The sequence below is a fragment of the Nothoprocta perdicaria genome, unplaced genomic scaffold (assembly GCF_003342845.1).
Source record: "Nothoprocta perdicaria isolate Ctin4 unplaced genomic scaffold, notPer1 scaffold_31, whole genome shotgun sequence".
In the NCBI taxonomy this organism is placed as follows: Eukaryota; Metazoa; Chordata; class Aves; order Tinamiformes; family Tinamidae; genus Nothoprocta; species Nothoprocta perdicaria.
The window spans coordinates 66505-328031 of record NW_020455544.1 but is presented as its reverse complement, the minus strand read 5'-3'; the positions used below and the strand labels follow the sequence as shown (position 1 = coordinate 328031).

The 261527-nt window shown below is 37.9% G+C and overlaps 1 protein-coding gene and 2 long non-coding RNA genes across 3 annotated transcripts; all 3 read right to left on the bottom strand.

Annotated features, from left to right (window-relative positions):
- Positions 1 to 14363: 14363 nt before the first annotated feature.
- On the bottom strand, positions 14364 to 28381 carry LOC112950157. The gene is made up of 4 exons (XR_003249964.1): positions 28279 to 28381; positions 20829 to 21011; positions 15483 to 15546; positions 14364 to 14675 (listed from the first exon to the last, which is right to left on the bottom strand). It is a non-coding gene; the product is annotated as an uncharacterized LOC112950157 (long non-coding RNA).
- Positions 28382 to 130246: 101865 nt separating this feature from the next.
- On the bottom strand, positions 130247 to 184841 carry IQCM (IQ motif containing M). The gene is made up of 9 exons (XM_026042583.1): positions 184732 to 184841; positions 179346 to 179436; positions 177113 to 177180; positions 165402 to 165493; positions 158353 to 158423; positions 152552 to 152741; positions 151229 to 151373; positions 148359 to 148493; positions 130247 to 130338 (listed from the first exon to the last, which is right to left on the bottom strand). The coding sequence occupies exons 4-9, from the start codon at positions 165447 to 165449 to the stop codon at positions 130247 to 130249; spliced, it is 681 nt and encodes a 226-aa protein (XP_025898368.1). The 5' UTR covers positions 165450 to 165493; positions 177113 to 177180; positions 179346 to 179436; positions 184732 to 184841.
- Positions 184842 to 184879: 38 nt separating this feature from the next.
- LOC112950165 lies at positions 184880 to 260253 on the bottom strand. The gene is made up of 3 exons (XR_003249969.1): positions 260179 to 260253; positions 257406 to 257477; positions 184880 to 185035 (listed from the first exon to the last, which is right to left on the bottom strand). It is a non-coding gene; the product is annotated as an uncharacterized LOC112950165 (long non-coding RNA).
- Positions 260254 to 261527: the final 1274 nt, after the last annotated feature.

Below are 261527 nucleotides of genomic sequence, written 5' to 3'. Positions count from 1 at the left end.
TGGTTTCATTTCTTACATTATCATCAGCRAGGCTCTGAGCCAGGCAGATCTTTCTGCCGCGCGGTGCTCACGGCGGGGGGAGGGCTGTTTACATTTTGCCAGCTTTCTTCTTCATGTCCCTTCATCCTGAATTTCAATTCATCACTGCTTTCCCAAGGGACACCGAGAACCATTCTGTCTTCTCAGGAATATCTCCTTCACCCATGGTCCCAGCACAGTTCCTCGATCCAGCTCCAAATCAGTTTTGCTGCTGTTTATTTTACAGGTACAAATGGGCAGCTTCTCAGCTACTGGCCTATTTGTTTCATAACTTTGTTTTCAGTTAAAAATTTACCTGCTGCAGTTTAGATTACGATTGGATTTTGCACTCCTATAATTAGGTTTCAAGTGGCCATTGACACATCTGGCCACCATATTTCTGAGAAAGAACTTTTCTCCAGTTCAAAAATCCAATCCTAACTCTTTACATCTGTGCCTTTTGTTAGCTTCATCAGGAATTATATTTTTAGAACTATCATATATCTTTATGGAAGTAGAAAGACAGACTCTGTGCTTTCAAATGGAATCCAAGTACTAAATCATGCCTGTAAATGTAGCTGATTAATACTTGTCACTTAAAGCTTCTTTGCTCTTCTGTTGCTCCGAGACACGTCGTCGTTGTTCCTCTCCAGATTCTTGTTCCTGCACAAATTAAGTAGAGTCTGAGTTTAAGCTAGCTAGCAGCTGGGGAGAATAGGTTTGGTTTTAAGGCGGGAGCTAACTTGGTTGTAAAGGTAGGGGCTTTGCATTTTGGTGATAAAGGATGTGAGGGCCATGTCTGTGGTCTAGTAAGAGGAGTCGCCTCTTGCAGTGGAAATGAACTCTCAGATAATGCCTTTCACATTGCAAAAACAKGGGCTCAGCTTTTAAAGGCATTTAAGCACGCCAAGATTTGGATGGGCAGAAATGAGATTTTAAAAATTTATAGGCACCTCATTTAGGTATTTAGAAGCTTTTGGAAAGTTCATTTGTGGTCTGCTTGCCTAAATACACCTTAAAAGTCAGGTTCTCGGGGCAGTCCAGGCTACTGTTTGCAAACAGTTGGTTTCTCAAACATTATTTTTTTTTTGTTTCCTCTTGTAAGTTATCCAGAAATGTGGCCCTTTTTAGAAAACAGCAGAAAAGTATTATAATTATTTAAAATAGGTCGGCGAGCAGCTTTGCGGACATGTTTGAATTATGAATTGCCATTTGTCAGCTGTTTGTAGTAAATAGCTAGTTGACTCTTTTGATATAGGGTTGGTGTTTGGCTCCTTAAATCACAAGTGGTGCATTATTTTCCTGGAATGGATGATGTAACTTTATAAATGACTTCTCTTTCTTTCCATAATGAATTTTCATCATATAATACATTTTGTTTGTTTTGTTTAAAATGATTTCAGTAAGTGGGGCTTAAATTAGCTTTTTCAAATGAGTTGAACAGATAGCTCTTTAGTCGTCCAAATGTTAGCGAATAGTCATTAGTAAAGGGATAGGGGCAAAGTGATCTAAAATCTTTTCTCCTCCTTTTCTCAAATTCTACATGTTGTGCTTTACAACTACCTTTACCAGGTCTCTGCAAATATTAATTAATTGATCTCCTCAGGCAGCTGCAAAACAGGTAAGCTACGTGTTTGTTGACCAGGTTATGGTGAGAAACCTTGTAGATAAAAATACATAGATACCATACGCTGCAGGAGCTTCAGAGCTGGGCTGAGTCTGCAGAATCCCGTGTCACAGTGGCCCGGGTYGGGCTGCCATCCTGTTGTGTGGAAAATGAAATGCAGGTGGCACATGTCTGATCACGGCTGCTTTCATGGAGAAATGCTCTGCAGAGAGTCTCTTAAGCTTTCTCCTTCAAGTATTAACTTGCCACATTTTTGGAAACTGGTCAGAAGACTCATTCTCATCCTTGAAAACCAAAGGCATTTTATTATTTTAAAAATAGTGGTTTAACAGATCAGAAAGCGTAGCCTCCATTTACATCACACGTAGAGAAGATAAATCACTGGATGCCTCAGTTTATACGTACCCACTATATTCCAGCTCCATTGCCAGTATCTATTTACACATTTCCCACAAAGAAATTAAAATAGAAGAACATATTGTTCCCCAGACTTGTTGATTGACTTACTGATTTATGAGGTTGGTTTCTGACACTCAACCAGAGCCTTTCCCATTGCACCACACTAAGAGTCATGAAAATAATGGAACAGAGAACTACCACATAGCCAAGCCATGCACGCTGTCTGTTCAAGCAATGGCAGCCTGACCTTGAAATACTCAGATCTCCAAATCTTGAAGTCTCTGGCAAGCCACAAAGGAAATAGCTGCTCTTTACCAACTAAGACATAGAAGAGAAATGGTGTTAAAAAGAACTGTCCATTTATTTTTCTTTCAGCACTAACAATTAAATTAAGTCTAGTATAGCACTGACAAAACCTACACTGACATTGAGTATTTTGAATTTAAATTTTATGGTAAGTAATCTTATGGTCTTATTCTGGTTTTAGATAGACTGGGATAAGTGTAGAGTAAATACTCTGCGCAGTGCATCCTGTTTCTTTAGCCTACAGCACAAACACCATTCCAGACTAGAGTTCCTTCTTTTTTTGTCCTTTTTTTTTTTGGTACTTAGCAGTGTGTACTTTTACAATATAGGTTTTCCTGCAGGTAATGCCTGTTTATTTTTAGCACAGCTAATGGTGTGCTTACTTACAACATAACAGCCCTGCCTTCTGAATATGGGGAATGACTCATATTCATTAAAATGAATCTTGATACATTTGGCTACTCACATAAAACAGAGGTGCATAATGTGGGGGAATTAGAGGACACAGAATTCATTAATCCATGAGGTGGCAGTGATGCCAAGCAGAGACAGGCGTAAATTTCTCATATGTGTCTTGGTGACAAAGTGATTGTTTTGGGAAAAGAAGGAAAGAAGTCTGGAATTTGTGAACATGTAATTCTTGGTGGGGGATGCTCCACAGGTTGAAAAGAAAAATGGACTGTGGAAATTGAGCAGATGGAGAATTTTTCAGAAGAACATTCATGTGACATCTCTATATTTTTCATTTTGTTCTGAATTTCGTTAGCTCCTCAGCCTGTGTTGATTCAGCAATTTCTTTCCTTTGGAAGGATGGAGCTAGTACAGAGTGTGGTGGTGCAACAACTGGGAATGAAATCTGTCATGCGAGCAGCGGCGAGAGGTGACATCAGCTSTCTGCCACATGGGCTGCACGCAAGGCAGCCCCTCTGCCTTAAAATAATGGCATGGCCAATACAAGGAGTTGATGAGGTGGATTCTTGGAGAAATGGAGGGAGGGACATGGAAAGGAGGATCTCTGTGTAGCTATTATCCAAGCAAACCACAGCTCCCTAACTGTCAGGAGTCCAGCTCCACACTCACTTCTACAGGAGCCTGCAGCATGCAAGGGACTACGCAAGTAGTCCAGCATTTTGAAAATGGGATACTTTCCATAATACCAGTCCTCCGGGGCCACAGTAGTGTGGGAGAAGGTCATTTTCTTCACATGCTGGGGGTTGTGTGGCATCTATGGAAACAGAATGTTTGGCTCCGTTAACTTTTATGCCAAACACATGGTATTTTATAAAGACGACTYGCCTGTGTAGCCTTCTTGCATCCTCCAGTAGCTATGACAATATGTTCAGTGTTGCTACGTTTTAATATAGACAAAATAATACATAATCACTAATAATTTGCATGTAACTAGCACTTTTTAGTACACTGCTTGGAAGGCATATTACAGATTTGAATTGACTGAGTTTCCTAGGGCTTTTTTTGAGACAAGTGAAGGAAAGGTGGCATTTTCAAAACTGGATGACTAAAGCAAGATAGCTAAATCTGTACTGAACCCACAAAATCAGTGCTCTGCTATTCAGGCATGCTGAGCCCCTGCCATTTCAAATACCTAAGTGAGTGAATCAATAAGCAGCATGGGGAGAAATCCCTCACGTCATGCACATGTATGTCCACCAGGCAATGACCGATTACAACATAAGAGCAAGACAGCCCTCGGATCCTGCTGCTTTCCCTTCAGATCTGCTGCTGTCATCTCAAGCCTGCCACAAGGGTTACAAGCATCAAATCAAATGGCATTCTTTTTTTTTTTTTTTTTTTTTTTGTGGAAAAACTTATCCAATTTAGTATTTTGGGGCATGTTAACAACTTTGGGAATCTTCATTTGCTTTCTGAACCCCCAGGGAATCCATAAATACAGCCTTGGTAGGATTGCTAGAGGGAAAATGACATATGCTGTGGACCACCCTGCACTTCTTTATTTTCCTACACTCCAGAGGAACAAAAAGCTCAGGGAAGCTCAGTCTTGAGTTTGCACTACATAGCAGCAGGATGACGCTAGTATTGAGCTCTGATGCAGAAATCACTTCTTCCTACGGCTAATGCTGAAGTGAAGTCTTGTAGTTGTCCTATTGCTGGCTAAAATTTACCTCTTGAGCTTCCATCTTACTTAGCTTCTAGTGGTCATGCCAAGGGGCTTCTGGCCTAACAAATACAGAGACAATGACATATAACTCAGCATCCTATAACTCAGCACCCTTTACTCTGAAGGAAAATTGTTTTTATTATTTTACATTACGCAGTAGTGCCAAGACACTGCAGCAATGGATCACCTAGAGCACACACAMTGTAATAACGATTCCCCTTCTATTATGTCTCTCTGGGTTGCTTAAGCTAATCATCTCTGGAAAGCTTTCCCTGCACCAGATGCAGTCAGCGAATGGTTTTATTGCTATTCCCCACACTACCAGCATCTAATCCATGGAGCCAGGAAAGGACGTCCAGGGAAGAAGCAAATCAGCATTAATCATTGAGGGACTAATCTCCAGCAGAGTGGATAAATCCCCTCTATGGCTTAATGTTCTTCCTGGCCCAAGGCATCCTGATGAACCACTGGCCTCCCTCCAGGCCACTGCCAAGGAAGTCGGGATCACGCTGAGCTGATGCAACGCAACAGACTCATCAACTGCACCCAGGCTGCCTCATTTCACGGAGAAGACCCACACCAGCTCCCATGGCAAGGTCCGTCTTGCTGAGGTACACATGAGCTGGAGCTGCGTCTGACCATGCGTCAAGGACAGCAGCAAAGCTGCTTCCACCAAAGGCAAGAGACATCAGCCGCTGCAGGGAGCGAGGTGAGCAGACGGCCCACAAAGAAGGCAAAGAAGGAAAGTGCAAAGAAGGCAAAGAAGGAAAGTGCTATGGCTAGATGTTATCCCAAGGTGTCCACTTTGGCCCTTAGCTACTCAACCAGGCAGGTGTTTTATCCACAGGGCTCAGGATGGGCATCACTGTGATATATACGATTTGTAAATTAGGGAATTACAGGAGCTGACACGTTAGCAGCCCTTCACCTTGGCATGTGAAACCAAGAAATGGCTTTTCATAACAAGACAAAATGTTTTTTAAAAAAGTGCTGCAGCAGGAACAGCCCTGCAGCTGTTCCTCTCTTCAGTTCAATAAATTTATGCCACTTTTTTGTGAAACAGTTTTTGACTCTTTCTTTTTTTGCTTGGATTTTGCTCTGGGTCCTAAAGGTTTTTTTTTTTCTTTTTCCCCTTCCTGAGCAGCATGTAAGAAACTGTTTCTAGCTCAAGGATAATTTTGAAAATAAAATATGGATGAATTTTCTGACCTTTATATTGGCTAGCAGAGAGCCCCATGAACAATGTAGTTTGACTAAAAGAGTGATATTTTAGTGAAGTTGAAAGAGAGCTAGACACTTATGAATATAATAGCATCTCTAGCCACGCTAGCAAGAATTTAATTATAAGGCCATCAATCTTCAAGCTAAGAGGCACTGGCAGACAATTCCACCAGGCCCATCCTGCCAGCACCAAACACTACACTACGCTCTGTAGAATAATAATATAATATAATATAATATAATATAATATAATATAATATAATATAATATAATATAATATAATATAATATAATATAATATAATATAATATACATAGAAACTTCTTATGAGGAGAGAAATTTGGATAAAGCTCCATCCGTTGTAAGGCAAGCCACCACTTGAATCTTGCTCTCTGAAAGTCTGAGATTTCTAACCCTAATCATGGAAACACAGGAAAAAGGGGATAAACTGGAAACACAAGAGGGCCAGAAACTTTTAATATTGTTCTGGCATATGTTGAGGAATATGATTATCCATTCAATATTGAAATTGGGGGCTCTCAAGGAAAAAATAAATCTCGTAACGTGCCCTCTGGATGCTAACAGCTGCAACCAAGGCATGCACGGAGGAACCTTCGTTAAAGAAACGCTAGGCTCAGACACACGGTTGCTTCCACCCTGTCTAAAAGCACAGGCACATTTTCTTCCTCCCATAAGCACGCTGACATTGTCCGAAACCTCTATGTTTAGCCCCGGTGGCGACGACAATTTTCCCTGCCTAGCCACCGTGGACCAGGAGGCCTGTTGCATAATTAAGAGCTTTTGCTCTTCCACGCTCAGCAGCAGGAAGGGCTAATTGGGGGAAAATGCATTAAACCGGCCTCATGTGCTGCTGCGCATGTTGTGACGGGTCCACGAGGACTTTGCACTTCTGTTTTCCCCGGGACGCTGCTCCGGAGAGCTCCGCCRCCGGCCTGGCAGCCCATGACAGACCTTTCCCGCCCGGAGCAGYGCGGCCGGCGGCTGCTCCTGGGTGCAGCCGTGGCCCTGGGAAGAGCAGCCCGTGCCTTGTGGCTCGGGGCGGCGACAGGCCGAGGGGACACGCTGCTCCCTGTAAGTGCATCGGGGTGGTAAACACAAGAGTGGGGGAGAAGCTATTTAAGCTACAGAACAATGTTGGCACAAGAACAAATGGGTCTGCATTGGCCATGAATAAATGGGAGCTGGAAATTAGAAGAATATTTCTAACCCTCAGCACAGCAAGGCTTGGGAACAGCCTTCCCATTGGGGGCAAGAAACCTAACTCGCCTTAAGATGGGACTTGATAAATTTATGAAAGGGATTATGTGTTGTGGTTGCCGGAGACAGCAGGGGACTGGGCACAATGACGCAGGATGCCTTTTCGAGGCCCATGTTCCTCACAGCAAAAACAACAATTCCTCTGTCATATGTATTCATATGTATGGCTTTTGGGCCTTCTTTTCCCGTCCGGGGCTGCGTTTCTATTCATAATGGTGCTGAAGGCATTTAGGTCTGAACAGCGACCCAACCTGACAGGCTCCCTGTGCCAGACAGTAGTGCCATTTTGTAAATACGCTCATCTGTGTTCTGGGAACGAAGCTCAGCCCAGATTTCTTTTCTTTTCTTTCTTTCTTTTTTTTTTTTTATTTTGGAAATTATTTGTCACAATTGGAAAATGACAGCGCCTTAATTTTTACAGTACTCTTACTGATGCGGAAACTGCCATGCAATTTGGCACAACTTGCAATCTCTCATCAAGAAAAGCCTAAGACTAGAATAACAAGGAAGTTTCAAATCAGGGTGAAGGTGCATTGGCAAAACTGCTTTGGGAGGCTTACGCAGCTGAGCACACACTGTATCCCTGGAGCAGGCGATAAAGATAGTTCTCCATGCTCATGAATTGCTACATGGCAGCGTTAAAGACATCTGTATTAACCGACTGAAATGCAAGAGCAATATTTAACATTAGGATTTCTGCATAGCAAATACAAGGCGGGTTCATCACAAGCTTTTTGCGGCAGGAAATACTGGTGGTATCATTCCAATTTTGCTACTAGTTTGGTTCAGGCAATGTAGTTTATCACATTGTTCTAGTGCTAAGTCACGGGATAGGAACAGCAAAGCGATTTCCTTAATCCTATCAGACTTCCTCCAAAYGATGGTTGTCAGTGTAGCCAAAGTCCCATTACCTGAATGCCAGGACTTGCATGAAGCGGGGCTGCTGTAAACACTGGCGCTATTAGGGGGAGACTGCAATTCGCAAGCAAGCAAGACAACCATTCCCTAGAATATATCTTTTGAATATATGTTTGCTATTGTCTAAATAAGCTACTTACAATTCAAAAAGAGTCACCTCGGCGTCTTCAGAGTGGAGCTGTTCCTCTGTGCTCTCATAGCGTTCGGCGTCGAGCTCTGTTTTATGGTGGAGCAGGTTTCCCGCTTCAGCATTACTCTGGACAAGAATGGAAAAATATTTTTAATATCAGAGGCCTCTCTCTTATTTTGTGGCTCACAGCGCAGCAAGCCCATGGCACATGTGGCACCTTATTAACTGCGTTAGAAATTTGAGACAGTTGTGTGTTATAGTTGCCAACCATCCCCACATTGAGATATGTTTTTATGTTGCTTGATTAGCTTGTGCTTGTGAACTCCGTTTTGGAAAGTCTGTAAGAGCTTCATGAAAAAGTTGGAAGATGGTGGGTCTGACTTCTCTGTCTGTCAGTTCTGCCATTCATAAATTACAGATAATGATATTTACCTCCCTTGAAAGGTACTTTGAGGTAAAGAAAATGAAAAGCAACAAATAAAAGAGACTGTCATTAGTTGTTGCTCCATGTTATAAATACAACAGGTTGTTTCAGCGCTGCATTAAGTTGAGTCTGTAAAACTTTATTAAATCTAGAGGGAGGCTAATCATTTTACAAACGCTGTCTTCTACAAGTCCACGTTCACTCTTTACACAGATGAATTCCAGATGCTGCTCCCAAAGCGCTACTTTATTCTTTATCTCACAGAGCTCAGAATTCAATGGCAAGGAAAAAATGTCTCCCTGCACGAAGGATGAAGTAGGGCAAAACAGACCTGGGATTGTGGCACTCTGGGGGAGCAATCCCCCAGGAAGCGCCCCAAGCAGCCAGGGACGGCACCAGGATGGCAAGCGTGTCTCTCTGGAAGACTGGCTGCACGTGGCAGAGAGAATGGCCACAGAAGGAACATGACATGCCCCATGTTGGCTTGCTCTTTAGAAATAATTCACCAAAGAATCACCACGTGAGGAGTACAGAGATTTTACAGCAGGAGCAAACATTAGTTGCGATACAGACACTGTTACAATATGAACAGTAATTGTACCTCGCTAATTCCCACATCAAAGTGCAAAGGAATCTCATGATGCTCTCAATTGCTTAAAAGTTCTGGAAACACGTGAGTTTTCTGATTTACTTGTTCTGATTTTGCTCCATAGTTCTGTGTCTCATTCCCATACTACAAGGTTAATACCTACACCTAGGTCTGTGTTTTTCAAAAAAATATTTTTTCAATCAAATTATATCACAGTTGCTATTATGATTTTTATATTTGGTTGGGTTTCTGTCTGCAGGCTGCCTTCAGTTTATTATATTCATCAATAACATACACATAGTCCACAAATGTGTCAGACGTTATAGGAAAACACGGTTTCAGTGAGAGGCTCCGGTGTTACTTGCTGGCACTAACACCTTCATCAGCTTTGGCACAGTGACGTTGTACGGCCCTGATGGGTACACAAACCGCTCTGATGCAGCAGGAACACAGGATTTACCACAGCAGACTGGCTCAACGGTGCATCGAGTGCAGCAGGCACAGGTATAACATTACCCCTGTGATTCGGAAGATGAGAAGGTTTGATCCTGATCTCACTGGAGTCAGTATTAAAATGCTACGTAATAACTAAACCATAATTCACTTGCTGAATTGTGTGATGCCAGAAGGGGATGAAAGGTGTCATAAAATCATCCAGGTAATTTTTAAATCTAGCTGTGGTGTTTAACTCCTTGACCTCCAGCAGCAATAAATTGCCGAGGCAGGAGCAGGAAGACACCACAGTTTGGTAGGTGCATTTTGGATTTGAGGTCACCATCAGGTTTTCACATTGATGGTTGAAGACTTAAAAGCAGAATATGAGGCCATTAAAACCAGCAAAAGAAACTGTGCGAAGAGCTTTTCCTTTACTGTTGGATGTTGACTTTGTAATGAACTCTCTTTGCACATTTAAAGTAAAAGGATTTCCATTCAGTTTGGGATCTCTTTTTCCTGGTGGAAGGAAGAGGTGAAATCAGTGTGACATACAGAGCTATTTAGACAAGCTCTATCAGCACTGGTAGTTTATGACATGAGCAAACAGTCGGCAGCCAGGAGCCTTTGCCTTTAAATCCTGTATGCACCACCAATGACTCACAGAGAATACTGAACTGGTCTAGCAAGGTAAAGCTGGTATTATATAATTTCGTTGACTCTTGAATCAAAGCTCCTTTTAGTATTTTTCTTTATTCATCAACATCCTGTATTTATTAGTAAGAACACTGCCTGGTGACAGATCTCAGCTGCAGATTTCTTGAGGTGATACTTGTTTTGAAAACAGCAAGTGAGCAGACAAGAGAACAAATGCTTTCCCTGTACTTTGAACTCTGTTCCCCCCACAAAATTTCACAGTAGCATGATTTCTATCTGTATATCTGCTAAGCAGAAGCAACATATTATTTAATACAGCTTAACAGTTGTCACTTGGCTGATAATTTGCATTCCTAATGTTTCCACTTGCAGTCATCACCAACGAGCTGGCCCGTCACAAGCTCAGGGCACTGATGTGATTTGAAGTATTTAACCTCTTGCATCAAGGGAACTGAAGCTCTGAATTTAAAACAGGAAAAAAAGGAGCTTTTCTACGATTGAGCAGAATGGGGGTGCACGCTACTAAAGCATTTGTATTAAGCTCTGCTTGCCTTTGATTAAAGAGGCACACTGAGGAGGGCTTTCTCAGCTGGAAGCACGGTAGTGTGTATGTAGCACATGTCCCCAGGGAGAGATGCTACCTATGATTTACTTCTCCTTTTGCAGTTAAATTTGCTTGTCACCAATTTGCAATTTGCCTCCAGTCTCAAAACCATGGGGTAAATTTGGGCTAAGCAGGACCAGAACCAGGTCCTTGGCTAGGTGAGCACCGCATCGGGCTGCACAGGACCCAGCCCACCTCACAGAGCCTCCTCCCACGTATGGGCCCAGTTTCAGGGTACAGTTATATGTAAAAATTATTTTTAGTATTTATGAAGGAAAAAATATTATTTTAAGCTAAGCTGGAAGCACACAGGAGATACATTTATCTACACAGCGAGGTACCTGTGACACGAGGCATTACTTATAGTGGCAGTAGATTAAATACTGAGGCATTTCTTTCTACACACACTGCAAACTAAGAAGCCGTGCGAGCGACTTCCCAGCAGAGCCCCGAGCGGGGCTTCACCCTTGCTGGGGGTGTCAGGCGGCGTCTCGTGCCACGGCACGCAGAAAGCACGTGGCATGACAAGGTGGAAGCCAAGGGACTGCGTGTTGGCTGTGTGGGTCTCTGTGTCTCACCTGTTCGAATGACAAGTTTTTGGCTAGCTGGGCTTGCCCTCTCTTTGACACAGGGAGCTCCATCTCCACGGAGGAGGTCACGCAACGACTGAATAAATCTTTCACCACCGGTTGGATTTCCCCAAGAAATGAGCGGGTTTGAAGGTCACATGGAGAAATGAGGAGAGCTGCAGGATTCGGACCCCTCTGGAGGTGCCTTTCCCTCTGATGAAGCTTTTTGACTCGTGAGCAGTATTTTCCCGGRGAGGTGATTTCTCCAACCTCCCCAGCTGCCGGCGCTCGGCAGGTGTGTAAGTGGATAACTCAATTTTCTGGAAGTTGAATGTTACTAATTATTCCCCCAGCCAAGTATAGCTACAGGTACCATCTATCTTTCCTGTTTCTAAAGGGCTATTCTACAAGACCCAGAAGGGCTGGAGAAAACTTGCAATAACCCACCTCAGGAAAATCACGACTCTAAAAGTATTTATTAGTACTAAACTTAAACTTTGAACCTCAAATTATGCTTTAGGGCTTCAAAGAGTTTGAAAAATGACTAACTTACACAAGAGGCCTCCCAGCTGTGATTCTGAGCGTTATAGAAAGAATGAAGAGGAGCACAGTGAGCAGTGCTGGCTTTCCCAGGGTGCATCTGTGAAAAGCTATAGGTAATGTATATATTTTTTTCTACTTTGCTTCTAATATATGCCAGCTAGCCTAATCTAAAACTTGTCTTGTTATCCCAGTATGCAAAGGAAGAAACAGTTTTAGCTTGTTTGAAACTTAGCTTATTTGAAAACATCCATTACATTTGTGCAAAAACGCATTAGGCCCTGGATGCCCCATTCTGCACTTGTTCTGCTCAGTCTTCTCATCACTAGACTAGGGTGCATTTAAGACTGAGCATGGTCCTCACCCCTTTTTCTGTCCTCAAAGGCCAGAAATAGCTATCAAAGAACACAGGCAGGGTGCTAGCCCTCAATATGCTTTTTCAGAAAAACACCAGTGAGTGTCATCTCTGTCACAGGACTTTCACAAATGATAAGAAACCTTCAGAATGTCTCATTTTTGTCAAAGTGATGTGGAGTCACAGCAGAGAGGAAACAATAGTATTTCAGCATCATTTTCATGTAGCAACTTTTACGAAGGGTAATCCAAAATGCCAGAGTGTTTTCTTATGGCATTAACGCAGAGGACTCACCAGTATGAATTTTCTCATGCTGCCCCCATATATAATGTAATAAAGATGCTGTACAAAAGGTGATTTCACAGCCCCTTTGGAGACACTGCTAGCAGRTATAGAAGAGATGCCATGCACTGCACTGCTGGGATAAAGGTCTGACTTCCCTAAAACTAGCACCAGCAGGTAAGCCAGCGACCAGCCGTAAGGTCACTGCTGTTAGATGGAGCCCATCTCGTCACAGTTTTGAATGATGGAAGACAAACTCTTGGACACACACACAAAAAAGCAGGATCTCATTCTCTGGCTCTCAAGCAGCTTCCTTTTTCACTATGACTTGTTAAAGGCCTGGAAAAAAAAAAACTATTTTCCTCTCTGTGTTCTCATTCTGAAATGCAATGATATGTTTTTTTAGAGAATATGTAAGATGTACGACTTGCCCTGCTGTGCACACCCACAGTCTCCATAATTCTGGTCATGTTTTACTGTAAGGGAGGGAAGTTACCTTTATGATTAGTTACACTCACATAGTGTAATGTCTAATTGCTAGTCCCAGTCCTCCTTTGCATCTCTGAGGGCTTGTTTTGCCTCTTAATGCCTCATAAATTATTTTCTCTGTAAGATCATCAGAGAGAGAGCAAGAGATAGAGGGAAAAGTCCCAGATAAAGTGGCATAATTGCTTTCTCTACAGACTGAGCCTTAATAGAGCTGCATAGTCACAGGCACCTTTTAAAAAGTGATATAAGAGTCCCCACTGTCAACAAAGAGAGAAGAAAAAATTATTATCCACGAACTTCAATACTAAAATAAAGGAAGCTAATAAAATAGCTGACAAGAAGCTGGTTGGCCTTTCTGATGGATCACCGAGAACTTGCTGAAATACCAAGTGGCAGACATTGCATAATGGCTAAAAACATCAAATAGATGGACAGCAAATCCATTGTGCAACACTGTCACAAGGAGGAAAAAAAAGAAAAAGCTCTGCTGRCTTAAGTGGAATGAAAGGAAGGAAGGAAGGAAAACCTGGTGATTAAATAGCAACTTGCCAAAGTTATAAATATATAAATATAATATAAAGTCTAATCAGGAAATCACAAGACTCCTTTCATTTTATTGCTCCTGAATTGCTTTCTTCTCCCTATCTCCTTCGCTGACCCAAGAGTGTAACGATGGAATAATCTCTACTCCTCAAGCAGTCATTGCCGCTAACAGATATGATGCAAGTTATCACASTAGGCCTGATGACACAAGTATGAATTACAGCATTTTTTTCCTTCGTCCCCCACCTAATCTATCTTTCCAGTATTCCAGTAAACCTAATTCCATTTAACAGAGACATAAACTCCTCGGCCTGGGACCTGTTTGTAACCGTCACAGATCAGAAACTGCTCACCGAGTAGCTGGAAGTAGTAACAGGCAGGAAGAGGACTTTGATCTGCATACTTCTTCAGAATAAATTGTACGGAGACTTGCAATAGCAGTCACAGAAATAAGTCAACTGAAATGTTTTACTTCAGACTAAAAGGATTCCTCCTCCTCTTCTCGGTAGCTTTTAGTGACATCTGCAGATTTTTTTTAAGCAGACACTTAGCTACCTGTCTCATTATCATTTTGGAGTCTCAGATTGGAGAGGCGCTGCTTTGTGACAAATAYAAAGCCTAATAAAATAAAATAACCCTTGAAGGCTTGCTCGTACTGCCTGAGCTCAGGACGAGATGAGAATCAAGGCCCAGGACGCAACCAGAACRGGCTGAGGGAACCCTTTTTGGTGGCTGACGAGATGCTGTATAGAGGCTAGGAAGCGTGCAGCAAGGCAAGGTCACCACCCCGCATGCAAGCTGGCAAATCCGCTTGTGGTGGCCAGGCAGGGCCTGCAGCTTTGTGTCTCTTGACAGCTCTAGTTCCTGAATGATTGTCTTGTACTTTTGCCTGCAGAAATTGTGCCTTTTGGGTGGAAGCGATGCAAATTCAAAAATTTCACTGGGTCTAACTGGCTATAAACGTCTTTTTCTCATGAGTGTAATCATGAGTGCAGCAGTCCTAGGCTATGCTCCATGTTTCTGCCATGCTCGGGCAGGAATAAATGTGCTATCGTTTTCCCTTAGAAGGGCATGAAAACCATCACGTGGCACAGAGCAGAGAAGACTCCAGTACTGCAATGCAGGGAGGAGGCAGAYGCCTCATTACAAGGTCTTGATCTGAAAAGGAAGAGGGACGGAGAAGTAGGTACATGTTATATCCTACGTGTCCCCTATTTCCCGGCCCTGGAGTGAAGGAAATTCTGCTGCAGCCAAAGGAATGCAACCTGGTTGCTGCAGGAGTTATTCTATTCATTACAAAACAACAAAACAGATTCAGATGTTCTCTGAGCTATTCTGAGAAGGCCACCTGCAATTCACAGAAACATGTAGGGTTGGAACAAAGTACACACATTTTATGCTTGCCCTGAAAACTTCCCCCCATGCCCCATAGAAAGAGTCCAATTCCTCTGGTGCTTCCTGAAATTCCCCTTTGTCAATGTAGAGGCCCAGACCTCCTCTAAAGAAAGAAAAGAGTGGCCACGTTAGAGTGATTCCCTCCACAGAAAAAAAGTGATGCGCAGTAATTTGTTTTTTTCTCCTGGATCAGCGTCACCGTTTCTGTTCCTCACACCTGTACCAGGCCCACARAGCTGCACGGACAGTGAGGCTGACATTTTTTCTGATTTCCCCATCAATATTTGAATTTTAAATTTTTGACTGTTTAGCATTTCAGATTTCATAATCCCGCAGCATCAGGGGAGCACAGTGTTTTATATCCCTGAGATAAGGATAATGTTCCCATCCCAAAAGACACGATAGTCAATTTATAACAGCACCAGGAGCTTTCCTGCAGGTAACTTCCCCTGCACTTGGTTCTTCTCATTTTGAGAGCATCCCCTTCCCCTTGGGTCAGGCCTCATTTGCTTCCTGCAGATCAGTTCAACAGCAAAGTCACCAGCTAATGCACCAGCCTGCTCCACTCACCCTTGCTGCGGGCATCTGGGCTTCCCCTCCTCCCTTATCCTAAACTTGAGCATCCCAATGGCATCTAAATGCAACCATAAGAGAGAAGAGTAATTCCAGTCCTTCAAATCAAGTCAGCAGCATGAATTATTACCCTGCAACAGTTAATATTTTATAAAATATTAACAATTCCTGATGCTAAATTTAAAATAAATAAAAATGAGTTTAAATTTGGAACAGAAGTATCCAGTTCCCACCAGACTGGGAAACGGTAAAGGATGAAGTCTCTTTGAGAGTCCTACAAAACAGAAAGAGCAAAATATAAGTAAGAMTATCTCAGGCATTTACCAATTATATTTAGATAGACATACACATAAGGTGTTTATTTTATTTTAGCGATGTAACTCCTCAGGTGAGAGGGCAGATCAACCTGAAGGTAGCTGATTCATTAAACTGACCCAGCTGAGTCACTAAATTCACATATGGAGCCTAGCTGTATTTCCATCCAGAGTAAGGGCACGCTGAGAGCTGTGCTCTCCCTGCTCCTTTGATACTACTACATCTATGGAGCAGACAAGTCGAACTGTGCCCTTTGCACTCTCCTCACCTGCCCAGCTGTGGGCAAGGATCTGAGGTGCCACTACTTTGCCTTAGGTCTCTCTTGACAACAGAGAACTAAGAGGCTGACAAAAATGAATCAAAAGGTATTTTATAACCATTTTCAATGCCTTTTCCCAACATAAACATGAGKCTGTTCAAGCAAGCAGAGCAGAATGTGGTCATTTATAATAGCTAAATAATTAGACAGACACTAAATGCAAAGTAATTACTCAATAATCTTGCAAACCTAGTAACTGCCTGACAGCAGGGGAAGCAAACAGTGTCCTGCCTCCCACATGCCACCCCACCTGCAGAAAGTGCTGCTATTGATATCTGCAAGAAATGGTGCAACAATGCTGGGAAGCATCTATGTATGCCCTTTGCATGCATCACGCATCCCTGCTCACCAAATGACTTTACAGAAGTCAGAGAGTYTAACAAAGTCCTAGGGAAAATTCTTTAATAGAGAGAACCCCTTGCAATTACTCATCATGTCACAATTCAAATTCTTTGATTTTGGGAATAAATCAAGTGCAGAGGATGCTAAATTCATGTACCATGCAGCGTATTTCCATACTAATCATAAGCCAATTGTCAATATGGATTTTCCATTGACTATCAGAAACGGGCCATCTGGGACTATTCTTTGTCACTATTTATCCTGCTTTTCAGATGTTCCCTTTTTCCTTCATTTAATCCTGTCATTTCACCTTATCCTATACTTGTAGAGCCACTGAGATAATCATTTATGCACATGATCTTTCCTCCTTGAAGTCACTTTGGATCAGTATGCTCTTTTACTCGTGCTCAGCCATGCCGTATCAGTCACTCGGTCGCCTCACATCACATCCAGGTGGGCAGCCAGGCATATTTACTTCCAGGCTTACTTACTCCCACTCGTATTTCCTGACCCCTTTCCTTGTACTCATTCAGCCCCGCTAACCTTTAAGCAGCAGCATTAGCTCAAGAGAACTTCAATTCACAGCTCGACTTCACTGAGCTCTCTGTTGCAGCTCTTCTTCTCAGACATGCATAAAGTGTAGGCTGGTTTATTTTTATCTCTTCGGAGGAAAACAAAAGAAAGGAACACGTCTTCTGGATGCCTCCTGTTCTTGTAACTTGGGCATGTTAATGCTCCCCCTGAGACCACAGGATTTGTCTTTAGTAGCTATATCTAGATCTGTGTTTGTATCCTACTCAGCACAACGAGGACCTGGTTGATTGCAGTTCTCAGGGTGGAGGTGTAATAAATATATATGCATATAAAATAACTATGTGCATATATGTTAATAATTAAATAAAAAGTCCTGTTCTTTTATTCATCTTAGATAGGCAGACAGCCATGCTTTGTAGAGAGAGGTAATACACATTATTTGGTCAGCTGATATAGTTGGAAAAAAGAAGACATTTTTGATCCATTCAGGCACCTTCTTTGTCCTAATAATGCTTGGACTTTTGACCTTCTGTCAAGGCAACACTTCATCCTGCACTCTTCCTATAAACTTCTCTGTTCTCATATGTGGATTTATACCAGCAAGATTGGGTTGTTTGTGCAGGTAAGGACTGTCTTGGAGAGACCAGTGGATTTCTGTGTGTCTGAAACACACAGCGACTTGGGGCAGGCGAGCTMCCTGTTTCTCTTCCTTGTGCAAACCTGTTTCTCTTCCTGTGCTTTATGAGTGATTCCATGAAGAGTATTTAAAAACAGGAATTAATTCACAAGTTCACTGCTCTAGCAGTAGCAGCTATGCTAAGAGCCCAGCAAGAGTTCTCTGCAAAGCTTTATCCCAGTGCCTCCTCAGCAGTGCTAATGAGCGCACATTTGTCTTTTAAGCAGGAGCTTTATTCTCTAATGCAAATCACCTGTAAATATAAAGCTTTGGTTATGGATCACACAGATAGCATCGTATTAGAAGAAGCAGCTGCTGATACCAGGCAACGGTTGGAGCTACTGCCATTTTTCTCTGCCCTGCACTTTGTTCATCTGTCTTGCTCTGGTAAATGCTGTGAGCACATTCATTTGCCATCTCTTGGCAACCTTAATTTCTCTTCCACATACACGACTGTGTGTCGGTGACTTAATTTTGTCCATTGCATGTCCTGTTTCTGAGCTAGCTGTCCTACTTGGTAGCAATTACTTCTCCATGTATCACTGATGAATAATTTCCTAGATGGATGTTTATTATAAACCCATTCATTGATCTTACTGACTTACCTTGAAATATTTAACACCTTATATATTTYTTTGTGCTAAAAAAAACATTCAGTAGAGACCTTTACTTCTGATCCATATATCACTGCTAGCCAGATGCATTTTTTAAATACTTGAAGAGAGAGATGAGCTGATTCTTCAGAAAGCTGCAGAATTTATGAGACACCACCACCTGGCTTTGCTCTTTGAATTCCCTCCTTCAGGACCTGCACTCTGCYCTCACACTTGCTACTCTGAACACCTCTGTTTCTTCTGGAGTGTCTCCTTCTGCAGAAAACCGCAATTCAGTTCTGATAAGATGCATCTATGTTCTTTGTGGTCACTTCATGCTCAGACTTCACTCTCTAATTTTCTYGCAGGCGTTTCCTTACCAAGAACATAAATCCTCTCGTGTTTTCTCCTCTGATGTAAACACAGTGTGATCTGTAAATCTCAAGTGCTAGACCATTCTCGGGCCTATTCCATTCATGGAAAGCTGCTTTCAGGCAGGTTGYAAGTAACACAGGTGGCTCTAGCATTTTTCACAAGCTCACACTTCTACTCGCACTAACTCAAATGTTCTTGCCTTCCTTTGCTGTCATTACTGGGACAATATTGGTATTGTGCCAGGAACCTTCTAACCCCAAACCAAGCTACCTCAGATGTGAATTTTATGAGCACAAAGTCAGGAAATCCGATCCAATATGCAGACTGAAAAGTTGCAGTYAAATACCACATTATTGACCAATGTGGGCAGAAATGACCCTGTCAGGAGGAGTGGAAAGAGGAAGCATGATTGAAGGACTTTGTACATACCCCTTCTCCCCACTGGTACACACACAAATATATGTGAGGTAAAAATGAGCCACTGGCAGTGCCTGAACATCAAGGCACATCTCAATTAGTCTTGCAATTTCCACGCTCCAAATTCTCTCCTACTGCAGACAAAGACAGATTACAGGCTTGTGACAGACAGCTGATTTCAAGAGAATCACTGAATCCTTTTTCAGTTAATTTCAAAGAGCTGGTTTAAGTCAAGGCATGATTCCTGTAGCTTAGTTCAGTGTTTTTCTCACTCTCTCTCAGTGAAGCTTCTTATATCTTTTCAAAGTTTCCAATGGAGAAATGGTTCAAAAGAAAGATATTCCTGAGGATCAATACAACCAGTAAGAATAAAGTCCAGAAGGCTCAAAGTCTGGAAAGGTGATTAACAATTTATCCAATAGGCAAAAGTTTTTCTTAAATGGCATTTATATATGTTTGGAGGAGATGAAACTCAAGACCCCAATTTCTGTAGGTCTAAGTTTCTCATCTTTCCTTCTCCTACTTATTCTGCAGAAGCCAAACTCTCTCTGCACCCCAGTTCAAAAATGGTGATTCTTCCCACACTGCAACAGCTTCAGATACAACCACACAGATTATTATGACTGTAGATGGCAATAACAGTGATTTTAGTTGTGACTAAWACACCCCATAACCAACATAATGATTATGTTGAGAAAGATGTTCAGATTATCTTGATGTTAAGACCACCTTGATGGTTATGAATGGTTAACAGCAGGGTTGACACAACAGCTAAGGCATGGGTTGAATATCCAGGGTAGAATTTGAATTAAATTGTGGTTGGCTTGGGTGAAGAGCAAAAGCTGGCCTCCTATGCACTATTTTTTATTCATTCTCTGGAGTTGTTAAAGTTTAGATTGTATTCTGTTCAAGGCAGGGACTGGCTATTCTTGTTTGCTCTCTAAAGCACCAAGCACACTCCTGGGTGCTGTAATAAATCATAAAAACCAGTCCTAAAAGCAGAGCAATAGAACTGCTTTCAAACATGAACTTTTATTGTTTGCATAGCACAGACTTCCATATGTTTCTCAAAGTTTTCCTTGTGAATTATATTGCTTTCAATAATTACATCACAGGAAAAGGAAACAACATTCAGTTGGCTACTGTGCAAATGTAATCTAACCTGTAATAAATGCAGTCTTTCTCCTACACACATATTTTTTTACAGCATCTTTCCTACCAGTTTATATGTAGCTACTGCACGAGGCTTCTTCTATCCTGAGGTAAATTGCTATTGAATAATTGCAGTGTGAGGTCAAAAATCAATTAAATGGAAATTATAGTTATTTGTTTTAAAAGTTCAAGTAATATTTTACATTGCAAGTCTCTTAGGTGATGGGTCATATGGGTTAATCAGCAACCAGTATTCTCTCTGGTCCTGACTCAAACCTGCCTTTAAAAGATGATGACAGAATAAGAGAAGTGGATGTTCACTTGCAGTCTGTGACAAAGGTTTGGGGGCTCTTGGGAAATTGCAGGAGTTATTGGTATCCAGCACGGCTTTGCTACTTAATGCATCTTGTTGTAACTGTATAGTGTGAATTTTAAAATAAGTCAGTCTAGGATTGCACTGTGCACTCCCACATGAACATCTCTAACTTTCCCACTCATTCAAGCATTTGAACTGTCTCACGCCAAACCCAGCCACATCACCTTTTGGCATCCAGATTTTTGCAGTTACAATGCAGGTTTTTCAAATAATCTGTACCTGTCTGGAGATATTCAAAACTCACCTGGAGGTTCTTCTGTGCAATGCGCTCCAGATGACCCTGCTTTGTGCAACATGATCTAGATTATCTCCAAAGGTCCCTTCCCACCTTACTCATTCTGTGATTCTGTCAGTGTGCAATGTGTCTCAGGTTCTCTCTCTCCTCTTTCCCAACAAAAACTGTGGTTTTCCAGTCTCTCCTCAGTTTCTGCAACATCATAAATGTGAAGCAATTACTGTAAAGCCAGCAGCAAAGMCTCACACCTCTAATTGCAAAATTATCTATATATCCATAATACCTTTCTTGAAAACATAATGAGTATTTTGCTAAATCAGTGGCTTGGCTTAAGAAGTGATTGAAACTAATACAGAGCTTGTTAAGGAATTGCTAAAAGTAGTGCCTTCTACAAGCAATTAATTTAGAACAAAATACGCCTCTATTCAAAAGAAAACACAGCAAGCCTGTTTTAGAAACTGTTCATAWGGAATTTTGCAGATTGCCAGAGGACAGCGTAGCTGTATTTGCTCCTGATTTATAACACCCCTCTTTAAAAAAATGTACCCTTGCTAGACTGGTCCTCCCTGTCACCAATTCCTGGCCACAGTTTCATCACCATGGAAGACATCAGTGCAATTACCAGGCAGTGCTTGGCTGCARGTCTCAGGGGCAGTGCTACAGGACACCATCACGTCCCAAGGGTGCAGGTTCATGCAGGCTACCCTCCTCCCCGGTCCAGTCCTTCTGACCACCAGGATGACTGCAAAAGTGCCAAGCACTAGGACACAATCCCGCTTCCCTAGGGCCAAAGTTATAACAGGAGTCAAATATCTAAAAGGGATCTCTGAGGTGTKGATCCCAGAGGAAAACCTAAGCGACAGCAGCTGAAGCACAAAGTTCAAAATGAGTGAAGCATTGGATGGAAGGTGACTATTTTCCCCGTGACTCTTGGGGAGATGTTGTGTTGCAGTGTAAAGGAGGTTCACATGCTCAACTGCTTATTGGCCATTATTCACTGATTTGGTGTATGGCATATTTTCATTTGTGGTGAATGCTGGAACTGGATTTGTGGCTCCAAATCAATTTACTGACCTTAAGACAAATTTTTGTATTCATTCCTGTTTGCTAAATAAATAAAGCATGAAGTGGTTTGCTGTACTGTAATTCATATCACAGGGATCATGCTGTATCATGGTACATAGTGAGATGGGTTCAGCTTGATTCAAACCATAAACAAATATTTAAGATATCCATACTATTAGGGCTGGAAGAGATCTCCAGGGTCAGAAATTCCTGCCAGACGAAAGAGTTAGGTTTGTTATTTAAATATTAATAGCTAGGCTGCTATGTGACTACTTGCTTTCAAATTCTCTCTGGCTCCTTCTTTCTTTGAAAAATGTAAGCTCTTCCTTACTCTTCTTTCTCCTGCTTTTACATTCCGTTTGTCTTGCTGCCTTAACCTTCCTGTAAGACTTTAGCTTCTGTTTAGCTCCTTTCCCTTTTTTTACATTTCATTTTGCCACTTTGCTTTTCTTGTCAGATGGAGAGGAAGGCAAAAAGTCCTCAGGGTGGGGAATCCCAGAACAGCTGAGGTTGGATGGGACCTCTRGAGACCATCTCAACCAACCCCACGGTTCAAGCAGCATCACCTAGAGCACACTGGCCAGGACTGTGTCCAGATGAATTTTGACTATCTCCAAGGAAGGAGACTCCAAAACCTCTCTGGGCAACAGAGAAGGCCAATTTCCCATTGGCCTTCTTGGCCACGAGGGCACACTGCTGGCTCATGGTTAACTTGGTGTCAACCATGACTCCCAGGTCCATGGAGCTGCTCTCCAGCAAGTCAGCCCCTAATCTGCACTGATGCCAGGGGTTATTTGTCCCCAGGTGCAGGACCCTGCACTTGTCCTTGTTGAACCTCATGAGGTTCCTCTCTGCCCAACTCAATTTCTGGATAAAATTAACAAACCTCTCTAGTACTATAATTACTTACGATGTCTTATATTGTCATATACTAAATTAGCTGAGGATACATAATTGCTGCCATTAATACCTCCTGTCACCCTAATGAAGCACAAGGTAGAGAAACAACCTCCACTGTGTCTCCAAGAAGTGTCTGGGCTTGCCAGATGGGTTGGAAACATTTTCCCACCTGCAGGAAACCCCATCAGTCCCTCAGGTTTCACTATTTTTGCTTGGCAAAAATGCATGGAGTCTCTCTCGGGTCTTTCAGAGAGGTCACGACATCAGTGGCACATTGAGAAAGACGCTGCCTCTAACAGCTGTGTAGGGCGTTGTTTGTACCTCTCCCAGAGCAGGAGGATTTTCTGCACTGAGCAAAGCAGAGCAGAAATAAAAGTGCACTGTATATACTCAGAAAATACTTTTTTTTTTTTCCTTTTGCCATGGAGAGAAATACAATGAGACCTTTTTACATGAACACTCAATAAAATAATAGTCTTACCAAAGTAAGCTATTTTCAGGACACCAACAGGTGAAATGAGATACAAGAAGGAACCCACTTAAAGAAACACCTGAAAAATATATCCTACATTGCAGAACTATATAAATTTCACATGCCRATAGGGGACATCAGCGAAAATTAGTCTTGTGCAACATGCTTATGTGTGTAAAATGGCTTTCTACTGTACTTTGGCTTTAAAAACATCGTTCCCTGCTCCGGAGTACAAAGSCCCAGCAGGCATGCACCTGGCTAGCTAGTGAGGCACTCTGCCCCAGTTTTCCATAATGCATTCATGAAGGGATTTGTAACAACCAGTGGTTACTGCAGCACTAAAATGTTGTACTGTGGCCCTCTGGAAAGCRACACAAAAGTTCAACCGCCTCAGCTCTCCCGGGCTAATGATGTGCTATAAACACAGCATATTGCTAACAGTGTATAATCCATACGCAAGGCAGCCATTCATTAAGACTTATAATTTCTTCTTTTTATGCACTCCACTCTACAGGTTACAACTAYTGATTTCAGCTGCCTCTGCCAGTGATTCGGGCTCGTCCTGGTAAGTACTCGCACCCTGTAGTGCTCRGTTTGCTGCAAGCTTTATGGAGAGCTGTGCAGCACCTACGCCTGGCAGCTGCCTACATCTCTCTGCTTTCCTCTGCACAGGGAGACTGTTGTCTGAGCCACAGTGAGGAGCCTCTGGAGGTCAGAGGGGTCCTCAGTGCATCCAACTGTGAAGCCTTGGGCTGCAGCAAGTGACCTGGAGGAGCGAGCAGGAGACTGACGGTCATCAATGCTTGTGGCTGCGCTAGACCGCTCTACTTGTCAAGCAAGAAAAACTGGATTGTTAAATACAAGCTGCCCTCAGTTTGAGGTGAACAACTTCTCYTCAGCCCAGACAACTTGGCCTGTCAGTATCTGTGTCCTCCCCAGCCCTTATTTCTTTCTCCCTCACTATAATGCTACAGACAGCTTGCTTTCCTCTCTTTTCTGCCCCATTTTGTCTTTTCCAGCTGTTCTCAAGTCTCTCTTCCTTTGTTTCTTTCTCTCCTCCTCAGCTCTTGGGTGCCTTTCTTCCTGAAGCTCTCCGGATTAAGTAAAGGTGTGACCTCAAACCATATGATGAAGAGGATAGAAAAAAAGTTGGAAGAAAATTTTCTTATGCCAAAATTTTTGTCTAAATCTGAGTGAGAAGGTATATAACTGCACAGAGAAATATACCCCATTTGTGGGCCTCTTCTTCTCTTCAAGAAGCTTAGATGTCCCTTTTAACTTGATTACATCAGAAACCCTCCGAGATGCTACAGCACTGATGTGCAGGAGAGTATCTCCTATGAAGAACAGCATTGACAAGTTTCATTGCAAACTTCAATAGCTGAGAAATCCAAAATCTAACGGGTAGTAACTCTTTGGGGACTTCTGGCCATATCCTCAAGCAAAAATATAAACAGCATCTTGGCCCGAGGGAGGGATCTGGCCACTGCTTGGAAGCTGGATCTGAGCACCACAGCATTGATCAGGACCACCATATGAAAAGATACGTTAAGTGTGGGGCCTCTCATGTCATTTCATTCTCTGCAGCAGAAGACAGGCACTAAAATAAATTGAAAGAGCTTTATTTCTAAAAGGGGAACTAACAATAAACACAGACCAATGCTACTACTGTGGGATAAGTATGTTATAATGAAGAATTTTGTTATGACAGTCCATGCAGCTTTACACTGTTCACAGTGAAAGATACAAATTTGGTCTGGTTTGCATTTATAAGAAAGGATTTAGTCTATAATAAGTGTTTTCATCTTTGATTTAACCCCTTTTAAACACTCCATAAAAGCTTCCATCTGCTCTRTTTGCTGAAGGAGATCCATTCTTGCTATTCTGCATTTCATGAAAACCTCATGGCTAGATGAATAATGAAATATATTAAAATTGGGGAGAACTACGAACTTCCAGGTGTGGCACTGAGTGACACTGGCACTGAAATAGACGGTCTTTCTGGAAACTTGAAATACGTGTGTATCTTTGGAGGAAGAGGGCTTGATTTAGAGGAAAAGACCTTGTGAGGAAAGCAGTTTCCTCTAGAAATTCTAAGAGAAGAATTTTTCCTTCTGGGCTGAAACAAAGCAAGCAGAAATCAAGCTTCTTAACGCTCACGTCTTAAGAGCTCATACTGTTCTCATAAGCCAGTCTCAAATTAACTCTTTAGCATATTGTTGTTCATAAGCAAAAGATGCTTTCACATGTTCTGCATGCACTATTGCTGCTGTTTCTGCAGAAACTACATATAGCCCTTTRGTTTTATGGCAGGATGTGAATTATAGCCTTGTACTGGGATGGTATTATGTATCAAGTACCTGAGTCTGAGTCATGTCATTGATAAAGGGGGAGGATCAGGGACAAGAGTGGGTTGTTTTTGGTGGGATGAAGGGAGGATATGGTTTCAATCCAAAAACCTTAGCTGGGCCTCTTAAATACTAACAACGAACCACTTGGGAAAGTGTTGTTACCCTTTTTCACTACAGACCAAGAAAGTTAATAGTTTGGTTTGCAGTCAAAACTGAAGTAGAGCTGGCTGGTTGCCTGGATCCCAGAGTATTAGCCATGTGCACACAGTCAGGACGTGAGGCCCAGGAAACACGGGGACCAAACTGTGCACATGTTGAGGGACTGAAGGCTACCGCCATGGAGGTGTTTAAAGTCACTTTGCACAAATAATCATCTTGCACAGGTGCCAGACCCAAACCACTTTGTCTTTTCTCTTTTGTTTKTTTTTTCCTYTGTGACAATCAATTCCCTTTCAAGTGRTAATAGGTGAAGTCCATTTCCAAGGCTTACAGAAGAGTGCTAAAACATAGGAAAATGCTTCTCRAAAGAGACAATTTGAAAATAGCTCACTGCATTTTTCCAAACAATTTGCTGCTTGCATAATTACGCATTTCTCTTCTTCCCTTGGTGGAACTGAACTCTGCTGATTGAAGTCCAAAATTTCCCCTCTCAATTGAAGAAATGAGCCCCCACATACTGCAGCTCAACAGAAACAACAAAAACCTACAACTGGATTTTCTTTCCCTGAAATTGCTCCTTACCTTTTATAACTCCTACACAAATAGCTGTGATATTGTAAATAAGATAAATCCCTCTATGTGAGGCGAATAAATTGATTAGGAGCAAAATAGCCATGTAGGCTGGACTAGATTGGCTTATTAAGGATTCAATAGCTAATTGCCTGCACTGTGGGACAAAAAAAAAAAAAAAAAAAAGGAAGAAGAAATAAATACAGAGAGAAATACATGTTTGTTGGTGGAACAGTTGATGGGCAGCTGGCCAGGGCAGGCTGAAAAAGACTGCGGGAGTTTTGGATACAGTGAGAACCTATTACCACTGGCTGGCATGGAACAAAATTCAAAGGAAGAAGTCCACAGACTGCAGTGCCTGGAACAATATAGCTGTGGTTCAAGGGATTCTCTTTATATGGCCTGATTACAAATGCAATATAATTAACTATGCCATATACTTGCATAGCTCCTTTAATTCARTGACTTCAAAGAATTTTACAGAGCATAATTAAGTAAGGAAAGACATTTGACTTGGGAGCAAAATCTGAGATGGCAGTCTCAGTTTCCCACTCTCTTCTATCTACTTTATTAGATGCATCTCTGTTCACCAGAATCTCAATAGTGGAGCTTGGAGGTAAATCTAATTAATAGTACAAACTTGTTTGTGGGAGGTAAAAAGGGCAGGAGCATGTTCATTTGAGCGGCACTCTGAAAGACGGGAGGTGTCAAGCAAGAATAAAGAATCAGGCAAGCAAGAAAAAAAAAGCTAAAGGCAGAAAAGGAGCAGAACAAGCTCGTGTTAGTAAAAGGACTGAGGGGAAATGTGGCAGCCTTGAAAGGATGCTTGAAAGAATGCTGCCTATCTAGGTGGGTTTTGTACTTTGCTTTGTCCACAGCAGCTCAGAATAAGTCCTGTTCCCTTTAATAGGGAACACAGGAGGTCTTTCTTCCTTCTAAATAAGGATTTGGACATAACTCTAAGTAGTCCTCACCAGTCAATGCACAGCAAAAATCTACAGCTTCAAGGAGAAAAAAAAAGAAAATCCTCAAGTCCTCTCCCTGCTATTCATTTTCCTTAACTTTTTCAGAGGCAAGCAAAGGACCAGACACGCAGTGCGCAGAGGGAAAGTGATGGATTAATTAGCTCCCAGCAGAACTGCAGTTTCCCTGCCATGCAAATCCTTCTCCTGAAAAGGAGTGACTGATCATTCTCCTAGCCCGAGTGCACGGAGAAGTGAAGAACTTAACACCCTCCACATTAGGCAAAAACGAATAAATCAGAAGAGAGACGGATTCTTAAAAAATGAGGAGGGGATTTAAAAGTGGCACTGTAGTAGCCGAGAAACCATAGTATAGTTGAAAAATCAGTGGTCAGTTATTACCAGATAAAGAAAAAAGAKTTGTGCAAGATATAGATTTTATGCAGGAGGACAAATCACTATTGCTGGAGAATAGCTAAGGAAGTTTTGAAAAACTGACCATATACTAATCATTTGATCTGATGAGATGTGCTCAGGTCAAAGAAGTTACTGTATCACTTCGGAATACAGCAAAGGGGGAATTGCAGCCTGTTCCTAAACTGAGTCTTCCAAGACTGAATTCTGCATAGCTACTTAAGCATAGTAGCTTCCAATATATATATATTTCCATATAGTTCCAATGAAGCAAAGCAGAGTTTGAGCAGTATAATACCATTAACCTGTAATATCATTAAAAATATGGAATAAATATCAGGATAAAAGAACTGCTGAAAACCTGGAGGAATGTAAACCTATAAACTGTAGATAAATACTATATAGTTCATTTCTTTAAACTATGGTGGAATGATAAAAAAGAGCAATATCCATAGCACTATGACCTTAGGCAATTACTCAATAGAATGGAATTAGAAATTAGAACAAATTAGAACAAAAGAAATTTCTAATTTCTAAGAAATTAGAACAAAAAAGTTATTTCCTACCACATCTTTGTCATACATGTTGGAAGTTGGCAGAGGGATCTGGCAGCACATAAAGGGGCCAGGGTGCCTGCAGAGGAGCCCAGGGTCCCTCGGAGACAACTTTAACCTTGGGTCAGGAGCACCATTAGCAGCTGTAAGTGGGTTACTGGGGGATCTAGATGAGCACGATGTGCAAGTGCCAGCAATTCCTCATTGCACTCATCTGTGTTGCTGCAGACCTGCTCTTCAGGATCCTCTTCCAGGCTATCTCCCAAGAGCTGGGACGGGACAAGGACAACTRTTGCACACAGGTGGGAGGTCACACTCCGTTCGCAGTTGCTCACAAAGTCCTTTGAGATCCTTGATGAAAGAAGCAATACAATACACCTGTGAAATATTGTTATCATTTTTGATTACACTAATTAAATCTAATGAGGACGTTGAGGGATTCCATTAACCCTAGCCGCAATACTAGTTTCCCTCAACATTTTTTTGATTAAGCCATTGAAAATATAACAGTTCCGAGGGCCTTGCACTTTTACACAGCCAGATTGTTAAGTGCCCTCTATGTACAACTGCATCTGCTTATTATTCTGCTATTCTATTCAGGTTCATACTTTACTTGCTCGGCCTCTGCTGTAGTGGAAGAACATGATACTACATAAAGTCCACAAATATATTTTTTCCCATAACACTTTGCAATAAGTGAACATTAATTCATGCTAAATTACAGTAGAGTTTCCATAGTATTACATATTACATCTACATGAGTATCCAGGGAGAGTCTGGATTAATATCATTATCACAATGAATAGCAGAGGAATTAATGTGATTTGCTGCTAACTCTAACAGAGGAGCATTTATATTTTACTTTTGTAAGACGTCTTCCATATTTTTCTACACAAAGGCTTTCCAACTTGCAGCCAGAAAGTGTGGAAATTATAGCTTATTACAACCTTTCAAGAATGGGCCCCTTAGATTTTTCATTTGTTATTAGGCCTTGCTTCTTTAAAGCCCTGTTGTGAAAACATGTATATTTCCCCTTAACAACTTTTTTTTTTCTCTTTTATAATTTGCAATACATTTTACAGTAAAGTTTGCATTTGCTTACAGTGAATTGCAGAAAGCTCCACCAGTACATTTACGAGTAGCAGTGACTTCTTTCCCTCTTATTTAAAATTTTATAAAAAAATAAAACTACAACCATAAAGTCATAAATAACAAATAAGCATAACTAAGCAGTCAGCAGGGGCATGTCCCAGTAAGACATGCTTAATTCTATTATTTGTTACTGATTATTTCTGTTACAGCAGCATCCACAGAGATTGAGTGGACAGACGCTGTTAGATGGATAATAAACAACAACAATCAGGCTTCTACTTTCTACGTTAGGGTTTACTTAGTCCATCTAGTAACTASCTTTGTACTTAATTAAAAGGTATTTGCAGAGATTTAAAGGGAGTGCTCCTGAGAGGTGCTTGGCCCATTGGGGTGCATGAACCTMGTTTTGTTGGTATTTGGGTAGGATGGAAGTAAAAAAAGTGCCATGTTGAGATGAAGAAATACAGAGATAGAGTATTCAAAATGCATTCAAAATTCATGGCCACAAAATCCATACTGTTCAGATAAAACATGCAGAAAGTTTACAAGCTGTGCTCCCAGGACAGTTGTTTTCCTGAGGTGATCTCAGTAGTTATTTGCTGTAACACAAATTAGATAAATGTCTTTTATTACAACAGGTGTTAATTTCCTCCCTGTCCCAGCATCTATCAAATAAAGTAAGTGTCCGCACTTGCTGCCAGCAAGTTGTGGTAGGTTCCACTATTGCTATGTGCCAGAAATATCTTCCCAGAATAAAACTAACAAAGAATTTTTATAGCAGTTCTATGTCTTAAGAACAAACTTGATAAAAACTCCCACCATGATGCTGATCCTTTCCCCATACCCATACCCATACCCATACCCATACCCATACCCTTTCCCCATACCCATAACGACCTGGGGAGGTAAGGGCTGAAGTGAAGCACCAGTGCACTGGATATTACTTAAATTATGGGTGAATAGGAAGGATTAGGTCCCACTAACTAGAATTAGGCGCCATTTTGTCCCACTGACTATGTATGAATTCTTAGCTTAGTGAATGACCCCAACTCTACAGACTTTCTATGAAACTTCTAGCCATCATGTACAGGGATGTCAGGCCCATGTTAGGGCACTTACTGAAATCCAGCAGAGAAACTACAGGGGATGCTTCCTCTCTAGCCCAGCAAAGCCTTTCTATCTCAAATAACAAAACCCTCCTCCGTTTCATCAAAGGAATGACACTTGCTGGACTTTTCCTTTCTACCAAACATGAGTATTTTGGCTGSAGTCTTAACGACCATAATGCAGGAGCAACAAAGCCCCGTCAGGCCTGGGGGCCCTACCAGTCACCTGGCTCTCRCCTGTGACGCTCCAAGGTGGATCGGCAACCCCGGGAGCATCCGGCGCCGCACTCAGCTGCCCAGGCGCCTGGGAAGCAGCATCTCTGCTTCCTGCATCAAGGCTTGAACAGTTCATCCACCTCCAGATGTTACAAACATTTCTATTTAAAGTAGTGAAGAAAAACTGAAATCAGATAGCTCGGTGATCTGCAGTGATTCATACATAACAACAGGCCTTGCAATGTTTGAGTTTCCTTGTGGCTTTTACGTTTGTAAAAATGTTTTCTGCAAAAAGAAATGGCATTTTAACAAGGGGAAAAAACCCTTTAAATAGACATCTATCCTTTGATAAACCCATTGTGTTGTGTTTATGCAGTGAAAGGTGTATTAATAAGTTTTCATGTGCATTTCCCTTACAGAAAGGTGTATTAATAAGTTTTCACGTGCATTTCCCTTACAGATGGGCAAAGGGGTTTACTAAAGAGGTACCTAAAAGCAAAAGGCTAACACTGAGGCTGTTGGTCTTCTTCCCAAAGCAGGATTAGGAACCAAATGTAAAGTGTGATGTGCTGCCTCCTCCCACTTGTGGACTGCTATTAYGGTGACAGTTGGACTGCAGACACCTGTTCAGCACTTTGCTGCAATAGTTTATACTGCAGGGGAGGCAGACAGCTTTCTGAATGCTGATTCCCGTCCATCACCATTCAGACACACATTGGCTCCCACATTCACCAGGAAGCAAGCATGCTAGCATTGCAGCCACAGTAGTAATTACTAATACATAGCAGGCCTAAAAAGTTTGCTAGTTACCATGAGAAATATTGCCCCCAGGAAATGTATGATTCAAAACCAGTTTGTACATGGTGAATGCCTACCCATAACTATGCATAATTCAAGTAATTCATGAACCATAGGAGCCTCACTTGCTACTCCTGAGACAACCAACAAATGTCATGGTATGAATAATAGAAGAACATGTATATTTGTGGAACGTACTGAATTATCTACTGTAACTCCTCAACTCATTGCAGCTACTGGCAATCAGCTCTGCTAGCAGACACTGAGCAAGTAGAATATCTAYTCAACATTTTTTAAAGCTCTGAAACACTTCTCTGAGTTTTATCACTTTACCCTGCACAGACAGCTCATGAAGACCTATCTAATGCTGAGCAGTCACTTTGCAGCTTGCACCACAGAGTGATCCCGGTGTCCATCTTATTTTAGGGTGGCCTATTTTATTTTCCAAACTGTGGGTGTAAATAAAATTCAAATCCCTTATCATGGATGCAGCCCCTGCCATTTAAATGTGGAGCTAACTAAGCTGGAGGAGAGGTCATGCAGTAACTGGTCATGCAGTCAAACCTGACTATGATCGGGCCCTGATCTAGTGCTCTTCTGAAGCACTGCCCTGGCTTGACTCACTTGAATTGCCCTGTCTGGGTTTCATCTTCAAAACTTTAGATGTCTGCATTGCAGGTATGAGGATCCGTGTAGTTGTCTAGACGCCTTTTATATTCAATGCAGGAAACAGACATGATTGATTTCCACAGTTAGCAAAAATAATGATAAAAGCATTCATTTCTAAGGTAGATGGCTAACACAGGTCAGATGATTTTCTTTCCAGATGTGTTTGCTCCTTCCACTGCCTAGAAACAGTCTAGAAAGAGCCCACCTAAGATGCAGACAAATGAAAATGCACAAATTCAGAGGAGATGAATCATGAATTTGGAAATGTGTGTACCTACGATCAAAACTCACTTTACCCTTTTTTTTACTTCCTTTTTCTTATAAGCCAAACATTAATTAGGCTTCTAAATTATATGAATATGAAAATTTTAAAAAAGTCATCTTAAAAGTCTGTTCTTAATATCTCAAATTACAATATGAGATATTAATTGCTGATTGTAAAGGTGTTTTTCCATTTTCATTCTTAAAAAAAAATGAATTTTAAAAAAACGATTAAATTCTTTCATTTGTTCTGGATTTATACCAAGTGCAGAGGAAAGTTGCATTTTCAAATTTTGTTTCTTTGCTGGCAATTTGTTGATTATAAAAAAGGTATTTTTTCATCCAAATTTGCCTGGTGTCAGCCATTTGGAATTTTCAGAAGGGTACAGTCATATATAGAAAACCACATACGGGGTATATTCAATGGAAAATCCATGGCTCAGGAACATGAAAGACAAACTGCCAAACCTGAAGCTGAAGGCACACAAGTGAACATCTTTGGCAGCTGCTGAGGGCCCCAGGAGGTGGTGGGGGCAGCGATCCCCGCCCCAGCTCTGCTCCGCACCAGAGGCAAGGTGCTCGATACYAGCATCTCCCCCGCGCTTGATGGCCTGTTAAATACATTTCTGTTAAAAATATTTGCATATTTCAGCATGAAACTTGTTTTATTCAAATTGTAACTACTGTTTTTTTCCTTTTTTCCATACTGAGTTTGTAATCCATCAGATTCTTTTTTTGCAGAATTAGTCTACCACATCATTATTCTTCCTGTAATTGTGTGCAGTTGATTATGCCTATTTAAGTGTAATACTTATCACTCATCTTTACTGAAATGCTTCTTATTGTATTTCAGACCATTCATCTAATTTGACAAGATCCCTTTGATTTCTAATCCTACACTCCAAAGATTCACAACTGCTCGTGTTCATGTAGTCTGAAAGTTTAATAATATATTTTGTTATCTCAGGAGTAAATGTAAATATTTTTCAGTATCAGATGCAGGACAGATCTTCACAGAACCTGATGTGATACATGTTTCATGAGAAAAATACTGACAAGTATTGTAGACTATGTTTTTCCAGATCCCATCTTTTATTTTACAGCAGTTTCAACCAGACCTCCCCTTTCTAGCTTCTTTGGAGAAAGTCATCATATATTTTCCCCTATTCACAGGAAAGTTTGTAGGAGGAAAATGGATGGGTTTGAGATTATAAAACTGAAACTAAACTTTGCATAATGATACCCTGTTACATAAAAACAGTGAATACAATATTGCCAAAGCTAATATACGGTCATGTATTTTATGCAAACACTGAGAAGTAAAGACTGGCTTAGATATCTGCCTCTGGAGTCTCCAAACATTGCTTTTTCTCTTAGTGGTCGGTTGACTCCTGTGCAATTGCCATTAAACATTTATTACCTTTGAATAGCCCTGAAAGATAGGCCTGAAAATCTGGACATTTGCTCTAAACATGTCTAATTCTTTCTAATGAATTACTTTCTTTGTGTCTTTAATTCCTTAACTGCATATTCTTAGTTGGCAATTAAAAAGCTGAAATTGAAATAACAACTCTTTCGCAATTCAAGATCGTATCGTACGTCATGTACACAGAAGGGTAAAGCTGGCATGCTTAATTGTGCAACCTTTCTGCATTATGGGGTTTTTTTTTTGCATTTGATATCTTTATTTACTTTTGAAGAAGAAGAAAGAATGAAAGGATAGATGGATAAAAAATTAGTCAAAAGAAAAGGTTACCATCTCCACAAGCTTAAAGTTCTCTCGATTACAGATTTTTAGAATAAAGTATATATAGTGTCTTTTTCTAGAAAAGGATGTCCTGATTGTCCAAGACCATTTTTTATGACATTTCTGACCAAATCATTCCTGATTAAAACCTCCTGTATATTAGGGATAAATATTTTTGGCAACATTTAGATAAAACAAACAAGTAAACAAACAAACACAAAAGTATAGAATTTCACATCTTTGCAGCACCTAGTTAGTCATCGTTAAACCATTCTGCACAAGCTAAATTTATTCTGATCATCTCAGTCAGGCTGAAATCATTATTTTTAACTTTCATTAGGTCACGCCATTTTCCTGGGAGGTGGCCCAGCAAAGCAACAGTCTTGATAGATCACATCCCAACAAAGCTCTATAGACTAAAATAAGAATTTAGATTCACACGTCATGCAGAGAATCAAAGCACCCTTTGCATTAGGAAGCATGCTTTCCAAGTGATGGGTTGTTATTCTGATATATAAGGGCAATTTACAGCTATTTAATCTACAGAGAAAGACCATAACTAATTAGAGTACTACGGAATTATAGTAATTCTGGTGTAGGGAAAAGGAGAATTTGGCAGTCAAGAAATTTCCCCCTCTTTCATCGCTTTGTCCAGCCAGATCAGCATTGTCCCTGCAAGGAGAAACACTGAAGGTCTCTGAAGAGCCAAGGCTTATACTGGGCAGCTGGATAATATCTTTATATTGTATGCTTTTTCTTGACAAGAGCTAAACGTTGAGTTCCCTGGAAAGAGCTCAAACAGATGTGGTGCCCTGGGGACTAAAACTGACCGTTCCTATGTGATTGTGCAGTACCTAGCACTGAGGTCACCCATACAGGCTAAGATGTGTAAGTACCATGCAAAAGATATATTGATAATRGACCATGCTGCATAATTCCCACTCTTTTGCCAGGTTCTATTAAGAGGATAGTACAATACAGTTTCCATTGCTTTTCTTAAGATATTTATTAAGTAATTACATCTCCTTGTTTAGGAGATCTCCTTTATACGTAACACACACCACTGTTGTTCCTGAGAAGCAGGCGGTTTACAGCATTGAGGCCAAGTGAAATTCTGTCCACAGATACTAATTTTTTGTCAAGATTGATTCTTCATAAAAATATTTTGCATAACACGTTTCCTCAGTTGCTTCCTTTCCCATTATCTAATGTTTCCTTTCAATATTCACCACTATTACAAGAAGCAAAAATTTGGGTTTGTGTAAATAAAGACTTCAAAATAACTTTCTAATGAACTCTTTTCTTAGAAAAGTGGTTCCTATCGGAGAAAATTAATAGCTAGTATTGTATGCTAGTATTGTATACTTTGTTTCATATTATAGTTCTTTTAAATGTTAGTTTTGATTTGCATCTTCCTCTGCTTTATTTTGGATAAGCTAATTAAGTTTAAAAATAGTCTTCCATGAAATGCAAAGCACAAGGGGAAAGATGGTGGAAGCCAAAAGGTTGACTACAGCAAGAACGCATTAAATTAAATGAAACTCCAGCACAGCAGAAACACTGTAGACTGTGGGAGATCAGCCTGATTTAAACGGGTGTGTCTTGCTGTGCAGTTGCTTTATATGTGATCTGCTTTTGGCCTAATTTTCTGTGACAYTGTATTTAATAATAGTGGTCCCTTACCGAGACTACCTTCTGCCTGGTCTGTCACTGTAGAAATTTCGTCTCTGTAATCAGCATGTCTTTGTTGATTCTACACATAATTTCCTTAAGGGAACTAAGAACTCTTAACAGCTAGTCAAACAACTCTAGATGAAAGAAATCTATCCTGATACTAAAGCACCTTAAACCTAAGCCTTTCTGCACTTGTTACTCCTTTTCTCTTATAGCTACCTATGAAAAAATAAACAACTTTTAAAATAAGAAGCTTCCTTTGTAAGAATCGGTTATTTAAACTCCTAGAAAGGATTCTTAAGGAYAGATCAGGACTTTCACAACACTATGAATTAATGTGATCTTTTGTGTGCTTAAAAATAGGTGGACACTGCTGTTTGATAAACGTTTTATGGGGAATGTGCATTTTTCATTTATGAACATTCATCATTAAGTGGCTTTATATTTAAAACATTACCTAATGGAGCTGCATAGAGTGAAGAGCCAACATGTAGATGTACTTCAAAGCTATTCGGTTTCTGAAGCAATGATCCTATTTAAAAGTGTACATGTCTTCCGTGACCTGACATTAGAGATTCGGAATTCAATTTAGATTGAAAGCGTAAGTTTTTTCTTTTTTTCCCTCCACTGCAATTATGCAGCATATGAAGTATATATACTAAGCCTATGAATGCACTGCATTTGAAGAGCCCAACAGGCTTGCTGAAGGATTGCTTTTTTCTCTATCACCATAATTACAGGCCTGAAAAGCCAAAGAATGTATACTAACATTTAAGAGTCTTGTGTCTTGCTCCACTGGACTTGATACTAACACAACAGGATAAAAATAATGGTTGAAGCAAGTTGGATTCCTTACCTTAAAGAATCAATGTTTTATTCAATATAGCACTTACTGTACCTATAGTATATATCCTGACGAGGGCAGAAGCAGCTGAGCACGGACATCAGGAGTCTTCCCTTGTAGACAACATCAGCAATGGTCCACGAGGCTCCTGGAGAAAAAACTGCTGCTTGTCTGCAGTCATGCACACAGAATAATCTATGGCTGAGGCAGCAGTATTCCTGGGTAATGTATCAAGGGCACAGGCCCACTGATGAAAGATGAGGTTAGTGGCTTTCCTGTAAATGCTGCCCAGGGCAAGAGCAGAGCAGACATGTAACTTGGCTGTGCCACTGAAGATTTCCTGTTGTCCATATTTTTATGATAAAAACTGTTGTCACATTTTTAGCCCAGGACAAGAAGGGAATCTGATTAAGCAAAGCTGAGAAATTAGCTTGATTAAGCTTGATCTGTACATTCATTTCCATTCCCCATGCATGGGAAAGGAGCTTGTAACAAATCGTATCCTGGTTTAGAATGGGCAAGATGGATTTCAGTTTTATTCCCTTTCGTCAAAGGGCATTTCTATTCCCGCATGCAGAAGGTCTTTTCTTTCTTTTTCTTTTTTTTTTTTTTTTTTTTTTTGAACACTCTAAAATAAACCTGTAAAATGGTACTACCATCCTCATACAAGCTTTACCTGTCAGCTACCACAATTTGCTGTCAAAGGAGGATACATGCAAATGGAAAATCAAAGGTGGCAGTGATCCTGCAAGTGAAGCCAACCAAGGTGGGAGCACAGTTATGGGGCTGGGGGTCCAAGAGGAGTTGGAATTTTAAAAGAATTTTTCTGTTACTATCTTTCAAGTAAACAACATTTGGGAGGGTTGAAGTTATGCACAGTGAGTTGTTTTACATTTGTAAGCCACTTGCTAATTTAAGCCAGACACACGAATACTACGTGCGTCTCGTTATGAAGTATGCAGCTTGTCCAAATTATCTCTTTATTACCCTTGCTTAGAAGTATATGTATGCAATTCAGCAAAGAGAATGCCCTTAGCCAAAAGGAAGGGAAAAACAAATGCACTGGGGGATTGCTTACTCAGCCATTTACTTTGTTCTTGATGGATACATCTCAGTCCAAGACACAGTCTCTATCCAAGGCTCCACGCAGTGCTCGTGTCCTAGGGTAAGGAAATTCATGTGAGTTTAAAGGTGCACACATTTGTCTTCAGTACCATTGTCTACTGATGAGTTTTCACTTAATCTCAGTATTTGAAATTTCTTTTCTCAAGCAGAGTGCAATGATTGCTGGAGAAAACAACGGATCACTCTGAGCTATCACTGATCACCCCTGAACTGAGAGGAATATTCCACTCTCCCTACAACAGGGAAGCTTGGTTTTACAATGACAGTCATAGTATGCATTAAATTAACTTAGTGATCCATCTACAGGACTGCAATAATGGCAGTTGCATCCCACATTCACATTGCACTTATAATATCACCAACTCTATGTCTTATGTCCTTCTTTCTCATGTGCTGTCTGTGTGCTCTGCCATGCTCAAATGTTAAAACAAAACTTGCAGGAGAAGATTGATGGTAAAAGGTGCAAAAGCCAAATGGAGCCATACCTAATTAGAGCCAGCTGTCATCCTATAGCACATTCCCAGTGTTGTAGTAAGTAGAACAAAAGGTGGACCACGAACGGGTAAGAGTAATAATTTTTTTTTTTTTTTAAACATTTCATTTCTGACTTAAAATTTCCTGGACACCTCTTCCTCAGCTCTGCAATTCAGTGCAAGGAGATACAGGAACGTATGGCAACATCTTTCCTGAAGCAGAACAATGAAAAAAGAAGCTGCACATAGTGTCACAGCTAATGGAAAGCCCAGCAGGAATTAAGAGAGCCTGCATTTTTTAATGATCTCTTCTTGTTTAGAGGAGCTTTACTGCAGTCAATTGCTCCTCTTCATTTAGCTTATAGTGTAGGCCTGACATCTCTATAAACTGCCCTCAAAGCTCCCATGAGTACTGCTGTAGTGAAGGAACTGGTTGCGTTTCCATTATGAGCCTAGTTTCAGAGATATTTATAACTCAGCCATTTTAATTTGCATCAGGCTTTGGGGAACATGGCTCACAGGTCAATGAGTAAAACAATTCTCAGCTACTGTATTTGAAAAAAAATAAAAGATTTTAGCCAAGAGCAGTCTGTGATAAAGAAAAACTTAACATAATTTAGAAGCTTTAGAAGCTGTAGTAGTTTAAGAGGCTTAAGCATTTACTATATAATGAAGCATATATTATATTTTTTGTAATTCAGACTAAGAGACTATTTTATATATAATACATGTACAGACATGTTAAAGAGTGCTTTATTGTCTGCAAAGCGCTTCCTTCTGCAAACACCTTTACTACTTACTAAGTAATAAATTTAATGTAGTTTCACCATAAACTTTTGAAAATTTGTTAAAAAGATTTTGTAAAACATCTCTAAATGCAAATATGAAACATGAAAACAGTGACAGAACAGCAGAAAAAGCACAGGTACAAGATCATCTAATTGATTAGCTCACCCATTGTAAAGACATCCTGATGCATTTGTACATGAAGAAATCCTGACATAGAATCATAGAATCATAGAATGCCGAAGGTTGGAAGGGACCTCAGAGGTCATCGAGTCCAACCCCCCTGCTCAMGCAGGGTCACCTAGAGSAMGTGGCACAGGGCTGCATCCAAGCGGGTTTTAAAGATCTCCAAAGAAGGAGACTCCACAACCTCTCTGGGCAGCCTGTTCCAGTGCTTTGTCACCCTCACAGTGAAGAAATGCTTCCTTAAGTTCCTGTGGAACTTCCGATGCTTCAGTTTGAAGCCATTTCCTCTAGTCCTATCCCTGCCCACCACTGAAAAGAGGCTGCCCCCCTCCTCCTCACTGCCTCCCTTGAGGTATTTATACACGCTGATCAGGTYCCCCCTCAGCCTCCTCTTCTCCAGGCTGAACAGACCCAGCTCTCTCAGCCTTTGCTCATAGGGCAGATGTTCCAGGCCCCTGATCATCCTCGTAGCCCTGCGCTGGACTCTCTCCAGCAGCTCCACATCCCTCTTGTGCTGGTGAGCCCAGAACTGGACGCAGTACTCCAGATGTGGCCTCACCAGGGCTGAGTAGAGGGGGATGATCACTTCCCTCGACCTGCTGGAGAYGCTTTTCTTAATGCACCCCATATCCTCTCTTTGAGCCCTTGAATCTGCCTTCAATGTACAAAGCACCATCAATTTCTAGCATATTTAACAAGGAAGTAAAAGAAACTTGACTCTCCTTTAACTTTTGGTTTGGTTGACAGTTACCTTCAGAGTCAGAATGCTGCTCTAAGGTGGATATATTGACAAAAATGTATTTGCAACACTCATAKAAACCTTTGTTTAAGCATTCAGAAGTAAAATTTGTCTTCTGGCAATTATTATTTTAACTTGCATTTCTGGTGATTTTCTCAGATGTTTACCTCAGGAGTCTAATAAACACCTCTATGCTAGGTGGCTTGACTGAGATGCTTCTCTTTTCACTGATTTCCATTGCACATCTGCTTGATGCACGTATTCATTTCTGTCATCAGTAGTCTCAGCCCGTCTTTCTAAACCGTATCACTTCTCGTCTCAGTCACTCCAAATGCTCATTTTCACTTGATTGCTGGTCTTCCACTCTAGCTCTTTCTCTGTCAGCAAGTAGCATTACATCTTCTAAGTCACTGACATAAAAACTGAACAGTTTCATCCTTAATGATTATCCTTGTAGAGGTCCATTAGCTGCATTTCTCTTTCTGAAGTTTGCAATTACCCCCTGTCTTCAGTGTTTAAGCCAGTTTTGTATCAATACAGATATCCTTTCACCATACTTGCTGACCTTGCAGATTAACTTTTTTTTTCCCTGACTTTAGATCATCAATAAAGCTGCCTTGGAAGTCCAAGTAAATTGTGATCATAGTTTCTCCCACTCTCATGCCTGCTCTTCCATCTCTTCCTCCCATCCTTACACCTGCTTCACTAAAATCTTTTTAATATATTTCCTAATGTCTCATCAGAGTTGTTTCCCATTTTACATGAAACCACGTTTGCTGCTGTAGGTGCTGTCTAGATACTGCCCACTTTGCCTCTAGGCCTCAACCTAGCTGTGAAATAAGCAGATGTTTTATTTTAGATATACGGGAGTTCTTTCTGAAGTAAAGGAGCTTATCTTGATTTAAGCTGAGGATATATATAAAAAGCATTTGCTGTCTTCCAAGGTAGTTTGGAAATTATCCTCTACAGATATTTTCAGTTGGTTTAATTTTAATGATATTTTAAAATACAGAATTTTATGGTTTGGCATTGGTGGGTAGTAAACGGGTATCCATACCATTAACTATATATTTATGTGTGTATGTATATATATATATATTTCCTATTTTGAATCTTTCTTTCTATATACCCTAAATATTTCTAATGCTGTTAGTGCATGTATATCCACTTTATCCATGCTGCAGGTGTTCACCTTTCTGTGTATCTAGGCTTACATGTAATGGTTGACACACAAAATGTATGGTTTATTTGCAATTGTAACATTATGCCACACATGCCAGAACACATTTTTTTTTTTTTTTTTTTTGAGATGGGCAAGTTTTTAAAATTTCTCTAAAATCCTAGTCTTGCAAACATATATAACTCAGATCATAACTATTTTCTCATTGCAGATGAGGTACTTTTGCATTTAAATTAGAACATATATGATAGTGCCTGCAGAACCAGGACTGAAGCTCAGTTAATTCACCTGAAAATTTGATATCAAAGTTACCTTTGTTAAACTACTACGTTTTTCAGCTCCTAGGAAGATACAACAATTTTCACTTCCTTTTCTGTGTTGAACTGTAATGGAAAGTCAATATTTTTAAGTTTTCAGAAAACTAAATTTCTGAGAATGTTCATTACTAAAATATCAAAATAAACTTWAAATAATGAAATGCCTACTTTCATTAGGGTTAAAACAATTTTCTCTGACCCTCAATTGGACTTCTATCACTCACATATGCGAATATAATATGGTCCGATAGTGGCAAAAGTCAAAATACACACTTCAAACTTATCAAACCTWAAGTACTAAACCTTATCAAAACAAATCTCTCCAAAGTCCTGCAGAGTAATCCAGCTTCTGATTTTAACAAATCAGCATTTTCTGACTAAAAATACTTCTGACAGTTCTAGAAATAAAGGTAATCTGAAGTATTCTGCATAGTCATCGTTCAGTTCATAGCTATCATGCTTTGAGATCCTCCAAGGAAGCTCTCTGCATAAATGGAAGCAGATTAGCATCACTGGAGTGATATCCACAGCCTTTTTAGTTTCTTTTAATTTTGTTTTAAATAACTGATTTTTCCCCAATGAGGATTCTGAGTGATTTTACCAAAAAAAAAAAAAAAAAAAAAAAAAAGTTATTTTTGTGCTTTATCTAAAACATGGATGAAATAACATTTCACTTAAGAATTACATGCAGCATTTTCCCTGTCTATATTAGAGACAAGAAAAGACTTAATATCTTCACTCCACATCTAATTCTTATTTAACTTCAATTTCCAACGAGGATTTGAAATCTCTTTCCTTAGCCTCATCCTTCTGAATTTTAATTGAGCTTCAAAAGGACTTTAGAACTTGCCTGGTCAAAAAGCTCTAAAACAATAAAATGCAGTTTTGCAGGACTTTTCAGATTTTCTGTTCTACAGTACTTTCTTAATCATCTCCACAGCTGTTCTAAGGCAAGATAAAGGGGCCAATGGTTTATTTTTTAAAGCCTGATAGCCCCTTTTTAATGTTTTTTTTTTTTCTTCCTCCGCCCTGCCACTTCCTTTTTCTTCCATGACTGTTCTACAGGAATATGCCCTCTTTCTCACTGCAATAAATAAGACTTCTGTAAGTGAGATCTGTATCTAATGAATGACTGGATTATATTATATTTAGACACTATGGTAAAATTGTCCTCAAGGAGATCAAAAAAGGCAAGAAACATGCCTAATGTATGCGTTTGAAGTTGCTGAAAAAAAAAAAAAAAAGGAATCTAAATAGTCATGGAATAATACTATATTGTATCTGCACTAAATGGTGAAGAGCTTTGAGCTGTAGAAATGAGCCACTGGACCACCCAAGATCAAGTAACCCATCTTCCATGGGTTATGTATTCTATCAAGTCCCTGACATGAGGATACATTTACCACACAAAAAAAAATTAGCCACAGAAAAGATCGTTCCTATATCCAATTATTCTCTTCTGCATSTATACCGAATAATTACTCATGTATCAAGCACTAAAAATCAGAAGAGAATTGTTCAGCTGCAATTATCTACAACCTAATAGCTAGTAAAATAAGAGCAAAGATATGTATCTTTAATTAATAGTTAAATATAGTTAAATATCTCCATCTTTTCAGTATTGAATTAAGCTCAAACAAATGCAGATTCAAATAAGATAACATTGCAAAAGTTACAGGAAGAAATAAAAACAGCAATGTTTTGCCTCAAAACCTTAATTAATCAGCTGTTGAGTTGCAGTATTCATTGATGTTCATTGTTACATTCACAACACACAACTACTGTATGAGAGTGAATCCATTTTAAAAATAAGTCATTCAGACATAAAATGGAGTTGCAAAATAGCTGAAGGGAACAAGAAAAAAAATCTTATAATCTGCTAATCCTGCAGACCCATCTTCCACATTATGGGCTAAAGAAGAGTCAGGCCTGTGTTCCAATAAAGCAAGAATTGAATTAAGTTGTCAACCAAAAAAAATCTCAAATCTATTAAAAATGCCTTTTTTTAAAAAAAAGCTAATAGAAAACATAAATACAAATAAATGAACTTTTTAAATTAATAAGAGGAAGAAAGAACATAATGACCCTTATCCACATGCTCCTTCTTTGACTCAAGCACATATGGTCAAAAGAAAACCCAAACTATCACATGTAAATGATGTAATTTCTTCCCAACTTGACACACCAGATTTTCAACAAGTGACCTTCATCTTCAACCAATATTCCACTCAGAAGCTCTCCTCCTGTCCACGGGGTCATGAAGCCAAACAGCTGATGCTCTTAGGAGCCCTTAATGGTGTTATGATGCCAAACAGCTGATGCTCTTAATTCTCATTTCAGCTCCCTTTTTCCCATGTGCAATGCATTAAATTGCCTACTGGAGGTCTGTACACATTCAGAAAGTATGACAGCTACAAAGACCTATAAAGCATAAGCATTTTTCATATTAGCCAYACCACCCCATCCCATTCCCATTCCTTGAATCACTTGCTCCTATCTGTACTGCATTATGTTTACATGGGATCACTCACCACTTCTTCCTTCTCTTTTGTTCATTGTTCTGGCTGATTTCAAGATTTTTCCTACTGCTCTGCTCAGAGACTGACAGCACCTTCACCACGAGCTTGGGAGTAGAACTGTGTTGCAAGAAAGACTACATGGAGCTTTCCCTGCGTTTTATGGCAGCAGCATTCACTCTCTCTACTTGAGGGGGACACCTGGTCTGTTCCTCCTATGGAAGCAAGGATATTACTACCTGCAGTACCTACAGAAAAGTCCTGTATAAAAATATTAACATTAYATAATCCTGAAAATTCCCTGATTTCTAGCAACTCTTATGGGTAATCTGAATTTTGGCTCACTGAAGTTGTTTTTTGATTGTATCAACTTCTTTTAAAAATGCTGGTGTGTGAACACTGCACAGAGAAGCTGGCTCCATATTTCCTCTTTTGGAATAGTCTTCCTGCTTTACTTACACTTTCCTCTATTTCAAATACATCTCATGACCAAGCGTGATAGCAAAAACTCGAATCCTTTAGTGTCCTTGCTCTGTTCATTTTTCACTATGCTTTCAACAGAACTTCACTTGTCCCAGTCCTCAGCATCCAGCTTATACTTTTTTTTCCTTTTTTTCTTTTCTCTTCTGGCTTTACACACTTCAACTGCACCAACAGAAAAAATAGATCATACTATGGGATATCTAATAAGTGCAAGACATGCCTTCTCTATATTTAGGAATGCAATTTTACTTACTTGGGGCTTCACTCTTCAAGATTAGCATTGCATTAATTGAGATTGTTCCTACACCTGATGGGAAGAGAGTACATTAGTGCTATTTATACTTACTTCCACAACTTACATTGCCCCCAGGTGTAGGAACAGTCTCATTCATGTGTTAATACACATACAGGCTTGTGCAGAAATCAGTTATACATAAATGCAACATTCCATAATAAATCTGATTTTTACCAAGGCCAGAATTTTTATCTGAATTAATGTAGTTGAACCRAAATTTTAGGTGTGTCATCGAAAATATTTCTGGGAAGATCATTTCTGAATACTGTCATAGGCCCATTGCTACTGCTGTGGTTCACTTCATCCCTCATCATTTTTATGCTCTTTTAAGAGTTGTTTGCTGTGTTGTTTCCGGACTCGATGGCTCCCAGTGGTACATCAGAGTCTCAGCTGTAACCGCATGGCATGAGGGCTGCTTTGGTCCTTCCCACTCCGGGATCAGCTGCACATTGGGTAAATCAGGAGCCTGCTCTGCACCAACTGACAAAGTCTTCCATGGACCAAAGAGCAGCTGGAAACAAGGGAGGAAGAAGCAGGTCTCTAAACTAGCAGCTAGAGATACACATTGTCAGAGACATTGCACTGGATCTAATTTCCCGCTGTGTCGATCTTTTCCCATCATTAGCAAAGCAGCCATTTCCCTTCTTCTGTGTGTAAAGTTACAGAAATTTCCATATCAAAAGGATCCTAAAAATAATCTAGACTCCCCAGACTCTAGTTCTCCCTCTGTTAGGCCATCCGTACCAAGAGTCTTCTCAAGCCCTTCCTTAGATTGCTCCCTGGAAGGCAATTAATTGCACCACCGCCAGAGCAACCAGCTTGGTCAAGCATTTTCCTGCACTGCCACACAAAAGTTGCTCCAAATATMCACTATCCTTTCATCCTGATTTTTATCTTTACTGTGAAGTTAAYCTGCTTTCTTCTTGGCCATCCTTTAATCCGTACTTTTAGTGTATTCTTTATTTTATAAACACTTCAGGGCACCTTCACTCTCTTCTGCTACACTTTTTCTTGCTTGAACCCACATTTAAAAATAAAAGAAGAAATAATAATAATTAATTATAATTAATGAGAGATAGTTTCAAAATGGAGAGAATGAATACAGATTTCTCCCAATTTGGGACTGCACTGGGCTTTGGCAAGTATCCATATCTCATAATAACAATGTTCAATGACACAATGACTTTAAAAATGAGGTTTAAAACTCTAGATAAGCCAGTAGTGACATTCATCATCAAAAACCCCCAGTATTATAGAAAAGATGGATTATCGTGAGAAGAAGTAATCCTATCAAACTGTCTGCTAATTCCATTAAAATTATGCAAGTGACAAGTACCATCTTAAACACTAAATTACCCTTTCACAAGTATCCCTATCAGTCAGAGCATGTTGATTTTCTACTAATTTTAACTAGATGGAGAATACATTACTCCTTATGTAGGCGAGTGCACTGATGATTTTCAGAAGGACAATAGAAGTTTTCCTTTTATTGTTAGCATTTTCTATCACTCTCCTTAAGCTAAATGGTTCATTTAGCACGTAACACTGCTTATAGTGTCAACAGCAACATCTGAAAAATAATCTTAACTTGATGGGCTTTTCTTCKGCCCTATGTCAATTTTTTACCTCCCATATTTCATTTAATCACTAGTGCTTTAGTTTAACTTGGCCAAATTTTATAACAACTCTACGGTTATCCAAACACCRACTTTCCCCCTCTGTGTTGCCATTTCTCTGATGTAGTGACTTAAAATGGAAGAAAASTCTTAGCAGAGCCAAAGCAACCAGAGTTCCCTGTCCCACTGCTGCCAATGGAAGGACAGAGCACCCTCAGCCAGGCAGCAGACCAAAAGCCACACAGGCCCAGATGTGAGTGTGCCCTTGAGAAGGAGACATGAAGAATACACAATTCAGTAAGTACTTGTGATCAAAAGTTGCAATAAGCTTAACTTGCATAATTACCAAATAATTGGAAAAGGTGATTTATTCCCTGCCAACTTTTAAGGGCTTTTATAAAAGTACTTAGAATGTCCCCAAGTGTTAAATTGTGTCCTAAGGCTGCTAGGTTTTACACATTTGAATGGCTTTTAAAATCAGTCCTGAAGCAGTAGCTTTTGGTTGTTTATAATGCAGACAACAGAACTGACATTGTTCCATTTTTACTAGTCTCTTCAGCACCCACACAACGATGAGAATTGTATTTTTAACCTTTAATCTAAAGAACATTCAGACAAGACCGAGAAAGTTCACATTTGGAAATGCTTCCTTCAGAGACAGGATACAAAAAAAAGAGTGAAAAGGTATGTGTGTGTGGGGAGAGAGAGCACAAACAGTGAAGCACCTCTTGCAGTCTCAGTCTCCAAGGTCTCTGCATGATATTCTGGGAATACAAATGTGCAAGTGCTCCCAAACAAATACAGACACATAGCAGACAGGCAAATGGATTTATAAAGAGAACTAGAAAATCTTGCTACCTGCCAGCACTGGGAAGTTGAAGCAGACAAACTTTCTATTCTAAACTCTCAGCTTGGAACATTAAATATATATATTGTGACCACTGAGAAGGTTGAGCTAGTTTCCATCACTACAACCCTTTCTCCGTTACCAGTTCTTTTTCTCTATTTTCATAAATTTCAGGCTTGAAGTGGGAGTCAAAGTACAGGCATCAAAAGTCATCTGAAGAGGTCTGGTCTCATGCTTTCATTCTGGTCTGTTCTGGATTGCTTGGCTCAAGTTACACACATCTACTTCTCCAGCTCTTTATCTGTGTCTCCTTTAGCGGAGAACCCCTGGCTGATACTCTCTTCCTGATGCCTCCACCCTTGTTTAAAGTCTCCTCTCAAAATACTTTGGTCTCATAAAACCTCTAAGCTCCGGTCCTCCCATTGAGTCCATCAAAGAAACATAGGAAAAAACAAACAACATCCTGCAGTCCTTCTGAGATATGAAAATGTGCTGAATACAATTGCTCAGTCACTCTTTCCTTTTCGACTTTCTCCCCACAATTTGTCTTGTCCATTTAGACTGATTGTTAACTGTCCTTCATCACTTTTCTACCACGCATTTCCCAGAAGATTTTCCTTTTAATAAATGCAGTCCACAGAAACTTGCTCTGGGAAAGGGTAGGATCCAATATTCAAACATTTTCTAACCAATTTACTCTACCAAAAATTACTTGAACTTTATGAAGGGCTAGCATCTCAAGATTTCCATCATAATTATTTAGTTGAGAAATGCAGATAAGCATCTGTGCTTTCAGATGCTTCCTGAGACACAGCACTAGATTCATCAGATGCTTGGCGACACAAAGCAACCATAAACCTAATTTTTTTTTGGATAAGGTAACAGTTTTACAGCTGTTTTGTACTGTCAGAATGACTCAAACCATATGGGTGAATCTGGTCCCAAATCTTCTGAGATTCACCAGTCACCTAGACACCTGCACATTTAATCATCTGCACTCTGAGTTCTGAAAACTTAAAACTGCTATTTAAATCTAGAGCAGCTCATCTGAATCACTTTTTTTCTTCTCTCTTTCAGAATAAAATTCACATAAATGCACAACCAAGGCACAAGGTTGATGCACAAAGGTTGTCCACTTAATGTGCCAGAAGTTTTTGGTGAGGCTTGGTGAGGAACAGGCCTTCTGTTTTTTTGYAAGGTGCAAAGTTCACTCCTTGTGTGACCAGGATTTGGTTCTCACTATACCCAGAACTTCAGCTGAAGTCCAGCYGAAGTCATTATCCTGTGATTTTATTTGAAGAGGGATTTTACTTTATGATTTTAAAGAGCTTTGTGATGTCTGGACTTGAGGCAGTTTGAGGATTTCTCCGTAGTCACAGTTTAAAGGTAAATGTGTTGATCTATTCGTTATTAAGACCCTAATGGAATAAGTTCATTTTCATGATTTTGGAATGAAGTGTGAAAGGACTGATGCTAAGAAATATTTTCTTATCTTATTTTCACAGAATCACAGAATATTCARGGTTGGAAGGGACCTCTAGAGATCATCTAGTCCGACCTTCCCGCTCAAGGAGGCACACCTAGAGCATGTGGCACAGGGCGGCATCCAGGCGGGTTTTGAAGACCTCCAGAGAAGGAGATTTTCTGAAGATACAGAATTACTAGCTACCTATTTCAAAAATTGAGCTTTAAATCACCAAAAATTATGTTCTAACTCCCCCAGGCCATTTTGGGAGAGTGAAGACTTTTTTTTTGGTTGCACTTAAAAATGTTTTTCTCTGGTGGTGCAACAAAGTCACATAAATCAGAGACCAAAAGTATGAAATCTATAAGAAAAACAAGGAACTGACTTTATGCGATTGCTGTCAGGTTTACAGAGAAAGAATTGCAAGCATTTCTTTAACTATTTCTGTAGTATTTCTCTCCTCATTGTCCTGGAAGTTGTCCTCTGTAGTAGTGCACAATGTACGCACAGAAAAAGGTGTTTTTTTAACTAATGGAGACTTCGGGCAAGGTGGTGAATGGCTTACTACGTTAAGGAGCCAATGTGGCAAATTGTTTATGTGAAGTAGTAGTGAATGCTGAGCAACACCGCACACTATAAATATTTAGCTCCCTTGGCTGGAGTTCATACCTTACTGTGGATCACCTGGGAAGTCCTCTCAGGTCTGGGTGCTCCTCCTGGCACAGATGCAGCCACAGTTAACTCTAATCATATCACTCATACACAGTGGCAGACAGGTAGGAGATGCTTTCACATGGCTTTCCCATTTTCTTTACAAGAAAAGATCCACATGCACAAAAGGAGACTAAAAGTTTTGGTACTTTTCTACTTCCTCTTGGCTCAATCCTCTTTTTTAAAACAGTCTCAGCTGCCTTCTCACAGACTGCCCTGCTTAGCCTACCACATACTAGAGAAAATCATGGGGAGGTCTGAAAACATCACAGTCTCCGTCTGCAGTTGATTCTTGGCCAAACATATTCCAGTGAAATTTTGACATTGCACAGGCCAAGTTTCTTATATAACTGAGTAATTGGCCTGCCCAGCCTRATAATTGTTACTCTGTCACATCTATCTTTAGAAGCTGATGAATTTACACAGCAATTTAAGACACTCATTCTAAGGGAGGGGTTGTTTACCATTATGGATCAACTGCTGCAGTCAGTTGAATAGTCGGTGTCACTGGCAACCTTGCCTGATGTTCTGCTCTCTCTGTAAAGCTGGTTTTCAAATAAATTTATCCAATCCAAAGGTACTAACATCAGAAAAATGAGAGCTGCAAATTTGTGCAACTGACTTGTGGATCCACATTCCACCAAGTAAAAAAAGAAAACAAACTTTTTATTAAAACACTATACACAGAAAACTATATGCTAGCTCCCAAATTCCTTTATTTCTTTTTAAAGAAATTTCTTTTTAAGAAATTACCTTTGCAGAGAGCACTGTGGTTTTCCCTTCTCTTAGGTTTCATTTCCCTATAAAGAGGTTTTTTTAAGCACCTGGAAGATCAGGCACCTTTTATTTATATCTATAGTCTAGACTAAAGGCCACCATTTTGTTTTCATTTTTCTTGAAAGGGCATTATTGATCACTACATTCAGTCAAATGAATGAGTATGAATGTTCATACAGCCATGGATGTTCCAGGAGTTCAGAAGGAGCTCCTAGATGAGTATGTGACATATGCCTGGAGTCATACGAAGGCACAGAAAACTGACTTGTATGCACAGAAAGATGGAGGGAGTCCTGCTAAGGGGTCCCATGAGGCTTACAAAGGCATATTCACATTGCATTCACATATTTCGGCTTTGACTAGCCCACCAGTCGGAAATGAGGTGTTATAGAGAATTCTGAAAATCAGTGAGATACCTGCATTGCAAAAACAGAGCAATAGATACATCATTCTCCCACTCTGCATCCCACAAATGTCCTGCACTTTCAATGCATTTCTTTTGCTTTCAGCAGAAAGAGAGGTTCTGCCAGTTCTGTCCTCTGGCAGTGGGATAACTTGTTTCCTTTTTCATAGCCTCTTTTCCKTGTACAAGAAGCTGCAGATTCTGATCAGCTAAAAAGGTAGAGAATAGTGGCCCTGGATAAAGTGCTGCACCTTTTTAAGGCTTGGAAACTTTACAGTTCCTTCTCTTCAGGGGCAAAATTTCAGCTGCTAAGGCAACAGTATTGCATTCCGCATATCTCTTAGTGTTACCTTTGCTGGTGGCTCCTGCCACTGTAAAAATGAAGTTTATTTGTAACACAAAGGGAATGTTGCATGAAGAGGACTCCGCAATATTACCTTTCTCTGAGAGGAACAGACCTGAGAGACAATGARGTTCCCATGATGGGCTCCTAAACATCCCTTCAACGTTTATCCTAGCATTCTATGACTACGTTCAGTGAYTGGAAATTTAAATACATGGTTATAAATATACAGCAGCTTCTGTTATTTGCCTTACTTTTCCACTATATTTTTCAAGGGTTTCAATATTTATCATTCTTCAAACAGTTCAGAGGACAAATACACTGCTAGGATAAAAGTATTGCATCACTTTGACAAGCCAATGAAATTTATTTACTATCCCATATTCAAACCCTAGTTACAATAAGGCCAATGATTCTGTGAAGTTTTTTTTTTTTTTTTTTTTTTTTTTTCCAAATTTCACTGATGTAAGAGGGATTAGTTGCGTAGCTATTTGTTTTACTTGGCCATCTCCTTGCCCACTGGGTCCAGAATTGGCCTCATTAGCCCTAGCTTACAGCTGGAGAACTGGTAACAAAGCAAGGTTTTTGGTGTGTGAAAAATAGGTATTTTTTTCCAAATGAAACYTTTTTCTTTTTTTCTGGTCAGATTGAAGACTGTAATACTAAGGGATCTTCAGTCATGTATCAGGAACAGTATGAAAGGTTTTTTAAAGCAACTAAAGCAATATATGCTCCCAGCGGCAAGCTGGGGACAAAGCCTGTGGAGTTTGAGAGGCCAACCACTCCCTGGAGCTGAGAAGAGCCAGGGCAAGAAGGAAGTTTGCGCTAATGGACAGGAAGGAATAAACAAGGGAAAAAGGGAAAAGACAGGAGCTACAAGGAACRAAATAAGGCAGAAGAGGCCTGAGAAGATCTGGGAGGGCAAAGGGGCAAAGGAAGAAGATACTATAAATATCAGAGCACACCTACTCACAGATCTATGAAGAGTTCCTAAGTACATTAATAAATTCTAATAACGATCATCGTTAATTACATTAATTACTATGCTAATAGTAATTATCGTGATAATTATGATGGTGAGATTATTATTAACATAATGCTAAGAACTATGCTAATAAATCCATGAAAAATACAGATGCTCAAATGTCCTGAGCTCTGATTTTCCTGTGCTGTCCAGGAGATTGTTATTAAACCTCTGGAGTGTCTTAGCTTGCCTTCAGGGCCAGTAGGCACCAGTATATCAGCAACAATAAGACTGTGTTGCAAATCCAGAGCCAACTCTGCTGATAAGCTGATTTGTACCATAGGTTGAAAATTCAGATCAGTGAATTCTTCATTTTAAGTTTTCTGGATATTTAGGAACTGGCATATAAGGGTAAGATGCTACCTTGGCAAAGTGCTTATACAAGTGCCTGAATGGGTAGGATTGTGGTCCTGGCTGTCAATCTGAAGTATCTGAAAAGAGTTTTTTTTTTTTTTTTTTTTCAAGATGATGTTGAGCATCCTCCTAAAAGAAGGTTGCTCTACAGGCAGCCCCCTTTGACAGCAGTCTAACAGGAACTGCCATCTACAGAGGATGCTAACACTAGTAGGTGAAGGTGGATGCATTTACGAGTATTTCAGGATATATCCTCCTGCAAATTTGACAAAGACAATCTTGAATAGCTGTTAACACTTGAGTAAAAAGACATATTTAAATATCCAATATGCTCTACACTTTAAGGGTAGAGTGCAAGTAAAGTCATTTCAAATTTCCCGTGTTTTGTCTGTRATCTGCTGAAGATCTGCATTAGTACAGGCTAATGGAGACTGGGGCACGAGAGAGGCACATCCAGCAACATCTCGGCAACCCTCACAGCTGGATACATTGATTCCTTCCCATGATTACCATCATGCCAGAAGGAAAAGCAGAAAGCGAGGAGAGATTTGCACTTTGACCTCATCATAGCATGGCAGGGTCCCCTCATTTAAGCTATAGCCAGAGAAACCAAAATCTTTCCTTTTCTAAGATAGGAGCAAAGGAAAAATAAAAGAGAGCAGGATGAGGGTTCATGCAGAGATATTTCAGAATGTCTTAAAAGATGCAGAAAAATGAAGAGTCCACGTTTTTTGCAGATCACGTTAACATCATTTTTAACCTCACTTCTGTTATAATGACCCCTCTGGAAGGGTGAAACATGCATTCTTACCAGTTCTTTTTATTCAACATAAAACATGCATGCTGGGTTGTTGTTGGCTTTTATATTTGAGAAGTAAAAAGGAGGAGAATGCTAGGGGAAAATACATTTCTGAAGCATTATTTGTTAAATGTCTACAAAGAATTTCATGGCCTTCACAAATCAATGAAAGTGAAATAGCTCATGGCTTGACCTTCCAACCTTTCCTGGGGTCTCAGTAGGTGATATTGCAAAACCTGGAGCTGCCTCTTTCTGGCTGCAAACTCCATTACAGGAGATATGCACTACAACTTACATGCTTCCTATTCCCCACACGAAAGACAGGTTGCCCCATAGTCTGCCCCATAGTGAATGGTTCGTGTATGCTGGGACAGCCCTTTTGAAACCCATCACCTCTGAATCTTGCTCTGGCAAAAAGGAATAAACTAAAAGAAAAAAAATTGTCAGCAGTGAAAATAGGTAATAAAACTGATATATATGGTTACAGCAATTAGGGTGGAGATGACATACTGCAAATCTTCCAGATAAGAACTGAAGAAGTAGAATCCTTCCCACCTACTCCTGCCATCCACTCCAAAACAAAGAGAAAACACAGGCACGTTATTGATCAGCGCAGGACAGCTGAGGAAATTGCCAAACATACTCTGCACTCCTTCCTATCTTAATGGAGGCAAAAAATGCCAGGCTGCAATGAAATTACACCTTAACCTGCGTGTGTGAAAAGTAGTAACTTTCACACCTAGCCCCACATATCAAGATCATGTTTGCATGATGCTAGTATCACCCAAACATCTTTAGTGCCTATAGAGCATGGACAGGGAGCAGAGCTGGGTCTAGTTTAATGGCTATTTCTGGAGGTCTGGGTGCCTGTATGTCTTAAACATAAAGCAGTTGTTATAGTTGTTCAAAAATTTTAGAGAACTAATAAAATTTGTCATCTGAAATAAGGCATGCACCTGAACTACTCTACAGATTTATGGAAACAGAGATATCTGTATAGACAGCTTGGGCTTGTATGCTCTCYGTGTTGGTGGGGATAGTGAACAGCAAAGCAAAAATATATATGCTGATCAGATACAACTTCATGAAGACTAGCCACAGCACTGTGTTTAAATATCAGCAAATGGAGCTATTCCTCAAAATGTCAAAAACTGAAAATTTTACCTGTCCATCTCAGACAATATTATTAACCTTTGATTTTCAAGAAGTTCAGATAAGATCCCTGGAGTTATATTATCAATCGGGAGATTACAAAGATTTTCCTTCTATGACCAAGAGTCAACAACATAATTACAATAGCCAGAAATGTAGGCTCAGGAAACCTGTTACACTGAAAAAGGAAATAGTTATAACCAGAGATGAAATGATTGCAAAAATTCTTGTATTTTTTAGCCATTGTTACAGAAGAGGGTACAAGACCATTCCAGATGAAAGCTCATCATCCACTTGTTCTAGGATGAGGATATTTAATACAGATCACAATTATCCAAGGAAAATCTATATTGTAGATCAATAGTCTTACTGCTTCAGAAACACCATATTTGATGAGTGCTAAGTGTAGCTAATAGACAAGTTTCATACTAAAAAAATATTTGCTTCTCCTGTCCATATGTGCATATATGAATTGATAATTAATGTGCCAATTAACCTCTTAAACTTCTGCAAAAATCAGCATTCTTTGATATTGATATAATGTCTATTTCTTCTACAGAAGACTGAAAAAATCTTGGCTGGTTTTAAGTGATAGGGAAGGGCAAAATGGATTCTTTCTGCCTGTAAACTCTATTTTCCAGTTGTGTGATTTGTCAAAATTATTAGTTGCTAACTCGTGTGATAGACGGAGTCCCTCTAAAATCCAAGTGGCTTAGCTAGGTAATTAAAGATTTGAGAGCTAAGCTTCTAACCAGTTTTCTTTGCTGTGAAGTGCACAGTTTCCAAGTTGCCGATTTAGGTTAAAGGCATTTGCTAGAAGTCAGGATTGAAAGTATTTTTCCCTAAAAAGTATGCTTTTGGGGACATCTCTGTTGTTGTTCTATTCACTGATATCCTGTAAGAACCTCAAGAGTCAATCTCTCTCCATCATTGTCTCCAAAGGGAAAGTCCACCGGGAGAAGGGGGAAACACACAATTCCTTTGGTGGCTGTTGTTGCTGGAGATGAAACGAGGGGCTCAAAAGTCTATTTTGGCAAATCCATGTGATCCTCACAACATTACGTCTTGGGGCATGCAACCACATTCAATACAATTGCCTATCTCCATTTGRAACAGTCAGTGGAATATGGATGGAAAGAACAAACACAGGCAAAGTCTGGTCTTTGACCCTAGTAACAGTTGGAGATTTCTGGCTTGGACTCTGCAGACACCTACTGCTAATCAGTCCTGATATGTTCTTTAAAACATCAAAACGTCTTCCGATTTGAATTGGGTGTGTTTATTAGATGCACTGCTTACCCACCTCTCTTTCACAAACACAACAGTCTAGCGCCCTTGGTTACCTTTTCATGGGAGGTACAAAGTACATGTTCAGACTACGTGGTTGCGGTTGCTTATTTTCCAAATATTGCATAATTCTACCCAGAGTTTTTCACAGCAGATTAAAAGAATATCCCTGATTCAGAGACTTTCCAATATAAACAAGAGACAGGAGAGAGAAAGAAAAAAAAAAAGAAAGAAAAAAAAAGGCCAGGCAAGAGTACCTGAAGGACTGATGATCAAACAAAGACTGTTTGCTGGAGGGGGCAAAGGGGCAGGTAATCAGACGCTACATCCTTGGACATATAATGTGCCAGGTGGCCATAAACCCTGGGGTTTTGACTTGGCCACAGCAGAGATAAGGCCAGCTGCAAAGCTTGGATCTCAATCAAATGTTTGCAATCCAAACACTTTGAGAGTTGGGGGTTACTTGGCGCAGGCCCACGTCTAGTTTATATTAATGTCTGCTGCCCCTTGGCCATTTGGAAACTAACTTTCATAATTTGCACCTCAGCAATGCATGTTTGGCTGTCCTGATGGCAGGCTATGAATCTGAGCCTGCAACCTAGCAGTACTCCCTCCAGCTCTATGGAGCTGCCTGACATATGGCTTATGTACCACTGTAGACAAGGGCTGAATGACAACTTCATGGCTCATTGTCACAAGCATAATCAAAGGAGCACAAAAGGTACATCTCCTCTTAGTTTTCTTCTCATACCTCCAGCCAACATATTTTGTAGCAGCTCTTTGGGTCAGAAGATCAGCGTCCTCCTTGCCTGGCTTTCCTTCTGGCAAGTGCCACCCGACATGCCCGTCACCAAGGGTTTGCTTTTACGTGTTCCTTCATAGCATGACTTGGAGGCTTAAGAAGGCTCTAGACTGAACTCTCTGCTCTTAAATATGGCTTAGGTCAATACTGTGATCTTGAATTCTCCACCTTATAGGTACTTAATGATTGGCATAGATTCACCATACACTTCATGCTGATCAGTGAATAAGATCAAAAAAAAAACTGAGAGAACAGTCTGGACTCATGCTGCATGAAGCAGTAAGAGAAGTGAATCACCACAGGGAATAAACTAATTTCTACAACCCCAGAATATGAAGAACTCAGTCCCAAACCCTCCTTTTCCTTTTTTTTTTTTTTTTTTTTCCCCCTCTTTTTTCCCCAAAAAAAAAAAAAAAAAAACAACAATTAAAAAAAACATGTATTTTATTAACTAGTCCTTTACATCCTTAAGTCTGCTCAGTCCTTTCAGCTTCAAAAAAAATCAGCATGGATATATTTCATAGAGTCTGTTTCTCAGAGTATGTTAGAAATTTAGTTAAGTCCATCTTTTGTGAGCGGCCATTTGATGTATCAAGCCACAATGCTTATTTGGATTCAGACTGTAGCATACATTTGCACTCTTTGTTAGATTCCCTCCCTTGATTCAGGAAAGCCAGGCTAAAYATCTTAATAATACTTTCTTCCTCTTTCTGCTCTTGTACTCCTGTTCTGAATATTTCCTTGTGTCCCATATCCCCTTAGTCTTAATATGCCATACTGAGTGCTAATGGGCATCTCCATGGACAATGAAAAGTGAAGGAGGTGGGCAGTACTGAAGGAGACAATRTTTTTTAAAGCCAGCAAAACAGGTCAGCCCTGTAGACTGACTTCAAAATACAAGGGAGTGTACTAACCCTGGGCAGTAAAAGCTAAACTTCCTTCAGTAACCAAAACTATGCTTTACGTGATGCACCCACCATCCCAGCTGTTCTTCCCCCAGCATTATCAATCTTTTCTTTAAGCTAAACATAGAAACAGTTTGGATAAACTGTGATCAAGATTACGATCAAAAGCTGTGAATGTTAACACAAGGCACTTGTATCTCAAGTTCCAGAGGTAAGACCTAAGTAGAATTCCAGTAGCTCTACTCATTTCTCAGGGGGAAACTTTCTCCTACCTGGAGCACTGCAAAATATTTAGTGTCCCTCAAATTTTAGTTTAAGAAAGAGACAGTTTCCTTCTGACAGCAGGGCTTGATTTTCCTCTTTCTTGCTCCCGCTTTCTGCCCATTTGCTCCAAGCACAGCTGGTACAAARTGCTATCAAACCTGAATTCCCCACCCTACGGAAGTGCTTTACACCCTCTACTCAGTGTAAAGTTGATCACAGAAGAGGAAAAACAATTTTATACTCATGGAATTAAAATAGTGCAGAAGAMGAACAACAAAATTTCTATAATAAATCTTGCCTTAGCTGCTTCAAGTTAAATATATGCTACTGTGTTTTTATGAAGTCACCCTCCCAGAGCGGTCCAGCTTCGCTTTCATAGCGGCCACCTTCACAGGACTCCTTCGACGTCTGCGCCAAGTTTCAGCCTGGAGCAGCTGAGGGCAGATGAAAGAAATGTCAGTGTGAGGCATTTTCCCACTGCTGCAGCTCTTGTCTGGCCACAGGCCAGAATAGACTCTGGCATAATTTGGAGGAGTCTTAAAATACTTCAGGCTATGACTTGTGTAGCTAGCTGAAGGAGAAGCCAAGGATCTGTCAGGGCCCTGCTTAGCACCACTGACCTCTCCCCAAGGCAGGCTCCAGCCCCTGGGCTTTTGGGTTCCCTTGGCAGGTGTCCCTTACCTCGGGGTAGGGATGAGAAGCATGGAATTGGCTGACCCGGCTTCATACCACCCCCTGGTGGCACCTCCTCTCCCTGAAGAGATCCTCAGCTGCCCTCAAGACCTGCTTGTCCTCACACTGAGGCAGAGAGGTCCCAAGGGAAGGAAGGAGGTGTCCTTCTAGGCAGCGCCCCTTCAGTTTGCAGTGAAATGACTCTCTGAGCAGAGTTAATGACAGAATGCAATGCTTTGTCCATTTTCTCCGTTACAGTCACTATCTATTTCAAACTTAGCATCTCTCCACCTCTCCTTCACCACCCCATTCTTCTCAGTTCTGGAGGCAGCTCTGTTGCAATGAGTGCCTATAGATCAGACTTCAGGCTAGATCTGAGTTTTAGTTATGGAAAAATATTGCTCTGTGCATCCTGAATATAGGTTACATCATGCTATTGGACTCATAACAGTCAAAAGAATAGTATATCTGAATAGGCAAAATACATGATATTAATTTATTTAAGCAAATCTGTGTCAAGAATTTTGTAAACTACAGTTAAATGAATATAATAAATCTGACATTTTAAAAAAGATGTCTTTGACAATATTTACAGGAGATTTAGATTTTAATATTTACTTCATCAAAACAATTCTATACAATCCTGTGCAATATATAGTCATTAGTGTCTTTTTTGCACAGATGCTAAGCAACTGTGGAGGTATAATTTTCCTGCTTCTGTCACAATGTACACCTACTTGGTTTGCATACAAAAGACTCCATATGTTGCAGTGCACAAGAGGATCAGACCCTGAGGCGGAACAGACTCTCTGAGTAGTTATTAAAGACAATTAATAGCAAATTGTATTTTTCACTTTATCATTAACTCAACCTTGTAACCTCAAATCCTACTAATTTGTAGTGTGACCTCCTGATCTTTCTAACAGAGAAAGACTGTATGAAATAATCATGCACATTGCTTAACCAGCATTTTAGCAGGCTTTTTTTTTTAATTTAGGATTTTTTTTTTTTAGATACCTGCATTGCTTTTCATACAAAAATTAAAAATGTATTTATTGCAATATTTTATGCTATTTTTCTTGTTTTACAGCTACGGATCAATGATATATACATTGAGTCCTAATCCAGTCTTCACTGACATCAGTGGCAAAACTCATCCTGCAAAGGGCCATGATAAGTACAAATAATTATGAAGACAGAGCTTAGTAGAAACCAGAGAGGAATTAACATATTCTCTCCTAAGGGAAAGCAAGGAGAGAAAAAGGAGAAAAAAAAAAAAAGAAATAAAAATCCTACACGGTTGATACTATTTATTTAGCAGGAGACTATACTACCGTCAAATATAAAATCTCACTGCAGTTACTGGGGCAAACATGCCTATGTTCACACACACACACACACACACACACACACACACACACACTCCCCAAGAGAAGAACAGTGAGGCTGTTCTATAAATCACACACTATATATCACGCTATATATATGTTCTATGTTCTATAAATCACACTATATATATCACACTATAAATAATACCTATTTCAGATCAAGCATCTTGCCCCTCTGCCCTTGCTGAAAATCTTTATTGGTGTTGTATATTCATAAGCAAGTGGATTAGGTTCTTTAGTCCTCTAGCACACCAGTTGTTAACCTCAGGTAAGATAATTTTAATTCATGATTTTCTTTACTGATTAGCATTTTCACTGTAAAAAGCTCATCCTCATCTTTTATTCCACAGACARTTTTACAAAATGTATATCTCAAAATTGGACAAATGTGGAAATGTCTTTCTAATAACTGGCCCTTTTATAAGGTATTTACATTTGTTCAAGCACTACTAATTAAATGGTTGTTATACCAAAAGATTWCTTTAACTTAGAATCTCTTGCTCTAATTTATAACAGAACTTCTCATTAAAACACAAATTCTTGACTCATTCTGAGTTTTCTGGGGAATCTATGGTGATCTGATTTCTAATGTAATTAGAATTGCAAGAATTGCCAGAAAGGAAGGCAAGTTCAGCATTCTGACAAATCAGAGCATTTCATATTGCCACCTTTTTAATGAAATGATGCTGCCACTGCAGTATTTCCACACTCATTCAGAAAAGAGAGACACCCTCTCTTCTCCAAAGACTTGGGAGTGCCCCCATGAGAGTAGCTGAAGATGCAGCAGCTTTTAGCACCCTGCTAGGGGCAGGTCAGGGAAATAGGTGTAAAGTGCTCCCAGATGGGCAGCTCTGTGAAGATGTGTGTGTTATCTGCACCTCATGCATCGATGGGTGCTCCTTCTTCGGTGCAGTATGAAGTGTACACTGATTAAGACAACATGTAGCTCTATCCAAAGAGGATGCTTTCCTCTGCATTTACAGGAAGGGCTAGCCATTCATTTTGTATGAACAGATGCAATTTCACTGTGTAGCGACCCAGAGCTCTCATTGATAAGGGTCACAAACCCAGCCTGCCCTAAGGGGGAAAAACTACAGAAACAAACAAACAAACAATAATAAAAAAGCAGGATATTGAGGACTGTACTCTTAAAAAAAAAAAAAACTATTCAGATTCACTTTTATTAAAACCTATTCAAATTTAGCATACTGTCCAGATAACAACTGTGGCAACACAGTCAAAGGTCCAGTCTGGTGAAATCCTGTCAGACCTAAGCTACTATTTTATCTCATGGGCACCCTGCAAAGAGACTAAGAGGTCTTGTTATTAACCTCTGCAAATCAGAGCACTTTCCTCAGCAGCTATAGCTCCGTTTTACATCACTTACCTATTTTTTTGTGCCTTATGGCAGAAGAGCTTCCAGACAGTTCATTAAGTCCCCAGGAAGGTGGGAGCAAGGAAGAATGCACAAGTGTAAAACAGAAAAGCTGAACTAAAGCCCTAAGTTAGCAAAAGACTTGGCATTGATCACATACTGTGTGGGTGGACAGTATCTCTCTTTATGCACCAGGAACATGGAGTAATGATTAGGCTTCTGTTTTCTTCACTCACTTATGCTGGCTTGTTGGTACTGAACATGTGCTAAAATACTATGGTGCTTTACCCATAGTCAGTCTCTATGTCATGTCGCAGATGGCATGTAACCTGAAATCACCCACTGGAGCACAAAACCTGTGCTGTGTTAAAATACAGCCTTAAAGAAAAATACTACTCTCATTCTTTCTCTGTTGATAGTAGCAGAAATTTTGGAAATGGCACAGAATATTAAAGAAGTGATTGATACTATCAAGATAGCTGAGCACCTCTTTAGTAATAAATTCTACATGGGTTAACCAGAGGCTATTTTAAGGCTCGTATTTTGAAGCGTGTCTTTCCGTACCACTAGATTACAAAAGGAATCTTGAATTTAGTCCTTTCCTTTGGGTTGAGCCACAGATCTGACCCATTGCCAAAGCTATATGCTCCAAAGGCAAGAGGTGCCTATTTTATAATCTCCATTCTTTTCAACTGTGACTAAAATTTTACAAACCCCTTTTATGATTTTTATGTGTAGCAGAAAGACAGGATGATGATTATCAGCTGACACTCCCCATCATTGGGTTTATGAATGATCTTCCCAGCATTTTCTAAATTTTCAGATGATTTTTCAGGAGCTGGAATTTATTGTATTCCTAAAACTGATCTGAAATGACTGACACTGGACCCTAGCTGTGTCATGGATGTGGGCAATGCACAACTGGAATGTCTGGCTGTAGTACCAGCTGGTTGAGTCACTGWGGACTTGCTCGCCAATCTTTCCCTATGCACTTCCCATTCAGCGTTATTCCAGTAGGCCACAACATCCATACATTTAACAACATGGTTCACTTGTAATGTGGGAGCTTTTGATCCTGCTAACTTCTGAACTGGGCTCTGCATTTTTCTTAAATCCTGTGCACTGCAAACATACCTAGTTCTGGCCACACTGATRATTCAATTCTGATAGGTATGGCTTTGCTGGTACTCATAGTTGCGCCCTTTTTTCCATGCCTCTGAAGTGCAGAGCTTCCTTATTGCAGGCAAGGTGACTATGAGGAGAATAAGAAAGGTGAAGTTTTCTATATTTAAATCATATTCTTACCTGTTCCCAGGTATTTTTCCTAAAATCCTAAATAGTTAATCGAAAGAACACCTTGAAGGGGCACCAAGCAAGTAACATCTTGCACACAGCAGGTATTAAGCCTGATTTCTGTGGAGCTTTGTCTTGTAAGTGGTTGGCTCTGGCACACATGAAACACAAATCCAGATGAAGCTAACTCAGTGTTTGGGGCATTTACAGGCGCTCTTTTCCCATGTGGCTGTTCTAGCATATAATGATGTGAGATACAAATTTGCAGCTTTTCCCACAGTAAGGGCACTTACAGCATCTGTCTCCTCTATCCACTTGTCTATTTTCATGACATTTGTTACTTAATTACCTTAGAGAACTTCAGCCCTCTGTCACATTTGGCTGAAATCTGCCACTGGGCTCAAAAGTTAGTAACTGGAAAGGAAAAAGAGACAGACATCCAGTCAAATCCTATGCTTCTTTAAGCCATATTTCCTTAAGAAAAAAAAATTAAAAATGACAATGACAACTGCAAAACCAAGGAGTGACAAAGATCATGCTCTTTCTAAAGTAGTCCCCATGAACCTTGAGGAAACAGTGAGAAAGCTATGTCAGAGGAATTATCTCCTACCTGTCTCCACACAAGAAGGAACTGCTCATGCTTTAGCCCAGACACAAGGTCCAGGAAATGAAAAAATGGAATGATGTGGGAGAGTAAACATATGTGATGTGTCAGCCCTTGGCTTTAGGCAACCCCCAGTTTTAGACAAACTGCCTCAGCCCTTCCACAAATGAAAAATTCCTTAGAGGAGAATGATTTTGGCAGCCCCTGACTTTCCTTTGGCAGCCCCCTCCAGGCTCATTCCAGCTGTCGATCTGAGCCCGTGGGCTCTCTGTCTCTCAGCTCTAACCCTGCACCCTCTCTTTAGCCCTACTGAAGGCACCCTGGCTCTCCCTGCATGCCAGGGGCCTCAGGGAGAGCTCTTTCCCTTGGTAGCCCCTTTCTAGTCCCACATCACCTGCCCATAGGAAAAGGCAGCAGCATGGTGGATCCCGAGATCATCCTGCAGCATACGCAACATATGCATAGGCTAGGCCATCTATTGTGAGCTCTCTTATCCAATTATCCCAGCTGCTGCAGGTAAGCTGAGCATCTTCAGCTTCTCAGGTTAGGTTCTGAACTGTTGTGTGTTGTAAAAGACACAAATTCTTTACAAATGCAGCTCTCCACCATTGGCTGATTAGATAAGACTAAGCTAAGAGTTACACATCAACATGAAATACAATATTAGCTTCTTTAATCTAGCTAGCACGATAAAATTAATTTCTTTAATCAAATATTTGTAATTTCTTTCACTTTTTAGAAAAATCATTCTGTATGTTTTTTATCTCTCCTTTGGTGCCTGACACCCATATAGTGCAACTGTCAACTGTGAATTTCCTTTTTGAGATCTTTGGATTAGCACAAAAATAAATAAACCAACTCCCACCCTGTTTAGTTTATGTTTAAATTACCATGYAGATAGTTGGGAATTGAACACTTATGGCACTTAAAATATTAATGAGGAACTCTTATCTGATTTTCCTATATTAAAAAAAAAAAGAAACTCTGAACGGCATGTTTATTGTATAACGCATGATTTTGAAAGTTCTGTTCATTAGTGCACTACTTTTCAGTATTGTGCTGTATTTCAGACTCTGAGTTCTTTAAGATGAAGAAAGGATAAAAAGTAAGGATAAAAAGTAAATGTACAACATAACCCAACTTCACTGAGGTGATTGATTGAGTAGGTGGTAGCCATTTGTCAAGGAAGTTCATCTAGGCAATTCACAAGTGACTTCATGTCAAAGGGAATAACTGCGCTTCCTCTCCATGTTAGCCAGGCAGCTCAGCATTTCAGAGAYAACTGCTCTGCAGCAATATTTCATAGCTTCCACAGTTTCTTATCTGAGAGGATAATTTTAAAGAGCTCACCTGCCTCCTGACTGCGCTAGCTGGGCTGGAAGGGAAACGGGAAGGAAGTAAGGACAAAGGATTGCACAGGTGTGGCTGGGTTTCTTTCTAAGCCTTATCATGTTTGTGCTATGCAAGCAAAATGAAGAGAAGTGATTTCTGTTTCTCTGCATTTACTTATTTCCACTTCTGTTTAATAATGGTATGTATGCAGATGTTTCTTCTGAAGGTGGTCATTTGCTACCTGATCCATGTTAAGTGTTGCTATACTAGCAAAGTGTCGTGAATGGTGCCTACCATAATGCTCTTCATTCCTTGTTGCATGCCAGGGTTTTTCTAGCCATGAGAAGATATTTTTTCCTCCTGCTACCACTGTACTATTAACTGTGAAACTAGACCATGAATCTAACTTGGAAGTACAGCCTCTTCCTTTTGAGTATTATGGAGAAAAGCAGGGAATTGCTAGGCACTGTAGGAGTGGTTCAGATCTCTAGTTGTAAGGACGGCCACAATCATGGAACTCCTTCACTTAAGCAAAAGTTAAAAGCAGATCATCTACACTTCCAAAATCTAAAAGAAATAATCAATTACAAAGATACAAACTACATAGCTGGAGGAAACAAAAATAAAAGCAAGCTGTACATCTAATTGCAGTAAGGGAAAACTTACAAGATTGTTCTTCTTTTCTCCTCTGTATCCAATAACATATATTTAAATAATCCTTCTGGCTAGGAATTAGTCCTCTTGCCTACCTATGCCTTGCACCACAGCCCCGAAACCCATTCTCTCTTGGTGTTACTCGCTGGCTCTTAGTTTGGATTCTTTGGTTTGGTTTTGGATTGTTTCTGAAGACTGAGCATTATATCTGCTATCAACATGGAAATTCCCAGCTATGCCTAAATAGAAACACAGAAACAGAATCAATGCATGCAGTGCATTACTGTCTCTTGACTGACACTCTACTCTATGGTTTTACAGTGACAATGGATTTAGGGGTGACTGAATCCTAATCCTACCTGCAAGTGAAACCAGGATAATGGCTTATTAAAAATCAGCTTTGGTCTCTTAGGAATCCCTTTAGTCGGATGGCACTGATATTTGCAGAGAATCCAATCTCTGTGCAGAAAGCTGCACATGGACATAAAGCAAAGCCTCTGCTGCTATGAAATATGGATTTTTGGCTCTATGATTTACAAGTACTGTTTGAGAAGCTGATTTCCAAGTATCTTCATGATTATCTAATGACAATCTTTGGCATATAATAAGTGAGATCAACCCCAAACCCCTCAAACAAACAAAAACAAACAAACAAACAAACAAACAAAAAAACCAGAAAGAAGGTATAATGGCAATCAAAAAATTGCAGAAATGGAGGAATAACTATGAAAGTAACAGTTACAGTTGCAAAAGTCAATAAAAATGTGAAAGAAAATTGGTGAATTCTATTTATATCGTAACAAACCTCAGTTATATGGCCTTGAAAATGCTGGATCAACAGCTGGTTGTATACAGAGACAAGCTTTACTGACCTCATTGAAAATTCTCTCACATCACCTAAGCATCTGGTGCGGAYGGAAAAGAAAAGAAAGAGGTAACATAGTGAAAGGTGGCATTTTGCATGAGAAAGGTGACTTAGTTTTTGATGCTAGATCATTGGTACAAGGTGAAGAAATGCTAAGAGCAAAACAGCAAGCTAGAGGTGGCCTTACAGAAAAAATAGAAATAACAGAGTTGTCTAAATGTATTGTGTTTCTGGAAATAAAAATAAAAATAAAGCAAATCTATTTTATACTAAAATTAAATGGACCAATTATTTAAAAATGCTGAAGAAACAGAGGATGTCATTTTGTCTGTCTGCTCCTTTTGTCCGTTAATTATGTGGAAAATGAGTGTTTCTTGCAAAATTTTGAAAGCTCAACTCAAACTTTTCAATAGGGAAAGAAGCTATTTAACAAATGAAAACCATATTGAAGACGGATATTTTATACAATTGTTTTCCTTATTTAAAAAATGCACTTTTAGGTTAACGTCACTAGATATAATTATGCTTCCATCTTTCCCCTAACAAATACAAAACTAACCTTAAATGCAACTATGCAGAGATTTTGGCTCCTTCTGTGGGGTGCTGATTTAAGTTCCAGTGCTGAAAACTAGTCTTGCAGGAGTAATATTTACTTGCAAATCCATTTGCATTGACTTTGTTGCAAACTCAGTCACAGGCAATGCTGAATTAGCTCATTTTAGAAATACGTTCCCAAGTGTCAATTCATTGCACTGAAAATATCCTCATTGATTTATTTTATCTTACAACATGAGGTCAATTTGGGTGGTATTATTGGCATATTTTATTTATTTTTAATGTTTCTCATGCACATCCACATTCCTTAGAAATCCACATTATTTTTAAACATGGGACAAATTAAATCAAATGTAACAAAAAGCTCAAATAAACTGTCATAAGAGGCCCACAGGCCTACTCCAAAATCTCTTCCCCAGCTGTTTCCTCTGGGATACAAAGGAAAAAGCAAATACACAAACAAAACCCTCACATAAAGCAAACAAAGCCTCATCAATGAACCAGGCCCACCAATAAGACTCCCTGGCTATTAAATATGTTGGTTAAAAGAGGTGCTGCCACACATATACACACAAGCACTCAATGAAATGCTCTCCAGGGAAAGCACTGTGCAGCTGGAAATACTTTCTGTGTKCCCCGATTATCCGCAAAACTGTGTAGCTGAGAGCTAAGCTGGCAACTGAATTCCAGTCCCAAGGACTCCTTCGCTCGCACATCGGCTGTACCAGGGATTATTCATTTCAGTGCTCTGGGCAACTCCAAGGAAATATRGAGTTTTTCTTAAATAGCAAGGCTCACCATTTCATTGCACAGTATCACTCCAGAGATGGTGCTCTGCCTTTTTTGGTATTTTTGTGATTATGTTCAATATAGACAATATTCCCACAGTAAAGTATAAGCCTCTCTCCTCCCTTCTGCCTCTCCACTCCATCACCTCCTCCGACCGCGACACACGAGTCCCCAGAACCCCTTCCCTTCATGCAGATACAATTTGGCTGCTGTTAAAGGTCAATGAACAATGATTAATAAGGGAGCTGAACCAGCTCTAATTCCTATCACAGTCATTCTGTCAAACTGACCATTTGGTGAGGCTACTGACAGGCAGGCATTTGGCTAAGTGGCCATTTCACCAGGGCCTTTAACCATGAATAAAATTTTTGCGTATTAGRTGAAATTAGATCAAATGAGAGTGACATGAAATGACAATATGATCTCAGTTGCAGACAGATGCATGAGCAGACTTTTGGAAAAGAGACAATTACATGACTACAAAAAAACCCACTCTTATAAGATTAGGCTAATAGCTGAACTGAGCTGTATCTCAAACCCATCCCTATATCAGCTACATTCTTTAAATGCCTTTGTGCATAGTATGGGTCATACAGCTCGATGTTGTGAACCTGAAGTGGGAAAGCACTTACCATATATTCACCCCATCCCATCATTTCAGAGTCTGAATATGAAAAATATCATGAACATTTTTACCTGCATTGCTGTTGTAGGTTCTCTGAAGACTTCTCAGAAAGAGGAGAGCGGGTCTCCTTTTTTGAGACCAGAGCAACAATGCATTTTGCAGCTCCAAGGCTAGGTATATTTTGGGGAAAAAAAAATGTCTTCAGCTCTCAGCCTCAAGGCAGGACTTAGACAAATGCATACGCCTTTTTCCTGCCTTATCTTGTCTTTCATTTTTTTCTGAGCAACCACTAGTAACCAGTAAATTTAAAAACTGACCCCAGCCATGCAACAAGGGTAAGATCCTGACTAAATATGACTCATTTGGAGGGACTGCAGCCAAGAAATGGAGTTACCGGTAATCCAACTTATCACACCTTCAGTACTCAAGACATATTTATCCTTTAATACATTAAGACAATATCTATCTCATACAGAAGATATTCTAATTTTGAAGATAAATTTTGCTGATTGTAAAAGCAGAAGACAAACTGAGTCTTATTAGGAAAATAGCCAACTATAAAATAGCAAGATTTGGGCTTTTTAAAGAGATATTAAATTAAAAAAATATTTTAATAAACAGAAGAGAATCAAGCATTTAATTTCCAGCTTGCATCTTTTCCTATCTTATCTTCTTTCATACATGCATGTACATATCTGTATATATTTCTTTTAACAAAGGATGAAAAAATGTTCCATATACATGTGAAGACATAGTCCTTTTAAATATGAATAATATCATAACTTCACCAGTTCTGTTTGAATTAGATAGATTACTTGTGTGTAAAGCCATTGCCATATATACATTTCTGTAGAATCAATCTATGCTATTCTTGCTGAAAACTTGAACAGAAAAGTTACTTGATCATAAACAATGGAGATTCTATGATTCCAGAATTTGGGGACATTCAGTTCCCAAAAGCACTAAATTATTTATTCATCTCTGAATGACTGAATTTTTTTGAGTCTTATACTGCATTGTGTTCTATGACCTTAGAATGACTTAATTCTACATATTTCAGTGTATGTCCAGTGGAACCTGATAGAGAAGAAAATTAGGCCTTTAAGTTTCTGAATATCAAGTAGGTGGTGATAAAAGTAAGAAACAAAGAGAAAGAACTAGACAAAAGTTAAGTGAACCACGGGCTGGTAAAGGGAAAGGCAACATATAGCTTTTATTTGCTATGAAAATCAGAAATAGTATATATTATGTATACCATTTCCTCTGAATTAATTAAAGGAAGCTGAAAGATTATAAATTAAACTCTCTTTTTTTCATAAAAAGCCTATATATAAAGGAATTATTATTCTACTTTAACAGATGGTGAAACAGAGTAACTAAGATTAAGAACTGAATCCAGCAATGGACTTAAGTACTGCAAGCAGGTACTGAAGTACTGAAAAGTGGGATTTAAAACACTTTTGCTCAGCTACCATCTACTGCTGTAAAACCCCAAGTTGGATTATTGGCTTACGTGTGATATGGGTACCTAGTGCAGTCTCTGAGGATGCCAATCTAGTCACAGCACATCCGCCCGCCTCCAGTCCGAGCCACGGCAGTCATCCAAGGTTACACATTCCTTCCTGCCAAATTTGCCATGGGGTGTCAGCGTTCCCAGGGCAAGCCTAACTCAAAATAGTCATTGTGGCACACTCCCCCAGCCTTCCCCAGGCAGCAATGTTTGGGGAATTCACTGGGGAACTTGACGCTGCCCTTGCCTTGGCCTGAGGAATTCCAAACCTGGGGTCCCGTGTGAGAGCGCCCTGGCCACCCTGCTGTCAGCCGGCCTCAGGGGACCTCACTTGGGTGGGCAGCCTGCCCAGTTTCTGAAGCTGGGCTACCCCCTAATGGGGGCTGTAGGCTCACTGGGTGAAGGAGCAAGAACGGGAGGAGCACAGGCTGCAAATGCCATGCTCAGCCCCCGAGCCGCCAGCACAGGAACCCCCTTTCGAGCACCCGCTCCATGAAATGTTAGGCTCAGAGACTGATGCTTTGGGCATGTGAGCTCCTGCTGGCAGCTGGCTCCTTCACCGTCCTCGTAAATCTTAAACTGCCAGTCATTACACATGAAGAGGTGCTGTCACTCAGCTTGCATACCTCCTACCCCCATATAACCAAAACGAGCATTTCTCTTAGGTATTCAAGTAGTATATGCCTTCTAATTTTGGGGTATGAAACACAAGGGAGCTAATGGCCCATCCATAAATGTTCCAGAAAGAGGTGGTATTTCTGAGTTTCCCTTCATCTATCATATTAGCATGCTGTAGACAGCTCCTCGGGATGTCTGTGCTGAGGACCACGTTCTGCAGTCCTCTGCTGGCCCTGGGAGCCAGAGATGTAACTCTTACAGTTATGCAAGTCAGTGGAGAAGCTGGGTGTAAAAATCTGAATACCTGACTCCTATGTTCATTAGTTGGCCATTGGGCTCACTGGGCAACTAATGGCTTTGGTGGGCATATGTCAAACTGAACTAAGCATTAAGAAATTGTAATTGTTCAAGGAATGTCTTTATCTACTGCGCCAGGATTGACTAAATAGCCCCAAAGGAGCAAATCCAGCAAGACAAAAAAGTAAACACCGCATGTGAGTTGTTCCAAAAAGAAGACAAGTATTGATCACGAATTACTTATCATTAATACTTAAAGGCTAATACATGCTCTGCAATATATGGCAGTTTCCAAAAAACAGAGAGGGAGTGCTTTCATAGTCAATGAAGTACGCAGCTATTGGTACTTGATAAAATACCTAATACCACAATTTAGTCATGTCACTAAATTATTATGACCAAATCTTTTAGAGTTAAATGACCTTTGTTTTTGCAGGCAATATTACTGATAATATGTATTAACTTTTTAATTTACTCTCCTTTTGAAAGATAGTAAAGAAATCACAGAGCATTTCACCAGGCAAAATCAACATCTGGACAGAGTGACAAYTGTATGTGGAGTTATCCATCTCCTGTCCTTCTCCAATGCAAACATCCACAGTAATTGTCTCTTTCTCCTTGAAGGCACAAAAACTAAGTGGAAATCCAGAGATAAAGCTTAAGATATAACTTCTATCAGTCTAGAGAAGAAAAGATTTTTTTTAAAAAAGCAGGTCAAAAATATAAATAAATTGACAGCTACCTCTTCCATCTTACAATGATGGGGCTCATGTTGCAGTTGCATCTGTTTTTGTCATTACTTGCAAGAAGCTTTTTCATACAGGTGCCATCCCAGGCCATTCAACCTCAGATGGTACTTGGCCATTTTATTCATCAAAACCCAAGAGCCTTCACATCAACCTAGAAAAATGATTTGGAAACCAAGCAGTGGCTGACTGGGTGCAGACTCAGGAAGCTCCAGGAGAGCACAGTGCTCAGCAAGCTCAGCAAGCCCAATCCTGCCCATTTGGCAGTCAGGTGAAAATAAGGCCTGAAATTTATTTGTGGTTCTTGTAACTGCAAATTACCCCATGCCCACACATGCTCTTTCCAGACATTTCTTGGAAGTCTTTTATGCCATCCAGAGCATTATATCAGCTGTGCTCTGCTGAACAGCATCTTTCGGAGAACACTCCTTTAAAAGGAAAATGACATTGATTAGTTCTATTACATTAGACAGATAATTTTCATTAAACATCCATTTAGCTATCTACTGTGTTAGAACTAATCATTTACATTTTCTTTAGGAAAAGGAATGATATGCTGAAGGAATTAGCCAAAGAATTGAATGAGTGTTATCTGTTGAACAAAGTTCAAAGTGAACTGGAGCCTGATTCAGCACCAGAGAAAAACCTATAGAAAAACTGCACTGTGTATCAAACCTCACTAAAAGAAGAGCTAAGAGAACTTTGTTGGCCAAATCCAATGTCCATGGGCAATGTCTATCAGAACCAGTAAGAGACACCAAATCCTACAAATTTTGTGGTCTAATRCCATCATCAGAAGGAAGCTGAAGACAGTATAGCTGCTTGAAAAGGTGTTTGAAAAAGGATTATAGCCCTTGGACAAGACAACAGACGTGCCATCTTTTAACTCAAGAAAAGGCATTCATACACTTGCTACTGTGTAACTGAGGCTCTATCTCAAATACTTCTTTAGAAGAAATGAACTTACCATTTGGCTAAATACCATTTTTATCAGCTCATTATCTTTCCTCTAGGCTTTTCTTTAAGTGCTTTGAATGGAGTTTCTGGGAACAGAATGTTTTATGTTTCAGTGCTTTAAAATAACAGCGCTTACATTTATGTTCAGGTTGACAGTCTTCATATTTTGGCAGAAAGACATTTGTTGTTGCTAGTGTGGAGTTAGTGGCATAGTTGTCATCCTTAGGCTGCAGTGTGCACACTGCAGATATCCGCAGTCTATTAGGAAATGGAAGAACCTATTATCTCTTTGGATCTATATTTCTTTTTCTGGAACTCTTCCTCATAAATAGTAGCTATCCAAAGTATGCAGGTTGTTGTGCTGCTCTTGCCTTCTTCTGACTTTGAGCTCTGTGTGCTTTTTTGCCCTAAAAGGGTATTTTTGCACTGGTATGTTTGCATGTAGAAATCAAGCCTGTAGTCTCCAAGAAGTGTGAAGTTCATCCTTTATGCAGCAATGGGTGGCTTCAAGCTACACTAATGTCTACTAATTGACAACTGCTGAGAGTTTGGCCAGCTTCACTCTGAATTTTCCCACCATCCCCCTGAGTTACATTTCCAGTACCCATTAGGATCCGGTCTCAGCCCTCAAAATTGCTCATCTCTGCTTAGCCTGAGAGAATTTCACATATATGTTTCATTTTACATAGAATTCAGAGTTCTTCACATTGCTGTTATTACCACTTCACAGTCAGCCTCTGCTCTACTTAAGAGCAAATTACTAACTGCAACAAGCTTTTCCCTAATGCTCTAACCCTTGTAGAAGGTTTCTGATACCAGCATAAACCTGGGCAGGACAATTTTTGATAACAAAGCTACAGATATTGCAAGAAGATTTTGTGCAAAAGGGTAGAATAGGGAACTGGATACATGCACAATTATTTTTCATCTAGGAAAGTTTCCTTTGTGAACTCTTATCCTCTACTGAATTGGCACATGCAAATATAGTCTATGCTTTGCAATTACTTTAAAGACTTTCTTTTAATCTCCTTTTGCAATATTTCTTCATTTCCATTGTTCAGAAACTAATTTATTATGGCTATTTTATGTTCTCATTTCAGATATTGAGCCCAATGCTCATTTGCTTGAACACAAAAGTCTCCTGTTAAACATGGCCTTCACATTACATATGTTACCCACTGTCAAGAGGACTAGGGAATAGGATGGGCTATAAATAATAAATAATAATAAATATTACAAATAATTTGTTCTTGGAGCAAGCCGGGGGGCAATCAGTGTCAACTCTTTACTCAGCAGCTGTAGAAATCAGGAAAATTGGACTACATTGTAGCCCACCCCTACCCTGAGTTGGGATTTGAATTCCCAGTTCCATCCCAAGTTAACCAAAGAAACACTTTAGCGTGGATATGTATTTATTCACACTGTCTGAAATGGAGAACCTACTGGAAAAAAATATTTTCTGAGTGGACAGATCACAAGTGTAGTCTCTGTCTCAGGAGCATGTTTTATACATCTATTTGTGTCAATAGACGGACATGAGTTTTTGCTTGATTGACCTTTTGCTTGGAGACCCCTTGAACTGGTAACAGACACAACCCTGACGACCTGCACATTTTTTCAAGACTCTTGCAGTAAAATGTATCTTCAGTGGAAGATGCCGTGATTAGTTATAATTGGCCTGTAATTGGAAATTTGCTGCTATAGTGGCCAAGAATACCATCTTTTAAGGGGTTAATACCTTTTCAAAACCACGGAGTTTCCAAACTGTTACTAAGCAGCTTCTTCAGATGGTCACAAGCTTACATAGTTGGAAGCAAAGCATTTTTATTTTAGATGAGAATACAAAGCAGCTGAATGCTCTCTCCTCCCTCAAATTAAAGGCTGACCTTTCTCCCAAGAGAGTCAATAGCAAAAATCCCAATACACTTCTGTGAGAGCAGATGGGAACCTCCTCTTGGCAAGCAGAAACTGAATCATTTTCACTTCTGATTTACATTCTGTCCACTAATAAAGATCCTGGCCTTAGAATAGAAAAAGCATCATTTCTGATGAGTTGGAATAGGGAAATATTCATATTTTAACAACTATATTGACTTGCTAGTGTTAATAAACACACATACACAAAAAATCTGTAGCACACGCAGCTAAAATTCAAAGGACCCCTAGCTAGCAGACAGATTGAGCAGTATGATGCCATTTTTCTGCACATACTTGCTACTTCTAAGGTCTAATAATGATTCCAACTGATGAGAGACAGCACCAAGATTGGATAGAGTGGCAGAAATTATGGCAGGATATTCTTTCAAGGTCTTCTTTCCTACAACTTTTAAAAGTAATTGATTGTGGATGGAAGTTAGTGATTTTATATTCAGTTTATAAGAATTTAAAAAATGATGAGGAAAAGCAACATCCTCCCCCACCATTAAATCACATGGAAACCTTTAGTAATGATTAAAGTTAATGTTCATGTTTTTATATCAGCTAGGCTGAATCATGTTCCTAGAAACTGTGAAGAATATAAATCAAATTGAAATTCTAGGCCAAAGACCTTCATTTTTCATGAAATAAAGATTAAAAATTGCTAGGAAAACAGTGTCTGTCTATCAGCTTAAAAATGTCAGGTAGGGTAGGAAATACAATCATTTGTCCTCCTGCAAGAGGCTTATAAAGAATGATGATTTTATAAGCAAAACAGAAAGGGGTCAGCTGCTCAGCTGCTGCAAACTGGAGAGCTCCAATAGAGACCTCAGAATTTCCCTTGACAAATCTAGATCCAGCTCAAAGAGTTTTGAGCTGAACAGGTTAAGGAGGCTTGGAAAAGTATAGAATAATTACAAGTAATTTTCATGTACTGAGATCCAGGGTCATCTGTGTATCACACAAATGTACCACAGCAAATGGGTTTGGGCTTTTTTAATGACAATGCATTTACTGCCCTTGACCTTCTGAAATACAGCAATGGTGCTTAGGTGGAATAGTAGGCTTCTCAAAAAAAAAAAAAAATCATTTTTTAAGAGTTACTGTAAACCCATTAGTCTTGTATGGACAATCATCTTCAGGTGATGCAAATGGAAAATGAAGGCAGACAGTTATGGGGATGACTTTCATTAAAAGGGCTGAGAATAAACATTGCATCAGACATCTTAAATGTGTTCTGGAATGATCATGCAGAACAATAGATTAATCACTTAAAATGAGCTTAATTAATTATTAGCCAGTAAGCTTCAAGAAGACTCATGTCTCTAAACAGAATATAAATCATAAGTAAACTACATGTAGGGCCTAAAATACACTGAGAAATAAAAGTTAAATCTATTTGAATGCAGACAAATTGAAAATACATTGCTCAGTAGCATCATTTACTTCATCAGGAACAACAGCACTAAGTTGAAGCTGCATAAAAAATGAAGTCCAGCAAGAAAACAGCAATAACTCAGGGCTGAAACATTTGCAGATTCTCCCTCACAGGCTACGGCCTCTATTTCCACAACTTGAGAAAAGAAACGTGAAATTAATTCTTCTCAGCCGATACTCAGACCAGACGCTCAGCTTGCACTGAAACTGCCACTGCCTCCTCAGTCCTGAGCACTGCTCATTTTGCTGCAAATCACTGTTGTGAGGACCTATTTTGCCTGGCTCATTACCTTACACACCTTCGGAATGATTTGTCAGAGTCCATCTCTTCCTGTACCACACAGCTGGGTTGGCACCATCAATTAAATGTATTCAACAAAAAGGGTCAAATAAAAGAAAAGTGACTCCATCCAAGATTTGTGAATCCAACGCAAGCCCTTCTGGGATGAACAGCCATGCACTGCTACGGCCAAAGAGCTACTCAGGGAAGCAGCATTGCTCTCCTTTAAAGAAAAATTCTACCCAACACAGAAGAAACCTATTCAGAATGCACAATTTATAACCTTCCGTTATCATCAAGCTCCTGAACAAGATGATACAGATGATACAGAAATGGATAAATCATCCATTTCCTAACTATGCAAAGACTAGCATGAACATTCTCTAACTGAAGCTAGCATGTGTTACCGTTCAGTTCTTGTAGGCTTTGTTTATAATTAAGGGCTTGGCCAGCATACCTATGGATACGTCTCTGTACTACTTTCCAGGCAGATGTGACCTCCAGCTGTCTTTATTTCTCTCTGGCCAGATGTGAGTCAGCTCTGAGCCAGCAGCCATGGTTAGTGCAGTGTCCAGGTGATGATACTTCCATGCTAACCGCAGCTATGTGCTTTCTACTTCAGAGCAGGGTCACATCATGGTCCTTGCAAGAYGCACAGAATAAACCCAGGGTTTCCTGCTAAGCGACTGTGTTTCCTGGAAACATGAAGAAAAATCTGCCTCTATGAAGAAATCGTACTATTAACAAGCAATAAGCAAAGAAAGTCCTACTGCTGGTGTAGATTATTCTGCCAGAGGTTTAAGCGTGCCTCCTGGTGGCATTACACCCAGCACACCTAGCTTCAAATGAGTTACCCTTGGGAATGGTTCTAGGCAAGCAAGATCACCAACTGCAACAGGCTCCATGGGTTACAGGGCCCTGGGCTATGGGTCCTTTCAAGCTCATCCAAGCTTTAGATAGTCCTGAACTGAGCAAATGCTGCAAGTCCTACCACAACACACTAACACACTTCCAATTTATCATTATGTTAAGCTAAAGCCATGGACAGAYACCCATTTCGTTTGTGTAAACATACTCTAAAGGCAAAGCAAATTTACATGGAACTGGCTTCATGGCCCAGCTTAAGCAGAACAAAGTGAATCAATAAAAAAACAATTGGGCTCAGAACATTGCTGCTCGGCTTTCCCAGGTCTTGTCAACATGCTCTTTCTCTAGTGCAAGCTGACCAAGGTAGTTTTAATAGGTGTACTGTGGACCTGTTTTATAAATGATGTTGTATTTGCTTCCCATGACTAAACCATCAAAGATTACAACTACCTGCCAGATACAAAATCTCTTGACTGTATTGCGAAAGGCTCTAGAAAATAATGTTCAATATGATTCACAATAAAGCTTCCCATATTTGCCTCTTCTTCCATTAGGTACCTCTCTGTTTGTATTTTATTTACCTCCTATCAGTCCACTTTTTCCAGGGACAACTGTTCACCAGGGAGTACTTTCTGACACTGGAAAGAATCAAAAGCAGAGTCTCCAGGCTCCAGAAGCATATTCATGTCATCTGTTCGCACATATTAATGTAATGATTTCAGCTTTGACGCTTGGATTCTGGCCTTCCTCAGTCTAAGAAACAAAGTGCCAAAAGGGTGGCAGCTGAAGAGGCAGGGACAGATTCATATAGCAGGTCAGACTAATTGTTCTTGTCACATAGGATGGCTGAGACCATGTCTGCCTAAAACTGCAAATTAAAACATGGTGTTCAATCATTACTGCACACACCACGAAACTACCAGGCACGGAGGGAACAAAGAGAGGTGCTGCTTCAGAGCAGCACAAACTGCCACAGGGCCCAGTGGGGCACACGGAGTATGAGGCAAACAAGATGATTTCCTATTCAAAGTACTCTGCAAACAAAAGCAGAGAGAAATGTGTGCATGCCTGCATGCAAAATAGTGCTTGTGGCGGGGCGGTACAGGGAGGGTTGCTTGCATGCAAGTACAGCTATTGGGGGAAGGGGTCATGTTTTCTTTTTAGAGAGGAAAAGAGAAAATGCTTTTTCATTGAAACCAAAACGCTTCACAAGAATATTCTTGACTGAACTTGAATTTGGAAACTCTCTCATGTCCAGAGAGGTATTTCTGTCACAGGGTGGAAGAGCACCACCACAGAAGCTCCTCTCACCCAGAGCAGAAAATGAAGGTATGGCACCTCCAACCCAGGCTCCCTAAGGATTGGCAAGATCCTCTATGCTCCTGCCTATCAGCAGTGGTCTTTGCTGTCTTCAAAAATGTCTGAATTCACACATTTCTGAATTCTGTAAATACTGAATTCAATCCCGATGAAATAAGTAAAAAGGAGCTGGTTGGAAAACTCCTACACAGTTCAAATCTAGGCTAGTGAAATTCCAGCTCTTTGGAATTATTTCATCCATTTCAGGGTCTCCTTGATGCTAATGGCAGCTCGAGATATGCAAGTATTACAAAAAGGGGACACCATGGTCCTTTTCCTTCTCTTCCCTTCCCTTCCCTTCCCCTTTTCCTTTCCTCTTTTCTTTCTCCATTCCTTTCCTCTTTTCTTTCCCCTTTCCTTTCCCTTTTCCTTTTCTTTCCTTTCCTCTTCTGTCTCTCCCTGAATATTCAGAGCCTTACCAGTGATTCCTACTAGCTGCAATATGTAGGAATTGGGAGGAGAGATAAGATCTTCACTGATAAACTTAATTGTACCTTTTGGGTGTACCTGGGCATGTTGCTGCAGGATGACTATTTCCCTTCTCTGACTGACTTGACAGCAATATGTAGGTTTCCATTGCTGTCTGGCTATAAACCCTGGTYACAGAAACCTCAGGGAGTTTGCCATGCACGTAAAAATGAATAGCCTAAGCTTCGGCTAGTAATTACTAACTCCAAGCTTTAGTTGTTATTAACACCAGCTGGTTAGCTAGAAGCATAAATATATGTATTTTATATTCATTTCATTTTGCTGCCTCATACATAAGACCAATGTCACTGTTRCAAATATTTTTGCAGCATTTCATTTCTATAGCACAGCAAATAACARGGTTGCAAGGCATACAGCTTAATATTAAAATAAAATGTACTGAACTATTATGTCAAGTTTACTATCAGTGAAGATAGAGTGTAACTTTTTAAGTGTACTAATGAGGGCAGACTCAAAATCCTTGTGTAATCCATTTAGTATCTGGTCTAATTCAGAGTATCAAAATGGTTACAAGCATCTTTGTGATTCCCCGATTCTTGCTCATTACACAGCAGGCTGGACCCACATTTCAACTTAAAAGGTATTCAGGACTGTTACTGCCTGACTTTCCCTGCAAGCAGACCATTCTGGCACCACAGGAGTGATTGTAGCACAACAGCGAGTCAGCTACTCCCTCTTTTCCTTAGGTACACAAAAGGAATCCTGAGAGAAATGGTTTAAGCAGCTTTGAGGTTATTTTGAGTCTTAAAAACCTAGTAATTTAGTTGCCTTGAATGTAATATCTCCTCTGAATATGTACACTGGCTGTTGTCCTTTTTTTGTGTGTGGCACGTTTCGAGACACTAACAGTGCCTCAGAAAGGGTATACATACCCTTTGATTTTATATTCACAGCAGCCTGGAAGCACCTCGACAATGAATGGTCTTATCTCAATATGTCAGGCTATTGCTGACCTTTTATCAGTATGAAGCTGATATGCAGCAGCCACTATATGTCCTGAAAACACCACCAGCTGCCAGACACCGTCTTTACTCCCTTTGCAGCAAGTGCGGTATGCCTGGAACACATAATCCAGGCCACAGGCCGCCCTGTGGATCCATGATAATTCCCAAGGCCTGCTGCAAGCACATGACTCACAGAATGGTTTTTATACTTCAACCTGGTGACCTCCCAGTGCTGCCACCACTTCTAGAGCCTGGGCCTGGGGAACACAGTAAGTTCTTCACTTACTAAGAGACAAGATATTTAGTCACATTGAGTCTGATGATGCACAACTTTCTGGTTCCCTGGATAAGGGACTTAGAAAGAAACCAAGTTAAATATGTATTATTAATTTCTTTCAAAGATGACATGGCTTCTGCACTTCCCAAGACACAGTAACATTTGAAATGAGGYAGCGCAGGATGTATGTGGTAGATTTCACACCAAAACCCCACACTTCACACAGAACGTGACCCCTGCATACAGTGACACAACTGTATGTTGTTCTCAACTTGGAACTTGCTCATCAAATGTCTGTGGGCAAATGTGTGTGTGCGGCGGAGGCACGAGAGCTCCCCAGGCCAAGGCAGCTACAAGCTGGGCACTGGAAGGAGGTCTCTCTATTTGCTTGTTCAGTGAGGGTGGGTGGTTCTGAAAAAAAAAAGTCTCCAGTAAGCAGCTCTTCGTAAATCAATTTGAAACCGTGGGACCGGGTTTCATGTTAAGTTTTGCCAGCAGCCCTGGAAGGCCTGCCAGAGGGGGCGGGAGGACGGGCAGCATAAGCCATCTGTGGCCCCATGGCCCTGGAGCCTGGCGGAATGAGATGGGGGGAAGCAGGGCCAAGCTYAACAGATGCACAGAGGGGGCCCGGTTCTTTCATTCACTTAACTTGGGCTTTCACGTACATATCTCCTTTAATCCACTACTCATCCAAGCACAAAAACCTCTTATCCAAGGTTAATTTGGTCCTTTCAGACTAAGTTAGTTGGCTTGTATTCAGCTACAGGCTAGATTTCCCCTCAGACTGTTAGCGTTCACTCCGCCGAAAGGATTTAGGCTAAATCTCACAAGTGGAGTGCTGACAGCCCTCCAACGTTTTTCCACAGTCTCCTTAAGTGTCCCAAAAGTCATTTAGCTGTCCCACAGTTCACTGAGGAGGCATTACAGCTTGGGCCAATGCAGGTCAAGGAAGCGGGGGCTCTCTGACCACCCCGGCCTGCACCAGGGGTGGGATACGGCCACCACTGAGCACCTTTGCACAGCAGCAGATACTGGCCTTTGTACCGCTCACCGTCTCCAACTCCTGAACGCAAATCCAGTAGGATTTGAAAGCCTTCCTCTGCTGGTTAACACCTGAGACACGGCACTGGTGTGGAGCTGCTCTAGGCAGAATCCCTGCTGTACAGTAAGTGATCCAGCAGCACATGGGACAGCAATTGTGCAGTCAAAGACATGCACTATCCCACAGCGAGGGATCCAAGTGTCTGAGACATCCTCAAGAGCTTTTGGAATACCTTGCTGGAAGAGGGAGCCTACCTGAATGCCAAAATGGCTGATTCGTGGATCTTCTTAATTTTTGATGCTCTCTGATCTCCAAATCTCTTCATTCATTACCAACTTAATTATTGAAACATAATATGGATCTGCACTTACAGGTGATGCTTTGTGGCTGCTCTTTGGATGTTACTTGTCTGCTTTCCATCCTGAGCTCAGTGAACAGACAGCACGGAGTATTTGGCTGTTCCCAACAAGAAACCTAGTGACCCCGATCTGCAAGGACTCCAAAATATTTCCAGTCATTCTTGGCACGTGTGTTCTTCTAAGATTACTTCTAAGTGTGCTAACTTCCCTGCATAACTTAAAGCTAGGTTGATGTTTCCAGCATCCTCTTGGGGAATTTTAGAGAAATATGAGGAACGCTACAAAAAAAACAGAAACTACATTAAGTTTATATGACAGAAAAAAGGTAAAAACTTAAAGGTAACTCTTATGGGTGAAAATGAACTTAAGTTTGCTTTTGAAACCAGTATTTTAATACTACTAAAATTCCCGTCATCTTCCTTAGAAGCACAATTACTTTCCATGCTCCTTGGGGATTAGAGTTTCTACCACAGCCAGGAAATTCTTCAAGCCAGAGCCATAAATATCCCAATATACTTGCTAACCTAACCTAACCTAGTACAAATATAACGTATCAAAAAAAGAAAACCAAAACCTGCTTGGAAGACCTGAATGTAGTTGTGATCTAGTTGTGATCTGCAGATTACCCTGGATCAGCATTGAGAAATATATGGAGGAAGCCTATTGGTTATGTAAGAACAGAAAACCTCATAACAGCAGTGAGATGATTCTTTTTATAACTGAAATAGATCCATTCATTCTACTCCTACTCCCAACATAGTTTCAATCCATTTTCGTTTTATTCAGCAGTGAAGGATTCATCTCCAGTGGCTAGAAATGGCTAGAATTGCCGTGTAGGCAATGGCTAAAAGCTTTGAATCCTTGACTTATGTTCAAGTTGCATGCTCTGTGCTTTTAGTAGTATTTTAATTAAACTGCATTTGTGAAAATCTGGTCAATCCAAACACAAATAAACAATTAAATGCTGGAAGTCAACATACTGTTTCTTATCATACCATATTAAGATTCTGTAAGGATGTTCAGGAAGATCAGATCACACTTGCCAGATTCTCCTTCAGTTGGTGTGCAAAATCTTTGACAGCACAGTAATCTGCCAGGTTTCGCTGTGCATGAAAACCACTGGGTACTAAGCAACAGCTGATCAGACAAACCACATGGAGAATTACAAAAGGAGTAAGATAGTTCTTGGACATACAGTGATTCTTTCAAATGTCTGCAAATGGCCTTGCAAGTACTCAAATGTGCTTTATGGTGAAATTAAAAAATATAGAGGGCTAAAGTCTGTGAAGATTTACACCATCTCCAAGGTATGAACAGAATACACAGACCTTCACTACGCAAAGGGGTTTTGGTGATTTAAAGCAAGTGACAGAAAGCTGCCTCCAAAACGCTGTCAGGTGGGTGAGGAGAAGGCTAGTCTAGGCAGGGCCGGGTAGGGGAGCGGCCCCTTGAGCCTGGCTCTGCACATGCCTGCTAGCAGGAGAACCTGGGCCCACCAGGCTGACTGGTGGCAGCACTGCTGCAGTGAACTGGGCTTTATGGGACGGCAGAAATGGCCTCCCCAGCACCAGCAGCTGCTGCCCATTTGTCTCATCAGAGGGCTCACAAATTAAACCCAAATCGTCAAGGCCTTCATACCAGATCACTAATCCACATCACTTATTCCATTTTTTCCCTGACTATGGCCCAAAGTGGCCCAAGTCTTCATATACCACTGGGTCAATAACAACCATTTTTGCTAACACCAGTAAAAGGTATTGGGCCACCTCAAAAGAGGGGTGTTAGGAAATGTCTTTAATGGATAGGGTCAGTTACGAGTGAGATGCAGCCACGTGAGTGGAGTCATGTGCTATTTCTCCAGAATTCTGTTGACTGTTATCTGGAAAGACTACTTTTTTAGTTTTTTCTGCTATGAAAACATCATAGACTCCCCTTCAGCCAGGAGGTTTAAAAGGCACTGTACTGCCGGGAAGTACCTGAACTGATCAGAACCTCCTGGATCGGGAGCAGGCTACTAATGTGACTTAAATTTAATGACAAATTATTGTGACTCATTATATTAAAGCTGTTGGCCATTTTCAGGTCTGTTGAAATGCCATAGAAAATAAGAGTGCTGGCGAGCTACAAATGGCAAGGACTTGACACTCCCGTGACTTGACACTTTGTCATCACTAGCATTTGCACAGAATAACTGCAGAGGGCCACTCTGCAGATTAGCACTATTTTCTACTCTGAATTAGTTTAGATAGCTGCAGAAGGCAAAGGCAGGTCAGACTCTACAGAAGCTCATCCCTTCCTTTTTGAGACAAGCAATGACTGTACAGTCAGAATTTGTGCATTTAAAATTGTCTTTTAAACTGCCTTCTGCTCATACAGCCAGAACATGCTTACTCTGACATCGTAACACATTGCTGCAGGGCACATTTTGCTGTCACAACAGCAAAGTTAGAGATGAAAGAGGACTATAAAGAGGAAGAATTTGATGCAGTGAGGTTGAATTTGGCCCTGTGAGTCGAGTGATTAGGAGAGATATCTAGAGTAATATGCAGAGGTTAGATTCTTTGTTTGGATCAGGAGTAAATATGATATAAAAGATAAAAAGACAGACAGTGAGAAAGCAACACACACACACATGCATTAATGTAAACAGGCTTCCTCTCTCAACTTTCCAATTTCTTATTCAACTAGCACATGGGGAACCTTGATTGTCACAGGTTTAAACTCTATTTATGCTGCCCACCCCTTCTGCACAAATACTAGGAATACAGCAAAGGAAAAAGGAGACAAAGCACTAACCTTTCAAACACCGTCAAAACTTCATATTCCAGAGAGCTGCGTTTATGGCCTTTTTACTGTGCATTAGGGAATGCCTCTCCCTGTTTGTCATATGAGTAGCCCTGCTGGGCTTATAGTATACTTATTTAAGTAAATCTTATTTGGTAGAAAACATTGCACTTTATTGTTATTCTTAAGACTCTCACATAAACATTGTGTCACTTCTATAATTATACACCTAAGTAGTTAGGATGCCTAATTAAGCAGATTGTTTACTGTTATTCTTTCATAAACCTTTTTATTTCAGTAGTTTTCTTTTTAGTAACATGATAATGTGTGCTCCCACTCTAATACAGTACAAGATGCAAGCTAGCAGGAGCAGATTGTTGACTGTAGTTTTAATAAATATTTTTATTGAGCTAATTTATATTAAAGTGATCTCTTCTACTAGCAAGGAAAAAAAATGGTTGCTAGAATGACTAGCCAACTACAACAGACATAATAATAGCCATCAAGTTTATAGCAGTACCTTCAAGCAATTGCAAATGAAGACATATGTTGTTTCACAAAAAACATGCATTATGAAACATGAAATTGCATCATGTTTAAGGTATTCTGCATACAGTACATGTTAGTGAAGTGAAAGGGCACATCTGTGCTGTACTTATTCAGATGACTATTTTGTTCACTGGATGATGGCAATTTATTCATTAATTTCTGGACCCCAGATTGCCAAGATATCAGATATCTGTCTGATGTTAAAACAGTTGGACTTTGCATTTGAATCTCATCGTTCATGGCTGTTTAAAAATCACAGCTGAATAATAAGTACATGAAAAAGAACAAGTAAATAGAAATAACACATCAAATGTAATTTCCTCTTCTCTGGTGCCTCACAGAGAACAACATGCATAGATTCCTTATATGAAATTTCCCATACATTTCATTAAAATATACTCAAGCTGAGGTCTGGACCATCAACTGACGATATTATAGGACATGTCTTCATTCCAACTACCGCCTTGCAAAACTATAAACAGGTTGCCATCAAACAAAGAAATAATGACATGATGGAGGCTTATACATTCCTTAATTTTCACTTTTTGCTGAAGGGTTGGAAGAGGGAAAGTTGTATGCCAACCTTCCCTGATGAAGAACAAGAGGGCAGACAGGTATATTTTACTTAATTAATACAGGCAAAATACACATATCTCTGTCAACGTGGTAGCTGACAGAGTCACGATGTCTTYTTCTAGTCTCACTTCTCAATGTGCGGAAAGGGGGTGAATAATTGAGGCTGGTGCTTCAGTCACCAGCAGCATCARATGTTAGGTTGACCCGGCAGGCAATGAGGTCTGCTTGGCTTCCATGCACRGCCATCACCATATGGCCCTGGGACCAAACCTGCCCACCTCACCTTGCAACTAAGGAATGGGGGCACCCAGGGCAATTTTCACTTCTTCGGCTTCTCCAAGTGGGGTGACAAACCCATAAGAAACAGAACTCTGACCGTAAACATGGGAGGATCTTGCTTTTGCTCCATTAGCCCCTATTAACAGATTGGGCAACTCAGAGGGACAATAGGGATGGATACATCAAAAGGCTCTTGGCACTCAGTGAAATAAGATTAAGACAGGATCCTCCTTGCTGTCACTATCACAATGTGCATCTCTTCTATGCCCACAGCAGAACATGACYGAAAGTTTCAGAAACAGTAAAGTACACTACCAGCTTGCTTTCTCTAGCTTGGCATCTACAAATATAAAAATGAAGTATATTGAACCGATATATAGAATTGACAATGAAAAGTTGATTTTTACTATCATTCAGATGTTTTTATATATGAAGTACTAATTCGCTGCAATACAAAGCATCAATGTTTTCTCATGTTATTTTACTTTTCTCCCCCTTAGGAAAAAGAACATGCAAAATAGCAGCTTTTCCACACCTAAGTAATTCCTAATGGAAATACTAAGATTAGAGGAATGATGTTTCTTTCAATTCACAGCATTAGATTGACCTTTTTCCGATCAACTCTACAGAAAAATATTATTTCTGCCTAGCTATATCAAGCCAAAATGGAATATTTTCCCTTTTTTGTTTTTTTTTTTTCTGGTTTCTGTGGTTAAGGCGATCTCAAAACCATGGTGGATTGTTTCTATTAAGAGGAAAAAAGAAGGGCATCAATGAGAGAATTCTTTGGGAAAACACAATGCTTTTACCACACTCTTMCTTTCACAACGCCAAAACAAGCCATCCACCACCTATGCCTTTCTACACACATTCTCACAGCTGAACAAACAGAGAGGAAAACAAGGGCATCCCGGGAACTGCAAGGCATCCTGCTTCACGGCTGTGTAGGCTTTCCTGTGCTCCTGGAGTCTTGCAGAGAGGACACCCACTGACTGCAGTCTAGGGGCAGGGGTCGACTGCGATGGGCAGCACCGGGACAGGCAAACCCTGCCCAGCCCAGCCCGGCACGGGAGTAGCTGTGCTCTTTCTCTCTCCCTTCTGTGTACGTGCATGCACATGATTTAGCTTCTAATTGGGTCTGACCACAGCAGGCTTTGCCTTGAGCTGTGGCTTTCTCATGTTTTAACTACCACTACTCAACAGGGCATTTAGTTGCCCTGAATGAAAGGTTGCTCATTCACTTTAACCACATCTTTGACTGTTCAGTAGATTAAAGACATGYTTACTAGAAGCCATTAACATTTTTCAGCCCAAGAGGAGAAGAAACACTCATCTACCTCTCCGTGGACAGATTGGCACATGCCACAGATACACTTATGCAATCAGGGCTCTGCCACTAGCAATGACTATTGCCCATTTCCTCAATGATGCATAGAGCAGCAAGAATTAAAAATATTTGCTGGAGGGTACCTTGGAGTTCATGTAGTCCAAGACCCTGCTTGTAGCAGGACTACTGCCAACACTACATCAGGTCTGTCAGGCTGTGCCAAGGCGAGTCTTGGAAACTGCAAGGACTGAGCTTTCACAGCCCTACTCGATAGCATGTTCCCATGCCGCACTACACTCCTAGCAAGGAAATTTAACTCTTACTCATTTGCCCCTCTGCTGTAGAAAAAAAAAAAAAAAAAAAAAAAAAAAAGACATGAAATCTGCGTTTTGCACAATATAGGCTATATATTTTAGGCACTGTACATTCTTCCTGATCCCTGCATCTACCTATGAAGAAGCACCTACCTATGAGGAAAGCGGCGTCGCATCCCCACCAAGATCCACCGGCATCCTCTCCACATGTGACCAGGGGCATGGGCCAGCCCACACAGGAACAGACGCTTTGCAGCTGCACAGTTGTGATCTTGTGAATGTACTTGAGAGAAAGAGAGAAAAAAAAATGGCATTATAAAAGGAAGAGTGTGGTAAAAGCCATAATTTGGCTGGGATTAAAGAAACCACTGGAAGTTCCTTAGTTTTAAATTTTGCACAGATGTCAACTATGCTTGTTCCTACTGTCTTTAATTTAATGTCTGGAATATTGTGGTAATGTAATTCAGATGACATATGACTGGGAAACAGCCAGACCAACAGATTTGTGAAATTTTCTTTTTATGTTTTGATTTAATAAAAAAAAGATCTCTCATGTGTGGCTTTTCTACACAGCACTGTAAGAAAATGCTCCAGAAAATTATGAGAAATATCTGCTAAGTGCGTTTGAAAATGCCTGCAGATAGAGCAGAAGGCAGGGGTGTCCTGCAGCCACCGTGAGAGCTGCCATTTTCTCTTTTCCCAGCTCAGSCCTAGTGGCTCTGTTCCCCTTCCCATCAGGCTGCAGAGGAGGTAAACGCCTGCACGCTCGGCATGTGCTTCACCTGCCTCCTTCTCTCCACCCTTTCACCAGGAGCTGCGGTCAAGACCCCAGTGCAGCCTCGCAAAACAAGCCCTATGCTGAGCTCAGCCTCAAGGCAGCTCCCTTCCTACCCCACCATTTTGGGGGGCTGGTCTTCTCCAGCCAAGTCATTGCTTCTGGAATACTAATATCCGGATAGAAGATCCTCAAGACAAAGGGAACCAGATGCCCATTCTGGTTCCTACCAGTTACTTAGTACTTGCATAGGAGTGCGCTTGAGATTACGTGACCAGGGCTATGTCTGCTGGATGATCCCACTAGGACTGAAGTAAGGTACAAGCATGTGGTGCTACTCGATTACAATTTAGATTATCCTCTCCACAACACCCCCAAAACAGCTCTCCTTCTTTCCTGATTACCATGATGTTTTTACATGGTGGAGAGAGCACTAAGTTCACTTTTTAAAGTGATCCCTAGCACACTCCTCTGTATGCCAGAGGAAACATCCATTTTCATAACACTGATACTCAGGCATGCCCAAGACAACAGTGCCTACAGAAGCATGTTTAGGTTAAATGAATACACTCGGGCTGATACACTCAAGTTTGTGGATAAGTCTAAAGAATTCTTCAATAAATTACTTCATAATTTCAATCTGATCTCACTGTACATGGATGCGACTCATGCATTTTTTTGAATCTATCTGCATTTGTTGCATTATGCAACTCTAATAACTTGCTTTTCTCCTCAGAAAAGACATCTGAACTCTGTTCAAGTGCAGCAAAAAGGCAGTGACAGGCTCTCAGTATCCTCTCCCTAGCTCTTTACATCAGCTTTCCGAATTAACTGTTTTTATTACAGTTACTTTAAAGTGAGTTTATCAACATATTTCCATAAACATATGTTCATATCCATGAACTCTCTTCTTTCATTAAAAGAAAAAAATAGAGTAAATGACCTAGTTCAAAAAATAGCTGCCAAAAGAAAACTATAACAATCTACCTATGTCTTTCTGATGATCTCTTCCAACAAAATGTATCATATACAATGGAACAGACAGCTTTGAGACTAAAATTGTTATTTCAAGAATTTTACCCTTTCACTCTATTGCTTTAGGTCTACAAATGCTTTTTTTTTTTTTTTTCACTTGAAATTTTGACTCGGCTTTCATCTTAGACATACGGATGCCATTCTCTTTTTGCTCAAAGGCACTGATACAGCTGAACAAAAACATTAAGTGTCTGGAGGCAGGCCAAGCTGGATAGAGGCAACACAGAATATACAGTACTGCCATTGACATCAGATCTGGATACAGATCAGATATGAATGGAAGATCCATACTGAGTCAGGTTTACATGTAAACCTCCATTAAGTCTGGAATAACTCCAAAAGCTAATGTGGTATCAATGAAAGAACGGCACTGTATTCGCTTTCAGATACTTTTGCTGCAAAATCAGATTGGTTTTAATTCACAGCTTAAAATCCAGCCAAACTGTCTGGATTTTTTTTTCCAAGCATTCATAAAGACTTCTTTAAAGGACTGTTAAGACATTATACAAAACAACAGCTGAGAACTCTATGGTTAAATAGGCATCTCTGACTTTCCTCAGTTCAAAAAAAGAAAAAAAAAAGAAAAAAGGAAAAATTGGACTCTGCTTTCTGCAATAGCAATTATACCCTTTCACATTTTACAAGCATTTATTTTCAACACATTTTTTAAATTTTCTTTTATTTCTTTTTGGCAGTTTCAACTGTTTTTATTCCTCCATTGCTGATAGATTGATGGATTTATTAGTTTCTGGAATACAGGAAGATTTTTATCTTTGGGAGTAGACCAACTTACAGTGAACAGAAAAGGAATTCCTTTCTGAACAAGTTTCAATTATAAATATGCAGGCTATTGACTATTCTCCTGCTTTTAAAAATATTTTTTAAAAATATATTTGCTTTTTTTGTTTTCTAAAGTATATATACATATATCAGTGCTGTTGTCCAGCTCTGACAATTCTTGCATCCAGGTTTTGAAAGAGAATAATCAAATGGAGAAGCCAGGAAGAAACAAAAACAGCCCAGTTCTCACTAAGAAAACACAACCTTCTCCTTGTTTTGCAGATTGCAACCTGCCCCTCCTGTTCTGCAAACCCAGATCAGCACATATAAATGATTATTACCAAATCCCCATTTCTACTGGAAAATTAAGGCTCTATATCAAAGCTTTTTAATTACAAATAATTAATGTATAAAGCACCACCTTGTACATACAATGCTTAAGATTATAAGGAGGTTAGAGAGACATGTCTTCCATCAAGTCCAGAACACAAATACACTACTCTGCCCCCACTTTCCAGGTTCCAGGTGTACCATAGGTATAGGTATAGGTGTACCATAGGTCTAACCACAGCTTGCCCCAGCTAGAAGTCTTCCCCATCTCTGTCTGCTTGTTCTGTAAGATATTCTTCACTAGGTTCAGTGTAAATGTCATACTTTTTATTCACTATATTTATGAAATTCAACTTGTTTTTAATGCAGCATACACAATCTGACAGTAAGGCTTTTGCATGTGTGAACTTTTTAAGTCAAAGTAAACTTGACTAATCTCATTATAAATACTTGTCAGAAGAAGCTTTTGAGCAATATTATTGTTGGAGGGATGAGCATAAGCAAGTTACCTTAATTTGGGATTGCAAAGAAATAAGTGAGAAGGACAAGCAACAGATGTACTTTTGTTTTCCTGGTACAGCACAAAAACAAATGAGTAGCTGAATCCTTGAGTTACTATTTTTGTATGCACATTAAAAGAGATATCAGACTTGAGACAAGGTTTTTATCCAAGMAGTACATTTCATGCATTAATCTAGTAGTTTTATGCACTGCAGGCTAAATCATGTCTCCATTCAATAATGTCTTCCTCTTCCCTTCGCTAAGGAGGGAAAAGGTAGTCATTTCCCCCTTCCCTCCTCTGTGTGCAGGAGACATTGTGCAAATCTAAGTATACGACCAACTAACCTCGTTTGATAAGCTTGAATAACAAAGAGGGAAGGTATTAATAGAAACCAAGGATGGCTCTAGAGCTCCAAAAGTTTTCCTACATCCAGATAAATGTCTGAGCATACACAGCATTAAGTGTAGTAAGTACTACTAAGTAGTAGTTTATCCTTTTGCCTAGACACACTTTGGAAATGTTCTGCATTAAAAAAGGAAAAATGCTTTGGCTGTGCATATTCTTTCTGTCTATCCTATGAGGTTTGGGCTTCCAAGTGTTATTTATGACCCCCTAAATGCAAGGTTGACTAGTACAGAGAAAACTTCTGGCTGTAGTAACTTCAGGATGGGCATAATTTCAACAGCTAGTCAAGTGACACACAATTTTCTTCATTGTGGCTACTTACTTACTCAAGATCATAAAACTGTACTTTTGTCTCCTGMCTCATGTGGATTGTAACATGACGGTTGTAACATGACGGTCATGAGGGTTGTAACCCTCTTGGGCATAAGCATCTACATCTCTATACATCTGTACAGTTGGACGAACTCCTATGGCACCTATAAACCACTCTTGAATAGAAGTTACATAAATAAAAAGATTTGACCCTTGAAATCAGACACAATAAAGTGAACTAAACAAGTCAAGTAAAAGGAAATCTTACATAATCTCACTCTTCAATTTGAAGTTTCAGATTTTTCAGCTTCACTCATTATATTGACCATATGATAGCTTGCATTATGGCATCCTCAGTACTTCTATTTCAGAAAATAGCCATAAAGCTATACTTCTTTGAACCCCATGCCATTTTTTTGAATATATCACAAACTTGGGTTCAGTTCAACTTTGTCACATTTTTATAGTATCTTCAGAATCTCTATGTTTCATTTTTTCCTTCAGATCAGCAGCTGCTGGGCTCCTTCTTTGAGGCTCTCAGCAGAGCTCAAAAGCCAAGCAAAATACACAGAAAACTCTGAACTAGATTTCCATTTTTCTACAGGACACTTGACCTATTGGTTTTCTAAATCCTAAGGGTCAGTCACCACAGGAATTAGCTCCTATCCTGTAACTTAATTGTAATCCTTATTGTAGAGAAGTTGCTCCTTGCTACCATAAATACGCAATTTTCCTTAGCTACATCTGCCTATGAAGAAGTGGGGTCTGGCACAGTCAATATGGCAGGTTAAGACCTCAGTACTTGTATAATTAAGTGCTGCCATACCGTATGTATAAGTATTTTCTTAGTAAGGGGGAAAAATAATTCAAAAGACTACGTCATGTCTATAAAAAGTATTGCTTGCTCTCATAAACCAACTTTTTCATGGTATAGAGGTGAACTGATGAATCTCTGCTACAGACAGCAGTTATGCCTTACTTCCCTAAGCCTGGGAATCCTCAAACATTTACACAGGTTATTATTTATGTAAACGTTGTCTAAATGGTCTTTCTGAAATCCAAACACTTAAGCAAATTTATGGGTTTAGTAGTAAAAGTTAGTAGACAATGCTAAATTTTAGACCTTAAAAGGGGAGTATTATATGACAAAGTCTTTTGAATCATTTTCAAGATACAAAGATATGGGTACTTTGAAGATAGGGGTACTTTTAAATAACACAGTATATTAACATGTCCAAATACGAGCAACTACTCTGGTTTAAGAAAGCTTAGAGGAGTCAAAAAAAAAAAAATTAAATACCATTTTGCTTAGGGCATTGCACTCGATCTCTGCGTCATCTGAATATATGTGCTTATCATTAAATGATCAGATTTTCACTGGTGAATCAGTAAATTCATTATTGATACTGGTAATTTCTTTTTATTTTCATACATAAATGTAACACAGGATGACCAGGTGGTTGTTTTCAAGTGGAGGATTGTGAACACTCACTAAAATGGTAAGGCTGCTATACCAGTTGATCTGAGGGATTTCTGGTGACTTTTTCAGAAAAAAAAAAAAGAGAAAAAAAAAAAAAAAAAGATGGATCCAGAGATCAATCCTTAAAAACACAGTTTAAACAATGTGATTTCACAGTTGCTTAAAAGTCACAGAGCAGCTGCGCTGAAATTGTAAAATCTGCAGCTTTATTATGCCAATGACTTTCTATTGGCCTCAGTCATAAAATAACATACTCTTCACTGAAGTTCTCTGCTAAACAAAAAACACATCCAGACTGATTAAAAATCAAATGCAGACAAGCAAAAAACAATTTGGCCTTCATCTAACTGGGCTCAATTGGTCCAATAATAAACAATTCTATTTTTCTTCTTCACTGATATTCCTACTAATTATTACCTTATTTCCAAAGGAGAAAATAAAATACTGAAAAGTAACTAGTGCTAAGAGGAATTCACAAATAGCACTTCACCTCCCCTGCAGGAGTTAATGGAATGCTGAAAGTTCTCTAAACTTTGCCCTGTCACTAGTTTTGTGCAAATTTGACATTTGCCAACTGCAGAAGATGATCTGTTGAGGAGGTTTCTCTCCATCAGAGAAGGCAAGGAAGTCCTAATCATTCATTACGGACTTTGGAGTTCAGGTAATGCCTTCCAAACAAATATTCATTTCAGAGTAAGAAGCATTTTTATCCCACATCCTCTGTATCACTGTCTGTATTGCTTATAGGCATAATGTCAAGGAATCAGAGCAAACAACACTTCTGACAATTTCCGTGACAACAGAAAATATTTGAATTACTTGCTTCTAAACAAGGTGGACAGAGGTAGGAATATTGCCCTTTGCTCATTTAAAGGTTATGTTCTAAGTCTGATTCCTTCATGCTTTTTATGGTCAGTTTTCTAATATTGCATGTGCTTTTTATGTTTTGTACCCCATCCCTGACAACAATGACTTGACAAATATTTGGAAGATTGCATGCATGCATGCATACATAAAAGGGGTACAAAGCCTTATTGAGGAGGCTGTACACAATCTACTACGATTTGCAACAAATTATACTTATATGGGTTTGAGTCTGTTAATTATTTATTTATAACAGTATTTACCAGTTACAGGACAGGATAAAACATAACAAGGTACACACTAATTATGACCAGAGTATCAAATACTGAATCAATAGGAATCCTCCAAAGACCTTCTGATTATCCATTTACATTTCTTAGAATTTAATTTAGTCTGTTGCTATGCGTACCCTTAGATCTAGAAAATAGTGAAAATTAATCTTCTGAAAATATAAATAAAATTAATCTCTGTGGACATTATCTGATGACTCATCTATTGGATTATGTGGAAATTTAGTTACTAGCAAATAAATCTTACTTTTGGTAGAGTACAGCTAATACAGTCATCATGCTGACAAGGTGCACCATTTAACCCGAGGGCTTATATTCATTTTACAGTGGAACTAAAACCACACACCATGATCACTTAATAGACTACGTAGGTACACAAGCATTAAGCTGAATCCTGATCTCCATGCATTCAAAAAAAAGGACACTGAATTGTGACTGTTCACTTTCAGTGTTAGTATCCCACTGAATTAGAGAGGGCCGTCCATATGTCTCAGATGTAAGATTTCAGATTGCTTGCAGACTCAGTCTGATCCTCTTAAACTAWTTCTGGATTTATATTCAGACAGCAAAGGCAAATGGATTACCTCATTCAAGGTCAGCAAGAATTATTCAGCCTTCTATCTGAATCCTGCTTTGACCTTCCACTTCAATACGAACACTCAAAGCGTGAGTGCCATCCAAGTCTCTATTGTAAGATCCATGTCATAGAGGAGTTACACTAACAGTTATACTCTTTTCCCACCCCACCATAAACTTGTGGCATAAAAATAAATAAATAAAAAAAACCCTGGCAGCCAAAAAGRTTTATTTTCTTGTGTTTGATGTAATGCTTCACATACTTTCCTGGGCAGTTCATACCTCCCAGAGCTATTGCTTTAGGCATTTGGAAACTCAGCTATGAAGGCATTAATTCTCTGACAYTTTGCAATTGATGTGTTTCTTAAACAAACAGAGTTTGTGATACTGAAGATAACTGGGCATAAATGCTGGTAGAAAGCACCACCAAGTCTCTCCATTTGATCTCTGTACAGATGGAAAAGGAGGTGACTGCAAAAAAAAGGCTGATGACTTCTGGAATACTGGAATAAATCAAACTGCAAGTGATTCAGAGCGCTCAGGTGCTCAAAGTTGATGCTGCATGGCACTGCCTTCTGGACACTCCATTCACCATATACAGAGGAAACACCAAGGCCCTAATTCAAGTACCTAAACTCTCMCCTACTGTATTTATACTTGGTGTGTAAATTCTCTGTAGCAAGAGTACTGAGCCCTGATACCATAAACTTTGTGATAAAAGGAACAGCTTCAACCTCATTTATTTCTTTGTTTCTAAAAGCTCCTCAAAACTCTGGATGCTTTAAAGAAAAAAAAAAAGAAATAATAATATTAATAATAGTAAAAGTATCAATAATTTTCAGAGAAATTTGACTTTCTGAAACTTCCACATCTTTAACAGAAGCACAGTATGATCTGCCTTCCTTAAAACAAGACAGATGTGCCTCAAAGAAAGCATATTGCTGGCTCTATTTTGATTGCTTTTTTCCCCCTCTCAAATGTAGCAATTCAGAGAGTTAATTTTTTTTTGTACTTATTTTCAATAATTGAGGCAAAAGCTATCACACAGGAACGCACTGTAAAGCAGACTGCTACCTAATATAGTGAAACACGATGAGTGTTTTCTGTTTTATTTAACTGATTTCATTTTCAGCCGAAATGCAAATCCTTCCTTGTCAGAGATAATGTAAAATCTGGGCAACTGTACAGTTCTAACAAATGTGAATGTTGACCTTGCACATCTTTTCTTTCCCTTTTTGAATGCTCATGAACTTAATTTGAGTGTAAATGTTTCAAGGATCAGACTGAAACAGTGTTTTTGAACTCAGCTGGGTCATAGGAACTTTCTCAGCACTATATTCTAATTTGCAGTTTTGCTATAATAAAAGCCCCAAATATATTGCTACTGTCTAGACGTTTTATCTGAAACAAGTGTCCTTTGTAGTCTCAGAGGACTTTTCTATTTTATTTCCAGTAAATCAAAGTCTGTGAAGAGCTTTGGTTCTTATTAAGACATACCCTTCACAGTCCAGCGACTGCCAACGGAGGCAAGCCATTGACAGTTCATTTACATATAAGTGATGACTTCCATCAGGTAGTTGGCTCAAAAATACAATGGACATTTAGAGCATATCCAATATTTCTTGTTCTTTGATGAGCATCAAGTGCCAATTTATATATAGAAACTGACTACTGAAAAGTGAAGGCTTCTCTTCGCTGACCTTACACTGTCTTGCACAGATCAGGAGTGACATATTGTCACTCAACTAAATGCAAGTTCATTCCTCTGAAGAGGCATGTAGAACAAGCCAGTATCAAGAAATATCAAAACAACTCTAAGTTTCATAGAAAAATGCCACAGCCACATTCACTGGCACTGCAAGTCACCTTACCRTGAACTAAACACAAGGGCAATGTCTACTCATAGCTCAAGTGGAACTTGAGTTTCCTATCAGGACTGCCCACTCTGCCAGACAACCAATGTAAACAACCACACACTCTGCCAGGCAGACAGCACTGTGGGTAGGAGGAGTGGAGAAGGTTGGCAGCTACCTGGAGGACAAAACTTGCATGCTGCTCTAATAATGAATGCTCACACATTCACAACTGGAATAAACACAACTTCCCGAAGTACAGGGAGGTCACTGGCCTGCTGTGGGCAGCACTTGGCTCTGGCAAATGCAAAACAAGTTCTGTAGACACGGTTTTGTACTTACGTTACATGGTGAGTGAAAGTAACAGAGGAAGCAACAGTAAATGGCATCCGGTAGTCTAGCAATGATACCAGATTGCTGCCATGCACACACCCTCTGGAGAGGACAAGAGAGAARGAACTACTCAGCTCAGGGCTGTTCACTTTGCTTAGTGGGTTCACTACTGGAAGGTGTTACTTACCTGGCCAAGAGCAGGGCAGGAGAATCTATTTAAAAAAATAAAAAAAAAAAGAAAGAAAAAACATATTTTAAAAGCTAAAAGCAAATAAACTGCAGCATGTGTTCCTTCTTCCTTCTTAGAAGCTGAAAGGATCTGGACTACACGTCCCACAGCGGTATCTACTCAGAAAACCTTTTTTTTTTTTTTTTTTTTTTTTTTAACATTTGTTTTAGAAAGAAGTAAAGCCAAAAGAAAATTCCTGTCAATTACCTTGCTATTTTCACTGAAAGAAGGCAGGCACAATCATGCACAATCATTGCAGCAGCAGCAAATGCTTCAACTCCTCTTCTCCAAGGTTTCATCTGCTCCCAGATTCCCCTAGAAACTGCAGGATCAACTGTGCATATGGAACATGCAGATGATTTCAAACTAATCAGTGGGGTTGCAATAGGGTTTTTAACTGATAACCTGTTAGCTCATTTTTATCTCATAAGTGATAATTGATTTACTTTCTTTCTGCCAGATGCTTAAGCACCTTCTTTTGGCAGAATGGCCATGAACAGACGGGAATGGACAGTTGGAAACCCTTGAAGAGAATCAGCTGGCAATGGATAGATGCTTTCTCCCTAGCAGTCGCATCAATTTTAGAGAGTTCCCACTGCCTCTCACCTCCCATTGGGCTGGATGCTGAACTAGCTGCCGGTGTGCTGTGTGCTGGTGAGGAAGAAWCCTCTGTGAGAATGGTCATCTTCAACTATTTCCTTGCATGAGTTGTGGGCTATACACATGGGGCAAAAGAAGCAACCCCTGTTTGCAGTTCTCAATACCTTTTCTTATGGTGCACAATAGACTTATGCCAGCTTCAGTGGCAGAGGTCCCACAGAGATCTCTGCACCCATAGCATAGAATTAGAGGCACATTTTACTCTTTTAAGCCAAATTTCTGAAATATTTATGCACAGTTTTTACATGCTTAAGCTGCCTCTTCAACTAAAATGAAATTGTCAGAACAAAGATCTGACTCTTATGCAGACTAAAGAGAAAGCATATTTCAAACATTTTAAAAAAACACCTCTGGTTTATATGTTGTCTTCTAAGGTTTTTGGTTGGTACAACATACATTTTTTTTCAGACAACTATGCTGTACTGTTTTGGTCTTTGAAGCCACTATGAAGATTGCACGTTGATTCTGTATCACACACCCTATCATATGCAAAATGACACATATGGTCAAAAATGATCTAAAATAACGTTGTTTGATGTATTTTCACATTTATTTTTATGTCCTAGCTGCAAAGTCCTCAACATGAAAAATCCTGTGCACTGTACATCCTCAGTTGCAGTACTCGTTCCCTACACGAGTCCCACATTAGTCAGACTCTTGGCTTTGTTTACCGGGCAGCTGCCAAACTGGAGCAAACACAGACCGCACCAGTTACTCTTCACCCAGCCGAATGAGCAATCCTGATCAGAGGGGTGTTTTTCTTTTTGACTCTCTCATTGAAGAAGATACCAATGCAGCTGACACTCGAAAATCAGCTTTCTTTAATTTTCGAAGGATATATGCTGTAATAAAAAAATAAACATTTCTCRGTTAATTAGAAGTTTGATAACAAAGGCCACTAAGATTTGAACACCAAGAAACCCAAGTTCTACRTTCTTAGCTTGAGATAGATTATCTGAAAGCAAATATGTTTGTGCATGTGAGACTATTCAGAAAATCTAGGATGAATTTTTGAATTGTTCCAAGGAAACCAAACACATAATCTAAATCAACAATTATCAGTGAGAGTGATTTAACTTGATTCTGTTTACTGCCTCATGATGTACTTGCTAGAACAGCYCAGTTCAAGTGTCCAAGGAAGATGTGATATTGCTGAATTTATTCTTATTTTCATCTTTCAGTTGCTGCACTGTACTGTGATAAAAGAGAAATTATTGCTGTCTAGGGTTACTCTCAACTCTTTATAAAATTTCTCTTTTTAAGTTGATAAACCTCATAACATGTCCCTAATTTGGGAATGCTATGCATGCATTCCTATAAAAACTATGTATTAACATAGCCTTTAAAATAGTTCTGAGGATTTGCTAACACAGCTGCTCAGTAACATTTTAGATTTTTTAAATATGTGTAAGTTAAGCCAAATATGTAAAATGCAATCGCTACAAAAAGAGAGAGCGATTTTTAACAATGTATAAAGCCAGATAATGAAAAAAAAAAAGAGGAAGATAATTACTATGTGGTCTTGTAACTCCAGGAATGTCCTTATTTTACTTACTCTGGATCGAAATGGGGCCTTGCTTTGGAGTGTAGCAGAGGAATGGAAGGGCTTAAGAAATTTTTTGTCTGGACCAGGCCAAAAAGAACATGATCAGTACAAAAAGAGAGCAAAGACTAATTAGCACCCACGAAGAAGAAAGAAAAATGGGCAATCAGCCCGTAAATCAGCTGTAAATCACACCTACAGAAGGATGTAAAAGTTTACARAGAAGCTCCTAACACTTCCCTCAAGCCAAACATTTTGTGGTAATCTTCATATATCGGAGAGATGCTCCTCCAGAAAACAAGTWAAAAAGCCAGTGCTAGGGATCCGGGTAACACCAGCACAGGTACACAAAGTCATGCTGTGCATGCTTCCTCAAGAAGAGTATAATACCTTTTTTTTTTTTTTTTTTTTTTTTTTTTTTTAATTAAAGTTAGTCCTAAGGAAGGATGAAATACTTATTTTGTACCACATCAATACAGCAGCTCCTTACCAACTTAGCTTGTCACACAGAAGTGCCTCAAACATTTTCATTTGAAAATAGGACAAACACCATCCAGAGCTATATTCTTGGTATGTATTTTGGCTTGCTTTAAAATAAAGTAAAATAAAATAGCGTATATTTAGCTTTAAAATGGCACATATTTGGCACAGTTTTGATGAATAGGAGTTTACCATGTGTATATTACTTTCTACAGAAAATAGACTATTCAAAAGAAATAATAAAGAGCAGGATGCTTTATAATGTGTTCCAAAAGTAGGGAAAACAAACACACACACACACGGACAAACAAACAAACAAACAAAGGACTTCGCTCTGCAAATACTTTTGCATGTAAGAAAACACCATTTCACTGCCTCCATGCCTGTTATTTCTGCAGGAACAAAGATCACTTCTGACAAGACTGGGATTAATGTCATCTGACTCTCCAGTAGTCAAATGACTTCCCAAGATGAGAAAAAGCGTTTTATTTATCTTTTTATTTTGAAAACTCTTTGACGTTAATGCAAAAGAAGATTCCAGGRATGCCTCCCCCACTGCCATTTTATGCATTTAACCAGTACCACAACACTACTACAGCAACAAAGCTGTTCAAGAAATTCTCTCTTTACCAACGGTGAACTTGCAGGGTGGGATTGGCAGGAGCTGCCGAGGCAGGAAATGCTTGTGCTTACTTAATGCTTACTTTCAAATCAAGAGGTCCTTGAGGCAAATTCCTCCCTCCTTCACCCTGGTCAACACAGCTGCCACCACTCTGGACACTGCATTGCTCATGCTGTGTCTTGCTATCAAAAATACTCCTTTTGAATCCTGTTAAACATCATAGGTACCTTTAATGTTTTTGAGCGATCAATGCAATTCTCAGTGATGACCTCCAACTAATAAAAAGAATAGGAATTACCTGCAGAATAATTATAAAACATATAGAAACAATTTCTAAGAATATTTATATTATTATTTCAAAATCTAACCAAGATTCTCCTCCATCACTATTGAAAACAAGGAGACAGGAGGAGAATAACAACAGAAGGGATAAGAAAGAGAAGCAGCTGGAAGAAATAAGCAGGAAGCCCCAGAATGGAAACTCTTTTGGCAGGATCTGTGGAAAATCAACCCATATCCATACAGCTCAATTGTATAAAATAATCCATTATGAATTAAAGATCAAAATAACACAGATATTTAAATTTTACTGTTACCTATTAATCTGCTCATGTAAGGAAAAAGAAAAAGATCTTTGGAAATTTAGAGAGCAGAGCAATTCAAAACAAGAAGGGTCAAGTGTATTTGATTTAAAATTCTTCTGTATATGGTGAGCTCAAAATCTCAAAAGAGATTTTGTACACAAAGGAGACCCTGTCCCCAAAACTCTTCTAGTTTGATGGACTACTTGTGGCTTCTGAAGATCTCAACATTGAAACATTTTAGAAGTAAGGTTGGATGGTGGGACATATGGGAAACAAAGTTAAAGAATTAAAAAAAATCAAGAACGAGTGTGTAAAATGTTTCTCCAACAAAATTTTGACCATACAAGGTATTCCCTCACATTTACTCTCGAAAGTAAACTCTCCAAGATAAACCYACACTAGCCAAAAATTAGCTTGTAGTATTCACACACGAACCTGTACAAATATACTGCACAGTAGAGGCAAACACTTCAGAAAGGGTTGAAGATAAGTCACAACGAGATATTGCCTCAGAATATTCTTCTTTTTGAAAAAAAAAATGTAGGAAAACATAAAACAAATCTTGAAGTGAAGCAGTTATGGCACGTCCTTTCCTGCAAATCCTGGTTTAGCTTCTGTGAATGCTGCAGCACACAATAACAAAGCACCTCACCTGCCTGCTTCAGTTCATCCACCTGATAAGTCAGGGTGATAACACTGAAATCTTCTRTAAGCCAACTATTAAGAAAAAGCTATAGAGAAGTTATGTATTACTTACTATTGAAAGTTCAGCACAAATACACATACTATATTAGTCACCATCAGAGACGTAATTGCCTAACTCACCTTGGACAAAGCTACTCTGACCTGACTAGAGGGAATCTTAAAGCTTTGTTGCATGGTTGGCAACAAATCACAATACCTAAAAGCTTTAATCACAGAGGAAAGACAGAAAACTCTGAATTGATCCGAAGGGAAAACACATTTAGGTAGTATCACAAATATGGATATTCAGATTTTGCTTAGTGGGAAACTACAGGCAGAAATCTTTAGAGATACCTCTCTTAAGGTCCCTTAGCTAAGAGTTCTTAGGACGAATGAACCACATTTAGGTTGCTCTTCAATTTTAAGATATTACATGCATGAGTCACCTAGCCTGCTCATATGGATGCTACTGCATATTTTTATTGCTGGTACAGATTAAAACTATACAGTCATTAAAAGGACTATGAAAACAAGGCACATTGTATCTGAATCACTTGTATACCCTGTATGTATTTAAGATCATAAATATTTTGCTGACAAAAAGAATATTTTCTCTCTCTCTTTTTTTTTTTTAACTTCTTTCTATTTTCATTTCAGCTCTCTGCAGAAACAATAGAGCTGTAAAAACAGCCTCCATTCTCTGCTGGCTCAAGTTAGCAGCAATGTTATAATGTAAGTTCTGTTGCAGAAAACTCATTAAAAGCAAAGACAACAGCCTGACTTTCAGATCAGAGTTACTGAGTTAATATGTAAAGGAGAAAAAAAAAAAAAAAAACCTTATCAGATATGGAATTCTGTGAGAGATAATAAATATGGAATCCTGTAATGACATTTTTGGTCAATCCCCTGAACATAAGCACAGAGGGCACAAACAAGCAGGTAGTCTGCAGCTGCACAAACTCAGCTGCAATTTATGCTTATGCATAGGCAGATTGCCCACTTCACAGGGCAAAACAAAAAGAAAAGAAAAATAAAAGAAAAAAAAAACAAAAAGAGGCATGCAGGAGGAGACTGGGAACAATGTAGAAAAGTAGAATGTAAAAAGTGATCTAGAGGGAAATGAGTGATTGGTGAACATTAAAAAGCTGGGACCTTTCACTTGCTCTTGTTCGCCAAGTTTGGCATCTCGCAGAATGAGTGTTGGGAAGTGTTGTTGACCATGACTACGTGGACTACGAAAGGACACGGCCACCTTCCCAGCCAGGGGAGCCTTCCTCTTGCAACCAGGCTCYGACGTCCCCACAGCGGGTCAGGGAGCAGGCGGGCAGCCCACAGCGACGCAGCTCTGCTTCACTTTGGAGCAGTGCTGTTTGCCTCCGATGCTAGAAGGTTAATCTACACAAACATTTCTTTTTAAGTTGACAAATTTAGTGCTACAGCATTTGAAGAAAGGGAACTGGAGTCACATGAGTCTCTGGAAGTTCCCAAGGAACAAATACAATTTTTTTAGGGGCAACTTCTAATTATGTAATAAAACTGTTTTGATTTCTTGAAGTTTGAATTTTTGAATGAGAAATTAAGAAGATGGATTAATTTATACAGGGTATGAACACTGTTATGTACAGTGTTTGTACGTATGTAATGCAAAGTAATGTGACCCTCTTGATATACACGTACATGAATACAAGCTCTCTCACAGTCTGGTTCCCCTGATGGGTCCAGTAGCTAGTACATGTCCAAGACTGCATTGCAGTCTAACAGTCTGCAAATGATGATGTCTCAAATCGTTCATGACTATTTTGAATCTAAAAGCACACAAGCTAAATAATATAATTTCAAAATGAGTAGGCATGACAAATAAACCAATAAACAATATATGACTTAAGTGTGCCTGAAAGGTCCAAGCTTTTGTTTAGATATTATATGAATGTGTTCCAAGACGTCTCTATTAGAATTTCTTAYATCATAGCTATAGTATATGTATGCTGGTGTGTGATTGTACTCTGTGCATTATGGTTGGTTATATATTTCTCAAAAGTTAATGCACTTGGAAATTTATTAAGCAGTAAAACTAAAATTCTATTAACCTTAATGGGATTTACACAAGGGAATTCACACTTAATATTGATGCAACACTGATGCTTATAACTGTTGCCAGGAAAAAAAAAAAAGGATTGGGCTTAGTGTAGCTAAACCAAGGCCATCACATTTTCTATTTATGTAGTCCTTCACAAGGGTATCCTGTGTCTATTAAGGAAAATGGAAAAAGCCAAAGACTGATTCGTATTTAAGCTCTGCACGTGCCAAGCAAGATAACTGCATTTGTCAATAAAGGGTGGTCTTATTGGTGAGGGAATAATAAACATTGGTAGAAAGATGGGAAGTCATTATCTTTGGTTTTCTTATGGGTCCTGAAAGTGCTATTGCTTAAATTTTCTACTGTACAATGCTGTATAGTAGCACCACTGCTAGAAAACACTCCCAGTAATATTATATGGAATGTAATGAATACAAATTCACATTCTCCCTTCACCAGTCATTCCCCATAACCACACTGAAGTAAAACTCCCCAGATCTTCCTCCAGAGATTGTTCACCTCTGTTGTTTTCAGAGTAGAATTAGTTGTGCGGCAGCCTCTAAATCATCTGGTTTCAAGCGGGAAAAAAATGACTTCATTTGGGAAGACTGGGGGAACTCTGTGATCCCAAATTCTGTAGCCTTCTTCTGTGGCCAGAAATCTACCTGGTGCAAAGTACCAAGAAGCAAGACTCCAGAAGAGCTTAAAGGGAGCGAGCAGAAGCCTGGAGTCTTTTGTTCAAGGGGGACCATTTAATTGTTGCTACATCAAGATGAGGGCTATGGAGCAAAACACAGGGTGTCTCACCCTGTGCCAGTGAGCAGGTGCCTTTGGGACAGATCCTAATGCAGCTTCTTGCTGCCCGAAGTGAGAGCAAAAGCTGGTGAGCATTTTGGCTCCAGCAGGTCCAGCCGCAAGACTCCTCGGGCTTTGAGGCTTTGCTGGATGAAACCAGAGTAGCTGGACAAGGACGTAAGTCTGCTAAGGACAACCACAGTTTAGATATGTCCTCTGTGAAGGTTTCATAGGTTCCCAGGTGGCATGTCAGCCACATTTTGCTTATCTTTGTGATGGATTTGAATTATTTGTCYTGGCATTCTGTACTACAGGAAAGGTGCATTCAAAACAAGCAATAGTACCAAGCTGGTGCTTTTCAGGATCAGGCCTTGCCCTAGCAGTCTGCCTTTTATATTAGCCACATTTGTAATATTGAGACCTAGTCTTCAGCAGAACAGATTTTTTTTTTTTAAAAAAGAAGCATTTAAAACAATCATGATAAAATTTGAAAAAGAAAATCCTGTGTAAACTACTAAAACTCATATMACAAGGCTCCTAATTTGGACACCCTAACAAGAAAATAACAACTTGAAACAAAACTACTGAAATCATGCTGTAATATAAATAAGCAGGTACATTTAGAATAAATGATATTATAAGTGCACTTGGATGTATTAATATTAATATGCAATCTGAAATGATGAAAATGAATCACTGTCTAACTCTACTTTTCTGCCATTAAGAATTAAATATTCACAAYGTAACGCCTGTCTTATGCTCTTAGCATCTTTCCTATTCTCTGAAAATGCAATGTTATATACTAAAGCCAATATAAAGCTTTCAAACATGGATTTGCAGCTAGAAGTCTGGTTTATTATTTCATTCGTGTAATTCTGCACCGAATGGCTTTGAAGAGAACCATTCTAAAGCCAGTAAAAATTATTTCCTCTCTGAGAAACATAATCTGCTGTGTCAACATTCTTCATTAGCTAAAACAAATTATGAAAAAAAAAAGCACAAAATGAAATTAGACTGTGCAGATATGAATTTAATGATAACTATCTCCTGAACATAGAGATAATTAGTTTTGGGTTTAGAGTAAGCTTTCTCTTATCTAGCATGSGAGCCAAGCTACCTGGTCTAGGTGGTAAAGGATTCATTTACAGAAGCATTTGAGTTTGAGGATTTGGAGCACCTKCATTTTGGACTGCGTTTGCTCTTCATGCCATAATTGCAATAATAGAAGAATGACAGAAATAACTGGTCTTTCCATGTTTGCAGCAGGAATCCGGAAATGATGATTCTGGTCATTTCAAACTGATCTTCTTAGAAAAAGACCAGGAAGGAGCTCAATTTTCAGAGGGTTCAGAGCCAACCTCTTTACAAAGYTTCCCGGATTGGACAGCCAGCTATGCAAACTTTCATTGGAAAACTTCTAGATACACTGCCAGGTGGAAGAGATCTTTTCAGAGACCCTCCAAACTTAATGTAGCCTTCTCCCCGGCMCCCAGAACCACCAGACCAGGTCAATATCTTCAAGCAGCAGCATATGACACCAGTGGGACCTGAGATTCTTCCAGCACTGTGGCGAGTAAGCATGTAAGCTAAGCACTGCAGCAAGGAAACACAACCAGGCATGGAAGCTTGAAAGGTTTCTGTAGTGCTTATCAATACAGAAGATGCCAGCCCCTCCACAGGGCACAAATACGGTTCTGAATGTCCTACGTCATGTGCACAGGAGAATCTGCCTGTGTGAGGTTTCCAGTTTTCACTGGTTCACTGGTGAGGTTTTCCAGTTTTCCCACCAACATCAGGAGCGAGCAATTCAAGTTTGCCTCACACTGGATATGGGCTACAGGGCCTTTTTGCAYGGCAATCCACACCTATTTGATTAGGAGAAGCAGAACAGCCTTCCCACTGAGCCTTCTCTCGAAACCTCAGCATTCTTGGGTGAGAAAACTGGATATTGCTGAACATTTACTTCATACTGCCTCATAGTGCACTGATCTTTATACTAGGTTCACTTTATACTATCTTTTGTAAAGATATTGAGGGATATTTTACATTCAAATGCTATTTGTCTTGAATTAATGAGGATAAAAAACATGCAGTACATTGCTACATATTTTCAGTAGCCCTTATGTTGTTTTCACCCTGTGAATATTCCTAAGAGGAAATATATCACCAGAAAAGATACATATGAAAGAAAAAAAGTAGTTATACTCATTTCTGTCTCTCTTCCTACTCATACACCCGCCTTTATTCTTTCTGCAAAATTTCCACATGGCTGATGGGCCACATGAGAAAGGATGGAAAGAAATATTGAGAAGGAAAAATTAACTTTAAAGACTCATTTCCCTTAAAAACTCTGCACCAAATGGAGAACAGCAGCCATAATTCTTTCCTAATATTTTAAATTCTTTACCCTCCCCAATCATATTCACTTAGCTATACTTCCTTGCTAAGTTATTATGCTGCACCATATTCAAGAGCTCAACTTCCCCACATGTCCAGAACAGGCATCATTTTGGATCAACACATATCACTACTCCTTGCTGTGAAAACCCACATATCAGGAAATGGAGGAGAGAACAGGTTTGCGCAACGGATGCAGGAATTCAACATCTCAGTAATGTGGAGCAGACATGCACAAACACAGCTTATTTTCTGCTTTATCTCCTGCTTCTCTTCTCTCTMTATATATATGTCTACATGCATGTATTCATATATGCATATGTATATTTATGTATATACAAATGCATATGTGTATATACATATATATCGTAATTTATTTCCAACTTTGTACCTACAGCACCTTCAGACACATGATCATTATATACTTCATTGCATTATTTTAGAAGTTTGATACATTTCAGTGCATCTCTCAAACAAATTTGTAACATTCTTTTTATATAGCATTGTWATTAATTTTAATTGAATATTCAGCCTTAATAGAGTTAATATTTAACAGACTTCTCAGTCTGACCAATCCTGTTTGCAGAAGAACAATGTTCTTTCTACTGCAGGATTTGTGGCAAGAATTCCTTGAACTCTAAGAAACTGAGAAAACCAGGATTTCACAACAGAATATTAGATTATGTCCTCATTCACAGCTCCTGAAACATGGTAGCACACCCATACATATGGGAAACTCTTCCTACAAAATCTCCCTTCTGCAAACAATTCATAATCAGCCTTTAGTTAAATTTCARCTTTTCAGAAAAGCTTGTAATTTCCTGAAAATTCACCATGCTCTTTCACAGAAAGTGGCCAAGGTGGGTGAGCTGATAAAAATGCTGAAACAGAAATAAATGTTAAGTCAAGAATTTAAGAGATAATGCATACCACTCAATTAAATTCCTCTGCACTCTTTCCATTTTGCTAAGACATACTTTTTAATAATTGTTATACATATAAGCAAAGAACGCCTCATCAATTGCAAGTCAGTATATTGTTGGCAGCAAACCCATCTTTTGTCCTATAAATATTTATTATTTTATCAGTGGGWGAATCTTTAGAAAACAACACTTAAGTTTCCTGTCAAAATGAACTGATCCATACAAATAAATATGGATAAAAATATGGAGTGCACAAATTTTACTGTTCTCTGTATTTTTCTCTTTTCAGCTCCGTTCTCTTTTCAGTTCTCACGTTTGCAAAAATTTATTTAGAATAATTCTAGTCTAAGAAGCTCTGCAGATTAAACACTATGTTCCGTTCATTGGTGACATCATGCAATCCACTCTCAGAAAATGGGAAAATTCTGTGCAAAACATAGAGATCCTTCCAACAACTCCTGCCATCTCTCCTGATTTTTCCAGAGCAAATGAAGAAATGTCTATGCAGCGCAAAACCTCCTTTTTTAAGGGCAGTCTTGACCAGTTGAAGGAAAACTCTGTTCACAATTACTGTGATGGTTACAAGCCATGTGTGGATGTAACACAATCAACTAAAAAYTGGTTAGACTTGGTTTCTTAAATCACACAATCCTCTTGGCTTCTTTACTAGACCTGCTTACGTTTTAGGCTTTCCCTTTGCATGTCAAGGGTCGTTAAGGCAATTTCTGTACAAAGACTGTACAGTACTCTTATTGAAATTCAGGATCTTTCCTTTCTAAAGCTGCTGCGAGAACAGAAGGCAGTGTTGTTTAAGGAGGAGAGATTTCTGGAAGTGCAGCTTGGACTGAATTACTCAGAAGCCTATTAGCATGTGTGAGTGCATGTATTTCTTTTCTGTCATACCCTGATCTTTGTCTCATGCTGGCCAGGTTCCCTAACTCTTACATGTTAGTAGGAACTGAGTTTCCACTTGTCTTTTTTGAGGAGGACTCCTCAGACTTTTACCATTTTGTTGTCCCAGGTGCAGTAGGGAACCAACTTCTCTCTTCAAGGCCATCGTGCATTTTCAAAGTCTTTCTTCTGCAATTTTGGCAGCTCCAAATACCTAAGCACCACATTGCAACTACGTCCCTTAGTTGCAGTTAACACTCTTTTTTATGAAGGGCCCTGACCTTGAGTAAAATTTCCACCAAATTCTCCAAAGGACTTCACCAAACAATTTCCAGGCCTCACACGAAGGGCCTGGCCTGCTACCACACTTCAGAGCTCTATCCCTTTTCGCAGTCGTCACTGAATCTCTGCAGTAAAGCCGCCTAATGCCCATATGCGGCAAACATTTGCTGTTTACAGAGCCATTAGCCAATCTTTCCAGAAGATTTCTTTCTCGCATGCCATTTTCTTACTTGGGTTACAAGAGCAAAAAACAGAGGCCTGTGGTAATATGTTTTAACAGGCAAAAACTCAAACATGAAGTCACAGGAACAATTGTTTTCAGATGTGCTTTTCAGTCTAGTCTTAGGACAACATACACCAAAAAAAAAGAATTGTTTTCTCTTCCACGGTTAGCTTTAGTTCAAGAGATTGTTTTTTTCAGGCTGATTTCTACACTGAAGACAAGATCTAATCACGAATTATACTGTTTAATGCTGCTTTACAGAGGTTTGAGTGATTGATTGAGCCTCCCCTAAGTCAAATGACAAATGAATGGATGAGGGATGAATAGTTTCTCTGTCTGGTCTCTCTGTGTTCTGCAGTGTTCGCTCCATCTTAGCAAAACCACTTTTTAAGATCAATCTCAATGAAAAAGGTCAGCGCCTGTCAAAACTTACTGTATTTGAGAAATATGCAAATCGCTCCCTGTTCCATATTCTCCTTAGCCTCCCACTCCAATTATTAAATTATAGGGTATTAATAGAAACTAAATAAAGMACTCTGCAAAGACAAATTCCAAAGATGCAAAATTCAACTGCCAAATAGAGAGCATGCAATTAGGTTCTTAAATAATTCTTATCACATTTCATGCTAATATTAGCACTTTCAAAAAACAATAGAAAACTGCAATATTCCAACAGACCCAGCTGAAACAGCATAGCAAGGCAGAGAGAAAAAATCTAAGCGAATTCTTGTATTTCAATGTCATGCACAAACAACACTCATCCCCACCTAAAACACTAAAAATAGTTTTTCAACTCTAAAAATGAATTCATAATATTTATGTGGTGATATTTTTCATTTGCAATGACAAAATGTGCAATGGCAAAAATGACTTTTTTCTGCCTAGATTTTCTGAAAGCACACATTAGCACAAACTTTTACTTAATTGGCCTCTTCAAGTAAGTACACAGCATTAGTCTCTCCTCATTGCTTTTTAAAATCTTTATGTCTCTCCAGGTCCCATAGCCTTACAGATTTTAATGGCCTTAAATGAAGAAAAAAAGCATTGTTATTCAATTTGACTCAAGCAGACCTCCATTCAGAACAACCATGTCGCCATTCATAATGCTATTGTTAGGGTTGTGTCATCCTTTCTATTTTAAACCCTGTTTTTCAGGAGATTTAAACTTGCCAGCAATTTTTCTTCCTTAAATCTGAAGCTTAGCAAAGTCATTTGGTCGGTCGGTCAGTCAGTCATTCTGTCTGTCTACTCACCCAAGTCCATACTCCYGCAGTACACACTGTCAATTGACAAAATTACCATTCAATGAGTTATTCAGAATGCCACTTTATACCACTCAAAATCACCACTGATTAAGAAAGTAAAGTTTGGCAAATGCTTTACCCACAATACAGCCAAACTCATTTTGATTTCCTGACAATAAAAAGAACTTAATGCAGGACCAAAGTTCAAATATTTCCTTACAGCTTGCGGTTCTCCGCATGTAATAAATCTCAAGATCCTTCTCACATAAGAATGAGTTTCTAACAGGGTCTCACAAACTGAGCAGACATCTTTTCACGTACTGTCTTACAATGCATCAAATTATTTAACTACATATTCTGGGCATATTCTGTATTGTAGATAATTACATACCATATCAAGTTTGTGAAAAATAATTTTATACTTTGTTCAACTATACATATACAAAGGACTGAATTCTTGTGATCAAATTGTCAGGTTATCAAAGAAGGTAAAGAAAAAAAACAAGTCCTTTCTTTACTCTTGCAAAACAAGAGTGAAAGCCATTCATTTTGGCTGTTGTGGTGGTTTTGTTTCATTTCTGTGAAGGATTTGAGTATCCACAAAGTTTGAGTATCCACAAAGTGTGCTGGTGACCACTTCTCGTAGCTCATCTTGGACATTATTCAATTCCTTTCAAGGATGGTCATGCAGGAAGCCCCAGGATATGAAAGATTTTTACAGCAACAATTCTGAGCATCACAACCACATGTATAAATATTCCATCCTTAGAACTGCAGCTCTAGGATACTGACCTCAGAGATAGGAAACCTCTGTAACTATGACTACCTGAGAGGCCCACTTAAGGAATTTAAACAAATCTACAATATAGTCCAGCTGTCACATGTTCTAAATCTCAAATTCTAGGAGGGTCTATGGCCAACCCAAAGAACTCAGCTGGCTTCCTCACAATTGTATTATGAACAGCAATTTCTGTTTCATAAATCTGATCATTCTCCTCTTGCTTCTACACATTAATGGTGCTATAATAGCTACCTTGGATTTAAATTCCTCTGTGGTGTGCTATATTGGTAACCATAAAAGGGTTTTTCCCCTTTCTAAGTGGGCTGTGATCCAAAATGGACAGGGAGTTGAATGGAACCAGGAGTTAAATGTTACCCCACAATGGCAAAACTACCCACTTCGGGGTACAAAGCTTGTGATCACAGGCACCGRGAACTGGCTGCAGCAGGAATGCAAGTTGGGCATTAGCTGAGCGTTCTCAGCAGCGCAGCTCTCAGACAGGATTATTATACCTAGGAGAAAAATTACTGCTTTCTAAATGCTGGACCTCCTGCTGGGGAAAAAAAAAAAAAAAAAAGGAAGCTGGGAGGAACAGAAAAAAAAAAAAAAAAAAGGAAGCTGGGAGGAACAGATAATTCTGTCTCAGATTGGTAAAGACTGAAGGGAGAAAGTAGGATTGAAAGAAAGTGGGGAAAAAAAAAAGACAACTGAAATGTTCTCCCCTGTCTCCTTTCCTCTCCCCATCACCTTCCCTCAAAAGAACTAAATAATGCAAGTTTGGAATAACTACTATGACTGCAAAAGTCACTGAAAGACTATTAGAGRGTGGAGAAGAAACTCTCACCCCTTGAGAAAATGCACTTACAGAGCCACATTTGATCCAACCAAAATGCCTTGTAAGTGAAAATGAGTTTCTGGAAGAAAAGAACTGCATGTTGATTTAGAGTAGTTCCCAAATGTGGGGTTGACATCAAAGGTCAAATCAGTTACAGACTTACATATCCTCCTTCATTTGAGAGATGTCTACAATGGACATTTAAATAATCTCTTCTTTCCTGAAAATGTTTTAAAATATCAGATAACCAATGCAGCAGCTGTTCTATAACATCATAGCTCTATACACATACCTTTATCAATTATGTATATCTATGAGCGTGGCTGACATGATTTGATAATTGGAAAAAAGAGTATTTAAAATGTGTTTCCTTGATCTAAAAGGTGATTATTTTAAGATCATCACTGGAGAGGTAAGTTTCCCATTTGCTAGCTGGCTATATAATCAGAGTATGCTTTGAGTTGGGTAGATGTATTATCACCTGTCAGCTAACCTATTAAGTTAGAAGATAGACCCACACTAAATCAGGAAAAACTGCATCTGCTTCCAGACATCAACCTGACATTTCCTGGAAAGAATATGCCCTACCTGTTAATTATGCTCTTTGGTGCTGCCAATAGGGCAAGCAGAGAATATTTTCAGATAACCAACAGAAAACAGATTAGCAAACAGTATAATTTTGCCACTAGCACTAACTCAAGTGCATTTCCAAGACTGGAAGCATTTGTATTAAATATGGCACCTGCTGGAGACAATTCAAGAAAACAAATCAGATGGAGGGATAATGCCAGTAGCAATGACTCTGAGGGAAAAAAAAACCCTGAAATAACTGAAATGCTGTTTTTTTTCTTTTTTTTTTTTTTTAAATGAGAAACTCTGTGATGTTTAGCACTTTCTTATAATGTCGCCGATTTTTTTTTTATTGATCTATAATGCTAATAAACTGGGAATTGTTTTTTGGGGATGTAGCAATGAAAATAACTGCAGATATGCCATTTCTTGTATTCTTATGGGCAAACTGTCATTCTCACAATCTAGTATTAAGATATAATCAAGAATTCAACCAATCAGACCTTTAAGATCACTGGTTCAAATTTCATAATTTGAGTTATACCTTATAAAATATCTTTCCTCGTGATAAAGTCAGGACTTTGCTTAGCAACAGCTTGAGCATTTTTGTGGTTGAAACCCTGATATCAGTTATAGATGCCAGAAAGTGGAATATCTGGCTACAGAAGATATTCAGCAATCTAATTTCCCTTACATTCAAAAWTTTCAGTAGTCTCAAGTAAAATAGATACAGCAGTGTTTTGTCTGTAGCATCCAAAAGCCATCAACCTGCTTAGATACAAACTTGTGCAGTGTTACTAAAAAAATCCTGTGTCTAGGTGGCACTTGCAATAGTGGCTGAGAGGGGAATCACCACTTTTAAATGACTCTTTGAAACTATTCAGCTGCCTAAAATGCAAGACATTTAGCAGGATTACAAAGCACCTAATTTTCATTGACTCCACAAATGCACAATACAAAATATGTATATTTTAAACAATTTAGCTTCATTTTTACATGTTGAAGAAAACAATCTAAACGTATTTGTGAAAACTAGCACACTAACTAGATAGATGAGGCAAATATATATAAACCAGTGTGTAGTAATAAATAACAAATATGTTTCAAAAGCCAAGAAAATAGGATTTAAATAACTGCTAGTTTCATAAAACATAACTCACTGTTAGATTTTTCAAAATCAATTCTGCTGTATTTCATATTCTAAGGACTGCAAGCATGAATCACAGATGTGACAGTACGACATTTCTTGACTGTATGCATGAAACTATCCTTGTGGTTGATTCATCCAAAATGTGTTGTTTAAAATAAAAGGCTCCCTAGCACAATTCCTTCCCCTCACAAAGCCGCCTCATATTAGCCTTGTTTTTGCTACAATGATTGTGAAGATACTATGTTCAGATACTTATTGGAGAAGGGAGGGTGCTAATTGAGTTTTTAAAGAACTGCTGTTTTTAAACCCTGTCTTGCTTACAGATTTCACCATTTTGGCTCTTCAACTGTAATACTGCTTTTTTAAGTGATCTGATTTCAGGGTTATGTTTGCATCATTCCCAGCAGAACTCTGAAATACAGCTCTACTTCTTGTGGAATTCCAAAGGTTTTAAGTTATTAAAATTGTATGTCTTATATATTTGCTATACAGATAATATGGTGGAGTAATTTCTTTGAGGCAATTACAATCTTTTGAAGTTAAGACTTTGCTTTAACTACTAGACTCAAAGAATTTGCTCATGATTCAGCTCTATTACATAGGAACATGAAAAAATGCTAGCAAATTAGATGATTTACTCAGTGAAACCCCATAGATATTTTTTGTTTTGTACATACTACTTTAATATGGGATAACACTGAATTCTTATTCTGCTAGTTCTTAAGTGTACTCTGTATAGAATTTTACAATTCTATATGAATTATGAAATTATCATTCAAAAGTGAGCTCAAATGGTATGCATTATTCCATAATTATGAAAAAAGGACATATTTTACAAGTATTTCTAATGAATGTACTAGCAGAGATAATCAAAATATCCTATTTATTATCTTTCCTCCTCAGGAGATGAATTCAATTCTATGTACTCATAATGGAAAGAAAGACCTTTTAAACTACTTTTTTTTGGTATTCTAATTAATTTGCAAGCAAAAATGGTTTTTACTCGCCTTGACAGCACAGGTTTCTGTGTTAACGAGTTACACAGATTACATTCAGAGAATTTGTAGAGTTGSCTAAATAATTTTTGGTTTGTCATGAAGCCATCAACAATTTTTCTCAAAACTTTAAATATCTACATCAACAGCAAAATTTCAATTCTTGGAATCCTTTAAGATCTCTCTGTAAAGTCTTTGCAGCGCTTTATGATATTTTTTAATTTTATCACCTCAACTCTAAATAAGGCTACTGTGACTCTAGATTGAAATTAGGATGTAGTGCTTGTTCTTAGACCACTACGTTAGCAGTAGTTAACAGAAACCCCATTTAATCACGTCATTTCAAACTTTAAAAAAAATTATTCATGAAACTATTTGACTGCCATTCCTTAAAAAGGATTAAATCTTTCTTCATGTTTAAGCTGTAAGTGACAATCCAGTAATAACTACTAACCTTTAGAAAAGAACATTAAAATATTTTTGTCTGATAATTTTACTATTTTCAAAATGTATCTTGGTTCACAGTGAAGTAACGAAACTTTAGTGACGTAGAACTTCTAAAAAAATGCAGCTTTAGTGATGTGAAGCTTTTTTAAAAAAGGATCCATACAGAATACTTCCTATCAATCCAGCCTTGTCATTGTGAATACTCCCCCAAGATAACTTGAGTGCTGAATGGTATTTTGGCATCATTCTATCTTGGACATGTCTGTGCCTCTTTTAAGAAAACTTTCACATGACTACGCTTGAGGAATGCAAAGTCTATTTGAAAGTCAATATGAAGTCTTTCTGCTCTGTTACTTGTGTTTCAATGGCCTTAGTTAATCAAATTAGGAAACAGAAATAGAATTATGAGATTTAATTGACTAGTCACAAACATGCACACAGGTGAGATTTCAAATTCTAACTTTCCAATGTGAAGGATGAAATTTTGGAAAACTGCAGGCACTCTGAGAACTTCTTAACCGCAAACTTAGATGAAGGTTTTGGGTTTTTTTCTCAAATTATTAGTTATTTTTCATTACTCACTAATTAGCAACCTTAGTGCCAGATTCACAGAATTATATAAAAATAGGACTGGAAGAGATCTGACATCTCCCTTCTGTCTTCTCCCAAAGAAATTTCAAAACATCTATTTTTCACTTTTCACGATGACATTCTTTTCTGAGCAGTCCAAATGCCACTTCCAAATTTTTAAATGGCTTTTAGACTGGATTCCTTTGGCTTCAGATTCCTTTGATAACCAGCACCAGGCACAAAGCAAAAGTGTGCTTTAATGTGAATGCCACATGGCAAATGGGCAATGATCGTCACCTAAGTGAGAGCACAAGATGCCAGTGCATTCTCCACAGCTCCTACCAACACTTGTAGCAGTGTGCAATCCTTCTGTCCTGCTGCATAACCTGCAAGCATGAATTCAAGTGCTGCATTCCATCATGTTTTTTAAAGAAAGCTTTAACATCCCCCAAATTGTAGCAAGCTGGGGGACAAAGATGGGGACAAAGCAGCTATGGAGAAATGCAAAGGAAAAATATAAACATACATTAGATATTTCTAGCCTTGCCCACTGGGCATATATTGTTGATCACAGCATGGATCTGACACTGTGGGGGTATATTTACAGCATGGGGTATGGAAAACTAGACATATAAACAATTGTGAGAACAGTATATTTATTCTTATATGAAAGGCATTGAAAATTGACCCTGTTGGGATGTAAATGAGGATTCAGAATGTTTTGGAAATTCCACTATTTCATGTGCTTTTTAAATGTTGAATTTTCTTTTTAAATGATCAAAAGTGTCTTTGAGTCACAACAGTCAAAGATGGCAAAGACCACATATTGCTTTAATTCTTCTTTTCACGACATCTTGCAGAGATTAATGCTTGAAAGATATTATTAGAACTTTTTATTACTTAATTCCAAAGTGACACCATATGAAGAGCTTGCCATGATCGCTCTTCAGTATCTCCTCTTCTTATTTTTGAAGCCATGTAAACTAAACTGAGAACATCACATGAAAGCTAAAAGAAAGAGCTAATACACACAAGCACTGCAACACCTTCCCTATCTTCTCTTCCTCAGGTAACAGAGGCAGTCACAGAGCCGTCCCTGTGTGCTAACCTCCGTCTCACATACATGTGACTGGACAGTCTGACTGAAGACTACCCCTAATCACCGTATATGGTGTTTTCAGGGCCTTCTTACTGCAGCTTAGGCCAGCAATGAAAGGAGAAATTGTTAGAATTTGTCTGCTCTGCAGAGTGCTAATAAACCACCTCTCACAGGATTCCTCCCCCTCAAGATTATTTACTATTTATTATTTACTATTTATTATTTAGATAACTGAGAGTACACAGACTGCCTGGGACATACACCAGAGTGTAGTAAGTGACTGATCCAACATCCACTGGTGATTTCCATTGACTTTCAGAGGCTTTGGAAATAAACACTCTTCCTAAATTAGCTGCTCAAGGAAAGGCTTCAAAAACCTCTTTTACTTCTCCATTCAAATTGACCACACCAAGCACGTTGCTGTATTATCAACAGAGGCATTTTCATGGTATATACTTCTAGCAAGCACAATAATGTTAAAATAGCTAACTGTGGAATTGATTCTTTGATGCAATAAGCCATCGAAAAAAAAAGTAAAAATACATTTCATACAGTTTCATAAAGGAACAAAATCTTTGTAATACTTATAGGAAAAATATGTTTCCTTCCTTAATAAAAATCAAAAGAAACATTCTAGCATATGCCTAATAGAGAAAAGCTGACTACATTTCATCATTAATAGCATTATACAGCTTAGTATTTATTTCAAATARTTCACACAGTAAAGTAAAATTATTGATTAATCACCCATGCCATTATTTAAATAAGCTGYTTCTCTCATCTAAAAGTACTTCAGAAAAGGGTGTTTGGAAAAATATCACATTTTCAAATATCTAAACCAGGGCATATGGAAAGTTAAGATGTCTGAAAAATGTACCATGTTGACAAAATGTGAATTAAGCCTTGAAAATCTGATTCKTTAATCAATAAAGCAACATAAATGCAAAAGCTGGCAAATTAACTTCATTTTTATAAAGGAGAAAGAGAATATTTCCAGTTAAAAAAAGAGTGTGGATTATTCATCATTGAAAAAGATTTTAACAACCTACAAACTGGAAAGGTAGGAACAGTAGTGACTGATATAATATAAAAGTGTTACAATAATATGCCTTTTGTATCAAGGCATGTGAACAAAACTATCACACTAAACATATAAAAAATACAAAAAGACCTTAAAAGTTTAATTTCTGCTTGTTTAAGTAGGACTTTTATACTTAGATTAGAAATTCACAATATACTGTGCTGGAACATGGGTTTTATAAATATGCCGTAAATATATGCCTATGCAAACTTGCACATTTGAATTAAATACAATCACTGTGTCGGGGATTATTTTTCTTGGACTAGATCTTTGCCAGATAGCAAAAGTCTGCCTGCAAATGAGCTGGTAAGTGGGTGTTCACGGCTTCTCAGTTTCCCTCTAGAAGTTCGATGAATCTCACCCACAGAAGCCACAGCAACAGCAAAACGCAGAAAGAAGATGTATGAAGCCTGAAGTGTTTATGAGTGTTAATGGTGAACACAATAAATTTCCAAAGCTAACCAGACCTAAAATGTTTACAAGAAGAGCTACAGAAAATCCTCCTTTGATAGACTAATCTCTTTTCAAGGCAACTACTGCGGCTATGTTGTCAACCACTTTAATAACTGCTGTAACTCAGAAAGACACAAGACTCTGGTCACTTAGGAGAAAAGCTATAAGGGACTCCAGAAGCAGATCTTACCAAATATGTCATAATCTCATTTTGAAGATCTATTTTTGCTTCCTCTACTATTCTTGTCAACATTCTAATCAGAATATGAGAAACCAATATGCTATCAAAGATCCAAATTTTTTAAGGTCATTATCTAGCATATCGATCAAAGCAAAGAAAGAGTTTAAATACTTCAGGTCTTGGCAGTCTTATACAATCTCAGAAAATGGCACCTGTCTATTGTAAAMCAAAGACTTTATGACCATTTCCCGGCATTTGTTCCTAAGAATCAATCATTCAGCACATCACAGTACCAGTTCAAGCATGGTTAAAGCAGTGTAAACATGACTATTTGCCATAAAGGCATGTGCAGATCGAAAGATAAAAATCCTTTTAAATTTCATTTTCAAACAGGGGCTTACGACAGCTACAGTCATGGATTATTACTAAACAAAACAGAGTCATGATAACTTACAGTTAGTTTAAAACCCCTCCATTTGGATCCTCAGTGAGATATTTACTGAATATGCCAACTCTAACATTAACACACATTATAAACCTTTGTAGGTAAAGTATAATGCTTAGTCATTGAACACCATGTTTTGTGTTGAAAACTCATACAAAACAKGGCTTTTATCTCATCCTGTCAAAAGATAATTGCTAAAATATTTCAGTTTGGGAAAGCATAAATTGGATCTTTGGGTCAGGGAAGGGGGGAGAAAGGTAAACATGTTTGTATAGAGATGCATGTGCTACATATACAGGTTCTAATAGATAAGGCAACCTCTCTTTCGGAAAAGCTGAAATTTTTACCTGAATTCTTGGATACATCTTTTCCTTGGATTATTGGGTACACCCATGGTGGTGGCACAGTAATTATGTTCTTCACATGTGAACCAAGGGGAGGAAATAATGTGAAGGCCATCTCAACTGCCTGATCCTTCTTGACGCTTTTTATAGGAGCAGTGGAAGCTGAAAAAGAAAAATAACATTTTATAATAATAACCAATATCTTTCCTCTGATAAATATATGCAATTAACACATTCATATTATTAATCTGTACAGACAGATTTCCTCTGTTAAACATACCAAGAAAGGTCTGTGAACTTTTGCAAGTTAGAAGATTGGGAAGCATACAATATCTAAAAGATACCGGGAGGGGAAAAAAAAAAAAAAAAAAAAAAAAAGGACAAAGGTGTAACTGTTTATTATTCAAATAGTTCAGCCATTTCAACAGCAGATATGTTCTGTAATAACATTAAATGATATGATTCCTTTTTCCCCCCCCCCCCCCCGAGTAAAGTGCAGTGGATAAGCTGGACACTTTTTTGAAAGACATTCAAAATTCAATGGGAGATAGATGCGTAATCAATCTCAATCCCCTTTGCTATTTATTGGTCATGAAATGTAGCACACTTTAACTTACAGACCAGTAAATTATACAAGAAAATAAATAATTATTAATAGTTCCTTAATTAAAAAAAAAAGCTAAAACTTCAAGTAAGCCACTATTCTCACCACAACTTCAACAGTAACATTCAGCAGCAGTTGATAACAGATTAAAAAAAAAGAAAAAAAAAAGAAAAAAAAAAAAAGAAAAAAAAGCAGAACACCAACACCAGAAAGGGAGTCCTCCCGAGACAAAGAACTTTTTTGTACACGCATATGAAGGGGTCATTTCCTTGGAAACTTCAGCCTTTTTCGTGACTATCGAGCAGCTTAAGCTGAAGCAATGCAAATCTCTGTGTATGACCTTTGCTGGCAGCAACCTTTAGAGAAACCTCTCTAGCAGCATGTCTAGGTGTAGCAGACGTTCCCCCTTCCAATTAATATCCAATTGTAGCCCATGTCCAAGATATTGATGCTGAAACTCAAGGTAAGAACAGCCGTTGCATCCTTTAGAAGATGGCAATGAGCCAACTGTCGTATAGCCCTGCACTGCTGGCAACTTTGCTCATTTAACTGGACTGTACCAAAACTGAATCGGGATGCAGAGAGATCTATATTCCACCAGGAATAAATTCCAAAACCACGTCAGCACTGAACTTCCAACGTTTTGTTGTTACAGTTCAATAAAGTCACTTTAGGTTGCATTCATTTGTTTCTGCATAAAATAAGTGAATGTCATACTTTTTTGTCATACCATTTTTATTTAACAGATTTTTTTCATACCCATTAGTTAAAAAAAAGTTATAACAAGGCAAAGCATTTATCAAAATGAAAAATGTTGTACTCTGAGCAAAGAAAGGGGAGTCTAAATAGTCTGTCTTGCTCTTAAATTAATGGAACCRTCTTACATTTAATATTTTCTCTTAAGTAGTTATGTAAGCACTCCAAGATCATTAATGAAGAAGTACAGAATCACAATTTACAGCTGAAGGGCAAAACTGCTAAAATAGCATCTCAGAGTCATGTCATCAAGCGATATAATCTAGGAAAATAAATGTAAGGATCATTGATCTCCGATATCATAATTAAATATACACAACACACGACAAGGAGAAAGGACAACAAAGTTCATTAAAACTTGACTTGGAACCCAAGCTGCAGAACTAATCAAGCAGATGCACTAGGGGAGGGCCAGTTTTATAAACAACAAGCACTAACATTTCAACAAACAGAACTTAAAAACTAGATATTTTTGTCACTATTCTAATGTCAAATTATACTAATACTTAGCAGTTATTATTTATAAATACAAGTCATTTGTGTACTCCACATCCTCAAATGTATCATGGGCTAGTACCTCTGCTGGTAGGGTAATTTGTTACATTGCTGCCCACTACCACTACTGYAACAGTTCAGTTACCTCTTTCTAAACCCAGGTTCGCTTCCCACCCAGGCCTTCCTCCTTCTGAAGGAGGATTCTGAAGAATCTCACATAACAGATTTGCCCAGGCCTTCTTAAGTAACACCATAACTGATCTTTCTTTGAACATACAGTATGTTTTTTGCAACAAAAGAAAATTCAGAGGAACTGGAGAGCTAATGGAACTTGCAGATACAGCAATGGAGCCGCTGGCTACTGTTCTTTGGAACTAATGGAGACCTGCCAAAGTCCCAGAGGAGGGAAATGACAAACCATATTACCTAATTCTAAGAGAAACAACAACAACAACAACAACAAAATATTTCAGGGGAGTTATAGAACAGCAAACTCAACTCAAAGCTGCTAAGAAAGCCAGCAAGGCGGTCAGTTTGCAAGCTGCTACACAGACATGCGGAAGGGTGGATGATGAACGGTGGAATTACAGATTGGCAAAGATAGAGCAGGCCTCTGCCCTAACTATTATTGTCCATGGGCCTCCAGCTCAGCAGTATCGTCACCCCTCACCACCTTATCACGTCAGAGTTACCCGAGGCACTTCCATTTGTGCCAGGGAACACAGTAGTCGGCTGTCAGCAAACCTGAGAACAACCCACTAGGGTAATTTCTCCCAACACATCGTCAGGAAACCTATATTTTGGTAATGCCCCTTTGCACCGTTTAGTGTATAGTTTACAAGAGCAGACTATTCTGCATTTGTTAAATACAAGGCTTTAAATTGCACACTAAGCACATCAAAAAGATGACACCCTAACAGAGGCTGGAGCATAGCTAGCATACCCATATGGAATATTTCTATATAGAGATTAGGTTTACAATCTCACCAGTTACAAGAACGCTTTAAGAACTGAAATCCAAGCCAGGCTTGGATTTGAAGGTCACGTCCCTTCCAATTACAAGAAACTTCTCAAGTTGAAAATTGTGTGATAAAAATAGGTTTCTCTTTGGTCACAGTTGGACACAGGAACTAGAAACCAGCAAATATAGAAACACTTAAAATAAGCAGGTTTATTAAGAAACACAAACAAAATGAACCCCTCTCCAATTTCACTCTGCTGGCTAAGCCGCAGTTAATTCTGAATTAATTTCAAAAGTTGATCTGAAAAGCTAAAATAAGAACTTTCAACTCTTTTCTTTCCAGGTGGCATAGCCATGTGCAACTGCTAGGCCTTCCTTGCCAACTGGGCAAACACGAAGAGGCAGGAATAACATTCAAAAGTCCATGAATACCACCTATTGGATACGTTGTGTGAATACTTGGTAACACGCTCATCGGATGAAGAACTGTGTAACAAGAATTACTCAGCAGTATCAGATCAAAAACCCATTACATCCGCAGAACCTACCAAGAGTAGATTTATGCAAAAAGTCTAAGAATATAGTAAAAAAAAAAAAAAAGAAAAAGAAAAAAAGAAAAAAGTTTTAGACTTCACACTCAAATTATGGATTTTTGAAGCAAAAATATATCTTAAAACATGATTCACATTTGTATTCAATGCACATCCTAAATGCCATGCATACCTCTAAGATATATATATTCTCATATTCTATACAATGAGATAGTTGGAACAGATATACAATATGCCTCCAAATGGATTGTGCTTCTGAAGCTCTGTTAGAATAAACTTTACATTTATTTTCATCTACATGGCAGACTTGTCTCATTACCCAGATTCATATTTGTTTTCCACAGAATTTCAATTGTAAGTATTTGGTAGCCAGCTCTGAGAGAAGAAAAGATGCATTCATCACTGCCCTAATAGAGATCTATGATCGCTTCAGATGCCACCAAACTTTTATTGTCTCCAGTTTAGGATGACTATACTAATAACAGGTGGCAGAGCTATAAGTTAGATATATATATATWTTCCCCAAATGACTGTCAACCAAAACTTTACAGAATATTAAGAACTGTGTATAGATATTATTAAGTTTGCAAAGTCAATATTAGAATTCCTTTGCATGTGCRTTATGGTATGGTCTCTGATTTCATGATCCATATGAACCCTGTCTCTTTCAGTGCATCAAGTTGATGGTATTCACCTCATGAGCAGCCTTTTTTTCCTCATTTTTTTAGGGTGTTACTTCAGGGTTTAATTACCTTACAGTACTTGCACTCTGAGCTGATGATGGAATTAGGATTTCCTCATTAGCTGCTTCATGGGACTTACCATGAGACTACTGAATGTTCACAGACATTAAAAAAAATTATGTCTGCAACAACCCAAGAGATGAAAAGATTTTATTACGGCCATTTTACTGCTTTGGAGCCAAGGCACACAGTACCAGATTCTTCAGTTATATACATACCCAAACATGCAGAAAGGAGCCAAATAGTTTTCACAAAAGTACCACGGCACCTTATTTCCAATAGGTGCTTTTGAAAATTCTTCTCAGAGACTATACATTGCTAGCCAAGAAAACACATTTTGAAAACTGACCAACAAAGAATAAGGATTCAAATACCAAAAATTGTGGTTTCCARGTCTCAGAATCCCAGGATCCAATTTGCAGAGTATTTGGCATTCTAGCAACATTATATTACATATGTTTCAAAAACAAACTTCAAGTTGTGACAGAATTCTGAACTTCAGGTGTACCTCTAAACACTCAGCACTTCTCTAATCCAGCCATCAAGTTCACAAGTCACAGAATCACAGAATTGTTGAGGTTGGAAGGGACCTCAGAAAATCATCTAATCTAACCCCCCTGCTCAAGCAGGGTCACCTAGGGCATGCTGCCTAGGGTTGTTTCTAGACAACTTCTGAATATCTCCAAGGAAGGAGACTCCACAAACTATCTGAGAAATCTGTTCCAGTGCTCAGTCATCCTCACAGCAAAAAATTTTTTCCTTATATTCAAATAGAACTTGTGTTTCAGTCTGTGCCCATGGCCTCTCATCCTATTCCGAAAAAAAGAATCTGAGCCCATCCTCACCAGGCATTCAAAAATACCAGGTCAGGCATCCAAATGTACCAAGCATCTCGGCAAACACATTTAGATAAATGAACTATCAGCAAATAGAAGCTCTTCAGATGAGAATGTTCAGACAACATTCAAATACCTTAACTAGGTAGCCAATCTTTCTCTCCCTGCATTCATCATCTTTTGCAATGTACCTTTTAGCTTCTGCAAAAAAAATGCAGAAGCATTCATTAAAATTTCCTTCACCACCAGACTCTGAATTTCTTATACATTGAAAGGGGCAGCAATTCCGTGCAAATATGTTCATGATTGTGCAGCTGAAGATCATTCTCTCTGCAGGTACACAGAAGGTCAGTTTGTATATGCAGAGTACCTGCCACGTGAAATATTAGAGCACTTGACGTTGTAACTCCAGCAGATTCTTTCAATGCTTTCAGGAAGTCTTTTTCAGAAATATTTAAGATATTAGAAAGAACAATCTGAAAAAAAAAATTGCAGGACTGCCCCTGTGAATTGTTCCACTGACAATCCAGAGTCCTCAACAGACCCTGAACATCCCTGCCCATATACATGCAGGTGGCCCTCATCATTGGTCCCTTGATAAGAAGAGGGAATTGAGGACTTTGACTTCATGTTAGATATGTGCCTAAACCAAAATGTACACTCCCACAGTCTTAGGAATGCACCTTCACTTCAAATCATTTTGTTTCAAACAGAAATGCCAACAACATTCAGTCTGTATCTAAATAGATACCCCTCTCCTCAGATAATCAAAAAGATTATCATTTTACTCCCTACTTCTGCTTTCTTTTCTTTGACATGTATTAGTTATCCTGGAATGATGATGCTCATAAGGTGGGTGAAATGAAGTCATATTTGTAGTCCTGATACAAAGCGAATAGAACTATCTCCACAGACGGAACAGCCAATATTTGCAGCAATTCCACCAGTCATTATTGCCTACTCCTATATAAATGACCTGAAATATTCCCTCATATACATTCACAATTACATATTAAACTAGAGATGAGTTGGGCTTTTTTACAGTTATACAGATAGTAATAACAAGGTGTCTCTCTACTACCTGTTGTAATTATTACATTAAATCACCAAACTAAGATCTGTCATATTATAGCACAACAAAACTTGAAAGAAATCAAAGGACATTTTTGTTCCTGTAAACGTTTTGTTTAGCACATCCATTACAGACATATATAGATGTACAGATGAGATAATAACGAGGAGATATAATTGAAATTAGAAAAGACTCTTAAATGCTCTAATAAATTTCCAGTGTAATAGAAGGGTTCTTCAGTTGTTGGCTAACACAGAAACAGAACGATAAGCATATCTTCACCATCATTAAAATATGTGTAAGGACAATAAAACTATATATATATTCTTTTGTTCAACATCTTTGATAGAGAACTATCATTTAGAAATAATACATAATAGCTCTATAATGTATAATATATAATTATGTAAATAATTAGTATAATCTTGAGATGGGATGAGGGCTATTAGTGGCAGTGGATACTTTGAACCTTGCACATTTAGTCAAAAAGACCAATGACATCCAATCAAACTTCTTTAAAATGAATTGCAACAAACAATGGCAGCACAGCTGCTATTAGAATTATAATTGAGTTTAGGAGGGAAACAGCAGCTGAATGCAATGCAGATAATTAAGGAGCAAGCTTTTGTTAACACTATCAGTAGGGTCATGATTCTGCAGATTGTGAACTTATTATGATTGAACAAACTAGTCTATTTTTATAACAGAGATACTTTTCAGCTTCTTCTACCAATGAGTAGTCAGAATATACTACTAGATAACTGATCACTTATTTAAACTATCCATTTAGAGAAATTTTAAGTATTTAAAAAATTTAAAATTACCATGGAAACCTCATTCCTAAATGCTGAGGATTATGGGGAACAATTGGTTATACAATTGTGAGCGGTAAAGAACAAGCTTCTGCATATAATAAAGACTGTAGCTGTGAAATTACATTAAATAGTTTTTCTTTTTCATGCTAATATATATTTTATTTGTTAACCAAGCAATGAAAGGAAAGCAATACACATCCTGTGGGTGAACAGTGAAAGAAAATCAATATTGAAAAACATAGCCTTTAACATATGCATGAACTGCATAAATGCAAGTTCTTGCAGTCCCCAGTTGCATCTCCAAGTTTGGGAAATCCAAAAGCAATCTAAAAATTGTATTCCCTACCCTTTGTTGACTATTCTTGGAACAAAAGACACAGTCACCAATGTAGAAGAAACAAACATATGAAGAAGAATCCAAAATGGACTGAAAATCATTCCAACCTTAGTGCCTGGCCCCACAGTCAGGCAACGCAAGATGTTTGACCATTCGTAACCATGACTCAGGGTTCCAGAAATGGAAAAGAGGTCATTAATATAACAACAACATTACATGCTGTTAGCAATATAGCTGTTATATTATCATAATAACTGATACTGTTTAAGCAAACTGAACGGTGCAGGTCAAGCAAAAATATTCTTAGTACCAGTCACATTAGCAACCCGGTTCATTTATCCAGCAGAGACCCAGGATCTTTGGTTTAAGACAATCCAGCTGACAACATAGGTCATTTTACTGGCAAATCTGAATTGGTTAGGGACAAATGAGTAATCTTACTTTGGAATCTCATTGACCTCAATGTGTAAATAAGGCAAGTAGAATGTGTCTGACTGGCAGCAAGCCATTACTGCACTATGTGGAATAACAACAATAACATGTCAAAGTGATTTAAAAAAATATACTGCAGATTTTATACGTAAAAGAATAGGAGAGAACAAAACTGAACACATCTTTTTTTTTACCAAAATATGTGAAAGCTTTCCTTAAAATGACCAGATTTCTTTAGGATGAGAGTGCTATTATGGCAGGCACAAGAACTCAGTCCATTGTGCCTACCAAACAAACCTGAGGCCCTAACAATCCTCCATAGCTATCACTATACAGGGACTGGGAGAAAAATCAACAATATTTCATTTAAGTATAGATTTTTAACTAATAATTTAATATTAAAAAATGTTCTTATGCTTTCTAAAGCTTTTAATCACAAGCACTTATAGCCAAAGATGATGATGCAGAAGAAAAGTCAAGGGCACTGCCTTCCATTTTCATAAGATATTGTTTTATTATAACACACTTGTAATATATCATACTATATATTGTAAAGTAATTGTAATATTAGAACACTTTAATCCAGTAGGCCCTTTTTGGGGGGAGAAATATGTTACTAAGTATATAAATCAGCTAGCTTTTATTATATCTTCTTTCCTCTCCAAGTGAACATCACAAACAAAAAAAACTACACTTCTTTAATGATTAAAACAATTTCAAATATCATGCACAAGTTCTGCCACCAAATTGTCTATCAGAAGCAACAGACTACTCAGCATGTACCCTCTGCACTCCTGTCACAACCTCATGGCACGTGCCACCAGGAAAACTGAAAAGCATTGAAATTAACTCTCAGTAAATTCTCTCTCAGTAAAATATCTTCTACATTTTTGTGATAGCCTGCTTTGAAATACAACCATTTTATACTTACTCTGGCAAAATTAGCAGAAATCTTATATTTAAATAAGTAACTTTTGAAAGGAGAAACAGCATTAACTGCTGTTTTTTTTTTTTCCCCCCCCTAGGGAAGAGAGAAAAATAATCACTGCTGCTATGTACATAAGCTTGTAAAAAGCAGTCGAGCACAGCAGAAGTATGCACAGCAACTAATAAGACTCCTTGGAGAAGGCAAAAGTGTCTAGAAACAGAACTAATGGGTATGCAGACTGACCAACTCAGATTGCCTGATGTCCCATCATCAAACAACACATAAGTAAACATCTCTCTTCAATTAAGAATGCAGCTTCAGGCCACCATTTCCTGTAGGATACAAGGTCACAGTAGGAGTCAATGAAGGAGAATTTCATTAGGGGAAAATTCTGGAGTTTTAGGGGTTTCTTTTCCATCATCATTTCCATCTTTCCCATTTGGAGAGCTTTGAGGAGCCACAATTGAAAGCATTTTTATGAGTCCGTGGAGGAGACCTACCTCCTTTCTGCACACCTGCACTGGATACGCCGAGGCCCGGCACTGTGTATTGGCATTCCTACACTGGCCAGCCATTGGAGCACAGCACAGGCAGCTAGTCACATGAACAAGTATTCGTGAAGAAAAAAATGGTTTATAGAGTTTTCACTACTCTGAAACCATCGTTTCTGATAACATAGGAGGGATAAAAACCCAGGCTGATTTCCTTTACCACTGTGGAAATCAAAAGAAGTCTTACTCCAAACTTGAAGAGGTTTGCTTGAAGCAAGGGACTAGAAGCAAAGCATGGAACTCAAATCTCCCTGACCACTGGGCCCCACTGCCACAGCACTGATCCAATGAACCATTTCTTTATGGTCTCAGAGGGCCCTCAATGTATGTCCTGGCCTGTAGAACACATTCAGTTGAAAGTGACTTCTGTGTGGAAGCTTTACAGTATCCAATTCAAACAATTGGATTACAATAACAACATACAGTACAGTATGTACAGCACAATAATACTTGGTACATACATCACTTTATTAGTTCCAAAAACTTTATGAATGCTAAGCAACCTCCTTAGCATCCCAAGAGGTGGGATAGCAACTACTGTAAATAGCATCATGTTATGTAATGCTATTTATAACTTCACATGCATTACATAATATGATTTATTAATGACTTTCAATTTTATTCAAATTCTCATCCCATCTTCAGCTGCATATAACGGAAGCTCTCAAACTCAAGTATACTTTGGCATGTAACTTCCATTGGTGGTAATGCAGGTAGGCCAGATAACCTCTGAAAATCTGAAATCAAATACATAAAAGACATGAATAGAACTGTGATTCCCTCCTCCTTCTTCCTCTTTCTCACATCCAGTGAGAAAATTATGTGACAGTTTTCAAAATTATTTTTCATTTATTTTATGTCTGCTGTGCTTCACATGTTTGATATTGAGGCAAGGTTAATGGCAGGCAGCTTGCATTTAGAATTGAAAGTGGAGATGTTTCAGGTAGCTCCTAGATCCTGTGAGTATACAGCAGATATTGCCAGAATACACAAGAGATTAAATGATGCTTATCAAAAATAAATGTATACTAATTTTTCCTATCTATGTATATTCACTGGGTTCACAACACAGTGTAGGTAATGTCTGCATATTGTATACACTAGCCACTGACACTCAAGGTCGTATCTCAAATTACTTCCTGAGGCAAAACTCCCAGGAAGTTGATTAATGTTTTGACTGTGGTAGTATGTTAGGTTTCACTTAATGCAATGATCATGTATGATCCATCATTAAAGTCTTGGTGGAATCAAGGATGCTTGATTGGTGCTTTTGAAGGCATTTGTGGTTTAGATATATCTAAAACCTTTAACTGTAATTAAAGGCAGGACAATGCCTACTAAAGGGAAGGGCCTAAGATGAACTGAATCAGTAAAAACAGAATTTAAACAGAGCATAGAACTCTGCCCTTAACTCTCATTTTCAAGATGCTTTTAACTGGATGTGTTCTTGAAAGCTATATGAGACAGAAAACTGTTAAAAATAAAACATTTTATCAGGCCACTGAGGAACTGCATATTCAGTCTGTTTCTGCTGATGTTTTCTTGTGCAACTGCTGGTAAACCATCTCATTTCTCCACACCTCCATGTTCTAACACTCAAGCAGATCTAACAACTCATCATTCTTCAGGGAAGTAATGTTGAACTTAATAGTTAATGCATGTGAGGCATTCACAAAGTATGAATACATGGGGTGGGCCAAGAAGAATTTCCTAGATATTATTTTTTCTCTTTCATGACTGAGAGTCTAGCTACACAATCCAGGAAATTTATTTATGTCTGGAAGCTCTCAGAAGGCTTGATTTACTACGTGACTGTGGCCCAGTACACTGCATATCTCAGTTATGAAGCATATTGACCAAGGAGGTCATTGCAGTTGAAGAAAGAATTAACTGCTCTGTTGGAGGGCTTCATAAACTCATTTATTACTGTTGCTGCATAGAGCCCCAAATGTCCAGCACAATTTTCTTCTAACTATATTGTTTGCTAGGAACAAGCAAGCTATTTTACTGAATGATGAGTCTTTTTTTTTTTTTCCTCTCCTATATAAGAATGTGCTTAAAACAACACATTGGGAGCTGTTAGGCATTTATTTACCATGGTGGGTTAATCTCATCTGGGGAGGTATAGAAACTCAATCATGAGTGCTACAGTATATAAGCTAATTGCTAGGATAAAACCAAATGAATAATTACTTAACTTCAGAATGAGGCCTAGGGGAATTTTTCTTTAATAAAGGTTTAATTCACCAGTGATAATGAATGCAAKCTCACATACTACTGAACAACACCATTAGCATAATGGCTGAGATACAAAAACTATAATTAGAACTAAACAGAAATGTTAATTACAGCCACAAAGGTACCAAACAAAAACGGAGTTTTCCTTTACCTGTAAAATGGGTTGCTGCCTGCGTAGCTCCTGTAATTCCTAGGAATGGGTCATCTACTCTGCTTGGGTGACTGACAGGCAGAAATTAAAAACCGAAGCTTCCTTTGCCTTTTGATCCAGAGAAAACTGCGATTCACATAGGAGGCCTAAATAGTTAGAGATGAGGGCAATGAAGACTGTACATTTAAAGCTTAAAAATTAAGCTTCCAGATACCTGAATTGTAGATTTCAGTTCCTTTTCACAGCAAGGCAGGTTTCAACAGGACTCCTCAGGAATATTAGATCTCTTCCAGCTCTATTTGCTGCCCCCAGAAGGACACAGCAGCATGTAGCTGGGCAGGGAAACATGGGCATCCAGTTGACTAGGCAGCTGCTGAGAAGTTTACTGATAACAAGCAGCTTCATTTCCTCACTAACAACAATAACAAAAGCTCTTTGTACTTAAAAAATTGCACAAACTCTTATATCTTGCTCAAATGAAATCTGTGAGATATTCTCCTTGAAGAACACTTCTTTGTGCCATTTCTACTACGCATTTTTTGTAATCTCATTTTACAAATATATTAAAATTTTCAGATTCAAGAACTCAAAAGTTATAGCTAATGTTACAGTTTTTTACTCCCTAGAAGACTTGTTCAGTGTTTAAAATGGACCGTGCTCACTGAATGGGGATCTGTTTAGGTTGTCTTTTTAACTTCATCATTCTGTGTTTGATTCTAGACTTTATCTATCAGACACCCTCCAAACCCTGCACTGAATACAAAATTACCAATTTCTTCATAAGGTTTTTTTTTTGGTGATTTTCTCTGCTTTTTTTTTGTGTGTGTGTGTGGTGCTGTCAGCTCTCACTATAATTATCTATCCTCAAAACACCTCTAATGAAGCACAGAGAAATGAAGGCCACCTTACTAAATATTCACTAATTTGCATACCTTTTTGACAACTAGTATTCTCTAGAAGGAAAAAGTCATTGTTTATCTAGCAGGGTGCTTTTAAAATATTGGTTCTATTTTCTTGAGCTGTACACATGTCCAGAGCATGTCCATCTTTCAGCATGTCCAGAGGGAGCAAATACCTGTAAAATCTATAAAAATTCTAATACAAGAGAACTGCTCAGCAGCCCACTAGGACATGGGGGTGAAGGTAGGAGAGGAATCCAGTTCTCTATAGTGGTGTTCAGCCATTTGAACCATGAGACAATCTCCTCCATCCATATAGTTCTGGGCCTTGCACACTGCAATTTCTACATCAAAAGAACAGGTCATCCAAGAATGGTGTAAAGGAAGAAATAAAAATAATAATAACCTGAAAAAATAGATATTTTTGTTACTGTATTTGCTAATTTCATTGTAAAATGGAGCACTTGGGTGCAGCTGGTAAGGGGATGGACACTTCTCTTCATCTAAACTCCATTGCCGCTGAAGCTAACAAATGCTTGTTTTTATTGGATACGCAAACCTGATCTGAATCTCCAAATCTGACAGGGAGCAAACATGCCCCATGACTAAGCCAGTCAGTTTTGAGAGCATGAGCAGGCATGGTTACAGAAATGGGCTGTGATGAACATGGCCACTTTAATTTAAGATGTCCAGATGAGAGTGCTTTCGCTTTTGTAACAGGCAAGTGACTGAAACACTGATGCTAACCCACTGGCTAAAATACCTTGAGGGAGGAGGCTCAAAGTCTATCTGCTTAAATAAATCTCTCACCACCCGGCTATACAGGACATGTTCTTCCTGTTTAAGCTGGAAAACCTCCACAAAAAATATTCATGCTTCAATAGATGATGCTATGTAAAAACAAGTCCCAGAATCAAGACATGACTTTTTAATCCAGATAAGATATTTTTCTGGGTGGCCAAAAATCTGTCTTCTAGTTGTATTTATACACTTTATCCAGTGACAATTTAAAATAAAATGCATATTATGAAAGTATGGACAAGAAATAGAAAACCTCTTCATTCTAGCCCTTGAATAAGCTAACCATTAAATCAGTCTCCTGCTCCCCCTAACTCTCTTTTTCTTGTCCAAGGGCTCGTTCTTGTCCACTTGGAGTTCATTCTGCCCAGCAGAACAATCTTAACAGCAAATACCTAACCAGCCCACCTAACCAGCCTATATCACAATGATTAAAGGATTCATCTGAGATGTTGGAAACAGAATTTCAATCTTTAATTCTAGACAAAGCATTGAAACTTGAAATATCATTTCCTAGGAAAATGCTGTCATAAATACTCTGAGTGGATATAGGGAAAAGCTTATGCACCATAAGGATAATCAACCATTGGAGCAGGAAGCCCAGGAAGGTTGTGCAGTTTCCATCCTTTCAGGTAAGATACAATAAAATCCAAAGCAACCTGGTCTGACCTCATACCTCAGCCACCTTGGAGCCAGAGATCTCCCAAGGCAGAGACTTCCCAACTTGAGTGATCCTATGCTTCTAACATGAAAAGATGTCATTCTTCATTGGTTATGCTGCAGAAAAAGCGCAGCTGGAACCATGTCCTATGAGAAACCCTGAACTACTTGCAGGAGATTAGAAATACTTAAAAAAACAGCCCTTCAGTTTTACCCATCTGTTTAATTCTTTCAGTGTCTAGAGAAGCTATTTGTAGGCAATTTCCATGTGTAATTCCTGTAACAGATTTGTATTTTCTTCTTTTATCTCAGTAATTCTGGTATTAAACACATCTTAACCTTAACTAGACAGTGAAAATGTTTATGTCTGAGGTGATTTTTACTTTGAAAAAGGACTCGATTTTAATTTTCAACAGAAATGACCTATTAGGCTAAACTGCCCGTTCCATTAGAATGCTGTATAATTTTAACAGATTTCAATTCATTCTGCTTAAATTATGATGCACAAAGCTAGACAATCTTCTTGTATGAATTTGTCTTTCATGCAAAGTAAGGTTTTCTGGAAAAAAAAATGCTGTAAGACTAACAAAAAAGAACAAAGGAACAGCTGTAAGTCAAGAGTTCTTATGCCAACACACTGTTCAGCTGGGTTCCACATTCACTTCCATCCCCCACATCACACTGATTATAAACTTAGATGCAGTTCTAGTGTTTTCATTTAATTCATTTTTTTCCATATTTTAAATTCATTGTATTTAGTGAACATTCAGTTTGAAAAATGTAATATCAAAAGAAACCCCGCAGGTGCAGGGAATTTGAATAATCAGGTCCAAATAATCCCTGAACCTCAATCCAGTCGAGTCTCACTGGGATCACTTTAAATGTGCAAGGGAAACAAATGGCCAAATTACTCTGAACAATTGTGAGGTAATATGAAAGAAGGCAGATGATTAAAATATTGATACTTCTATTACAGTAATGTCTTCAGTCCCCACACAGATGCAGAGCCCCTTGTGCCAGGTACTGTACAGGCACAAAGGATGGTGTTCTACCCTGCAGAATTTACAGCCCAGACTTTGACCTCCAATTCCTTTCCTTGTTGCAACACTTGGTCAGGAATAGAAAATATAGAGTGCTAGTTAGGAATAAAAATATGAGACAACTGTTCAGCAAGTCTGCAGAAGTACTGGCCATGATTCTCAAATTTCTGCAGTTCTGTTTTGTGCCCTGCTCCCCAAGCCCCACTGTAAACTTGTGCTGCCTTCAACAACTAAGCACCGGTTGTCTGCAACACATCTTGCAATTTCATTAATACTCCAACTTCCCTTAGACTACTGCTGTGTGTCAGAATTTATGTTGCTGGATTATCTATGCTGCTTAATTTTAGGGATTCTGTGTTTTTTTGCCTTTCTTTCCTTACTGTAAACTTTCAAATTCAGTTTGGTATTATTATTATCTGCTGGTAGTTAAAACACTAGAAGATATATCATAAGCAGTTTTTTTCAAACCAGATTTCAATCCAAGTGAGTGCCATCCTCATGGGGTAAATGTCTCTATGCAGAGCAAAGATGAAGGCGGGGGGAGAGATAAAACTAGGCTCCTGACTTACCAGAAATATTTCTTTAGATATGGCTAAACTCTTAGGGTTTTTTTAGTCAGTGACCTTTTTCACAGAATCACAACAAGTAACCTTATATAAGTGAATAAGAATCCAAACATGTAATTTCTTTACTCTCTACTCACTGTCCAGGATATATCCACATGGGTTGTCAGCCATGCCAAGGCCATTCCCATTTTTTATCTCCTCAAAATGCTTAATAATTCCATTTACACAGTGCATTTAGTTACAGCGACGTTTTCAACTGTTATGCTTGGGATTTTGAAAGTACAGCTAGAATAGTAAGAATATTCAGCTGTGAATTATTTCACAATAATCACAAATGGATAACTATAATTCATCTCTTATCTCAATATCTATTTTATTACACAAGATACCCTCTTGGACTAGATATTGAGACCTTCTGAAAATATGACAAGTTCCCAACCAAGAAGCCTAAAATTTAGCATTTGAGTCTCAGTTGCGTTTTCCTGTGTGGTTCCCAAGCCCAAATTCACTCTCAGTAATAGTAACAAGGAACACAGTTTCTCTGGCTTCACTTTTTATACCAGTGACTAAGTTTATTCATTCCTGAGAATGTACTTTACCATCTGTCGATACTATTCTTTTTCTTGCTATTTTTTTTTACAATGAAGCTTTACCATTTTCCACTCATTTCTATGGACAACATTAAAAAAAGAAACAAACACCAAAAATCTTACTGTTAGCTCCTGTTGGTTTTTAGCAACATATCTTGCTTCTACGCTGATTGCTGGGCTTTGGAAATAGACTGAACATGTATTTATTGACTAATCAAAAATACAGTAAAAGGAGAAAGACACAGCAATATTTAAAATCTAGCTGATTACCCTTTGGTGGCAGATGACTAACAGCTTACCTCAGCAAAGCAAAAATTGCTGCCAAAGGTTTCTTCATAGAAGTAATCCTTATTTATTATCCAAGTTCACAGCTGTATACACTGCAGGCAGTAACTAAAAACACTTAAAAAGCATGATGCTAAAAAAACAAACCCCAAGCTTACGTGACTATGATGCTTATTAAAAGTCCAATCCAGCCTCATTAAAACCAACAGAAGGGGTTCTGCCAATGACTTCAGTAGCAGAAGAATAAGACTCAGGGAAAAATATTCAGACAAATTCATAAGGCTGCACTCTGCTCATTAGCAGTGAATGTATGATTCTCTCTGGCAAGAACAGGGAAAGTGCTAAGGAGCTCCAGGAGTTCTTAGGTTACTCAATAGTCTCCTGTTTTCAATAACAGGATAATGATAAAAGCCATATTCTGCCTCCATTGCAGACATGCAGCCCCAGATACCAAGCACCAATATTTATTTCTGGAAAAGAAAAGCTGTTGTATCAGCTTTTGGGGTTAATTGGTAATCTCCACACAGGAGAACATTTTTACAATATATATTAGAGTTTTGCTATTAAGAATCATTTTTCCATATTTGGTTAAAGATATGGAAAAAGACTGGATGAAAAAAGGAAATGTTCACTAATCAGTGAACAACTTACGCTCTTGCTGGGAGTGAAAAACAGAATGAAATTGTTTACTATTTCTCTCCTCCTTGCCCTTATGTGGCTTTTACTTGTCTGTCCCAGGCTGCATTCTGTAACATCCGCACACAGTCTGCAGGAGCTAAATAGCAAACTGAGCAAGGTTAGGTGGCAAAATACCAGCCAGTGATTTAAAAGACTGAACCAAGGTAGAATCAAAAATATTGAAAGTAATTGTCTTAAAAAAAAAATAAAAAAAAAAAATCTGATCACAGTTTTCCTGATACTGTGTTTGAGAAGGATATTTATAAAGGACATCTGTTGTGGATGCTTCATACAGCAGTCGCCCCTCTGCACTGTCTAGCATTCAGCTGCTTCACCATGACTAAGTCAAAACACGAAAGCTGGTAACACTAATGAATATTATCCACTTCATACTGCACAGAGCCTGAAGTCCTGTCAGAAGTGGAAAAGGGAAGCTGCCACTGAAGATTAAAACCAATCTGCCAAAGCTAGACAGAAAGGAAAAAAAAAGAAGAAAGCAATGGAGTGTGGATGAACAAATGAGCCTCTAACATAAGCTGAAGAACAGCAAATGTAGACTTTGGCAGAATGGGTATGGAAACAAAATTTGGAGGAAGGAAGACACCTCAGAACCCTCTGTATGTTCCTCAGCCTTAAACATGGTGATGGTCAAAGCACTTTCACTCTACGAGACCTCCTATAAAAGGAGCACTGCAGAGGCAAAGTTGATGACACCATCCACTGGGGTTTTGGATCCCACACTGAGTGAATTACCATGTTGATACTGCACCACGCAGCAGTAGCAGCTCAGGTCCCAGAAATATGGTTAGAGCTGTATTAAGTCTGGACTAATTAACCATGTCTCTCAGCAAGGCTAATTAGTTCAGGCTCTGCACTTGTGCTGACATGGTGATACTGTCCGGGTTCAAAACACAGCTTGAGCACCGTCAGCTCTGACTTATGAATCATGTTCCATCACAAGGCTCAGTAGCAACCCCTGAAGCCATCCATTCCAGACATATGACTTTTACAATTTTATAAATTTAAACTAACACCACCAACCACATTCAGGAAAATACAGGAATGGCAGGTGTACTGCTAGAGAAATGTAGCATATAAAGATTATTGCAGCAGGAATCAGTAGTTTATAAGCCTTTGTTTCAAGTAGCATAACACTTTCCTCCTGAAAGAGTTTCTTTCTGAACCCCTCTCTCTAACTACAGTTAGGTATGCAAGCCCTGTATTTGCACAGCTGTATGTACCCCATGCTTCCATATGCTGCATCATTCCAATAAATTGGAACATTTAGCTTTAGCTGTTGCTTTGATCAGATCCTTAGCTGATTTTATTTGGCATCATTCCAAAAAACTGATTGGGATCATGAGGGCAAAGCCCTGCACGTCAAAGCTACTTTTTAAACTTACTAAAATACCTGTTTTTCTTCCTTTTACTGATCTCCCCCTTCTTTCCCTCTAGTACTCTACTTCCCTCTCCTCCAAATTTTCCAGTGCAGGTTTTTCTCACACCCTAATTCTTCTGCTCACTACAATACACTTCCCACCTATGTCTGTACAGGTCACCATGCCACTCAGTGGTGCTACTCAGTGGATCACAGCAGCGGTTGCAAAGTGCTGCTCTGTGGTTTACAGACAGTTTTCAGACCCTCTGGTCAGGCCCCCGGTGAATCCTCCCCGAGGAGGTTTGTGACTTTTTTCTTAAGGACTTCTGTAAGTAACGCTTCCCATAGCATACCTGCTTCATTTCCATAGACAGTTTTATTATGGCTAAAAAAACACAGCAATTACTTCAGTAAAAAATATACTTTATATATTACAGTATGCATATAGAAAAAAATATGCAACAAATTMCTAAAGAACATACCTATCATCTGTTAAAATAATTCTAAGAGAAAGATTATTTTTTCAGTAGAATTCTGTAGTAAAAAAATCTACATTGTAACTGCTGTACATAACRAGCGTATACATTTCAAGTATATATATTTTCTTAAAAGGTAACTTTAAAAAAGGACACTGCATGAGTAAATTCTTTTTTTTCCCTATCCTGCTATTATAAATGATATGATCTTTCCAAATARAAGCACTAGAATAATTAAACTAATTCTCCAAAATTATTCTAGTATATTCAATTACAGATTTTAATTATTTTGGAGACATAATTSGCAATGTTAATGAAAGAGACAGTAKTAAGAATCATGGCAGAGTATGGGTTTCATGTTCCTGCATTCTGTAAGCCTTATTAGAAAATGTAAATCAAATATTTGATGAATATTAAGAGCCTATTGGGATATTAAAATGAATATCACCATTGTGACTCTGAGAATCAGGTTGAAGTAYAACAGAAGTCAGTTAAGGTAAGTGGATTTCAGTGCCAAAGGGAACATTAGCTGTTTTAAAGAGACCTCCAGAGTATTATCCAGTATTAATATGAAAAAAATGATGTTTAAATAATACTTAGAATGTGACACAAACCAACAAAAGACACCAGAATTTCAAAGTTTCAGCCRCTGCCTCATACAAATTGGCCTCCTCTCCTGTGCTAATGAAAATTAAGAGACAATGGCAGGATAGGAGGAGAAAGGTAAAATGAAGCTAACTTCCAATCTCCAATGTTAGCCCCTAATCATTTGCCATTAAAACTAATGAGGTTTTTGCTTCTGCATTCAACAAGGGTAGGTCCTAATGTTGTCCCTGGCTTGTATTTAAAAAAATGATTTTGTATTTAATATTCTGTAAAAACATCCAAAGCTCGCTCTCTTTTACAAAGTGCAGGTTCGACAGCCTAAAAGGTTAGGAGGTTTCAGGAGATGTGCCAGTGCCTTATGTTTATATTTCATGTTTCAAAATCCTGTGCAAGCTGTAATTTATTCATTTTAGGAGATGCCATGCTTCAGAGTAGGGGAATATGGGAAACATAGGTTAGACTTATTTCCAAAAGCCACAAACAAAGACCTAATGAAATTTCTACCTTTCCAGACACCAGAAGATAAGCTACACTACTAACTATTTCACTATGTTACTAAAATTTAATACAGGTGATTGTTATTGTAAAACTTCTCCTGAACTCAGAAGAAAATGGTTACAAATTGAAATTTGTGCTTTTCATACCAAAATGATGATTTACCTATTAGGATTTTTACTTACAGAATTTTAGGTAGTCATCTGTTTTCCGCATTCTCCCCTTTCCTTGACATTTCTTCGATTTTATCTGCAGTCAGCATCTGTATGTCATTTCATGAGCTCTTATGGTAAGATATCACTGTCAATGTATTTAATAATAATAAYAAAAAAAAMCCCACGCACTAGGTATTTCTTGAACACGACATATTTAAGGAAAGGGAAGAACAGGTATAATAAGCACCTCTGTTCTTAGAGCTTTGACTTGTCCTCATTCTGCTCTGGCTATGCAGGGGACAACTTACTTGGAGGATACCATGCCATAATCTGTCTAAATGTAGCTCTATAAACTTCTGAAAATCTGTATTTAGAAAATACTACCTTATATATAGCAGACTTCTTAGTGATTTCTGAAAGTACTAATTCCATTTTCTGAGTGATTCTAGTCAGTAGAGGATTCTACTTCAACCTCACAGCACCGTGAAGTTGTGAAAGACTAAATAACTTCTGATTATTATGCAAAATTTAATTTTATTCTAAAACCTTTACACCTCTACAGACAGCAAAATTAGTAAAGATGCAATTTCTATCCAGTATCATACAGTTGCAAACACTTACATACATCTTTAACACAAAATATGCTGTTAACTCTCTTGAATCCATCAAACAAACTGGACTGTTCTCCATCCATCCTTTACACTGAGATTTTTTATGACTCCTCATTGGAACAAAATTCTGAAAAAACACATTTCTGAAACCAAAGAAGTAGAATATTGCCAAACTATCTTCATGTGATCGACTGCACCCTTTTCTGCTTGATATACAAATATAGATAAATTGATAAATGTTAATAAAATACCAGTATTTTTCAGCTCCTAATGAATTTAATGGAATCGACCATAACTAAAGCTATATAATATGCTTTTTCTTCCTCAGAATAAAGACCTTAAAAACCTTATTTTTCAATTATTTTTATCTATTTCTCTTATATCAGATAGCCTACCAGTACAATAATTTTATTCAATATACTAGTATAAACTTTCAGAGTAKTTTTATAAGAATTAAATCTGATTGATAAAACAGGCTGTTTTTAAAAAAAAAAGGGGGTACTAAGTTACTTCAGTCATTATATAATTACTCTCACACAAAAATTTCACTCAGTGTGACAAAATTATGGCAATATTTAAACGGGGGATGCCCACATTTCTCTGAGTCAAGACCAAGCCCAATTATTAGGGGCATGAACTAGCTTTACTGTTGGCGCCTTTGAGTTCAAAATCCTGASTGAAAGCCAATCTTTACATAATAATGACAATCCACTTTGAAATGTCTATTTGAGACAGTAATTTATTCTGGAATATTTCCTAACAAAAGTGTTATAAGTATTTTATCCATCACTGTATTGAACTATATATATATGTATATATTCTGATAACAGAAGGCTCAGGTAGGAAACTGGGAAATCCAGAAAAAGGTGGTGTGGGGGAGTTCTATTTAAGAGAAAACACATATTAATACAGAAAGCAGAAAAACATACTAAATAAGTAAAATAAATATTAAATGCAGTATTTAGCTAACAGTTCTGACTTCTTTAATAAATGCAGTCTGTTGAAGGGCATCTAAAGCATTCAGACATCTATCAAACACAGATTTATTAGACACTCTCTTGAACTACAATGGAGAGACATCTTGGATCTTATCTTCCACATATGATCCAAAGACTTTGTGTTTTCAAGAAGTTTGATGGTTATCACAACATGATATAAAGGATTCCAGCAAAAGGGGTGAAATTTCAAACAGCGGCTTGAAAAGAAATCACCACAAATAGTCAGCTTTCAGCATGACTTAACAAAATAAAAGTAATAATTCATGAACTGAAGCAGAAGACTTCAACAACRATGGTAACAATGACAGATCTCCCTGACGTAGAAACACAGTTTCTTGCTGGATGATAGACAACAGCAATACTACCCTAGAAGTCTATTTCAGATTAAATAGAACTGAGACCAATGTAATCACAACAAGACAAATAACAGAAAACCCTAAATTACCCATCATCAAAACTGCCCCAAGTTTGGTTTCTTTAGCAGAAACACAAACATGGATAGCCGAGACACATGCTGATAGGAGGAGTGGTAACTATCAGTCTAGTCACGTGGTTAAAGAGGAAATTGTGTCAGTTTTGATCAAGCAAATACAATTGAAAATCAAATAAGTATTCACACAATAATTCACACAACCATTCAGATCCTTCTGGATAATTTTGGGAATTACATCATTGCTAAACCTGCCTTGAAAAAGGCAATATATTAGGAAGGTGTAATGGGAAGGTATTTGCGCGGGCATGGGCTTTATAGAAATGTTTTAGATGAAGATGTGGCTGATGACCTACTCTAATAATACACAGTGGCAGCTAGCAAATACTAATTGTGCAAAGGTAAGGAAAAATACAAAAATTGAAAGAGTAGATAAAAAAAGTAAAATGGTGAAACTAATATAATCTGTAGACTATAATCCATAAACAGGATATCAAACAATTCTTTCTTTGTAATTATTTAAAAAATTGTTCTGTTCAGTTGATATAGATCTCTTTTTGGAGCTTCCACTTTATTTTTAGAAATTCTACATGTACTATACATACTTATCCAGGTATGGATACTTTGCACTGTGCATATACTAGAATATAGATATATATTTGATACATATTTTAATAGTGTAGATAAAGCAGTTTATATGGTTCATTTCCTCACAGACAGTAAGATGTTCTTTGAACTTTTGAAATCTAATATATATCCTTCCAATCAAGAATATTGTAGTGATATATCTTTTTATGTATTAATGGAGAAGAAACTTTCTTAAATCCTGTAAAAGACATATTTGTAGCAATAATGGCAAACATTCGATTTTGCTTCCACATACTGCTGTCCTGTGCTAGAACTTGTGAATCCCTTAATAGCTTCCTGCTCTTTAAGATCATATTTTAAGCTGATGTATTTCTTCTTATTAGGGATCAAAATATCCTACTTATAGGGTGGTTAAAAGTTTGCTGTCAAACATGAGAGGAAATATCAAGTGAGGTTTCGGACAGGTCTGTCTCAAGTCCAGTTGTATTCAATATTATCATTAACAACCACTAAGATAAYGGAATAGAGAGAACACTTGCAAAGCTTGCAGATGACACATGCTGGAAGGAGGTACAAGCACTTGAGAAGACAGCATTTAAATTTAAAACGATCTTGATAAATTGAAGAAATGGCTGAAAATCAATAAGATAAGATTCAAGAGAGACAAGTGCAAAGCACTAAACATAGGAAGGAAAAAATCAAAAGCTCAAAAATAGGGGAAACTATCTGGGCAGCAGTTAGAGATATTGYGTTTTGGAGGACCACAAACTGAGTAACAGTTAACAATGCAATTACAAAAAAGTAAATAGCATCCTGAGATGTCCTAATACTGGTGTTGCAGTTCAGGCAGAGGGGGCAATGATTCTRCTTCATCAGTATTGGCAAGCCTTCAAGAGCAGTTCATCCAGCTGAGGAACTAAAGACAAATTCTGCATAGAGAAAGTTTAAAAAGTTAACRCCATTAAGACACAAGTGAACTTGATGAATCTTCTTAGTGGAAAGGACATGAACTATTTAGCATGGATACTAACACACCAGTGGTGAGAGATTTCAATATATGAAGACAATCTTGCCACTGTGAAGGGAAAACATGAGACTGAAGACAGACAGGGATGAGATGGAGACAAATCAGTGGGTAYACACACTGCTGAAGCTACTTCACATTTGTCTGTAATGAAAAAGGACAGCTTATTTGTAGTCACTGGTGATTTGGAAATTCTCCTGGATAAAATGTCAAATGTCAAAATAGACAAAGCAGCATTACRGATATCTGAAGATCAGCTAAGTGCAGCACATGCAATAGTTCAGTTAAACTAAGTGCATGATATCAAGGGAATGAACTGCGCTTGTACTGAATATCATGCAATAACACCAAAGTTTGCCACATAGCTGCAATTAGCAGCTGCATGAAAAGTGCTGACCCATGGAAAGTTCTTTCTACCTCATCCCCTGCAAAACAGCCAAAGCAGCAGTCAAAGCAGCACCCAAACCAGCACAGACACTGCCCTGTGCTCCACCTCTGGCCACATACTGCTGGAGAGGAGATGCAATCCAGCAGTGCATCCCRCTCATAACCTGTCACTGGATTCACCCTGTTTGACAGCATTCCTCACATGCTTGGGGTCACAGAAAAGCAGCTGACAGAAAATGACAAATTTAAGGACTGATACTGCCTATATGAGCATAGAGAAATTTTAGCATTTAATAATAATAAAAAACTCTCTCACAGCAGATTCGACAACACATCATTATTTGTATGATCTATTCTTATTAGTGTTCAAGAGCCCTAGGCACAGAACAAGACCCTCAATGCCAGATTCAGAACATGGATGGAACAAAACAGTAGTCCGAGATTTTATAGCTTATGTAAAAGAGGAAACAGAAAAGAGAATATAAATAAGATAGCAWCAGTCTGGATGACAGACAGCAGTGTCAGCATACTGCTGGTTGTCTAGCATTCTGCATACCTTGCAGCACAGGAGAATTTTAAAGAGGAAATTTACTTCTCTGATTGTTGTAATATCTTTCAAATATAGTTTTTTTTTAGAATATTTCTAAATGTGATTCAAAGTGTGAACAGATATCTAAAAACTCTCTTCATCAACTAAGTAGATCATTTGCTTTCTATAGATCTTAAATTCATTATCAAGACATTTTAATAAATCCATAATGATGTTTTGGACCAGTGTCACTGTCAGAAAGAAATAATATTTTAATCATGTTAAAACAAGGTTGGTGGCTGGCCTAAAGTACTCTGGGCCATGTGGGTAACCCAAATTGAATTTCCTGTTCTGATCTGCCAAGCCCAGAAGGGGCATACTGATGATATGCTATCAGCAAAACACTCAAGCAAATTAACTTCTTAAGTATGACATTTACCTTCTTTTAAAAAGGAAAAAAATAAAAAGAGAGAGAAAAATCTTCTCTGAAGGTGTTCAAGACCCGCCTGGATGCAGCCCTGTGCCACAAGCTCTAGGTGACCCTGCGTGTGCAGGGGGGTTGGACTAGATCTCTATGGGTCCCTTCCAACCTTAACGATTCTATGAAAAACAGGCTTATGTTTGCATCTATGTGCTACATCAGAAAGAATGCTTGCGAACAAACATGGATTAGATGGCATTTGTAACCAGCAGGGACCCATCCACATTCTTGTTGACAAACATTCCAGATGTTGTGGGAATTCTTTAACTTTTTTAATGAATATTGCTCTGTAACTCTTGGGGAAGGAAAACAGCTATTGGAGAGAGGGCCATAGTTTTTATTTCCTTTCACTGCAATTGATTGTGAATGACCCAGAGCCCAGAAAGACCTGAAGGGATCATTAGATCAGATGTTAATTTAGGCTTGATCCAGAGCCATTATGCAGCACATGCAAAGCACTCCATAGCTCTACCAGGACATTTCATTAACACATGTATTCATTCGCAACAACTCACTTGCGGAGTTCTTTCCCTATGAGATTTCCATTTCTCCACACTATGTTTGGCTTAAATGATTGTAATGATAGGCTACTTCTGCCTCAGCACTCATTACCACATGGGTTTGGAGAATACTATTAAGCAGCAATACAGCAAAAAAAAAAAAAAACCAAACTCTGGAGTGCTGGGTTCTGCCAGAAGCATGAAAGCTGCAACAGCGTTGTTCCCATAGGTTCCTGGGGCTTTTCCTGTAAGTTTTTACTTAAAGAAAAATAAACACTTTTAGGAGGCAATTTCACATCAGTGATGCAGGAGGCATAATTTTCTTCAGACTGTGTGCAGTACTCAACACAGAAGGGTCCTGCTCTATAAATAAGGCTTTTCTGGCATAACTGCAATGGAAAGTGCTATTAGGTATTGTCTATATTTAACAATTTACGCTAAGATGTCACAAATACGAACCACAGTGGTGAAGACCTCAGAGAGGAAATAAGTGCCAAGTCCACTGAAGGAAAGCTGCAGTGATACAGTGTTATTTCTGAGTGGAGATTCCAAAAGTATGAGAGTTTCCTAGAAGCCCCAGTAACAGGCACTCAGTATCATGGAAGAGTCCAGTGGGAACACAAGTGATGATGGCTCCCTGTGTATCAGGCTATGAAGCACAAGCTTTGACAGGGCAGTGAGGGACTGCTCTACTATCYTCTATTAGCTTTATAGAAGGAAGCATTCCCTGGGGATCTGCTGCATCTCTTCACTCTGTCTGCAGCTTGAAGGGGAATTGGCAGTGACTCTAATGAAGACCTATTGCTTTCACATATCTGCTAGAGTTCAGTCTTGCATGCTCTCCCGGGTTGTTTCAAATCAAGCCACATCACTTTGCAACTTAGAAGGTCCTACTAAAAAACTCACTGGTCTCTAATRCATGTGAATTCAGGCAAATGCAGAAGCAAAATAGCTACAAATCCCAGTTCCTAGCCTACACGCATGCACAGTTGCACTGAACTCAACATAAATATTTTCCTAAATAGACCACTGTAAGCTGAACAGATAARAAGTATAATTAAACATAGTCTACTATCTTATGAAAAATATTAAGGACATAGTTTTGTACTATCATGTATAACTTCAATGGATACTTTACAATATATGTCAAAAAACAGTTTGGTTAGTTACCTCTATTTTTCTAATTTGAAATACAGCATTTTTCCTGACTGCATAATGCAAGACATTCTGCTTTTTGGTGGCAGAATGAAGTAGCAGCACAAATTGGTTTGAAATATGATGAAACAGCATCATTATTTGTGTATGGAATCTAAAAAGCCCTACACTGTGACCTTAATCTTAATCGGCTTTTTCTTGAAACCAGCAGCTAAACTTCATCATTGACAGAAAACTATTCAATTATTTCAAGTCCATTCCTTACCTCTATGGGCTATACATAAGCTAGTAACACAGACACTTATTTTTCCTCATACTGTGTGGAACAAAATATATTTAGCTGCATGTAAATAATCAAATTCATTGTCAAATTCATTTAAACAAAAAGAAAAACTCACTTTGTTCCCTAGATTTTAAAAAACAGAGTTCAAGGGAAATCACACACATACTTATGAGAGACCCCATTCAGCATCCCTAAGTCCACTGCAGGTACCAATGCTTTCTTTTTTTCCTGACGGTGTTATCACTAGAATTTCATCTGGTGAAATTAATGCTCATTAGTACTGTTTTGCTTGTATAAACACCTAAGTCAGTTGTATAAGTCAGAACAGTTTGTTTTGTAGTCTTCCATATATTCTCTTTTTCTTCCTACTCTGATACTTTTAATTAGAAATTTGCATTTGGTAGGGCTTTTACAGCTGATAGTCTTCTTTTCTCATTTGACAGCAAGTTCATTCTTGTGTAACAATAAATACTAGCTTTTATCACACACATTTCTGCTTTAACTAGATCAGATAATTCTTACTTTCTAATCTTYTGCTTTATTACCTTTATGAAGAGTAAACTACCTCAAATAAGCAGATCCCTTACAAATGAGATTGGTAGTTATGTAGGACTGATGTAATTAATACTCTCAGAAGAACATATGGGATAAAAATCCTTCTAGCTTTTCCTGCCTAAATTATTGTTAGCCAAAGACAGTGCTCATCAATTCATTATTGGAAATGGAAAAGTGACAGGACATTTAACATTTGGGTACTTATTTAACAAGACTTGATCTTTCAGCAATATTTAGATTCATTAAAAAAAAAGTGAGAAAAAGAGAGAGAGCATAGTAAAGAGTAAAATGAGTCAGAAAGATCAAGAGAAAATCTGAATCTTCTTTTTAACTGCCAGCATTCAGAGTAAATTGCCACAAGTGACCAATTTCTTGTTTTTAACCTTTCATGGATCAGTCATATGGYGGTATAGGATACAATGTTCATGCAAACATTGCATCTAGTAATTACTAGAAGATCTTCCTCCTACCATCCTGGCCCCGACCCACCTTATTTTTCCATTCTTGAACAAGCAGTCCAACAGTATAGGATGCTTTGCCATGGCACAGGAGATGGCTGCATCAACTCAACAGATCAAAATAGTAAAYCAGTTGTACTGTCTCTCCCAGGCAATTTAGCAAGGTTATATTCTGTTAATAACTTACCTTTGGAAATAATGACATGTGAATTGTGAAATGGACAAAGAGAGGGTACTTAACAGATAAGTGCAATTTATTCAAACGGCTTACATGTTAGAAGTCATTTTATGGGTGCCTATCAGACACAGGCACATCTCTGTTTCAGCAATTATTCATCATTTGCACTTTTATAATTTGGGAGAGTTCTGTGTTTAATAAATTAAAAAAAAAAAAAAAAAAAAAAAAAAAAAAAACTATGCCTTCCCCAAAAAGGCTGAATCAGACTTAATAGCACCTTATACCTAGGAGAAACTAAATAAATTAAAAAATGAGGGGGAAAGCATCATTTTTTTCTAGTCTATCTGTGAACATAGCGAAAAGTAGCAATAGTCTCTCAAAGCTAGGATGTAAGACAGAAATCTGTCTCACAGTCACAAAATCTCCTGTTACCATAGTGATGGGGATTGAGCAAATCACTAAAAATACCTGGTCTTATTCACACTGTCTTAGGAATGTGACCTAAATGACATGTAATATATGATTTTCTGTGAGAAATTAATTGCATTTACCAGAAGTCAACACTGAAATGTAATAAAATGTGCAAATACAATGTGTTGTTAGAAACTTACAGGACCACCTTCTCCTCAAAAATGCAACATGAACAGAGAGCTGGCTCAAAAAAGCAGACACGTAGGTCATTAACAAATCAAAGGTAGCAATTAAACATGAATTTAATCTCACCAGAATAMACACATACTTTAAAAGCACTCACGGAAATCACTGCTATGCGAAATGAACTGTTATCCTCAAATAAGCTCAGTGTCTGCAAAAGCTGTGACGGCTGTCAAACTTGGGAAGACAAATACATAACACAAAGCCATGCTTAGGGCAGCTTTGTTCTCACAGCACCTACACAGGCCAGAACCAAATGACAGCATGCTACTGAAGAGAGGAGAGAAGGATTTGAGAGAGGGATAGCTTGTTGGGCTGAACTGTCCACACATGATGGAAGGCTAGGACCTCCATATTATACAGATGGGAACGAGGTACATGTTTTGGCTGGAGGAATCCGTAAGGGCAGACCACCACAAAATTGCTCTGWACCCTTTTAAAAGCATTCCAAGATGGTACAAGGATTATATTCCAGCGTTGTTTGACACAGTGCCATTCTACCAAATACGCCTTATTTTAAGTATAAAGATAAAACGCTCCATTTTGCAAAAGATGACTGGTGGGCAGGTTTTGTATCAACTATGAAAACAGAAACTTTTCTATTTTCGCACACATGCACGCAAGAAAACAAACAAAAAATACCCAAAGCCTGAACATCTGCAGTGGAACTTTTTGTACAATTGCAAAATATTTTTAAGAAACCACTTACTTGGGCAGACCATCTGTAAGACACGCTGAATTCCACTGGCGGGTATAAAATATCCACAGTCCTTGAAAAATCCAGGCAGGTCACTTCTGTCCATCTCTTCACAGAACTGTCTCTTGTCAAACATTGCTTCATAAACTGAAAAACAAGCCCAAAGCAGCAACTTCCATTACAGAAATATTTGCTATATATTATTATGCCCTAATTGTATTAGAAATATTTTCTTCTGAATCCTAATATGATTAATAAACTTGATATGAAAAACTAGACCTAYGCAGAGGTCAGAGGATGGGTAGGTCTCTGCTGACTTGCTCCTGTACTAAAGCGCAACTCACCAGGCATCCTTAGAGCAACTGAAAGGGAACAGTCAGGTTGAAGAAGACTTCTTTCCCATATCAAGATTTCTTGACATGGAAAGGCGACCGTTAAGTCCCTACTGAACTAGGCTAGGTAAGTAGATAAAATTATACTGAGAATGCCTTGTTTTTAACTTGGCAAAGAGCTTAACCTATCAAAAGCAGTACAGTATATTGAATTGCTTCCCTTTAAGATAAAGGCATGAGGAAAACTTACTCTAAGACATTATAATAGATGCCTGTAGATGTCTTGCCAAGGCTAATTAAAAAAGAACATGAAGGACATATACTAGTGGGCAAATTGTAAAYTATTTTATTGACAAATGCAATGTATTGATATGGCTTCAAAGACATTAGCTCAGAGATAAGTGTTGTATGATTTATTTTAAACTGCCCGGGAAGCAAAATTACAGATTAAAAATAAAAATCTTCAGAGTTTCCTATATTATGAAGCCCATATAGCATTTTAGTTGATCTACCTAGCTCATAGATTCTTGCAGAATTGGTGCCAGAAATCTCTCTTCTGATAGGGGATATTAGTCAATCTGGTCAACTACTTATTAATGGAACCATCAGTTTCCCTGTAAAGGTTAGCAGAAGTTGCTCAAATTGCATTCTATATTATGCATGAGTGTGTATAGCATGTCCCTCTGTCTTCAATAAAATGGAGAAAATTAATGTCAATTTAACGTTTCAGAAAAACAACATCTGCCTTTTAAGTCCAACTTTGTACTTAAAGACCACAGCAACAGCAAGAGACAACACATGGGGCTGCAGCCTGYGATCACATCTCTGCACAAAGCAGCTTTGAAGGTCTAATTTTTAAGACTTCTCTTTAATGCATCAGTGATTCAACCATCAAGCAGCATTTCATCACAACGGAAAGGGTAGCGCAAACTTTTCAGTCACCCAACATCAGAAGTACATTATGAGCTATTCAGGTTGGTCACATTCGCTGCTTCATGAGGATACAGTTTACGATGGAAGGATTAGTTATTTTTATTGGTGCAATGTTTGCACCAATAATTCCTATATTATTTGAGGAATGTAAGACATGAATATGTAATTTAGAACTCAAAACTATGCCATGAATCTTCAGAAGCTTCATATATATTTATTACAGGGTCTGCATCTGTGAGTTATCTAGAAGGAATTCAAAGTATTTCCACTAAATTCACTCAAATTAAGAATTACAGTCATTCTGTTCCATACTGAAGTCTAAAGTTTTGTGAATGCAGAACTGAAGGACTAAGAACCAAGATCAAAACAATACCTCTCAACCTTAGAAAGTAAGAAAATCGATTAGATCCTATGTCCAGTATTAATAGGGAAATTCTTATCTCTCTGGCATGCTAATGTATACTTTAAGAAAAAAAGCAGCACAGTTCTAAGGCTTAGATAYGAAGCTGATTATCCAAATCCAATTTTCAGTGCTTTTAATACCACTGAAAGACACAATGAAAAGATTTAATAAAGGCAATTTTGTATTTCTGATGAATTTCTARTTAAGGTGTTTCTCTAGCATGGTTGCATATCACATGTTCCAAATCCAAAGCATTCTATTAATGCCCAAATATTCTGAACAGTCATTCCAGCATTTGTTCCCAATAAGATATTTKCTATTGATTTTCATTTAATTCTAAATCTCCTGTGACAGAACTGCTACCTTTTGCTCAGGAAGATGGATCTGAATCTGAATTGATCATATAAAAGGTTTAGATTATATTTTGCAGTCTGCTTTTCTCTTTACCTTTATAACTTCCTATAATCTCCAGTGTAATAAGGATTACTTCAATAGTAATACCGGAAAGAATGCAGAAGGCAGCAAACAGAGCAGTTGGGGCTAAGGAGGAATCAGTTTTAGCAGAAGTCAACTATCTCCTTCTCCTTCAGCTGCTTTATGTATCCACATAGTCATCAGACACAGTGGCCTTCTTGTCTGTGCCTTGTTAATTATGCTTACAGCCTATTGTCATTTATATTTCTTTTGACTATTGCTGTTTATTCTGTTTTAAGTGTCTGAGTCTTCTACCCTGTAGCTGAACAACAAAATGTATCTTCTCACATGCTTGACTACACAGCGAGCCTTCAAAYTGGTGAAGAAATAGGGGGGTGACAAAAACAGGTGTAAAAAACTAATTTCACATACAAAATATCTAATAAATTAATCACTCCAAAACTTTGCAAAGGTATCTTCTTTAAAGATGCTCTCCGAACATACTATTCTTTTTATTTCATTATGGGAGATGTTTAAGTGCAATTCATTTTCAAAGCAATGGGACAAAAATCCTGGCAAAAAAAAAAAAAAAAAAAAAATTACTATGGTCAGAAGGAATATGAAGAATAAGGCTTTAAGACAATTAAAGACGATAGCACCTTTTGCACCTTTTCACCTACTGTTGCATTAGAAGTCCTTCTTCCTGACAGTGCACCACTGTCCATCATTTAAGTTATGAATTAAAGTACTCTGACATTGAAATAAAAGACCATTTTAAGAAAAAAAAATGTTTAACTAACATTTTTTCTTGTCCATCCACTCTTCCAGCTCAAAATACCGAAGTGGTGTGGATAGATTCAAAACACCAGCTCGACATCTAAGGCGGGCCATCATTTTCCGGTACTGCCTTACAACGGCTGGCAGGGATCGTCCATGACTTGTAGCCTGTAATTAAAGACAGAAAAACTAAGTGAGGTAAGCAGTGAATATGAAAGCTTTAAAAGGAAACAGAATAAATTCCGTTACAGCAAATACATACGGACAAATAACTAAAAATAATTAYTCCATAGTGCTGATAAGGGAGATGACTGGATAAAACTATATTGGGATTCTAGGCTTGTGAAAACTACAGAAGTAGATCAGGAACCATGGGGAATAGAAAATAGGTGGAACAGTAAGACTTGAAAAGGTCAGAAACTCTATGATCAAGACCTCATTTTTGATTAAATATATTTGGTAAGGAAAAAAAAGGTTTTGAGTAGATACCAAAAAATGCCATTTCACCTCATCATTAGTTATACTAGCAGAAAAAAATCCCCYTTTCAGCATGCAAAGCAAGGGAATATTTTTAAAGGCTACGGTCACCAAATAACATAGCCTGTTTTTTTTCCTTCTTCTTCTTCTTTTAAATGGTCTAAGATTCTGAAATACTAATAAACAGTTTCATGTATTACATAGTACATACTAGACCCACTTATCTGAACTAGGTTTCATTTTGGTTATGGTACACCTTTTTTAAGATAGAAGACTTAACAACTAACCAGAAAATGGAAATAACTAAAATCATGCAGTCTCCATAAGCAGCCAGTCTGCAATATGTGTAAGATCTTTTAATTCATTACAAACACTGGCCAAAGTGCATATTATGGGTCTCTAGTATACAATTTTTAAGGAACCAGCATTTCATTTAGGAATACTAGATGAAAAAATAGAATCCTTGACTTTTTTTTTGGCGGTTGATGTTTAAAATCGTACGGAAGAGACACAACATACAGTCTTTCAGATTCAGTCTGTTTTTCTACCTGAAAAACTGCAAGCCTCAGAATTAACAGTATAAYATGCAAGTACACCAAGAATCTCTGAAGGCAGAGGGAGCAAATGTCACACGAGTCATTACTTTTAAAATCTAATGGAGAGTCTACTTAAGAACAAGTGTTGGAAATGGAAAATCAAGTCCCAGTAGAGCACTCACTATCAATGATTTTTTCCTAACCTTCAAAATGCAGAACAGTGATGAAAGACAAACTAGTTGAGCATTTTTTTCATAACAAAACAGCAATAATAAAAAATTCTTACACCAGTAGAATTTAAACAATACATGGATTAAACAACTAAGGCATTACCTTGATCTTTATTCTTCTGAATGCCCTGCATTCAAGCCATGCTCTCACATATCTTTGAATGCAAATGACTGCATTAAGCACTTCTCCGCTGTTAGGATGCAYTGTGCTATCATGAAAAGCTTCACGGTCTTTCAAGTGAGCTTCATTTTTCTTTACCTTCTTCTGATTTTGAAGGTCAAGGTGTCTGCCACTAGAAATTACAGTATGAAGATTTATTTTTAAGTTTGGTAGAAAAATGCTTCAACTATGAAATTGAGTCTAGTAGATGAAATATGACTTATCTAAAATAATTACAAACTACTATAGAATCCTTTTATTCATATAGTCTGAAAAGAAATTTTTGATCAATTACCATCAATAATTACAGAGTTAGTATAAAAACTCACTTGTCAAATGTTCTGCTGAAGATCTGYAGATGTGCACAATGACCATGGCCTAGTAAACCACATGGATTAAAATATTATTTAAATAATGCTAACATTTTGAGCCCCTACTCAATTGTGTAGTTCTTTCACCTATTTTGCATTTTACAAAATGGAGGATATGAAAGGGCATTAGAAGATAAATTTTACATGAAAATAAAAGTTTTTAAATAATGAATTCATGTCAGAGTGAAAAAAGAATTCACCTATGTGGTACCGGGGAAAACTGGCAATACTCACTGCTAGCTATTCATTAAACCTAAGAAATTTTCAGCAAATATTTTTTAGAAACATAGATAGAATAATCTATAGATATATAGAAATAATATATAGAAATATATTGAAAGTAAATCTTTCTCATAAGACCACACCCAGAAACACTGTACTGCAGATTTACTTGCCAAAAAAAAAAAAAAAAGACAGCACTGTACTGCAGATTTACTTGCCAAAAAAAAAAAAAAAAGACAGCAGAAACTCCAAAAAAGTAACAAACTTCAATAATGTGAATTGCTATGTGCTACTGCAAAACTAACAAAATAATAAGGCCTCAACTTTGTCTTAACTACATAATGTATTAAAAAAAAAACTGCATAGACTATGCTGCAACTGAGGAAATGATGAAAACATACAGGTTGGATATTCAAAGTGTTAGATTTTACATTTCAAACTGTATAACTGACCAACCTGTAAACCAAAATGTAACTGAGGATTTTTTCCATATACCACATTGGCAGCTGCCTTTTTTTTTCTGAAAGTATAATTATGAACARATGTAATCATTTTATAGTTAAGGTCATAACTAGCTATGTGATCTAAAGTCAGCTGTAATTTTGTTTACCAGATCCAGACTGTGGACGTGGTAAGCATCCAGACTAAACCAATCTGCTTGAAATATCATCATGTCGAGAGGAAAAAAAATTTTTCATGTCTGGTCTTAATTAAGCAAGGTGCTAGTCAGATAAAAATGCTTGAGAAATGGTAATCTGAATATTTCTCAAAATTTTATTTTTGCTTTTTCTTGGTTTTGCTTTTTTTTTTTTTTTATTTTGTGATCATTTGTTTAGAGACAAAATTTGGAATTCAAACTAGTTATTTTCTGGTCTTCCATAACACATTCTTCTTCTAGGCCCGAGCATTTCTCATCAGATTACCTTCTTACAGTAAAAAACATCTGTTGTCCTTATTCAGCATTCCACTCTACCACAAAGACAGATCTGCCCCATCAATCATGATCTCTGTCAGCTAAAAAAACAAAAAGCTTTCAGGTATTTCATACAAACTCCCACTTTGGGAGCACGGCTGCACTTCTTGCTTCAGAGCTGACACACACTCTAACCCTTTGTACTGAAGAAAGAATTCACCCCTCTGCCAGCTTAGTTCAGCTGAGCACCAGAAGAGCCTGTGCATTCATTATTCTCCCCAACTCCTCTATCAAAGGAGGACAGCTTTTGAATCTGCTCGTAGGGTTTTCACAGAAATTGCAGTTTCACAGGTAACACAAGGAGTGCCCTGAGCAGCCTCACTGCCACAGGCCTTTCTACAGTTCCTGCTGGCTTGCGGGTGATGCGTCTGTTCTAAGGTACCAGAGACTGTCCAAGGGATACTGCTCTGGGTTGATCAGGAAGTGTCTATGAAGACCTAGGAATATCAGTCAGATTGACTCAAATGGGAACTATTGGACTTATTACATACAAGGGCATATAAATATACAGAGAATCCAGCATTTCTTCTGTAATTTTTTTTTCAAAGTTTGAGAAAGTTTATCAGAGGCAGCTATGTTGAGAATTCCTACTGWGTTATCCAACAAGAATAGAAGTTTTAAGTGCTTTCTTAACATAATTCAGAAGTATTCCAGATAGAGTTTGATTTTACAGGCAAGACCCATAAATAAGTATATAAATTGCGTTGGAGACAGATTATCTGGGGAAGGCACTTGGAGTGAAGGAAAGTCTTCCTAGASTAATGGAAAGTCGTCCTAAAATTAACAATTCTAAGTTAATGCTTTTGTATGGAAATGTGTTTCTGAACAATAGTGAGTTTGTAACCATTTTCATTCTTTGTTAGAGCCATGGTAACACAAATGATATCAAAGACATAGACAAGTGCCTGTTTGACAGATGGAATATACAATCAGTGTCTGTGCTGCAGCTGTCTTCCTAAAGCCAAATTTAGGCTGCAGATCTGATACTAATGCATTGAATGAGTCTTCCTACCCAGTTACACGTGTTGCATTTTTTAATGATCTCTTACTTGAATTTCATGTAGTTTACACATGCTGATTAACAGTGTAMAACTATATTTAATGTCACCGGACACTGGTATAGAAGTGTTCTTTCTCTTATTTGCCAAAAAAATCCACATAATATTTTTTGATATTAATATCCTGTGTTGTTAATCTTAGAGATTAAAGTACTTTTAATGTTATCAAGTATCTTTCTCTTATATGCCAAAAAATCCACAACAATCTACCTCTGTCGAATGTGATTTTTATCAATTACACCTTCAAAAAGTCAAAGCTCCAAATTACACCTCTTACAAGCAAATTTGTTCTCAGAGAATAACTAGACWTTTTTTTTTTTATTTAATGAAGGCTTATAATACACTAAAGATGAACAAATATCAAGAATAACGGTTGAAGGGAACTTCTATCAAATCAACACTTTACAACACTTTATCTGCATTAATATGTATTCCATCAGTTTTAAATTTTAGTTCAGATACTGCTACTAATTAGTTTTGGCTGATATTGGAGTATTTTGTATGCCCCATTTATAAAAGCTGTTTTCCCATCTGTTAATAGGTTGGATGTGATTAAAGGACACTTATTTTGGCTGTTGTAAAGGCCAAATCATTTTAAAGCTGCAAATATGTGACAAAATCAGCTAAAGGTTTGCCAAGTTCAGGACCTGAATTTCCTAAAGAGTTGTGATGTCTGCTTCCTTCCCCTCCTGCCCAAARAAACTATCAGTTTTCAGTTATATAAAAGGCAGAAATTCAAACTGCTGTGATAGGTCAACCCTATTACCTATTTGTTTAAGCAGAAATTTCAATAAGCTTTCAATGTGCTTCTGATTTCTAGCTAAAACACTTTTCTACTTCTTGTATACTAATTTTAAAGCATTTCTTCTGAGTGTCCATTAATACAATATTTGAATACCTGTCCTTCTCTTCTCGTCTATCATTTCAACAGCATGTACTAAAGAAGAGTGAAAAAAAAAAAATGCATGAAATACCAGAGGAAAAAAMAAAGAAGAAAAAACAAAGGGATAAGGAATAAGATGAGAAGGACTATCACGGACAGTGATCCAGGAACCATTAGTAGCCCAAAAATCTTCATGGCAAGAGATTTGTGTGCCACATGTTGTGAAATAATTCAAAGCCTTCAGTTCCAACTAAGGAAGCATATTTCAGTGATATGTTCAGCTTAATTGAGAATGTGAAATAGTTTTGTGCAGAAAGCTGAAGAGAAACAACTCCTGAACATCATTTATTGTCTTGCTAGAAGGGTTAAGTGAAATGTAAGGCACAGCAGGTAGGCAAATCTCAACTATAACCTTGACATTTTATRGTATCTGCATAGAACCCAAGCTGACCCTTGTAGCAACAGAGATATGAAAAGAATATTCAAACAGATATTCTAACCCTGGTTGATCTGCATCTCCCTGAATATTTTGTTTGATTGGATTTGGACTGTGATACCAAAGGGAAAAGATCAATAGCTTACTCTAGACYTACTTGCTTCACCTTCAAATTTAATTTTATAAAAAGTAACATAGCGCTACCAAGACACATTAGACATACCACCTGCTTTGTACTACTTTAATGGAAAATCTGTCAAGCACTTTCTTTAATGATTATATGWCTTAAAAACTCAAAAATGAAAGGATTATCACTGAAATCATATTAATCTGCAAAGGATTAACAGCACACTGTTGAAAGACTTCATGAACTGCAAAAAGAGARGATCTGAAATAAAAAAAATGCAGAGAGCTTTTCATATAAACAGTGCATAAAACAAGTAAAGGTTTAAGAAGGAAAAAAGCAAAAATGGATTGAAACAAAGAATGCTGATCTGAAWTAAGTCATTCAGCTTTGAAAAGAAAAACAAACTGTGGAAAATGTGCTAGAAACTATATTATTCCTTACCACTTATACACAGATAATCAMTTTCTTCACAAGTTTCTGCAACCAGATGTACAACTTTGGTTTGCAATTTTAAACATATATAAATACATTATTGGAAACCTCTTGTTTAAAAAAAAATGAAAAAATAGAACATTCTAAACCCAATGAAGCATTAAGAAGGAAGTCTGGAATTCCTACTGATGTAGTCTTGCTTTAGTACATAGGAAGACCACCACAGTTTATAAAATACTACACTACACAGCTTAGCTTTTAAGACTTCCATGCACAGATTTTTTTCTTCCTCCCATTGGTATATTTTCCTTGCTTGTAGGAAATCATGTCCAAGCATCTCTTGTTACCTAACAGCCAAAAGAATTCATTTCATTAAACTTAATACAGTATTTATCCATATTCATTGAGTCACTTCAAGATGTGTTTGATTTTAGCTTTAGTGGGATGTAAGGATAAGCTTAAAGTTAAGCACATATTTAAAATGCTATGCTGAGTCAGGATGGCTGCAACTTCACGCTTACCTGCAGCAAAGTTAAAATTAAGCGTATGTCTAAGTGTTTTGCTGAATAGAAAGAGTGCTGAACTGGAGCCCAGTGATTACTCATAAGTGTCAGCACGTTCTCAACCCAAAAATTATCACTTTACAAGTAAAATCTTAAGATATGCATATATATAATCAATATACGGCTGAGTAGAATTTTGATGACCAGATAATTACCATTAGTGCAGACATACATTAAGAAGATGATGAAAAACTGTTTAAACTCAAAAATACATCTCAAACTCTGCACTCACTATGTACACAGTAATACAGTACGGTAAAACACAGCACTGAAATAACCACGATGCATAAAGACCACCCAACAGCAGATACAATAATAGTCTTAAATTCAGCTATCAGCTTCAATAGGGCCAGTTTAGTTGCYTTAGGATATAAAATCACAATTTAGCATCCTGAGGTCCCTGTGCTGTTAGTGAGAGGTTAGGACACATAAAAGAATCTGATTCATCACAGAAAAGAATTCAGAATCTTCATTCTGGAGTTCTGCAACTTAATGACATATAGAATCTATGGATTCTGGTGGAAATAACATAAATACAAAGATGAAGGCACATTCACACTTCCTCATGCCTTTCACCATTTTCAGTATTAATGACAAGGAGAAAAACATGCTCTGAAAATAAAAAGTCAGTTTCATCTGCCGTAATTGTTACCAAAAAAACAGAATAGGAAGGAAGTACCTGCTTTTCCCTTCTGATTTATCACTAGACACAGCTCTCTTCATTTCGTTGGTCTGGAAATCTCTCATTAACTGGAAAGACAGAAGAAAGAAAAAATTAAATTAAATCAGCAAAGTCTGAGACAGGTTGATTCTTCATCATGTAGACTTTTCTTTTCATACTCAACAATATACAGCCTTGTCTATTACCTACTATCTTCAGCCTCATCTTGCTCTATGGAGATCTTGCTATTTCGGCCCAGCTTCCAAGCTATTTTCCCAGCTTGGAAATGTCACTCGCASTGATTCTTCTTCTGACCTGATGTGCTTGACTTTCATCACTGTACACACTGCTGGCCACCTGCCTCACAGTACACAGGCAAGCTGATGTTTCCTGCTTACTTCTGCATTCCTCCATAGCTAACTTCCTTATTATATTTTGTACTCCCTTTGGTGTTGAGTTAGCAATACCAGAGAACCAGAATGGTCCCACTCTACAGCAGGTGACTTTGAACATTTGTGGGAATAAATGAATGAATTTACTGCAGTATAAATACTATTATTAGGTTATTATATTACTGCTACTATTATAAACACTATATAAAGGTATGTATATACTGCAATACAAATACTCTATAAGTGTAAATACTGCAATATATATATATWTTTTWAAAGTTACTTCAAATATATCTTAAGATTTACAGGGTATTTCTCAAATACTAGCAAGACATTGTCCAAGTGATTTTTGAGTCCTCTTGCCATACTCACCAATAGCTGATTTTGATTATGAGCTGAGAACAGAAACTAATATTCTCTTGTGCATGTGACCCTTCTTTGCCAGGACCAGACCATTTTTTCTGAAATTTGTAAAGTGAGTTTCAAGATTCRTAAGTCAGGTTTTCAGGGTCTTTAAGGTTCATTTGAAAACTGGACCTTTTTTATATGCTGATAAACCACTGATCAGCAGACCACTACCTACAAAGCTTAACACCACACACAACAGAAGAACTTTTCAGGTTAACAATCAGTTCTTAAGTTGGCCACAAAACTTAAAGTTCGTCCCCTTTTAAGGGTAAGAGAAATCATACCACTGCTCCCTGAAAAGAGAAGAGAAATACACACAAAGGTTTTGCTTGCACGTTGTTCCAGCCAAGCTATGTGATACATTGCTATAACAAAAGCGTCAAATGGCTTTGTCTYCTCAGACTCTTGCACACAGAAGACTGCATGTGTTTGACTCAGAATGAGCTGTTCACGCTCCACACTATGATGAGCCACTTGCCAATTGAGTTGTCTCCTGCTTCCCACATGCAAAAGAAATTTAATTGGCTATTACAGCAATCTGCACTCTGATGAGGTTGCTGAGAGGAAAAAAAAAAAGTCTCATGTGAAGGCCACGTACAGTGTTTTTCCTCCAGTCTTCCATTTGTGCTGGTCTACTATCTCAATATGTAGTTACCCTTCAAACAGTTATTCCTCCCTCTAGATATCTCACACCCTCAGCTCATTTGTATTTAGGAACATCCAGAAGTTCACAGTTCCTTTCATTTGCTTCCCAAATTACCTTTCAAGTCTCCAGTATGTGGCCCAGCAAGTTGTATATGCTTTCATCTGAGGCTGCTTCCTCCCTTGAATTTTAAGTTTTATTCTGCCGGAGACAAGGGTGGCCTGCAATAAAGACCTTGCTTCCACTTCACAAGCCACCTGTTATCATCTTCACCAACCTGCCAACTCCTCTATTGCTTCCCAGTCCTGCTGCTCCCCAGCCCACTGTGCCATCTGCACAGCAGGAATTCAGAGATAAACTCACAAAGTGTTAGAAGTCTCAGCTTTGTCTCAGAGCCGGTGCTGCTTTGTGAACAGAATAATTATTCTGAAATAAAAGCAACTTTTATTTAAGAATAATGTCTGCACAGAAAGCTATTTCAGAATTAAGTAAAGCAAACTGATCTATTCCACTTTAGGTGTGCTTGCTCTTGTGCACAGGGGCAAAGATCTATTTGTAACCTTAAATACCTTCCACACAGGATACATATAGCAATAATTGTATCAAACTAAAGAAAGAATGAAAAATGATTCAAAATATCATCTGAGAATATATATTTCTAGCATTTCTTCAATTGTGGAGAAACTGAAATTCAGGACTGATATTTCAAAAAATGGTTATAAATTCTGTCCACATTTTTTAATATTAACTTACAATGAAAYCACACAGACCACTGTAGCATTGAACAAACTGGACTTGCTATCTGAAAGACTGGAAGAGGTGACTAGGGTACAACCAGAGGAAGAGCTCGGCTCATGTACTACAGCTAGTGGTATCGTGCCATAGCACCTCAAGATTATAGTCTTGGTCCAAGGCCCCCATGATTATCTAAATACAATAATATCAGGAGAATTACTAGCCCAGATAATTCACAATTACAGTAAAAAATAAATAAATCAAGAGACAACAGAGGAATACAGACAGATGAAGCAGGACAAGGGAATAATGAAATAACTTTCATCAGCATGATAYGAAATTATCACATGAATGTTGTTTCTGTTACTATTGATAGTTAACAGAATAAAAAAAAATGGATTGAAGAGTTTGTGTGCACCATCTACAAGCAGTTTCTGCCAAGTCCAAGGTAGCACAGGAAGAATGTACACAGTTGACGCTGAACATTAAAACTGGCATTCATTCATCAATGAGAAGAACAGAAGCTCATCGTTGTACTGTAGATCAGATGTGATAGAGTGGAAAAGCATGTTTCGCATTTCGTTCAAATCAGATTATTATTTTCTGTTTAAACTGGTAAAATTGAACCATGGAACCATTTTGCATGATAAACAGTAAAACTGTTTATCAGTCTTGATTCATAATGCCAGAAAGGGCAATTCATGGGTAGCTCTGAATGAGCTTTAGATCTTCATAACTGTCTCCTTTTCTAGGTCAAGCACAAAACTCTACCAAAGTAAAAATTGCAAGCAAACCAGGCTATCATTGCTTTTAAAACACTACAGTTATTTCCTACCAAAGGAAAAGAAAAATCAATAATTCATAATGATGGTATTCTGGTAATGTTACACCTTGTCTATATTGTATTCCTTCTCACGTGTCTTTTTGGAAACACATTTATGAAGAATATTTTAAAGTTTAATGAACCTTTTTTTTTCCTCCTCCTTTCTGTTAATTTTCTAGAGAATACATGAAGCCATTCTAAGAAACAACAATGCCCTTATGTAGAGATGTAAGCAAAACTACAGGCACTTTCGGAGCACATCTTTATCAAGATTCATATGCTACAGTGATCCCTGGTGCCTTCTCACTAAAGACAGACAGTGCAGTCAAACAGGGAAATATTCTAAAAGATCATTTTCTTTCCACATGAAACATGTTCACTAACAAAGACATCTTTGCGAACAACATGCTCTCTAATCCTTCTTGTCTGTACTTTAATCCAGATTAGTTTTTCTTCTTGCTAGATTAGATACTGTATGTGGTTTTCTTCAAATAAATATTCTACAGAGCAAGCGTATATGTTTACATGGTAACTCACCTACAAGAAACATGGGTATTGCATAAAAATTTGAACTGTTGTTGAAAATAGTTGAAAGCATATTCTTCAGAATCTATTGTGAAAACAATGTCACTTCCTTGGCAAGACAAAGTGGTCTTTAAAACACTTCGGAGAAAGTAGCTCAGCCATGTCATCTATACCAATAGAAAAGCACTGTCCTACCTTTAGACAAGCTCATTTGTGTCAGCATCACAGGACATGTCATGATTTTGAARTTCAGATTTGTTGTTGCAGAACAAAACCACGGGATTTTACATAACGGCTATGGCACTTAGGGTGCAGAAAACTCATCTTGGAGAAAACGTCCTGAATCAATCAGCACAAGGACTTCTATTTCAGGTTTTCACAACATACCCAAATACTCCCTTGCATATTTGGCTTCATGAGAGTTAGCATTTGTGTTTTTCTCCTTTTCTCTCCATAGCAGATATTCTAGATTTACAAATATCGACAATAATGCCACTGAAATTAACACATTTCTGGGGGGAAATTGCTCCAGTTGTAGAACTTCAGGATTTGCCTAGGGGCAGGGTATGCTCCTTAGTCATTTGCTCCTTGTAGAGCAAATGTAGGCTTATCCTTGCTGAAATAAGCATCAGTTCAACATAGTAAAATCAGTCTCTGTTACTAATAAYGTTTGCGGTGTAGCACTAGATAGTCCCACTCCCTGAATTCCATAAACTCACCCTGGGACATAGTTTCTCAGCAGTGTCAGCTCATGACACCAAGTTCTTTTTCACTTCTTCCATGGAGACAGAACATACCAGGTTTATCTCATCTCTTACATCAGATGAGCTTAATAATCAAGAAAATATTTCTTTTACAAAAGGTAAGGTCAAGAATTTTGATTCAAGATTAGGGTAAATATACAACATAATTCTAACAAACTTAACGATCGGGTGCCTCCCTGATACTTCATCTCTTTTACCCAGAGCATGCGACCCGGCATGTCCCATGCTGTCAAAGGTAGAAACTTAATACATTTGGGCAATGTTTCTTCTTATGGACATTATTCCTGATGTAAAAACAGACAGGGATGCTGCTTCCAGCCTAACCCATTCGATTTTTCCCCAATATTCACATCCTCACATCCTCCCGCTTTTTTTTTTAATTGATTTCTTTCATATTATTATTTAGATATAGATGCAGGCTATGAACTTTTTACTCAAGAAAGCTTGCAGGCCTTAAGATGGCAAGAGTTACTTCACTCTCTCATTTGATACCTCTATAATATTCTTAGTTAATATCTTACTTGCACCTTGAAAGATATTAACATAAATTCCTAAGACACTGTAATAGGTAGAACATTCTTAAGGCTGCATGTTAGAGCACTCCATAGACACTTATCACTTTGGATACCTTTCAGTTAGCCTACAGTCACCATCAATCTAAGCTTGTAACATAGATTAAATCTGACAACTTTAGGCATGCCATCAGCATTGACAACAGACCTAGAAATACAGCAGTTTCACTGGATTGTCTCTAAAGACATGTTGCCTTTGTCCCTGCCACTGAAATCTTCTGGCATTTTGACTGTTCAGCACTGCTTAACAAAACACTTAATGAAATACTACCAAAAACAGTCTCAGCAACTACCTCAAGAAGTCTACTATACTGTAAAATAAAAGTTAGATTCTGTGCCTTTACTGATGAATGCCATGCAAGAGATCTTTAGACAACCACACTTCTCTACTACAGTTTTCAAACCCTGAAAATACCTGGCACCAATCTGCAGGTTATTTCTTGGGGGCCACTTATAAAATACAATGTTTAAGATRTAATATAAGAAATCTCCAAACGAGAATCATTAGATAGTTAGTACACACAGATTTCTCTAGGGTATGTAGGGACTTACTTTTAACTTATTTTAAATACTATAAATACTGCTTTAAATAAAAATAATKTATGTATTATGCGGTATTTTATACTAAACCAGTTATGAGGCCAAACTGGATCATAGCTCTGGTTTCTCATTATTTAGAAGGTGAAAAAGGAAATAGGTATGGGAGAGACAACAGGGTATGGATCTAAAAGTCTAGGTTGCTGATGGATTTCTTCAGAGATGTGTGTCACTGGTGCACATATTGATTATTTCTCTTCATGTTTGACAGAGCAACAGTGAGCTGGYATGCAGTTGTGATACATCATCAGGAAAGTCAGGAAGACCAAAGTGTCATATAATAGAAGAATAATTGGATGACATTGTCAACTAGCATTACAGAAATTAATTAAACAATATAAAACCCAAGTTTGTAAACCAAGTCCCTAATAAGAAAGAACTACTTTAAGAATTACTTAGTTTAAAATAATGGTGGAAAACATGGATGACTAAGTGAGTTACAGCACGACAATAAGCCATGGTTGGAAGAAATAGAATTCGCCCTAAAAATATTGGGTAACAAAAATCTTAATATCGATCTACAATGTGTCATATTCTGTATCACTCTGGTCACTCAGCATTCCAGTAAGCTGAATTCTCTCTGGATTTTGTGAAGGGAAATAACTGCTAGGATTATTAGGGCAATTAAGGCAATGAATTATCCTACATGAAAAGAAACAAGAAGTAGTTGGACCCCTTTTAAACCAGAAGAACAATGCCTGACAGTGGACACAAATGATTCAAGTGGCAGTGGGTGTGAAAAGTCAAGAAGAAACAATCCTAAAACTAAATGGCAATGCTGGCAAAAAACTGAGCGAGTATAAACTGGTCAAGCCTAGTGAATGAGATTTGTCACTAGTAGAGGAGACCAGATCTGTCTTCCAGTGCAAGCAGGAGGAATGAAGGGAGGATGGGGTGGGGTGAAAACACACAATAACAGCAGCAGAAAATGGGATAATAGTTAATTATTATTAAGAATTATTTCTACTAAGAAACACTTAAACAAGTGCTCCCCTTTTATTTCTTGCAACTTTCAGTCTTCAGAAGAATTTTCTTATGGACTTACCTCTACTAAAAACATTTTATTAAGTAGTAGGATCCATCCACACCCAATATGAATAAAAGACTTCCAAAAGGTACATTCTTATTTAAATTATTTTTTAATATTTAATCTTAATACTCCAAAGCCATGAAATTTTAAAATCTTATCTGTAATAYGCATATTTAAAAACAGTACTAAAAATACTCACTTGGTTTAGTGAAAACAAGGGTTTGTTTTTTATTGTCTGCATACAATACGCACGTTACATAATAAGCTTACATTCACGGAATTTCTACTCATTCAAATGAAATGCATTAAAAGTGAAGCATTGTGGTTTTGTCAAAAGTATTTGGAGCCCACAAGAAACACAAGATATTGGCTAGCCTGGAATTTACTATTTCTTCTCTGAGGTCAAAATCTCGGCTCCTCTAGTAACTTTAAAATTAATTCTCCTGTTTTGATAATAACACTACTCATATATGTCTACCATCACATAAGTCGACCATAGAAAGTTCATTATTAAACTGAAGGAATTTCTAACGTACACAGAACTTGAACTTTTGATGACACTTGACCATTTTACATACCTCCTTGGCCTTCACGTTTATGTGTCTCACTTGAGCAGAGTCCTTCATACGATTTGGTGCAATCACTCCTCTCCAGTCTTGGTATACTTTGTCTGTTGGGAAGATTATTATGTTTAATACGTCATTTATTCAAATTACTTAACATAATTAAGTAGCTTGAGCACAAGTAAATAATCTCTTAGCAGTTTCATTTCCCAGAAGTGTAACTGGGATGTTGACATCTTCTTTCTACAAGGTTAATCAGACGTTTTCGTACTTCAACTTTCCACTTAATACATTCTCAAATTGATCTGGATCCRTGACAAGAAAGACGGGAAAGTCTCAGAACTTGCCTCATATTGCATTACATTTAATTCACTTTCACAAATATTTTCAATTGAAAAAAGGAAAGTTTCACTTTTATCCTGATAACTTTCCATAAAGAGGCCTAAAATCAGCTGGCTGAAACTAGGAACAGGGCTGGCTTCTAAGCTATTTTGAAGATACAGCTTAATCTCTCAYATGACTACAGCTCTACCATAGTGAGTATAAAGTGTGCCTGGTGCTAACTTTCAATTTGGTTCTCGTTATAAGATGGTAATGTATCACATTTATGATTTCCTGAATGGTAAAAAAAGTGTGCGCTACTTTCCTGCGAAAGGCCTTCTGCATTTATAAAAAGCATAGACCTTATCTTACYTGCTTTAATCCCACTATTACTCTATAACGTACACCTATCAAGATATATGTTCATATATACCTTCATATACCATCATTCAACGATGCTTCATTCCCTATTCTTTTAGCTCTATTTTTATTTAGCTTTAATGTTAGTGATAATACAACATCAAGTTGAAATAACTTTAATACATTGAACTGAATATACAGGACATTATACTTCTATCTTATGCATTGCTTTAYACATATTTTAAGTCTAGATTATCACAGTGAACAAAAAAAAATCCCAGAGYTTCTTACGTGAGAGAAGATAGGGGGAAATGTTATAAATGTTATAAAAGTTCCACATATGTGAAAAGTTACAGCAAGAAGCAGAGAAGTTATCCATTCTTATGTTTTGTACTTGGTGTATTGGAGTTGGTGTTAATAATTTCAAAAGCAAATGAGCTCACAAATGTAATTACAATAAATATAAGTACTGTTGCCACTTTTCTTTTTTAAATCCCTTTTTTTTCCACTGTTAGGAAGTAGGCAATAGGTGAAAGACAGAATTTTCAAATCTATCTTTTCTTTACCTATGCAAGTGAGATATGTGTATACCTAACTATTCCTTGTTTATGGTACAGTCCTCTTTTCTAAGAATGTTCTCCTTATTCCTCCTTTTATTAAGGATGCWAAAGGTACTGTACTGTGGTACAAAGGTTAAGACTGAGGACACGTTCACCTCATTTCCTATTCTGTCAGGTAGCCTCTCTAATCTCTTCCGCCATCCTCAGAGTTGCCATAGCTGCCAGCTAGATCCAGGAAGCTCAATAATATAATATAAAGTATCATAGCATCCTTTCTAATACAACATAACGTGAATTCCTTCAGGTCGCTGAAGATAAGTCTCCTGGCTTCTTCCAGGACAATTTCAGTTCCATAATTGCCAAATTACTCCGGATTGATTGACCTCACAGACATTACTTGAAAAAAAAAAACAATAAAACAAAACAACACAGCCCATTCTGCTCTCTACATACAAGTAGGAAACATGCAGATATATGTGTTGTTGAGTCAAGCATTTACATTACAAAGAGAACAGGATTTTCATTCTGGACTTTCATTTATTTGGTTAAGTGGTTTTCCATTTAGTGGGATGGATTTTATAGCTCCTAACTCCGTGAAWGTATGACTGAGTCATAAGTAAGTGTGCTTTGTAGTGGATTAAGTCACTTTTAAAAACTTCGGTCAACTAAGAAACATTTGAAAATACTGTCTAGCTGCTCTCAGCAATAATTTCTCCCCTATGAAGTGATGTCGTATTTGAAAAAAGTCTCTGAGATGCTCAGATATGCAAGATAGAGGAATCATGTAAAGACCAGAAGTAAATACCCTAACAAAGAGCAACACAGATAAGTTCAAATACACTGGGGCTCTCTACTTACACTGTATGTTCCTCCAGCTTGGCAAAGTACTTTTCCATCAGGCATATCATCATTTACCTTGGATCCTAACAACTTAATAAATATCAGCAGTAACAAAAAAAGATTGAAGAGGTGAGGAAAAAAAAGTTTACATCACTTCTTTGATTCCAGAGACCAGTGAGTTAAAATTCAATTTAACAAACAAATGTTATGCTTCTTACTCAATTTTGTATTTGGTTTACACAGAAGTCACCTTTGTCCTTTATACTTTCCCGGGTTCTCTGACACTTACTGAACTATCATGTCTCAAAATAACAACTTCTTCTCCAAATTTCTGTCATGCTCCATTTTGATATAAGACATCTTTCTCCAGTCATTTTCCATAGAGCATTTCAGTAAGATTAGCCAGAAGTGCTTTTAACCTTCATGGACTTTTTAAAGTCAGAGATTGTTGCAAGAATCCTGTGAAAGCTCATCTCACATCTATGTGAGCCAATAAACGGGTGAGAAAAGTCACAGTTTAAATCAAACTTCTCACATAAGCACTCTTTTTCCCAATGACCACTCAGCTCCATAAAATGAGTGTTAGAGAGGAGAGGAGGAAGTTAATGAAAATTCACAGCTAGCTAATGCCTTTTTAAATAGGACACTCAGTTTTAATCTCTAGCACTTAGAAGCAATTATTAGTAGCAGATAGAATTAGCAGTTCATATTTTGATTATATGTGTAACTTAAATGGAGAAGAYCCTATTTTAATTATTAATTCTTGGAAGATTAATTTAAACCATTTAGATTTTGTTGATTTTGTCTATTAAGTCAGTTTAAGAGTGCAATGAAACAGTGAACAGAAAATGTGGTGCTCAGRGTCCCCTTTATATTCATTCCCCTTTAAATAGTCTGAAAATATGAAGTGGACAAAGTGCATGAGGTTGAAGTATAGTGGCTATTGCAGTGCCAGGATATCATACATAAGAATGTGGCTCATTAGACCAGCAAAATATGAAATTGTATTCCCTGTCTATATTACAACTTCCATCTAATCTATTTTTAATGCAATTACACAACAAAAAAATATTTTATGTATGTCTCAGATGGCTAAGGTTGCAATAAAATAAGGACATTTTAATGCAATTCTATATTTTAAATACTGTGTTTCACATATTTACATACATGCATAATATAGAATTATATACATAGATAAGAGTTGCTAAAAACAACTTGAGTATAGCAACAAAGTTACTAAATATACCAGAATAAAATCAAGTCTTTGAGATTTTCAGGTAATATAAAGTGTTTAAGGTCTCATTATAAATCTAAAATACTTTTTAAAAATATAATATTGCGGTGACATAGTACCTTGCTACATGTTTTTTTTCAAAATTTCAAAAAGTGAAAATACTTGTCAAATATTTTTTTCCCTGACACATTTCTTTGAAGCCGATTTTAAAGGTATACAAGGACTCAGATATCTGTCCAATGGTTTTTTTTTTTTTGAGTGGTCTAAGAATGTCTAGTTTCATACAGATCATTACGAATTAAAAGCCTGATGGGATTTCATAAAATGCCCAGGGGCCAGACTCRCTCTTGATATGTATAACATTACTAAAGTCTGACTTCATAACCTCAATTTTCTATTTATAAACGTGTTAAATTTACTCGTCTCTTCCACATGTAGAATGCACACTTTACAGAAACTTGACAGAAAGTTCCTGGGCCCACATGTAGGTACAACAYGTAACATAATGCAAAAATTACCCTGTTTCTGTTCGCAGGCTCTTTTATCTCCAGTCTTCAATCTTTGACATTTCATTCTCAAYATTCACTTTCAGACAGCCGCATTTTTACCTTACAGGTACTCAGGTAAGTGAGGTTTAACTAGGACACAATGAGAACACACAACTTCCATGTTCCCATGCAGATACATTCTTATACTACTTCAGAGCTTGTTAAAAGAGTTCTCAGATAAAGAATTTCTGGTTTTGGAGTTTAGAAATAATGGAAATTCTTAGTCTATTTCTAACAACCTCATAGAATATTTGTTCCCTGAGACACAAGGGAATTTACTATTTGGCATGTACCCAGTCATTCTTTTAAAAACCCGGTTATCTTAAAATAAGAATATTTTATGCACTCCTTTCCATTGAACCATTATGAAATAWCCTTCTATATACTAAACAAATACACATATTTAGCAAATAGTTTAGTCGCTAACTGAAGACGTCAATTTGTTTACTAGAATGTACCAGACAGACTTGAATAGAGAAAAATTAGGCCTCTGAGAGCGCTCTTACAAAGGTTTGCTTTTCAGAGTTGATATTACAAGTAATTAACTTGACATTTAATAAATGACATTTCTAAGAACTGCTAAAGCACACTTAACAGGCAAACAGAAGAACCTTGCTTTGTTTCAGAAAGGTAGTTGCATTGTTGCACATTTTAAATAAAGTGCTTTTGCCAGTTAACACTGAAAACATTTACATGCATGAAATACTTGAAATAATATACTCTATGTAGACTGAAGTTTCTATTACGGCACTTTCTGCTTAGCACAAATTCAGAAAAAATGTCTTGTGGCAAAGCTGGTACAAACTGCAATTGAGTGGGCTCATGCTACAGTTACCACAAATTAATCCTTTAAATCATGTGTTTTGTTCTAAGCGTATTACAAATCATGCACAACTCAGTCTACACTTCCCATTTTGGTAAAAGTACATACGAGAACATATGTTTAAACTATACTTTAGTTTTTCTAGGCTTTGGAGTTGAGYTTAACAGTGTCCAAAAATAACAATGCTTTGAGGAATCAAGAATGTACCTGTTGGTCCAGTTTTCGAACCCTGAAGAAGTCTGTTTACATGCAACACATTTGAAGCATACACAGAAAATCTCAAGAAATACCTCCGAATTTTGGTTGCACTTCCTGCCTGTGTTAAGGAAAATGTGAAGTGCTTATACTACGTAAGGGTTGTATCAGCTTTATCCTCATCCATTAGAAATCCTGAAATTTCTTCCAAGTGAACGTATTTCGAAGTCTCATTCATGCAGTTTGGCTGCTCACCCACGGTGATGCTGGCGAGGGACCCACTAGGGGTTTCCCACCTTGTCAGGCAAGAAAACAGAGTCTTCAACCAGAAATACAGCTAAAAAAAATCAGGCTTCGACATTACATTTGCAAATGGTACTTTTGACAAATTTCTGCTTTAAAAAAAAATGTATATATATGAATTTTGCTTCTCGGTTTAAACATGGAGCGAGGACACCTGCAAAGGCCCCCTATTTAAAAGGAACAGCGAGCAAAGTCATTGGCCATTTCTTTCTAAAGCCAGAGCACGGTGCTAACTTCACCTACTGAGACGGGCAGTAGATCAGTGCCTGGCTTGCTGTGAATGCATTAGCATGTCTTCAGGAAAAAGTATGAAAACTTGTTAGAAATCTGTACTGCACAGTGTATGACCAATAGACAAAATGTGAAATGTCAGCATGACTGAAATCAATGCCAAAATTCCTGTCAATTTTATTCTTGGTAATTTGTGTGGAAATACATGCTGTTTTCCCTTTCGTCATTTCCTTCTGCAATTCTTTTATAAGCATACATTTTATATAAGATATATACATACATACACACACGTATGCATAGATGACTGCAGGTTCCATAGAACTGTACAAATACAGCTTGCAAATAATGAAAATATTATACCACTAGAGGGGTTCACTTTCACCAGAACAATATTGGATTTAGAGTTTCACAGTGAACAAAGCAGAAGTAAAGCCAGCACACACCTGAATACATTGGGAGTCCCTCACTGGCACTGAATAGGCCCAGGGATATTGATGTCCCTAATATTTCCAGTTCAGAAAAAACATTGCATCTCCATTCACACCTAGTATAATCCCCATGGCCACCCCTTGCYGGCCTCTGTTCCCTGCTTTTTCTCTCCAAGACTGATCCTACAGCTAATCTYTCCCACTTCATCCCCTGACACAGTTGATCCCACATCTCAGTTGATCCAGCTCAATCCTAGCTTCCCTCTAGAGCCCTATTTCATAGCCTTTATTTATTTCCATTATATAAATCTTCCCATTAGTTAAAGAACTCACTTTATGCCCACAAGGCACTTCTATGGGCTTCTTTTACTGAACTAAAAATGCAAAGAGCAGGGAAAAACATCTCATATGAATTACATTCCCTTAGAAAAAGCCCTTTGAACCGTCATCTCCCTCCTTCCCCCACCTCTTGTCACCATGGGTTATTTTTCAAATGTGCTTTCACAGCAGCTCTTCACTGGAGTGAATGGTACTACTTTGGGACCTTGGCATTTGTGCAGTAATTACTATTGTTCAGCCTTGTATTTAATAGGCAAGTGAGAGGACTASTAAAAATACAGCAGCGCACATGAAGATTGCCTAGAACTCCCCCTAGAAATACATAAAGATCCTGCAGTCCCCAAAGCAAACCCTGTTCCATCCAGCAGAACTCTTCTGTTAAACTGTACTGCAAAAATATTGAAGCAGAATAAATGGAAGAATTGAGACTGCAGTTCAGACCACCACAGCTTTTGTCAGAACAAAAGCCTATTTTATCACTGCTTCCAATTGATATTGTTTTAATAAATTCACAATCAAGCTACCTCTAATTTACTCTACATCGCCTTTGATTGTAGTGATAAAGAAAACATGAAGGTCCTGAGCAACACACTGACTTTCATAAAGACCAAATTCATTTCCCATCTTGTAATATGAAGTTTCCTTGCCTCTTTTTTTATGCTGCAAGTTGTATTGAAAAACATACTGTTTACTTGCAGTACTACAGYTCTTTTTTCAACTTTCTTTTCTCCAAACCCTATTTCCAATTTATAATTTCCTCCATRAAATGAAACAATATTTCACATACTTTCCTATGAAAAAGCCCATCAGCTGTATATTTTTATGTTATTAAATCAGTGTGTGCTTTTTTTTCTTTTCCTGAATGATATATKATCATAACCTGTGAGGAATCAAACAAGAAAAATAACCCTTTCCAGAGGTTCCTGTTGCGAGCMATCACAAAACAGCACCCACGAATTGGGGCAGACTGTTTAAAAGTACAGTTGTACTAGTGCTCATTACCAGCAACCCCACCATTTAGAAGCACTTTCTGACAAAGCAGCTACACTGTGATCTAAAAACATGTATCTTCATCTGACACTTTTTTTTTTTTGATATAAAAATCGGTCATTTCTTTAACACCATAAGTAAAATACAGGTGCATAAGGCACACAAAAGCAATTTGATTGTTCTTTAAAAAACTACTTCTGTGTGTTGAAATTGAATCTTAGTCTTGATTTTTTCCACACTCTCATTCTAGCCAAATGCCACTGAACAAAGGTCCTTTTCTTATTTCAGAACRGAATTTATTTTCTAAAATGGTGATCCACAAAGGAATTAGAGCTAGGGTTATGCTTCTGCCTATGCCCAGCAACTAAGCAGCATCCCTTTAGAGAATAAAAAGGGATSTGGGCGTCTTCCCACTGAGTGCACGCTCAGAAGGCAGCGCAGTTTGCAACAACCCCTAATTAAATGTGAGCCAGAGCCACATGCAAAGGGCTCCAGCTTTTGACAGCCCTTCAGTTCTCAAGACCAGATTTGCAAAACTGCTCAGCTGTCATGGATAAAGCTGCAGCATCCAACACTTGGCCTTTCAGTTTCTGGCCTTTATTGCAACAAGCCATTTATTCAGGAAACAGATTTCTTGTTAGTATCATCTGTTAAAACAGAGTAGGAAAATTAATTTTCTCGGTAGAAGTTATTTTTCAAWCAAGGTATTCAAAAGTGTTAAAATTGATTTTTTTTTCCATATAGGACCTCTCTGTAGAAAATTTAGGTTTGACAAATATTTATAGATTTATAGTTTCTGTGATGTTATCTTCTGTCCCTTACTAACTCTATCATAACCAAAGTAACAAGGATTTGGGAAGTGTACACTGCTTCAACTCAGTAAAGGAGCCTTATTGGCCAGGATGAGCCTTTCCAGAGGCATCAGTACTACTGAGCTGACTGTGCCCAGGCATAAAAGCTGTTTGTTCATGCAGGTGTTCCAAGCAGAATTTTAGTCTCTCAGTGTGTAAATCAGAGAGCTCACGTGAAGATTCAACATTGAATGTTGTCAAAATGTTCACGGAGTCTTTCTTAAACCACATCTCCATACATGTGAGTGTTGCTGCCAGCCCTCCTCATCGAAACTGGTCATCACTCCCGCATCACAAAGTCCAGTTTCCAGCTATTTAGACTAACTTCAACTGAAACATATACATCCTAAAGTCTTCTAGACAAAAACTGAATTCCAACTTGCAGCCATTTTTATGCTAGGAAATAATTATTCTATATGACAGAAATAGAGGGGGGCAACAGGCTGAAAAAGCTGAACTAAGTTCAATTCAATGCTTGATGATGACTCATGTCTGTTCATGAATAAGGATGAACCAAGTCAATGCAAGGTTTCTGGCATTATTTCCTTATCATCAAATATGTTTGATTTCTCACATATTTGTCATCTACTCCTTTGGCTTGGATTGGTTTTGGCTGATAGAGATAGGCTAGAGCCATGATTTAACTCAGTCTACCTAGCTCATTGAAAGAGAAATCTTCAGCATGCAATCACCTCTATATGAGGAATAACAGCAGAAATCAAAGAGAAAAACAGTACAAGTTCTGTTCCAAAGATGTCACACTAGATAGAAGGAGAAATGAAAAGCAGGCTCCAAGTCAACTTGCAAGCTCTTCAGGCACCTACAGGCCACAGTGCTCCTCCAGAAGGAAAGAAAGGTCTGCTGCAGTTTGCACTGCCTTAAATTCATTTAGTTCCCCTGTGCCCTAATACCAGTATGAACTTAAAGAAGGATAGAAGAGAGCAAAAGAGCCCCCTTAATTCCTCTTCCCCCAGTTTTTCCTCACCTACAGACTTTCACACTTGTGAAAATTCTCCTCTTGGTCCTGAAACAAGACTGAAATGCTGACAAAATGTGTGCAATCTCTCTGTTACACAAGATGTTAAGATCTCTGACAGGTCATGGAAATACTATAAGGTGTTATACTAATCATCTCACAGAACATTACCAAATGTTGTTATTCTTGTTATTTATGTTTGACAAAGTGCAAGTCGATATTTATTTAGCATTAGCAAATAAAAAGATAACATCCATTCTGCACTATCAGCCTAAGCTGATTCTGCAGGCAAAGCAGATCAGCAGATCTCAGGTATTCATGTGTACTTCTATGTATGCCTAGTTTTTAAAACACACTGATATGGATCCATAAGAACATACACTTGTTTTCAGTCTTAAAGCTCTTGCCTCAATTTAACAGAATGAATTATTTAGCTTTCTTAACAGTGCCTCTCCTACAAGAGGAATGACAATTTGTTCATTTCCAGAAGATATGGGAAATGTTCTGGTCCTTTTACTTTGTAAGACAGCTGGACTAGAGTAATTTATTAAAAACATTTTAGAATTAATCCTGACTTTTTTTTTTTTAACTTAGGTATTCAGCAAGTTTGACAGTTGCTTGAGTATAGTTTGAAGAGCATTGGTAATAATTACTGAATAAATCATTAGAAAACATATTTTCCTTGGATGTTGCTAGCTATTACCATCACTATTTAAAAGTTCCTATTCCTGAATTCAGTGAGCATATGAAAAATTCATTTGTAGCTTAAGTTGTTGATAGATGGCCTGCAACTTATGTTCTTTAGTTAAGAGCTGAAATGCACTTAAAGCACAAAACGAATTTTGAAAATCTTTTATTTGAAATTCACACTTTTGCAGATACTGTGAGTTATTATAAGACTCTCAGTACAGATGTAACAAACTAAATCACATAGCATGCTTTGATTCAACTTTCACCACAAGTAGTATACATGTACAGGATGTCTAATACCAATAATCACCTATTATGCTTTAAACTATGCTGTTAAACTACGTTCCTCTGTTTTCCATTCATTGTAAGCATTCACATAAGGAAAGCAGAGATTTGCATACATCCAGGGTTTGCCCACACTTATCAGCAACAGAACCAGAGCCTATGTTTCTCATCAATAGATCCAAGAAGGCCAATATCACAAAGTCCTAACCGTGTACACACATTGCTAAGTTTGGGTATTTATTTTCAAAAACGAAAACTGCAAACTGTTACCAAAAATTGCGCCATTTAACATTACAGCTCTCAGGACACCATAGAGGTTTCTATTTATGTGCATAGCATGAGTGGTGGGAGCAGACATCAATCTCGCTTGCTAGCAGACCAAGAATTAAAAGTAATCCTGTAGTGAATAGGCTAACTGGTTGCTTYCTCCTTGTAACGAAGGGAGCACCAAAGCACAAACTGCAATTGAAAACTCCCCTAGCCTAGATCAGTTTTCTTGTTTGTTTTTATCAAAATGTATATTGTATAATGTGTAAACGCATTATGAAATGTAAGTTACCTGCATCCGAAGGAAAAACAGATGTTAACTCATTCTCAAAACCTGATTGTTTCAGTATCCATTGCCTTTTATAGCTTTACATCTCTTTACACCAAGGGTGTACAGTGCAGAGAACCAAAAAACAGACCAATTTGCTGTTAGCAATAGCCAGTCTGGGGACCTTTAACTTCACTAAATTAAGAAAATGGTTAGTGACTATCATGATTAAGAGCCCAGTTAAGTTTTTGAGAGTCCTAGGAGGCCTTTACACTAAACGCATTTTTGTTATTATTTCTGTTTATCAAGGAAAACTCAGGTCAGAGAAGTGTCTTATTTTCGCAAGAGTCAGATACCTTACCTATCTCTCAGTGCCCTTGGACTGAAAAAGATGAGATTAAGTAAATTCCTCAGGTTACAAAAGCATTAAGTACTCAATTTTGCATCAGAAGCTTTTACTGCAGATCTCTCTTCACAGGCATTATTTTTAGTGAGTTTCCACAGAGGAAAAGGAGTTCAGGCTGCAAGCTGGTTCTCCAACTACAGCAGCTCAGGCTGGTGAAGAGTCAGCACAAGCTGAGATCAGGGTTCAAGCAGGGAATGGTAGAAAGGACAAGGCCCAGCTGAGGGTCAGGGCCAGACCATTCAGCCAGATGTGGATTAAGCAGACTGTTTGGATGCAGGAAGCAGTTGGGATAAGAGGCAGGACAAAGTGATACTTATATGAAAGTCAGGATCAGGAATCAAAGCTACAGTGGTTAGAGGCAGGATGATAAACCAGAACTTGACAGCAGTACTGTCCATCAGCCAAGTTCTTGGTACATGCTCAGGTGCACTAAGTAATATGTGTAATAGCTGTCAGCAAAACACAGTAAGTGACCTTTCACTTTGGATTTGAATGCTGGAGGATAAGGGTGTCAAGTAACCTTGCAAAGACTGTTCTTTGGGAAAGAGGTTAGAAGATAAATACAGAATGGCATTCACTGGGATATGTGGAGGTATAGAAAAAACTAACAAATACAAGAAAAATTTAATTTGGTGAGTTTCAAGACGTTTGAAGTTTTGGAGAAAATTAAAAAAATAAGGTGTTCTTTAAAAATACCTCAGGCTCTCAAAAAACTCAGCATAACTTTTGCTTCCTAATACGCTTTACAGACATATATATATATATATATATTAGACCTTTTCTGAGAGCAAGAGTAGGATTTATTCTTTACCTTTGTATGTGATCTTAAACTGAGGAAGGCCACATGGTCTAGAAGAAGCAATAGGTAATTCAAAGGATCTGTTTTAAAAATAAAAACAGAAGAAAATTTGATCTACTCTATTTCTACAAGATTAAACACTGAGCTCTCACACCACGTAAAATATCACTTTAAAATATACTCTTAACACTTCAAATAGGAGTCTTAATGAACCTATGGAATAACCACTAGATTTGAGGTTGGGGATTTGCTAATTGGAGAGTCTGTAATTTTTAAATTAGTTGTTCTAATTAGATAGGCCTAAAAGTCATTACACTCTAAAAACCGCTTTGCAATAAAATGAAATAAACTAATGGCTTCAGTCTCGTTCTTCATAGACAGACTTTTTTCATTCCAACTGTGAGCAGTTCACACTTATGTTGGTGTAAAGTGAATGAATGGAAGTATGAAAATATTATCTATGGTGGCACCAGAAGAGAGATTTGTCCAAAGTGGGAAGCAAGTCTGGGCTAGTGGCATTGCCTACAGATACCTTACTGCTGTTAAACTGTTAAATGATAACTATTGAGTGAATATTAAGCAGCATAAAACTAGGAGAATGAGTCCTGTGAATTTTTATTCTCTTTTGGGGTGTTTGGAAACAGGTTTATCCTATTCTTTTCTACCTGACAGTGCTCTTTTGCTATTTTGTTGTTGTTGATTCCTCCCTAATCCCTTCCCTCATTATGATAATACTTCCCCCTTCCATCTAGCTGCACACAAGGACTTGAGTAAGGAAAGAGGATACTAAGCAATGGAAAGACTGTAAAATCAACAGATAATCATTTTAGTAAATATATGAAGGTTTGTTCTTTTCTGATGTATCCATACAGTTAAGGAAGATGGAAGGAGGAGCAAATGAGAAGTCTTTCATAAGCTGCAATTCAGTTTTCCTTTGGGGATTTCTGGAAAGAAACAGGCAAAGCTCACTGATACATCTAAAGTGTCCTGTGAGCAGCTATTTCTACTGTGCTCATTCCAAGGCAAATACAATTACCCTACTAAACAGATAAAACTGTAAATCTCCCAGATTACACACTTAGGGGTCTATATTCTTCCACCAATATTCTAAACTGCAATTCAAAATTTGAAAATATTCCACTAAGAATGTTCCTTAAAGTGCTAAAATTCAGATTATAAGAGGAACTTATTGCCAACCGTTTTGAGGCATTAATGTAAGGAAAGGTGTCTGAAGTGATGATACGGATGTATGAGAAATCTTTTGAATTATCAAAAGCAGAAAGCAACTTTGGTGAGGATTCAGTTCTCAAAGTATCTGCCAAGGCTGCATAGCAGCATCCATGCGGGGTTAGAGCTGCTCCTGTGGGTCTTCATACACACGGTCCCACCAGAGTGCAGGGCTGCAGCCGGGAGCTGAGAGCTGCACGGCCTCGACCCGGGCTGTATCAGGAGAGCTGCGGCAGCCACAAGGGAGGGCAGCGCCATGACATGATTGGGCCATGATGGAACAGAAAGAAGGGAAAAGCTGATCTCTGTTGCCAGGTTCAGGTTATAGCCTCACCTGTTCTAAACTAGCACTATTTTATTGAAGTCAAGGCAGCTCAGTAATTTTCATCCATCCAATATCTTGTTTTTTTTCCCTTATTATTTATAACTATGGGGTGAACAGGAGATTGGTTTTGAATATGAGCAACTAGATTCTCCACTGTCTCCACTATGATCCCAAGCATGAAGGGAGAAACAGAGAGAACAGAGGCAGTTGGGTGGAGCTCTCTGATCCTGCAGCAGCAAAAGCCAGCCCTGCTCACAAATAGCTCTAATTCACACCAACTTCCACCGATTCATCTAACTCTGCGCTCTCAGTGACATGGAAACAAGGGGACTCCACTACACTTCTCCCTGATTTTAGCCCTCAGATTAAGTTTCAGGTCTACTCTAGCAACTGAAATTTATTACTGAAAAGACTGCTTATCTTGCATTCTTCAATGAGATTGTAGAAACAATCTACATATTTAAGAGGCAATATTAATTCCACAAGCAATCAAACAGAATTTTTATTCCTAAATTTCACAGAACTTGATGACTTAGATTACACAGGTTTTGTAATTTCTTTTATTATTTATAATAAAAGTTTTTWAAATATAATTTATAATTAAAAATACAAGTATAACAAAATCCTATTAAAAATCATGGACAAGTTATTTGTGTCTCAGAGATGAAACTAGCCAGTTATTTCAGGTCTTACCTGAGAGATGGAAAGTTGGCATTTTTCTCAGTCTCCAAAGCTCTACTCACCGAGTCAATCTTGAAGAACAACTCAGTTACACTTATTTCCTCTAAAAAAAGACAAGCAACGTTAGGGAGATGTAAAATATATTGTTTCATACACAAACAGTCAGCCCAAGAAAGACACTAAGTCATTATGTTTTTTTACAGGAAAAATTACAAGAACCTTCTCCGGGAAACGACAAACACATGCCCACACTGCAGACATTTTCTCTAATGTCACTCTGCAATTAATTTTGAACTCCAAATCATTATGCAAGTCGACCACACACTCCACAGAGCTATGTTTTATATTCACAAGCATAGAGAAAACCAAAACACTTTTAAGCACAAAAACTGCTTTAGAATAGATCTCATTAGGAATGTACAAATGCAGCAATTGTTTTAGAAGATCCAAAGATAGCAAAAACACTCAATAGACTTCAAATATGGGTACACTATAAAAACTCCTTCCTTTCCCCTAACTTGTCTTATCCCTCCATAAGCTTTTCTTACAAAATAAGAATATGTCCTCTGTACTTACTTCCCCAAATTAACATATTCTAATTGTGTTGTGCGTTATTGTTCAGCACACAACATATTTATGTTTTATATTTTATATTGTGTTCACTTACGAACAGGCATATTTTGTTTGTTTGCTGTATTGTTTTAGTATCTCTGTAATCACACCACAGTGCAAGGGAAGAACTGAAGGGACCAGGCAGAACTGCAGAGGCTCCTTCCTCCGAGCACCATCCACCCCGCTTCAGCACACTGGCAAATGCATCCTTGCTTCTGAAGTGAGATTCAGGCTTTCCATCAACTATGACTGATCATATCAGCTTCTCTTACCTCAATCCAGCAAATGCAACCTGCATCCACTCACAGGGGCAGCTCTCTCCCTGGGAAAACACCCATGAAAAGCCTGGCAAAAGACTCATGCAAAGTCCTCCGGCATTCAAGTATGAAAAAGGAAAAAGCTACCATCAAATCATGTAGCTCCAATACGTGGAGTGCCAAACCTGGAGCAGTAAAGATGGTATGCAGCAGCACAGAAATAAGATGTTCCCTATGATTTTTTTTTTTTTTAATTTTTACATCATTTTGTCCAGGGATCATTCCCCTACTGTTTAAAATATGTACATGTTGATTCAACACACGTTATCAGTTTTTTTTTTTCATGTTCTATGTTATAGGCAAATTCACATGCTCCATCAGGACAGTTTTATTCACTTCACATTGAAGATACAAGGGAGACCGGCCTTCTCTATTTTGTGGTATATCTTCCATTTTGTGTTCAGTAGGTTTATGAATTTTCGCAAACTCCATTTTAAGCAGACTGACCCTAAACCCTCTATCCTTTGAGTTGCACAACTTTCAGCCTCTTGCTTCTTGTGATTATTAACATTTCATTAGCTCCCCAATCAACACAGAAAATTTGAATTTCAAATGTAGAAGTCAAGCAGAAAAATTCTCTCAGTGACATAGACCTTTCAAGCTTTCTTTATGTATCATCATGCACACAAAAAGGCTTCACAGGATATCTTTGAACTCTCCCAGCACATGGCACTACTGCTCCRAATGCCAGGTAGGCATCTTCTATGAGATGACTTAATATTAGTRTAAATCACAAGGCTCTTCTTGCTGATATTCTGTCCTCTTTACACGCCAGTTTGCAACATCTCTCATATTCTGGCACTTCCATTTTATACTTCACAGTTTTACTGGCACTTTGAGCTTTGAAGGATAGCTCATTTATTTGCTATATTTAGATGCCACAAACCTTTGAATACACTACACAGATGCAGAACAACAGTGATGGAGTAATGTCACGCACAATTCTCCCGCTAACATTCCAGAAATGGATCCAGAAAATTGCCCTTTGACTAGAGTCCCCAAACCAGCAGTACTGCCAAACTGCAGATTCATGAAACTTCATTCAAACATCAGCCATTCTGATATCAATGCACAGGGGGCAGCATTTTGTGATGACATTCCTTCATGATTTAATATAATGTCTCTGTAAGATCCCTCTCTCGTATAGCCTCTACACAAACACGTGTGTAAGCATGGCAAAGAATGGTTGTGTCCTTCCTCCCGTACAGATTCCTTCCCAGCCTTCTTTCTTCAACCACCTCTTAAAGGAGGGTCTTTTAGGTCACTGCTATTCCCTGAAAATACTCCTTCCTTTCCTGGGTATCTACCCCATCTTTCTTCTCCTTTCCCTCTCTATATCCAAAGCCACTCATTGCAGTGGACAGCAGGCTGCAGTAAGTAGGTCTGCAAGAATATACACAGAGGTTCAAAACCAGAGGCATTACTGTCTCTAAATGAAGGAAGATAATGAAAGGAAGGGTTTGGTCATGTCCTGAAGGAAAACAAAACAAAACCAACCTCATCAGCTATTTTTCAATATATGCTGCAAGTCCCAAACAAATCTGCATGTTAAAAAAAACATGGGCTGACAAAAGGGGTCTGTTTTTGCAGCAGTGCAGCTGTTAAGCTCAACTAAATAATCAATAATAATTCTCTCGCTTTTTACAAAGCGCAAGGACCTTATTTGCTACAAAGTACAACAATTTAACAGCTAGAAGCACTTGCTAGGACAAACTCTAAGGCAGAGCATGAAGTCATAAACATACATAGATGTTACTATTTGAAAACATTAAAGAGGTACTGAAGTTCCTGAGCACATCCCAAGTTGTGTTGATTTCAGCAGTAATGAGTCATAAGGGAAGAAGATACTACTGAAATTACATGCCTGGGATGCTTTTCTTTGCCACTTATATTTAGAAAAAAACAACAGCGTATTTAGTAAAACTTAATGAGGAGGAGAGCACTCTGAAAGGCTGCAGTTATCAAGGGCTAAAATGAATAAATCTGCTTGCCTGCACTTAAGCAGTGAAACAAATACAGTGTTAACATATTACGCATTTCCAATACCACAGAAGGCAAAGGAAATCTAGCTTCACTACTATTTAAAAAAGGTTAGTGCTGAGACATATAGGAAATTAGAAGATTGATTATTTTAGGTAGGAGTTTTTTTCATGGAATTTGTGTGATTTTATAATGAAATTTGTGGGATTTTATTAACATAGTATAGAAAGTGGGGCTATTAACATGCTTTGAGCCATTCCTGAAATCTCTGCTCTGAATAGTAACCGCATTGAAGTCCACTGGAACATCACCGACTTAAGCAAGTGGGGTGTTACTTGCTAGGAAGAGGGCCCTGTAGCTTTGCTGAGTTTGCTCTAGCAGCTCGTGTCTACTCCAGTGCAACAGCACAGCAAAGCTCACACTACCTCCTTGGGAGCTATTTTATTCTTTATCCTCACGGAAGAGTCCCCAAATCATGAAAGCGTTAGAAGAGATGCAACTCAATAACTGTGTTCACTTAGACAATTACAATTCAAGGTGTTACAAACCTTCCTTTAGGAGTGAAGGTGAAATCTTGGGAAGGTGGCAGGCTCAGCACTGTTCTCTTGGAGAATGAGAATTTTAATGGAGAAATAGAACTAATACTGTCTATTTTGCACTTTTACCAACACAAGAATAAAGAAAAACAGAAAAGGAGATAATTCAACCTATAACAATACCAGTAGCTCAAGAAATAAAGCAGTACAAGGGGAACAAAATGCGAGTTGATGAAAATATAGATTTAAAATATTTTTTTCTTCATTGCTCTAAGATTTTCCTTGTAGGTATAACTTTACTAGACATTTTCTCTCTGCAGAAACACTTTCTTTTGTGGCTGAAGAAACCCAGTGAAGCACACCTACTCCAATTAGACAACAGATATCAGCATCTTCTTGCTGGGCTAACTTAGCTATTGAGGTAAGTTAGTGCAAGAATCAGGTCTCCTTTCTACAATGTTTTCACACACGTACACACTTGCATATCACTATCAGTGTCCTCTATGAGTTCCTGTTAGCTGCAGCTTAACTCCTTGGACATCTATACAGATATCTACAGAGAGGCTCCTTGATTCGGAGTATTTGAAAGGAGGCGTCATCCAGCAAAGGCAGATGCACTCCTTCACGATGAAAAACAAAGTAAAAAATAAATCTAGACGTAAAAATAGATCCTTGGAGCTTCAGAATTGCTGAGTAGACTTTTTCAACATTCCTATTAAAAAGCAAAGGAGACCATTTTTCCTTCTGATCTTACCAAATGCCASAGTACTGTGGGAGCTGGGTCAACTGTACAGAATAAAAGTCTATAGGTTAAAAGATGACAGGAAACTGGATTCGGTTTATACCTTGCAATATTTAGTGATTTCATTCCTATCTCTAGGAACAAAGAGATTTATCTCTAAACAAAGGCAAAGGAGTAAAGCTTAAACAGGTTTCTTGGTGCTAAATAGCTCCAAATTAACTTTGCAAAAAAAAAAAAAAAAAAACAGGTTTCTTGGTGCTAAATAGCTCCAAATTAACTTTGCAAAAAAAAAAAAAGAAAAATCAAAGTTGTATTTTTTCTCCTTCAGAGATAGGCATTCAGAAGCCTTTTAAAATGCTTTTGTTTTACTTCAAGAAGAATCTGTGGCACTTATTAAAAACTTACCAGCAGGCCAGGTTTAAAAATGTTGGCAATCTTTGTACAAAAGTTTAATATTATAGGGGTGTTCCTCTTTAGAAAATTGCAGTAGAATATACAAAGCCAGGACGTTCACGTTTAAAAGGGTACTAAATTCCAGTCTTTAAAATAAAACACAGATGCATGGAAAATGAAACTCTTCTGAAACTGAAAGCTTATGATCTTAAGTGAAAAAAAATCTAACTTCACAAGAACATCAGGGAATTAAATAAAGCAAGCCCAAACCACAGCCTTCCACTGCACTTCAATTGATAACATGTGAAAGTCACAGGACAGTCACATGATTCCCATGCCATCTTACCTCATTAAGTTGCACATCAGAGAGACTCAAAGAAATTGTGGAAATAAAATGTAAGGGTCATTTTTGACATAGAAAATTTTGAATAACAATATTCTGCTTTGATGAAAAGCAGAGCTTTTGACAAATCAGTATTTTGCATCCAGATTATTTGCTTTCTACAGAAAAAGCAATTTTTTGTGAGAAAAAGAAAATACTTCTTAAAACATTCAGGATTTTGCTTGAGATTTTTTCATTGTGCAGCTTTAGTGCTGGCCATTATTCATAAAGCAAGTTATTCTATGCTTGTAGACCTTGAAAAGATCATAATACAGCTCATACACTGCCAAACCCTATTAATTTACATGTAAAAGTACCAGTGTGAAGTCACAAGAGAGTGTGGCCCACATGACAGAAAAGACAGCAATAAGCAAACAGTAAAATACTCATTTTCTTCTGATTTTGAGAATTACATATGATAGGAAACACTTCTCACCTTCTTGCTCCACATTATACTGTGGAGACCGGTAGACGTAAGTCTTAAAACCTTTGACAGCCTTCTCAGGAGATGCAGGGATGAACCTTACAGGAAATGGGCTTCCAGGTGGTTTGCACAAGCCTTCTTCTAAGCAAGAGACTTGGGGAAAACATCTTTTTGAGCTTGTCATTCCAGAAGATTTCATGCCATGAGGGCTGCTGTTTTTTTCAGAAATAGAAGGGGCATCTATAGGAGTTTGAATTGAGCTCCACTTGGAATAAGGTACAGAAAGGTGCTGGGAGGATTCAAAGCCAATGGGTTTCTGTTGATAAAAGTAAACACTATACGTTACTAAACACTATACGTTACTAAACACTATAAGTTACTAAACACTATAAGTTACTAAACACTATATGTTACTAAACACTATAAGTTACTAAACACTATAAGTTACTAAACACTATATAGTCCTAAATTATTTCTTCTGCACTGAATTATCCCCAGACCACTGATATAAAATAACAATGAAATAAACATGCAGTTTTCCCAGAGGTGTCAAAAAATCCAACAACATGAAACAAAGATCTATCATCTAACTTATTCTTCTTTATTTGTATCTAAGAGTAATCTGAAAGAGGAATATGAATTGAGATGTACTTTTGAAATCTTCAAAGCTCTTCTGACTGAAATTCTTACATTTAGGTTAAGTGTCATAATACAAAAAGTCTCTGGCAAGAATTCCTCCACCTATGATCCAGAAATTTGTGATTAGTGTTTCACACCTATTTAGCAGCTGGTCAGTTACCATTTGCCTGTTCTATGCAAACAGGCTCCCATTTAAATAACAGTCATTTCCATTTTTTATCAAAGTAATTCAATTTCCTAAAGACAACCTAATAATACAGCTGCCCCATCATGTGATTACAAGTGTCAAACAGTTGTAATCATATTTTAAATACGTTACTGCTATTTAGTATTCTGTCACATCTGCAGCATGGCAGGTAGCTCACAGATATAAAGATGGAACGTTATTTTAGGTCCCTGTTCTAACAGGGATCGCTATGTTAGTGCAGATCTTAATATTCACATAGGAAGAATTACAGGCACTTTAATCAGGAAGAGTTACTGGCAGATAGAGATACAGTTTAATAAAATATTTTTACTAGCTTAATCTCCTATTTAATGCCCACTTTTGCCACAGCTTGACCTAAACTGTCTACCATAATGTGCCTATTCACCTCAGAACTCTCCATGCCTAGGACCAAATGTATCCCTTGGATTGCTTTAACTGACATTTGCTTTGCACACCTTCTGCAGAGGTGAATTACAGCAAGAATCACAGAGGATTTTTATCAAGTCCCTCCCTTCCATCAATGCTCTGGCTTGGGCTCTGGTTTTGCCACAGCCTGTAATGCTGCCATGCCAGACAAGCAGCGCACACACTAGGCTTAGCACGCGCTCGCACTAGCACCTGAGCTTTGGAAGGAAAGGCCAACAAGCAAATYCTGTAGTTTGCTGCTGGTTTGATAAATCTGTACCAGAAACCACCTAGCACCTTTATTTAGCTTATGAAAGAGGCCTGTCAGGGGTGATTCGGTGTCTCAGAACATGTAGCTTCAGCCAAGGGCACACCAAGCCTCCAATATGAATGACTCTACAGCTCTCCCTTTCTCTCATACTTCTCAAAATGAAATGTCCCTGGTAAAAATTCAGGCCAATCCTCTCCACTTTATGCATGGCCTCTTGAAGCAGCCTCCCTGGGTGCCCGGCCGGGGTGGGAAGGAAGGTRACAACACGGATGCTCCCACCACAGCCACTTCCCCAGCAAGTGTCCCAGGGCCAGGCCTGAGCACGGACACCCCTCGCAGGCCTGCACTCAGGCTTCCCGGGCCCCGTTCGGACATACTTGATTTAATAGTCATGGACAAGGGAAGGGAAAGTACCTGAGTGAGGTGAAAATTCAAAAACTATGACAATTTTCCTATATGCAAACAGTGCCATACATTTCATTTCAAATCATTTACTTGTCCAAAAGCTTCTCACTTAATGCCTTTGTGTACCTGAGTGATATATCACATTTGAATTAAAATATTAATTATCACCAAGGACAGCTCCTGCCTAACAAAAAYTGATGTGCACTGTGACAAACCATGACTTACACATTCTCCTTCCAGCTCCTTACACACATTTAAACTCGATTATGGAGCTACAACTCCTTAAGGAAATGTAGTTGAACAGGTAACTTCCAATTCTCACAAYCCATCTTTAGCAGGAAGTGAAGTGCCACCGATTCCAGCAGAAGTGGAGCTGCACCAACATAGGCATTCTTAAAGATCCTGTCCTTAATATTCAGGAAATCATCTGAGCACTGAATACCCCAAATCCCAGGCCTAGCAAAACAGTATAGTTATCACTACATGTTGTAGAAGCCCTTCTCCAATTCTTCAGGTAGTAAAAGGTGCAAGGTTGAGAGATACTACATATTGTTGGGACAGAGTTATTCTCAACAATTAGCAATATTAAATGTTACCTGGTCATTAGGAAATTTACTGTATGAATGTTATTTTAGTCATCTGACAGTTGGTCCAAGTTTACCTGGCATTAAAGCAAGAATAGGCCAGGATAAAGATTTTAGTAAATACTTGAATTTTATGAAACACTTTCCTAAGTATGATCTGCAAACATCTTCTCCTGAATCTCTGGCTAAATCACAAACTTATGTTCACCAAGATGGATCGATGCATTTAACAAACTGAAAGGAATAAAATCAACAGAAATCAGATGCAGGGGGAACTATCTGAAGTTACTTTATCGACTGGGCTGTCTGAAGAAATAAGACCCTAGCTCCCAGCCTATCACCACAGTGTAAGAAGCAATGGGGAAAACAAACATTACTGTAACCTGTGCATTGTGCATCTTTTTTTCCTCTACAAGTCTTATACTTTTAATTAAGATTAAAAATCTCTCTGATGTGAGAATAGGAACTACATTAGTCATCAGTTAAAGGCAACAGTTTTTGAAAAGTGTAAGTGCAAGATGTAATCGGATCCTCTTTATCAGTGATCCCAACTTYAAGGGTGATTGTTGTCCAGGACCTAATCTGGAAAATGATGCCTCTCCAGCACAGAAAGCCAACAGGCCCACGAGAGACTTAAGAATATTTACACAGGCTGCTAAATGCAATTTACATTAGTACTGGCCTTCCTCATGCTCTCAGATACCTACAGCACTGCTAAACTAGCAGGTCCCTGTCCAAGGAAAAAACTCAATTCTGCATSGCTACCACCATCCTTGTAGCTTCGAGTTAGTTTAAATCCCTGAGTCAGCTCACCACAAGAGCCAGATGGATGCTGATGTTCATACAAAACATGAGGCTCTGGACACTGGGAGGGAGGGACTACAATTGTTCTGACTTAGATCAGCTTACACCGCTTCAGAGCGCATCTACAGGACAGATCCATGATAATCAAGACACCCGACACCATTTGCTGGCATCATCTTTCATTCCCTATGGCTAGGCAGGGACATCAGGAAGCAGTAACCTCCTGTGAGCTTAGGATGAACTGCTATTTTAAAATTTAAATAACATATGGAGTTTATATTCTATAAATAAAAAGTGTGGTTGTGAAATGCAGCTTTCTTATCTCCCCCAAAAGTTTAATTGATTTTATGGAAATGGAGAAATGTACCTTGAGCACTCCAGCTGCAAGCTTTAGCATTTTTCTTGAAAGAAGAAAATTAGTCAAAATATCGTACCCTTACATAACTGCAAAGCAGTTGACTAATTCCCATACTTTAAACTACCACATCCTTGCTGATCTTTAGGGTAACGGGTTGATTAAATAATTGTATTTAATACAATTAAAGTTATTAATGTTTATTCTTAAAGCTTACAATAATTTAGGTATAACTGAGGTATTTTAGGTATACCTGCTACATTAAACATTCCTTATCAGTTGCAAATGAGGAATGTCTATCTAAGCRTAGTATTTCAAATACAGTCTATCCATAATCTAAACCTCAAATCCTCAGTATCTTTGTATTTTCTTCCAGATCATTGAAAAAGTGATTACTGGCAAAACTTGCAGAACATGCAAAAACTAGTGGAGTGGCAAGTAATAAGGCAAATGTTCTATAGAATGATCTGCCTCAATTGGTTAGGTGGCTTCATTCGAACAAGATAAATTTTAATAAAGCCAAAAGCAAAGTCATAAATCTAGGCACGTAGAAAGCAGGTCACATTTACAGGGTGTGAAACGGGGGGAAAAAAAAGTTGTTCTATAACTGCAGGTGAGTAACAGACTGATGTCAGGGCAATGCTGTTGCTAAATGACCTCATTTGAACCTTGGATATATAAGGAAATACCGAAAAGAGCTTTGCATTATTTTTGAATACAAAACTGCTGCCACCACTGCTGGAACAGTATGTCTGATCTAGCATTTGCATTTATAAAAACACAAAAAAAAAATCTGGAACAGATTCAGAAGCAAATTAAAGGATCATTTGACACCTGAAACCTTAAGACTAGAAAATGAAGCCGTATGAGACATAAAATGGAGTCTAGAAAGAAGTTCTCTTATGCTTTTGGAGAGGTTTGGATTATTTTTCTTTTAAAAAAACTACATTAGAAGAATTCAGAAAAAGTTGAATGGACAAGGATTCCTTTAAATCCTCGTCACTACATACAGAAAATATCTGTTAAAAAAATTAGTAAAGGAATTACTTGCTCCTCTGCAAACCAAGAACACTTAGCATATTGCTCCTAAAAAGCAAAGATTCAAGGAGTAAATCTGTATGCCAAGTATTAGCCTTTCATTTCCCTACTTACTGTGAGGGAGAAAAACTTCTGTAATAATAGAAGAAGGTTTGTGCAACAAATCAGTCTGCATGTGCCTACATAGCATGAAGATTTCAGAGAAGCTGGCTTTTTAATCAGGCTTAGAGAGGTATCACAGAATCCAGTGACTAGAATAAAAATAAAGTSTATTTGTTTAACAGTGAAGGTAGCCGTTGCAAGCTAATACTAGAGATGTAGCAGATTTTCCATGATCTGAAACGTTTAAAATCATCTGTCTGTTCTAAATAGATACTTCCAATGGAAGGATTTCCTCAGCTGTAATTATGTAGGAAAATAGTCTATTTTAATGGGTCCTTCTAGCTTTGAATTCATTGAAATAAGGAAGAACAGAGGAATTCCTGAATCCCAATCAAAGGTTAGAACTTTGAAGATCAAGTTCAACTCTAAGTTTTCAAATAATACAGTAATACAACACAAGCATTCTCTTCCTGATTATGAACTACTGTCATATTTGAAAACATGGAAGCTCTTTTTCCAAAATTTAAAATGCCATGGGCTCTTTTTCTCAAAAATCAGCTTAGAATTACAGTACAGGTAAAAATTTCTCACCAAGTACAGATGAATGCAGACAGAAAGGTCACCTTCAACCTATCACATTGTGGCAATTCCAGCTAAAACCAACACTACATTATGTGACTGTAAATTCTGAAGGGCCTTTACTTGTCTTTTAGAAAAGATGTCCAGAAATACAACCTATTCCCTTATCCTCCTATCTGAGGAAAAAAAGTAATCCCATTTTCTTAAGACATCAATTTCATGGTGATTTATAAGGTTGCAGTTTTCCTTTTATTCTGTCAAACGGGCTTTTGTATTCTCATTGCGGCTGACCTCTGAATGCACCACAGGAAGCAGCMGAGTTTGATACCATCACTGCAGGGTAACTCCGTGTTATTGAAACAATGACTAGAGCAGCAGCAGCAGGAGGCTCCGTGAGGATCCTCTTAATTCTAATCATTGAAAATACTTCTTCATCAAAATGATCCTGGAGTTCCTGATCTGATTTTTGAAAATTACAGTGTGGAAGTAGGTAACTTCAGTCAAATAGCAGACAAGATAAGCAGGGCCTTATTTTTCTGAGATGTCTCCCTGAAATGAATCTGCACTTCTTTTCAAATCTACCACATTGTTTTTACCTCTAAAGTATTATTTCTAACACAGAACAAACTCATTCCAGCTAGGCTCCCTACTGCATTCTTACCTGTTATTAATAGCAGGGAATAACCTTGGAGTGCACTTATTAGAAATAGTGCTTCTCACACTGTATTTGGAAGTTAGCTAGTGGGAAGGTACCCAAAATGCAGGATGAAAGCAAAAATAGGCTTTGGGAAGAACAATTATTTTTTTCTCCCTCCACTTCCATTCACCAAAAATAAAATCTTCTGGGAAGATAGATGATTAACACAAAGACTGAATGGGAAAAACAAGGACTTTCGGTACCTAGTTATCTGCGAAGGGTATTTGCTATCCACCACAGGCCTGACAAGAAAAAAAAAAGCCTGGTGAATTTGTAGTAAGCGAGATTTAGGTTAAATATAAGGAAAAGCACTGAAAAACACAGAATTAGACTGTTAAGGGAATCTTCTCATAGTTACTGCTATCAGAAGTTGGACAACTATACCCARCAATGGTATAACTACAGTTCACCCTGCTTGTGGATGGACAGATCCACAGATTTAACTACCTAACTAAACAGTGATGAYGGGTTTGAGGGGGAAAAAAGTCATACACAATGAACCACCTTTATCTGGCACAGACAGGAAAAATGATAAAGTCCTAAGCTTTAYGTAAGAGAATGCAATTGCTTGGCAAAGTAATAGTATGTTGTTTAATGGAACATTCAGATTTTTTTTTAATGGTGATGCTTGAGTTTGGATTTCAGTGTAGGATTTCCGGGTTTCGCAGTTACTTTGTAGATCACCACGAGGTGATTTTCAGACTACCACAGGTCAGGATATTGGATGTTGAATAATTCTGCATCAGAAGACCTCCTCATGGTTTTTGCAGCAGYATTTTCCTACAGCTTTATTAAAAAATAAATTTAAAAGGCTACTTGGGAACAGTATGGCCTGAACCTCTTAGGAGGTGAGCAACTCGCTCGCTATCATTCCTTGTTAATACTGTGTTACATTATATGACATGAGTGAAGAGTTTGTCTTAACACAGGCCTACCAGGTACTCTTTCTGAAGCTCCCATACAAACTCTTGACACTTCCTTAGGCAGRTCCTCAATACTCATTGTGGAGAAGAGAATTGTCTGTACAAGTATGTGTAACTACACAAGTAAGAGAAAAACAAACCAGGACGAAGTCACAATTTCCAGGTTAAGGGATACAGGAGAAATCTCTTGGAGAAAGCTACTTGAATGGTACAAACTTCAATTTGCAGGAGTGCAGTGCTTGAGTTCATGGTCTCTCCCTCGTTTACTGGAGGATAGATGTAAGCACGGACTCAGGATAGACTAGAGCCAAGGGCCCACAGTGCAGACAAGGACAGTTCATCTCATCTGACCTCATTTAGTTGGCAATACACAAATAGAAATGCAAAGAAATACCACCCAATTGTGGCAAGCGTTTTTTCCACAAGTCAAAGCTGAAGGGACTAACTGGACAAAAGCAGCTGCTGTAAGAACAGCAGGATAATAGTATTACCTGGCTCATAGGTGGGTCAAGCACCTTGCAAACTGAACCTGTCTTCCTTCTGAAGCACCTTTGCATTTTTGCTCAGGTAGTTCACTGGTGAATGCCCAGGAATTTGACTGATCCCCCCCAAAAACAATCTAAGTCAGGAGGAGGGGTTGTTTTTCCTGACTGTAGAGCAAACAAGCTCATTTCTCGAGTTTTATGACAAACATGGTCTGTTTTGTTTTTCTTCATCTATACAGTGGTGCTATGGGCAACAACTCAACTGCTGGAGCTGTTGCTAAGATGGTAKCATTTTAACAGTACTCACAGTCCTCCTCACTTCTCTGGTGCCTGCACTTTCTTTTCTCCGTACACACAAAAGAAGCCTATTACAGTTTACGAAAGTTTTGGTCATCTGGTTTACTGACACCTACAATATTTGTTTTAATAAGCATTTTCTCTTGGTTGCTCTTCTAAGACCTGTGCTCATCACTTTTTTATTGGGAAGCAGAGAGGAGACAGCTCAGTGGCTGCTGCAGAGAAATACACCARTGACATCATGGTAAGGCTCCTCTCTGCAAAGTTACCGATCAATCCCAAAATGCTATTACCTCTAGCAGTCACTTGGGAAAAAAATGTATCAGGTTGAATCATAAGAGCAAATGTTAAAGGTTCAAGAAAAATGGAAAACTATAGGGTCAGCTGCAAATATCTCCATCTGCTGGAGAGAGAAAAGTAGCATATGAAAATACTGCATATCAGAAAAAAATGCTGGTGAACGTTAAATACTGCACAGATCAGCAGGATCAAGTGGCCCTTTTCCAGTAAGAGAAATTAACAGGTAAGAGAAGTTTCTCTTTGATTGCCAAAGACTTCTCTGCCTCATTTACATCCGTAAATGACTAACAATAAGCAAAGAAATACATTTACACTTTGAAAGAGACCTATAACTTCTCAAACTGTCTCCTTCAGCATGTAGCATTCATAACATAGGAACTGAGATAGCAATAAGCGCTGAATTTTGAGTTGAAGGAACATGCCATAGGATGCTATCTATTCTCTACTCTCTAATAATGGATTTTCAGGGAAACACTAGGTCTTCGAAATCCTATATTACTTTTTCCTTGGCCTTGGGAACCTGTCAGTTCTGTTATCTCAATAGTGGAACAAACCTACTTTGCTTTCCTGCTTAGTTTTCAGATGCTGATGCAGAGTTATCCACAAAACTGTGCTGTAATTGGTCCTTAACTCTCCCCAGCGCAAATAACTGGTCAAAACAAGTAATATGCTGTAACCAACATCATATTTTGAGGGTTTTTTTTGTATCTAAAGATACATATRTATATACACACACATATATGTGGAAAAGAAAATATAAGACAATAAACAGTACTGAGCAAAAATACTACAACAGCTTGTTTACCACAAAACAGATTTGAGACAGAGTGGTATTAGCAACAAGATATGCATCTAGGAAAAGTCCAATATTAGGGGAATAAAATATTAAATGTAATAGAAATGGGGAAAAAAGCAAAGGTACAGTGAAGCAAAAATAAAGCCATAAAAATTTTAGTATGAGTTCTAGGAACTGTGGTTTAGCCCTTCAAAATAAGGGCTAAACCAGGGCAGGTTTACATGAGCATCATGGCCATTCAGAGACCTGCTTCCATTTTACAGTGTGCAGGTTTAGATCTGTGCCACGCAGAGTGGCCCTTCATAAACAAAACCTAAATTCAAGACAACACTTTTGACACTTTTTCAAGACACTTTTTCGCGAACAAGCATCACACTGACAACCTTCCAACACGAGTAGTTTTGTTATTTAGAAGTGTCAAGCACCTTCCCTTTGGAACCACAATACTGAGATACGTCAGTGCTGCAGAAACTTTTAGTTCTGATTCTGGAATGAGGCCAGAGACCTTGTACAGAGGCTGCCTGTGCGGAGCCTGTGTAGCCACCATCCAGCACGAGTCAAAACAYGAACTACTGCGACCAGCACTAAGGAAGGACACAGCACTCCTGAACACATTCCTTTTCGTCATGAATCCTGATGTATTGATACATTTTTTAAATACAGTTCCAAAAGAGTTAAAAAGCATGGTTGAGATTATGCTAACAAACCTATAAAGATGTACCACTTTCATCACTGAGTGAACAGTACCAGGAACTAGGATAGAATATCTTATTAGCAGAGAAATCACCTAGAGTGTCAGCCAACTACTTTAAATCTCCAGCAGAGGACTTCCTAAGCTTCTTGTTGCAGGATGTAGTAATTGTCACCCATTAAGTTCTTACTCAGCACAGCCAAGGACACATAGATATGCTAAAGTCTTACTGATTGTCAAATAATCCGTAACGRAAAACAAGTCTAGCTCTTTTTGGCCAACAGGTAATACAACTTCCCATAACCACTGTACCACACACCATAGAGCCCATCCTACCACCCAAACTGATATATCATGTGTCCTTTTGGGAACAACTCTGTGGAAATCAAAATGTCTCTTTGAAGCCACACTAGCTACTGATTCATTCTGAAGCCACCTCAGTCATTCGCTCAGCCATCCCTCGGGCTCAATACCATTTGAAGATATTAATCCATTGGTGTTCTGGGAGGTATTTATGTTACTTAATTCAGTAAACCTTCTCTCTTCTGCAAATTTTACCAAACTTTTTCCTTTCCTCCATACTTTATATTAAAAGTTTTAAAAATGGAAATAGCAATGACAACAAACAGTGGTTGTAACATCAGATCAGTTACTTCTTTGGAGAACATTTCTGTGAAAGTGGAATACTTCAGCAGCACTCATATATCTGTCTACCTCTGGAAAGAAAAGATAAAGCCTTTAAAAATATTTTATTTATTAAATGCTCATTGCTTCCATTTGTACTCATTGGGAGTTTTTCATGCAGAATTATTCAAAAAAATCACTCAGATAATTTTTCCAATCAATTTGCAAAATGTTATTAAAGTACAAAAAAATTAAGAAAAATATTTCAAATACAGTAAGATTTCTTCTTGGAATGTCTTCACAGAAGCTATAGTACAGTCAAGGACTGGATGCGTCCAATGAACTGTCACTACTGGAGTTCTATCCTTGATCTAAAACATCACTAAAATAACTTTACTGACGAAGACTTAAAACAGCACAGATAGGAAATACTATACTCATAGCTACTAATCTTCCAGAGGTCTCGATACAATAGTATCATAGCTTCATATAACAAAAAGGAACTTTTCTAGCACTAGCAAGTACCTTATATACAAAGACTTCATAACTATTTGCCAGGTATATTTTTCAGTCCTTTCCCAAAAACAAGATCTCTCTAAAGCATTACTCCATTTTACCAGTCCTTTTAAGTTTTCTCTACACTTACTCCAGACCTCAGTTAACTGTGTGGCTACTCAAATAGTGGAACACAGGAGGTAAGTTTTGACAAATTTTGTGTGTTAATATCAAAAGACAAAATATATGAGAGAGATCAGAGCAACCAGGACACGTCATCACTGAGTACACAAGTTGTGCTAGCTGAGCAGGCATAGATCCTCCAGGCTGAGCCAAACTGGAGCTGCAAGGACGCAGAGGGCAGACTGCAGTCCAAGGGAGTTCAGGATCTGGGGCACAAATTAAATAGGCTTGACCAATAACAGAAACAAATGTATCTTTAGCTTACACCATAACTCAACAATTCAACTACTTGTATTCTTAAGCATTGTGCATACCATTCTTACTATGTAAGAAAACGTTTAATTTGATTACTACTTTTGTCTCCCTTGACATTTCTTCCCTTTAAATAAGATGAATTTTGTTTAATAGTCTACTAAGGGATTTATTTTTTTAGAGAGTAAAACTTCAATGCTTAAAACACCTGTAGAGACTGTATGACTAATGTCAGCTTATGCAGCAGCTACATTACTGGATTCAATGGAGTTGCACATGAGATGCCACTGAATGTTTACTGTCACAGTGATCCAGTATCTGCAGTTGCAAAATGAAGACATGATCACTTCTATAAGCACATTTTATGAACATTTAAGTGTTACATTTAATCACCTCCATCATATTTTGTTTGGTCATTCTCACCAATAACACTTCTTAAAGAGATCCAGACTGAAACCACAGTTCTGAAATCCTAAATATCAGGGAGAAAATTCTGATTTCAATCAAAAGCAGAAATATTTTCATAGACAGTGGTRCTGAACGTGTAATGTGAATCTCTGGCTTCCTGGCAGTAAGTGTCCTTTCTCTCTTTTCTTCTTAGCAGGAAACATTACACCATCACACATAAAAGAACAGGAGGCAGGAACTTAGCACCCATAAGGATGAGCAAAGTAACCTTGACACACAGAGCTGGCTAAGAGAGGAATTTCAAAATAGTATTTTTAATGTCATGGAAACTGCAATGTCTCTTCAAAGTTTTTTTTTTTTTAATTTTTCAAATTAAAAGTAGAAACCAATAACCATAAAAAGAAAAGCAGTAACTAAAGCTCCAGCTTTTAAATCTCCAGTCTGCCAGGGTTTAAAAACATCTAAAAGCTTAAAAAACATCAACATTCTGGCAGCAAATTAATACATCAAATCTACTAACAGTTTAGGCTAATCTGYAACTCCATTTTGGTGACTTTGGGGCAAGGTATTGCCACAAATCCTTATGACATCATGAGAACTGGGCACTGAAATCAGAACCTCCTGCAACCAGTGCTGGCAGGTGTTAGTTAGCAGTCAAGCAGCCATAGCTTCCCAATCAGATTTCTTTTAACGAGCGACTCAGGTTAATAAAAGAACAATTATTTTCACTCTCAGTTTCTTCTAAATTGTTGCAATCTTGGATAAATAGAATTTAATGAGATCCCCTTCTGCTAAATTGATTTTTCTGTTCTACAGTAAAAAGTGCTTTTCAGTTGAGAACTCAGCAATATATGAAGTGATCATGATCAATATGTATATGAAAGGTGAAGACATGCATGGTATATAGCTCAGCTATGAAAAACAAATATAAATAATGGGTAATTTCTATATTTAGATCACCGAAATGAATGTTTCACCTCTTGCAATAAATTAATTTTGCACTTTTCAATAGCAAATTTATCAAAAAYGGATACACTGCTTTTGGAAATCACATATATCTTCCTAAGCCAGAAAAAGTCATCTTATGTTGAGCTGATGTCAAGACCTACCAAATATAACACATCTTTTGAAATGAATATATGATCTACCAAATCATATCAGTATTATGTATATTGAAAGCTAAACTGATTCATCATTGACTAAATTAGATAATAAATACTATATGGTCGTGTGCTTACTAAAATGGATCAGTGACTTATTTCAGTTTCTAGAACTTAATATATTAACTTTTGAAGAATTATTTGCAATTGTAGGGATTTTGGAGAAGGGCAAAAGAGGCAGGTAAAAATAGCCTAGAAAACAGCAATCACAGAACAAGGCATTGCATGTTCTTTGCTTGGAGGAGGGGGTTCACTAGGGAGAAAAATTTAAAAAGGGGGGAAACAAACCTGCAAACAACTTTTTTTTTTTGAAAAAAGCCTTAGTGAAATATTGAGAAATGTAAGCATATACACTCAGGAAAATAAAAATATGGCAACATAAACCTACCTTTGCATTTTTAATTTCTATGTTAATAGCATTTTTAATGTCTATGTTAATATAATTTAGATATCATGTTCAACAAGGTAATCAGTATTACTAATAATACTTTAAAAACTCTTAGATGAAGTTACTTTCTAAAACAGCCTATCATAAAAGCTCCATTTTCACTCTACTTCCAAATACCTACTCCAGAAAAGATCTAAGATGACATGTCCTTCCACTAAGCTATTCAGTATTGACAAGTATCTCTCTATCAGACCAGAGGAGCAAAGCAGACTCCTCATTTGAGATGTAAAAAAGAGATCATAAGACATGGATCAAATTCCTTCATGGTCACAGAACAATGAAAATATCCGTGTGACTGATATGAACAAGTTCAAAATTAAGAAAAAAATAAAGGATGTAAGATAATGGAGGCAASTGACCATGATTAGGTTCAGAACTGTCACTAGTAAAGGATTTGGAAACATTCTGGGCCAAGTCACAATAGCCTCATTCTCCTTGCAGTCCAACAGAATCTTACTTGCATATTCTTTTCGTATATCCAATTAATTTTCCTGGGAAAAGTCACACCTGTAATACCACTGGAATGTTAGTTTCCTTAGTATCCTTTTTTCACCACTTTTGTGAAGATCAAAGTGAATTTTCTGCCAGAATAAATAGCAGAATTTACATACCTAAAATGTTATTTCATCTACTGAATTACAAAAAAGTAAATAAACGCTTATGAATTAACTGAAAGACAAAAACTTAGCAGAAATCAGTAAAATACTGCCAAGCCTTATATTTTTGAAATGTTATCTTAACCATACAAATGAAAATATTTGAAAATATTATACAGAGAACATCCCTATCACTCAATTTTCCAGATTATGTTTCTAAATGCAGGCAGAGATGGGGTTGGTGCGTAAAATGCATCAGAGACAAGCCCAGGGACTTCTGTTTCTCAGCCAGAATCCATCCTCTTTTCTGCTCTTTACCTTTAAAGCATACAATAAATTAATGAAGATCTTCTAAAGATATCCCTTTCATCTAATTGAAAACTAGCTCCCTACTTTAATCCACAATTGCAAGGACGAGAAACACCACTGAACCTGGTCTGACTGCACAGCTGGAAACAGTGCCTACTTTTCAAGAAAGCCCCAACAATCTTGCAGAACAAAATCAGGGCACATGTAAAGGGGCTGCTATGCACTGAAGTTGGCCACTTAKCCCTCCTGCCCAGCTCAGGGCACCTCTAAATATACTAGCATTTAGACCTGCTCTAAAAGCAATTCCACTTGGGAGCTGTATATTGGCCCGCTGTATTACAAGCCTGTGGTCTGTAAAAAGGCCTGCCACCTTTCCTCTCTTCTGTAACCTCCTACATTTGCAGTATTCTATAAATGATTAGGCATCCTTTGCCTCGCATTTACAGACTCCAGGTCCTTAAAAACAGTATTTATAAATGTAAGAATCACTCAGCAAATCTATGCAAGCTCCCCCTGCATAAGACTCATACAGAATAGCACAGCGTATCTTTACCATCATGCTGCAGCAGGTCTGCCTTCATGCTCAGGTCCTCACCTACCCATCTTGCACACAGCGGCCGCGCTGGCGCAAGCTGCTGCGCTGGGCACAGGAACACAAACGCACGTAGCTGGGCCTGCCTGGCTTCAGCCTCACCTCTGGAAGGGAAGCTGCACTGCAGCTCTGGCTCCCTCCATCTCCTCAGGTCTTCTGGTGTTGTCCCAGGAAGCCCCAGGTCCCGCCTGCAGGGTTACAAAGGTKGCAGTGACCCAAAGCTCTGGTAAAGCCCAAGCTTAACCCCAGCGCAGCGCAGGCCCAGCCTGCAGGGAGCCACCATTCAGGGCGTCTCCCGGGCCTGCTGGGATGAAGGTGCCTGCTGGCAGAAAGCAGAGAGTTAAAAATCCCCTTGTCCATTGCCTGCCCTGAAAGCTCAGTATTTGGGTGCTTACCTGCAGGGACGTGCTAGAGAGCCTTGCTAGACTACAGTGATTTAATCTTTTCCTGTGTTCACATATATGTCTGTGCAAAAATTTTTGCTACTGAAAATTGTAAGCAGACTCTGTCACAGATTATAGCGTTACAAATAGGTGATAAAGGCAGAACAATAACCAATTCAGTGGTTTCAACACCTCCAAAATCTGGTTTTTAATTTTCTCTAAACTAAAGCACCAAGAATACTGTGAAAGAAGACAGAAAGATGAAAGATAGGCCAGTTATTCCTCCCAACTGCCAAAATGCAGAATGAATTTGTAGATCGCATGTGCTTAAATTTATCTCTCATTTTTACAATTTCTGTGTTCTCTTAAAATGACGCAGTTTCTACTAGAAGGGAAAACATTCATTCTCATATTCCTGGATTCTCATTAGTTTTCCATGTCTCTGAGTATTTTTAGCTGCCAAGATGACCCAAGAGATTTTTGTTTTGTTTTGCAGCTCTTAAGGTCCAGCTCAGGATTTAAGAAGCTAGCATGTAGTGTAAAATGTAGTTAGCTTGAAATGACTCTCACTTTAGTTAATACCTTTTCCCCCACACCTTTATTGTTCAAACTATCTCAGAAAATAATAGCAAGATGATAATCTCTAAATGGCTGTGTAGGACGGCAGYAAAGTGAGAAAACGGAAACGCTTAGGCTGAAATAATTACAGTTATCAGTACATGTCCTTCAGAAATTACTCTTTGAATACATTTTTCTATGATAAGGAATCAATATTCCTGGTATCTTAATTACCTTATTTCCAAAGTTTTCTTAATGACTCTGGCTTACTTGCCAGGTTTTGTCATTTCTGCATGTGTAAAATGGTACTGCCGGCAGGGGACACGCAGCAATCAGTTTGCCACCTTGTGTGAAAGGGAGGCTGATAAACAGTACAAAAGGCTGCAATGGCAGTACCTGTGATACAGTAACAAAAATAAGCAAAAAAGATATTATTAAAACTCTTCAAAGAGAATAGAGAATATATTGTGAGATAATATGAGATAAAAATGTTTCAGTTTATTGGTCAAAACATGAATTGCATTTAAAAATGCCCATTTTGAGAATTGTAGGATGCATAATTCATCCATCTAAAATGAGTTGAAGTAGATTTTTTTAACTGTAGTCTGATTTTTGTGGCTTTGATATATATATATATCCATCCATACAATTCATATCTATATTATAATACATATAATCCTACTTTCCCTCTCTGCTTAGAAAAAATGTCTTGAGACTTTTTCAATCAAATGCTGGAAAGACTGATTTACATGTCTACCTAATCTGAGGCCCCACTACACATTCRTGTGTCTTTGCAAGAAGTTATGGGTCCAGAAAGGACAATTTGTCTTTCTCTGTCTTTTTTTTAATTGTTCCTTTTTTCTTGTTCTGTAACATACCGTAATTTTTTGGAATGGGGTGGTTAATCTGAAATGCATCCTGCTTTCTGATATCTGAGGGAAATTTTATATTTCTACATAAAGAAATTGAACTTGTACTTCAAAAAAGGCAACATGTAACACCACATTTCATGATCCTATCCTCTGCATCATACTGGGAGTGGGCTGGTAGGGGACTGCACCAGCCTGTTATTCTGAAAAGCCTGTGTTGGTTTTGCAGAAGTTTCTCTCTAAGCAACTCAGATTTATTTTTTTTTTCTACATTCAACTGGGCATAAAAATCTGATTGTGTTAGGGGCCTATGCCACGTTTTCAAAAGCCAGTCATAAGTTTTGAGGTCTAACTTGTTGAATTTCTATTTTTTTTAGGCTTCTTTATCTTTAATGAAGACACTAGGTACTTCTGAAAATTTTACCCCAGTGTGTGACAGTTCTTGTTATACTTACTGTCTGATATTTTATTAGAATATCTTCTATACTATACCGTGTGTACTATAACTCAAGGTAAGATTTATCTTTATCATTTTTTAATTAAATTTCTATTAGCATAGTTTATCAAAGCACCTTTCTACAGTTCTATTTCTTTAAAAATTCTATAATACCTATAAATTAAAACATATGCGGTAATGACTTAGCTGAGATGCAACATCATGTCTACAATAGAGTCCTTCTGTGACCTTGCCAAGTTTACAGAGTGTGCCAATAACCGAGCTGGGATTAGAAAACTCACYGATTAAAATTTTGCTCACTAGGATAAAACACTTGAAATGAATCATCTCATTTTCCAGCCTGTCCCCAGGTTGCTGCAGGCACAATAAATTACATTCATATAATAGCAAACAACTATAAAAAATTAGTTAAAACATTTCATCATACATTATAAAATCATGGCCTATTTTTAAAATCTCTGAATTCATTTAAAATTTATCTTCATACATAGTGAAGTTGGACTAGTATTTTTTATGCTGAAATTTACCAATTATCAGTCTGATCCAAAATACATGGAACTCAGCTGCGTCTTTCTACTGACTCAATAGACTCTAGAACAGTCCCCATCTGCACATTACTGACATCAACTGCAATCCCTAGAACCTCCACAAAGAACACACTTGCAGAGCTGCTGAGTGTCCTGGGTATAACCTTGTCCTCAGTAAAATGAACAGTGTATAAATAGAAAAGAGCAACAAGAAGATGCAGTAGCAAATAATCAGCAAAAGACCGAAGAGAATTAATGGATGCCAAAGCACTGCACATCAAGACAAAAACGCGATTCATTATGTAGCTGTTTATGTTCCCAAGGGATAACATTCACCTAAGGAGGCTAATCTCCTAGGTTTCCTCTCCGGTAAACGAAGAGACAGAGGTTCCTCCCAAGGAATATTGAGAGGAGACTCTTTGAATTGCCTTCAGAAGAAGCCCTCCTCCATTTACAGTAAGGAGAGCCTGAACAAACTATCTTCTCTGGGTTCAGGTTAGCCTCGCTTTTTGATTTTCATGGGCAGTTCCATAGAACTCAATCAGCCTGTCTAGGAGAGTAAATAGTTAAATCTAGATTTAAGGAATAAAATCCAATGTTTGTCAAGATACTAAGACAGCTATTAAGTTAATTTGGTAACCCATTAGACAGTCTATTTTAAGATCCTTAAAATTTAAATAAAATTCTTTTTGTCATTTAGCCATTTTTGGAAGAATTGCCAAAAAATACTCTTCATTGTATTTACTTCTACTACTTTGTAGCAGTCTCCAAAAGTATTATGATGGATGTTCTATAAAGGTATCGGTATCTCCTTAAACAAGTCTTCTTTTCCTTTTACTTGTTGCCTTAAGTAATGCTCCCACAATTGCTCAACAGCACATGTACAGTTGCACATCGCACCCTGAATTCATGAGCTCTGAAAACATCAAACTCACATATATGTGAAAACACTAGCTAACAAGCAAACTGGGGAAATGGCAAACCGAAAAGAGAAGAGGTAGAAATGAAAGCTTTACTGCATGTGCTTTAAATTTACAACAAACATTTGAATCAGATTTGAAAGGCAAAGAAGTAGTATCAGCTTTTTAAAACTACTGAAAGGCAGTCTGCACCCTTCAAAATATCCTATCAGCTCTGCTGCCCTAGGATCCTGGCACCTCAGAGCTACCTCAGCCTGCTGTGCAACCAAAAATACTCCCATTGTCATTCCAGGAAATGACTTTGAGGGGGAAAGTAGATTACACTAAGTATTCATGCTGAAAGCTAACATGATAATTTCTGAAAGAAAAATAAGACAAATTCAAGACAACATTAGTGTCAAAGCCTCAATTTAATGTATAGATTTAAAATGCAATTATTTCATTTTGTTTGTTTTCTACATAAGGAATTCTAGTCTGCACCTCATTTAAAAACAGACTGAAATTCACTGCACTCTTCCTGTTGAGGCTGGCTGCAACCACAGAGAATTTTTAAGAAGCTATTCCTATTGCTCCACAGTAGATATATGACATTGATTCACAGACTTTTTTTTAATGAGGGGAAGTATTTTACTCAATTATCTGATAGAAATAACTTATAATTGATAAACTGAGAATAGATTTTTTGAACATAATAGTATCATGACAATAGGGAACCAATATATTGGCTTTTTTTAGATCATAACCATGAAAAGATTAGTAGGTTAAAACTAGCTGCTAGAGTTCTACAAAAACATATTTCATTTTGCATGTTAAAAATGTCTTCATTAAAAGTAAAGTCATTGTTAGCCCAGAGAAACAAGCCAATTCCCCAAAAGTCATTTATGAAAATAATAAGGTTCAAACCTGCTAGCTTTAAAAATTGCATAGAAAAACCAAACCACTTTCACTGACAGTTGCACAGCTGACAAATTAAAGAGGCTTCTCCAGAAAATAACCAAAGAGGGGCACTATTCCCTCTGAGCTAAACCTCTWACATTCATGGATGATTAATAAATCTGTAGACTGATAGTGACAAACTAGTTCATTTTAAATAATATCTCTTCATTCCTTTGAAATTGCTGTAGCCTTGCATTAGAAGATTGCTCCAACAGTTGTATACTAAAACTACAGGGAAAATACAGACAAAGAGAGAGAGCAAAATCAATATGATCCAATGTTTCTTTCCATATCAAATACAAGATAAATATACTAACAAAGAGAAGTCTCAAACTTTAGCAAGATGATGAACAATTACATGGAAGATGTTTACTATTCAGAAGGAGTGAATTCATTTTAAATACTTGTTCATCCTTATTCGGGAAAACAATTAAGCACATGCTTGACTTTCAGCACATGCTTTAGGTCTAGTGAAGTAAATAAGATTTAATCATGTTCCAAATAATGATGGATTTAAGGCCAAAATATATTAACATCCATGGGTTTTGGATCCTGACTTTGTATTTTTCAAATCTTAAATATACACATACAGACATGTAGATACACATACTCCCCCACTCAACCATACATAGAGATAGCTGTCTCCAAACTAAGCCAAAGTATGAGACATTACTAAGAACTCAAAGCTAATTTGTTCAGAAAGCAAAATTACACTGAGAACATAGATTTGAAAAGCAGTGGCCACTTCATCWTCCTGGCTCCTTGAATCCCAAGTTTACTTATTTGGAAATAAATATTTATGAAAATCCAATCATTTCCTATCTGGAATCTTCCTTCCAGATTTTCATGCCCCAAGTTTTGATCTCACTGAAAAAAATGGTTCAGCTGTAATAAAAATCCAGTTTATGTAGTTTTTTTTCATTTTAATTTCTTTTTTGGTCACATTTTGATGGCAGAATCAATTCCTCTTCTAAAAAAATGAGTCTCATGATAAGATACTGATTTTGCCACAAGCACAGACTTCACATCACAGCTTTATGGGCTTTTTATATGAGATACAAAAGTAGAAAAAATAAGGAAGAGTTTATAATAGGTAATCACTTATTGGGTTAAATGTTTTCTTGATAAAGAAAATGGAGATTGGCTTCATTTTATACCTCATATAAAGAAAATATATCCTTTCAGAAGCAATTGATAAAGAAAGGCAAAGTTTCATTGCAGCCATGCAGCACAGTAAAATCTTTTTTCCAGAGTACATTTGAAATACAGTTAGTCTTCTTTTTAACTTTTTAAGGGTTAATAAAAGCTGAAGCTGTAAGATTTTCCTTGTAAAACATAGCAATCACACAAAGCTTTATGTTTTGTAAGGCTTTTACTGTGGACCAAAGACAGGGACCTGATTATTATTTGACAAAGATCCTTACGTATATGGACAGACGCATCCACAAAGCAACAGCCAAAAAAGGTAGGGGAGTAACTTGCCATCTCACCATCAGACAGGCTGTGCTATTTGGAAATCAGAATGAAACTCTGAAAAAATAAACTGCGATGTCTCATCCCTGTTCTGCTTAAGGAAGCAGTTTCTTACATTTTACATTAGCAAACAAGCAAAGTGGCATCTAAAAAATTCTGCTTAGTATCACCAGTTTCTCCCTGTAACAGAAGAGAGGAAAAAACAAAACCATGAGATGGAAAATTGTTTGGCTCACTATTGAATAGACAGACCTGTTTCAAACAAACGAGTACCAAAATAAGTGGAGAAATTTCCATGACTTGCTATTTGGCTAGCAGGTCAGTATAATAGTTCTCTTCAAATTTATGATTTATAAAATCTATAAAAAAACAAGATTCCTCCAAACCAGAGAAACATGGAACACAGAAAGGAAAAATAAGCTCCTTCAAGAGGAAATCCTACACTAAATTTCTCCCTGTTATGGGATGCCCATCTAGGTCTACCTGAGTATATGCAAGCTGACAGCACACAAGAGATTTATTTTCTACCTAGAGCAGAAGACGCTGTCTCCAACAAACATGACATTCAGAATTCAGTCTGAGAAACTCCTTATAAATTAGTTTTATGTAAGAAAAAAACAGTACTGTATCAGACATGTCCTAACAACAGCCTGAGAATGCACGGTAAGTAATTAAGTAAAGTCTGCCTGATTTCCTTTCCATGTTTCCATCAAAACAAAAGATCATCTCTTCTCASTAATTGCCCTTTACCTGGGAGCACTGATGAATAGTTGATTCTGTAATCTATACTAATGTCAGTAAGCTCTGCAACAAGGTGATTTATATTTTTACCATCACAGAAAGCTAAGTGACTAATTTCCATCTTGTTTGAAAAGTTTCTAACTACTCAGAATGACTCAGGCTTTTCCCTTGTGCTGGGTCGATCTAGCAGTATTAGACTTTTAGAAATGTTATAAAACCCTATATTTCAGAAAATCTACCTAAAAAAAGATGGCCTATATTAGGTATCTTTCATTTCTGTCTGCCCCCATAAATGGCAGATTCACGTTAAATCCATAGAAAGTCTCCGGATTAGATACCCACACTAGAATGAAAGTGCAAGGACAATGAGTATAACTCAAGTCAAGCTGGGCTGCAAGCATGTACAAAAACAGAGCAGAAAGCAGTCCAAAGGGTATTCTATACATACAAAAAGACCGTAAATKCACATATCACATATGTTGTAAGAATTTCCAAGACTGGAACCAGAAACAGCACAATTGTCAGCGTTCAAATACAGCTAGACTGCTCTAAAGACAGAGATTAAAATAGTTTGGGAATTTTAGCTTTCARTAGATATAACTCCTAATAAATAAGAATTAACAAAATTCCACTTGTCAAGGGTGTTCTGTTTAAGTCAACATTACAAAACCTCTTTAGGGCAGAAAGAAGGGGTTGGACTTGGCACAAGAATCAAGAGGAAAATTCAGTGTTTCAGATACAAATTAATAARATCTACTTCCTGTGTATATAGACATATAAATATTCAGACCAATGACTGATAATGTGGGGGTTCTATAATCAGATGAGCTTCCATAACCACCTCAGAACTTGAACAGCTGCTGGCATTTTAAGAGTTTTTTGGGTGACTGGCAGATTGATTCCTATTTGACAGTGAAGCTAATTTGCCGCTTGCTTTTGATTTGATAGTTGCTTTCCTCATTCATACTTTAGGTTTGCATTACATCAGTAGTTTTTGAAATACATTTTCATGAGATTATTTATATTACTCAATAACACCAACACCCTAATATTAATTATATAGATAACATTTTAATGACTTTTTTACAAATTTTATTTTTACAAAAATTGATTCTATGTCTTTTTCTTGTAGAAAAATGTAGCCCTTTATCAGTCAACCCAAATTTACCTAACTCTTCAATTTGCCCCTTGTTTCTCAAATGTTACTTGCAGGGAGTAGCAGAGAAGCAGTGGGACCCAAAGACAACAGCCAGCTCAGCTACCTAACCAGCAAGTGTGAAGGCTCCAAGTGCCCAAGGGCAGGTTGTCACCTGGAGGAACAGTCAGCGTTCATCTCTTTCCCAGAGAAAGAGAGAAGGTTATACTCCCCATAAACACAGTGTTTTACAACTTGCCCAACTAAAAAACAGAGTGCTGTGCTTTTTGCCATTACTCAATGGAACATCATTACCAGATGAATTCAAAACATTTTCGGTAAGTGCATCTAGTCCATAAAAATTCCTCAAAGGATATATGAAACTACACATTTCCATAAAATGCTTTCAGTATCCTCTAAATGAAACTTTCAAGAATCTATTTATCAAGATCCTTTATCATTTTACTTTCTACTGTTTCAGCTTGCATACTTACTAACATAAATCTCAGCTTATCAAAATTAGTTTTTTTCTTAAAGCAGATTTCTTCTCAGCTATTCTGCATTTCAAGCTGGAATTTAACCTCAAAGCTCTAAGGGGAAATCGAAGTATCTACAAAGGCTTATAAGCTTTCCCTAGCCCACATTGATACTATTTTGCAGGAGTGCTTCATGTATACTATTTTCACTTCACTCTGTGCCTACTTCCCATTCGAAGAAGCAATATTTATCCAGCTATGGGAAAATTTWAAAAAAAAAGAGGCTACACTGGAATCATTATTTCTGATGGCACCTCTAAGAGAATTCTCTGTACTCTGCATGTAGATTAACTGAGGTAGGATATCACTCCTCCGTGACTGGTGACCTTGACCAAAATTTCACTAGCACGCCCTTACCGCTTCCTCCCTTCTCTTTTCCTAGTTTGGAAACAATTACCTGTAAGGGCCATTTCATCTCCATTTATTGTATTTAGGTACAGTGAAGAACACTGAATATACTGACCTCTGTAAGCAGAATAGTTGGAATATATTGGAAGATGTTGAAAACTAGGTGCCCTGTGCAAGGCTACCCACTGAGCGCTTGTCTGGATAATCAGGAGACCTGTCCCCAGAATCTCCTGATTGCCCAGATGACTCCTTCATCAAGCAAAGCAGATCCCCAAAAGAGATTTTCCCAGCTCAGACTGCTGGGAAAGAAAATAAATCAGGAACAGCATTGTGTTTAAGTCAACATCCCTGAAATGTTTGAAAGAAGGCCAGTCATTAAGGTCTTATAACTGTAGCATTGCACAACTATAAAATAATTACAGCCTGATCCTGTAACATCATCTATCACTCAAGAAACACAACAACAGATTCCCTTGAAATACACRTACGCTGGGGACAGCCTCTGCTTGCATCGACGTATCCAAGTTAGCTTCACACAAGCTAGCTCRAGTATTGCTTGGAAAAGGCTACTATCTAAAATATTTACTGGTCTCCTTAGTAGATATTTTGCAGACCACGCCGCACTCTGTTGCTACATCCCCTCTGTTAGCACAACCCAACCTAGCCCACTTAAAACTGCAACGYAGATCTCTATTATTCAGATGAGTATCTGCTGTAATAATTCAAAGCCCTCAGTTTTCCAAACTGCCTGAGGATGTCAGACATCAGTTCCCATAGTTTTAATACACAAAAATAATTTTTAATAAAAAGAACTTTGTCCAACTAATCCTTAGGGCTTTACTTACAAGAGCCAAGTCAGATTCGAGRAGGAATAACCAAATTATCTTTGGTAACAGTTTTTCTTACCTACAGTGACTGTTAAGATAGGGAAATAATGCTTTTCACCATTTCTTTCTCTGATTCTAATGGACTTTCTCTGTGAAAAATGAATAAAAATCAATGTCGATCTATATCTATGCAACTGGATGTCAGGTATCATTTTAAAAGCTTCACTGGGCATCCAGAGCATAATCATACTTCAAGAGATGTCCTTATTTTACACCACAGGAATGGCCGCATGAAAATATAGTAAAAGCCTATGAAATACAACTTGTGATCCCCTGGGATTTCTTGAAATTGTCATGCTTGCATACATATTTCATATAATAACATTAGATTGCACATTTTTAGAAATGTTTTCTAGTGAAAACTATAATATTAGAAAATACAACTTAACCTCAAGTACTATTTCTGAAAAGATATTATGAATGAGTTATTAGTTATTCAATGTTAGTAATATGATTCTGAAGATACAAAAATACTGTTAAGAGCTAACTATTGTTTTCAACCAGTCTGTGTACAATAGCCCCCCAGAAGGGAGCAACTAACCAGAGATTCAAGTAATTCAAAATATATGCCAAGCAAAACTACATTCCACTGCCAAAAGTTTTCCCCCAGAGGTGAATAACATTTTCCRTAAGTCTGTAGAAATGACTAAATTAAGTTTGGTAATGAAATACTCACAGCTACTTTTTATGTATGATTCAACATTTCATTTCTCTACTGAATAATATGGGCTGCATTAATTACATAAAAGGGAAGCTCATATTTATTATTCAATGAAAAGATTAACAGCCTAAAATACAATATTTTAATTCACCAGGGAATATTTATCTCAATGTTTAAAGCATGAAATTTGCTTATCTTAACCTACTTTTCATCCTGGAAGATTATTTATACTATTACAGTTTAATTTTACAGAAGTTCAATTACATATAAAATATACTGGACATATTTTGTATTATGTGATGCTAATTACACAGTGGATACTTTCTAATTAAAAGAGCTTAGTTCTAATTTTCATGAAGTTCTGCATATAGACTAATTCAACAGTCACCAATTGTAGCATTACACTCATGTTCAGGAGGAACTTCTTTTTTCTCCATGTTGTTCTTTTCCCAGCAAGTAATACCAAGGTGATCCTGTATGTGTGATCCCTATCATTTCATTTTGGATCCTTGCGTTTCCTGCAGTTTTGGGGGGTTACTTCCTCCACTCAAATGACTTCATGTCACTYGAGTTTGCTTTTTCTTTTTTGGGTTATTGAATTGCATTTGATTAAACGTACATACTTCTGTAAAGAGGATAAGCCAATATTGGCTAATACTGGCTATAGTTAAGCRGTGCTCCTCTGCCTCATGTAATATGATGGAAGTCAGAGAAAAAGTCAAAGGCTTCATTTTTAGCCCCATGTAAGAACTTCTTCCATCTGCACCATTTACCATATATCTCCTTTTCCCACCATTCTTTTAGTAAAGCTTAAYCTGAAAAGTTTAATTAGTTACTTTATTATTTTTGAATGCAATGTCCTTTTTTTTTTTAAAGCATGGTTATAATATAGACTGACATTAAAATAAATTGTTTTTCAAGGTTACATCACTTACAGGATAAAGTTACTGAGTTTCCAGATTGCAGCTATACTACTTGCAGAAAGATCTGGTCATGAGCCACAACAAACTACACACAGAAGCACTGTATTAATTTATAAAAAGTGGACAGTATCAAAATAGAAATATCAACAGCAGCACTCTTCTGGTCTAGCTTTCTCCATGAAATATGGAGCAGCTATAATAACTTAAGCAATTCCTCAAATTTATGTCCTGAAAGCTATTCAAATATAAAATAAGCACTAACAAACGGGCAACCTTGTCAGGTGCAATGTTAATAAATCAAACTCACCAAGGTAAGTTAGCTACGTTTTCAGTACAAGTGGATCTATCATAAGAGACTGATAATGATACAACTTCCAGAAAAMTAAATGTGCATTCTCTGACCTTGACAATAATTCACTAACAGCTTGCCTTAAAATTTCCCTAACGTTGAGTCAGTCTTCAGAGGCTATCTAAAAAGTGGATATATTTTTGTGGATGAAGAGTTTCATCTGTGTCATCAGCACTCTATTAGGTTTTTTTTTTGGCTTGGGGGGAGGGTGTTAATAAAGAGTACTGAAGAATTAATCTGAGGGTCCTGTGATAGCTTTCCACATTAATATAAAGCAAACACAGGCCTGATCAGTCACTCTCTAAACCTGGCAATGACTAGGGCTGCCTCTCAGTTTCAAGGAGAAAACACCTTGCACATATTGGATACTGTGGTAAATCTGACTGGCATTAACTTGAAAGAACAGAGGCATCAAAGACAGGAGACCAAAAGAACATACCTTTCTTTAAGATTATTGAAATGATGGGCTATGGTCTCTATTGCTACATTAGATGGTAAATTCCAGACAGGAAGATGAACTATAAAAGCTRAAGGACAATGTTGGCACAAGAACAGTTTGTTATAAACTGGTGATGAAAAGAATTAGAACAAGGTTTCTTGCCATTAGAGTATAGTTGCTTGACAAGCAACTTAAGAAGTTTTAAGATGGAATTTGATAACTTTATGGAAAAAATTACATGATGCACTCCCAGAAAAGGCAAAACACTTTGCCTGTTATTTCTGGAGCATCTTACTTTATCTCTCATGTAAGTTTCCAAGAAGGGATAAGAGAATAATGGAGTATCTCTGCATGCTCTTTGGGGCTTATTAGGGTTAGAGGGACTCCCTTGCTCTCATAAATATATACATGTTTTTCTTTAATGATCATTCTTGTTTAAATCAATTAAAAACATGCAGAGGCTTGTAGACAGGCCTTCCAYGCCACCAAACAGCAACTGCCAGTGCCACTACCATTTACATTAGTTGCTGTGTGCCTGCTCCTCCTGTGATCCTCTGTTGCAAGTGATATTTGCAGTGAAGCATCTTGTCACAGAATTGTTCCTTAAATCTACATTCAGCACTCCAAAATGACTTAAAATGGAAATCATCAAGTGATCACTATGATAGACTGCATCACTGCAGGTTCTTCTGCCACAGGTAGAAGAAACCTGGCACTCGTAGAACAGGACAGGATGCCAAGAACTAGCTGGAGGATTATTAACATGTTGACTCAGAGCAGAGCATAGATGCACATCTCTTCCCTCTGTTGTGTCCCTCCACCCACAAAGGCCTGAGCTCTGTTACTGTGTCACTTCTGAGACTGCGGAATATGATGAAATATGCTGTGAACAGAAAAGCCCATCAATGGAGAGAGGGGCAGATATCAGCACCAGCATCTCACCCAGATGTACTTACCATAATGGCATCTGTTATTAATAACAACCATAAAAATATTAGGTAGCATCAGATTAGAACTTACTTCACAAAACTAAAAATCTGTTGAAAAATGAATCACCAGAGCACTCCAAGAYATTCTGAGAAGAATCATGTTTCTCTAACTTCACAGAAGGAAAGAGAAAGGCAGACATCCCTGCCCTGTCTAGAGCCATATCAACACGTGCAACCAGCTTTCAGGGTGCAGAACACAATTACAAAAAAAGAGTTTGACTCGCTTCACTGTGATTTTTTCCACTGTCTAGAAATCAAAAACCACAGGAGAAAGGGCAAAAGCAGCACGCTTACCTAATTTCAAGATTTTTTTTTTTTTTTAATGAGTCAAGGAGCATTGCTGTTCAAGAGAGGGTTAGATTTTTTACTTTTCAGCAAATGCATTTTTCTCTTGTAAAATGCAATGTGTGTAGGAGTCAGCTCACGTAGAAAGTGGTTMCCTGATCAAAACAGATGGCATGCTGGCAGGGTAAGTTTTAAATGGCAGAGTGTTGATGTTGAAAGATTTCAACAGCAGCTTCCATGACAGGGACAGAGACATAAATGACAAATACAAAATACAAAGACACTTCAAAACTTACTAATATATCAGTTTTTAAGTTAATATTTTTCTCTTGGCTCTCAAGATGCTAGAAGGAGTATTCCTGGCTGTGGGCACAAGATTAAATTCCAACTCACCATATCTGATCTTGCAAAAAAAAAAAAAAGCTAATGAGGGTTCTATTTTCAGAACAATCAAGCCTGAAAACAGGGCTATACTGGCATGCAGACATAGTAAATTGGCTATTGGGAAGATTTTTAGTGATAGAGCAACAGTAACCAAAAAAGTTCTCTCTTGACTTACTGATCTCATCAATAGTTGTTCTAGAAAAATTTTCACAGGAGATTGTCTGAGATTCTGCCACAAGATTTTTTGTTATTCTTCAGCTCATCAGTGAGACATAGTTAGCTTAAAAATTTCCCAAACTGAGGGATTTGATTTCCTTTTAGTGTGTGAATAATATTTTCAGATTTTGCAAAGGTTAATAGAAGTATTTAGCCAGATAAATTAGATACCTAAATTTGCATGTCTTGTCCTTACTCTTGTTTATGAAGTGTTTATTCCTTTTATGTACATGTGAGTCAGTATTTCTTTTAAGATAATAAGTTATTTTTAAGAAGTACTCCTTGCCATTTATCCTTTTTTAAATATTTTTTCATCTATCCTGGTTTCACAGGCTATTCTTTAATATCAATGTCTTTTTTCACTAGACTAAGGCTAATCTGTCTTTTCATCAACCTTAACAGTACTCTCATCATGTTCATTTTTTAGTTTGCTTCCAAATTCAGTTCTGGATCCAGTTGTCCACAAAGGCTCTACTGCCAATAAGATATGACAGGCAGTTTTGCTGTTTAMGGCAAAAACAGAGCAGTTGAACCTTAACTCAGTTGCTTGCTGCAGAGAAGTATGCACAAGAGGGGAGGACAGGGATGCTTGGTGAAAACTCTGGGAAGCAATAAATCAAGGCAGATCAAGGATTTCCTTTTCCATTGTGATGTAAAAGGTGTTTAGACCTCAGCTTCCACACAAGGTGATCCCTGATCAAAAGAAGTGGAATACAGCCAAGGTAATTTTTTAAGCATTTTACCTAAATATTTTTCTCATAAAGTCATCTTGGTGCAATCCTACAAAGAGGCTTGACATGACCGGGAATGTTAAGTAACATCTCTGTAGCTTGCTCAGAGTGATATTCTACGGTGGAAGAAGGAAGGAAAAAAGGTATCTGTTAAACTCGTCCATAATCATATCTGGTAATGCTCAGGGCTAAAAATGAGTGAGCAGATTCCGCATAGTTTCTAAGGCACTGCCTCTGATAGATGCCTTTTTACAGTTTGTACTAAGAAATACACTACAGTAAAACAAAAGAAGGACACAAGATTAATTCGTCCTATATCATTTCACCAGTTTGATCAAAATAACTGATAATAATTAACCAAAATGGGTTAGACTGAAAGCAGAAGTCTATGCCAGAGATGATTAATAAGTACCAAATAATACATAATAAATGAATACTATTTAAAAATTACTAAGGCACATATATCTATACATATATCACATATTTAAAATAAGTTAAGGAAGGTTACATTCTCTTTGCAAAACAAAACATATCTTATCTTCCAGGGGCTACACCCCAGGCACTGGGTATTATCTATATGGCGGTACCAGTTTGCCATCTGTCACTCTAGCAACAGTATTACTGGAAAGGCATGATAAAATGTGGTTTCTATCTCACCCATTCAGCCTAAATGATGAAAAACACAAAGTTATCTTTTTTTTTTTTTTAATACGCAATGAAGAAACTTGAACCATTTTGTCAATGAGATGCTCATTAACTGATATGATTAAAATATGGTTAAGGAAGAACAAAGTAATGAAACTCCAAGTTTCCAATAAATTTCTATTAATTTCCCTTTCCAAGATGATCTGCTTAATGATAATAATAATTGTTAATAAATTATTACTAAATATATTATTATTAATGAACATTTAATGAACATTTAACAGTATATATGTATATAAGCAATCTCAATTAGTGCTTTTGGTGGAGCAACTGTTAGTAGTTCTCCAGTTCCAGTGTACAGTTAAATATTAGGTTTTGTCTTTATGTATTTAGTAGCATTGAATATCCTTAAAGTATCCTTGCAAAGAGGATACTTTACTCCTGGAAAGTAGTCAGAACTATAACAAAAAAGTTCTGTTAAAAAAAAATCAGTCAGGGTGTACAAAAAAGTATTAAAAGTGACAGAGAGCTAACCAAGAATCCATTCACTAGATCGGAAAACTCAGGCCTATGTTTCCAGCTTCACACATAGTTCCACTGCTTTGTTTTGGAGGCTCAGACTTTCAAAAACAAGCTACCCTCTCTACTAGCACCATGCAAACCCACAAACTACATGTCTAAAACCAGGATATAATTTTCTCCTTGAATGTCATCTTAAATAAATTACTGCAGAAACATCATTGTGAAATACAATAGGAAGCTTTATGGCAGAGTTTTACTTTCATTTGTATGACATTGCTAAGTCAAATAAAAGCTTTAAGCTAAACAGGAATTATTGATTGTGCTCAGTGTCCTTAATAAAAACCAAAATATTTTCCAAGTAGACCTTGAAGGTAGATAGAAGGAACTCAGAGGTGGAAAGGACATGCAGTTTACCACAAGTCACCACAATTTAAATGTGGTCACAGCAACGTTGTTTGGAAGGGTAGTAGGATGTTACCGATTCCCTTCCAAACCTGACTGCCTCCCAGCACAGTATTACTCCTCACTGTCTACAGCCCTAGGAAAAGCTTAGGGAGCTCTACCATTGAGTTCTCAAGCTCAACCTACCTGCTGCAAAGCAGCTAGCAGCTGAGAGAAGCAAGACATTGCCAGGCAAGCTTGTCTATCCCAAGACCTCAAAACCATGCTCCTGTGTCCTAAGCTTCAGAAAACAACATAAGGATTCTCATATTTGTCTTCTGAGCAGGTATTTTCTGGCTTTTCTTTGCAAAACCATAAAAGCTTGATACCTAGCTTCCAGTAACAAAAACAAATACCTCGAGTTTAATAGCCTATGTAAAAGCACAAAACATCTGAAGGCTCATAAAATGTCAAGATCTGGTTATTTTGGTAGCATATCTAACTTCAGGCAGCACCAATTCCAAAAGAGGAGAATTTAGCTGTCTGAGCATTACATCCCTCCCACTTCTCCGCAAGATAGCAAAGTATTATTTTAAAAGAAGCTGCTGCCAGCTAGTAGTAGGGAACAGCCCAAATTACCAATGGAGGGCAAAGGAAGGAATGGAGAAAATATGGAGCTGCAAAAAAAAATAATTTATGTCTGAATCTGTCAAAGCCTAGCCGAATAAATATACGCCAACTTTGGGAGGCCTGTAAGTCTAGCATGTAAACCAAATGCTACTTATACCCCTGCCACTGAGGAACAGTGTTAAGAAAAGCTTTCCACCCATTGTAAATAACAATGATTGCTGCTTCTGACCACAATTAGAGAAGATAGGCAGCTACTCTAAACAGCTTAGCATCATTTTTACCCCAGCTGGCCCCAAAATCAGAACTCATGTGGGACAAGATGAAAGTGCACTTARAGGTGCTTTCCATGCTGTCCCAACCACCTACCTGGGCCAACTTGCTACCACTGAACCTCTGACCCACCGCCTTCATAAACTGCTCAGCAAAGCCCATATATTCCTGTATTCATTTCCATAGCATGTCTCTGCTTGTTTGCCTCTTGTAACGTCCAAACATTCCAGGCATGACAACCTCAACAAGTAGCTGGAGCAGAGACACACACACACACACACAAAACTGGTTAACCTTGCAGGTGGAAATGGAGTAGACAGGAGGCAAGGATGGGAACCAAGAAGAAAACTACTCAGGAACATACTCTCTTACAACAGTTTTTATACCTCTACAGAGGGTATAAAATTCAATTCCTTTAGTATTACAAAATCTGAGCCATTTCTTGACTGAGATTCCAGAGCTCTGTAGATTTCAGACACATCCCCCTTTATAGGAGAAAACTACTGTGCAACACTGGGGTAAAGAGTCTTCACCAAAACAAGAATCTCATATATCTTGAATTGAATGAAAAAATAGGAGAGCTGCCATTAAACAAAAATGCAGATAGTCATGATTCACCGCCACAGGGTACAAGTACGGGGATAAGAGATGGAGATATCATCATTTAAAATCAAAATACTTCATGTGTAACTTGCTCAACCAGAATAGAAAACATACATTCCTCTTCACCCTGTAACTCATCAGAAAAATAAATAAATCATAGAACAGCTCAGATTTAGCACTGAACCATAACCCATCTCCTAAGAAGTCTACACAAAACTGATTTTTATATGAAGCATGGTCACATTCCAGTTATACAAGAAAAAATAATCAACATTATGCCCATAGGAGAAACTACGTAATTTCTGTACCATAATAAAGCTATTTATTTTATGCAAGCCACAGATTTCTAAGATTTTCTCACTGCTGCTCTAACACTTTTGGAGTAATTATTATAGTCCCAGTACCATCTAGAAATAGGCATATTTAGCACAGTGACTAGTTTAGAGTACTTATGCTCACCTTATCCAAACTAAGGTTTCCATTGGTCCATATGTCGATAACTTGAAAACTGTAAGTCTTATTATGAAGTTCCTGTTCCTACTTCTCCATTATGGTAATTAATTTTCAGAACTACTTAAATTGTGAATAATCTGACATGAAACATTCATTAAAAATAATTTTGTTCTAGTAATTTTAAAATAATTCTTCATATTCTGTAATCCAAGTTCTAAAAATACTGATTTTTATAAAATACTGTATTTATAACCTAAGAACTGAATTCCTCAGCTATGTACTGCATGCAACTCAATACACACTGACTGCCATACAAGTAGCCTGTTACAAAGAAGCCTGGTTCATGACTTATGCTACTGAATAAGTGTTTACAAGGACACAATATATAGCTTTGATAAGATTATAAACACAATATCAGAAAAAAATCCATAAAAATCTAATTAGGCACACACGATAAAGCATGAAAAACTCACTGAAACATTTGGAATGATGGCTTGAAATGTTAATTAATTTCAAACATATAACACTACTGATGGACTTAATGCCTGCAGGAATTTAATTTTAAAACTTTACTACTATATGCTGATTAGAATAGAGTTCCAAGGCCAACAAGGTTTTAGTATCGCTTTTATCAGAGCAAGATATTTAATGGAAACCCAGCTCAGTTACTAGAAATAGGGAAGGTGGATGCTTAAGAGCTTACTGTTAGAAAGCAACCTGTAATGGACTTCTATATTCAGTCTGCAAAGAGCCTTTGAACTACCACCATTTAAAAGTTGAGAAAAAAAAGTTCACAGAAGAGCTCACAGTCTGAGCCGCCTTCTTTCCAGCAGACTTGTCATGGATGCTGACATAACCACGTAACTCAGGAGCTCTATCCAGGTTTCCAAAGTCACCTACTTATTAACAGGTAGGACCCCAAGCATCCTTTATTCAACTGCCACTGGAATCCCAACTCTATCATGACCATGACCTCACATCAGTAAGGATTAATAAGCTAAATATAATACAGCACAGAGATCATTAAATAAATTTGTCAGGGGGCAGATCAGACGATTATGTCTTCATCTGTTCAGTTGTTACTACAGTACAATGGAGACAGAAAAAAAATTTTAATCTTGAGTAGAAGGTTTTTGATCTGAAATAATWTGATACTCCTCCCCCTTCCCATCAGCAGCAAAGATGACAGAACCTATGAAGGAAAGGTGCTTCTTGCCARGGAACAGGTTTGGGAAGTTTTGAACTCCAAATGCTAGGGAGTCAAACCTACTGAAGACAGTTATAATGTTAATAAAGATCCTCCCTGATAAGAAGACAAAGCACAAAAATTTTATCTCAACAATACACAAATGGAAGAAATCCAAGTCTTTGTTCTCTACAGTAGACATCAATATCTTCAATATACATATGTTTCAATTATAAGAAACAATGTAAAGACATGGAATTATTAGGAAAAGATGCCAAAATTTGAGTTGAAAATGAAAAAAAGAGAGAAAAGATGGAGATACAAAATAGAACAAAATAAAAAAAGGGCAAAAGTCCTCTGCAAATGTTGATAATAAAGAGTATAATGATTAAAGAGGTTTCAGAAAGGGCAAAAACATCCAGCAAAATTTATGGATGATATGAACAAAATGTTTTCATAGKATTCCTTAGTTTTAAGAACAAATTTTCTGGAAGACTTAAAAGCAGGAATTCTTAGGATGGGAACTGTCAGGGGACTTGGGTAAGAGTGAGGACAAAATCTGACTGCATTCTTCATATGGTCATGTAAATATCTTCAAAGAGATGAAAATGTTATCAAYAGTTTATGTTTTATTTAAAACACTGGAGCACCTCTGTGATAATATAAATTTCTGGTTATTCTTAGTCATCATCGTTTATCACTTTTCATCCAATTGTTTATGTTTATGAGACTAGCATTTAGGAATTTCTGGTATATTACTCAAGCAATATGAAGAGTCAAAATATAGCAATGAGAGATATCAGAGAGAAGGTGAGGAAGAACTAGCTGTCAGAGACATGAAGTCCAACTTTTCTTTTAATTATACTATTGTGAACCTTTGAGATTACCAGAATGAAACTGTGTAAAGAATATAGTCTGACTTCTCTGATACCCAAGACTGAAATCCTGCAGGGAGAAGCAGGACAAGATGAAAAGAAAGGAGCAACTCCTCTTATTTTCCTCTGACACAAAGGAGGAAAACAAAATGCAAAAAGGCTGGGGGGGGGAGTCATTTCTTCAAGAAATAACAGAACAGAAAAGATTTGACTGATTACCTAAGGTCAGCTTTACAAAAAAATCGAAGAAATCACAATCCAAAGAAAGGAAAAAGACACCAACATATATTTCTATGACAGCCAACATAAGCAGATACAGCAGACAGATCAAAAATATTAAAGTGTAAAGATACATGCGTTAGTCTTCTTTTTAAACTCTTCAGTTTCTGTCTTCCAAGCAGTCTGCAACACCATGAATTTGCACAAGAATTGTTTTTCAATGAAGCACATCTTTGTAAAAAGTTACACCATAAAATACATGGTCTCAACCATGAAAACAGCGATGCAATGAAAAATTAAGGAAATTCCTACATAATAAATCTTTTGTGCAAGGAAAAAATGATACCATAGCCATAAGGTAAACAAGCATCTCCTTTCCTGGCAATGCTGAAATAAATGGCATAAAAAAGAATCAGGGAATAACAAATGACAGGTACCAAAAGGATCATGTCCCGACACTGCCAGTTAGTCTCTAGCTTGCAAATGACTCTGCAAATTAAGGAGAACACAGGAATTGTGCTGCTCATTTTTCATATGTATTTCTGGCAAAGTGCCACATGGATATTGTTTTTTCCTTTAAGGGAAAAATTATGCTCAACATACATATATCCTCAAGTTAATACTCATTGATCATTCATCTCAGCCAAACATGTAAAGGTTAGATGCTTCCAGATCTTCAGATAGATCTATTCTCCAAAGCAGAAGAATGTAAACTCTGTTTACCTGCATGTTATTCACACATAAATCTATGTTCAGTAGACTGAGGGTGAACTATAGCACAAATCTTCACGGGGATCTCTCCTGCAGAATTTCTCAAACTCCAGGTTTTTAACATTCAGTTATGACAGGTTATGAATTGACAAGGCCAAACACATCACAGTCCAGGCAGACACATCAGTCATGTCCAATGAAGAGCTTAGTGTGTGCAGTACGTGCACACTGAGCCTCAGCTACTACGAATCTAAGAGCCACTGGTGAGAAAAAAYACACATAGGATTAAGGCTGCTGTTGGACTAGCAGGTCTAAACACATCATACATTCTGGAGTAGCAAACTTTAATTCAGAAAGGAAAACTGTCTGCTTACAATAGACACGTATTTATTAGGAATAAACTTCAAACTTGGTGTAAATGCTACATGYTTGCATGATGACCTTTTTGGTGATCACCTCAGAAAAATCCTACCTCACTCGACAATAATGCAATGTTAAACCCAGTGATTTGCTTATTAAGATAAGACAGGATAAGAATTCTGATTCAACTAGTGCTATACTATTAACTTGCTACAATACTGCTTTATCAAAGCCAAAAAAAAAGTAGGTATATGTGTATGCCTCAATATTTACTGTAATTCATATTTTCTACTTTTTCTTCGTCAATGCTGCCACCTCCTGGCCGTCAAAAGTTTCACTCAGAGTCACCTGGGTCCAGTGTTCAAGTCCCAGCTTTGTGAATGACTTCCTACTGGCAGTGTGCACTGTCTTCAGACTGAGCAACCTATTGACTTCAATGTAATCTGGATATATTAATGTGAACATTTACAGAAGTGCCCACGATTGTAACCCTGTAAATAATTATGACTGGACCCCAAAAAAACAGGAAATGACATTTATTCTTAAATCTGGTTCTACAGTGCCTGTCATCCTTTGCCATCACACAACCAATAAAGTTGCAGCTATTTACAAAGGATTAGAAATGGCACTCCTGTTTTTTCCTCCCTCTCCTAAAACACCTAATTGACAGAAAATTCTGGATTTTAGGAGTTTTAGTTCATATTGACTATTTTKGGTTTCTTTTGTGTCACAAGTTAGTTTCCTGGTGCAAGTTCCTGAAGATGTCCTATCTCATTATGGTAAAGCCTTTCCAATTTGGTCAACCATTCCTTCTGCTAAGGTAAAAAGCTAGCTAGAGAAAGGCAATGGCAGAATACAGGCAAAATCATTCAACTGAATCATAGTAAGTACTGACCTACAGCCTTGAACTGAACCCTCTTCTGGAGGAAAACTGCCAATTTAATATGCTCTCACATCCTTAAAGATCTTCAACAAAACTCACTTCATTTAACAAATTGACAAGGGTCACYGCATCACCAGTTTGATGAAAAAGTCTGTCAATCTACAGAAAATCTACAAAAAAACCATTTTCACTGAGCTTTTACCCTGCAGGACATAACCTGTGGAATGCGTGGACAGTAATTAGGATAGTGCTATTAAATTAAAAATTCAGGAAAAAAAATTTTTTTTTGGATTGGTGTTAAAGACAAGAATTCTCTACATCCAAAGCAAGAAAATAAATTTTACAGGCAGTATCTGATGTAGGCTCCCACAACCACAGGCAAGAACAGGCTGTGCACACGAAGTAGTGAGCATAAATTCCAAGCCTAGCACAGACAGAAAGTCCATACTATACACAAACACTTCCCAGGAACTTAAAAGGATCTTACCTTAAGTTCTTTYGCTGGAATAAGAGCCTGAACGTATCACAGGCCTAATCAGCTATCAATATAACCTTCTCATATCACAGTTAAGTGCCCCAGCCTCTGGCCTCCTGAAGCAGAATCAGTTGTTCTCTCTTTCTCACCTACGGGCCTAATGAATGTTTAATGCGAAGTAGAACTGCTCTGTGAATGCCTCCATATCAGAAAGTATGCTCAGAAGTAAAAGCGTTRGCGGCCCCGGCACTTCACTGACAGAAGTTTAAGTAGTCCTGGGATTGGCCAATTTCCTCAAATAGCTACATTTCAGATTAATGTGCTAGTTAAGAGCACATGGTACTTAAGAGCAGCAAAAGCGATCTGCTGGTAACACATGACAGAGGGCAGTGTAAAAGGCCCTTACGTGCCATCTGCAGGTGCAGAACCAGCATAACTCTCTGTGGCAGCACTTCACCAGAGAGAGGACAGCTGAAAGAAAGGTCTTTGCTGTAGCACTTTACAGTAACACTACTGCACTACTTCTCCTACCTAGGCTGGAAGGTCTATATAATGCTGTACCAGCAATCACCTAAGCCTAGTATTATCTGGCAAGGAGAGGTATCTGCATCTATTCTCCAAAGCACATTCCCAGCCTCTTCTTGTGAATCTAGCCTTTATTGTATTACAATTATTTATATGCTTTAGATAACCCTATGTATTACAGAATGGAGATTCTATTACATAGAGGGTATTGTTTCAGTGATCATTTTACTTGAGATACATGATAAAATATAGTCATTCTTCTGTCTAGTTAATCCCACTTTTGCCCCATTCTATTACTAAGAATATGCTTGCCTGGGGCTCAGTAGTATAGCATTGCCCACATCTTATGGCACACATATGCAGCTRTAATGCACAACAATGTGATAGTCTTTAACACCTGCTACTCTATTTTAGTAACCCAAAAGTGCACTCTGTTGCCTCCTAATACTTTACAAGACTGGAGGCGGGGGGAAGGTGGAAGGGGAGATGCTTCTGTTCAGCTGATTGTTCACCAGAACCAGAAATGCTGGGTTGTATGTCATTAAAAGAATCTCAACATTTAGCAATTTGAAAATACCACATAAGCTTTTAATACCAAATACTGAAGGTGGTTTGTGAAAATAGATATCATCCTAGTTGAGTACAGCTCAGTACTCACTGATTATCTTTACAGGAAACCTTCTGGAAGAATCACAACTCAACAGGAACAGCCTATCAGTCGTGCCAGCTGGCTCATCATATTGAGAAATGAAATATAAAACCTCTATAGATTTTCAGGTCATTTTAAAATATAGTCTGAGTGCAAACCTGAATTTGCTACATCACCAAAATTTCTCTGATAGAAAATAAAGGTGTGGAGGTTCCTGCTAGAAATGCTTATATTGTAATAAACTTTCAAGATTAACATTCCCTGTAGAAATTGTGAAGAAATACTGTTTAAGAGATGTTTCCATGGACATTTTTGAACAATCTGTGTAACAGTGAATGTCATAATTTAACTCCTGCGACTTAATTATTGCCCAGCTTATTCCATTAATTTTAAAACTGTTTACAAATGACAAACTCTGCTCTTCCATACTTAATTCCAGTAAGTTCACTGGAATATTCACCAAGAAGGATATTCTATTACTAGAATAACAGCTACAGAATAATTGTTCCAGACAAAGAAAGAATAAAAGCAAATATATCATTTTATCAGACCAAGAGTAGGACAAATAGTTGAAGGAGAAACATGTACAGTATGTTCATGGTGTGCCATGGCATATGAAAAGCCTGATCCACAGATGTCAATGAGTACTGAATGAGGTCCAGAATATGTCGAATGAAGGAAAGCCAAGAGCTGGAACTCTACACTTGAGACCAAATTCTCCTYGATTTTCCCTAGCAATATTAGTATTTCTGATGTTCTCACATTATTCTCTGCAGATACATGTTTTTAATTAAGTACAGTAAATATAATTGATTCTGTATAGTACTGCAGCAAAAAATTAGTTCTAATGTATGAAATTATACCAAGACACTGAAAAAATGCATGTTTACTTCAATGATATTTAAAATATACATTGTGTGCTGTAATAATACTACTCGGTGCTTCACAATTCTTTTGCTTCAAAGCAAAAAATAATTTCTAAAAGATCTTTGTAAGAATTATCTTTGAATGAAATAGTTCTAGGAGAGTGGTAAGTCTGAAAGCAAGACAATGAACCTAAATATTCCTGATAAACAAAAGAGGTTAGAGTCTTCCAAGCCTTACAGCTTTGATTTCTCTTTTCACCCCTAATCATTTATCCAGAGAAGAATTTGCAGAAACAAGATTTTATACATGAGAAAAATGGCATGTAAAGTAGAAGTGAACATGAWGAGAGAGATTAACTAGAGGTTTTAGAAACCAAAAAGCAAACTTTTTTTTTTTTATTCTACCAGAGCAAGTGATGTCAAACGTAAGTTAGAGATTACGAGTGCTGGTGAGTATCATCACAGAGAAAGAAAACCTAGTAGACTGTGTGAATAACCACATTTTGCTGCAAGGCAGCCATAAGACAGCTCTAATAGGGAGCTACTCAGAAAAGCTGACTGTACTAGTGACTTTATTCATGCCTAGCTCCTTAGGCTCCATTTCCCTCCTAGCAGTATATTTTAGGAAATCTTCATTACAAACACGTTATGGAATCAAAGAGGAAGTAGCGCTTGTTGCTGAGTTGGAATAATCTGCAAATGTAAGCAAAAATGTAAATACAGCAAAGGTAGCAATAACTGATACTTTTTAAAACATCTRTGTAATATAGGTAACCACTAAAAAACAGAATTTCCTCTAGTATTTTCCCTAGCCTGTCTTCTCTAGGATAGCTCATAGTTACTGTAAGCTACTGTAATTACCTGAACTATCCATAGAAAAGCAACTACAAATAAACCTGAAAGCTTTACATTAACAGAATCACTTGTTTCTGTGATTAGACCCATTGAAACTATTGAGCTTGGTACATTTGCCACAGGGCAAATTTGAGCTAAGCAATCCAATTACATCTCTCTCCACCTGTTACACAGAATTCATATCAGCATAAGCAGTCTGTAAAATATTTACCCTTGGTTCTGCGTTCAATGATTAAGCACATGCCAGTGAAGGCTTTCTTGTGCTCATGTGAAGGAGGGAACTTCTTTATCTTATGTCTGTAATTTTTGTTATTATGAAGARAAATCTTCTAGAGGAGTAGATAAGGTGGTATATTCTTCCTGAAATGGCATGGAGCAAGGCAACAAGCAGACAGACTCACTAGCAGTAAACTCCTATGTAGAAAGTTCCCCTATTGTCTCAAGGGAACTGCCATTTATTGMAAATCAATATTGCCCTTACTTTGCACAAGGCACAGCAGAAGAAACTCTTCTTTAAAGAAAAAAGAGTAAAAATAGGCTGGAAGAAAAAGCTGAAAATYTGAACAAAAGGAAAATGACTGGAAAGTAAATGAAAAGATTCATAAAAATAATTTTATGAAAGTGCTTCTGGATCAGCAAACAACATTGCTCATAAGCACTAAAACACAGATCCTTCCAACYCTTAATTATTAAATCTACTATTTGTTCATCTTTGCTTCTCTCCCCTGCCGCTCCTTCTCTTGTGTTGGCTTTGCCGCATCCAATTAACAAACTCCGATCTCATTTCTTTTGCTCTTCCCCCCTCCCCTTCAACTGCTTGCACCTCTCAAATCACGTGCTGCTCCCCAAATCGGTTACCGCAGCTGTTTGCTAAACCCCTGGAAAAAGGAAGCGCAGCAGTTCCCGTTACCAGGCAACAGGCAGGTTCTCCTGCACGGGCTGTGCCGAGGTGCCGCACCGCTGCCACAGCTGCCCTTCTCCGCAGGTCACCCAGCAGCACCCGAAGCCGCCACAACTGGGCGGCAGCAGGTCTGCGTACCCGGCTGTGATTGCTTAAACAGAATTAAATCAGGTAGTATCTACTTTCCATAGTCTGATTTCCAAGAGAAAATACAGTAAAACCAGGCTAGACAAAGCATTTAAAGTATAGTTTTAGTAAGGTTATTCAATAAACCAGGATTACATGAATCAAGTAGTAGAATAAAGTAGCATATCTAAATAAAATCTCATTTTTGGTAGGCCAGTTGATCACTCAGACACCAAAACTAAATCATTTTTTCCTTTATTCCCCCCCACACCTTGCTTCTTGTTTACAATCTAGGAGGTAAGGCTGGACAGGCCTTACTCTACTGAAAGAAATTTAGTGGTCTCCCCATGCCTGGTGCACAGCCAGCATAGCTCTCATGTCTCTGGCACTGCCTGGGGAGCAGCAATTCAGCCCTTGGTCTCTAGCTCCCTGTTCTCCAAACTTGTACATGGCCAGTTACAGCAGACTTTTGCCTTCCTCTAAAACACTTTGTCCGTGTTGTATGGGATTAGAAAGATGAAGGGCATACCTAAGCTGGTATGTCTGACCAGGCTGCAGGTATGTCTGAGCTCTCTGTAAATTACCAGCATCAGAGAAGCAGTTTCAGCACAGCAACCCTGAGCTCCAGTGCAGGCTAATTTAACCACTTTCTCGGGCACAGCAGGGGAGGCAAGCCATAGCAATCCCAAATGACATGGCATATCTCAAGTTCCTGGGTGAAAAACTCTTTACAATCTGAAAATATCTCACTGTTCACAGAGATGATAACATATCTTGCAGCACAGAAACAAAAATTCTGTTAAATTAGTCCTTTCCTTCATCCCCCTTTGTATAAATTGCACCAGACAAACTCAGTCTGCTTCTGAACATAGGCTGCAAATACTAATCAGACCTCCAAAGAGGCCTGCAGGATGATTGACTGGAAAGCCAATAATAAAGGTTTTCTGGTTTTGGCAGGCAAGCAGGAAAGCAGGCAAGAAAGGAAGCAGCTTGAGTTACTTGAAATGCTGAGGTGGAGGCGTTTGAGAAACTGTGAAGGGAGAGGTGTTTGATCAGCCCTGAATGGAGAGCAGCTAAGGGATTCGGATGGGCCTGCTGAAAGGGCCGGGAGGTAAGTGCGTTAAGTCTTGATTTTTCCATGCTCACCACTGGCAGAGAGCAGAGTTATCAAATACGGTCAGGAAAAAAAAAAAAAAAAGAAGTCTGTGGGTCCATCCTAAATTTCATCTGAATTTTCCAAATTTCCTTTACATTTTTCATCAAGACACTGAAGAGTTCCCAGCATTTGCAGGTCATATCCAAAACTGATTTGTCAGAGCCGTGGAGGGACATAGCTTCACAACTCTCACTGAATTGAGGCAGTTTTCTAAACACCTAAAAGGAACAGAATTTGTGGTTTATCTTCCTGATGTTGAAAATGACAGGAAAGTTGGTGAAATGACAAAGACCATTCCATAACGGTATCACTGAGCTACTGAAAAGTTGCTGAAAAAATAGCCCTTGAAGAAGCAAAGGGTGCTGACAGCATRTCATAAAAAGATTCCTGAAGAAACACTTATATTACAGAAGCCTTAGTCATTGCTCCAAACAAGAGAATTTAAACCATGTTGAGTTGATTGAATAACTCACAGCAAACCAAGATTTAACATCTTAGTCTTAGCAGGAACTGAAAACACTCAATAGCTATAGGCTATAGGAAAATAAACATAGAAAAGATAGGAAAAAAAGAACAGTTTGTGCATATGAGAGTATGGGGAGATGCTGACCGTACACTTTGTCAATTTTTGTCATCATAAAACTCACTCTTGTGTATTCTTTAAACATTACTTGAAGTGAGTAATTGAGTAACGTTCAAAGTTAGTAAACTCTACTAACTAGAGTTCCTACACAGCATTCTTACTGTGTAGGGTGAGGGTTATCAGCTGATTCTGTAGCACTAGCCATAGGTTGGCTTCATGGCTTGAGTGAAAGCAGAGTAGTTTCTGCTTTTGAGAGTGAAAGCAGAGTAGTTTCTGCTTTTGAAATAATGATTTCACCATGCAAAACGTGTGTGATTGCTACCATGATCCATTCTGTAAGTCTCAACAAAAAAAAAAAAGGCATTTCTTAAAGGGTAAGCAAAAGTCAGTCTTTTAATTCTATTTACACTAATGCTTTGGTGGTAAGATGTCTTTTTTTCATGATGAATTTTGAAAGATGATCCCTTTTCAGAGAACTGACCTCACCACAATGCTCTACAAATAAGCATTTTTCCCTCCTTTCCTCTGTCCTTCAATATACATGAGTCTCAACAGCAGCTCATTCCAGGTCTTTTCATTTAAGATTGACAGCTTTTTGCCGTGAAAACGGAAGGGGTCTTGACTAGTTTCTTGCCAGCAAACATAGCTGTTGCATTCTTAAAATGAAGTTCTCATTTATCATGTCAAATGACCTATAAAAACCCACAGCATAAAAAGAGCTTACATTATCTCCAGCCTTAGTTTGCTAAGCCACCTCACTGAGCAGCTCTCACTAGTAGGGCAGTTTATTTACTCTGTGCAACACTAGGCACCAGTTTGCTTAACCAACCTAGGAATGGAAACAAGTGATGTTTAACAAGTGAAGTTTTATTCAGACCTTCATTCTGTTTCTTTCATTTGGCAGAAACAGATGGAATTTGATTTTCTCACAATTACTATGAGCTCAGAATAGCTAAATTGTTGCTATGGAAGTGGAAAGGTACAACAACARAATTACATAGAAGTCTAACAGTCTTAAGGCTGAAACATAAAAAAAAGGCTTCACATATAGTCTTACCTCAAATGACATATTAGAGTAAATCATAGTGTGACTACATCTAATTATATAAGGGAGTATGGGTTACTGCAACCATGCGACTCTATTATGTGGGTTTTTTTCCTACTGCATTCCATTCTGCAACACCAGCAATGGCAAACCACGTAGGGCATAGCACTCACACACCATGTAAACAATATGTGATTGCTGGTAACTGTATGTTATTAGTAACTAGTCAACTTGTCCCACTATCTTAACTCCATGTTATCTTACTAGTGCATATTTTACACATTCAAAACTCTTAACTGGTTTTGTGTCCATTTTTAGAGGAATTATAGGTTATGCTCTAACATAGCCTAGAAAATTTCACCTGACTTTTCATATCCAGATTTTTTGTTCAAAATTATTTCCGTGGGTATTACATAGTCCAATCTCAGAAACTATTCTATTCAGCTTATAATTTAATTCTCAGCACAGATCCATAAATACTCACACAACCCCCCACACTTGCACCCCATTGAATTTTGCTTCCAACTTCACTGTGATTTGACCTTAAAGAAATAATAGCAAGTTCTTTCATCAGATTGAATGTTTGAAGTTTAGAGGGCAAAAAAAAAACCTCATTGAAAATTCAACAGATGTATTGCTTTTAGAGACAATCAAATTAGCCCAGATGACCTCAGTTTGTCCTCYTTTATGATTAATGAAATTTTGAGTAAAACTTGCCCTCAAAACACTGCATAAAATACAGACACATTCAATGGGACTTTATGGGGGAGAAGATGTATCTCAAAGGATGTATTTTACTAAAACAAGCACAAAAGGTGACTCTTCTAATTTTGGGAAGTTTTTTTGAAGGTTGTTATGTCGACCTGTTTGGAGATAGACTACTTTAGCTAATTTTTAAACTAGCTAAAACAGGATTTACATTTTTGCAGTGGAATACAATGGAATCATTATGAAGAGATGAATCACAGCTTGGAATTCCTTTATGGCTTTAAAAATATACATTTTGATTGACATTTCTAAAGCTTTCTTCTCCAGCTAATAATAAAATTTTTCAAAGTGGCCAACGATCTAACAAACTTTATTGATACAGGGTTCCTCTCGAAATATCAGTTGTTAGCTGAGATTTGCAAAGCACCATGGTTAGTTCAACAAATATGGGCAATATTCTACAAGAACACTTCACCGTATTTGCCAATATCTCACATAGACTCTGTAYGAATCCAGTTTGTTCTGCGTGCATAGGATTTTCTAAGCTGCAGATTATTCTCTAAACAACATTTACTCCTTCATTAAAAAAATAAAAAGATAAGAGAAAAATATCTTTGCTTCAATGCTGGTATTGGATGAATGAGTATTCTCATCTAATTCCCAATCCTTTTGCCAATAAAGTTTAAAACGTATTCACACTGTATAGCATAATACAAGGAAGAATATCACTTAATAGAGGACATACATAAAGAATATTCTTATATTCGTAATAGTAATACACGAGGATAGGAAATATGCTTTTTCTACACAAATATTTTTACCAARATATCTATATATATACATAACATTATTTACATTTTCTAAAACTCTCTAATTTCATTCACAAGACTATAAAACAGAATTAAAGAGCAAGACCATAGTTTTACATTTTTCTTTTTTTTTTTTTTTTTGTTGTTGCTTGTTTTTCCAAAAATGCAAGTATCTACAACTTTGCTATTTAGTTCACCTCTCAATAGCATACTGTTTCCCCCAGACCAGAATATGATTTGTGTTTGGGAGAGTATGAAACTCAGAAAGTGAAATTAGGCCAATTAATATACTAATCTGAAATAACTAGAACAGAAAAAAGTATGGAGCTATATGGAATTACATAGCTAAACACATCTTAAAATGCTTTTATATTATAATGATTATTTTCCTGTTTTAATATTCTGCCTATTTAAAAAAGTTTACTTTAGTAATAAACTCCACGGGATTCCTGGCAGAGATTTCCTGCCACAACAGTTTATACAGACCATCTGTGGCATGCCAGAAGCTTCCAGAATGTTCTGCCACCTGACTTAAAATCCTGAAGCTTTTCACATTTTTCTGCCAATTTTCATCCATACTATGCCTGTTTCCAACACTGAAAACCTAAAAAAGCAAATATATGTCTAAAAGATGCACAGGATAGTAAATTCAGCCACAATATCATGGTCAAAGACAGACCAAAGACAACACTACATTAATCTGCATCTGCAGGTTTCAATCACAGTCACATATGCTGAAAATAAAGAGTTACTGAAGAAAAATAAGGCTCTTGATTTTGAGAGGGATAGAAAAAACAGAGTGTCATTTACATTTAACGCATAGTACACATAACAGACTAGACACAAGCCTGATTTCCACTTCTGTGGGTGACTGTGGTAACTTTTTTGACACCACAGACAAAACTCTTTTGGTACTTCAGCTTCTGATTTGCAAAACTGACAGGATATAACTATGCTCTGATAATGTCTGGTCAACTAACAATACATGTTGACCATCTTGTGGAAGATAYAGCAAAGGATCAAAAAGTGTACCAGGAAAAAAAAAGCATACGAAAATAATCAAATAACTACTATGCATACCAATGACAGTAAGGCCACAAGTTGAGAAGAGAACAAAATCTTGTTTGTACTGAAGGGAGATGGGACACCCACAAAACACATCAGCAGCACCTGCTTAAGTTCAGTTCATGGAAGCATTCCTACTGAAGAGCAGAATCTCAGAAATCTAAATCTAATCTAAAATACTATTTTACAGTGAAGATGGTAAGAATTAATTGAAGGGTGGATCTGAAGGATGCAATGCCTACTGAAATAAGGAGCTGACTAGGGAACGTGGAGAAAATAAACACTGGTTGGTGTGAATGAACTATCAAGAACCGCTAATATTGTGGAATTATCATGGTGCTGATACAAATGTGCACACGAGCTTTGATTTTGAAAGTAACTTAAGGACTTTGAAATGCAGAGTTCCAGTAAAGTATAAGAAGCTGCCTTGTTTTTCCAAGAAGCCAAATTGTCTTTACAAAAATGTGCTCTTCCCCTTTTACTACAGTAGACCCTAACTGGTTCAACTCCTCATGGAGATAGACTTGACGGTGATTCTTGGGTCAAAATCATAGCAAAGCCTAGGATTTAAGTACTAAAGAGCATGTAGAGGAACAACAGCATAGCAATTAGAAGCCAGTTTGCTTTTGGATCCTTGTGAGCAAGTCCGCAATAAATTCCCGAGAGATGAGCCAGCCCTGCTCTTTTAAAACCTAAGAATAAACCTCGGAGCTATCAAAGATTTGGTTCAGTTATTTCTGTCCAATTCCACTGAAGTTAGACATGTGCTAAAATATGCATATCTAGGTTCTAGGTTTTTCCAGTTACATCATATTTTAAAGCAGGTGAAAAATACTTCTTGCTAACACACTATTAATGCTACAAAACATACTTCTTATCTTCTGAATTCATCTCGCATTTGGCTGACAATATCCAACTGTATGCCCGTAGATATTATGAATTGTTCAAAAACCACTTTAGTTTAAGTGAAGACCCTGAAAGCACATCCATCCAGAAAGCTTTTTTTTTTTTTTTTTAGGCTAAAATTACTTTTTAATGGTAACTCAAGAAGAATAAAGAGAGCAGAAGAGTCAGTGAGGAGGAGCTGAGAGCAAGGGAAAAGCAGCTTCTATTTCAAGGCCTTATTGGAATAAACCTCCCTTTCACATATGACCAAAACAGGGCTGCACTACAGATTTATTTTCCTATGTTATAAACCAGATCAGCGTCCCTACCTAGGCCTTTGGGATCCCAAGATTTAAACCTTGTCACTGGGTGCTGCAGATATTTTTCAAACATTCTTTTCAAYTTTTACTTTGTCTATCTTGGTAAGGATTTTCTCAGTTTACTTGAAATTCATACCTTGTCTAAGCCAAATAGCTCTAAATRTTCTCAGTGTACAATCCTATACATGTGCTTATACAACCTCACAAACCTCCTGTGAAAAAGCTGAGTATTCAAAAGAAAGTCTTTAACTTTCCTCTTAYAGCCTTTCAACTTTTCAAATGGGTAACAGGTTCTCAGCTACATGGGCAGCTTAGATCTGATGTTGATACTAAGAACACCACCAGCTGTCATTTGCTTTCCAAATACAAAGTCAGAAATATGTTGGCCTCCRCATGCTTTTACCCATATAATGGTCTCAGACCTGCATTGACTATTTCCATGCCGGTAGGTTAAGTGTGCCTCAAGATAGTGTGCAAATGAGCTCATCTCTTGAGCTTTATTAGCTTTGGTAGCTTCCTTATTATTCTTCTCTTTCTCATTATTTCTTCACAAACACTCAGCAAAATTCCCTGAAGATGTTGCTGTAAAATCATCATTCTTCTGCCTTCCATCTACTCTTTACTGAGCCTTTCCTCCTAAATTCTGGGAATTCACCATCACCTTATTCTCATTACCATTGCTGCTAGAAAATTTACCATACTCTTTTAGCTTATACCAGGAGTTTGCAAGTTGTTCTACAAGAGTCTGAAAGAAGCAGCATGTCAACAATAACAAAATAGTGACAGGACAAGAGGAAAGAGCCACGAACTGAAGCATCAAGAGTTCCACATGAACTTAAGGAAAAATTTCTTTGCAGTGAGGGTGACAGGGCATTGGAACAGRTTGCCAAGAGAGGTTGTGGAGTCTCCTTCTCTGGAGATATCCAAAACCTGCTTGGATGCAGCCATGTACCACATACTGCAGGTGACCTTGTGTGTGCAGTAGCATTGGACTAGATTGTCTAAAGGTCCTTCCAAACTTCATGATTCTGGTTTCCTATCAACAATCACCCTTATAGCCAGAATATTTCCAAAAGCTAAGTGTGCTATCCTGGTATCAAATGCATGCTATTCACTATGACAAATGTCTAAGTTAGGTTTCTCTCGCATACAACTCACTGACTTTTGTGTCAATACAAAAAACTGTTGCCTCTAATTACAAATTACCATGCCAAAAGCCACTACTCTTTTCTCCACATAAAAAACATCTCTTTCCTTTTTGACTCCATGCACTGACAACTCTCCCCCCACCCCGTTTTCCTTTGTTTTAATAAAGGCTCCAAATGTTTACATGTCTTAATTGAATTTATGTGGAAAGAAAGGCTGAGTGAACTTTGGCTTGCATTCAACAGTAAATCAGATAAGAACTAGAAGCAAGTTTGAATTTAAAGAAGACAAATTAGAAACTCAAGCCACCAAGTGTTATTCAGTAGCATGTCAAAAGCTTATCAAGATATATGACAAATTTAATTGTTTCTTATAATTTGAGTTACACGAAAGACCTTAGTAATAATGGATGTTTCATTGTGCTTCTTTTTGAACTGCTGTCTGAAACCCCAGAACGYTTAAGGAGGATGCTATAATTAGGCTTGGCTAGAAACGTCTTGATTAAACACTTTTCATCTGAAAAAYGCTGATTTTTCATAAGTGAAACTTCTTGCAGAAATCCATGTGTTTCAATGAAGCTTTCATGAGAAAAGTTTCTCCGGTCAAAATGGGAGATGGGCAGAAATAAACCATGACAATAGGCAGTTCAACAGGTCAGACCTTGTTCTGCTGTATCATGAAATACTGGGTTAACCAAGAGGTTGTTTTGGTCTGGGTTTCCTAGTAAGCGATTGAGAATAAACTGCCATGATATTTGACATTACCTGATGCCTCACTTTCTCCCCACCTTTCATTCTGCACCTGACACTATCTTACCTGCTCCCTCCACAGCCATCTACATGTTTTCTTATTATAAAAAGGTTTGCAGATTTGGCCTTATCAGGTCATTCAGATCACCAGTACATTCTCCTTAGCTCTCTCAGCTTACAACAGTCTAAATCTAGACTATTTCTGATTCTTTAAGGTTCCATACCACAAGGTTACCCTCCAAACTGCACCCATATTAGGGAGAACTTATTTAGCTGGTTAGCCTTTTCTAAACAGCATTTGTCAGAACCAGGTCAAACTGAAGTTTTCTTCATGCCACAGAATGAAGCTCAAGACAAACCCCTCAAATTCTGCATGACTTCAGAGTTCACTGAAATACTTATAAAATTTCATCTGTAATAAGAAATGTACTAAATCAGTCATTCAGTTAATTAAGACTGAAAAACTACTGTGACCTTTTCAATCTACTTATGAAATTCATAAAGAATTGCTTTCCAGAATGAGTGGGACTGCATGATATATTGTAGTAGACTGAAGCCAAAACTAACAAGATCTTTGAAGGTCTTGAATAGTCTGCTTCCAGTGAAGTCTAGAGTCTCCCAGACTTGCTACCTGGCACACAAGCTATACCATCAGTTCTCATGAACAGATTGTGAAATTTGCAATTTCCTAGGAAAATTTTTATGCTGCAATCTACCCTGATTTTTTTCTGTTGTCAGGCTGCTCACTTCTCATGCCAGCTGCTCCGCCCACCTGTTCCCCTGTGTATAACTTAATAATCTCCATTTGATATAAACTAGAGCAGACCGAGGAAGTGTAAACTTTCAGTGTAGGATGATAGCACGGGGCGACTCTGGGGGAGGAGGATGTCTGGCAGCATACATACCACAAGTACAAAATTTCCATCGGCAAAAATGACTAGATCRGTTCAGGGATAATGCTGGGTAAGGGGGTGTTATAGGGCCTCATTCTGCAAGGCATTGGTTATTTTGAAGCTGCACCAATGTTTTTTGAGCAAATGAAATGCTTTTTCTCAGCCTCCCATCTCCCAGCATTTCTCAAAGCTTGCAGTAAACATTCAGATCCTCAAGGAAGGAATTCTAGATAATAGTGTCTTTTATTTTTGATTTATTGGTGGGAGTTCACCAAGAAACAACTGGAACTTGCCAATGACTTGGGCTGAAACTAATGATAGGTTGTTTTCAGAATCCTCATAACTTACTGCTTCAGCAGTCTAACAGTATGAATTCTTTTGTCCATTAAGTGATTTRATTCCATGGAAAATAGTGATCTTCCTCTCTCCAGGCATCAGATGTGAAAAGTTAAGCATCATGAATTAGCAGCCAAGTTACCAGATTTCCCTCTGCACTCAGTAACAAGAGAAGAAAATAATGGCTCATTYCTCCTTTAAGACAGAAAGAAAAGCATTTTGGAGTTGCTCCTCTCTCTCCATTGACTAGTGAGGGAATCTTGATGAGCCCCTTGGAGTAGACATCTAAGAGTTGAACTTTTAAAGTTAGAGCATGACACAAAGTGTCAAACCCTAAAGACTTCTTGCATACAACAGCAAACATGTACATACCTCTGTATATCTACATAAGAAATGCCAATGCACAATCATTATCAGCATTATAAAGAATAAGTACACTAGATACACTAATTTTCAAGATTATTTTTATAATAATTTCACAGTTAAATGAGAACAGAAAGTTTTCATGGTTCTTTCAATCTGCTGACAAGTTTTCCCTTTAGAACTAGGAAATACAGCACTAATTAGTTTTCTAATTTTAGATTTGTATATCTTGTTTTTGATTTCACATTTGTTTAGTTGCATTTATATTATTAACTTTTGGTAAGTATTGGCAAGGTTTTAAATTGTGAACAAAGGCAGCTTGGTTAAATAACATAGAAGACTTGTTTGTTTGCATAATTATGTTATCATTCTATAACCAAACACTTCACCTATTTATTCAAGTAATGCCACTGCCTTTGGTAGATTCCTTTTGCAAGCAAAAATAGCAGAAGTTGGCTGAGGTGAGTCTTAATTAGATGTTTAACTTGCCATTGAAATCTACACAGAATCGAGGGCTTATATCAGGACAAATAAATACCTTTATTGAGGAGCTGGCCTCAGAGCTGGGTGCAGAGGCTGCTCTTCCCTTTCTGACTTCAGYGTGAGCCAGGGTCACTCAGCACCTCGCATCTCTGGCTGGAAGCTGAGCTCCATTAAAAGCTGCCGCTAGCTCTGAGCTGCCAGCACAGCTGGGTAAAGGGGTGCAGAGCCCAGCTGAACAATATCCGGGGAAGTAGGAAATAAGTCTTGAGGCAAGAAAATAGATCTCAGCTGATACCATCTAGAACACTTTGGAAGCAAGGTGCAAAGAAGATCAGAGCAGCAACAGCAGCTCATTGCAGCACCATGGGCATAGAAATTATAAATCAAAGTCTACTTTACAAAGGCAAAAATAGGTAACGTTTCTGATACACAACCAACCAAAAAACCTAATTCTTATTTACCATAGATTTAAAATTAATAGGCCAGAGAGCAGTATATTCATGCCGCTATGAAAATAAGAAACTAAGGATACAGTAATGGTGAATTTAGAGAACATAGATAGGGAGTTATCTCCTTTGGAGGCAAAGTTTTCTAGTTACCCTCCTTTAGCAGCATGACTGTGATGTCTTAGCACAGTAGGTACCTGCATTTCATTTATGCACTGCACAGAAATGCTTTTGTCTGATTCTAATATGGATTCACAATGTCTGTGCATGCCCATCTCTCCCTAAGTTTCCTACTACTTTTTTTCCCCCCCACGTATTTCAATAGTAGTATCAGCATTTATTAAAAAGCAAGCACTGCTTCCATTTTTCCCCTAAATATTGAATTTTGCATTTTAGACATTAATACACAAGGGGGCAGAGAGGAGCTCACTTTATAAAAATAAACATTTCCATTTCTGTAACCAAGGCAAGAAGCAATCCTAAAATCACTAAACTTTAAGCTGAACTAAACACCAGCAGCACATTATAGCTAATTTTACAGATTTTCAACACATGATGACTTTTAAAAGGCTTCACCTGCAGTATACTGCCACACTTAAACACATATATCAGCATGGACACATTTTACCTATTACAGTGCTCCGAAAAMAACAGCTGATCTGTGTAGGCCTGATAAATATTCTTGTGAACATATGACATACTTTATTATTACACTGTTAAACTTAGGAAAGAACAAAGCCTGACAGCATTAATGTGGATGTCCTTGACTTCAGCTATCTGACTACTCTTGTTATTGAGTAGAACATTCATAAGATCAAGGCCTAAGATATCCTAGGCAATAACTTGGAATAGAAATGCCTTCTAAAAAATAAGCTGAAAGCTACTGCGATTTCATTGTGGTTATCAGCAGCAGCCTGGTAAATAAACATGAGGCATTCAGGTGTTGACACTGTTCAGACATCAGGGATAAGAACAGCATGAAACAAAAGGAGGAGAAATGAGGCAAGGGGAAGTAGTGGTTCTTTATAGCATCAAAATTTTAATTTGTTTTGAAACACTTGATTATTCTTACTGAGAAGTCAGGCCTACAAAGAGCTGAACATTCATACTACAACAGAATTTAGTGCTAGACGGATTTTGAAARTATGGTACTGCAATCACCGCATTTGCCTCTGAGTTCTCCACCCATTTGCTTCAAAACTATCTAATGTACCTAACAGCTAAAGGAAGTCGACAGCTAAAGGCTTTCTGTTTGTTATCTATGCAATGGAATATAGAAATAAATAGGATTCAGGTGATTAACAAAGAATCTCATGCTGCTCTGTGTATGGTATGACCTAGAGGAAATACAGAAACCTGTCAGAGTGGTTTGGAGAATAGTCCAGCTTATGCTGTGATTTCATTTATTACAAAAGTAAATCAATAAGTAAGAATTTCATAGCTGTGAAGTTTTTCACTGGCTACTTCCCAATTTTTCACTGCTACTTCTCATCATTAGACCTCTTCTTTCTCCTGCTAACCMTCTTATTTTCTGTTAAAACCCAGTTTCCATAAGGGCATCCATTAATAAATGCCTATGCTAAGTCAGAGGATATGTGGAAGTTACCCAACAACTTTTCTGCTAAGCAATATCAAATTACTGAGATAATTTTAAATGGTAAGTCATGGACAAACTAAAATAGTGACTTCTACTATTTCTGCTGAAATTCCATAAGCTTCTGCATCTGTTAGAAAGGACTCCAGACTGTCACATTCCTTGTATGCTCTTCTGGCAGCAACTTAGTTAATATCTTTTCTCATTCAACATTTCTTGCCTAAACTGCAAAATCTGGGAGCCCTTCCCAGCCCTTAGGTCTGGCTCTATCTGCTGTGTTGAYATGGGGTCAGGCTGCAGACACAAGATCTCACAACCTCTCTGGCTCCCTCCATACTTTTCCCCACACCTCATTTCCTATTGTGGGAAAACCAGACATGAAGGGTGGAAAAGGGTTGTGATATATTGTGGCCAAATCTTCAGTTTTGTCTGTCATGTGATCCAGTTTCTGGATGTACTGAGTGCACACCTAGCCCTATGTTCAGGCTATCATTACAYAGTTGATGTTCAGAATAGTACAGCTGCTTTCCCCTGCTTTAAATCAGGTGTCAGAAGTGGTCAGCTCCCTCCCTTCAGGCAGGACAAAGCTAAGGTATAAGAATCTCTTTCTGGCAGGCTTAATAGCATATTTGAAAGAAGGATGACAAACAGTCATTAGTGTCACTAGGACTCCCCTCAGCGTGGAGAAAGCTTTCTTTACTGTTAGCTTCTACATTAACCACACTGGAATTATATTCTCATTTCCAAGTATGGGTTGCTAAGAAGAAAGGGGAAGGATTCATAGATTCAGCCCATAGGGTCTTAAAACCAAAGTGTTGCAACTTTTATCTGTCTTGCAAGGGCTAAAGCTACTGTAAGGACCAGCTTGCTTAGCTATGATCCTATTTCTGGAGAGACTTGCAAAGTATAATTGAATCAGCAATAAAGCTCATCACTTTTAGATGAGAAATAACACTTTTTTATAGGGTGTTGAGAGAGAAAGAATAGAGCGTACAGTAATTCCTCATTGCTCATGGAGTTCTTGGAGCACTTTCTGGTTCATTTTCTCTTGCATTTGTATCTCTCCATTACTGTTCAAAGAGGTTTCTAAAAACTATGCTCTGTTAGAGATTTTAACTTCCTGCTGTGATTTGTGGTTAGCAAGACAGCAACTGCCTGCCTCTTCTTTGGCAATGAAGAATATAGGAAGAGAAAAGAGATTTCTTTCCAAAACATTAGAGACAGAAGTCAAGGAATACCTACATAACGCAACAAAAGAGGCTGCATATTCTCTTTAAACACTGTTCTGAGGCAAATGAAGGCAATAGGATCACCAAATAAATTATCATTGCCTGGAAAACAGGCAGAGACAATCACAGAGAGAATATTAAAGTTCTTAAAGTGTTGATAGGGTATGGCATTACCCCAAGGAGAAGATCTGGTTTGGAAAGAGATACTCACACTCTGAGCTATGAAAAGAAAATGAATATTATCAAGACAGCTGCTGAAATAGCAAATAGCAGGCTGCTTCATCTGACCTTTCTGTCTGTGCAAATATGAAAGCATACAATACACTGGGCTTGAGACCTGAAAGAAGGATAATTTCCCTACAGCCTTCTTTTCTCCCAATAATAGCAACAGATTTTGAGCAAGAATTCAGGAAATTCTAACCCACAAGCTAAAAGATGGGAAAAAAAGGTAATAGGAACTGATAAAACCGGCATTAGTGAGACTTACTTAGGACTGTACTCACCATATCTTAAACTCTTTGATTTCATATCAATTATGGTTCTCTTTAGGTACAATAGAAGYCTTTTAAAGAACCATGAAAAGGCAAGAGATTCATCTCACCTGCTGTCAGTACCTGAATTCCATAGGTATTCCAAAATGACAACTGACAGAAGTTGGCCTGAGTTCCACTCTCATCCATCCCATTCAATCAAGTAGGACAGGCTGATTTGGGGGCAATAAGATATTTAACGCCTTGCCCCAAACCGAACAGCTCCTTTGAATGTTATTGGCTTCTCTCAAGTGGCCTCCCTTTTTCCTGTTCAGCAGACATAACAAACTCTTCCTCACTGAGCAGATGATGCAGTAGAAGCAAGGAAGCCAGGAAAGTATCTCCAAAGTCAGCTGACTCTTGAGCCAAGTTCCCCACTTCTGCCAACACAACAGTCCTCCAGCCCCTTCCTCCCTTGCCAGAGTGACTAGTCAGCCAACAGAAGCAGGGCAGTCTGTAGCTGCTACAGCAACAGCTTCACAGAGTCAGAGTGGCTGGGTCTAATCAGCAGAGTCTAGGGCCACAATGGACTAAGCAGACCCTGGATCATGGATAAATGATGACTGCCATGCTGCAGTAACATTGAGTGTTTATTTTGAAGAAAAAAAATCAAGTCCCTGCACTGGGGGATATTTTTTAGGACAGAAGATGCTGGGGCAGACAGACAGCTTGCAGTTTTATTTTAATTAAAGCCAGCAAGTAATTACTAACAACTAAATTCATGATGGGGAAAGAAAAAAAATCAGTCTACAGATACTGACACAAAACTAATTGCAACTGAACTAACAGACAAGAGAAAAGCGTGCTTCTGTCAAAGATGATCGCTGGATTATCCTGAGTAGGAAGACACAGGTTTTGCTATTAAATGAAAATGGTTTCTTAAGTTATTAAAAGAAGATCCTTGGATCAAGCTGACAAGCTCATTATCACCAGGCTAGGCTCTGGCTTGCTATGAGTGTCTGAGAGCAGTCAGTCTCTCATGCAAACCAGCCTGCTCTTTGCCCCTGCACTTCTAGCACAGAAAAGTTCATGGCTCTGCCTGATTCACTGCAATAAAGTCCAAACGGGTAAGGGAGGATGAGGGCATAACTGCCATTCCAACACACTGATTTCTTTCCTGTCGGTCCAGTAATTAGAATCTCTAGTTTCCAAAAAAAAACCAAACCCATAAACCAGGTCCCTCTCAAGCAATAAGAATGACTTCATAGGAACAAGATTAAAAAACACACATTGATAAGTATACAGTATGGGGATTTGCTTCTTGCTATTCAGCTTTCACAGTGCATCTTTCCAAGCTCTCTCTCAAAAAAGCAATATTTGTTTTAATATAATGAGGTATTGTCCATAATTTCTAGAAGTGCTTAGAAGAGAGTCCAGGTATCTTGAGACTGCTTCTTCGTAGCATCTCATGTTCATAGACAGTACATAGAACTTCTGATTCATACTTTGCTTAGAATATTTCAAAATTCAGTATTCAACAGAAACTAAGTAACATGGAATAGGAAAAATTGGCCAGACATCTTAATTTAATTAAATGCAGTCAACAAACTAATAGAAGCAGWTTCAAAATGTACTTTCTACCTCTATGCTCATCATGCATACTTTGAAACATGTACCTGCAGGGAAACACCAGATACACAAGCTATAAAGATATGTAAATGACTATTGAGATCTGTGATAAAATTAATTGCTAAAGCATAGAAGTAGTGGCCAATGGCCATGACCTGCATTTTTAAAATATATTTACTGAATATATCACAGTTATAGAATGTGTGTATACATTCCATACAGAGGAGGTGCTGTGTTTGTAATAGATCTACATCCTCATTTGCAAATAGAACAGTTACCTTGTGTCCTTTGCTCTGCAAAGACAGTGTAAGATCAGCAGCCTTCTTGGAAAGTATCAGAGGGAATTTATGACATGACAAGCTGAGCTCAGTATGCCACTACTGTGATATTCCTGAACTCCATCATACACCTATTGGATGCAACATAGACCTCTGTCTTTGTGTTGAAGGATAAGTAACTAACAAAAAATCATCCTGTTAGCCCCACCAACCTGATTATCTCATCAGTAAATAACATTGAAAGTTTTACTGATACTAGGAGCAGGTTGGCTAGTAGCGGAAATGCAGGAGGRCCAGCTTGCTTGCAGATAGCTTTCTACTGTTTTGCAGGCCTCACAGATGGTTCAAGAAGGGGCAGAATTTGCTCTTTGCCATATGTAACTCAGAATTTTGTTTGCCAAACCAACAAGTCTTCTAAAACAGCATTGTTAGGGGAATTACCAACAAGAAACATATCTTAGCAACAAGGCAATATTTCCTTTTGTAATACCACCCCCCGACACACACAGAGTGCTAGCAATTCTGCCGCTGAACTTCTCTCGCATAGGCATGTGCTTGCCAGCTCACAAAGAAACTAGCTGAGCGCTGAACCCCACAGGAGATGCAGATGGCTCTTCGATTTAGCTGCTAGTAAAATAAAGTGAAATTCTGTCCATGGACAAAAAAGTGGGGTTTGCTGTTTTTCCACTCACTGAAGATGAAAGCTCCCACATAAGGAAGCATGCATGTCCATGCTGCAATTCCTCCCTATGCAGTCATCTCTGATTTAAAATGCACACAGTTGTCAAAAACGAGATTAAACATTGTAAATGACCATAGCATCCTCCTCCTAAAGCTAGAGCTAGGATGTSATCTCCAGCCATGTTTTCCTTATTTGGAAACTGCAGAGTTCATACTCCGGACAACGTGAAAACATAACACAGAGTTATCAAGCAAAAGTAATCCTCTTTATTTCAAAACAGATGAAACAGCTATTTGCAGAGTTTTCCCTGGGTAATCCACTAGCCAGTCTGGTCTACTCTGTTTCCCCCACATCTCTAGGTCATTCCTGGATTAACAACAAAAAAAACTTCACCCTAACTTAAATTCTCTTTGGTAATGAAAACACACAACAAAGCAAACAAGCAAAAATCCAAAACAGTCACCTGGAATATTACAACTCACTTTTCTTTCATTAGCTTTTCTATATTGTAAATGATATTAAAATGTTCACTAAGTTCAATATATATAAATTCAATAATAAATGTTCTATAATAAGGTAGTTTTTTCAGCTTTTCAAGTAGCATTACTAGATTTTTTTTCTGCTTCCTGTCAGTATACTCAAGTCTTCCACAAGTATAAACTCAATGGCAAGTAACTAGATGGAGGCTCCCCAAAACTTTGTGAATGCCAAGGAGCCAGCAGCACCCACATGAAAGGGACTGTTGGTTGGCACAGGCACAAGAACCAGATAAAGGTTCCCATTCAGCACACGGCTGGAGCCTCTTTTGCCTTCTGCAAGGCCCTTCATTCTATAACACAGCAGATATTTAAAAGACTGATGATGCCCTGCTTCACWATTCTTGTTTTAAAAGTTGCTCTTCTCCGTGCTGTAACTATGTTCTAACATCTTAAGATGCATTATAGTACAGTAAAACCTTTATGCTCTGATCACTCATATCATTCTTCTAAGTTCATTGTAATTGCTTGTATTCCACAACTGTACAGGTTATGCGACTTGCCTTTAGGATGCAAGGGACTGGGAGGAAAGAGGGAAAAGGTTCTAGCTACCACATAGAAATACAAATAATTTGTCCTAGTTTGGACAGATAAATTAAGATAAATGTTAAGTATATAAAAATCTTATCTGTCGCTAGCATATAAGTCACACAGGTTTATACATAGAAACACTAATATGAAATTCTAATATGAAATAAAGGTTGACCTACAAAGAAAATTTCACCCAGAATCTAAATGTTTCTGAAGCTAAATTAAAAGGAAAAATCCATCAGAAAATTCAAAGGGCACACAAATTAACTTCCTGCAAACTGTCAAGCTTATAATCCTTATTCTTTTTAAAGGAAATAAAATGGGATTAAAAATTATATACATTTAAAACATAACCCTCCCTGAGAAATTACTGGCAAGGTATCTTTTTTAACATTGTACTAATATAGATCTCTGGTAACAGCCTTACACAGGCTGTCACTGCTATTCTCTGATGTAGGAGGGAGACAAGTATGAGAGGCAGCACAGACTGGCAGCGCAGCCTTTACGCAGCAGCTTGCCAAGAAGCCTGAGGTATAGAGCAAAACTGCCACACAGCCAAGGATGGAGCCTGTGAAAGCCTAGCAGCAATAAACAGTGACACCTAAGGGAAGGAATGAACATTCCCCAGTGGGGATAAACACACATGCAAATAGAACAGAGCTATCCAAGTCCTCTCAAAATTACTTTTGAGATTCTCAGGAGAAAGCAGCTGTAAAAGAGCAAGCTGTCTATAAGACTGCCTGCCCAGCACAGGAAATCTGGCAGCAAAAACTTTAGTAATTAGAAAGATCTCTAGGTAGCCAGAAGAAGAACAGCTGCTTTCATTATCACCTACCAAAACTTCATCCTTCTTTGACCTCCATGTGAGTTTCAAAACCCACTGCTATCCAAGTAAAGTTTTCAATGTCTAAAACACAAAGTAATTCAAGTAMTCTCTTCATTTCTTTCAGACTTTTTATTTCTTATGAAAGAAAGGACTTCTTAGATTATTATACTTGCCATACTCATGTTACGGTGGGTATCAGCTACACAACAACAGCAGCTCTTCCAAAGAGAAGAAATAGCTTGAGCCTCTGTACAGAAATTATTTTTCTGAACATCCTCCAGACAACCCAGGTGCTAGGAGGGAATAGGTTTCTTTTCCATTCTGCTGCCCCATGCCACTGCTGTCCTGCACTTCCTCAGCACCATCCTTTCACTGTAGTTTGCTGCTCCTCAGTAAAGCCCCACATTAGTCTCATTCAGCACCTGAGATGCTCAAGGATGCTGTCACTGGATATACTACACTGGCAAAGGAATTCTATRGGTTTGCCAGAAGACAGAAAACAAAATCTAACTTGCTATAACTGCCTGCTTTAATCTCCTCTCAGTTTAGTTTTTAGCTCACACAAGCCCTCATTGATATGGATACAATCCTTTAACCACCTCGAGTCACAGCCTCACCATTCTGACAAGTCTACTGCATCCTCCTGTGTCATGTTCTTGTTTGTCCATGTCCCACAATGTAGCATCTGTGTGTTTCTGTATCTTAATGTCACCAAATGCTAGTTTACACAGAAGGGCTTGCTTCACTTCTAGCTAGTTATATACTGTACAAACATAAATTARCATCTTACAAAAATTACCCTGTAATTTTCAATATAAAAACAGTCCAGTTTATGGTCTGGAGTACTGGCACGATACTAGATGCTTGRGGAAAAGAGCTCTGTATGTCCCTATTACCCCCTCCTTCCAGTAGTGACTTGGAGAATTTGGCAACTATAACTAGAAGTGTTATCATTCTGTTTTATAAACGTATATGGATTGTATTCCACAACTTTGAACTTCTGCAAATATCTTGGCAATCACAACCACAACATCCTCTGGCAGCAAACTCGACAGTTCAGATACACACTACAAGATAACATTTCTTTTGTTTGTTTTGAATCTCGTATCTGATAGTTTCATTTGATGCCCTGCTTTTACTTACTAAAAAAGACAATAATCAGTTCGACTGTCTCAGAATCAGTCTGTCTTAACAGCCTGGCAAATCATTATGTCTATAGCCAGTTCTTATACGGAACTCATTCTGCATCTGTGATCTTCCTTGCTACGCTTTTTGCTAAGAATTGAGATCAGAACACCAACATTGATGTTGTATTCAAGATATGAACACATAACAGTTTGATAYAGCAGTAAACTTGTTGTGTTTGATTTGTTCTCAATTCCATCTTAATCATTCCTAACACCTATTTGTGTTTTTATAATCACCACAGAGCACTGAGCTGATTTTCACTGATCTATAGTCACAGAACTATTCATAACTACAGTACTGTTTTCCTGACTGCTAACAGCTAACACAGAACCCATCATCCCATATACAGAATCAACATCATTTTCTTCATCTGTTTTGTTAACCCTTCTCTGTTCTGAATTTCAGCTCACAATTTACCACTCTGTCACTGAATGTCACRTATCTCTTCTCCAGCTCTTTACGAAGAAGGGCTGCTGACCAACATTGCATGTGCCTTACAGATAGCAACGCCAGCCTTTTCAGTGTTCATTCAAATCTCGTCCTCAACTAAAGGATGGTGCTGAACACGGTAACAAAATATTTTCAATGATAAACATCACAGAAACAATGATCAACATTTGTCTGCTTGGAAATGTACATACACGTAACTTAGCAATAATAAAAAACACAAATAACTACTAGCAGTTGAAGGCCTCACCACCCATGAAGTTTAAGTCCTAACATTAACTCTCATTCAAATTTCTTTATGAAATCTAAGAAAGGAGAAAGGAATTTTTTCAGCAGTTTAAGTGATGCTCAGGCTTCTAGTACTATTTTGGGCTCTTAAAAATGCAAGTAATTTATGGTTCTGCATAAAATATAAACAAAAGGGAATTTAATGAATTATTTATACATGTACACTTCTTTGTTACTTTCATTTTCTTTACAAGCGGATACATACTGAGTGAGCATAAGAGATTTAAAATGACAGAGTAGAAATTCCAAGACAGACTGAATGAGATTTAGCTCTTCTGTGCTACCACTGAGAACTGTCCGTAAGTAACTCTGAATACCATAAACATGAATTTTCACCTTATCAATGCCACAAAATCAGTCATAATGACCTTTTAGATTCTTCTATAATATAACAATACTTGAAATATGTCTCTTACTTTCAAAATCACACTTTTAAACATTCATACTTTAAAATAATTAAAATATATGCTATAAAATTCAYACACTCAAGTCACCCAACTAATTATTTCACTAAAGCATCTCCAAGGAAATTGGTAAAACAAGAAGAACTTCCTTTTGAAGTTCCATTGTTGACACTTTTATGGCAGACTCAGGCCTGAGTCCAAGGAAACTRTTGTGCCAGAAGTAAAGCTGAACTTACATGTTCTGCAAGACAACATGGCATAAACATTTAGAGATGTGAGCTGTTGCATCACAGCCAAGTCACAATTTAAAGAACTATCTTGTTAGGAATCCAGTGTTGTTCTATCAAGAACTTATTTTTAAAATGCAAACTGAGGATCAGACTGATTGCTGCCTGCTCTGTGACAAGTGATTATGATTTGTATTTGTTACTGGTAAATATAGAAATTATTAGGCACGATTTCCCTGTCTCCCCCCTCCCAGTAGTCTTTGCCAAATAACCTAACTCTATCGTGACTTCTAACAGTTTGATCCACACAGCCTGCCAGCAAAGTGTTTCCAGCTTTTCTCTCCTGAGGCTTCCTCCCAGCTTTTGTCTCAGCTACATGACTTGTGCTATCCAATATGGGACAAGTAACAGGTCAAAATATAACAGTATTCTGCAAAGAGGAAATGAGAATTGTACTACATGAAAAAGATAAGAAAGTCTTCCTTCTACAAGCCTAAGTAAACTGTTTCCATCCTTATCATAGGCATCTTGCAAGAGACCTTTTTTCTAAGTAACTGAAAAGCAAATCTGTAATGCGTGTATACTTGTACTTGAATAGTTGTATTAATCTAGGCTATATAACATTTTTGTACATTATAAAGGAACTTCCCGATGGATTTTTAATGAATATGTACTTAAACTGTGGCAAATTGCTAAACAGAACAAATAAATGGTATATAGGGCAGAGATGCTAAGATGCATTCCTTCAAAATCATAAATCGATGCTGACAATATTCTACTTAATCAGAAGTCTTATAAAATGAAACAAAARGAATCTTAAGCTTTAGCTTGTTATTTGGCTGATATCAGAATAGATAAAAAATGAATCTCTTCATATAATTCRTATGAAATGTACTTCAAATACAAAAACAACACTTTTTTGTGTGTGGAGGGGARAAGTATCAACCTTTTCAAGCAGCTACAATGTCAGAGTTTTCTAAACTATAAATTGAGTCCTTTCCCACTGAGCACGATCCTCCCAGCAACAAGGCACACGTTAAGACAAATCTAGCAGACTGGTTCATAATGTACTCTAGTGCCTACACCGGACAAATATCAATCTTATGCAGAAGATCTTCRTGACAAACTTGTTTTTCTATGGATTTTAATAAGCTGGTCTACTCCCATGTTCATTCTGAAATCAGTTCCCAAGCCACACCAGCTTTCCAGAAGAGGCTTTCTTGAGTTTTGTGACTCACATGCTAGGGATAGCTCTTTTTACCCTTCAGTTTTGCAGTGGTTTCATCCATCCTTGCCAAGTTTATGCGACCTTTACATAGATACTGCAAATTTAAAATTGTAAAATGTAAAAATGCTCACACCTCTCCTACCAGCAGAGTCTCAATTTTTCTTACAGAAGATTTTTCTTACAGACAGATAGCAGTTTGGACAAGGTGTATCACTGAAATGGTGAGGACATGCTCAACTTGAAAACTGTCTTGAAGARCAGAAACAAAGATCCTCCAGCCATTCACTACATTGTTCCAGCAGCTAGAGAAACATGCTGTCCTCATTTGCCTCACCACTGCCTGTAGCAAACAGATAAAAAAATGAAGAAGGAGACAAAGAAGAGAAAGGGAGGGGAAGAAGGAAGTAGGAAAATATAGAAAGAATAGAAAATACCAGAGGCCAGACTCACCAGGGTTCACTTGAACCCTTGACAATGCATTTCTGATGGCAAACATTTGTTCTGCCAAAACAGTAAAAGCCAATGTACAACTCCTATCAGGTTTTAGTGTCAGCTGGGGTCAAGTTGTTCCTAGCTCCAGAAGCAAGCACACAGGATTTATCCAAAAGAACTAATTCTTCCAAGGCATAGAACCTTGGTCAGTAGAGTTCCTATTAAACCCCAGGTGGAATGAAAACTGCTCTAAATTATAAAACAAGTGAAACCACTAGCACAGATTTTTGACCTTTTGTCCTCCCATGGGGTGAGCACTTCTAGCAGAATAGCTGCCCATCTGCTCCTTTAATGCCATATATATCACAATAGCATGTAATGATAGAAAACCTTCTCAGTATCAGGCAYTATAGAGCACCTGGTGCAGAAAGGGGCAAATTATACTTACAAATGGCAAGTATATTGGAAACTATTTCAAGGAAATACAACACAGATCCATAATTACTAGACAAGGTATACCACACTAAGAGGGTCAGTCATTAGCATCTATTTTGTTGGAGTTTTAAGTACAAAATATTAACATTACTAATCTCTACTCAAACTTAGAAAACTCTACTCAGTGTGCGAGCCATTTGAAATTACTGACTCCCTTTGACTTGTAAAAATGTTCATTTCCTCATGTAATTCCTCATTCAATTTTGACAAAAGWGGAATGAGTTTTGTGGATGTTCCTTTACAAGCCAAGATATTATCACTTATTTATGAATCTAAGACCAAAAGAAGCAACAATGGAGACAACTGCAAACAAATATACTGAGTGTGCTACTGCAGCAAAGAGAAGGGCAGCCAAAACCCAAAATGAATTAGTGCAGGCAGATCAGTTACAGAAAATTGGATGGGTTACAACAAATCATGAAAAAAGTAATACTGGGGACAAAGCAGGAGTTTTAATAAATGAGGAGGCTCCTGAAATTAATGAGGCACATCAAATGGCTGAGATACTATACTGCTTAATAAAAATGTCTCTTGCAAGGGAAGTTGATAACTTGCCAGTTCTGTGTTCTCAACTGGTAAAAATATATAATGCCTTGCATTGCCTGTATGTAAGAAGGTAATCTAAATGTGACCTCAGAACTTCTGAACACAAGGGATATATTTCTTTTTTAAGACACATACACCTTGAGATCTCAAACTATATAAGAAAAAAAGGCAAATATGATGCCATTGTGATTATCATCAGTAAATCTACCTACAGTTACTGGCAAAGTAATGGAATACAACCATTCCTTATGCAGGAAGCAAGAGAACTATGATCTAGAAACATGATAGCTAATAAATTTTACCAACTGATTGCTTTAAGCAGATTATTAAAAATAGTGGAAATAGAAAAGATACTATTGGAATTCTGGCAAAATATTTAATGGAATCTTTTGGGGTTTCAATTTACTTGTGTGCAGTAGTATTGTGTGAAGTTGCCAGAAAACAAAAACTCAGATAAGGTAAAGAAAGACAAAGATTAATGGCCATAATTTGGCCATTTGCACTCATTTTCAAGAGCAAAAGGAATTTGCACTCTTTTGCCTTTCCAAGGTCAATGGATTGTGGAGAATATTGATAAAATCTTTTTATTAAGCTGAGCAGATATATCAAAAAATGCAAGGACTATATAYACACACCCTTGAGCATTTGACTAGTTATAGTTGATATGCATTTCATAAAGCACAACTTGTTCCRCAGCTCTTGCCTTCAGAAAGCTGGCTGAGAACCCCAAAGAACTGCAGCCTTTTGTCCAGGAAACTCTGCTCTCAGCTCAGAGATTCTTGGTCAGATTTAGTGGTCTGCTCATCCATTGTCACTAACATGCACTGTTCAAGTCTTATTTATTCTTCAGCGTTCAGAGAGAAAAGCAAAATCAGCACAGTTAGAATATGACCTTTCTGATTTAGTTCATATAAATAATGTCATGAAATTATATTTGTGCTCTCCCTGGTGTTAATAGTTTCATGAACTAAACAAATAGAGGCTTTCAAAACTTTTGCAATCACAAACACAGCATCTCCCCTAAGTGGCTAAATAGCAAAAAGGACAATTCAACATTCAAATAGAAGGAATGCTTAAAAAGGTAAATCTGACTTATTTACTTTATGAAAAGGGTATTACCAGCACTTCTTATCCTTACTGATACTGACTAGAAACAAAATATTTTTTACTTCCTCCATATTTCAAGTAACAGTAGAAAAATTCATTTTACCATGGTCCCAATGTGAGCTTTAGTGTTTTTAAATTTTTCTCAGACAGACCAAAATACTGTTATTTATGGAAGTATAATCTCTACTTTGCAGACAGAGTATGAGAGATACACACTTCGGTGCTTTGCTGAGCAGCTTAATATGAAAGGATGCCAGAGTTCTGATTTCAGCTGTACATTTCTGTACTATATGATCTTGCCCAAGTTATTTCTAGCTTCAAAGCTGGCCTTGCTCTGAGGAGGAGTTTGGACCAGATGACCTCCAGAAATTTCTTCCAATTTGATAGYATTCTATGTCAAGTTGCTTCATATTTGTGTTTCATTTTTCCAGACAAACTGCTTTACGGACTGTAAGTGCAAGATAAAGCTTATTACTAGACTTCTCCCAAATGCAAYGGTTAATCAGGAATGTAATGTAACAAAACATTTTAAATTTCAGAATCTGTACCTTAGTGCTTAAGCATAATACTTGTGGAATAGTAACTGAATAGCATTGCTTTAAAAAAACACATTAGGATATCACCTTCCTCTATAGCAGAGGATGCTCAGCTGTTCTCAATTAGAATAAAATTCTGACTATCAACTGTAAATAGAGGACTGATTTCTAAAGAACAATATTGGTTTAATAAAGGTCACAAATCTAGTTTTAAAATATTAATTTCATATGAGAAACCTAGACTTCTTCACTAGGACCGAAAGGTGGCAATGCCTGYTGTGCTGCAGTTTTGTTTGGATGCCTGTCAGCATCCTGTCATTAAGTGGTTTGTTTTCTGTCCTCCAGGGAAACAATTTGAAAGCATAGAAAATATTAGTTGAGAAGCAGCATGGAATGGATATGTTTTACAGCAAAGAGAGGGATGACCTTGCACAAGGTAGCTTGCCTATGATAGCTGAATACCACACTAGGCAACCATCTGTGTTACAAAAATTAAAAAATGAAATTACTTTTGATTCAATTAATATTTTGTAAATCCACACACAGGAAGGCTGACACTAGTGTCTTTATGATATCATATTGCTAAGAGTAAGTGATTTTCACTCTAGCTCCATAAAATTATGACCTCTTTTGCATCAACTCTGACCAATTAYCTTGCAAGACTTCTGATTTTCTGTTGATGTAGCTGTGTTTTTGTAATTAACTCATTTGTCTTTTAGCAAGGACATGCCTTTAGAAGAAGTCAGGGGTTTTGCTGACCATTTTGTAAAATCAACGTTTTTGTTTTATTGCTGCCATCAGTATAACATTYTCAATCCTTGCAATTATAGCAATTTTTATTTTAGTTTTTGCCTTCATCCAAAGGCATTTTCGTAACAGTTAATGTGAACTCTAACTACAATTCCATTACCAAATAGAGAAACATTTCTATAATTGTTTGGAGGCCTTTTTTCCTATACCTTCTATTTCACTAATTCTTGTTTCTTGGAGATATATTTCCATTAGAGTTTCAATAAATTATTTAAGCTCAAAACTAAACCAACCTACTTTTGAGGAAATGAAATTTGGGATACATGGWGTACTTCCCTGTTCACAACTAAAATCAATTACAGGTTATCACATCTTTTAGTGTATGGTCTTTTGAACTTGCCTGCACCTGGTTAAATAGGTACCATAACCTACAGTCTTCCCATCTATGAGAAGCTATTGCCCTTGTAACAGTCAAGAAGAGCATACACATATAAAGCTGCTCATACATATGTCACAGTTCAGGGCTTGCCATAACAGATGAATCCAGCAGTGAGGACAATAACTCAGCTAATATCTTGCGCTGGGAAGAGAGGCAGCTGAAGAGCAAACAGGGAGGTAAMCTTCTGCACAGAGGCAGAAAAGACAGATGGAGAGTGGCAGTTAAACACCAGAGCAAAAACTGACAGAGCCTGTTAGAGCCTTTACATGCTTTCATAGAACAGACAAGTCGTTTCCTTGGAGGAACAAGATACACAAGAGGTCTTTCTCAGGCAACATACTTACGGCTTCTTTCTGGAAGCAGCATCTTATGCCACTGTTTCTAGGATGCCATTCAGGAAAAACTTAGTTTTYGTAATATTTATTGACATCTCTGCTTTATATCAGATTAAAAATAACCCAAGGGCTAGCAGGGAGATGGAGTGCTCATTCTTCCTCTCTTGTTCTACCTATCCTGCATTAGGTATAAATTCTTTGGGTACTTTAAGTTACTATGTTTGGTGAGCACTCATGACTCTCAGCTAGTTTTGTTATACTTGCAAAATGAAACAACTAGTAACATTTATAAAATAAGAAGTTTCCTGTCATCTTACAAGCATTATTTTTCAAAGTTACACAAAAACAGGGCTAGATTTATCAGGTTTATCAAATTGTGCTGATGTCTACATTCACCAAAACTCTTCCCCTATCCTTTTTCTTTTTTGGAGCAGAGATGTAGACAATACAAGAACATTTACTTTGAGTACAGAAGAGCAAATAGCCTGAGATACAATTGCTAGATCTGTGCAGCTGCTTTGCAGATATCTGTGCAGTAGAGAGTCCTAGAGCAGTGCATGAACTCCTCTTGCAACATTTCCCAGCTCTCAGTAACATACCATATGACATTATGAGCCAGTCTAGTTCTCAAGAGGGCTGAAAAGCCTGACAACAATAGGTCACACTTAGGAATWCTAAGTAAAACTGATTAAACAAAACATAAGTTGAGCAACATATTCTCAAAGGATTTTAAAAACAGTGTTTTTGGAAGGTTTTTTCTTTGATTATTAGGGAAAGAATTGTACCACAGCAAATGAGAGATTTAAGTCCCACCCCCTTTTTTTAAAAAAAAAATGTTAACATCCCACTGGTAATGAATGCATTCCTCAATTTAAGAAAAGCAAGATAGAGGAACAAAACAATTAAATCTGTGTAAGAACATGACATGAGCACACGAATAAAGTACCAAGATAGATTTAATTTGCATTACTGGATATTATGTTCTTCTCCCATTTGTTCTTTGCCTACAAAAATACTCATAAATTTTATTTCTCATAAATATTTCTCATAAATATTAACATATACAAACATAAAATTTTCCTAAAATAAGTAAAAATTCTCCACATCCTCTAATTATCCACAAGATGGCACTGCTTGCATCATACAGCATAATCTGAAGCAAGCCAACACTACCTGCCTTTATCCTGACCACAAATTTGGCTCTTTGAAGATGTTAKTTTCCTTATATTCAGACAAATCCCTCATCATTCATGATTATTTACCACATTGTGGTAAAAATTAATAATAAATTTTACAGGCTAAAAGCCAAATGGCTTTTTTTGGCAGCCAGCTCAGAAAAGGCAGTTGAGGGTTGACTTCTATCACTGTACTACATCTACACACAATCTCCCAAAATCAAGAGAGGGGAAAGAGAAGAGAGAGGAAGAAAAAAAACACAGAGAAAAACACTTATTCTTCAGTCTCAGGTCTGCTCAAAAGTTGCTTAAACTTGTCAGGTTCTTTCTTCCAGCCAGCTGGCTGGTTATCCCAGGCCAGCTCAACAGCTTAGTTCATGCTGAGGATGAACCCTAATAATCAGTTATTATCCTGTGTCTGCCTACACAGTAAAATAAAGGCATGACTGTGCATGTGCTACATTGCCTCTGCTAGTTTAATTCAGCTATCGCAGTGACCAGTAACAGTCAATACAAAATAGGATATGCTGTCAACTGAATTATAGATTTCTTACATGGCCTTAATATTCACTCACCTTGCTACTGTCACGCATGTCAGCAAGATAGGTAAATGAAGCATAGTCTGTGCTAATGTTTCAGACTATCTCCATTGTCCAGATAAAAGCATGTTTTACTTGAAAAGAATTATCACTCTTTTAGACAAAGGACCGAAGAAACAGAATATTTCTGCTACTGTGAAATTGTTACCATATTTATGGGTAATATGATGCAAGGCTGGCACCACCTTTTTTCACCAATTAAACAAAGAAAATATCTTTTTAAAAAGAAGTCTCAGACAAATAAGAAAATATGACCTTTTACCCACAAAAAGTTTTCACAACAGACATATTTTACAAACTAAGCATTAAGCCTCCATTCTCCTTTTTTCATCAACAGCATATTCTTGCAATAGACATCCTAAGGCTATTCCTTAACACATCGTAGTGTTATTCTAAAATTTTAAAGAATTAGTAAGTCTTCAAGAGCTTTCYCACTCTACAGTAAACAAGCAGCAAAGTGGAAAGAATTTCCAATCTGTCCACAGTACAATCATTTTCCTACTTTTCAAGAGCAAAACAAAATGAAGTGTCAGTAGGCAACACAAGAGCTCAATTTTTTTTTTTTTTTTAAATAAAAAGCAAGTGTTTTCATAGTGTAACTGCAGAGTCTCTTGCTCTGACAGGAGTCAGACAACAGTGCAGAACATCTAGAAGATCAGTTTAAGCATGCAGGTTGGCACTCAAGTATACACCATTCCAGACAGTATAACCCAGGATATCTTCATTTTTAAGCCTTTATATAAACGACTAAGCAACTAAAATAGGAAAGTTAGGGCATTCAGTTCAGACCTTGAAAGAACTTGCATATTTATGTATTTTTTTCCACCTCTATATGTCTTACTGAATTTGAATTCCTGTTATATAAGAACAGATTTAAAAAACAGCACTATTGAACTACTTTGCCATATGTCCTCGTTAAGCAGATTAATAGMCTAATGCTTTGTTATCAGTTCTGGTTAGCTACTATTTTCCAGGTGGTTTCTGTCCTATAAAGCAGCACACATGCTAAAACTATATTCATAAAGAACTGTTTTCCCAACAGCTTTCTACTAGGAAAAAAAGGAGGCATTCCAAGCAATTTTTTTTCCCCCCGTTCTTCCTCCTCTCCCTCGCCTTAAAATCCATCCATAACTTGTCCAATAGAGCAATAGAGCCTAGATACAGTGAATTTTAGAGCACTAAGGGAAAGAGGAGGCGTGGAACACCTGGCAGCTAAGACAGGGATTGAGGGACAGGGGAAGAGTAGAAGTGAATGTTTTCCATTTTCCCATACGCTAATCATTTGGTGTTATAGGTATGGCAAGAGAGGAATGCAGAAAAGGCTGACTCATCTTTTCATTTCCAGTACTGGGAAAATATCAGACATTTTTTGATAAGGAAAAAGCTTCTCAAGGACACTTTGGTGATTGACAGTTGTATTTGGCTTCCGTTCTGCAAATACATGGAGTTGCTGTGGAGTCAATGACCATTTGCATGCACACAATTTCAAGTTAAAAAACTTTGGTCTGTAATCTCTTTGAGTTTAAGATGAAGTCTATTTAAGATTCATGTGGCACTTCACCTACTGTGGTCACTAGAAGAATAAATAAAGGGATAAAACTGAATACTTGAAGCAGAATTTCCTCATCCTTCCTTCTAAGGAAACAATTACAAATATAGCATTTAAAATTTCCTATATRTGACCTTTGAAGAAATCCATCACCAAAGTAGAATTTAGACTCTGAATTTTGCATCTCTAAGGCTTGATTTAGAGTTAAACCCTAGTATTGTGTGCTTTCTAATCTGTCCTTCTTACAAAAAGACAAAATTATTTTCATCCTGAACCTCAGCAAATATATTGAAGACTGCGAAGCAGCCAGAAGTTACTTCATGCCTATAATAATGCATGTTCTTTGGCCAGCTTCTCATGATCTCCTGAGCTCTTCAGCTAGAGATGTGACTGCAAGTTATCCCCCGTCAATTCATCCTAGCCAATCTTGAAACTTCACTTAAAATTTTGACTTMTCAACAAGATTGGGGCTGCACTTGAGAATCTCTATACAAATACCTTAATTCCATATTACTTACAGCTCTTTGCAAAGCAGCATCATAGACCACTACCACTTCTGGAAGAAACATGACTGTTTTTCAAGTGAATTTCTCACCTTCTCAACCATTCACACTACCAGGCCCCAGAAATTCACCACATCCCCATGCTTACCTTTCATCATCTCTTTATTTATTGATAAAACAATTTCTTTTCCTCCCTTCAAATCTGCCAGGACAAGTGATCCTAAAGGAAACAGTAAAACAAAGACCATGAGGTAGCAATAGTCTCAATTTAAGTCATCTGTAAAGGACAAATGTGATATTCACAACAATATTACCCAATGTTACTGTCAAAAATTAAGCCCCGGGAGCAGCACTTTATTATTTTACTAAGGCCAAAAGTTCAATTTGGCAAAACTCCAGCGTAAGTTTYGTCTATGGCAGCTACAGCAGTTGAGCAGCATCATTCTACTAATGTGAATGGTTTTACTGGCAGTAAGCAGTCAAATGTATGGATTTCTTGTCAAAGAAGCAAGAAGTATTCAAACATGCAAGCTAAAATATCACTGATACAGAAAGAGAATGTGAAGATTAAAGGAATATTTCAGTGCATGGCATCTGATTTCTTTTTAAAAAATAAAACAAGATCAGTATTAAATGAAAGCCAAACGCTTCTTTCTTTTCTCAGCAGGAACTTACCCTATTGACTGAAGTTCATTTTGCATCATACCACTGAATAGACAAAATAATATTGCTAATTTGAAGTTTACTAAAATGTTCACTCACCACTCACACTTCGGAGGAAAAGAGCAGCAGGCAATTCTCCAATAAATCTTGACACACAATTATTAAAGAAATCATACTAACCTAAAGTGTCAGGATTGAGTTTCATCCCTCACCTCCAAAATATTACTTCTACTCTGATGTAAGACTTCTCTAGTAAAAACAACCAGCTGAAACTCATCTCCATGGATGTTATTTTCACTCACTGCTCATTCAGATAGAGGCTAATTGAGCCCCTTTCTATAATAGAAAGTATCTCACCTGATATTCTTCAGATCACTTTTGTTTTTCTCAGAGCTGAATCACATTGGCAGCTCAGAGAAAACGTTTGATCAATAGCACATTCCACTCTTTTTTTTCTCTTTTGCAAATGGCAGATCCAGAATATACAGTAGAAAATAACACCTGAACATAACAATCTACATTTTTATTCCTACATCTTCCACCATTCCACCTCCCCAGTCTTTTTTTTTTTTTTCTTTCCCTTCTGTAAAGGTAAGTCCATTGAACTTCTGATTACCCATTTCATATATCTAGGAAGTAAGGCATAGCATCTCATAAGGATGCTGTGAAGTTTCTTGTGTGAGTATTTTAAAAACATTTTGACATTCTTATTTAAAAACRAAACATTGCAAATAACCACTTTGTTGTTTAAACCCACATATATGACATCATTGGGGCTACAAAATAATATCTAATTACTAAGATATTTGAAGAATATCTTGTTTATAGTAAAGCTCGAGCTAACAGTATATAGTTACTTTTTGTTCGTTAGCAACATTATTTTCATCTTGAAGGTAAAAATCAATGAGTTCAGTGCAAAGGTCAGATACATAAATATTTTTCTAGTATTTATCCATGTAAACTGTGGTCTTAAAGTAAATATTGACCATTTCCCTTCTAATGGTGCTAAATGCCTTGATMTCCACTATTTCAGAAGGGTATGGAGTCCAGCAAATAGAATTTGAAGAGATATTATGTCTGATGGTACTTTTTCTTTCTTTTTTTCAGTTTTTTTTTTTTTTAAGAGGGGTCACTTGTTTTTAGAAAAAAACAACAACAAAAAAAACGAAATTTAAACTAAGAAGTGGTTATGCATATCATAACAAAGCAGAAAAAATTAGGAAGGAGAATTAACTAACTACACAGACATGAAAACTGGAAGTTCCTTTCATCATAAATAGGAAATGAATATTCATTTGTACATCCTTCATACACCCAAGAATAATCGTCTCTGTATGACGTCAGGTGATCTAGATTCACAAACAAAATATCTATGTAACATTTCTTTCTGTTAATTGATTTGCTAATTGATCTAGCCTGCTTGAAAAGAAAATGAAGAATACAGGATTACATAGTTCAATAATAAATAAAATTGCCTGTTATTTGCACTAATTTTTCTACAAGTAACAACATAACAGCAGTTCGGCTGCATCTGATGTTGAGTTTGCAGTTCTGTTGCTCATGTCTGAAAACCTTTTAAGACATTGTTATTATGGATGACTCTTCAATGGAGTGAAATAGCAAGAAAAAGGCAAAGCAATATATATGAATAGAAGTATTAGGAACCATTCTCAACATGGGCTTATAGAGCTTAGAGAAAATAAAAGTAAAATCACAAGTGAAACAAAAAGAATAGCACAGATTGCAGGAAAGTTATGTTTGAGGACTCACCAAGAAGTTGCTAWGCAGTTATCTGTCTAAAATGGTAGGTCTAATTGCAACATCTCAGTTAATAGCCTCTAAACATATAAGRATATTAGTTTTCACAAGCCAGAAGTCAATTTTATGGCTATATATCCTATAAAAACACTGCTTGCAGCTGTACAGACTAGAGAGAGAAGRAAAAAAAAAACAMCACTCTGTAGTGGGGTTTCCAGTTGAGGAAGAGAAAAAAGCTTCTTGGTGAGCCAAGACTGTGACTACTTACCCTTAGTTTTACTTTTTATAGATATTGCATAAAAAGAGAAAATTCATTTACCTCCTATCCTACATCTACCTATGTAATCTGAAACAAGTCTTGCCCATTGCATACCCTATCATCCATCAAAATACCTTGAAAACAAAAACAGGTCTATTCCAAGACCAAATTCCCCAACCTAAACTCGGTCATAGTATGTTTGGTAAAGTACTAACTTCATATTTACATACTAGATACCAACCTACATTAATTCTCCAGAGGCAGCCACTTGCTATACATATCATGGATTTTAGTSAGTAACTAAAAGGAGAAACAAATGGAATGAGGGAGAACAGTTAAATATTTGTGACTCTTGTGGTGGGCTCCTTTGCAAATTGAAAGAGATTAGCCTGAATCACCTGCAGCTGACTTTTGAAGTAAGTAATTTCACCTGTCCTGACAACAAAGCTTGCCTATGCAATGTGATACCATTAAAAGATGTTTGGGAAATGCTAGCTTTACAGCTGGGACCAATCCATTTTGGAGCAATGTTATGCAGGTGAGTTTGAACTTAAGTACTTCAAATTCAYCTGTGTAACTTTGCCTGGAAACAARGCTAGAAACTACATAAGAAAAACAGTCTAAAAGTTGTTTCTTGYTGCTTTGAAGCTTCTAGGTCCTGGTTCTTAAGGAAATTTTCATGCTTATTTGGTGTGTATGTGTCTCCACTATAACAAAACCATTTTGTCACCCCAAGAGTCCTTTCCACTCTTTTTACCACCAGAGGGGGTACTCTAGCCCTATCGAACTAGCTGAAGTGGTTTTGTTTGCTGCACCTTCACAGAAYTGGGTATTTTGGAAAAAAAGTGATGTTTGTATGTATGGAATATGAAATGGTTGTGCATAGATGTTTAATTTCCTCTGTAATGCATCTAGTATGGTGAGATAGTGCTTGACTTTACTGACGCTAGAAGATGTGAATAGTGAAAAATAACATTCTTATAAAATGTGGCAATATTTTTAAAAGCTGCTGAGACATAAGAACACAGATAATTCTGAATTGCTTAAATTGCTTTCATTTTCCATATGCAGAAAGATGTCAACATCACCTCCTAAACCTGGCAGAACATGCTTCTCTACTGAACAGTTACAGTTGTAATGTGAAGGGGACTTTCACAAAACTGTTCTCTTCTGGATGCATCTTTCAGTCACCAGTTAAATCTCCCTGGAGAGAAGATGCACCTGCAGCAGTTACACTGGCAAGGCAGAATACCAAACTGAGTGCCTCCCTCTCACACCTGGCAAGTAGGTGTTGTGGAAAGGCATGGAATAAGGTTTTTATAGGCACAGATCTAATAATGTAACAAACAAGGAATATTTTCAAGACGAGACATGAAATAAAGGGAAAGGTTATAGCTGGTTTTAAGGGCCTCCTGTTTTTAAAGGTCTATGTCAAGACAATACATTGTGTAGTAGTAAGTTGAAATGTCATTGATTTCGATGTGCTTATTGAGCAATTCTACCGAAAGAGAATTTAACCTAAGGAACCTTGGGAGAATTTTAAAACTATTCAGGCAAACTGAACTGTAGGCTAAAATAACTGTATGAATG